General features: G+C 40.4%; 4 protein-coding genes and 1 long non-coding RNA gene across 14 annotated transcripts; all 5 read left to right on the forward strand.

The window, feature by feature from the left end:
* The first annotated feature begins 5,207 nt into the window (after positions 1-5,207).
* Positions 5,208-23,160, forward strand: LOC127018668 (uncharacterized). Its single transcript, XR_007766801.1, has 4 exons — positions 5,208-5,265; positions 5,911-6,023; positions 22,224-22,271; positions 23,102-23,160. It is a non-coding gene; the product is annotated as an uncharacterized LOC127018668 (long non-coding RNA).
* A 35,328-nt stretch (positions 23,161-58,488) lies between these two features.
* On the forward strand, positions 58,489-62,020 carry ATP5MC3 (ATP synthase membrane subunit c locus 3). The gene is made up of 5 exons (XM_050899847.1): positions 58,489-58,569; positions 58,650-58,727; positions 59,717-59,794; positions 60,161-60,354; positions 61,774-62,020. The coding sequence occupies exons 2-5, from the start codon at positions 58,689-58,691 to the stop codon at positions 61,886-61,888; spliced, it is 426 nt and encodes a 141-aa protein (XP_050755804.1). The 5' UTR covers positions 58,489-58,569; positions 58,650-58,688; the 3' UTR covers positions 61,889-62,020.
* Positions 62,021-66,501: 4,481 nt separating this feature from the next.
* On the forward strand, positions 66,502-119,471 carry ATF2 (activating transcription factor 2). Of its 6 annotated transcripts, none has more exons than XM_050899857.1 (15): positions 66,502-66,561; positions 70,419-70,452; positions 76,322-76,390; positions 77,027-77,096; positions 78,044-78,123; positions 79,555-79,651; positions 81,415-81,533; positions 83,614-83,742; positions 89,514-89,692; positions 90,017-90,131; positions 90,310-90,396; positions 101,759-101,908; positions 103,996-104,202; positions 110,028-110,133; positions 116,792-119,471. In XM_050899857.1, exons 4-15 carry the CDS (start codon positions 77,072-77,074, stop codon positions 117,016-117,018), a joined length of 1,521 nt encoding a protein of 506 aa, XP_050755814.1. In that variant the 5' UTR covers positions 66,502-66,561; positions 70,419-70,452; positions 76,322-76,390; positions 77,027-77,071; the 3' UTR covers positions 117,019-119,471. The 6 variants fall into 6 exon arrangements, 5 of the variants coding, with proteins under 5 accessions (XP_050755814.1, XP_050755813.1, XP_050755816.1 ...); XR_007766738.1 differs by lacking the exons at positions 66,502-66,561; positions 116,792-119,471 and adding exons at positions 66,802-66,861; positions 104,637-104,709 and having other exon boundaries at positions 110,028-110,083; XM_050899856.1 differs by lacking the exon at positions 66,502-66,561 and adding an exon at positions 66,802-66,861.
* Positions 119,472-136,547: 17,076 nt separating this feature from the next.
* CHN1 (chimerin 1) lies at positions 136,548-241,856 on the forward strand. 5 transcript variants are annotated; one of them, XM_050900186.1, is made up of 13 exons: positions 136,548-136,635; positions 160,407-160,445; positions 164,606-164,661; positions 172,233-172,264; positions 174,299-174,412; positions 187,758-188,046; positions 209,623-209,700; positions 222,646-222,730; positions 235,140-235,313; positions 236,025-236,102; positions 237,261-237,398; positions 238,426-238,531; positions 240,929-241,856. In XM_050900186.1, exons 1-13 carry the CDS (start codon positions 136,617-136,619, stop codon positions 241,098-241,100), a joined length of 1,380 nt encoding a protein of 459 aa, XP_050756143.1. In that variant the 5' UTR covers positions 136,548-136,616; the 3' UTR covers positions 241,101-241,856. The 5 variants fall into 5 exon arrangements, with proteins under 5 accessions (XP_050756143.1, XP_050756144.1, XP_050756145.1 ...); XM_050900187.1 differs by lacking the exons at positions 136,548-136,635; positions 160,407-160,445; positions 164,606-164,661; ... (2 more) ...; positions 187,758-188,046; positions 237,261-237,398 and having other exon boundaries at positions 209,259-209,700; XM_050900188.1 differs by lacking the exons at positions 136,548-136,635; positions 160,407-160,445; positions 164,606-164,661; ... (2 more) ...; positions 187,758-188,046; positions 235,140-235,313 and having other exon boundaries at positions 209,259-209,700.
* A 15,268-nt stretch (positions 241,857-257,124) lies between these two features.
* On the forward strand, positions 257,125-266,288 carry CHRNA1 (cholinergic receptor nicotinic alpha 1 subunit). Its single transcript, XM_050900006.1, has 9 exons — positions 257,125-257,164; positions 259,073-259,218; positions 259,365-259,409; positions 259,843-259,952; positions 260,190-260,385; positions 261,004-261,241; positions 262,348-262,571; positions 263,894-264,133; positions 266,094-266,288. Exons 1-9 carry the CDS (start codon positions 257,125-257,127, stop codon positions 266,223-266,225), a joined length of 1,371 nt encoding a protein of 456 aa, XP_050755963.1. The 3' UTR covers positions 266,226-266,288.
* Positions 266,289-271,747: the final 5,459 nt, after the last annotated feature.

A 271,747-nucleotide genomic window follows, 5' to 3' on the forward strand; every position in this document is an offset into this window, starting at 1 on the left:
GCACTGATGGTTTGGAACAGGTCTGGAATATTATATAGGCAGAACTTAGGGGAAAAAAGTTTGAAATTTAACAAAACTAAATGCAACATTAAAAAGAACTCTGGCTGTAATCTGGAATTTCATCAGAAACATCAGATGAAGTCAAAGTAATCCTTTAATCAGCCAGCATGTACAACTCCAAGCCACCAAAGCATTAGGTCTGGTAAAGATGTAAACATTTGGGGCTTCCTCTAGGTTTCTGCACATTATTGTATTTCAGAACATAGGTATGCTCCAGGTGTACAAGGCTTGTCTAGCCTAGTAATAGTGAAGCTGAGGAGGATATATGATACCGGCTTTACACATAGCAAAGAAATAAAAACAGAGAGAAAGAAGATTCCATTTAAAAATTGATGCCAAATAGAAAAAGACCAATTGCAGACCAATCTAAATTTTAAATGGAAAATTAGAAGAAGGTCCATCCAACTCACCAGAAACCTGAGTTTTAAATAACATTCTGCCAAAGGGAAGCAGAATGTGGGGAACACGAGTGATTTTAAGGTGGATCACTTACAATGACATAATTATTTGTGGTTTCAGAGACCTGGCTTCAAAGCCCTCTCCAGTGATATTTTCTTCATTTAACAGTTTGGCTAAATTGCAGTAGCACCTTTTCCTTGGGTGCACCTTCAGCTCCTATGAGATATCAAAACTGACCGCTAAACTCAGTATCCAGAAAAGATTGTCAAAACTCTTCCATCTGCACACTGTGGTATTAACTTTCTGCAGACTTGCAGTCTCACAAATGCAGTTCTTGAGATACCAGTTTTACCTTTTGGATCTTCTATTTGCATATCTTTGCAGAGAAAAGAGGACTTTCCTGACTTGTAGACCTCGGTGTACTTTTCATGAATGCTTAGGCAAACTATCTGCAAGCATGACATGGTCGAGGAATAGACTACACGAGCACTGGGGAAGGAGAATGCATTGCCATTAGGAAGGATGAAGTGTCACTGTTTTGCTGGTTTTATCGATAGATACCCATGATTTGCCAGACCTGTACTGCCCGGAGCTGTTCCTGGCAAGCACCTAAGAACGGCACACTGTGGTTGTACACTGTGGTTTTCACACTCTAGGATAGAAGACACCCCCCTGAGATTTCACGTGTTTTCCATTGGTTTCTTTCTAGCTCATTTGAAAAAGTGGCAATGCCAAACAGCCAGAGAAGTTCTTGATTCTCCAGGGCAACTACAGAGATAGTAGGCTGCACAAGGTGCCTTCAGCTTAGCAAAACCCTCATGCCACTTAACTGCTGGGTATCCCCTTAGAGGAACAAGCTTAGAAAGATGATATATCATCTTTTTTTTTTTTAATTTTCAGCCACTTAAAAAAAAAAAAAGCCGCTGTCCATCTGAAGCACTTTGTACGCATGAGCCACCCTTCAGGCACTTGGTGGAGGTAAACTTCTCAACTGTCAGAAAGTCAGAAAAACTGCTGGACCTTTTGGTACAAAAGATCATCCTCTTAAGGATACTTAATGGCTGGGTAGCAGTCTCCTGTGTGAATGTATCCAAGTAATTATAGCTTAAAGTTATACTAATCACTCCGAATAGAGATGGACTGTTCCTCCTGCTGTGTCCCTCACTGCTCCCAGATGAGAACTACCCCAACAATTTGGGATTAGCAAAAACACTTGTTATACTATTAGCTTCATAACTTTATTAACATCTTTGATTATAGAACAGATGGATGAATCTTAATCATTCTATAATGGAAGATTAAATAGCTTAAATTATATCAATCATATTTAAGTCTTTACTTAATAAAACAACAGTTTAACTTGGGTCATCAGTAGGGTTTGAACCCAGGGCCTTCAGATTAGCAGCCAAGACTTCCTCCATTAAACCCATTAGCTGCTTGCAGTTGTACACTTATATCTGTGTACACTGGCCATTAAAATATACGACACACGCTGTGCCAGTGGATTACACATTAAATTTTGAGATTAAGAATTCCTAGGTTCCTTTTGTGCCTCTCAGAAGGAGTTTTGCCCCCTGAATACAGTAGGCAATGAGAAATGGGTCAGCTGGTGACAGTGTTCTGTTATATTTTTACATAAAGCTTGTATAAGTGTTCAGGTATCAAAAGACTTTACAAAAATGTCTGGTTCGGTTATCTTTGGTTCAGAGACATGTAAGAGCCAAACATGCATATTTGGTCTATGCGCTTTGAGATCCAGACAAAAAAAAGAGTTATTGAATCCCCATCCTGTCATTATGAGCAGAATATAACTATGAGAATAGAGTAAGAACTGTAGGAATTGATTACAGTATACTTTTTGTCATCTATTTCAAGTAAACTGGTTCACTGTAAACTAAAGTTTTCAGAGGATTTTTTTTCCTCTACATCATTTTTGCTGTGCTACCTAAACCTTAGGTAACCTCAGATACTCTTCACGACCTTCCCTGGGGTCAACACTGGTTTGCACTGACCCAGAATCCTAATTGCAGCTTGTTAAAGCCCTTTATCTACCACCTTATCAGTCGCCTTATCAGAGACAACACACCAAACTTTACTGAAGGTGGCAAATGACACCACTGACTGGAGGTAAGATGTATTATTCTCTGAATATTTAATGAAAGATCCAGTGGAGAGTGGCTCAACAAATCTCATGTGAAAAAGAGATCTTCAATCTTAACTGTAAATTTGAATGCATTAGGTTTACAGTGCCAGCCTTCAGCAAGCTTTGATTTCATGGCTGTGTGCAGAGAACTGATTTGTTCATTTTTGTAAATAATGTTGGACTAATAGAAAATGCATGGCTTAAAACAGAGCTGCAACTCCAAGACTGAAGGTGAAGCATGGTAAATGAAAGATCAGTCACTGATACTGAGTTTGAGAATATCACCTCCAAAAGAAAAAGCCCAAGAACACACTGAGGAATGTGTTTGGCTCCAGCTTAGTGGGAACAGAAACTACTAATTCCTCATCAAAAACACCTCCTGTGGCATCATTTGGCTTCCTTGGGGGGGGGCGGTCTAAAGGCAGGTCGAGCTCTAGTTAACTTTGGAAAACTCACAATAAAAGGTACAATTGCACAGTAGCTCCATAGCTGTATATTAAGTGCTATAATTCTGCAAACTTTGCAAGTTTGCCCATCAATCTTCCTCAAAACTTTACATACACACTTAAGATTAAAATTTTATTTGGAGATGTCATTTCACTTTACTGCGAATCAGTACATCAGCTCTTCTATAAGTGCACTCAGTTGCTCCCTGAAGAGAGAGAAACTTAGCAGTGGTATATATATTTCCTGCTCATTACACTGTAAAAACCCTTGGAGAACTGATACATTGATTAGCACAAGTCAGAAGTGCATCTTTGACTTGATCAATACATTTGTGTGTTGCGGACTGGCTAATGGCAAGTGTCAGAGTGCCCACCTGTTTGAAATAATTGCAGCATACAAGCATTAACCTATTGAAAGAGCGCATTTATTGGACACAAAGAACAATTTATGATCTTCAACTCTACAGCCTGTGCAATAACACTAACTGCCAAGTGGAGAAGAGATAGTTCAGCTATATTAAAATAGCAGGTAAATCTGGAGTCTGGGGTTTGCTCCAGGTATTTAAAGACCTGAGCAGAGCATAATGAAGGAACAGATGTACCACTTCAAGCCGGTATGGTACATGAGTAGCCTCAGAGGAGTGTTGGAACACAAAATGAAAAAAGATACAACTCTGATCAAAAATATATATCCAAAGGTTCAGAAAATACACACGCCTGTTTACAGAGACCCTCTGTATGGAGTCCTCAAAGTTTGATATAGATGTGCCATAACTGTAATTCATGTTGCTCCCTCAGGATAGGGTACTTTTTTATGCTCTTGTAAATTATTTTATTTCTTAAAATCGCTTTTCCAGGTGATCTGAAACACTTTGTGGGTTGCTTTTAAGTACTCCAATACTTCTGACTGGCCATGTTTTTCATTTTAAGCTCACAAAATGGAGGAGGAGCTCCCCTTTTTTGTTAATCCTATAAACCAGTAGATATAAAGTTCTTGCTTGAGATTAAGTTAGGTTGCCTTGTTGGCATGCAGAAATTAAATATTTCCCAGGAAAGCACCTAACAACCACGGTAAGGTTATTCTAGGATGAGCTGCTTTCAGTATTTTCTACTGCTGCTATTCTACTCCAAATGGCATATTTCCATACTCAGCAGGAGATAACTATTGTCTGGTGGTTCCACATCTCACTTGGTAGAGGCTACGTCTAACTTCTGGTACTCCAAGGCACAAATAAGCATGACTTTCCAAGCAGAACAGAGGAGACTCAGAGCAGCTGAGCTGCAGAGAGCCCTGGACCAGACCTGCCCACTTGCCTTTCTTGGAGGGGACAAGAGATGGCTGAACATGTCCTGATGTATGGAGATGGAAAGCGAGTAACTTCCAACAAGAGACAGCCTATGCTGGACTGAGCTACCCTAGATATTTCATATGGTTTTAAGGTTGAGTGCTGAAACTCTGCAGCTGCCAAAGCTGAATCACTATGGCCAGGGAAACACAAATTGCAGGGAACAGTCACCTGAGGGAAGTGCACGGTCAGGTGCTGGTGCCCTGAGTGGGTGTCCTGACTTCCCTCAAAAGAACCTGACCCAGAAATGAAGAGTTGTTTGATCTGAAACCAGCTTAATTTGTGTGGCTGCAAGAGGATCTCTTTCCATGTCAGAGCAGCTAAACTAATATCTTTTCCCAGTCTGTTTAAGACAAAGTGTTTCCACGGCCTTGCCTCAGAGGCCATAACATTGTGACTTTCTCCTGGCCCAGTCAGCTAGATCACCTTATCAGCGTAGAGCAGGAAGACTAGGACTTGCATATCAATCTCTGGTTTTAGTGTGATTACGACTCAGGGCCTTTACTAAGTTTGTCACATGCCTTTGTATAGGTGACAAACATGAGTATTTGAGATCGTTCTCTGAAACCTGATGCACTGAGGTTTTGTACTAGTTCCATGGAGATGGAGGTAAAACCTGGTCTTGGGAGGAACCCTCTTAATTATAGGTTAAGAGCTGCCACCTGAATTCAGACCCAGCACCTTGATTTATTCCTTGAAATAAGGCCAAATGGGTAATAGTAGCCCAAAAAGCTCATACAAGAGAAGTTAGGGGGCTGATTGTTTCTCCTATTGAAGTAAGGCAACTATGATTAGGAAGTGTAATGTTGAGTTTTTCCTGCTTAGTTTCTGCAGTGCTGAGTTTGCAGAAGAGAGAATGTGCACTTTTCAGGTATCTGGGAACTGCTTTTAAGTGTTTCTAACGCATCTGGTAGAGTCTGAAAATGCTTTAATTACTAAGGACTAGGACTGGTAAGGGTTGGGGGTTTTTGTTTTTTAACTTCTACTAGTAACCTGATGCTCTTTTCTATTTTTTTTTTTTGTTTCCTATAGTCACACTGAGGTTAGCTGTATAAATAACAGACATTTACTCACCCTAATGTGTCTTTCAAGAGAATAGCAGAGGATGAGGTACTATTGCTGTAACATAGAAAATAAATGTAGTGCCATTGTTAACAGCATGTAGTGCTCCTGCAATCCACAAAGGTACAGAAAAGTAAGGTGGATTTTAAATAATGATTAAAGGGGAACACTGAATTGATAAAGCAGCAAAATGACTCTCTTACCCCATAGTTTTGCAGTTTACATGTAAAATCCTTTAAATACTAGTGTTAATCTAGCTCTGTTTTCACTAGCTGCAGGCTGACACATTCATTATTAAGCAAAAGCCGTCCATTTTAGAGTGCTGTGGCAAGTGTCCGTGCTAATTGAAAAGAATCCTTTGGGACTTGCTCTCAGTACAACAACTGGCTCTCTCAGTAAAAAGGAGAGCTCCAGGTTTTGAGGCAGCCTTTAATTAAGTGTAAAAATGTTTCAGGAAGGTGGTGATAAGTAGCCCAAAGCAACTATGTTCTGGACTTCACTGCTGAGCTAGATCAACCCTCTGATATCGGCTGAAAGGACTTGTGAATCCAAGAGGAGCAGCATAAGGTAAGACACTGGTGACACAGGTTCTGAGAGACCATTTCAGATCCACTGATTTGTCTGTAGACTTGGTCTGGTGAAATATTCAGCTTTTGTCTTCAGGCTGTCCATAGCAGCACATCTAATACAGAAACTGTAATACTGACTTAGTATACAATCGTTCACGTGAAGTTCAATGCTTCTGTTTGGATGCTCTGCTTTGCAGTAACGAATACAATTTCAGATGGGAATTGTGCTGTCCAGGTAGATGTAGAATCCGTCATGCATCTTCTGTATTTCAGCGGTTGTCACAAACATAAAAAAACCCCCTCTGGTTACAGAGGTAGAAGGCTCTGAGTTGAGAAGGTGGGATTTTAGGTGTGGTGTTTAATTAGAATAGGCCAACCTTTTCATCGGCTAGGAGGAGATGGCTGTTCAGTTTGTCATATGCACACCCTTTGATTGCTATTCTCTGGTTGCTCCTACAGTTTAGTCTGTGTGAACAGACATCAGGTAGTGCCTGGTGAAGACACCGGCAGGCCACGCTTGGGAGGCAGTTAAGTACCCAGGGAGATCTAGCTTAGAATCCAGGCTTGAACAAAGCACCATGTCAAACACTGAGATGCCCATTTCATTGGTGTCTGTGGGTGATACCTGCCCAGGGAGTAGGCAGTCCAGGGGCACAGCCCCTGCAGCCCGAGGGAAGAAAGGGTTCTTGCAACCTCTTCTCAAATGCGCAGGAAGACATTTCCTGCTTGATGTGCACTGGATAGAAAAGCCTATTGTATGTGATGAAACTCCTATGCAGGTATCCATACCCGTCATGTTTAGAGAGTTTGCCTGCAGTACTTAGCTGCTCATATATATCTGAAGATAGTGTATCAAATTGGAAGTTGATGATGTACTGTAAATTTGACCTTTTTTTGGCCTGTACCATGTAATAGAATCATCCATTATGTTACACTTCATTACATTTTTCTTACATACCTTTTATATGAAACCCAAATTTCACTGGGTGGATGGTTCCCAAGAACCAAGACAACTTTTCAGTGCGGCTTTTATTCTTGCTTTTATTCTGTTCACTGTGTGAGTCCATGCCAGTCTGCTTGATATTCACCTCCTGAACTGAGTAAGGAATCATTGCCATAGGGATTTTATAGAGCTAGAACTTATGACTGATAATTTATTCATATTCAGATCTGACCCTTTTGGGACATGCCCTATGTAACAGAATCTTCATTACATCATCTTACATAATTTTTACACAGAACACCAATCCCACTGGATGGATGTTTCCCAAGAACTGGGACAAGTGCTTAATGAAGGAATCGTTGCCACAGGGGTTTTACAGAGTTACAGCTTGCTGTTGTTAATGTACATGCAGATAGGCAAACTGAAAAAGTAAGATTAAATATCAATTAATTTGGGACACTTCCAAAACATTCTTCTTTGGAAATGGGGAGCCCTTTTCTCTAAGCAAACCTTTGGAAAGACTGAGACTGTGTTTAAAGCACTGTTTGAGCATCAGTTGTTTAAGCTGCAAGATACCTCTGAAGCACAGCTTCATAAGCTTTATTTTCATCAATTTATACATGAGAATATAAAGAAAACACAAAGTGACTTACCGAGAAGAATACAATAAACATATAGCAAAAATAGCTCAATTTTAAACTTGGGGCTTCCTGTTCCTGGCACATCCTGTCCTTTTTACAGATCTTTTGACTCCAACTGCATGTATGTCTAACATGTTTGGAATCTGCATGGTTCCCAAACTGGAAAAAATGAGAAATTATGAGCAGCAATTTGTGTTTTCTTGTGGAAAATTTTTTCTTCAATGAGTTACTCAACACTTGCACTGTTGCTGAGATAACCATCAAACAGAGACGGAATATGCCATATGCAACTGTCTTAATTGTGAGACTGTTCTCTTCAACATATGTTTACAAATTGAATTCAGACTTTGTAGTGAATGAGAGATCCTCTGAATGTTGTCTGCTGTGCAGTTCTGCAGAGATGTCTTAGCATAGGGCATGTTTGTACAAATACATACATGCATACAAGTTTAAAATTCTTTTCTATGTTTTAAGATGAAGTCTGTGGTGGCTTAACCCCAGCTGGCAACTAAGCACCACACAGCCACTCGCTCACTTGCCCCTGGTGGGATGGTGGGGAGAATTGGAAGAGTAAAAGTGACAAAACTCGTGGGTTGAGATAAAGACAGTTTAATAGGGAAAGCAAAAGCTGTGCACGCAAGCAAAGCAAAACAAGGAATTCATTCACCACTTCCCATCGGCAGGCAGGTGTTCAGCCATCTCCAGGAAAGCAGGGCTCCGTCACGCATAATGGTTACTTGGGAAGACAAATGCCATCACTTTGAACATCCCCCTCTTCCTCCTTCTTCCCCCAGCTTCATATGCTGAGCATGATGTCATATGGTATGGAATATCCCTTTGGTCAGTTGGGGTCAGCTGTCCCAGCTGTGTCCCCTCCCAGCTTCTTGTGCACCCCCAGCCTACTGGCTGGTGGGGTGGTGGTGTGGTTTAACCCCAGTCAGAAGCCAAGCACCACACAGCCGCTCCCTCGCTCCCCGTCCCCCTTCCCCTGCTCCCAGTGGGATGGGGAGGAGAATCGGGGAAAGAAGGCAGAACTTGTGGGTTGAGTAAGAACAGTTTAATAACTAAAGTAAAATATAAAATTAACAATAATAATAATGAAATATAATAATACTAATACTACTAATAATAATAGTAATGAAAAGGAATATAACAAAAAAAAGGGGGGGAAAGGAAAAAAAACCCAGGGATGCACAATGCAATTGCTCACCACCCCAGAGCCGCGATCCACGCCTCCCGGCCAACTCCCCCCAGTTTATATACTGGAAATTTGGGGATCGAACCCGTGACCTTTTTACGTTATTAGCACCATGCTCTAACCAACTGAGCTAACCACTGGGCATGACATTCCATGGTATGGAATACCCCTTTGGCTAGTTTGGGTCAGCTGCCCCGGCTAAGCTCCCTCCCAGCTTCTTGCACACCTGCTTGCTGGCAGAGCATGGGAAACTGAGAAATCCTTGACTTCAGATAAGTGCTACTTAGCAACGACTAAAACATCAGCGTGTTATCAAGATCATTCTCACACTAAATCCAAAACACGGCACTGTACCAGCTACTAAGAAGAGAGTTAACTCTGTCCCAGCTGAAACCAGGACAGGTGGTGTGAGAAGCAGAAAAGGCCTTGACTCTGTGTAAGCACTGCTCAGCAGTAACGAAAACATCTCTGTATTATCAATACTGTCTTCAGCACAAATCCAAAACATAGCCCCATACTAGCTACTATGAAGAAAATTAACTCTACCCCAGCCAAAACTAGCACAACTCAAACAATGTTTCATAGCTTTTCTCTGTAATGATATTCTCCAAAATGCTCTGGGTGGGAGCTGGAGGAAAATAAAAATACAGGAACTGCCAAGTGAATGACTGTCAAATTCAGTAACCTGTCTCTGACAGTGGCCAATAATAGATGCTCAAGTGAGAACTGAAAGAAAAAGGACAGAAGTAATCCTATCTAACAAACTAATCAGCATAGGGACAGTTGGTGCCAGATGTTTCTCTGATTAAAACATCAAATACTGTAAGATTCAAAAGAAAAATTTGGTGCAGTCAATGAGACTCTCTCTAATGTGTACAGAAATAGATACATCACGTACAAACAGTTTCTCTCTCCTGATTTCCGTGGATTTTTAGCTTCTGAGCCTACAACTGACAGACACCCAGACTGAACGGGAGGCATGTGGTCTCAGTCAGGCTTCTAGATCTGAGGGGGACCGCAATGGTTAAAAGTCCAGAGTGCCAAGCTGTCATGAAGTAGGAAGGATGCTCTCCTCTTCCCACTCAACATCATCTACAAGACACAAGGGGCTTATGCCGTCTGGGTCCAGGCAGGTCTGGAAATGCTGGAAACTTAAAACCAAGAGGGCCACTGGAGGTCCGTACCCTCTCTCTCACCAGGTGACATGCTCTGCCAGGGCTAATAGGAGCTTTTAACATTGATGATCATACTCTTCCTCAAAGCTGTAAAGGAGGTGGGAAGATTTTGTTTTGTAGGTGATGGAGTTGACTTGTTAATAAGGTCTTAATAGTTAAATCCTGTTTTGAAAACATTCATCCCCGCTCCCATATCATCTGCTGACTTTCCACCTTCCATTCTTTGGTGACTGGAGCACTTTGCTGTTTCCATTATTTATAGCCATGGCTAATGAGCAGTCATGTCTGACAAGCAGCGGATAGAGGATCCCCTGATATTCTAGCACAGAGAAAAGTCACTCTGAGGGAACCAGTCACCCTAAAGAATACCAGCCTGTAGAGAAGCTGGGTCAGACAGCACCCAGAGAAGCCACGAAAGAGTGGTGACTCCAGAGTCTGCAAATGCAGATACTTTTTAGTCTAGTCACACAGCCTTGCTGGAAGAGCTTGGTTCTGTCCTCAGGACACCTGTTTGCCAAGAGGATGATGACATTCCTTGGGAAAACTTATTTTTCAGGCAAAGATCCCTTTCAGGTCTGCCCCGCTTTTTTTTTTTTTTTTTTCCCCCACACACACAAGGCCATTTTCAGTCTAACCATAGCAAGTCCAAAGTAAACTGTTTAGCAAATAGATGATAGTAAATGTTCTCCTGGATAACCTTGGTCAGAGATAGAAGTTGGCAGTGCTGGTCACACGGGCAGGATTTCAGGTTGGTGCTAGCTACTGCTGGGAATTTTCCTCTCTGCCATGTTCCAGCGTTATGTTTCATGCAATGGTACGGCTCTCAGTTGCAATACTGTTTCCATTTCTCCCCAGCATGAAAGAAACAACTAGAATCCTGGCTTGCAATCTGTCTCACTAATGCTTAAGCTGGTGTTCACAGCCCTAAGGGCTTGTAGGCAATTTAATTACATTCATTTCATAATTTCAAGTGATGGTATTTTGTAAACATTTTTAATGTATCATCATTAATATGCTAAGGAAAGAAAACTACTTCTGCCAGGAAAGAGGAAATAAATCTTCACTATCTTTTTGGTCCACTAGTTTACATTTAGAATAGAACACCTTTTCTGAAAAGCTGTTGGAGACATATGCTCCCATTATTATCTCACAGTGATTTATCACTAACTCTAAAATAAACATTATATCCAAGTTACCTGCTTGCTACTGCCCTTACTATGCCATTTCAGAATATCTTAAAGAACCAGCATAGGAACATTGATGTGGGTTTGGTGGGTTTGGGTTTTTTTTGCCTGCGCTTAGTTTTTGTACTGTTGCCAGGCTTATTTTTTCAAATTGTATGAAGTAAGAGGGAGAGAAACAAATAAAAACAAAATTACCAGCTGAAATCCTAGGTAGAGAAGGCAAACTCCCACACAGAAACCAATACTTGTCCTTATTGGAAGGATGCTGAGTCCAAAAATTTTCATGTTCTAGGGGAAAGGGAAAACATACGTAAGGTATGCTATACCCTTAAGGCTGAGAGGATGTTTTCACTCACGTATTTGGGGCTGGGTGAGTCAGTGCAGCCCTCAGAAGCTTGAAACAGGCATAGACCATGGTCTAAGCTGTAATTCTGCTGTCAGCTGCCCAGAATCTCCCCGTTTGTGAAATGGGACATCTGTTCTCCACTTTCCAGCCACCTTTGCAAGTAACAAATAGCACTATGTCCAGTAAAGTTGAGAAGAAGGTGTTTTCTTGTAACTGGAAGATCAAGGTGACCCAAGACACAAGACAAGTGGAACCTGTAGTCCTCTGCCTTAGCATGTGGTGCCTGCCTCTTGGTTAACAAATCACAGGCTGCACCCGCTTCAGAGGAACAACTCCATTAAATTATGGATATTTACTTATATTTGAGATAAGAGTGCAGTGTCGCTCTCCGTGTAAGGGATCCTCTTATGTCAGAGCTGTGTAAACCAAAAATAATTAACAGTTCCAAAACAACTTACCTTGAGTTGAGGTTAAGGAAGAGAGTGAGGTTGGGGGAAGTTATACAATTGTGTGGCTACATTTTAAAAGGTGACTAGAAGCCACTTGAGTACTTCCTGAAGGCTAATCTTATTTATTTTGGTTTTAGATGTTTGATCTATGTTGCAAATCTTCTAGTTCTTACACTCTGTACAGAATTAGAGCTCAATTAAGGAGTTTGGTCACAAGATGCATCATTGCCCCAAGCTGAAAGATGAGGGGAAGGAGGGAGAAAGGTCACTACTCAGCCCTTCATTACTGTACCATTTTCTCCTTTGTTTCTGGTGATCACTGCTGCAGTAAAATTTGTTAATAGCTGTGTGAGGGAAGCTAGCCAAGCTGAAGTATCTCTGCTTTTTCATTAAAAACTTCACCCAGTGTCAGTAATGTTCCATTTAAGCCTTTTTATTAAATGTCTTGGGCAGTGGATTAATCCTGAACATTTAAGATACTTGTTTCCCTTTTGGAAAGGCGGCTTTAGACTCATAAATGTTTGTCACTGCAGGAAACTACTAAATCCTGATCCTGCTCCATTCTGTGCTTCCTGTTTGTTGTGAGGTTGTGCAGTGGCAAAACTGTACAGAAATTCTGGGCTGGTTATTTTAAAAAATAATAAAGAAATACAATAATCGCCATCGGGTATAAAACTCTCATTAAGTGCAGTGGAGACTACTGCTTTAGGATTATTAGAACAGCACTTCTTGGTTTTAAAGCATTGAGAAGAATTGCTTTTTTACCATGTTTATAAACTGATGTGTGCAAATGCAAAACTTGAAGGATTGCCTACAGATACTTGCCAAATACAATATAACTGATGCTATGTGGTCCTAGAGCAATGTTGTGTTTTACTCTGTGGAAGTAAGCTCTGAGTTGCATGTTTATTTACTGCAAATGTTTTATATTTTTCAACATCATCTCTCTAGTTATTTTATCTGGTAGATTTTTAGTATAAAATATAGACATGCAGCACAGAATACCACAGGAGGTTTTCTTGGCAAAAATGCATGTAGCCTGCTAGAAGACAGGAGCTGAGGTTAAAAATAGTTAGCATGTGGCAGTGCAAGATGGGGGTTTGGGACTTTAAGATCCACTCTAATTATTCACTAGACCAGTATGCTTCTGTCATCTCCACCAATTCAGAATAACACTTGGAAAGTGACCCTCGCTATCATACATAATGTGGCAGCTTAATTGGCAAGAAGAGGGTGAAAAGTAGGCTAGGAAAACCCTTTGAGACTGATGGAGCATATTTCAGTGGCTTCATCAAGGTAATGTTCCCCAGGTGATTGGAGGCAGCAAATATTTCATCAGGAAAAATATAAAGGTGCTTCAACTGCACAACCCCAAACAAATGATTACAAACACATTTTTTTTAAAGAGCCTTTCATATCCTATGTATCTAGAGGAAAAGTAGAAGAAAATGATTAATTTTAATACCCATAAATTATGGTGTTAGTACACCTAAAAATAACTTGCATTTGCAGTGAGGTTTAACTTAAATAGGTTTTCAGTTGTAATACATGTTTGCTTTCATCAAAGGAGGAAAGCAGTCAATACGTATTTTTGTGCAGGTACATAGCATGCCCTTTTGCACACGTGCTCAGAACAGAAATAATACTGAAGTACCCCTAATTTCATGGTCACAGAGCCTATCTAGACCCATCAGGCTCACAAAAGCTCACATTTATTCAATATTCAATTTACAGTCAGATTTTATAAAGACCCTTTTAAGTGGAAACAACATAGCTACCATAAGAAGAATTTCAGATTAAAAAAACCACAAATTAAATGAAGACTCTTTTTTGTTATGACTTTCTAGATAGTATAGTAAAACTACAAAGAAAGGAACTTCTAGAGTTTCCAGGACAAGTATCCTGATTCTGTTAAACCCAGATTTAAATAAATAGTCAAAACATTAAATATCTATTTTAAACAAAATTTGTAGCCCCATTATTAGAAGAGGTGCGTGTCCCCACATCAATATAAGGTTAATTATTTATATTTCCTCATTAATCTTTTCTGTCAAAAAGACATCATCATGTGATTTTGCTTTTTTAACATTACTAACATGTACCACGAAAACTAACATAAGCTTCTGTTTTGACCTAACAAAATGCATGGGAAACTGGAAAACACTTTCTCCTATCGTTACCTGCGCACATAATGTAGGTTGTTATCACCAAGGGTCCCATGTTCATATGACCAGACTAGATGCTCTAGGAGTCTAGATTAACTTGGGGACAGCTTTAAATGACTTAATCATATTTGAAATGGAAATGTGCTAGCTAGTTGTTAATCGCCAGTTAAAATAATTCCTGATCAGCAGTGACTAAAAATATTTGAGGGTAATGGTGTTAGTCCCAGTCTTTTGGACCATGTGTTCACATCCCAAAATCAGACATCCTCATGTATGCTCTAACCAGAGGGAGTTAAGTAGCTGAATGTGTCTGGCCAGAGTGTTTTTTGTTTTAAGACAGGTCTACAGGAGATCTGAGCGTGGATATTGTCTATGCTACCGGAAAAAGAGGAATTTGATTTCACATCCAGGAAAAAAATAAAATGGAAGTTTTGTTTGATACTGAACTACAGATATTTATGATCACCATGCTCAGTACTGAGATATAATCAGGGATATAGTATTTATACCTTACTGGTTGTCATACTTTTTCTAATGCCTACAGCTTTGACCTGAAAGAAAACAGTGTCATTATAATGGGCCACACACAATCAGAGATGTCTCTTCCCAGAGTTAATTCTTCTAACAATTTTCAAGGCTGATACAATTTTCATTACTGAATCCGATAAACAAATATAAAGTACAAGAGGATGTTTCAATTACACAAATCTGTCAGCCTATACAAAGAATGTAACATTTCTTAAACTGACTGCTGTGCTATATGTTAATTAGTCATCACCAGAGAATGCAGGGCTCCATTAGCAGGCAGGTGCATGTGAGACGATGTTAAAGGAATATATATGCACGGATTCTTGAGTCTAACCATCTTATTTGCAATCTGTTACTGAGCTGGAATTTAGTTAAACGTCTTGAAGATGTACAAAATAGCTTGTAGAGCAGGCACTGGCTCTTAAGTAATTGGCAGCAGCGCTAGCTCATTAGAATAGCCTCTCATCTGACATGCCAAATGTGCCCTGTGTTGAGCTGTTCAATAATCAACAACCAATCGTTCCTCTTTTCACATCACTCAGCATGACAAATCAGTGATATTAACCACATGGGTTAAGGCCAATGCCAGTCATTGTTTACATCTCAGGTTAGCCAATTCTCTTTCAATCAATACAATGTCTCTAAAAATACAATATAAATAGACTGGTGTGTAGTCTTCATAAAAATCACATGACTTCCCCATATTTTAAAAAGAAAGCAATAAATTATAGATGTGCAATACAAACAGTGGTATGAAACTGGCTATATTTAACTTGAAGGATATATGGACCGCATTGCTGAAAGGAACCGGTCACTGCATTTGCCAACACCCAACTCGCAGGAGATACCAAAACCTAGAGTTTCAGAGGAACACATGATAAAAAGCCCACATGGAGGAAGTCCTTTAGCTTTTCTTATGCTGAGTCAACTTGTCAGTAGTGCATTCACGCTGATGATGCCTAAGCCCTTCTTCTAAGTGATGGGAGTTAAATGATGAGAAGCCCAGGGTATCCTTTTCTGTGTGCGTTACTTCCTGTTGGTCAGTGCTGAATTTCAGCTGCTGTTGTGCATCTCTTACTCAGCTTAGTTAGATTCCTCTCAACCTCACAGCCTTCCCTAGTCTTTACCAAGCTGAATAATTTAGTCATCTGTGCATTTTATCACCTCAGTGCTCACCTGTGGTCAAAGATCACTGGTAAATAAGGAAAGCAATACAATATGGTCTTCAGACAGTACTATTTGCTGCCTTATTGTGCCACCATTGGCCATGAGAGCAAGCGTTTGTTCACTCTTATCCACGGCATATTGCTGGTCATCCCTCAGTTCTGACATAGAACAGCACTGTGCTTTTCACTCTTTCACTTCCTGACTTCAGCAAAAGCATCTCATAGAAACGTAGCAATGAATCAGTGAGTCTAGTATTTACCTGAGGACAATTAAATCCCATATTCTCCTTATCTCATCACTAGTTTTGTAAGCAATAGTGGTGGAAATCCACAAAGTACTGCGACTATCACAAATTTAAAATGCTGATAATATGCCTGTATACGCTAAGCATACTAAATCCTGCTGATTCTGTCAGTTTGGAAAGAGCTGCAGGCTAAGTGGAGCAGGGTGATGTGCTCTGAAGGCAGCTGAAAGGACATGAGACATAATTCCAAAGAGGGAGGCTGGAGAAAAGGATAAGTAGCCAGTAATATTAGAAATTTCTTGAGCTCTTTGATCCTAAACAACGTGTAAGATCTGACAAAGAGGTGCTTCTCTTGTTCTGCACGTGATGTTTGTGATCTGCCAAGCTGCAGATCTTGTCCCTGCAGCCAAGGACACAGCAAGCTTTCAGCTTGCCTACTTCAATCCCTGGCTTTCCACTTTTAGCAAAAGTCCTGCAGCTGGTTACCTCCTCAAATGACCACCTGCCATCATTTTTTCTCCAGCTTTGCTTTCACTGATAACAGAGCAACACATGAGCAACAGGGGACTCCTCGAGTAGTGCCTACACACAAGGTCTGTCTGCAGGCTGAGCGGTAACACAGCACTGGTTACCTAGTGGGAGTATCTCACTGCGGCTCCTTGTCTCTCTATTTTCTCCCTCCCCTCCCTATTCCCCCCCATTATGTATCAGCATAGTAACTTGATTTCAAAAGTTTTGATAACATCATGTTTTGTCTGAATTTTGACTTTATTTCCTGTTTCATTTCTGGCACCCAAAGGTTTTGTTACACTGCTTTTGGTTACTCTCTTCCTTTTACATAGAAGGTGATAAAAATCTATACACCATATCTAAATATGTATTCATATAGTATAGACACTAGAGAAATTAAAAGGCAGAACAAGGGATGCTCAAAAGATTCTGTAAATATGCATAGTGGCTGTCATTAAAAGTACATTTATCCAGACTCCCACTGGTCTATCTGGGCGTAGCTAGCCTCCCTTGTGCAGTACACGCTGTACCACTGTGGGAAAATACAGTGCAGGGGGAAGTTATTTGCTTATCATGGGAATCACATAATAAATACATCCCGAGATGGTCAGGATAGCTATTACTGTGCCTTGGCGAGCTTGGGCATTTAAATGTCTAGCCATTTTTCTTTTTTTAACAGCTCATTTTATATACAGTACATCATTGTACCACTGACCTTTTCTCTTCTGACTTGTGCTGATGACATCATGAAAATGACAAGATTACCAGGAGCGATGGAAATAGGTGCTTATCATTGTACAAATTAGCAAAGAGCTGGCAGCAACAGGAACAACATGATAGGCTACTACGTCTGCTCTGGTGCAGACGAGAAGACCACATCCCAGCCATCTAAAATTGGCAATGAGAATTCAGTCAGGGACAAAAGCTCCTGTTTGCCCAGGAGCTTCTCTCAGTGTGGGAGCATCCAGATGAAAATGTCTGCTTACCATCTATTAAAACATGGAGTTAAAGCTATTAAAAAGCCAATATTTACCAACTTCAATACATAAAGAGCACACTTGCTACAAATATCTCCTTTTTTAAATGTGAAGCTTAGTCATATTTTCTGGGCTGAATTTCAGTAATTACTTCCACATAACCTCTCTACTCATTTGAATTCCCTTATTCAGTTTTACAGTTATAGTAAGCACTGACATGCTTTCACTGTATTTCATGGTGGTTTTAAAGTTCTCATAAGAATATAGGGTTCTTGTACTATCATTTGAAATGCATTGATATTCCTGAGACATTAGTCTTGACTCAGTATAGTAATATTATTAGGCCTGTAGCAAAGCTTATTTAGTAGATTCATGCTCATGCTTAAAGTTAAGCATGGTCTTAGTACCGTACTGAACTGGGGTCTTGGAAACATAGCTATGCATGCTGATTTACTAGGATAGCGCTGTAGGGTTAGTAAAATAATTAAAGGGATGTCAGCCAGGTAAGAGATATGGAAGATCACACAGAAATGAATAACTTATGTAATCACACTCTGGCTATGATGAGAACGAAAAGGATATTTTGAGTTGTGTTACTTAGGTGATCTGCCAGCCCAAAAGACCTCCTCTGGCTTCTATTCCTATCACCACCATCCCCCCAAAAACCCAAACAAAACCCAAGAAAAACGAACTGGATGTTGTTTTCTGTTTACAAATTTGTTTTCTGTGCATTATCAGAAGTTGCAGATAACTATGAAATAGATGAGGTGAGGATTAGACTGCCGTGGGTCATTCCAGGGCCACTCGGGTGCAGCAGGTATTGGCACAGTGTTATGATGACTGTAGGTGAAAAAGGAGATTTCAGTTTTCTTAATAACATTGCAATGGTTTTTTTTGTGGTGGTCTGTGGTGGGTTGACCCTGGCTGGATGCCAGGTGCCCACCAAAGCCACTCTATCACTCCCCCTCCTCAACTGGACAGGGGAGAGAAAATAAAATGAAAGGCTCGTGGGTTGAGATAAGGACAGGGAGATCACTCACCAATTACAGTCACAGGCAAAACAGACTCGACTTGGGGAAAAATTAGTTTAATTTATTACTAGTCAAATCAGAGCAGGATAATGAGAAATAAAACCAAATCTTAAAACACCTTCCCCCCACCCCTCCCTTCTTCCCAGGCTTAACTTTACTCCTGATTTTCTCTACCTCCTCCCCCCCCGCCCCGAGCAGCACAGGGGGATGGGGCAGGGGGGTTTGGGTCAGTTCATCACACGTTGTTTCTGCCGCTCCTTCCTCCTCAGGGGGGAGGACTCCTCACACTCTTCCCCTGCTCCAGCGTGGGGTCCCTCCCACGGGAGACAGTCCTCCACAAACTTCTCCAACGTGAGTCCTTCCCATGGGCTACAGTTCTTCACGAACTGCTCCAGCATGGGTCCCATCCACGGGGTGCAGTCCTTCAGGAACAGACTGCTCCAGTGTGGGTCCCCTGCGGGGTCACAAGTCCTGCCAGCAAACTTGCTTCAGCGTGGGCTCCTCTCTCCACGGGTCCACAGGTCCTGCCAGGAGCCCGCTCCAGCGCGGGCTTCCCACGGGGCCACAGCCTCCTTCAGGCATCCACCTGCTCCGGCGTGGGGTCCTCCACGGGCTGCAGGTGGATATCTGCTCCACCGTGGACCTCCATGGGCTGCAGGGGCACAGCCTGCCTCACCATGATCTTCCCCACGGGCTGCAGGGGAATCTCTGCTCTGGTGCCTGGAGCACCTCCTCCCCCTCCTTCTTCACTGACCTTGGTGTCTGCAGAGTTGTTTCTCTCACATCTTCTCACTCCGCTCTCTCTGGCTGCAACTGCAACTCCCCTGTAACTTCTTTTCCCTTTCTTAAATATGTTATCACAGAGGCGCTACCACTGTTGCTGACTGGCTCGGCCTTGGCCAGCAGCGGGTCCGTCTTGGAACCCGCTGGCATTAACTTTATCGGACACAGGGGAAGCTTCTAGAAGCTTCTCACAGAAGCCACCCCTGTAGCCCCCCCGCTACCAAAACCTTGCCACGCAAACCCAATACATGGTCTTATTATATCTGCTGAGAATGTTGGCTTTTTATCATTCATGAACAGGTAAATGTTTCCATAAGAAAAGGCTTTTCCTTTATGCTCAAAAATATAATACTTTTTATTACCTTGAGACCCAGATGGAGGGAGGAAGTGAGGGCACAATCAAATACACAGGAAAAAACCCATTGCCCTGGGAAGGTCACAATGTAGTAATAAGGCATGTCCTTCAATAATCATCGTGACTTTAAGGGGAATAATGATTTAGGATCATCCTCATTTGCTTTGTCAGAATTTCCTGTAGCATTCTTTTGCCCTGTATTCCCACCACTCTTGTGGATCGTGCATGTGGTGTTAGCGAGATTGAATGAGCTGTACTGGGTAGCCCGGCGCTCTATGTCTTTATCATCAGAAAAAGATGGCAGAACAGCACCTGTTTCCCTGACTGCAGGCGTTCTGGTACTTTATCTGTATGTGCATAGCTGGAGGCTACACTAGATCTCTTTGCTCTTGTGGTTTGGTAATTCCAGTAGCAGGTAGCTTTGGCAGCAATTCATATCTGTAATGGTATCCATGACTGTCTCTCAGTGAAGCGGATGTGCTCATTTCTATCCATGATTCTTTTATCCTAATTGAATTACTGGGGCACACTAATGTAAAACATGACTCAAACTACAGACTAGGTGATGGCCTTCATACCACTGTGCCATGTCATGGTTTTCCTACTGCTTATAGATCTCCCTGCGGATAGCAAAAAGAAACCTATAGGCTCCCTGCCTGGGTTGGCACCTCCCTGAGAAGTGGCTCCATGCAGCTGCTCAAATTAACTGGCATATACAGGGAGGGACAGAGGAAGGGATTTTTGAAGAGACACCAGCTTTAATGTAGGCAGGCTCATCTTTCTCTGCAGTCAGTGAAAAGGGAAAGGCCTCCTCCATATTCAGCTCCTGTTTCTCGAACTATTAAGTGACTACTCCAGGAGTCTCAATTCCCTTTGAGTTTTCAATATTTTTTTTAGCAGGCAGCTAAAAATTAGCTAGCTATGACTACACAAACAACAATGAATATCAACAGTCTTATTGCAAAGAAGACTAGTAAGACCAAACAGGGAATTACCAAGAATCATCAGAGTACCATAGTTAAATGCAAGGTAATCCCCCAGTATATGTAAGTCAGTAACTTTCAGAAAGTGTGTCCAAATCCCTGGTCCACTCCCAACTTTCTGAACTCAGTCAAATTTGCTGTTGGTTAAAGTGCTTAGAATAGCACATGTGGAAATTTTAATGCAGAGCACTTCAGCCTTTCATTTTATATCTGACAGGAGATGCGTCAGTTTGGGTTCTTCATCTGTCTTTGGAAAAGTGTGGGTGTGAGCCTCTTCCCGTCACACCCTGTACAGGCAGCCTGACCAGACTCACTTCCCAGGCTAGCATTAGGCTTTTGGAGATCCCTCACTGTATTTATGTCTTGTAAAGATCCTATTGCATTGTCAGCACTTAACACCAGATAATAATTCTGGAGCCAGACACTCCCATCACAGGCCACAAGTCACTTCTATTGATTTTAAATAGAATGCTGCTTTTATCTCCACTCCATTCAGGAAAGAGTGTGGTTGGGTCACCCTCACTATATATATATATCATTTGAGTAATACAAGAAAAGTAACATACTGGAGGAAACTCTTATACAAAGGCAATGCTGCTTTATACTACCTCCTAGAATGGTGCACATAAGAAGGATATATTTTTTTCTTTGAAAGTGAAATAATTCAAATGAAATTATAGAGGTATTGTTGCTACCTTAAATATGGGTGGGAGATAATAAATTTTCCTCTTCAATTTGTAAGTCTTTTGAGCAGCTGGTTAATAGTTACTAGCCTCCATTAACAGCAAGTAACCAATACTTAAGTCTTAACCCCAAATTAATTGTATAAAAAACAAACAATTTCAGTAAAGAACATTGTCTCTAAGAAGTCTAGTTTGATCAGGTTCCTTCAACACAATCAGAAGAAAGAGAAAAATGTATGTGGAGTTAGCAACAGATACCACACCACCACGTGAGTCAGTGAGGCTATCGAGGAGAGTAGATTTTGGGACTTTGCACCTGGCTTGCTTTTGAAGCAATCTGAATGACTAAATGGTGGGGGGGAGGGATTATAAGGGACTCTTTAAATATATATATATATGTATGTATGTGTGTGTGTGTTACCAAAAAAAAGTTGTTATTAATGCAGCAGTAGAACCTTAAGTTACAGACAGACATTAGGCATGGCTGCTCATAGCAGGACCCAGATGCCAAACTAGAAAAGATACATAATGCTTCCCACAGCAGCATCTGGCTTTTTGGCAGAGTCTACACACTTGGGCATTGATGACTCTGGATTTGCTTCATAGTCTTTCAAACAGCTAGATTGCAGTGGCCCTGGGCAAAACTGCAGAACATTTTCCTCCATAGCATATCATTTCACATAGCATTTCCCTTTTCCTAAATAAATTTCTCACCGCCAGATAAGCAAAAATTGAACTGCTCAGACCTTTAACACAAAAATATTTTAATGTTGGAAAAAAGCAGGACCTTAAATGCTCACTCTTGTGTTTGGTTTTGGGGTTTTTTTGTGTTGCAGATTAACCATTGATCATGACTGTATAGAAAGACTTGGGAAATATCCAATGTGAGTATGCCCTGCCTGCAAATGAGAGAAGGGCCCAAAGTGCATGCATATGCTTGCATGTCCTTAATGGATTTAAGCTGGTAGTATGTCAAAGTAAAATATGTTATACTGATATATAATGAAGCTATCTCTTAAAGCAAGTTACAGTAAAGGAGGGAATCACTATATTTTCATTCTATACCTTTCACCAAAGGCTTTTACAATGATATTAAATATTAACTCTGTATAGGTTTAATCCCAAGGCGCAGCAGCAGCCTTAAGGTTAATAGTCCTTTTAATTAAAGGATAAGTCAGTTATTGAACACAGAAGCTAATCACAAAAGGATTACCACTGAAAATGAACATAGTCTGTGCAATTAGTCTGATAATTAAGACTTAAGTACTGGACAGAGATCAAAGTGCTTGTAATCTGCAATAAAGTTCCTAGAGTTGTAAGGATTTTCAAAATGTTAGTTTGTGCTTTATTGCACCTTCCATTTATTGTGTACCCATGATAGCAGCAAACACATTTTCCCAATGGATATCAGCATGTATAACTGCAACAGCTGTTACTACATAAGCCTGGTGTTTCTCACAATATGATTACTCTGTCAACGACTACCATAAAAGGTGGCATCTGTATTCATCAAAAAAAGTTATCAATAAATGTAAAGCCATACAACAATTAGAGATCTCCAAGGAAGAACAAATCCAACCAAAAAAAATGTGAACTACACTATCTAATTACTAAGATTGTTAATCAATAAAATGCCTTCATAACTTTTAATTAAATTTTTATTTGAACTGGATGTTTAGAGAATCTGATTCTTTGTTTTCGTTTCATTTAACAGTTGCACTACTAAAGTACTGGTGGCATCTGTGAACAACCATCCTCGGGGGGACACTTCATGTCTGTAATTGCATTTTGTCACCTACAGAGGGTGTTAAGAATCTTGTTAAAAATAAAGGAAATAGTTAGGAGACATCTCACTGTAGCCATTATTATAGTGCAAATTACCAGGTAGAGCAATCCAGAAGCTGTCAGGAAAGGTTAGTAAGAAAGAGTGTCAGGAAATCAACCATTCAGCAATTCATCATGGCCTAACACTAGCTCTAAAATGAAAGCTTTTAAAAAGGCATTGTTTTATGAAGTAAGGGACATTATCTTTTTTTTTTTTTACAGCAGTGAATAAAGATAACAAGGAGAGTGGTTCTCTTATGAAAGATATAAAGACATAATGATGAAAAACGCCGATTATTTTATCACACAAATTTGCAGGCAAGGTAAAAATGAGACAGAGGTTGTTACAATTGAAGGAGGCCATTGCTGTATATTACCTCACCTTTATTTTTATTTTAATTTTGGAATATGCAGTCTGATTTTTGCAATTCTTGTTCAGGGGAAAAAAAATGACAGGCTTTCCAGGTCACTAGTCTGGTCCCTAAAGGCTCTGTAAGATGTCATGAAAACATAGAATTTGTTTTTCAGGAAGTTTTTACAAGTGCAGTCTTGATACTGATTGTAACACAGATTGCCTTTGTTCTGTTAAGGGATATTAGAAGAGTTTGTTGGCATTTGTCTCACTAGCAAATAAATGTTATCTGCCTCTTCCTTTAACTTTCAGATTTAGCTAGTCAGTAAGGACCTTCTGATGTTGACTGTCGATGATGATTGTCCCCTGCTGTAATGCCACTGGTGTGGCCATATCTGTTCTCTGTTATAGACTGCTGTTGTTACGGTGCACTCTCTGAGGAATGCCATCGCTGCTGTTTTGGGTTTTGTTGGTTCACATTCATAATTATGGCAAAGCACTGGACACAAAACTTGATCTTCTATAAAGCAGCTAAAATTGTACCGTCGGGGGCGGGGGGGGCACCAAACAAAAACCCCCTCCAAACCACCAGAAGACTAAACTAGTAAAACGTCAAGAAAGAACAGTTTGCATAGGCCAGTAGCATTTTCCTGGTTAATTCTGGCTGGGTGAAGTGGAAGGAAGAGAGTACAGTTTGCTGGTGGGGGAGGAGAGTTCCCATAGTGTATGCAGAGAAGAAACAGATTATACATGTACTACAGATTCAAATTACTGGGACAGCCTATCATAAGCATCAGAGGCATAAGGAAGGTATGTTTTATTTCATTATGTTGCTAAAGGGCCTGAAAAAGAAGATAGATGTAATCAAGAAATCCCTGTGAACCCACGGGTTGCATGTGTAGGTGTCTTCTGGTTCCAGTCCTAGGAATAGATAAACAGTCATCAAACCGCCCATCCTGCTGCAGGACCTGAATAGGGATTGAAAAGGAGAGCATTCTGGATCATGTGATGATCCCTAGATTTACCTAGGATCAAATCAAATTTACCTAATTCAGCCAGTGATAATGAAGATAAAATAAAGGTGAGGGAAGCAACTACAGGTTACAAGTGTCACATGAAAATCCTGAAAGAAAGAAAGAGTCTTTAGCTGAATTGGGAGAGAAAGAAATCAAAAGCCAATAATCGGTGAAATACTTTAATATTAATAGCTGCTTATGCCCTCTCTTGCCTAATTCTGTTGCTGTTGTAACCATGACACCGTCTTGCCTAATGTAAAGTATAAACATAAAAATCTGAACCTTCAGTGACTAGAATTTACTAAACAAATTTTCTAAACATCTGAATCTTAGTCTTCCTTTTTTTTTCTCAGCCCCTACATACAGACACCAAAAGGTAAGAAGACATTTAAAGCATGAATACAGCAATCTCTCATAATTTAACTATTATGTTTTCTTGTATTTCTGAGGATCTATTTGCTTACATTCAATATTGTATCAAAAAATCAGCAGTTGCTTGGCAATTTCTTAGTCCTTTCTCAAAAACAAATCCTAGCACCTAGCTAATTTCTAATTTTTTTAATGGAAAAACATCTGCAAAACTATAAAAACATGAAAAAAGTCTTTGTTTCACTATTAGTAGTAGAAAATAAATCAAATCCAAAAAGCAAAAGTATGAGGTCAATCACCTTAATTGCACAAATTAAATTAATTTATTATTTATCTCCTGATAAATGATTTAAAAGTACTCCTAAATTAATATATATCTAAACACACATGTATCTTGATACCTTGTGGAAAAATACATTTCCAGATCTCTTATTTTAACTTTACTGACACTGGAATATGTATAGGCTGCTTTGTGGAGTTTTCTGAAGTTACAATGATGTGGAAAAAAAGCAAAATTGCATAGCCTGTTTATAATCTTGTTTTATTGTTTCTGTGAAATAGCGGGCATCAACTTAAAGATGTTAGACTTTAATACACTTTCTACTGACATGAATGGTAAAATTATCACTCATTTCAGTGGTGGAGGACTGGGCTCTTTGCCAACAATTATGTTTTGATATTTTGGCCAAATCCTGGTGCCACTAAAGTTGATGGCAACATTTGTATTGACATCTATGGGAGCAGAAGTTTACGCAAAATACCAGTATTAATATTCACACTTAAAATTTCCTTTTGCTAAGAGAAAAAGTAGACAAAGGCATACTCTAAATGTGCTGTTCAGAGGCCTGGTTGCTTGCCAGCATCTGTATGGCTCTAAAATAGCTTTGTAATATGTTACTTAACAAGCAGAAATCCTGGCAGAAAAGGTAACCAAAAAATCTGTCCTTGTGTTCCATATGAAAATGTCCCAAGAACTACCAGTAGCAAGGGATTGCATTGGAGTTAATAAATGCATGTTAAAAGACAGTTGTCTCAGACTGAGGGCATCCCATAAGTTTAAGTGATAGCTGGAAGATCTGTGAAGATAATAAACAGAAACAGTAACCAGCAGAAGACTGTATAAGATGGCAAGTTGAAGCATACTGCACTTTACTGAAGTCTCTGAAAGCTCTTGGTGTGCTATACTGCCCCATGTAAAATCATGTGGAAGAATAATGCAATTATCAATATTTTTTTAAATGGAGCTGACTGATAATTAAGTGGCAGAAAGTTTAATTACAAGCACAAACTCACATCAAGTTTGCATTGATGAAAAAGGGTTGTATTTATATCCAGCCTTAATGCACTACCAAGAGCTAGTCTTCATTTGCAATGTTAGGGATATTTACTGAAGACTTGTCAGAATGCAGCACTCACTTCTCATAGATATAAAAATACCCTTATGAACAGATAATAGCATCAATCATTTTTAGTATTTGGATGTCAGACATGTATGAAAACCCTGCTAACTACCTTCAATAAAGAATTTTTAAAATTACTCCTCAAAATATATATACATGTATTTTAATGCACAGGAGAACAGATTAAGAGAACGCTCCTTCCATGACACGTTGGATGAGAATCTGTCTTGTTGCAACACTAAAAATTCTCAATCCATCAATTAAATGCAGATTCAGGGCACTGTCTCATATTTCCTTGTCAAATAAATTATGTCTTACATCAAAGACCACACAGATTCCTACTTAACAAAACAGGGGTATGTCTGAACATATCATAAATGTGAAATATGAAAGAGAACAAAATGAGACAGCCAATAAAATGTAAGATTTGTTAGTCAGATAGCATATACCTTAGAAATAGTGTTACCGGTACTCAGAATTCGTGATTAAAGAAATATTCATAATCTGTCACTAATTTTCCCCACGGATTGAAACTTTCTTATAATACAAACCAGCAAAAATCTGAGAAATTCAAAGAGGAAAAGTAGCAGATGTAATCATGTTTAAATGTATACATTTCTATTTTTGCATATATATATATAAAAAGATATTTCTCTCTTTTCTCTTTTTTCAATTAAACACTAAGCTGGAAAAAGGTTGTATATTGTCAAAGGACAAGATATAAAATTATTAAGGGTAGTCAAATGTAAAACCATAAGTAGAAATTGCCTATGACTTTCATAATAACTGTCTGGGCAATAAAATGGCAGCTGAAATTCACGTCAATAATGGCAAAATAACATGGTAAAAAGAAGTGTATGGAGAAATCAGCTCTAAGCAAGCTACTGCTGCTCAAGAAAGAGATCTAAGATTGGGTTGCTTTATAAAACCATGAACTTGGTATTCCTCAGTGTTCATAAAGCAAACACTGTCAAGAATAATTTGGAAAGAACTTTCAAAGAAAACACTGAACTGCTTAGACCTCTGATGTGCCCATATCTTGGATACAGCTTATTGTTCTGGTCAGAGTATAATAGAAAGTTACAGCAGAACTAGGAAAAATTCAAGGAAGTACAACAGGATGACCAGACACAGAGCAGTTCCATGCAAATAATAACTGAACAGATTGGGACTTCTTAGGTTTTTAAAAACTACTTTAAAAGATGGCTGAAGGAGCTCCAATAGCAATCAATGATATTGTGAAGAAAGCAAAACTTGTTCACATTGCTCATAAGAGGAAGACTAGGCAGCATACATTGAAATAAGGAGATGGTGCATTTAAAATAGACAATTTTGCAAAGTAAATCCACTGCTGACTAGGAAATACAACCACCCAGATGCAATCTCCATGGACATACCACATTACAGATCACACTATGCATGCCAGGCATCTGCTGCAAACAACTGTCAGAGACAGACCAGTAGGATGAGTGAACCTTTGGTCTGACCCAGGATGGAAACATAAGTTTCACTGACAACCCTGATCTCCAAGGAAATGACTGCTCAGGGAATGCAGCCCTGAGCTCTAATCAACATAAAAACACATTAATAATGTGCACTTTCATTTCAGAATGAATGTTCCTTATTTTGTTTCCATTTATTAGGAGCTCAGTGTACTGAAGCAGCTTTCGCAGATGAAGACTCTGAAGCAACTCTGGCCAAAGAAGAGAGCCACCTAGCAGGTAAGAATTCTAAGGTACATAAGTAATTAGTTTTTTTTTTTTAGTGGTCTAGGTAATATGGTGTACTTTATGGACACTGGCTCCAGCCAATAGGCCTTCACACCAACACTAAAAACAAATTAGCGTATGCCTTGTTTTCTGATTCAAAAGGAAGCTTTATGGTCTATAACTGACCAACAGTTCATTCAGACAAGCCAATAAACATCCTCAAAATCTCTTTTTTAATCTTGGTATGGATAGACAGTCACCAACTCATTCTCTAGGAGCTCACTTTTATCAGCAATGATCACAAGCTGCTATTAATCCTGCATCAACCCTGCATTGATCTGCTATCACCTGGCCTCCTGGATAAAACAGGCAGTAGAAATTCACCTCATGATGCATGCATCAAGCCTCTTAAGTTCTTGGCGAGGTAGCCTGTTTCTTCAGACTGACATTAAGCTTGATATAAAATCTTCAGATGAAGACGAATCTGCCATGTGGAAATATTTCCAGTGTTTAAGTACCCTTTGCACTTTGTTCTCACTCTATGCTTCAATCTTTTTCTAGTCATTAGATCTTCCTATGCTTGCGTCACTAGCTTAACTGTTTTATAAGTATCAAGTGTCTTCATCTGTAGATAATCATGGACCATGATCAAACTATCTCTTAATTAACTGTGGATGAACTACATAGACTGAGTTTATTCCAAATCTCTATGGAAAGGTACGTTCCCACTTCTCAGGGTTTTTTTTTCTTAGAGGTTTTCTGATATGTCAACATACTTTCAAAGGGTAGGTACATCCCACGCTGCACACCCTACCTCAGAAATAGACTTGATGCCACTTGTATCACTGTTATTACCATCCTCCACATTTTTCTCAGTATTTCCATCTACATCTTGAAGAATCACATTAGGTCTTTCTTTGTCATTCCGAGACATCTTTTCCAGCTGCTTTTCAGCCATGACTTCCAAATCTTCATAGCCCCTACTTTCCAAGACATAGTTCTCCATCCTTCTAACAACTGGTGCATTACCCACAGCTCTTCATTATTTCCTTTGTTTCACTTTCCTATTACTCCTTATACCCAAGTAAATATTTATGTGAAAAAACCCCTTCCTGCAAATTAAAATAAATCAATATGTGAATATATGATATTTGCCCTCAGTTGTTGAAATGCAATCACAATTTCTGTCTATTTCCACTGCTACAACAATATCTTCCAGTTGAGAAGGAGGTGTGATACAAGGAATATATCATTAGATGGAAAAAATACTTCATTTCTTAATTACGCTGTGAACTTTTTCTGCGTTTGACAATTTCCCTCCCAAGAGAAATATTCAGCATATGACATGCTGTGCCTAGCTAGATGAGCAAACACAGCATACATATATTCACAAACATAAAAGAAGCATATGAATTGTAATAATGATAGTGGCGGTGGGAATATAAAGGAGATGGCAGTTCATGACATAGGTTCATTAGTCAAAACTGTTTGAGCTCATGTCCATAGGATCTTGCAGAACGTAGGCCTCCTTTGGCAACCTGACTTTACTATAACGTTCAGGTAAGAAATGGGTGATTTTTTTTTTTTTTTTTTTTTTCCCCAGTCTGAGATCAGACATCAGTGATAAGGATTTTACTACCTTTGAATAATGTTATTAAATTAATAGCAGTAATATCATGCCTCATATTCACGAGAATGAATGAATCAAACTGGCTAAATTGTTCAGCAGTGTGCTACATCAGTCTGGTATTTTCAATCATATCAAAGTAAAAAATTTTTGCTTGGAAAGGCAGCAATGCACACTCCTACGTGGTGGAGATGAAAGCGGTGGGTATATGGGTATGTAACTTCCAATTTAGTTTATGGTATAATGCACATGTACAATTTTAGGAGCTGTCTGTCTGCCGTTCGGTCAGCTGCAACCGGTTACAGGAAGGAGGGAGACACCATGCTCTTTCACAGAGGCTTCATTTCTGCTCTTTTGCTTTATCTTTAATCTGGAGTTACAATCCTTGGGCTGAGAGCAAGAGGTGTTTTTCCTCTGTGGGGAAAATATAACTGAAATCATAACAACCTTATTGTGACTTAGTGAAAGATCCACCTCATCAGCTGCAAGTGAAGTTAAACTGATAGAGGAGAATATATATAAAAGGAACTTTTCTCCAGCTGTATAAAACATCACTTTAGATAATATCATCTCCCGTATTCAGCAGCTACCAGTAAAGCTCTGAAAGCATTTTCTCTCTCTCTGTCTCTGTGCCCGTTTTCACAAGAGGAAGCACGAAGGCAATCTATTTTATATGCTCACAATTGTTCAGGAAAGATGAAAAGCTGAAAGCCATGGCAAAACCCTTGCCCATGCCGATGGCACCGCGTTTTACCTATCACTCCTGTGAAGATAAACATCCCCCATTCATGAGGCTGTTTGAGACTTTAGGGGTAGTACATAGTGTCACAAGTGAGACAGTAACACTTGGGAGGAAATTTTTCTTTATTTTTAAAACAGAATTGTAACCCCTAACTAGCTTTTATCAATATGCATTTGTGAAGTAGAACAAAACCCTCCATTAACGCCAGGGTCATTAAGCGGGCACACACATGTCCCAGCAGCAGTGGCTGGAGCCAGCTGCGGCCTGTGTGGTGCAGGGCCAGGCCTGGCCCGGCATGCAGGAGGGCTGGGGGAGAGGAGTGGGGCGAGGGCATGGCACACTGAGGCCAGACCTGGGCTTTACTGCTCTTCCATAGCTTTAACAAGGGGAAGGTACTCGAGACTCACGTCTATATGTAATGGACACATTTTCACTATGCCATAGCCTCACACAAAATGATCTTTTTTGAGGAATCTCAGTCTCCATTGATCTTTCTGGTATAAACTGGAAACTGCCTCCAAGGTTTTCAAACAACACAGAAAAGGGGGGGGGGGGGAAATACTAGGTTGAGCTGGAAACAAGAAAAACTTCACCGTTTGTTCACAAAACCTCTCTCTGTTTTGAAATCCTCATCTAAAAAATTTAAATTACCATCCAAACCAAAGTAGATCCTTAAATTGGTTTTGAGCGCTCCTAATACCAACATAAATACAGGCTTTTGTTTAATTTGTTTTGTATTTGGGGCCTGTCCTGAGGAAAGAAAGGTATGGCTGCTGTGCTGGCTCCTTTGGTTTTGCACCAAGGTCAGTAAGCCCCTCTTTCTGCCTATCCTTTAATTGCAAAATGCCTTATTAATGCTGATCATTCCATTAAAGTCTTAACTACAGAAATAACAGCGAAATCAGAAAAATAACCCAAACACTTTCTCTTTTATTTAATCTCATTTATTCCTTCTCTACAACATACATTTGGTCATCTTGGTATATAGGCCAAGAAGAATGAATTTCCATAAAAATCTGCTGAAATTCTAGCCCAGAACTACCCAAATGGAGGACCTGGCTAAGTCACAGACGTGACTACAGTCTTCCACGACATCCTCTCTTTCTCTCAATTTTCTAAGTTCTCTGAAAAGAAGAGCGTGAGGCATGAACATAGGAAAGTGAGAAGGGATACCCAACGAAGTGGAATAAATGCTCTTTCTTGCTCAGTAGGCCTGGATAAAATTATACATTTAGCATTAGAAATCTTTTGTTTGTTTGTTTTTCCTTTTTTAGTCTGTGTTTCTCTTCAAAGATTGCGAGTGAAAAATAATGTAATATGGTGTTCCCATCATATAATGCTGAATTGTAGAACAGCAGGAGTAGGAATGGAATATTTGGATCATCCCTGCTGTTGCTTCTGAATCCTGACTACTGCTGTTTGCTTTCTTATCATGAATAAAAGATCAAGGAGATGAGGCAGAGACCATGGTGAAAAACAGCAACTTTGTTTTGCCATCAATTTCCCAGAATAATTGTCTGTCTGTACTGATGCTAACATATCACATGGGGACATTTTCTTTTGGTTGAGTACGCACCAAAGAATGTTAACCAAGGAGATGGCTGAATTAGTAATTCCCCTTCAGAATTGCTCTGGGAGTGTGTACCATTGGGGTTTTTTGGATTGGTATATACAGTATAAGCATGATGGACATTGATTATCTGCATTGCTGAAAAATAACTAACATTATAGCTCTGCCACATTCTTGCACGGTGAAGTATGAGTGCAACCAGCAGTGCAAGACATCCATGTGCTCTCTTCATCTCTACCAGTGGGTGGGAAACTTAAAATTGTGAAAAGAATGAGGAGTAAAAACTATAGCGCTGAGGATTACCTGAGTATTTGTAAAAGGTATTGGTATCCCATTTTTACCCAGAGATCTCAAAGGGACAAGATGGACCTATACAATCCAGGGACTTTAAGATTTAGATTTACAAAGAAGCTGAACTTTGTTAATGTCTAACTTTTTGGGGCTCTTTTGAAAATTCCAGGCCAAGGAAAAGGTGCAGTTTCCATTTCTTGGTATCTCTGTGAAGAACATATACAAGGTTGCTTGCCCGATTTGATGATCACTGAAATGTGGACATATACACAGTCCAGCACAGTGGAATATTCATCAATAAAATAGGTAAGCTCTATTCTGTTTAAATTTTAAGCAGCCACACCCAAAAATATACCAGAAGGCTCTCTCAGACTATTGCAGTGTACTGAACTAATCACTTTCTAACTAAATTTTCCATAGCTTGTCTTTGGAAAACTATCAACAAGCATCCTTCAGCATTTGCTTAAGGCATTCTTTGTTTTTCTCATAAGGGGATTAAGTGGGATTTTAATAAATTATTTTAGCAAGTGGAGATTGCTAAGAGTAGAAATGGCAAAGCAGTTTTCTCATATTACTCAATCTCATTGTTACAGAGCTGTTCCCACAATATTTTGTGTTAGTTTGGATTTTTCTGCATATTGACAATTGATGACAATGTATTTTTTACCCAAGTTCAACATTGTAAGTAGTTTGAAATCTGTGACATTCTAGCTGTGTTAGCCAGGAGTAGTAATATGTTAAAGAAACTCCATCACCTGTGGATTCACTGTAGATCGCTGTCCCCACAGTCTTAGAGGACAGTGAGCCACAAAACTAATAATAATTAGGACTCCTAGCCGAGGTGAAAAGCTATTGCCTCATGGAACTATTTTCCAATCATCCTCTTTCCAGCTGAGCTGGACTAGTGACACTATAAACTGGCAATTAAAAGACTCAAGTTTAAAAATACCTTCAGCTTCCCAGGTCCCACAATGGCAAAGGTTAAGTGGATTATGTGGAGATAATTCACTCAGCTCCAGGGGGAGGGTGCTGATTGCCTGGTCTGTTGGTTACCTCCCTCTCCCCTCCTCACTTGCTGAAGCAGTGGTTGTTACAGTAGTGTCAACTTTGCCAACGTAAAACAAGGGGGTGAGAAAAGGCCTGGAAAACTTTCCCAAGGGATGCTGCAATTACTAACAGGCACCGACTGATACTTGCAAATTTTACTTTGATACAGCCTTGAAAACTGAGCCTGGAAGTGGTCACTACTCCTTGGCCAACATCTTAATGCTGCTAAATATTGACTATTCATGCAAGTCTTCCAGTAAATACACCCTGTTTGTTCAAGGGAAAAGAAATATGAATAAGATTGCTGGCCTCACATGAACAGCTACTCTCCCTCGTGCTCCAACTGAATTAAAACCACCAGTTACACCTCTAGTTGTGTGGCAACACCTACACAGTGTTTCCAATTAACTTTGTAAGTTTTTAATCAGTGACAAATGCATTTTTGTAAATTCAATTTGCCTTTTATTGCAGCACCTATAAAATGTCTTGCAGCATTCCGGAACTTTGTGAAGGTTTTACTTGCTACTGACATAACGCAGCTGTCGGACCTACAACAAAGGCTAAGGTTTATGAGCAACTTGAATTAGGATGTAGGTTAAGCAATTAAAGTTCAAGGAGGGGGAGGGGGAGATGGCTTTCCAAAATTTGCACTTGCCAATGTGAAAAAGCACACTAAAAACATGCTGCATACCGGGACAGGCAAAGCTAAAGTGGCTAAGGAGGCCATACTCAGTTTTAAACTCACTATTTTGAGAGAGTTCCATATGAAAAGGTCACACAGATTTCATTAATAAATCTGCACTGCTATTTGTTTTCTTTTTTAATCAAACTCAAATGCATCCTGTTAAAGGGCTGAGTGATTAGATCATAAATCTGGATGTCCTTGAAGATGATGAAGAAAATGCTTATCTGTAAAGCAATCATCATACTGCCAGTTCTATCATTTGCACGTTTTTACAGGTGCTGGAAAAATGGATTAATTTTAAATCATTTGCTTGGATTTCTAGGTAAGAAAAAAAATGCTTGCAGAATTTACAGTTAAAAGACCAACTGGGTTACTTGTGACATATGGAAACAACCCATTACATCTAATCTTCTGTATCTAAATTCAGGGTATTAAAACAATCAACATTCAGAATAAACATGAATTAATATTTCATCTTAGTGAAACTCAACACTCAGTACATTAACTTCTGCTTCCAGTTATATGATACAATGCTCCTAAATTCAACAACTCTGAAATTAGTCAGTTTTAATGGGGCCTGAGTATAAATTTGCCTCACTAGGCTTTAAAAGTAGAGCCAGTCCAAATAAGGTTACTAACTCTGGTTTTGGTATATTAATGCATGGAAATCCTTATTCTGTGGGGTCCAGACCAGTACATATTGTGCTAGATTTCTCATTTCTTCTTTTTTGTTATTTTTTATTTTCCTTATGTCTTGATTTTTCCTTCCTTTGTCAAGCATTTATATAATACTTTTGGCAGTGTTTTTCTGTTGTAAGCATGATTAGGATATTGCTGCAACTTCTCCTTTGTGCATTTGGATCTTACAGCTGATTTGTCACTTTGCCTGAACCCAGACTGTGGACATGGCTATGGCTAACACCAGCAGTGTATTTTGCTATTGCAGTACTAGAAGGAAGTTGGGAAATGAATGTCTCTTTGGAACTTTATTAAAACAATGGATGTGGAAAATAAGTTTTTTGGATTTATAGACATTCTTACAAAAGGAATGAGATACGGAGCAATATTTTGAGGTGGGTAAACACATTTTGCAATTTCTTAGCTGACTGCATGACCTGTTTCCACTTTAACTTAAATCCCATCTAGTCTGATTCAACAGAGCCGTTTTGATTTCTGGAGACTTTTGATCCATAGAAGTTAAGAGCTACAAGATACGCCTATCTGGCACTGATGCTAGTGCCAAAATCTGGCTCAGTGGAAGTTAGCTCAGTGCACGTTATCTGATGACAGTGGAAGTGTTGCATTATTTACTGCATAGAATGTCCACCCTGCAAAGATTTATGTGTTTGTTTAACTTTGTTCTGTCTGGTTAATTGCTTCTAGTCACTGAAGATCCTCATAGGCATAGAGTGAAACATCCATCTGTTTTATTTTCAACATATTTTTAAAATTACTTGCTAGATTGTTCACTAGTTGAAAAGGCATTATGGTAAAAGCTTATTGTACTCTACAAAGGTCTAAGGTTTCTAAATCATATTTTTCCCCACAGATCGTAGTGAGCAGAGGGAGTAAGAGCATCATTCAATCATATGCATCTAACTTTTCTTCACACAATTTTCTTTAACTGACATTTATAAACTTTTTTTTATTTGTTTTGTTGTAGATCCTGCAATCTTTTGCTCATAAACGCAAACACTAACTTAAAATTGAGTTCAGTGAGCGAGTTTTGAACTGCATGCAGAGAAGATTAAAAGAAAAAGTACAAAATCCTCTCCTGGGAAAGATCAAATGGTTACTAAAATGAAAGCAGCCTAAAACTGTAGCGTTTAGCCCAGAGGGGGGGAGGGGAATTGGGCATTTAGCTATAATTAACACCTTCTACTTACATTCTCCAGTGTTTCAAACGGATTGTTTCCTATTACGGGTAGTTGCTCGGAAATCTGAAATAATTTTGATTTTAAAAAAAATAGAATCAGAAAAAATATTATCAACTAATATGGCTAAATTCAAGGGTTTGCTCTTCAGGTAATAGTTCTGTAATTTTCAGACATCTATAGTCAGCCATAAAGCCATCAAGCATTAACTACATATACAAATACATTATTTCTGTGTGAATATATGATTGCAGGGAAAATCAAACTTTTCCCCACTTTCTAAGGAACTTGTACTGAAGTTTTGCACGGGCAAGCACTGTATTACTTTATCTGAAGCTTAAGATTAGCAACTTTATCCAGGATAAATGTCTTAAAGATTCTTGGTGCTATTTCTTCATTCCTCCATTATTTCAGCCAATGTTGCTTAAAAATATCTCAGACAGCTACTTGGAACATTTTAAATGAAGGTATTGTAGCTCTTCCTTTTTTCAGTTTGTCTTGATAGATAAAGTGCCCAAAGAAACAGAAAAGCTGACAAGCTTCCCTACTTGGCTTTCAGACGCCTTGATCAGTGGTTTTGGCTGGAATCTGAAATACAGCTTATTTTCTCTCCCTCTCTTCTATCATGTATTAATTCTTGTCAGGGCACTGCCTACTGATCATTCAATCCCTCAGTCTGGTCCCACAAAAGTACTTGTTGTTTCCCCTAAACAATAAATATGTTGCTACTTTGTATCAGCTGATCTAAAGTAAGATATTTCCTGGCTTTATGAACTTTGATTTACATGTTGCTACTACCACACTCCTTTGGCATTTATAAATTCATATCCTGTGTAGGTTCATATCCTGCCCTTCTAATGCATTGCAGGCTGTTAACATACTTCTTAAACTGGTGGAGATAAATGCCGGTAGTACATCAGTAAAAATAAATTCTGGTTCATACGTGTATTAAAGAAAATATAATCTGTGTATTCCAAGATAACAAGCCAGTGGAATTTGTTTTGAAATTCTTCCCTATCTGCAGAAGTGCCTCAAAATCATCACCTCTTCTTTTGCTCTCTCCCACTGTGCTGTACAAGGAACCCGAAAAGTATGAGCAGAGTGCAGATGTATCCTGCCGAGTTCACTGTTCACCGCTGATCTACCCCTGCTCAACGTACCTGGTGATTCTGATAAATTTATGCATACATTTATGCACATAGCCACAAAAGATTATGAATGCTTTCTCTGTGTTAGGCCAAGACGACCCTGATTATCAGGCGTTTTGGGGGGATACAGTGGGTATGGAGATAGCAGATAGTACTTTACTTACTGATTTCAGTGGTCTGTGGTAGTGCATCATCAAGTATTTCAGCATGTAAGAGGAGCTATCGTGTTTAAGAAAGAAGCTAATAACATTAAGATTGTAACATTGGCTCCTTTCTTCTCTGGCTGAGATCTACAAGATATGTAGATTTGTTTCCAGTCTTTCTTGTTTTGTTCCTAAAGAAAGGCTGTTTTGACTATAAACTTACTTGAAGTAATTTCTTCTGCAGATAAGGTTAATGCTTTCTAACTTGCTCTTCTATGCCTAAGGGGTGTAACACATATGGTAAGTAACAATAAAATACTGATCTGACTGTACAACTTTATGTAGGGCATGTGTGACTAAAACCTGAGCAATAAAATTTCCTTTCCTGCTCAGACAGAATTGTATATGCCTGTCATATTTTATTGGTTGTTAAATGGCACATACGCTTATGGATCACAACCAAAAGCAGACAACCTACAGTATCATTGCATGTTTGTCATTTTCAATGAAAGCATTGTAGCAGATTTCTCTATACTTGGGCAAATTAAGCCATAGGAAAGTAAACAGTCATGTTGCTTATGAATATTTATGCACTTAAAGCATGTAGAAATTTTAACCGTTCAGTATTAGTGGCAAAAAATGTTTCCAATTTAACTAAGTAGTGACACATGCAGTGATCAGAAAGCAACATTGTAGAGCAATAAATTTTTTAAGATAAATAGTCACCTTCTCAGAATGCAGACAAAAATCGCTTATGGATCCAACAACTCAGACCCATTTTAGCTACATTAGTAAACATCATGTAATTCATTAACATCCAGTGACTAGAGCTATCTGAAAGAGAAATACTCAGTATTTAAGTTACTGAGTTACCACAGTGAGCCATTCAGCCTTCTGAATTCTGAAATTGTTGGTTCTTTTCCTACGTGGTAAACAATTCTGGTAAATTATAAAAATGGTAAATAATTTTCAAAAGGAATCAGATACAGCAAAATGGAAAAACTGAGTGTGTTAAATATACAGTGAAAGTATGGTCCAAATTACTTTTCAAAGAATCCAATGACAAAAATTAATGACAGCGATTTTCAATATGAATTATGAATATGAATGCATATGAATTAATAATATCACATGCTGCAAACCAAACTGCACTGCTGTTTTCAGGAATTTCCTTTTGAAAAAGTGTGAACATTTAATTAACTAGCCTAAGAATTAGAAGGTATTGTAAGGGTGGTAAACAGAAGACATGATCCAGTTACACTGGTAATCCATCCTCTGCCCTTTCTTCAAAGCTGGCTAAAATGATATTTGTTTAACAAAATAAAGCCTTATGACTTTTGCTTAGCCCTTACAGCAGTACAGCCCACTGAACAAGCCATTTGGACACAGTAACATTGACCTTTATCAGAGAAACTTTTGGTCAGGAAAGATAGGAAAGTTTGAGTTCTTTCTTTGCAGGTACTAAAAATCTTTGATCGATGCCCAGCCCTCAACCAAATAAGTAACTGGGAGGACCATGCTGATATGAATACTGAAGAGTGGTTTTGTCATTATTCTAATGCCTCTCAAGGTAAGAAGATTTAATTTTATCATATTCTTGACACCAGTCGCTAAGTAAAGACTACAGGAGTGACGGTGACATGTGAGCAAACAGAGAGTGGATACATGAAACGGACTTTGGTGACTAAGTATAATTTGCTTATACAATGCTGTGAATGCTTCAGATAGCATGTGTCCACCTCCCACATGCCAGGCATTCTAACTGGATCCTTAGCAGGTTATATAGGCTGAGAGTAACTTGCATTAATGCTTCCTTAGGCACTTTCTCCAACAGATAGATGTGTGATACCATAATGATGGGGAATGCACAGAGACTCTGAGATCCCTCACTTCTTTTCATGCAAGACCACCACCAAAACTCTTGATCTTTTCTCTGCCTGTAATATGAAGTCTCCATAACTACCATTTTCCCCAATTTTACTGCTGCTTTACATTCTTTAGAAATAATGTAATAAAAGTCAGGCTGATGATCATAGTTAGGTTTTCAGTTTTAGAAGGCTGTCTTTGAGATGAACGGAACTGAGCTGATGCCGGGCAGGAACTGAGCCACTAGGTTTGTTTTGGCTGTGTTTATAAGCATGGAAGGTTTGTAGTGAGAAAGAGTATCTTCCATTAGAGGGGCTGATAGGGTTGAAGGAAAAAAGGTTTCATGTGCACAGCCTCTTCATCAAATCTAAAATGTCTTTGTTAGGGTGATGTTGGTTGGGCATATACATTGGCTTAACTCTCAAATTCCTTGCTATTAAGTGCTTTTGCTGTTGTGAGAAAATATGGGAGAATAACCTTAAATACAAGCTGATATAAGATTTTTTTGTGCAGCTTTATATTACTTCATATGAAGTGACAACAATATAGGTGTTCATATTTGGTAAAGATTACTGAAATGGGTAAAATGTCACAGAGCCACCTCACATGTTCGCTGGCATATTAGGACTCAATTAGGAGTTGTTTAACAGAGGTTTTCTATGCTGCTTTCCCCCAGCAAAAGTTTTAAAGATAATCTAGAGCTTTGGAGATGAGCTATACTACTTTATATCCAATCTTCTCTTACATGTTTTTTCAACAGCTGTGAAGTTCCATTTTTCTGCTAGATTTGAGGATTGAATGAAAATGCTAAAATATCTGTTGAGGACTGATTAATAATTCTGACACTTCTATACACTGTCTGAAAGTCAGCTGCAACAAATGGTAACTTTGAAATGCATTCCAACATCTTTCAAAATCTTAGGTTTTGAGTAACTACAGTTTTCATATTTGAAATGTGTTTTCCCACAGAACTGTGGTTTAAATTGCAAAATCAGAAACAGAGTTTGCTAAACATCTTTGGTGCATGCTTTCAGCTTACAAGATGTAAGGGCCATGGTCCGTGTAGTCAGGTCTCAGATCTTATTCCAAATACCACTCATGTGTGCCATGTATTTTTCACAAAGCTGTAAATACGATGCTACTCATTTAACTGGGGGGTAGACAAGAGTTTATTTTGAAGAAAATATGAATATTTGAATGCATTCAAGGATCAGTCCTACCCTCAGATATTTTTCCTCAGTTCCTGCTGACAGCACTAGAAGTTTTGTCTGGGTGTTTGCAGACAGAATTTGGCTGATGGAGGATGTGGAGTGTATCAGTGTACAAAACCTCCAAGGTTTGTCCAGCTTAATCACTGGTGCTCCCTCTGCTGGTAGTGAAAGATAAAAATAAAATTATGATCATGGATTTATAACTGTTTCATAATACAAATTAAAATATTCCCAGTTTATATGTGTAAATTAGCTAATATCCACAATTGTTGTGTAAAACTGAGCCCTGTTTCATCTGACGTGTTCAGTGTGGCATAGCTACTGCAATGTCATATATTTTCAATCATGATTCTTTTTATAAAGTACCATACTACCTCATGTAAAAAAAAAAAACATTTTGAAGCAACCATTAGATCAAAATCAGGATGCAAACTAGCATCCAGGAGGAATTCTGCCCAAAACTCAGTGAATGTATGGCCAATACCCTGTTCCCAACAGAAATTGTTCAGGGGTACCATAAGTGAAACAATAAACAGCTTACTCAGAAGACGTATGTGCATAGCGTTCATATGTTTTCCCATCCAAGACCACTCCACACCTCCTACTAAATCTTTGTTTAACACCATGTGGGTGAAAGGTCGTCTTATTTTCCCAATATGAATATGGTAAAGAGCTAAAGCATTGAATTACAGTTTGTTGACAATTCTCTGAACTAAAATTCTCAGCCAAGGCAAACGGATGCAATGCCATATTATTTTAGCATTTAATCTGTGTATGCACCTTCCACTGACTGCTATAGAAGTTGCACATGCGCATCTGAAGGAAGAATCTGAGCCTGAATTTAGTGGTTAGCACATAGCTTGTACCTTTACACATGCAGGAAAGCACATTGCAATGGAAGTTTTGATCATTCAGACACAAAGAAGGTATGTTCCCCACTCATTAGTCTCCAAACTGAAGATAAATACCAACAGCCAAATGCCTTTAGGTCGCAAGAAAAAGTGTTTCCGCTCTTACTTTGTTTTTTATGGATAAGGGAGCTTTTGGGAAAATGTAACTGCACAGCTAAAACTGAAGATCTGAGTCTCCTTAAGGCACCTAAAAATGAAATAGGTTTGTTGGTCTCACATCAGTGCATATTGCAAAAATATTTCAACTCAGTTGATAGCCTCTATTTAAGCTGAGCTTTTTGGACTGAAATAATACATGATAATAGGAGTGCTGACTACACAGTTGAATGGAGGTACATTAGGAGCCAGGCTTAGATTAGTGATCTGAGCTACTAAAATTAAAATACAGTTTTCTGACAAATACAGACAGACTTTCCAATGACTCCTAATTCTTAGATGGGTAGGCCAGCACAAAAACATCAGCAGCAGCAGCGACAGTATTTTTGAGAGGAATACAATGAAAGCTATAGCATCGTTCCCATTTCTTAACTTTTTCTCTTATAAGAAAGAGCTACTTTAACCTAATTCCAATGCAATTTCCATGTGGGCAGTGAACCTCCAAGGAAGCATCACGTTTTCACAATCATAGAAGAATGGCAGACATTAAAGAAACAATAAGTTTAACTGAGGTTAAACTTCTAGTATAATGAAAGCTACTTCACATGTTTTTCCAGGAGAAAATATTTATCAACAACAATTCAAGACCACTGCCCCCGTATCAGTTTTGAAGTAAAATAATAAAAGCTTGAAGACTGTCTGTTTTCTACACAGTATTTATGAGTGGAATTCAGCACAATCTTGCTCAATCTGTTTCTTGTGTAATAGAAAGAAAGATAGGATACTATGAACATGATGTTTTCTCTGTTGCGCTCTGGACTAAGACACTGCTTTACTGTTAGGTAGAGTTTGTATTTTTGTCAGTCCACTAGTTTATCTCACCAGGCAAGAAATTTCCACAGGGTGTCTAAGACACCAGAGGAAAAAGCTCCCCAAAGCTCTTCATGTCATGCAGCTTTGCATGCTTGAATTAGTGTCAATCTTCTGGGTATTTTTTGTAAATGAATAAATAAAACCAACTTCTTTTCCTCACCACACTAAACAGTTCACTTCATGGTAGGAGACCACCTTATCTCTTATCTCTGGAGATACCTTTTTCACATCTTACAGGGGAGGCCATAAGTAACTGCATGGAATTTTCTCCCATGGACAAAAAAGTGAAGTATTTTAATATTGGAGACAGGATTTTCAAGAGTGTGTAGGGAAATCCCACACTTCAATGAAAGCTGAATTCCTTAGACTCTTAACCTTTACTGATGTAAAATTAACATTTTATACAGTTCTTGAACAGCAAAATGACTCACGAGCAAATTGAAATTTGTGATATACAGAAATGTGAGTTACTAACAGAACCCTATTCTAGGACTGGGAAGCACAGGATATTTTGCACTCCAAGAATGATGTTTCTGAAGATGAATCCTTAAGGTTGAAAATGTTCCAGCTATAATCCCACTGAGTAATGCTTCCTGAGTGAAGTCATGGTATTACTTCTGGGAATAATTCAGCCCTGGAACTTGGTCATTTTACTATTTTAAATTAGATGAGCCAATTTCTTTAGCACACTTTTGCTATGACTGCTGTTTACTTGTTTCCAAACTTTTAGTGTTCCGTTATTTCTGGCATTTACTAAATGCCTGTTTGTAGTTAAAAACAAATTTTATATTTACTCTGTGTCAAGTTATCATGGGAACATATAGGAAACATAAGAGAAAAACTCAAGGACGCAGACTCCTCTGTAAAGAAACAAATAGTTATATGCAATCAAAAAGGGAAGGCTGGCTTTGTTCTAACTCCTGCAGAAAGGCTAGCTTGTCTTGTCAGTCCTTCCCACAGCGTGCTGGGCAGGTGAAGCCACCACCTGTACCTGCTCTGTCATGACAGGTCTTCCCACACGCACCGTGCCTGCCTGCACTCAGACATCCTGCACGGCATCCTACGTGCAGGTGGCCTCCTGTGCCATGCAGCACTCTTACTGCACACTCCTTCTCCACGGAGAAAACAATGGAGGCTAATTTCTCAAAATGGAGGAAAAACTTGGCTTCCCTCTAGGCAGGCACCTGGGCCAAATTTAGTAATTGCTTTAGAAATCTAGTAATTAAATGCAAGATGATTCTGTTGTATGACATGCAGTTTAATGACTTCAGCTTTTTCCATGCTGCATGGATACATTTGGTGAAGATTTTTAAACACCAACAGCTTCTGCTAAGCATTAAAAATGCAAAGCGTAATATAAAGGTAATGGGTGCAAAAGCAGTTCTTTAATGTTCTTATGCTTTCCTCATGAGTTAGGTGGATACGGTATAATAAAAGGGGATAAGCTGCCAGTTTAATATACCAGTGTAACTTCGACTTATGAACTCTGACAGAAGCAGTGATATGTTATACAGCTACTCATTTTTCTTTAACTTAGTTTCTTCTGAGAAAGATGGATTTGCTTTGCTGTATTTCTCTCACCTAATACTACAATTTGTGTTCCTGTTTCTCAGAAAAGCCTTCTGCATGAAAACCGAATGCAAATGTCCTTCTAATAAAACTATTTCTTACTGTTACCACAAGGTGTAAAGATACTAGGTAGCATGGAAGATTCTGTGATATTAGACTTGTTAGTCTACTTCCACCAATAGTTAAAGTATAATTTAGTATTATCTCCTTTTTCTTGTTTTTTTGTTTGGGGTTTTTTAATTCTACCACTGTACTTGGTTTTGTATGACTCAAAGAATGCCTTACTGATAAACAGAGAAATGAACTATGTGATGTCCTTAAGTAGTTATGGAAAGGCAAAGGAGGTCCTTCCCGTAATTGGACTAGCAACTATATGCACTGTCCTGTAACAGAGTGCATTTAATGTTACTTATTAAATATGTGTCTTCCCAGACCAATGTCAGCAGCAACAGAGACAGCAGTCTGCCTCATCCTTGCAGGTGTGCAAGCAAGTGTAGTGCTTTGCCCAGTCTGGTTTTCAGTGATTGAATCACGGGGGTTTTCCGTTGTTTCCAATTTGCAGTAAAGCCCATTGTTTTGAATTTCCAGTTTCAAATTAAATTAACAGTTCCTCCCTTTCATTATAGTACATCACTGAACTCCCAGGGAAAAAAAAAAAGTAGAACTATCAGCAAACAATTTTTGCATTATAGTTATCTATAAACCTGCATGTTCTCCACAGCTTCAATAATTATTTTGCTTATCTTTCTGGTTTGTTAATTATACACTCAGTGCTTCCCAAGATTACTACCTTATCTTTAAAAGATTTGGAAAGTTTTTCCCAAGTGGACATTTCTGAAGAATGCTTCTGAACTCAGATGCCCCATACCTAAACCATAAAATGAATAGATTAAAAAATAGATTTGATTATTTAGGCAGCACACAATTGTCCCAGGTCCCCTGCCAAAAGTAAAAACAAGTGTTGGTCCTACACAGTTTGTAACTGAAGTAAAAACATATGAAGGAAGACAGAATGTGGAAGGCAAGGAAAGCTAAGTGACTACTACATGCACTTTAATGAGATTGCCAAGTTAGTCTTTCATTTCTCAGTCTGACTATTTTCTCAAGTATAGATTATCCTTTAAAAAAGATTTCAAGGCTGGAAACTGACAAAGAAATAGAAAGTAATTTTCAGCATCACGGAGTAGCCACCAACTCCTTGAAATTCAATACTGTAGATGAGAAAGGAGCTCACTAGGATAAAAAAAGCTAAAATCTGTTATTCAGGAATAAGATTAGAATGTCTTATAACCACTCCTTATCTGTGAATACATTAGAAGCTGGTTAAAGAAAAAGAAATAGCCTATTGTTAAAATTGATTGAGAATATTCCTGGATGGCTATTATTGGCCTTATTTTTTTTCTAATACTGTATAGAAATATTTTTAAATATAAATTCTAATAAATGCAATAGACACTTTAATGTACATTTCATTATAGGTTCTAATAACATAAATATGTAAACATACATATGGTTTTCTATTCATCTTGCAGCACACATAAAAATCACTTTCTAAATTAAAATCAAAACCTCACTTAGGAATTTCACTTTCTTTGAAAACTATTAAGAATACTCATGAGTCACATCCATAGCTTGCTTCTAGCACAGAGCTATAATGTAAAGAAAGTTTCCTCCACTCTTCAGGGATTGGTTCTCCCTTGAAGCCTGGATAAAATCATTCCAATAGCACCTGAAGGATCAGTAGAGGATAGCGCTTCAATTACAGGCAAGAACCTGGGCCAAAAAGGAGCTCTCGTAATTCTCACAGTGCTCATTACCTTTGGCTTTCTGCCTTAACAACTGGTATATTCTGTATCAGGTGTATAAATGGTCTGTGTGGTTCTTACATATTCTCCACGCTTAGACTTACTTGGCAGTGCTCTGCACCTCCTCCTCTGCTGCCTTTCACCTTGTGAAATCATTATGTCATTTGCATTTATATAAGGCGGATCCAAACCACTTCTGAATTACAAGTCTTTGCATGGCACCCTCTTTGCAAAGGTGTGAGTGGCCACACTAGGCGCAAGGAAACAAAATTCCTTGCCCAGAATCAGGATTTCTGAGCTGCAGTTGTCTCAATTTTTATAGTGTGAATGTTTTAACAAAAGTTGTACAGCTGAAACAAATGCCAGTGAGCGCTTTCCAATGCCCTCTTCATATCAGCTTATAAAAATGACCTTTGTGTCAATTTGCCAGGGAAAAATATTTCTGTCTATAAGGTGTGCAAATCTGGAGAAGTCCAGAGGATAAACTCAAACAACATTCTGTTTTTGCGTCTGGCTTGTATTAGTCAATAGTATATACTGTGATAGTATAATAGAAGTAAAGAGCGTGAGGAGGGATTCTAATACTCAGTTACCACATCTGTCTCTCTACATTATCATCATTAGAGTGTTTAGATGCAATTTATCTCCCTTTCCATTTGAAAGATTCATGTTCCCTCCTATGAACTGGGCATCAGCCCAACCGTGATGGGTTGTGTCCGCAGGGGAACGCCTTCACTTCAACACCTGCTATTAGCCATCATCAGCCCAGCAAGCTCTATTTTGATCGTTTATATGTTTGCAATCTTTAGCCAAGCGGGGAAAGAACCAGCGCATGTTTCTCTGATATGGAAACAGGAGAGGAAACTAGGGGAGAGAAAAATAAAGGTATGTCCACTTTTCCACAGCTGACAGATTTTTACAGCTCAGACATATGAAAATTTAGCAAAGCTGGGTTCTGCTGACATTTTAATTAAATATAAATGGAGAAGAAGGATGCTGCTGGGGTTAAGGCCACTGGCTAAGGCACAAGAGATCAAGAGTGAGTCACTAGCAGCTGCCACAGTCTGACACTGGGCAAATCAACCTCTCTCTGTCCCAGATTTACAAAATAGCTTGTGTATTTAGACTTCATGTTCCTTTGGGCAGGGATTGGCTTTTATTACATTTTTCCCAGCATCCAGTACCCTGAGGCCCTGATCTCAATGAGGTCATCTGGTTATTATCATAATACAAACAGTCCCATCTATGTCTCTGCTCTCTGGCCTAGAGCTTACCCAAAAAAGCTGCATGTAAAAAGGAACTGAGGAAAAATACCTAGACGAAGCACAGAAAATTTTCCTTTCAGATCAAAATCTTAAGCGAAATATCATAGTTATTTCTGTTATGTTAGAATCAAATTGCTTATCACTAATTAAGGCATAATGGGAGAAACTGGAGCTGAAGCAACTCCCTTTGTTGTCCAACTCCCAGGAATTCATGGCAAAATCAAAAAGCACTAAGGCGATCAGAAGTTCCGTATAACTGAGTTCCATCACTGTCATTTAAAACAAAGAAATGGGGCAGGGAGTAGTGTTGCAGTGCATACTTCGTTGTATCTGGTAACTTGTTTCGAAGATGGTTGTTAAAACATGCTTTGGAGGAAGGTACAAGGATCCCTATGTTCTCAGCCTTCCACCAGGGAGAATAATGTAGGATGGTCTGCACTTCTGCTAGTCTCATCTTACTGGGATGTGTAGGTGGGTGTGATGCCTGCAGTATGCGTAGGCGTTCTCACGCAAGCTTTAATCTAGAATCTAGCCTGTGCAGGCTGCAATGACACATCCAGTTGCAGTGTACACAGATGTTGGATACAAAAGAAGTCTAATTTGAATCAGGAGATCTGGGTTCTGTTAGTGCCTCTGCTATATATTTCCTGTATTGCTCTAGGCAAGGCATCCAGGGCCTGATCCAGTCTCCATTTAATTCCACAGCAATCTTTTCTCTGGCAGCACTGTGAGCTGGATTAGACTGCTAGCCTATCACTTTCCCAGGCTCTCCATATTCCTCAATGGTACAATAATACCTGCTCACTCTGTAGGTGTCTGATATGGCTTGAACCATTTGCCTCTAAAGTGATTTGCTACTTAGGCATAGCATGAATATGCAATTGAATTAAATTCTTGGTTCAGCAAAACCCTCAAACCTCTAATAAGCTTCAATCAAGTAAACACATACTGGAGAATTTTAGGTTCTGTGTCATTAGGCGTTGATATGTAGTCTTAAACATGAGAGAAGATAAATAACTTCAGTGGAACTACTTAGGGGCCTAACATTAAGCATATGCCAAAGTACCTTGCTCAAGGCTGCATTATCTATCATTAGCCATACACATGTGCTTAAAGTTAAGCATCTGCTTAAGTGTGTTGCTCAATTCATCCCCAAAACCATAATACTCATATGCCTTCTAGCATAGCATATACAAACATTTGAACCTAGAAGATACTAAAAATAATCTACATTTGATTATATGAAATGTCACAAATTACTAATTTCATCTTTCTAATATATCTAAAGAAACACAGAAAATTTAAGGTCATGTAGCCCATGCTAATTTCGAGGAATCTTGTTTATCCTATAACCCTTTACTTTTACATAACATTGAAGTCACAATACGGATGTGTATTTTGAAGTAATTGTGTTGGTGGTCCCTTCATGCTTTCTGAACATCTAACAGTTAGCTAAGCAAACACACGTGACTGATTAAAAGAAGAAAGGGAACTATTTTTACAGGGACCATTAAACTTTAACTGCCATCTGGCAGGGAATGATTAGAGAAGATCAAAATTAAGGCAGTCAACACAAATACTGTGTGGATACCTCAGGGAATTAATGTGGATAGAAGACGGTGGACTTGTGGCTATGTTAAGAGACAGACAGAGAAGGAAGTGGTGAACACATCCTTTATGACTGCTGCCCTAATGGCCACATTCATAGCAACAGGAGCAGAGAAAGAAGAAATCAAGAACACCTGGGAATAATCAGACGCTTGCTGTCATAAAAAAGAAAGTTAAAGCATTATACAAAAGCCACACCATTCTTGTTCCCCAACAAGCCAGGAAGGAAATTTTTATTGTGGAGGTGTGTTGAAGTTGGCAGGTAGTTAATATTCAAATTAGCCTACTATCTTTACACAGGCATTTTAAATAGGGTGTGTAATAAATCTTTTAATTGAATGACCTTACGGAACATGGACCTGTGGTTGATCTAACTGAACACTGGATGTCACTATTTATACACACTATTAGTCATTTTAGAGGCATTAAAAACACAATCCAGCCATGAATAGGAACAATCCAGCCATGGCTTTTTCAAATTAGCTATCTTTAATTATCGGTGTTCTTGAGATAGCAGTTTCAATGAGCCAAAGCTTCCAAGCTGCCTAAACAAACACAGGTAGCTTTTTACAACTACTCCACTGCCTGGCCTGGCTATGCTGCTGTTAGGTGCTCCCTAACAAGAGTACCACGGCTGACTTCATATTTTATGGGAAAGATTTGAGGTTTGCATAGAGAGATAATGGACTGGCTCCTCACTGCAACATCTCCAGCTGAGACTCTTACCAGGCAGCCAGATTTTTGTCTTATAACTCTGCCGTTGTGACTGGTAAGGAACAATCGAAATACAGCTCACTCAAAACCGCAACAGCCCCGACATGAGGCAGCTGCTGGTCTGACTGTGCTGGAGTAGAACCTTCTTTTCACCCTTCAAGAGCTATTGGGGTGGAAAACCCCTGGTCCCTCAAGCATCAGCCCTGAGGTTTTTCGTTCCATGGCACTAATAACATACAGCTCTTCTGCCACTCTGCTCACCTTCCCTGAGGGAGAGATGATTCCCAAGGAATAAAATTATTATGAGGGAGTACTTTTAGGAGCCAGGGGAAGGAAAAATGGGGGGGGGGGGGGGGCCGGGAAGAGTGTCTCTGAGTCCAAGTGGTATGGAAAACAAATCAGTGCTAACAGTCCAGAAGGTCAGGTTAGCTGCCAAAAAGACTAAGGACAGAAGACAGGTGAGAGGAGGTAAAGATTAGGAACAACTGATACAGTAATGTACTGTGAAATGAGACTGGTTATCTTTGTTTCTTGAGCTCAACACAGTACTTTGAAGTTTGACTTTTCAATAGCATAGGAGAAGCACATTAAGTATGCTTCAAAGCCTATGAAATCTTGTCAACTGTACCCAATTTCATAAACTTATGCTAAACAACAACAAAAAAAAGATCAGAAATGTACACATTTCTACTCTGAAATGTACAGTCAATACAAATGTTTGGTAATTTTAGACCTTGATTCTCAACAGAATTTTCCAATATATTCATGTGTCTACTTGTCACTCTGCATCCTTGAAAATGCTAGGACCTTTAAAAATTGGACCCTTCTGCACATTCTTAAATTCAGTATTCTTTCAGGGAGATGTAAAATATAATTCAAAACAGCCTTAGGTGCTTTGCTAGTAAAGAAAACAACTGAGAACACCTCTCATGATTTGCAAAAATATATTTCTATGCAGGACATGTGAACATGGTCTTTCCTAGTGCTATACTGCAAGCGTACTACTGTAAAAACACTATGAGTGTCGAGGGGGTTGTGTTTTTTGGTTTCTTTTCCACAGATCCTGGCTGGATGGCGAATTATCTAAAAGTCAGTAATTCTGACTGGAAATGTATGGCTGGAAATTATCTGCCCTGAATCTTATTTTATTCCAAATATTGTTTTTGGAGAAATATTCTGAGCAAAATATTCTTTTGCTTAACTACAAAATTATATTTTAAATTTGAGCATGGTGGGCTGTCCAGGTGAGGCTCATGAACAGGTTTTCCTCTTTCTGAAGCCATTTCTAGCCTTATACGGTACAGAGTAATTCTGCTAACACAAGTAATCTGTTCAGTGGGGCAAAACAGGAGTCAAGTGCAGCTATAATATATTAATATGATACTAATGCTATATGTAGAATATATTGTTATAATATTTATGTATCTTATATAGAGCATTAAATAGAATATTAAGTTTAATAAGCAGTATTAATTTTGCTGTACATATATGCCACTTTACAATCGGGCGGAGGCAGAATATGCCTTATACACAAATCTGTTCAGAATCTGGAAAGGCAAAAGCTGTGGTGCAAAAAGGCACCACACACTGTCATTCTCTCCTCAGAATATACCATAGACACAAAGCAATCAAGGGCCACCTGAAAAAGCAGCGCAGCTCTGGTAAACTTCTGCAGTTTGTTGCCCCAGCTTTGATGCAGAAACCTGTTAAGACTGCTCAGAGCATATAACAGCCTATGGCTCTCTCCTGTTAACAAGGTGCAGAGCATTCATTCTCCACATGCAAAATTCCAAGCACTGAGCCAAACTGAAAGAGAAATACAGTAGACATTTGTTGATTTTTTTTTATAATGCCCAGAAGCATCTACAGATGTGATCCCACGTAATGAAGCATGTGGCCTTAAGCTGGAATTATTTGCAAACAGCAGGATCTCCTGGCAAAAGAGATGGCACTTGCTGTGTTATGAAAGCTGTCCCTCTAAAACCATGTTTGGTTAGCACCTATGCCCTGTTGAAACTGGCATAGATGATTCCGAGTGGGAACAACGCCAGCACGACAGATGGGAGTGAATGCAGGCATGCCAGAGAACCAGTATGTTCATCAAGTCTGAATATTAGGGACAGAGTCCTTTCCAAGAATTTAGAAATGGCAGGCTGTCCAGGGTTTCTGTACTTTAGGTACGGAATATAAGAATATACGATTTTTTTGTAACTATGAGCGAAATTAATTGTAGTAATTTAAAAACAGCTCATCTGAGCCACGCAAAGCATGACAGTAGTCAGGTGAATTAGAATAACTTTTTCTCCGGATTCAGACTGGCACCAGGTCCTAGAGGGCAGAACCTGTGCACCGGAGTCAAAATGATTCCACAGGTTTTCTGCTAAGTGGTTCAGACTGAAGAGCTTTCAGATGATAATGAATATTCTTCATTTATACAGTGCCTTTCAGGCAGTGATCCCAAAGCAATTTGCAAGTGTATGAGAATTTAAACTCATAGTTGGAAGGTACGTCATTTACAATTAGGCAAATGAATCTTGCATGTATTAATGGGCTATAGTCGCATTTCCCCTCCCACCAGGGATTACACACTGGAACTATACTCTCTGCGGAGAGCGTGGAGGAAGACAAAATCCTTCTGCCACAATTCTGGCAGATGCATGTGTACCCTGCTTTTGCTCTTTACCTGGCACAAATACCCATAACAGATCAGTTATCCAAAACACTAATTGAAACTCCAAACAGGAATTAGTAATTCCTACGTTTTTTGAGCACCGAACAGCTACCTTTCCTATTTCTCTTTTCAGATTGTGAACAGCCAAAATATATTGCCCCAAAAGACTTGCCTAGGATCATCTACATGATTCTGAGAAACAAGAAGAACAAAAAATCTAACAAAAATAGCCCAGGTACTATTGTTTAAAAACTAAGAATCTGGGGTTGCAATTACCCCTGCACAAAAAGCTTGTACTTTCAGAAGAGCCCACTAACAAAACATCCCTCCATTTTGGGCTTCTTCAACTTCAGCAACCAAAATTTATAGACGCTTTTGGAAACACTGGCTCTAATATGGCCAAAGTCTTGGCTGTCTGTGCTGTTCTCTGGATCTGTTTTATCAGAAAGTATGTATCATATGAAAGAGCTTAAAATTGGGTTGCTGACGTTGTGTTCTAACCAGTGCAGCTAATAGTGTCAACTTACAGCTGAACTTTATTTTCTGTTAAAGAGGTGTTTAATACTATTAGTAGGAATGAAAAGCATTGCTGAATTTATTTTCATTTAATCCAGTGATATTCTGTAAACTAGAAATCTAATCTAGAAAACTGCCTGACCATTTCAGGTATCAGCTGTTTTTTGCAACACAGTCTTGGGAAATACATGAGTCATCTGAGTAAGACACCTTAGTTAAGGGAGTTTCTGTTCTAAAGTAATACATGAAGATGTACTTTCATTCCAAAGGTTCTGAATTTTCTGTGTATTTATAATAATTACTTTGATTAAACATCAGTGTATTGTTTTATTACTGCTTTCCCTCAAAAATCAGTTTCCAAAAAATACTGGGTAGATACACAATAATGATTTTTAAATACATGAAAGCTCACCCTGAATGTGGCGATCCTGACACACATGGTGTAGTAGATGTGAAGCATAAAGTGAAACTATTCATGAACCTAACATTTTCTTTCACTTTGAGTTATATTGCAAATACAAATAAATATTACATTAAAATGTGGAATCAGAATTTTTTAGACAATTTATAATTTTTGCTGACATATAAAATGAATTTTAAAAATACAGGATCATCTTCCACCTTGTGACATGCTGGGTTTTACAAAAGGGTGGCTGTATTTTTACATATTTACACTGTTGTACAGCATCCTGAAGCTAACCAGCAGAACCTGAATGCTGGACAATAGGGCCTGTTATCCAGAGTGAGAGCAGCTCTACCAGTCTTTTCTGGCAAGGCTCCCTGGAGCCTTGATCTCACTTTCCACCAGAATCCAGTAGCTAGGATGAAGACGAGAACGCCTCTTTTCCATGCTGAATTTCTGCTGTAGCAGAATGGTTTTCCTCTTGACAACATCCCATTTTGATGTATAATGGCTATGGTAGTAGTAGACCCTACGTATATAATCATTGTACCATTTAAAGCAGATGTGAGAGACCCAAAAATGACATGACAAGGATTATCATGCTATTCAATTCAAATTGCATCAATGGTCTCAACAGTATTAGCATACTTTCAGAATCTTGCTAAGTATGAACACGGTATGATATTTGTGGTTAATGCCATCCGTTTCTAGGACTTGGGTGTTAAAATAATCAATGGACTGTTGAGCAGAATGCTCTACAGCCTAAATAAGCCCTACTTTCTAATTGCCTTCAGCTCTCTACTAAAAGGAGCTGTTGAGACTAAACCAAAACTAATTTTAGCAAAAAATAGCTTGGATAAGTACTCTGGGGGACAAAGATCACTCAAGAAACAGATTCTCCCTTTCCCCTGTAAAGGAGGAGTTTACAATGATGAGAAAAAACTTTATCATCTGCTTTCCTATAAAGCATCACTTCCAATCCAGCCAACTTGGCAATTAAAACTCCCAACATTACTTATGTCAAGATTTGCCAACTGCTAATAATCAATATGGTAAACAGGTATAAAGAGTGTGTTACCAAGAGAATTTCTACTTAAAGCAGAGTGTTGTGGTTTGACCCCAGCCAGCAACTAGGCACCACGCAGCTGCTCACCCCTCCTCTCTCCCAGTGGGATGGGGAGGAGGATCAGGAAAAAAAAGTAAAACTCGTGGGTTGAGATAAGAACAGTTTAATAACGAAAGTAAAATAAAATACACTACTAACTAAGAATAATAATATCATAATAGTAATAATAGTAATGAAAAGGAATATACCAAAAAAAAAGAGAGAAATAAAACGCAAGAAAAGACAAGTGATGCACAATGCAATTGCTTACCACCCGCTGACCAATGCCCAAGCAGCGATCCGCCCCTCCTGGCCAACTCCCGCCCATTTATATACTGAGCATGACGTTCTATAGTATGGAATACCCCTTTGGCTAGCTCGGGTCAGCTGCCCTGGCCATGCTCCCTCCCAGCTTCTTGCACACCTGCTTGCTGGCAGAGCATGGGAAACTGAAAAATCCTTGACTTAAGATAAGTGCTACTTAGCAACAACTAAACCATCAGTGTGTTATCAACATCATTCTCACACTAAATCCAAAACACAGCACTGTACCAGCTACTAGGAAGAAAATTAACTCTATCCCAGCCGAAACCAGGACACAGAGCCATCTAATAATGGCTTCACTCCTTCTTCCCAGAGCTAAATTGGTTTAAATATTCTGAAGCATATTAATTCTGCTCTATATACCTTCTTTCCACAAGCCATTGCGCCAGTTATCTGAGAGGACTTACGCAGTCCTGAATGGGAAGATTCAACCACACAGTTGTGAATGAAGACGTAGGAGTGCAAGATAGTCTCCAGACTGAAACACAGCCCAGGCTGTGAAACACACCGAAAAACCTTGACTTTGTAAATCAATATCAATCAATGCCCTGCAAAGTACATCATAAATCTGGAAGTTCTAGAGAGCTAACCCTGAGGTAATAACACCACTTTACGTTTTAAAACATTTCAAAAACATTAGCACGATCTCAGGAGGCCTTTGATCCAATTTCATCCTTTGGGGCTCTTCCAACAATTAACAGTTATTGGAATATATTGGTTTTGCAGACACATCTCCTCTTCAAAACAGTTTTTAAAAAAAGACTAGTGTGAGTGTGTGACATGTTTTGAGTTAATAATCCTCTGCTGGGAGATAAAATTTAACCTGAAGGAATAGGTTTCGATCTAGAAGGAGCACTTTTTATTTAGGCTTTGGACAATGGGATTTCTCCTGACTAGCCAAGATTTCTCCTTCAGCAAATATAGAACAGACATTTATCTTTTATAAGTTATTAATAATAAATATTGAATTCTGACGGGCCCTTTGGTGCAAAGCACTCTGGACACACTCACTTATTCAGCATTGTACAGGATTTTACTTGTTCAACTGAGCCAATCTGCAATTGCCAAAATTCGTCTGTACCTGGAGGAAAACCAACCCGTATCTACCAGGCAGACATGCCAGTTTACAGGTACTGTGCCCAGTTACCTTATTACTCACTTTCTGGCCGGCAAACTGAACAGATATAAGGCTTGATAGATCTCTTCAAGAAGTCACCGGAAAAATGCCATTTGTATGCAACATCTGTTCTGCTGATACTCATGTGTTGTAACAATCAGAGTCTGGTATGTGTAGATACCAATGCATTTCAGGGTTGCAAAGTGAAACTGCATGTCACTGTAGGACTGATCCATTACATGGCGTACCTAGGAAATGAGCTGCTTGGCAGTGAAGATGAAACAGACTGTTGCTTTTCTAAAAATAAGGACAAAATGACTGGGAGAATCTTTATGGTTTCAAGGGAAGTCTTCAGAAGGCTCAGGAAATCTGGGATGATCTTTCTCTTTCCTTTCTGGGAAAGGAGGTGGCCACACTAGTGAACCACAGCCAGTGCTCACTTGCTGTTCTTACTGCCCCGACATAAACCTGGCTCAGCAGCAGGGAGCTGTGGGAGAGAAGTGGACTTCAGGCACCATGTACTGCTCAAACAGCTGCACGGCATCTTCTTTGCCAGAGGCAAAATGGGGAGGAAACCTCCTCTGGCAGCCTTGGCTACTGCCCACATGCAAAACTGGTCCTGTCTGGGAGAGACAGTTGGAAAACCGGGAATCTCTTCTAAGAGATTTTGGGAGTATAAGATAAAATTCCAAGTAAAATAGACTTTCAAAAATGTGGTGAGCAATTAGAAATTACACTGCTCTTTAGTGCACCGATGCACTTCCTTGGGGACCTAGCAGCAGGTCAACCAGATAGGAAACGGTGTGAGATTAACAGAAGACTTCTTTTTATGAATTTCTGCTTGAATTAAACTGAACATGGTCCCCAGAGATCAGTAACTGCTCTTCTAACTCCTCCTGAAAGCAACAGCTGAGTTGCATGTAAAATATAATATCAGCTGTTATGCCTTAAAAGCAACAATAAACAAGCATTTAATGGTGGTTTTGATGTTGTTCAGATCTAACAGCTTGTGAATGCATTTTTTGCAAAACATTCCAGGGTGGGAGTTGTGACAGAAGAGGGCACTTTCTTCGTGACAGAAGAGGGTCTCCATTTAACGCTTTTTTGAATCCATGTGACTTTGCACTGTGCATATACAGGAGTGTAATGTCCACTTTCTTCTCCATTCAGGAGAGCTGTGGGAAGATCCATTTTATGCCTGGAGGTCCACACCACTAGGTTCCCAAGAAGAAAAGGTGTCTCCAACTGCTGTGCTCCTTCCATGAACAAGCGAATTTCTTTGTTGCAAATGGCCTCCTCACTGCTACACTTCTTAAGGGAAGTACACTACTTCATAAATAGTGCACTTTGTATGTTAGTGTACAGCAGCAAGTTACATTTAAGTCATTCCACCAGTACAGCATCCACATTTGCTTTATGGTTTTATTCATGGCGCTGGAAATATTTGTTACCACAATAGCACATAGACTGAAAATTTTTTTGAAGTGAAAAGAAGGGTTTTGCCATTGATACTTCTTACTTAGTGTTTGTCTATGGAAGAAACACTCGACAGGCACTGCAGATCTGCCCATTCACCTCCGTTCCCTAACAATGGGTGTGAGATGTGAAAAGAAAAAAAGGAAAGAAAACAAAAAAGCAGGCAACTTGCAACCTCTTTTGCTGGCCTTTATAGACTCCCTTTTTACTGCTCTATTACCAAGACTCTGGATGCACACCAGAACCAAACCAAGCTTGCTGTTGGGTTTGAGGCAGGGAGCAGAAAGCTGGCAAATTCAAACTGTCCTGTTGTCTCTCACCTTAGGACCTACAACTGAGTGCAACTCCACTGTACCTAAGGATCGGAAGACACTGCATTGTAGGTTATAAAAGCAACATTATCGTTAACATTAGTATGCAGCTATTGAAAGTGCCTATTGATCATGTTTGTTGGTGGGTGTTCAAGTTGCTGATACAGAGTATATCTCAGCTGTGTGGCACCTGTGGTTTAATCAGTGACAGCAACATCAATAGTCCATGCAAGTTTGCAGGAAGCCAGCAGCTAACTCCTAAGAGAATGTGCTATGTTCCCATCCCTAAATATAATGCACGTATCCTCTTACTCGTCCCTTCAGAGACAGCCTGTAGCACACAGACTTTTAGAATTTAAATTTATTTTTATGGCACAGATTGTATCAAATAAAAATTTTGCAACAACTTAAATACATGTTTCCCAGTGTTTTACCCAAAACGTGGATTTTTCTGCATTTTCCTAGTTGACACTAATACTACTAACAGTGGTAAATGACCATTAAAATAATGACCCCCCCATATCAAGTGAAAAACATCAAAGAACATGTAAGGGATTAAAGCGGGAATCTCGGGAACACATGCTCAGCTCAGTAACGACAACCTTGTTTCGATTAAGCTCGACTAAAAAGGATTTCTTCGTTACTTGGGTGTGAACCTGCTCATCATGCAAAAATGACTAACTAAATAGTAGGGACTTTTTGAACACTTCAGGTGTTCTCTGACGCCCCCCCTTTTACAGCCTGTGAATCTTGCCCCTCTGGGACCTGAGGAGTTTCGGGTACGTTTCTGCAGCTTGTGAACGTCCCGCACCCTGACAAAAGTGGCGGTTCCAGTCAGGCACCAGCCTTCCCGCACACGGGCGTTCGCTCTCCCCTTCCTCACCAGGCTGGGGAGGCCTCTCCGCGCCGCCTGCTCCCCGCCAATTATGCGCTGGGGCGGCGCCACGCCTCCTTCCCCTCAGCGGAAGACGCCACAGCTGCGTAAAGCTCTCCCCGTAACGGGCTTTCTCCACACGGCGAACCGCTGCCCCACCGGGGCGAAGCGACCTCACCCGCCCCGCTCCCCTCCCCTCCCCTCCCGCAGGCCCTTAGGGTGCCAGCCCGCACCGCCCCCAAACGCGGGGTTACAGCGGCAGCGAGGCTGCCGGGCTGGGTCTACGGTGCGGTGCGCCGCTCTGGCTAAGGGCCCTAACGGTCACATCAACGGTCCTAGCTGTCGGGCTCGCGGCCCCGCCGAGCGCCACAGCGGGGCCGCCACCGTGTCACCGCCGACGCCTGCAACGCTCGCCCCGCCCCGCCCCGCCCCCCCGGGCTCCCTCCCCGTGGCGAGGCGGGCGCAGCGCGACTGCGGCTGCGCCGGGGCGGGACGAGGCGCCGCGCGCTGTGCGCTCCCCGCCGCTGCCAATAGAGTCGGTACAAAGTGACCTTGGCGCCGCGCCCCGCCCGCTTCCGCCGCGCTGCATCCGGGCGCTCGCCGCCGGCTCCGCCGCGCCTGCGCAGAGACGCCCCAGCCCGTCGGTTCTGAGGTGCGGCAGCCGGAGCGGGTGAGTGGCGGCGCCGCGCCATCCGCCCCCATCGCACCCCCCCCGCCCGCCGCCCCCTCACCCTCTTCCTCTCTCCGCAGAGACACCGGATTGTGGCCCCCGGGACGCCGCCCGCTAAGATGTTCGCTTGCGCCAAGCTCGCCACTTCGCCCTCCCTGGTGAGTGGGGGCGCCCGGGCCCGCGGGGGGCGCCTGGGCTTCCTCGCCGGCCGCGTACCGGGCTGCAGCGGGGACGGCGGCGGTCGCGGGGCGCCCGGGGGTCGGGCGGGCTTCTGAGCTTCACGGCAGGCCCCTAGGACGAGCCCGTACCGAGGGCTGCCCGCCCGAGTGCGAAGGGGTGAGGAGAGGGGGCGAGCTGCGGCAGGGCCGGGTTCTCCTTCCCGCCTCCTTGGCGTGGGCCAGGGCCCTTTGCCAAGGTGAGGGGCCTTCCCACACGAGCGGTGAAGGGGGAGGGCAGCGCAGCGAAAAGCTCTTGGGCCTGCTGCGCTCTGTGCCTTGTTGTAGGTCAAACTCCAGCCTGTTGCTTGTCCTATGCGAGGCCGGGATATTTTGCCCTTGCAGAGACAAGGGACTATCGTGCTTGAAAATGTCCTCTCTAGCCTGCAGAACGTCTCGTTTTTGCTTAGTGCAGGCACAGGTTTCCCCTGCAGGAAGAGCTTTGTGTAAGAGCCGATATGACCTTAGACTGCTGGAAGCCCAAGGACACATGCAGGCCGCTTGTGAAAGAGGATTCATTCATTTATGCCTCACTAGATTTAAAAGTCTAGGTTATGTCTGTGCATTTAACAACTTTGGAATTCATTTTGATGCCTTTTATTTTTTCATTTCAAAACGTATATCATTGCCTGCTGGTCTATCTGGCTTTCTTGTTACTGTTTTGCTCCATTTTCTGTCAGTATAAGGCATGTACAGGTTCATTGAATGAGGTAGCTATTCACAATAACGTCTTCTGAAAACGGTGCTATCAAATTGCATGGCATTATTTGCTTCTGTATCGTTTATTGTATATCCAGCTATGCAAAAATTGCTGTCTTACAGTAGGACAAATGGCTTAGTAGATAATAGCCTTATAATCTTACAGACTATTGTATGGGAACAGCTGTGATCAAATGTTTCTTCTTTTTATAGCTTCTTTCCTCCTCTTGCAGATCCGTGCTGGATCAAGAGTCTTGTACAGACCAATTTCGGCATCTGTGTTGTCTAGGCCAGAGGTCAAGAATGGAGAGGTACCTTATAAACAAAATTCTGTATCTTCCTAAATTACCTGGTGAGCCTAAATGTCCTCAACCTAGAGTTCACTTGTACTAACTCAAATACCTATAGTGTGAAACTTGCTTTAAGTCAAGCACCTAATAATACTTGTTGCTGTCTTGCTGTTTCCCCTGAGAAGTCTTTCACATTTAAAGTTGATTGCTTTCAGGTGGAACAGGTAACATTCTGAAATTTTTAACTTAGTTACAGTCTCATCAGTTGGAAGAGGAACTAGACGTTGGATCTAATACAACTTTTAAAACTGCAGAATAACACTATCAAAGTGGTCAGAAAATGGTTTGTGTTTGAATATAATGCTTTTTCATGTTTTGTTTTCTTAGGGCAACTCAACACTTAATGGGGCCCAAAATACTGTCTCCCGACTAGCACTTAGAGAATTCCAGACTAGTGCTATCAGCAGGGACATTGATACTGCTGCCAAATTTATTGGTGCTGGTGCTGCCACAGTAGGCGTGGCTGGTTCTGGTGCTGGTATTGGAACAGTCTTCGGTAGTCTAATCATTGGTTATGCCAGGTAATCAATCTCTCTCTTATAAAACTCTGGAATTGCATGCAGATGTATCTTGAGACAGCACCCCCAGATAACCTAAGTTGTAGTAAGGATGATGGCACTGTAATAAATTCTGTTAATAATTACTATTAATGATAAACATGGCTAAATAGAATCATAATGAAACTGTAGTATATTCATCAGGATGGCTCTATTGTTAAATTCAGAACTTTGTACACTACCTGGAGAAGAGGCATGAAAGAAATGTGATCATTAGACTTGGTCAATGTTTTGGTCACTGAAGTCCAACGTTTCAGCATTCAGTTCCAGAACTGAATTAAAAATCTAGCCTGGATCTCTTGCCATGTGAGGGCAGAAGTCCTAAAGACAAACTGTATGAAAACTGGTAATAAGTAATGTGAGTTTGTATGCTTTAGACTTCGTAGCCAGGATTGTTGTTTAGAAATGGATGCTTAATTCAGTTTTCTAACACATTCAGCTTTGCATCTTAGAATATCTAATTACTTTATTGAATGAGTAATCATTCCTTCTAGAAATCTGAAGGGAGTGAGGGTAGCAATTTTATAGTAAGGATGAACTTCTTCCAGATAAGTTTACAATGTTCCTGTAGTAGGAATAGTTCACATGGTATCATGGAAGAGCAGAACTGATACAGGCATAAAAAAGGTTTTTTTATGAAACCTTTACCGAAGGTTTCATGTTCTTCATTACTCTTTCAACCAGTTAAGACTTCATTAAGTCTTATTTCTTAATAAAGATTTTTAAGCCCTACTGGAGAGAAGGAAGTTCACTTTCCACTTGAAGAAATATAAGTGTTTTCATTACAAAACTAATGTCTCCTTTTTTGAATTTGGCATGAACATGTCAACAAGAGGTTGTAGAACATTACTTCATGGTATTATGCTGAAGGCTTTTTCTCTCTGCCACACGCTTCTTGGAGGGATAATTCATTGCGTTTTTGCAACAAACTGCTGCGTATTTCTTTTTTTGCTCTAGGTGGTTTCAGTTCCTGTATTTGTCTGAGAGCTACTTAAAATGTTATACGCATAAACTTCCTCGGAATATAGTTCTAATGTCACAGATGTGAAATAAATTTGTAAAGCATAGTGCTGATAGTTCCTGCATGGGAGTATGTAGAGAAGTCAAATTCAAAAGCATATATGAATGTAGTCACAAAAACTGTGCTCATTTGGAAAAGCCATATACAATCTGCATAACCTGAGTCTAGTCTTAATTGCCAACTCATTTGTCTTCAATGAAATCCTTGCTAAAAATTACTTCTGCTTGGATTTATTGGATTTTCCTGTTACAGAATTTGTGGCAAGGAAGTATGAGGTTCTGAATCTGTCAGATGCATTAAACTGTATGGAAAACATCTTAATTGTAAAGTTAAAAAGGTCTTACACCTTCGCTTTCTTTTAGAAATCCTTCTCTGAAGCAGCAGCTGTTCTCATATGCTATCCTGGGATTCGCCCTGTCTGAAGCTATGGGTCTCTTCTGTCTGATGGTTGCTTTCTTGATTCTATTTGCCATGTGAAAGGAGATCTGCCTGTAACATTGGCATTGGAATGTAACTCTGCATTTTATGGGACTCCCAAAATGTTGGTATCATGGAAATTGATGCTGTTTCCAAAGTCATTTCATTAAAGATAACAACTTTAACTGTCAACCTGTTGCCTGCGTTTATTATCTTTCTCACTAGGATATCTGGAAGACAGCGTCTTGTCATTCCGTCACCATGGATTTCTCCTGATAATGACATATTGCATAGGACCCTTCAAACAATGACTTCAAGTCAAACATTTTATTTATTAATATATGGGCATGTGGCTTGTTTGTTAAAATTAATGTGGCATATCTTTGAAAGATCAAAGGATACATAGATTAAATGTGAAAGGCTATACTGCTGACCTTGTTCCTTCACCTATGTTTCAAACTTCTCCAGAGCTGTTTCTGTGCACAATTTGTTTTTTCTCAGGCTAGCTGGCACATAAGGTGTTCTGGCACCTCTTGATAGAAGGAGCTAAACACAAATCCATGAACAGTGCTAGGAAAGTTCTCTTTGCATCAGTTTTCAGTTACACTATAAACTTTGATCACCATGGTAAAAATTTTCCACTTGGTTCTGACCAATGTCCCAGTTGAACTAAACTAATGACTGCTTTAGGTTAGTCCAAGGCGTTTAATTGTGTTATATTGATATTATAATCTTACGTAGTTACTGCATTCTTGGCATCACCTAATAAAAGGGAGAACTTCCAGCGTCCTAATTTTGTAAAGTCAGCCTTGCGTTCTCTCAAATTCTTTTAAAAGCAGTAGGATCAAAGCATTTTTATTAACAAAATATCTGCAGTATCAAGCTTTGCTTCTCGCAGTATCTGTCTTTTAACAATCTAAATGCATTTACGGTTGTCTACACTTACAGCAACATACTGTGTGCTACTACATACTAATGTGGTGGGGGGGTTGATAGCATCGTAAACTTTATTCAGAATATTAAATATTAGGTCTGATCATTCGACAAATATAAGCTGAACTTTGGAAGAACGTGAGCAAGCTTGTTACAAGCTTTGTCATCTTGCTGTTAAATGGGTAATTACTGAATTAAATCTAGGAAACTTTTTCCCGTAAGCTGCCTATCCCTAGGGAAATGGAGAAATGACTAGTGGCTCTCAGATCAGTGCAAGGTGCAGGTAAGACCTTTGTTTTCATCTGAATTCAAATACTAAATTGGTGTTCATAGAGACAGGGTTTAGTGGTGGACTTGGCAGTGTTAGGTTAATGGTTGGACTTCATGGTCTTTTCCAACCTAAATGATTCTATGATTCATGTGGCCTAACTTGGACTTAGCATGAGAAGTTACTTTCCCCATATGTTCTTAGGAGAAAATAGTCATCTTCTCAAAAGGATTAAAAGTTTGTGTAAATACAGAGAGCATCCTTTTATATATGTGAGGTCTAGGAGCGTAGAATATGCAGCATCTTTACTCAGCTCTAGCGCAGTATTAGTAGTGCCTTATATGACTAGGTCTGGAAGTGGTTTTTTTGGGGGGGGAGAGAGGGGTAGGAGGTAAAGCATATTGCAGCTATCTTCCATGTGGTCTATGCTCATGCAGTGTTTATTTTATGAACTTGCTATTGGCCATTCTCATAAGCTATTCTGTTTCATACATACAGTGCATTTGCCCTGGATGAAAGGTAGATAATCATTAGTAGAATTCTAGGCTAGAGCTCATCTGTGTACTGCTGTCCTGGTAGGTGATGAACTTTGTTCTGTTCTTTCAGTACTGTAGAGATCTCTGCAGGCATCTGAGGTGGCAATCCGTGTTTCCTAATACCATGGACTAGCTTAATTCAAGCTTCAGATTTCCATATCACTGGGATTTGGCCAGACAAGGTTCTTCAGGCTTGTCTTGGTCAAGTCTAGTTCCATCTCTGTTAATTGTACTTATCAATTTGTTTGCGTATAAAATGGTTCTGCTGAGTTGTAATTGTGTGTTTGGTGTCAGAAGATCTGGCTAAGCTATTGCTCCATAACCTCAATAAGAAAGCCCCTTGAGTTACCCTGAGTTACTTGAATCAAGTTTGAATAATGATTTCTGGATTTACATCCCGTCTTTTCCCATGTGTTCACCCTGTCAACATGTGTCTTTTTCCCTATGATGAGCCTTGTCTGACACGCAGCAGACATCTTGGGTGACCCTGTATATGCATGTGAAGCCTGTCTATTTTAGTAGTAGCAATCTCCCCAAGCTTGTTACCTTTTAACTCACTCTTAGATTGGTGAGCATGGGCCAAAATTGCTATTTGGTATCAGATCTCGGTGTTAGAGATAAAGACTAATCAAGGACTTTCAAAACATGGCAACAAACCTTCACGCAGGGGATTATCCTCCTTAAAGACAATAAGGGGCTTAGAGTCAATGAGTGATGAGCAGATTTTCACATCTGAATGATCACAGGGCACATTGACTCCCTTTCTCTATTCCTCTATTTTCCCTGTTCTTGCAAAACAGAGCTTAGTTTCAGTGGTTACTTGAGCACTTCAACAGCTTGGTCAATTTGAGTGGTCTTACAAAGACAAAAAATACTCTCAGTTTTCCTAAGATGCTCACAAAAGAGACAACTATAAATGTGTAAAAGATTAAATGTTTTTTAAAAAAACCAAACCAAACCCAACCTCTTTGCAGTGATTGGGCAGCAGTGGATCAAGGGCTCTTGATCTTCTCCATAAGAGTTTACCTCAAGAAATCTTTTTCATAGGTCGGAGAAACTAGATATAAAGTTCCATGAGGTGACACTATAGGCTTCACTTTCCTGAAACCTTTTTCACAGTTTCTTCTGACATGGACTGTGTTGATCTTAGAGATTGTCAACTCGTGAAAATTCATATTGTAGGTTCTCCAGATCCAAAGACTGTGTTCATGTTTCAGTGTTGAAGATGAAGCCAGCTGAAGCAGAGATCTTCATTGTCTCTGAATAACTGTTCTGCCTGCTGTCTCAGTAGATCAGACATCATTCCACCTCTGAAAGTGATGTGCACAACAGTGTTATCTTAATGTATAATGAAGGAGATGCTTATGTTACCAATTATGTTCTTAAGTTATTGCTGCAGGTAAAAGTGATTCATCCTTTCCATCCTGCTGCTTTTTTTTCTTTTCCTGCTTTCCCTCTATGGTTTTCGCACCAATTTCAGACTGAAGAAAGGCAAATAACTTGCAGTTTTGTTTTGTTTGTTTGTTTGTTTGTTTTTGTTCAGGTTCAGCTGCCATGTGCTGGTAGAGCTAAACCACTGAAAAATACTTGTTTCCAATACAGGTCTTAGTTGCTCCGTGAAGAAAGAAGATCTCTATTCCTTTCTTTTTGCACTCACATTTGAGCCCTTTGCAACATGCTTACAGTAAGGAATAATTCCACCTTTAAGTAAACGGTGTACTTCTATGCAGTGTTTTTTATACTGCCTTATCTCAGAGAACTTTGCAGAAGTGCTGTACAGTGCCCACCAAAACAATTTACAAGAAATGAAACATACCATATTGTCTTTTGCAAGTTCAGGGAAACTTAGACAAAATGTAATTTACTGGAACTAATACTACTTTTTTAGAAATATTTTTTATTGTTATTCATAGTCTTATACTCTCCGATCAGTCTCAGAACAAGTCAGTTTCAAACGATACACAGCCACAGAATTGAAACTTCATCTGTGATTCAGAGCACATACTAACTAAACTGTGTTGCCATATACGATTATGATATTTTTAAAATTCATCCAAAATGCTTCCGGTTCCTTCTGTGTAAAATTTAGGCGCTTCCCTTCGTTGTACAGTGCTGCAGCATTTTTGATGCAGTGTTAAATAAGGCGAATGTTGAGCAGAACGATGGCTTCAGGCACGCACCTAGCTCCTGCCGCGAGAGTTGCGGTGCGCAGAGAGATGGGGCAGCCAAAGGAATACAGCCAGTACGCGGTTTTGGAGGGCTGATTATTCCAGAAGTCAGATGTGACAAGCGCTGTCCCTGAGCGAAGCCTTGCAGCGGGTTAGTCCGTACCCGCTTTCTGCTGCCTTCCCCTGGCAGCAGCCGCCCGCCCTCCGGCAGAACCAGCCCCAGAGGACGGGCACTGCCTCCTCCGAGCTCCCCGCGCGGCGTGGCCGCACAGATCCGCCCTCAGCAGCCGCGTTACCCAGCCTGCTGGGTCGCGCAGAGGCGCCGTTCGGCTGGGCTCTGCTGGCAGATGCGTTGCCCAGGTGCGGCCAGTGAACTCTTCGGCCGGCCACCTCCGCTCGGGGTGCCTGGCAGGGACAGGGCGGTATTCCTGCTCTGAATACTGGGTAGCAGTGTAACGGCACTAACGGGTACGGTAGTGGCAGCGAGGGGCCGAGCCCGTACGTTCGCCGACGTGAGGGCTGCCGTTAGCACCATACGCTGGTCGCGCGGGAGGAAGCGCCTCGCTCGCCCACCCGCGGGCGGAGCCAGCAGCGCCCGCTCAGCTGCGGCCGCGCCCAGGCGTTCGCCGCTTCCGGCGCACCGTCCCCAACCGCCCCCGCCGACAGGGCCCAATCAGCGGCGCTCGCCGTCCTCCGCCCTGCCCTTCCCCGCCACGTGACCCGCGCCTCCCCGCCGCCCGCGGAGATGTCGGCTGAGCTATCGCGAGAAGTGACGGAAGCCTGTGGGGGACCCGGCCTTTAATGTGCGGTTCGGCCCGCGTTCCCGGGGTGAGTTTGTAAACACGAGTGCGGCGCGGCCCGGCGGCGGCGGCGGCTCCTCCTCCTCCTCCTCCTCCTCCCTCCGCGCTGCGGCGGCGCCCGGGCGGACGAGCGCACCGAGGGCGGAGGGGAGGGAGCGGCCTCGCTCGGCAGTAGGCGGGGGATACCCGGGAGGCAGTAACATGGCGCCGCCGCTCCTCTCCACGGCAGCCCCCTCCCCCACCGCGGCCTGCGGCTCCCGCCGCCCCTAAAGCCGGGGCGGGGCGGGGCGGCCCGGCCGACGCCGCGGAGACCGTTACCCGCCCGGAGGTAGGGGTCCTGGCGGGCGCCCCGAGGGAGCGGGGCGGGGAGGCGAGTGGGTGAAGGGGGCTGCAGCGCCCCGCGCTCCGGAAGCGGGCTGCCCCGCGGGGTTATCGCCGGTACCTGCCCCGGGCCCGGCCCGCGGCGGGGGCGGGGGGTGAAAGGCAGGGGGGAGGGCAGGAGGAAGGGGGCAGCCAGGCCTGGCCTTTCCGCCTCATCTCACATTCAAGGAGGCCTCTCCCTGCATCCATCTTCTGCTCTGAAGGGAGATCTAGGTCCGTACCCGGAGCCGGTGAGGAGGGTGCCGAGAGGGGTACGGGGTGGGGGTGGGGGCGTTGGGGGTGAGGGTAAGAACAGCTTTTCTGCATCAGAGGGAGGTGTTGGCCTGCCTGGCATCTGGCCGTGAACGTGGACCTTCTGGACCAGTTGCCCCATTGACTTTGCCTGTTATTGTGCATTATGCCTCTCGAGTTGTCTTAATAAAGGGTCTCTGAAGGTTTCACGTGAAAAAACACATCACAGACCCTCAAGCAATGATAGCTGCATGATGTTTTGGGCACAAATGTTTTATGCCATGATGCAACTTGATGTTTGGAGTTAGGGGCTATGTGTGCTGCCATGTTGCTTCTGCAGTCTTATTCATTCTACAATCTTTTTGCATCCCTATTCTTGGAGTGAGATTCATGAATATGTTTCCATGTCCCATCCATGCACTCTGTGTCACTCGTTTGCTTTTCGTTATGTTGCTTTCTCCCAGAGATGTTTGTCTTCAAGTAGTGATACTGTCACCTTTTTCCTTGCACTAGAATGAGAAATTCTAATAAAGCTGGAAATTCTGAATCATCTGCTACTTTCCAAATAGTGACTCTGAATATGGCCAAAGTGTATTTTCTCTTCCACCTTTTAATGTTTTTGTTTTCTTCTTGTCATATTGTACTCACGGCAGTGAATGTCATGTCCCAAGCTCTTGCTGAGTGTAAAGCTAGACAAGGTTAATAAAAACAAATGTTCTTGAAGTTAAGGTAATAACACTGCTAGGTCTATGTTAGATGCTAAATTCAGTACTAGCTGATAGGATGAGGAGGACACTTCCTTGTGGTCCTAGTCTTCCATAAGTGTTCTAGACGTGATTTCTTCAGCCTTCCACTGAAACATAAGTTATTGTCTATTAATGGACATCCAGTTGTGGATGTAATTTTAGAGGGACAAACTATAGTCAAGCTAGGTGTTCACTTGAATTCTCTTAGTGTTTGTAATTTTGCATTCCAGAATCAGAGTCAGAAAGTTGTCTTATTAAAAAACAAAACAATAACTTTGTCAGGGACTGCTTGTTATATAATGCATCAAAAAAAAAAAGTGAAATAACAAAAAAACCTTAATGTGTACATGGAGTGAAGCAGCTTTTTTAAAAATCCATTATGAGTTTATGTTTTAATACTGATACTGCATGCTAATACTTAATCAACTAGTTGAGCCTTTGATCTTCACAGTGTAGTTGATATTTCTATCCTGATTTGAATTCTAGAAATATGAACATGTTTGGTATGTCTTTTTCCAGAAACTTCTAGACTATGCAGCATCTGACATAAGGTGCTTTCAAGTCTTAAATTTGATCATACATAATTTTATAAATAATTTTAGTTTTCATGCTACTTCTGTTTTGTGACAAAGTGTTGAGCAGCCTGAAATATGGCATTCTTTTGAATCTTGTTTAATTAAATTTTGGGTGTATCTAGTGCCTAAAATTCCTTTTCTGTCATCAGCTATTCTTTTTCTTCCTTCCACTATTAGTTTAAACTTACAAATACACGTTTTTAGCTTCAAGAAGCTTTACTAACTTTAAAATTTTATGTTATTTCTAATCTCAACATTTTTTTCTGGTTTCTTAAAATAATCTTGCTTTTCTGTATAAAAATAATGCATTAACTGTTTTCAAAGGAGCAAACATGATTCAATACTATTAACTTCTTTTTTGGAATAATAAATATATTTCAAGTTGTCATTGTCCTGCATAACTTAACTACATTTGTTTCAGATCAATAATGTGACTCTAAGGAGGCATTGGATATAGTTAGTGATAGAAATATGAGTCAATATTTAATAATTATGCAATAATTTTTTTTCAAGTTTATGCTATACTGTTTCCAACTTTGTTCTGTGTGAGTTTCAGTTCAGCCTGAGAACTTTTCCCTTAGCTTCAGTTCAGATAGGAGCTTCTCTTCAGTAAGTTACTCCAAGCAATATAGTATGTTTCCCTTTCTAGTTAAATGCCAATGGTCATTTTTATTATTGCTTACAGGAAAGAAAAAGATTATTCTGTTTTAATGAGCAATGGAAGTCCTGTAGTGGGGTATTTATGATACATTTAAAGATTTTTTTTTTAAATTAAATGCTTAATTATTGTATTCAATTTTATACTTCAGGGATGCAATCTGAAAAAATGTAAAAATGAAGTAACTTCTTGTTAAGCTTTTTTTTTTTTTTTAAATTTGTTGAAAGTAGTGTAGCAAAAGGAGATTGGATTTCTAATGTTTGTTAGGTTGATGGGTAATATTAAGATGTTCAGACCTAGATAAATGAGCTGGGGAAGGTAAGTCCTAGTATCTCTATAAGCAAATTATGAAAAGATCAGTGGAATATTAACCCCTGTGTATTTCTTCTCTGAGGTTCATTGGCCTTTCACTTATCTACAAGAGCTGTATTCACACAGCATGAATTTCCAGTAAGTCAAAGAAAGATCAAGGCGCCTCTGAAAAATACTTAAGCCAGGGGGTTGACTTAGGAGCTGCCATATTCAGCCAACAGGACACGTTAGGCCTAAGGACCTTTCTTTATTCCATTAGTGCTCTCCTTTTACCAGAAATGTACCTTCACGTGGAAAAAGCCTGCTCCTTCAGCAAAGCTGAAGTAACTTAATTGCTTTGTTCCTGTACATGTGATTAGCTGTCCAACTGGCTTCCTTGTTCTTATTTGAACTTGTTAAGTCAATCATCCTCACTTCTTGCATCTTTTCTTCTTGTCCACATGCTCTACCCCTTATGGAATCTTAGACAAACCATGGAAGGTATGGAATTAACTTCAGACATCCGTTACAAGCAGTTAACTAATAACATCAGCAAAAAGTGCCCAACATTTGACTTCTTTAAAGAAAAAATCTGAGCATTCTGCTACAGGCATTACATTCTTCCTTATTCTTCCCCAGAACTCTCTGAAACAGATCATGTATCTTCTGGGAAATAGCACAACCATTCTATTAAGCAGTGAAGTGTGAAGAAGGAGCTCCCGTTTTCCTGTTTGCCAGTTTTTGAGGTTTACAACCTTTAAATATTCTGGACTATGGCTTATAGTTTTCTTGCAGAATCTACTGAGCTACTTTCTGGTGATCCCAGTTTCTTTATGAGAAGGAATGTTTTTATTTTTCAAATTTTTCTCCTCCATTCTCTTCATCATTCAGTTTTATTTTTTAGGAATGCTAAATTCAACGGCATTACACAAATACAGTGGACTGTAATGATCAAGTATTAATTACACCACTTTTGCTTCACCTTTCTTCTTTTGCTTTATAGGAAACGGAAAAAATAGCTGTTCCAGTCCCTCCAGGTAAGTGGAGCAATGATTTTTTTCCTTTAAAATACAAATTTCGATTTTATTTATTTATGTTACTTCTTATTAAGTGGTGTATGCTACGTGCTAACTTCTGATTTTTACTGAAAGCAAAACTTGCAAGTCTGCCTCTCTAGAAAATTGTGGAAATAAAGATAGGCTCAAATGTGAGAGGTGATTAAAATTTATGCTGTGCGATGCTGTATGCAAGTATTGAAAGTATAAAATGTGCCCTGTTCATTTTGATTTGTGTTGATTTGTTTGGTTGCATGAGAAAGCCATCTCTCTTAATTCTGAAGTGTTTAAATTTGGAAAACAAAAATAGCTACTTTTGTTTTTTCTCATCTAAAGAAGCATGTCTCTTAAAATTCTTGTATGGAGCCAAGCAAAACACTAAATTCAGCTCTTGAGGTGACCATTAAAAGAATGTTATTCTTTACTGTGGCAAATATATTCAGTCCACCTTACTTTGAAAAAGTATGCACCTCAAGTAGAACTCTTAAAGTTGATAAAAACTTTGAAAAATTTTGACCTTGCCCTTTTATGCTTCAGTTTCCTATTATAAAATGAAGCTTTAAAGTAAAATCTTAAAAATCTTACACTACCTAAAGCAATTACACATTATGATGAGATCTACAGAAAAGCTTACTAAGAGTTAATAATTCTGTTTACAGTAAGGGTTTGTATCTTGCAGTAAAAAGGGGCACAATCCCAGATCAAATGTAAAGAATAAAAGGAAATATTGAGTAGACATGATCAGTCTTGAGGAAATGCAAACATCCGTAGGAAAATACATCACTGATACTGTAACTTAAGCACTTTGTAGTGTATAGACCCAGGGGAGACTTGATGCTGATGGACTGCTATAGTTCTGATTTGTCTCAATAGCCTAATACAGTTTCTGTCCAACTTTCTTTTTTTCCGAACCAGAATGTACAGATGTTTCTTGAGTTGGAGCCACATGCGAGTAGTCAGTCTAGCTGCAAAACTTGGGTTTGCATCACATGTAAGCGGTAGTAGATAAACCAACTATGACTGTATCTGGCAGACTGTCAGATTGTCCTCCATGGATTGTCCAGTTTAGGGGGGTGACACACTTGTGAGAATGTGCATCTCTTCTTGCTTGCTGGCCAGTAGAGGAATGCTGACATTGAAAAGTTTTAAGGGTTTGTTTCGTTTTGTTTTGTTTTTTTAAATGTTTATAGTTGTCTGTCTTTTCTGTGTTCAGTTCAGGCTGTTTTCTTCCATGCTGTTTGTGTCAGCCCTGATGTTACAGGAGGGCAGTCTCTGTATTGCTACAGTGTTTAGAGTAAGTAATTACAGGGTAAGATTGCACAGCCCATGAGCAGGTTAGTGCATAGAGGTCTTCTGGCATACAGCATGCTTTATACAGGTAAAGTGTTCAGAGGCTTTAGCTGCAAGTCTGATGAATCTTTACTAGGTATGTGTGAAGAATGACTTTTCTCAGCAAATTCGGAAAGGTTTTTGCAAGGATTATCAATATGTATACATTTTAAACAGCTATTTAAATGTTTAATAGAAAAAAATTTTTGAAATGAGGTGTCAGTTGTCTTTTCCATGCGCACGTATGTAGGGAATTAAGAGAAAACAGGAGAACCTTTACTGGTGAAATAAGCCAACAAGACATTGCTTAAGTCAGTGTATGATTCTACTCTTTTACAAATTGTCTACAGGCAGGTATTTTAGAAGCAAGCCTCAGAGTATGTAGTAATAGTATCCAGAAAGCATACCTAAGATGTTTAATTAGAATCTTATAAAAATATACAAATAATTGTTGAAGCTATTTTTGTAGCACATCTAGATAATAAAGATTTTTCTATAAAACATCAGGTTTTTTTAAATAAACACACTGTCCTAAATATTAGTAAATTGCTTGCAAACTTGTTTTTATTTCTCTGTACTATATATATTTTAAACATGTATATATACTTATTTATATATTTTACTGTACTGTTTGCTTTCCAAAAGTGATAAAGGAGGCTTATGACATTTTAAATAGGTGTGATGTGAAAGTATTTTACCTTTGTGTTGAAAGTATGGAGCAAACACCAAAAAAGTGAGATTACTTTCTGATTTAAGTACCAAAGTTGATTATACTGCGGAGATTATTTCATGGTTTTCCCATGTTCAGCTCTGATCCTATTTCTCAGTGTAACTCAAAAGAATTCTATGTATGGGTTTCTTTATGCTACTGAAAGCAATTTAGGGTTGGAAGGCTTGCAGAAGAAAGTTGCAGTTCAGTGGACTGTAGTAAGAATCGTGTCACTGAACTATTCAGTTTATCTGAAGAGGTAAGTTAAGGCTGGAGTTTCACATTCAGATTGGATTGCTTCAGGAACCATCTTTTTTTCTATGGGACAAGGTGTTTGCTGTTGCCTGGGTAACAATCCAAGGTGGCTGTAATTCATCTCTAGTGATTGGGCTAGCAGTTTACATACTTTATTTCTCATTTGGTCGGGTGAGTAACATTTTTGTCAGGATGGCATTTAAGTTGCTATTTTGGTTTTCAGGAGAAGAGTATTTTCTAAATTCTTCTTTCTTACTGTGATATTGTCTCTTAGAGCAGTCAGTCTCTGATAGCCTTTTGAAATCAGAGTGGCAATCACAAACTTCTTTTCTGAAAATTTGCCTTCTGTGTATTAGTCTTGTTACTCCTGTCAGGCAACAAACAATCCAGAAGGAAAAGAGGAGGCAAAGGATGGGGTTGGTTTGTTTGTTTTCCCTAGCAGCAACAGTTTTAGTTGTTGGGCTGTAAAGTTAACCGTGCTAAGTCTTCTAAAGCTGTCAGAACATTACCCGAGTTTGGATTGTCTTGCTGTTGTTCACCTCTGTTTCTAGCTATGACGTCTTTATGGTATACTTCAAATTTCAGAGTTATCTTGGATTGCTTAGTATTTCATCCACTCAAATTTTGAATATCTCCAAGGATGGAGATTCCACAGCCCCACTGGGCAACCTGTTCAGCTGCCCTCACTGTGTGATTTTTGGGCTTTTTTAAATCCCCCCCCCCCATTATACTTGCTCCTAACTTTGTTGGTGTGGCTTGTGAATGTTGCATCTCATCCTTTTGTTGTATGCTATTCAGAGTCTGGATCTGTCTTCTCTATAGCAATACATTAGGTAGTGTAAGACAGCAATTAGATCCTTCCTTAGCCTTCCTTTTCCATGCTGAACAAGCTTTGCTTCCTGATATTCCTCTTGTTTGTAATAGTCCAGCCTCCTAACTATTTTGGTGAGGCCCCTGCTCGTTTCTCTCCAGTTTGTCATCTGTCTTGAGGGGCTCGAAACTGGACACAGCACTCCAGCTGTAGCCTCATGAGTGCCAGATAAAGGAGGATAATCACTTCCCTTCATCTGGTTGCTATGCTCTTGCTAATTCAGCCCAGTAGGCTGTTAGCTTTCAGTGCTGCAAGCGACATGATGCTGAATCGTGTTCAGTTTGTTGTCCACCAGGAGTTAAAGGTTCTGCCCCAAAGCTGCTTGACAGCCAGTTGGCCCTCAGCCTGCACCGTTGCATGGAGTTATTTCGTTCTAGGTGCAAGCTTTGCATTTGTCTTTGTAATAGGTAAATACAATCCTTACCAATTTGGCTACAGTAACGAATGTGAGCCCTTTGTTTTCCCATCCTGTCAGATCCAGTTTCTGTTTAGATTTATAATGTCCGAGGTCTTGCTGGAATGCGTGAGTGAACTTCTTTTCTCTTTTAAGTGCAAAAATTCCAGTGCTTCAAGATACTTTTTTTTTTTTCCCCTCAGATGTTAGCTGGAATCTCTTTACAAGGCATTACCTCACAAAATTCCTTGTGGCCTGCAGTCAAATAATATTACAAAGATCAGGAAATGAATTTATCTCCAACTTTTTTCCAGTAAGTTTGCCAGGAGGACACCACTTTTTTCTTTTTCACAAGGATTGATTTTTGGTTTATAAATCGGGCATTCAAAATTCACAGGCTTCACAAACCAAAACATGGAACCAGATAACAATTTCGTATGCAAATATGTGTTTTGGTAATACGCCTTTAAAAGAGAAAATGAGCAGACTTGAAAAATTGATCTTTACAGCTTATGACCTAAGAAAAATACTAACAGTATGGATGGAGTAGATTTTATGGCTGATACTATGCACTTGTCAAAGACTGACAACAAACTATAGTAACAGAGTGGAAAAAATGCCCTACATGCACTTTTGTTAATAAAAGTCTTCATCCTTTGGATAAAAAAAACCCAGAATTGTTTCTTATACCTTCAGACACTTCTGATACAGATATAACTCTTCTGCTCATAATATATATCCATATGTGCGTATTGTAGCCATATATAACTATATGGTGCCCCATGATCACGATTTAACAGAGCAAATTCCTTTTGAGATCTAAAGGAGAGTGACTCTGTTAGTTTTGAACCTGCATTTAAAAAAAATCTGACTGTTGCATAGCTGAACAAGGATAATAAGCTCGTGGGATAGCTTTTAAGTGTCTGTTGAAGTTCTAGATAATATAAGGATGTAATCCTAAAGCTTCATTGATAAGGGCCTTATTTTTTACCCTGAAGCCTTAGTCATGAGTATTCAGACTTGCCCATAACCTCTTTAAGACTCTTTATTGGTGACAGTACCAAGTTGATAGTTTGAACAGTTCAAGAAATATTTCATCCCTTCAGAAACTTGAGACAGGTTATGAACTCTTTGCAAAGAACAGCAGAACAATCTCCATCCCTGATTTGCTTTGGCATCCTTTCTTTGGGACATAAATGTTTCCCTGAGTTGTCAGTGCCAAAGACTCTAAAGTTTCTGGCAGCCATTCATCTCTTCTTGGCTTGTGATCTCAGCTCAGTATCCTCATTCTGTTGAACGTATGTATTTAGAAGTGACACTTCGGAATCTCCTCCACTCCATCTTTTGCTTCTTTGATATTCGGTGCCTATGACCAAGGACACTGGGATCTCCTTCTCCTTGAAGTAATATCCAGAAAGTCTATACAGTAGTTTTTTACTGTACAGGCACAGGCAAAAGGATTGGGTAACATGTTCCCTACAGATCTCTGGGGTATTAAGTCTTAAATTATTTGCTTATGCTTACTTGATCTGTCTTGCGTCTAGTGCTAAATGGTGTACCAGAAGTATACATTCTTAGGATAGTTAGACAGTTTCAAAAGCCTTGCAACTTTTCATGACCAGCCTGCTGGGAGAGAGATGAATTTATTCTGCTTATGATCTTTAATCATAAAGACATCTTTATTCATCTTTATTTGCTTCATCAAGCTAAGCAGTGTTCAGAACTAACATTGTTAGATCTCCATACAAATACTCATATTTAAAGATGAATGTATTTCCTCCAGGGTAAAGCCACAGCTGGGTTGAGAGTGCTTGTTGTCTCCTGGCTAATTAGCTAATTTGGTACATTCATCCTCCCCCCCCACCCTGTAACTTGACCTTAAAATGAGGTAACTTTAGTGTTGAGATTAGTTACTCATCACTGTTGGGTTTAGTGATGTGACAACAATATCTTGATTTTATATGTTCGTTGTACCAGAACTTTATTTTTTTTGTCATTGATGTCACAGCATCCACATTGCATGCATTGTCCAGCACAGGTTGGCTGAATCCCGTCTGTCCCCCTCTTTCTATTCCTGAAGCGGAGTGATGCTACCTTGCGATGTTTGTTCTGTGCTTGCAGGATGAGAGAGTAGAAGCATCTCTTTCTGTCTGAGAGAAGGCATAACTCATTAGAGGATGTATTGAAGTAAACCATTTCTTTGAAAAACTGCCGTGTTTTGTTTATTTTTACAAAATCATGTATTATTACATGTTTAACATGCATAGTAATTAATATCTTCTTTCAATTACAGTTCATTGCCATGAAAAGGAGGATATGATAGTTTGCCCTATGAAACAGGTTTATATGTGAAATCTGGCAGGTATGTGTATTAGTATGTGTGGTGAGTATGCAAAACAGCACAAAATATAATTAGTATCTCTTCTTAAGTATTTTTAGCCTGTTGGTAATTTAGTTGTATAGCTGAAACATGACTAAGGTACATGTTTTTGTAGTTAAATTTGTAACAGTTTACATAAAGGGCTATCTGCTAACTTATCTTTAAATATGAGCTTTAAAGATTATGAAAAGACTAAGGAATCAACCACTTTTTCTCATCTGTTGGCACAGTATCCTTGACTACTTGATGTTGTCTGCTGCTTTGTTCTTTTTTTAATTGTGCGAATTGGATCATTATTACGACTTATTTTTATTTCAGTAACAAGTTGTCTTACTATGTTTTCAGATACTTTTTGCAATTAGTCATGTTACGTATGAATACTTGCCTTTCCAATTGAGATGTATGTTCAAAACCTACTATGTCTCTGTTGGGTTTTGTGTACCTTCCTGACAGAGCTTGGAATCCAGATTCTACTTGAATCCTGGGTATTTAGATTCTTACCGTAGCCAGAAGGCAGAAATTCTTGCCCGTTGAATATTAAAATATCCTGTGGATGTTGATGTATTGATAATTTGTTGCAATATTTGTAAAATTTGTTCCATTTTCATTTTAATACAGGTAGCACAACGACCTGTGGAATATGAGTGATGACAAACCGTTTTTATGCACTGCCCCTGGATGTGGCCAGGTAATGGTTTGACTTGAAGTTGTTAACATAGATCAAATAGAAGTAAAACAGTGAAACGTATTTCTAGGGATTGAAGAAAAGGGGATTTATGATAATTGGTAGAAAGTATCTATGTTTTGCTGAAAAGCAGATGACAGCAAGAATTTCTAGTATTTTGTGTGTTTATTCAGAAAATGCTATCCATAGAAGAAAAAAACCTAATTACCCTTTCTGAGCTGAAAACAATTTCATTTGTTAGCCCTGCTTTATGTGCTTTCATTAAAAAAAAAATAAAAAAAATCAAGAAACATCCTAATTTATATCAGGTAACCTGTATTTTTCAGAATATTTCAATGTTAGTGGGGAGCTCATTGTGAAGCTCACCTGTCACTAATCTTCACAACTATGGTGACTGCAAATATTTAATGGCATAGTTTTTATTTATGTATATTTTTGTGTATAGGAAGATGCTAACAGTATGCATGCCACAAAATGTATTTCTATTCCTATTGTAGTTTTAATGTGTTCTATCAAACAGCATTAGTAGATATAGAGCTGAATATGAGCACAAAAGTAAAATTATTATTGAGTGTTTTAGCAGATGGTTGCTTAAAAGGAAGCTGTCTTAACACTTTAATTTAGTAACCTGAAAATAAATGAATTTGCATTATCTACTGCATGAGATGGACATCCCTGAATCCTTTATATAGAATTAATTTCTTAAACAAGCTGAAGTTTTTCATTATATTATCTCTGCTGCCTTTATATAGAATTGATTTCTTAAGCTGTATTTTTTAATTATATTAGTGCACTTGGATTTATTTGGATTTTGAGTTCAAAATATTTTCATTTTTATTCTGAAAATTTGGGTTTTATGATGAATGACAGCATTAATGTTATATTAATGGAGCCTTCTGTATTTAAAGCAGGAAAGGACTAAGATTTCTTATTATGTCTAATATGTTCAGAGACATCAAAAGTAACAGAAGAGGACTGCCTTCTCCTAAGCAACATGTTTGTCCCCATCCTATTTGAATCTCGTTTCGATGTAAGCTCTGTCAGAAGTGTTTTGGCACCTAAATCTCATAGAAGACGCATCATGGGGCTACAGCAATCCTTGATTCCAGTGAAGGAGAAAAGAGAAGTTCATGTCCCTGAAAATGGGCAAGGCTTCTCCAGACGCCAGCTCATACTATAGAATAGAGGGAGGGAGTCAGGATCTGGAGATCCTATTCCCTCTGAAGGAGGCTGCCCATCACATAGTGGGGACAGAAAGATGTACTAAAGTCTCTTAGTGTGATAGAACACCAAAGTTCCTGGCTTATGCTGTATCTAGAGATAAGGCACAGGAACTACGGAGAGCTGGCCATTTGGAACCCTTGGCAACAGAGTTCTAACAAAATAAGTGCCTGGCCTGTATCACCCTGTCTTTCAGCGATCCTGCATTTTTAATTTCCCTCTCAGCTCCACATATACATGTCCTTTCTCACAGAAGTATTCTGGATGACCATACTCTGAGGTCAACTAAGCTTTCTGTATTGTTTTCTGAGAGATGACACTTGGTGTGTATGTGTTACAAGATATATGTGGAGTGACTTAATGAGGAATAATCAGAAACATAATTTGGGACTCAAATGTTCACAAAGAAAAGTAAGAATTTGAGTATTTTGTAAAATGTGTTCTTTTTAGGAAATCTGCATCTTGAGAAACATTTTCTTAGATTATCTCAATTGAAACACTAACTTTACCAACAATTACAGATGCATAGCAAATTTCAAGTTAGTAAAAGTAAGAATATCTATTTTACAGCACCTAGTTTGTGTACTTACTGCTTTTTTTATAGAATGTACCCAAAATTTTGGGGGCAGTATGCACAAAACTGGCATACTTCTGAAAACTTGGGAGATTTTAAAAAAGCTGATGCATTTAATTCATTCACAGCTTTTCAGTTGTCTGACATTGTTCCAGTGTTTCCCATTCTATCTGCCTCTTATTTTATATAGTAAATGGTCAGGGGCAGGAGCTACCCTTTATTTTTACGCTATTAAATACAGTGAAGTCTGTGTTTGTGATTACAGATCAATTCTCATTATTGTGATAATACGCACAATACAGAAATCAAACAGTGGTAATCAATTACTAAACATTGTCAAGATCCATTAGTATAGCAAATGGCTGTTTGCTAACAGTTGATGAAGTCTGCAGCACTCTGAAATTTTATCTTGGACTTTTGATGAGTGCAGGTACTTATACTACCATTTCCCTGATATCATTACTATTTAGTTACTATGCACATCATCTGAGTTTTATATTTCTGCTTGGTATTGTTGACCAAGGAACAAGATATATCTGCCTAAGAGGGCTATCTGTTAAGGTAGTAATGATAGTTTTACATGTTGTAAAAATTACTTTCTGTAGAATTGCATTTACTTTGTTCACACTCAAAATTACAACTATTTCTTAAAACTTTCTGCTGCAGCGTTTTACCAATGAGGATCATTTGGCTGTCCATAAACATAAACATGAGATGACACTGAAATTCGGTCCGGCTCGTAATGATAGTGTCATTGTGGCTGGTTAGTATATACTTTTATAACTAGTTTATTCACTTTTCTGCTGGAATGGACATACGTTTTATGTATTTCCTGTACATAATGCATAGACTTCTGTTAAGAGAGTATGAAACTTTTTTTTCACTATAGTTGTCTGCAATGTGTGCTTGGGCAGTATTTTTTTACATAATTAGCTTTTGTCAGAATTTGAAGCCAGTATTATTCTCCATAAGTAACTTTTATTTGGATCTGATATATAATCTAAGTATTTTTCAATTATCAATACTTTAATAATTGAATTAATTATGTAATAAGCATTTAGTAAGAACACACACTAATAAAGGCTATGCCTAACAGGATCTGTAACTAGATTAAACTGTATTTAAGTTTTAATTCTTTGTTGATATTACTTGTCTCTTAAATTTTTAAAATATGTAGTGTGTTTTACATACTGTGGTGACATTAGAAGAATGAATCGGTAATTATTATTCTTTAAATGGGATAGTAGAAGAAAGATAACAAATTTTTGTTTTAATTTTAGCTTAAATTCGAAATACTTCTACTGTATTTCCACCTCTGAATTAATGGTATACCCTTGGTCAGTTATAACTAACTTTTTTTGTTTGTCCAGGTTCAGAAGTAATCACCAATGATTGATTGCATTATAAATTTTAAAGTTCTTGAATGAAGACAGCACATGCTAATTATTCTAAAGTTGTAGTCAGACTGTTTTTCTCAGTGGTGGAACAGCCTAAGTGAACTTTGCAAAGGCTTTCAGACATTTTCCGAATTTTTTTCCTTATGAGTGGCTAATTTGTTAGGATGAGCAGACAAAAAAAATTGTTACTCTTAAACCAGCAGTTATACATTTTAAAATTCTAAACGTGATCCTTGGCAATTATGCCATAAGAAAGGGGACCTGTCAAATAATCAGGTGTTTGAGAGTGAAACCATGACAGTCTGTCTCTGCAGCCACATTCCAGTGTGTGAACTGTTAGTTGTAAACGCCAGCTTAGTTTAGTAAGGTGCACATAATACCACTTTACAATATTTTAAATGCAGTTAACTTTGTGGCAAATGTGGTTAATTTTGACCTGGTAATAATAGTGAAGTAAGGGGAATTTACATAGTACCAAAAACTTTATAAAGACTTTTTTGAAACTGCTTCATGCAGTAGTCACCCACATACCAGAAGTCTTATGATTCCAGCTTGACTATACAGGCATCATAGGAGTCAACACGATCTTGTGTACAATATCACACTTTACTTCCTTTGGAAGTTCCACGCACTTGAAAGTAATCACTATTGTTTTCACAATATGAGAAGAAAGAAGCAAACCGTCCATGAGCTCTGCCTCTCCCTCCCTCCCTCCCTCCCTCCCTCCCTCTCTCTCTCATATTAAAGCCTTCATGTAGGCCTTGTCTTTATTTGAAAATAGAGCCTGCTTGCTCACTGAAGTGGTCTGCTATGCTAGACTAGGCACTTGAGAATAGCTCCCTCTGGTTTCTGGACACAGACAGAAGAAATGCTTTGATACCCTCCCAAAACTGTAAGGGGCTTACTGGTTTGCAAACTTCAGTTGCTTGTCTCCAGCAGGTGGAGTACGCCTTCTGGTTGGTTGGCCTCCCTGCAAGGCAGCAAGGAGCCTGCTTGCAAGGCATAAAAGAGGTCTTAACCATGTTGTCTCTTTCTGTTTGCTTTTATTCTGAAAAATATTTATGATAAGTAGGTTCATAAATGGTATTTGAGAAATAAAATTGTGGGGTTTTTATACACTTCATTTCAGATCAGACGCCAACACCAACTCGATTCTTGAAGAACTGTGAAGAAGTGGGCTTATTCAATGAATTAGCAAGTCCTTTTGAAAATGAGTTTAAAAAGGCTTCTGAAGATGACATTAAGAAAGTATGTTCAAAACCTTTTTCTTCTCAGAGGTGCTACTTTTTTCATATCAGAAATTCCATTAAAAAAAGCAAACTTTGGATTTATATATTACCTTCTAAACTACACCAATAATCATTTGCCAGCTGCTTATATATGTTGTATGGAGAGAATACAAATCTAAGATTACTCTTCTGAAGGTTAGTTTACCTGATTCATTTTACATAGTTAGCATGGACAATGGGACACATTGACTTTGTCTTAATTCATTATCTAGTCTATATCTGTTGAAGTTAATCATTCGTTCTGAAATTTCATTAGACCCTGAATAAGCAAAAAATAAGTCTGAAAAGTAAAGAGTTTTTGCAGAAAGAAAAACATTTGCAAGAAACCCATGTGAAAAGAATAGTATGTGAACACTGATTATTTGATTAGTTTTAAAATACCAATGTTATTCTAAGAATCAATAGTCATGATAATGTGAGTTAAATACTGACTAAATTGAAAGTGTCGGTAATTTGGTTATAATTATATTCACTGTGTTGAAATCACTTTTGCCTAGAAATTATTGATCACAACCTAAAAATCTACTTTTTTTTAATGTACAGATTGAGATATAAGAAAAATTTGGACTGTATCTGTTTAGCAACTTCATGTTTTTATGAGGAACTTCCCATACATTTAAATGTGGTTTCTTCTATTTATTTTAGTACTTCCCAGTCATAGCTGGTTAGGGGCCCAAACATTTAAACACTTCTGCAAATGAAAAATTTTGTTCAGTGTCCCCTTTGAATAATTTTGCCTTTGGTTGATTACCTGGTTGACTTCCATAGGCAGTGATAAAAAAATTTATTTTTATACTCATGCAGATACTGATTCTGCAAAATCTGTATACATTTTCTTTGTTTCAGTAAAGATTTTAATAGGTACTTGTGAACAGGATGGATTATTAGCCATTCCTGACAAAGCCTCACCCTTACTTTATTACCGCAAGTATACCAAATCATGATTTTTTAAATTTTTTTTTAATTGGTGTATGCTAAGTGTTCTTAAAACACTACATATGGTAATACCAATTCTGGATTTACTAATACTGTATTTTCTGCGTAATTCACCACTACCTTGGAGGAGGTTATAGGTATTGCAAAATATTTTAAACATTTTAAGAATTTCTTTAATTGATATTAATTTTCCAAGCTACCCTCTGTATTATGAGAAGAAACACAGTCCTGCTATATCTCTAGTTGATCAATATACATAAGCAATCATGGCAAGGGGTGGAAAAATTTACCATAATAGCATACTTTCTAGGGGGTTGATAGTTTAGGTTTTTTCTGTAGTATTTCATATTCGGATGTGGTGTGAAAAGAAATTCCACTTTTAACAGTCTTACCTGCCCATTAGTAATATATTCCGTAGGAAAACTAGGCATTGTATTTAAAAAAGCATCTGGAAGAACGTAAATAGAAGATGAACTTTGGGGGAAGTTTCTTCCAAAAGTGTTTGGATAGCAGACTAGACAGGAGTATAGGCTTTCAAATCTATAGTACTGCTTTAAGTATTTTTGTAACTTAATTTCTTTGTGGCATTTCGGATGTCCTGGTGGATTTTATCTGTGTTGTAATATAAAACTTGCTTTTCAATAATTATTTGCTGCAATAAGTTTGAAATTGATTGTCCACAATAGCTTTCTTCATTTGGAAATGTAGTTAGGGTTTTGTGCTTTGTGGCGTGTGATACAATAATTTATAGAAGGATAATACCTTCTTTTAACTGAAATTTTTAAATGTAGCACAATCCTTCATCAGCTATAATTTTCCTGTGACTCTTGGGAAAGGAAAACTTTAAGAGTTTTTTTTAATTCTCAAGAAGAAAATACTTAGTCTGACATCAGTGTTGAAAGACAAAGTGTTACTGAAGATTGGTGTTTGTGCAGATGCTGGAAAAATAGCCTTGACTGGTAATGCATCTGCATCAAAATCTTCCAAACATCAGCACCTCTCTGTTGTTATAAGGCTGATATTTCTCTTTAATTGTTTACATTTTGTTGTGTATTTTAATTTTTTAGAGATCAAGTAATTTTGTTTTACGCTGTTGCTCTTAGATGCCTCTAGATCTGTCTCCTCTTGCAACACCGATTATAAGAAATAAAATTGAAGAACCTTCTGTTGTAGAGACAACTCATCAAGATAGTCCTTTACCTCATCCAGAGTCTACTACCAATGATGAAAAGGTCAGAACCTTTTTTTTTTTTTTTCCCCTTTTCGGAATTTATTTTTCGAATCTTCTGATGATCTGTAAGTTTGTTGTATGTGATGATAGCCACACTACTTAGCTGGTTGAAAGGAAAAGAATTTTCGTTTGCCATATTCCTGTGGACGTATACTTAATTTTTTTCAATTCTTTAGTTAGCTTTGCTCACTGCAATTATTTCTTTCCCTCACAGTGGCCATCCAGTAAAGCTAGAAAGGAAATAAAATTTAGTATTCATGCTGTGTTAGAAAAGGCTAACGGGGCTCTGTATTCTGTTTTATGCATCATGATTCATAAAAAAGCAAAGAAAGATCAGTTTCTTTGAGTCTTTTTTATTTTTTTTAAATAATGTCAACGGTTTGTGACTCTTCATGTGTACATTTTTATGTTTATCCTGTATTTTACCATAAATTGTTTTGTAGAACAGCAGGGGATGTTCTACAGAAATGTACAGGGATGAATGGGCTGTCTTTCAAAGCTAAGCACCAGATAATTTTCTTTCAAATTTTATGCTCTTTAAGCTATAGCAGTATGTTTAAAAGTGGTCATCTCAGGTATTTGCTTGTTTAGTGTTTACTTGAATACTCATAGAAGACTGCAATATTGTCTGTCACTAGAGGATGTTGCAGTCAAATCAGTTTTAGAACTATTGCTTTAAAGAAGAAATAAGTGATTTAATAGTAATGATAACTTTGATATGGGACTGGCAGTGTTTTCATCATGTGGAGTTCTCTTGAAGAACACAAAATGAAGCAAAATTAGTGAAATGAATTAATTATTTCTATTCCTACTTCAATAAATAAAAAAAATTGAGAGTAGAACATAATAAAGCAATCTGGTTGCTCTAGGCAATCTTTTTTCTATGTGCATCTTCAGTGGGCAGTCTGCGTTTGAGGGACTTAGCTACCTTATTCCCAAAAATCAGCAGGACTTTTTAGGATCACAGGGTAATTCAGGTTGGAAGAGACCACAGGATTTCCTGGTCCAGTTCTTCCTCAAAGCAGGGGTTAGCTCTGAGATCAGGCCAAGTTACTCAGGGTTTTACGCAGTCTGGTCTTGAAACCTCTGAGGAGGGAGACTGCACAACTTGTCAGTGCAACCTGTTCTAATGCCAGGCTGTCCTTGTAGTGAAAGTGTTTTTCTTTGGATCCAGTCTGAACCTCTCTGGTTTCAACTTGCACCCCTTGTCTTATCCTACCAACAGGCACCAATGTGAGAAGAGCCTTTAAGTGCGTGACAGAAATTTAAGAGAGTTTCAATTCAGATTTGTCTTCACAAAGCTTCGCTGAGTTTTATTAGTTAGCAAGGATGAGTAATCATAGGTAATCAAGGCAGTCATGTAGTCTCAGAAATAGTACAAGTAGTTTAAAGGAATACATGTAAAGAGCTGCTTAGATTAAGCAAATCATAGTCCAAATCTTAAGTCGTCTTTATTTCATTTATTTCAGAGGTTAGTTTGTTTTTTCGCTGTGAATACTCATTCTAAGTACTCTAATTTTGGCAGGAGATAATATTAATATCTTTATACAGGAGTGGTTCAGTATCTCATTAGCATCATTACAAGTGAAAATTATATCTCAATGCTTGGCAGTACTTATAAACTTGTCTCATTCATGATGTAATTTCAGTGTTGTCACTGTAACAGTGCTGAAGTGAAAAGCTGCTGCTGCTCAATGCTGTTCTGATGTCTGATTGTAGAGACAAGCTGAGCAAGGATGAGGGTGCTGCTTGGAGTGTGCTGCTGCTGAATGTGGCCTGCAGAAGTTGAGAAATGTGAGCAGAGTGTTGCTGTTTTCTCAGTTAGATTTTTATATTCTCCTTCTATAGATGTATTGAAGGAGGGAACGGGTTTTTTTCAGGGCATAGCTGGTTTTAAAATATATATGCCACTGTAACCATTTCATTGGCTGAATATATTTTAGTAGCCTTAAATGATTACAGCCTGTTAATGTATGTGCAAGACAGTTCTAATTTTCCTTGTAGTTGTCAATGGAATTTCTTAGAGACTCTTAGAAAATTATGCTTAATTCTTTTCCTAGTTTTCTGAGAGTTCTGTGAGTTCTGTTAGGCTTCAGTAAGAGTTGATATTCTGCTTTGAATAGACCAAGACATCATTAGAAGTATATAAAGCCTTTTAGCCTTAAAATAATAAGCAAATGAAATGTAATTTATTCTTTGAGAGCTTTCAAACTCATTATAGTTGCTTATTAACAGTACTTTAAGGGGTGACCCTCAACAGTGTTTCACAAGTTGCTTAGTTGTCAGATAGCTATTGCCTAACTTAATTATTTTTAAACCAATTGTTTTCTTACAGTAATAATCAATTACAGTATTAGTTCTGGCCATCTACATTTCTGCATAAAGAATTCTGTGTATTTGTTGATAGAATTAGGAAGTTACTGCACGATACTTGCTTTTAGATACAAAATACTTGCAAATACGCATCTCTGAAAACACTTCTTAAATCAAGTAACTATCCTCTTCTGTGAAGTATTTTCCAATTCAGTGGTTTTTAGTTTCAAGAATAAAAGAGTTGGAGAGGTCCTTTCAATAAGTCTCTAAGTTTCCTTTAGATCCATACTACTTAAACGTGCAGCTTGTGTTATTGCCACGTTGTTGCAGTAACTAGCACATGCATGCATTTTTCAGAGTGTACATAGAGCAAGTTAGTGTAAGAAGTAAAGAGGAAGTTGAAAATACTTTTGTTTTCGACTGTATAAACACACTCGTCAGTGACTGTGTTATTCTTTTAATGGTTGAGGATCGTTTCTGATCTTTTAAACAAAGCACAAATACTGTCTTTAATAACACACAGAAATAATTGTGTGCATGTGAGGTTTCTGTTTTCAGAATTTTATAGATTTATTTCAGAATTTTATACATTAATCTTCTGACCATTGCTGAAATCCGGTTTCCATAGAGCACTTTGTCTGAAAGTTGCAAATTACCTTTTTCCTCGTAGAGGATCAAGCCAGGGAGAGACCGAGTTTTACAGTCAGTATTTATTAGAACACCCATTAATTAAGCTGTTGTTATTAATAGCCAGTAAGTATTCACAGAGTGCCATAACTTACTCTTTCACTCGTACATAGTTACCTGGTTGCAGCAACAGTTGGGAGGCCAATCCCAGCTGCTTGCTCAGAGGTGGAAGATTGTACTGACATGCCAGTGACTTCTAGGTGGGTGTTCAGAAAGTGTTCAAGGTCAGGTTGGATGGGGCTCTGAGCAACCTGATCTAGTGAAAGATGTCCCTGCCCTTGACAGAAGGGTTGGACTAGATGATCTTTAAAGGTCACTTCCAGCTCCAACCATTCTATGATTCTGTGAAAGTCCTTCAAGGGGTCCATTCTTTCCTCAAGTGTATATATAATCCTGTAGTCTTTCTTTGCATATAGCAGCCACCGTGGTTTTGGATGTCTGAATTGCACAGCATGTTCATGCTAGCATACAGATTCAGCTGGGCTTTTGAGTTTATGAATTGTTGCAAATTCAACAGGGCCATTTTTCTCTGGAGCTTATCAGTTCTTGGGAGACTTTCACATGCTGCCTCTCAGCACTTCTCTTCTTGGCCTTCTGTATTTTGGTAGCTATTTCCTCATCCACACACGCAGGTACTTAGAGAAGCCACTGGCACAAACCCTTACAGAAGGGGCTGTTGTGGCATTACTGTTGTTGAGAATATGTGAATATCTGGTTAGTTTACGTTTTTGTATTAAAGCTATATACATGGCTCCATGGCTGCTGTTAGCCGACTGTCTCTTTCCCCTTTTTTATGGAAATTAGAATTACTTTGCCATAGCTATTTATTCTGTGGTGGTCATATATCTAAATTTATATTTATACGTATACTTTTATATATATGTGGTTGCCATGTATGAAGATGTTTCAGGTGAAAGGAAGAACAAGAAAAAGAGCTCTTACACCTCTGTTGGCTGTTAGGGGCAAACATGGGTGTTCCTGTGTCAGATCCCTACAATGGGAATGGACTTTGTAGTGGCTCCTTGCTCACAGTAACGAGACAGGTAATAGTGGCAAACAGCAGGCAGGAAAGGGTGAAGCTGGAACCAGTGAAGAATGACACAGTATTAATTTCTGAATTGACCGTTGCCAAAAGATTATCAGGGCAAGTATTCTCCCCTCATGCCTTCCTCTAATTTCCCACAGTCAAGCAGTTCAGTCTCCTTTATGTTTTCCCTGTGGCTCTGCTCACTGAATAAGATCTGCATAGCTGTTATACCAAATTCCTTATTTGCAAAGGAGTGTTTAATCCTGTCCTAAGAATATGCATTAGTCAACTCTTCCCAATTTTTTTTTCTGTTTCTGCAATTCCATACTAGATGTTTTCTTCTTTTGACTGAATGCTCATCTGTAATTCTAGGTACTGTGTTCAAATATTGTAACATTTATAAATACACCAGATTGATACTAAAGAAAAAATTCTTACTTTCCTCAATACAGCTCACTGTTATTTTCCAAAAACTCTGATTCACTGTAAATAGTCTTTTAGGTCCCTTGGGGAAAAGCCTGAACGAACTAATGAACCCTGATGACAAATCTAGCCTCTGAGCTTTTGAAGGGAGAAAATTTCATCATCTGAAGTCCTTTCTTTTTTAAAGCCCACAGTTTGCCAGCCCACTTACAGTTCTATGAAGTGCTCAGAGGAACACACGCATTTTGCAATGGATGTATAAAAAGAAAAACAATCTATAAGACAGCTAAGGCCTTGCTACTTAAAGCTTTGTGGATGAATTTTAAAAACTTAAGCTTAATTCAGAGCAAATGGTTATCAGTGTAGCCTATATGACACAGGTACAAGATGTTCTCTTTGAATTATGGTTTAACAGTGGAGCAACTAAAGTCTGCTGGTCTTAAGAGTGTAGTTTTGTGTGCCATTGATTGCAGTAGCTAGTGTCAAAAGAATAAATAACTTGGAAGAATCCTGTCTGAAGGTAAATCTGAAGTCTGACAATATCAAGGGTTTCCTGAGAAGGAACACATTAGTTACAATAAGGTATTTCTAGGTTTTCAGAAACAGCAAATGCAGGTACTACATTCTAATTGATAATATACTTTACCTGATTGCTAAGCTAAGAACTATAGTCAATTCTGTCTACTATGTACTTGCAACTAAGGAAATTTAATTTCTGTGCTCAAATAATTTCTTCTGCATCAGGATATGTATATATTTTGCAATGCTATGAATGTAACACTGCAAGTATTTTTAACTTAGTAGCACTCTAGTTAAGAGAAGTACATGGTAAGGGATAAAGGCTTAGAAATAAGACAGATTTTTTTTTTTCCCTTTTTACTGAACCATAAAACTCTTTTGTTTCTCTTGTTTAAATCTGGAACAATGGACTGAACCTGAAATGTACATAAGGACACCATAAAATGTCTTCCTTATTCAGAGTGTGGGTAGACATGATGGTGCTGATAGTGCCGTGGGTTTCTTGGCAAAAAAACCTCAATACCTGATCAAAACTGAGTTACAAGTAATAGTAGCCTTAGCAGAAATTGAGCCAGGGTTTGTCATAAAACTAAAATCACTGTCATTGGAACAATTTCACTTTGATGGTTTAAATGATTCATCCAAAGGGGTTTTTTTTTAATGTTTTTAATTGTATAACTGATTCTACTTGCATAATGTTATAGAAATTCTGATTTGTTCCATTGAACTGTGTTCATTTAACAGTCGGAATTAATGGTCTATAATTGTATTTTACAAACTGATTAATCTTTGTTTTTCCTCAGGAAGTGTCACTGCAGCAGACCGCACAGCCTACATCAACAATAGTTCGTCCAGCGTCGCTACAGGTTCCTAATGTACTACTTACGAGTTCTGACTCAAGTGTTATTATTCAGCAGGCAATACCATCACCAACATCTAGTACTGTTATTACCCAGGCTCCATCCTCTAACAGACCAATAGTGTAAGTTACATAAATCTTAGTAAAATGTTTTCTTACAGAATTTGAAAGTATTTTGTCTTGTTTACTTTCAGTTACTGTTTCTGCAGTTAATGTACAAATTTGAGATGCTTTGGTGTAATGTGGTGCTTTACTACATATGAAATATACAACTTTCACTACATGTGAAATAGTGATGTAGAGAACATGGAATTATAAGTTCATATTTTTGATCTCCAAATAAATATTACATTACAACTGTAAACAAACAAACCAATTTAAAATAATGTGTAAACTTGTTCTCTTCTCTGGATAAGTTTTCTTTTATATAGTTCGTTCCTTTTTCAGTCCAGTTCCAGGTCCTTTTCCTCTGCTGTTACATCTTCCTAATGGACAAACCATGCCTGTTGCTATTCCTGCATCTATCACAAATTCTAATGTGCATGTCCCTGCTGCAGTTCCAGTAAGTAAGCATGATGCTATATTAATTTGAAAGTGGAGCAGATTTGCATAAGTGCAGCATAGAACTTAGTTTTAAGCAGCTTGATAGCTGTTTTGGCTTCAGAGGGTAGTGCTGTCATATGCTCTCTGTTATGATAACATACTCAGGTTTTCTTCATTTTTATACTTTATCTGGTCAGCTTGTTAGACCTGTCACCATGGTGCCTAGTATCCCAGGAATCCCAGGGCCTTCCTCCCCACAGCCAGTGCAGTCTGAGGCTAAATTGGTAAGTGAAAAACTCCATTATTCCTCAAGAAGAGTAACTTGAGAAGTTAATTAAATTCTATTGCTTTTTAAAACAGCTTTAGTTTTCTTTTATTAGTCTAAATTCTGCAAGTACAAATTTAATAAAAACGGAAAAATAACAGCTGCGTTTATTTTACAGTTATTTCAAATTCCAGCCTATGTTAGTTCTGTTGTTAATGGTAATTTTGATCTTATTTTCAATCATTCTTTTAAATGAACTAGATTTTTAACTAAACTCCTTCTTGCTCCTTGTATTGGAGGATAGGAAATGTTAGTTGGAAGACAGACAAAATTAGTAGCATGTTAACAGTGAACATCACCTTCAGAGAAGCAGAATATGTTTCCTCCCAAAGGATATGATATTTCTTAAAAAAACTAGGAAAAGAAAAAGTTTTTTTAACAATGTTTTCAGAATCTCAACTGAATATAGTCCTTTTGGCAAGAGTTTTGTAATTAGATATGTATTACTGACATAGGAAATTGTTTTGTGTGGAGGTTGTTTCTGTTGTGTCGGGGCAGTTTTGGGAGTTTGGGGATTATTTGGGAAAATCATGAGTAAAACAAGCAGAAGAAAGTTTATTTTGTTTTTTTTAAAATATTAGTGATCCAGTTATAGTGGTAGTTTGAATTAATCAATTTCTTAAAATTTTCTGCAACATTAGGTAGTTGCTTTTCTGTTTTTGCTGTCTTGTTTGTTTGTTCCAACTGTTCTAAAGCAATAGAAAATCTATTATTAAACAATAATTAACCCATTTATGTATTTACAAGATGCCTCTGTAAACAGTCTCTGTCTTGTGAAGTAGTGTTCCCTCTTCTGACTCTTACTTTGTGCTAAAAAAGAATCAGGAACACCTGCTAGATAAAATACATTTTTGTACATCAATATTGATAAGTGGGAGGATGCCCTTAACATCCTTTGATATCTCATTCTTCTTGACCTAAACCTGTGGGCTTTCTTTCCTTACCCATTTTCTCTCCTCAGACCACAATGTGAAAAACAGTGAGTCTGGGAATACTAATTATTCTGCTGTCCGGAGTAATGGGATTCCAGTATAGTGGGCACACTAGAGCACATTCACCAAATACTGAAACTATTGTAGAGAGCTGGTCACCAGTGCAGTGACTTTTCCTAATGCTGTCAGGTCTTCCTTCATTATCCTCCTCTGTTGAAGACGATGACTTTTAAAATAGTGTAGAGAGGGACAGAAAGGAAGAAGGGCTGTTTCTGTGCATCCTTGTCCCCCTAGGAATGGGAAAAGGAATCTTTTAATACCTGAGGAAATATTTAAATGTAACCAGCTCTGATGAGATGACTTTAACTTAAATCCAGGAGAGAAGAATGTAAGAAAGTGAAAACAAGAACTGTTTTCTCAGAAATTGCACATTCCTTAGTCAGGAGACTCATGCACTGAATTCTGCTTTGTGAAATCCAGGAGGAATTCGTTCCAAATAATTTTGTAGATGGGCAAGAAATTAGGTTTTTAAGCATATTACTGAGTGATTTGCACTTATGAGGCTTTAAAGGGGGGAAGGAAATACATGTATGTGTTGAAGACTTTGATCTCACGTTGGAAGAAGCAATCACTCAGATGCAAAGAAAAACAGATCATTAGACTTAAAATTTAACAGTCTCATTAGTCTTCTCGTTAGAATTTAGCTAATATATGCATTTCAGTGATTGCTTATCTTTTTTTTAAGTGAGACTGTAAAAAGGGTATTTGCAGTATTTCTTCTTTCCTTTCTTGTCACAATATAAAGCATGAGCAGAATTCAAGAATATCAGAATTATGTATATTTCTTATGCTCATTTACTTTTATATAGTGCCTGTTCACAAAAATAAAAAACTTAATTTCTTATCACTCCTAAAGTAAAAGCAATTTAATGAGAAACTTAATGTTTATGTAGAAAAGCTTCCAACAGGAAGACTAACTCAATATGCCATGTGATGCATTGTTGGCAGATATGTGATGGTTTATTAACTGTAAAGTTCTACTTAATTTTTAAAATTTAATTCTTTGTGATGCCAAATCCTTTCTTTTTCATGTATCTCTTGAAAATAATTTTGCTTGCTACATACTAAATTCTGCAAAAGTATGGTAATCAGGTTTATTTTTCACTTGTGTTCCTGGTTAAGCCAACAGAAGACTTAATATTTAGTTTTACGGCTACTTGTTTGCTTTTTATTTCATTAATAGTTCACATTTAGAGTTGAAATATAAGCTATTACACCGAAATTTAATAGGTGAACAGTATATGTTTCATCACAGTATATGTTTCATCTGTTAACAGTATGCTGCAATTTGTGGATTTATTGATATGTTTAAGTTAGCAGGACACTGGGAACGCTTCCTGTGTCCTTTTGCCTACCATAGCCACATTTCTCCCTCATGTTGGGAGGCAGTCCTGAAGGGCAGAGCAGAGGAGTCCAGGAAGACTGGACATTCTTCAAGAAGGAAATCTTAAAGGCACAGGAGCAGGGCGTCCCCATGCGCCGAAAGCCGAGCCGGCGGGGAAGACGACCGGCCTGGCTGAACAGAGAGCTCTGGCTGGAACTCAGGAAAAAAAAGGAGAGTTTATGACCTTTGGAAGAAGGGGCAGGCAACTCAGGAGGACTACAAGGATGTTGTGAGGTTATGCAGGGAGAAAATTAGAAGGGCCAAAGCCCAACTAGAACTTAATCTGGCTACTGCTGTAAAAGCCAATTAAAAAAGTTTCTATAAATACATTAGCAACAAAAGGAGGGCTAAGGAGAATCTCCATCCTTTATTGGATGCTGGGGGAAGCGTAGTGACAAAGGATGAGGAAAAGGCTGAGGTACTTCATGCCTTCTTTGCCTCAGTCTTTAGTAGTAAGACCAGTTGTTCTCTGGGTACTCAGACCTCTGAGCTGGAAGACAGGGACAGGGAGCAGAATGAAGCCCCCATAATCCAAGGGGAAATGGTTAGCGACCTGCTACACCACTTAGACACCCACAGATCTATGGGGCTGGATGGGATCCACCCAAGGGTACTGAGGGAGCTGGCGGAAGTGCTCACCAAGCAACTTTCAATGATTTATCAGCAGTCCTGGCTAACCGGGGAGGTCCCAGTTGACTGAAAGTTATTAATTGTGACGCCCATCTACAAGAAGGGCCGGAAGGGAGGATCCGGGGAACTACAGGCCTGTCAGTCTGACCCCGGTGCCAGGGAAGGTTATGGAGCAGATCGTCTTGAGTGCCATCACGCAGCATGTACGGGACAGCCAAGTGATCAGGCCCAGTCAGCATGGGTTTATGAAAGGCAGGTCCTGCTTAACTAACCTGATCTCCTATGGCAAGGCGATCCACTTAGTGGATGAGGGAAAGGCTGTGGATGTTGTATACCTAGACTTTAGTAAAGCCTTTGACATCGTTTCCCACAGCATTCTCCTGGAGAAACTGGCTGCTCATGGCTTGGATGGGCGTACTCTTTGCTGGGTAAAAAACTGGCTGGATGACTGGGCCCAAAGAATTGTGGTAAATGGAGTTAAATCCAGTCGGTGGCTGGTCACAAGTGGTGTTCCCTAGGGCTCAGTATTGGGGCCAGTTCTGTTTAGTATCTTTATCAATGATCTGGACGAGGGGATCGAGTGCACCCTCAGTAAGTTTGCAGATGACACCAAGTTGGGTGGGAGTGTTGATCTGCTTGAGGGTAGGAAGGCTCTACAGAGGTATCTGGACAGGCTGGATCGATGGGCTGAGGCCAATTGTATGAGGTTCAACAAGGCTGAGTGTTGAGTCCTGCACTTGGGTCACAACAACCTCATGCAACGTGGCAGGCTTGGGGAAGAGTGGCTGGAAAGCTGCCGGGCGGAAAACCTGGGGGTATTGGTCGACAGCCGGCTGAATATGAGCTGGCAGTGTGCCCAGGTAGCCAAGAAGGCCAATAGCATCCTAGCTTGTATCAGAAATAGCGTGGCCAGCAGGATTAGGGAAGTGATCGTCCCCTTGTACTCGGCACTGGTGAGGCCGCACCTCGAATACTGTGTTCAGTTCTGGGCCCCTCACTACAAGACAAACATTGAGGTGCTGGAGCGCATCCAAAGAAGGGCAACAAAGGTGGTGAAGGGTCTAGAGAACAAGTCTTATGAGGAGCGATGGAGAGAACTGGGCTTGTTTAGCCTGGATAAAAGGAGGCTCAGGGGAGACCTTACTGCTCTCTACAACTACCTGAAAGGAGGTTGTAGTGAGGTGGGTGTCAGTCTCTTCTCCCAAGTAAGAAGCGATAGGACAAGAGGAAATGGCCTCAAGTTGCGCCAGGGGAGGTTTAGATTGGATATTAGGAAAAATTTCTTCACTGAAAGGGTTGTCAGGCATTGGAACAGGCTGCCCAGGGAAGTGGTTGAGTCACCATCCTTGGAGGTATTTAAAAGACACGTAGATGTGGCACTTAGGGACATGGTTTAGTGGTGGACTTGGCAGTGCTAGGTTAATGGTTGGACTCAATGATCTTAAAGGTCTTGTCCAACCTAAACGATTCTATGATTCTATGAAGTCTATCAGCCTAGTATTCTTAGTGTCTTTTGGACAGAAAGCTGGATGAAGGGGTGAAGCTGTGATGTTCCCTTCTCAACAATCAAGGCCCAGGAGTTAGGCTTTTTATAGATCTGTGGAATTTTCTTGGCTGTTGCTTTGTTTTATTTGTTACTTATTATTTGGAGAAAATTTTTATTGTTCTTTATAGACAGACCTTGCAGTCTCACGGGTTTTTTCATATTGCATTATAAAATGTAGAAATAGAATATGTAGCAAATACAAAAAAACATGCTTGAATAATTTCCTAACATTGCAACTATTACTCAGGTATTAAGTAAGTTTGGCAGTGTATGGGATGCAAAATTTGGAAAGTTAACGTGTTTTTTCATATCTCCAAAGGGTTTTGTCAAATAGGCTTTTGGCCATCATTGTTTGAATCTTTTTTTTATTCAAAGACCATACTTTCCTCATATAGTATTCTGCATTTTCTACTATCATATGTATGACAATACTATTTCAAGGTATTCTTAATTGACACAGATCTACCTACTTCAGAGGTTGAGTAAAATTCTTGAAGAGCTGTTTGCAGTAACTTTGTCACTTTAAGATGCAGCATCCCCAAATTGCTGAATTGTTATCAGATATAGATCTGTCCTGTGTAGGAGGCACAACTCCTTATGTTTTGGATGAAATACCTGGCACAAACCAAGGCAGGAACCGGGCACTTCCCTTCATTTGTGCTATGTGCCTTTCTTTACAGAGGCTATTTCTGCAGTTTGTTTCTTGCATGACATTTCAAGGAACTAACGTATTTTAGAGTTTCATAATAAGAAAAGCATTTTGTGCTCTGATTTCATTCCTCATCTCAATCATTCATTTCTTCTCTTACCTGTTTACAAAAGGCTACTGTTGTGTAAACTTCCATTTTTTTTTAAGTGAAGGTGAGAACTAAGTTGATAAAAATCAAATTACAGATTGTAGTGCCATTATTTCCTAATGATATGGAGTTTAATTATTTAAATATGGATTTGGAGAACTTGATTTCTATATTTTTATTAATGTGAAAACAACACTTTTCTTCTATTTTGATGAATACCTGTTGTTGCATATACCACATTGTACATAGAGCATCATATAGTTGTTTATATAAAATCATGAATGAACTTTGGTAAAACAAACTGACATTTTGATTTCTAAAAGCTAAAACTTACAATAACTGGAAGGAGACGTCTTTGGTAATGGGCATAGGATGCCTTCCTATAACACAATTAAAATTTTTCTTCAGCCATCCTGGAAGTCTTAAAACCCTTTAAAGATAAGGGAACTAATATACTTACTGGGTATTTTTTTTTTCCCACTATGGACAGCTTTTGGAGACTTTTTTTCAGTTTGTAAATGGGCTCTCATGACATTTGAAAGTGTTTTTAGATTAGAGTGTCGAAGCTTAATGCGTAATAATCAGAACTGTGTGTGTATTTCTATATTTGATAGAAGTGTCAAACTCCTTCAGCATGGCAGTTTTGGTTATTCATGTGAAGCGAGTTACTGAGATGTCACTTCTAGAACTCTGTTCTTTCTTTGCTGAAATGCTCTTTTCTCTGGTTACCATTAAAGTTGCCTGACACTAAATGATCACATGAATTCCATAGAGGGACAGTTGTGTGTGAGAACAGGTTCACTGAGTGAAATAGCAGATAGAAAAATGTATACCAACTGCAAGGAATAATGACTGGGAGGAAAAAAAAAGTCGTAACAAAAAAAAGAAAAAAAATATAAAAGCCATGACAGACAAAAATTTAAAAATTTACTATGCAGTGAGCCAAATCCTTACGATTGGTTACATTATTGCAAGAGGCTCTCGACTGAAACAGCTGAAATTTAGTGGAAGAGTGTGTTAAGCACAGTCTTAGTGTCTGCTTCAGCACTGAAACATATACAGTGCTATACTTGTTTCAGTGCTATGAGATAATTACATGGAATTAGATTACATTTTAATTTTATTGTCCAGTATTGAAGTTATTGTAGTGAACAGAGCGGGTCCATTCACACCTATGAAAGGCACTGTTACTATAGTTTTTAACATTCTTGGATCCTTTTTCTCCTATTGCTTGTAGAACTGAAGTGAAATATGACTAGAGATTTTATTCAGACACAAGCTGTCTTTTACTGCTATTCTTTTGAAAATATCCTTGTATCTTGTACTGAGAATGACATTCAATAGGAGTGAAAATGAGTTTCAGATTTCTGTGGCACACAGTAATATAAATTGTCAGTTTTTCTGGCGTGACTCTATATTTGTTGTTATGCTAAAGAAACTAACTTCCACATACTTAAGTAAAATCAAATGCATAAGTCAGTTTTGTGGTGTTTTAGAGGGGCTTAGAAGTAGATGCAGTAGGTGTGTTTAAAAAAACCAAAAATACTTCCTCACTAAGATAAGGATGTATGATTCTAAATATTACAGAATTGCTTCTGATCTTTTTGTGAGAAGATCTGTAATTGTATGTTTTCTGTATATGAAATGTGAGCCATGAGTTACTCCTAGTCGTAAAACATCGTTTTTTTGAGTGTACAGCTTGTGGACACAAACTTAATGTTCAGACCCTTCTGCATGGATTGCAGAAGTTTCCGAAGAACTTAAAAATTGCTTTAACACTGAATGTTTCCCTCTGTCTCCTCCTACCCATATAAAACCTTTTGTCACAATCTGAGAAATACCTTGCACGCAGTGGGCAACCAGTAGGCTTTCTGCAGGAGGCTTCTACTGAGAAGTGACAGAGGGCAGCTTGGCAAATGTTCAGAAACCAACATTAACTTGCTGGAGCCCGGCATGGGACCTTGTGTTCAGCAGAATTCTTCTGACCTGTCTCTCTGCATGCCGAGCTAATCAGCAAACACCTAATGAGCCTACTCTAAAGAAACAGACTCTCTCACAACCTACTTCATTTTCATATGTTCTCTGGGGGTGGAGAGACAAGACTTCATAAGGACTGATGATGCTGCAAAGACCACAATAATGATAATTAACTTGCTGAATTTAGAAGATTATGCTGTTAATTAGTTGCAAAATAAAGATAAGTAATAGAGCAGCAGATGGTAGGATAACACCCAGGAGAAGGAGGGTTATTACTCTGATGAGCTTTTGTGGCAGATATGAAATATGGATCTGAGTTTTTCACAAATTGTTTCTGGAGAATATTATCTTGTTTCTGTGAGCTCTTGATGGAGTGATCTAGTCCTACCAAATTTTGACAGATGCGGTGAGGATTTGTTTTCAAGGATATACACAAACAATAAAACCTTGCTAATAAAGACTTTAAAAGCTATTAAGCTGTTTGAGTAATACCAGTTTTAGTTTGCCTCTAATAACCAAATAATATCAAACAAACTTTGGTTGTCATCAGGTTTCCCCACATAATAATGCTTATATACATTTATTCTAATATTTGTTTCAATATACTTGATTTTTAAAACTGAGATTCTCATTGTATTTGGGGTGACTATCTCCCTACTCACAGGAAGCATGACATCCATCTAGTATTTTACTCCAGCATTACCTTCTAAAATACAAAACCTTTTAAATACATGAGCTGGATATCTCCTTGTGAAAATCTGTAGATATTCCTCAGGTTTTCACAATATTTCTGCGTTTGTGGATAATTTTAATCATAACTGTTTGAATTTCAACTTTTAAACTCTGTAATATAAAACTAAAAACAATTATCTTTCTATTTCTGTTTCCATAGTACATTACATTTAACAATGTAATTTTCAAAAAGAGTTTATTTACTTATAAATTTAAAAAATTATAATGTTTAAATGTTAGCATTACAATAGGGAAAGTTAAGTCCTACTTTGACTGTTTGCACATCCATTGTGCCTGATGATAGGTCTTTTATAATGCAGATAGTATTGTGCTATTTCTTTCACTTTCTACTGCCATTTTTAAATTAAATGTAAAATATACAAATTTAATAGCATGAACTGCCTTTCATTTTAGGTTAACTTTGTGAATATTTCTTTAACACAGAAATGCAGAAGTAGAAAGAATGGAGCTAGACAATAATAACAGTTATTTGCCTTATGTGCACATTAAAAAAAACAAAAACAACTAATTAGGTTTGTTTGATCTCCCAAATCTTCTGAACTTGGGCTCTCTTTCACTAATGGGTGTGCTAGTGAAACTTTAAGTAACCAGCTTTAAGCAAACACTACAAAGCGTTTCTAGGAGTTCATAGACTCTATTGGTTTGGGGTATTTTTGTGGAGGATGCTTATATCAAGATTTGCGTATGCAATCACGAGCAGAGTAGATCAGACACTCTGGCCATACACATACTAACTATATAAATGTTTATGCTCCACTGCCGTGAAAATTAGAAGTTAGCTTGTTATCACTGAACTTACATATTTGGACACTTGAGTTGGATGAAATTTAATCATTTTTACTTCTCACGGCAGTGGAAGAGGAGTGTATATATATATATGGCAAGTTGCTGTGTCTTGGTTGAGTAGTTTTTGAGACAGTAACTTTTAAAAATCTCCTAGTATGATGGCTTGAAATAAAAGAGAGCATACCCTTTAAAACCTCAGCAGAAGTTAAAATAGACATATTGTAACTAATTTGTTACAACTAATTTGTACTGTCACTACTATCTTGATTTTTTGACTCCTGAAAGTTTGTCACGTCCTGCTAAACAGCAAGTTACGATACAAGAAATACTTCTAAAGTAATTGAGATAATAAATGAAAATATATTGTAAAAAATCAGATGTTAATAACTTATGGAAAGGATATTGCATAAAATTGGCATATTAACATTAAATACTTGCTACTTTCTTTAAAAAATATTTTTTAAAAAGTGATTTGGAAGTTATGTGTTTCCCTGGTAGTCCTGGTGGTAGCTTAGAAAACTTTACCATTTAATGACCAGGATTAGTTAGAATTTTAAAGAGTCGGGGGGAAATCTTTCAATTATTGTAATTAGATCATAGAGTTTGGTTTTAGTAACTTTAGTTAGACGATTAGAAAACACTTAGGCCTTTCTGCGCTTGTTTAGCTGGAGACAGGGACTGAAATTTTGTTAGCTTGTTTTTCCAAGGTGAATTAGGAAGGTACAAATTAATTCTTGAGTTTGTTTTAATGCTGTAAAGAAAGCGTTAGAACAACTACCTAAGGGCTTAGGATTTTCAGAGTGCTGTACATATACTAAGAATTATGGGCATGTTATCTTAAAAATTTGTGTCATCCTGCCCTAATACCTGCAGCTATCCTAAATCTTTGTTGGTAGAGCTGAGCACTGGGGAAATGACTGTAAATTTGTTTTGTGTACTTTTCTGAAAGCACCTTCTTCATTCTGGGAAACTTACAAAGTTGATACAAAAATGAGGTGGGGAACAGAACTTCATTAACACTGAATTTCTGTGTACACTTGAATGGTCCCTGTCTGGGGTAATGTGTGCTGTTAATTCAATCTAGAGCAGTCACTACAGAAAAGACTTACTACAGAAGTCACTGGCTAAAGATTCCTTAATCGCAAGCCAGCAGAGGAATGTTGGAGTTTCTCGGTTCTCTTCGTAGTCCTCAAATGGTCTATCTACTGGTGGTGGTTAGGTGCTACAGTCAACTATACGGATTTGATAGTTGATGTAACCTGTCATATTGCAGACCTGAAGATTTTTTGCAATTCTGACAGAGGTAATCTGCAATCTGTTGTTCTAATTGTAGAATAGGATCCAGGAAAGCCTATCATCGTGCAAGGTAGGAGAGAGCTGTCGCTATATTCCAATGACTTAATTGTTGAGAGATATTGGATACTACAGTTCATAGAGAATATCTGCATAAATAGGTGCAAAGTCTTCTGCTTATTTTGAGCTGACCAAATGCAGCCTAGCTCCAGCATTTTTAAGACATTCTATTAATATTAGTACTTTTTAATACTGTGTTCATATTCCAAAATATGATGATACAAGTTATCAGAGTTTTCATAAACTGTCATGTATTAAGTCATTAACCTTTTCATAAACTTGGATTGGTTTCTTTAAAAATCCAGTGCTCAGTAGAAAAACGTTCTTTAATACCATTAGTCTAGTAAGGTAAATTCTTCAGTAAAACTGAAAGTTTCATGATAAATTATACAATATTCATGAAATTTTAAGAAAGAATCTGGAATTATGAGCGGTTGTATGTACTGAAATTTAGTATGACCCTTTTCTATATAAATAAAAGCTAATCTTTACATATAACCTGAAGCTGGTTATTATTTTGTGCATTATTGAGATGTTTCAGCAAAGACCTTGGCTTTTATCTAATAATTACTCATAGGAAGGATTGTAGAGGTGAGTATTTGTAAAGACCATGAAAAAGTGGAGTCATAACAAACTATTTAAAAATGGATGGAGAACACCAGAATTTTTAAAACAGAAATAAGTGTGTGTTCTGTTTTTTACCTATTTTCCCTCATGTGTGGTTGTTATCTTTCTGATCTGTGCCTGGTGTAATACCAGCCTCAGCAACTGTTTGTTCATGGCCTTCTAGTCATCTCTTTGTGGACACAGTTCATCATGAAGGAGGCTTTCTGTTTAGTTCTCCATACAGGTTACCATCCTTCTCTTTCTGAGATCTTATGTAAAGCCTCATTGCTATTGTCATGCTTGCAAGAAGTTATCACCTATTAGTAGGTACATGCCTAGATCACTGTTGAAAGCCTATAAAAAGAAACAGCTATTTTAGAGTTGGAGCTCCTGTTTCCAAAATGGAAGTAACTACTAATATAAATAATTAATAACTTCTCAAGTTAGCATGGTAGCTTATTTCCTTTTTTTTTCCTCTTCTTTTTTTCTGCTTTCAGAGATTGAAAGCAGCCTTGACCCAGCAGCACCCTCAGGTAACAAATGGAGATACTGCCAAGGGACATCCAAGTGGGTTGGTTAGGACTCAGTCAGAAGAACCACGACCACAATCACTACAACAACCTGCAACTTCAACGACTGAAACACCGGTATGACAACAGGGTGGACATGCACTTCCTACTCCCTTCTTTGTTATGCAAAAAACCCCCCCTTTTTTTCTTTACTCTTGATTTGTAAAATAGAAGTTAACGTGCTACAGACTGTAGCAGTAAAATGTTTATAGTTCTTACATGTTCTTAAATGCTTCTAAAACATATTATCCAAGATGATAATTTCAAAATAGATATTATCTATCTGCTCAAATTTAGAACTAAGTCCTTCTGATTTCTGGAGTTCATTAACAGGAAATTCTGTGGTAACTGAAAATTGTACAGCTGGTTAATACATAGTTGAAAAAACTAAGTGCTTTTATTTTGTATTTATATTGTATGTGTTTAATATTTTATATCATAAACACTCTTCAGAATTTTTTTTAACTGCATTAGGTATCATGCTTGTGTTAATTTTCTTGAAGGATCTTTTCTGGGCTGCCACACAAAGAGTTTCAACTGTGTGATTAAGTGTACTGTGTCATCCCGGGTACTGAAAAGGAGGGCTCTGAGTTTAGGAATGGTGTGCTGTCCCTTTGGGATGATAGATGAGAACAAGGGAATAAAGGGCAAGACCTCTGAGTCAGACTGGAAGTGGGAGTGCTGCTGGAGGAAAGAGATACTTCCCTGGGTGAATCCTGGAGGGTTGCTGCTGTTCTACTTCTAAAAAACTTGTTGGAATGTGTTTGCAAAATGCTTTGAAAAATCTCTAAGAGTTATTTTCAGAATTTGTAGCATAATACCAATTTTATAAAAGCTACATACTTGGCCCAGAACCAGAAGGACCTGCATCTACAGTGAAAGCACTCAGATTCTTAGACTGGCCAGTGAAATCAAATAATGTATCAAAACAAATAGGTTTGGAGCAAAAAGAGGAAAAAGGTTACCCATTGTAAAATGATCTCCTTCTTAAGGCTGCTGTTCTCCCCTACTACCCTAAGTTTTTTAAAAGAATATTTTCATAATATCACATAGCAGAGTTTTCAAGATGAAAAGCTTTCTGTTTGGTTATTCTGTGGTTACTTTTATAATTAGTATTTAAAAAAAAAAAAAAAATTGCAAGTGTTTCATTCCTAAAAGGCTGATTTGAGTTCCCAGGGTTTTTTTATTATTAGCTATCTAGAATTTATGCCAAATTGATATGCCAATTGATATGTGTTTGGAGTTTTTAATTTAAAAATAAAACTTTTTTACTGTGCTAGACTGAGTGTGCAGGTGCACCTGTGAATGTCATGTAGACAGTTATATTCTGTCTATCCTATCACTTGAAAGGATTTTAAGATCCATTATATTGTTATCATAATTCATTAAATCTTTGCCTAGGGTCTGTATGCAGCTATGAAAGGAGTATAATGTAAAATTTAAAATATTGAAATATTTTGATCCTGTCGTAATATGTGGGTGGATATAAGGGAATTTGGTATGCAGTGGTAGAGAACACATCAACAAATAGGAAATCGCGATCTGGAGATCGAGGGATCAGTGAGCATCAGCACTGACAGCATTTGTCAAACAGCTTCTATATATTGGGCATAAAGAACTGTGCAGTATTTCAGTTGTGACTAGATTTGTGGGAAGAGTATTTGGGAAGGGTGAAAAGTAGAAAATTTATTTCCTGCTAAATGTAACTTTTAAAAGCTATTTTGGGTGGAAGAGCTTTTTAAAGTTTACCTTTTGTAAATACTTGTGTCATCAGAATCAGTAAAAAAAAAAGTCTGAGGGTCCATCTAAAGAAGTATTGCTTCCAGGCTTTATTCAGTTGCAGAACGTAAACGTCATATAAATTTAACTCTGTGAAGTGAGTGGCTTCTTTTAGTGTAATTTTAAACCAAAGCTAGAGTCATGATTAAAATGTTATATGTTAATGTAATGTGGTAAGGAGTGTAAATACAGTAAAATTTTTTAAAACATAGCTGTAGAGTTAAATGACATAGCTGTCCACAAAAGAAATGTGAATAACCTGAATGTATTTAGAAATGTTGTGAATGCTTTTCTCAAGATGTGATGTGTATTTATACTAGTGCTGTAGGTTAAGTCATGAATAGTATTATACTGATAACTTCTTTAATACTTTTTACTGTTTTCAGGCATCACCAGCTCAGCCTACACCACAAACACCAAATACAGGTGGTCGGCGAAGAAGAGCTGCCAATGAAGACCCTGATGAGAAAAGAAGAAAGTTTCTGGAGCGAAACCGGGCTGCTGCTTCCAGATGCCGGCAGAAACGGAAAGTCTGGGTGCAGTCATTGGAGAAAAAAGCTGAGGACCTGAGCTCGCTAAATGGCCAGTTACAGGTATACCTTTTATTTCAAGTAAAAATGAGTAAGTTTTTCCATTCTTAGACAGTGATCCTGGATCAATGGAACTTAAACTTTGCATGAAATCTGAAATATAAATGGTTTTGTAACTGGTGGCTCAGGTCAGAATTGAAAATTGAGCAGTAATTGCGTATAGCAGTAAAATAAGAATATAAGAGAATACAGATTCCAGGATGTGTAAACTTTAGGATCATACCCTTTTGTCCTTTGTTCCATTTTAAATAACTTTCAGAGTGTGATACTAAACAAGGATGACAAGATGTGTTGGAGTAAAGGCTTATTAGCAAAGTAATAGCCCTACCTTAAAAACATCTTGCTCTTAATAATTTGTATCACAGCCTGAGTTATTTAAATAAGATTTGGTTTGATTTCCTTTGGTTCTTTTTAACTTCACTTTTTTTCCTTTAAAGTGAATGTAGTGCTCGTGAAAGGTGCCAGATTGACATCACTGGAAACTGAAGGCCTCTTTTGTCCACAGAACAGGTACAGCACAGGCAGTGGCAGTGCACATTTCACCACACTGCCCTTCCAGTGTGCGTAAATCCTATAGTGAGGGAAGTATACTGTAAGAGGGTAGTCTAGTGTATGTTGCGACTCATTTTTCCGCCTCATCTGAGGTTGTCAATCTTGGAAAGTTGTGATGTGGACACACTTTTCCCCTGTAGAACAGTCCATGACCCTTTTGTTTACTATTAAATATTAAAGCATACTTTCTTAGTTTTTTCCAGAAGCACATGAGAATTGGCACAAAGTATTGTTTCAAAATAAAAAGTCTAAAAGCTTTGTTTTGAAAATTACAGAAAGGAAAAATGATATCATTTCCTAAATGAAGCATTCATTTAGAAAATGCAATGGAAAGAGTTTTGATATGTTAAAGTTTCACTTCTTATTCTTTCATCAGAGCTGTTCACTGAGTCAAATTCACAGATCTTTTCCTTCCTATTAAAACTCCTCTTTCATGCTGTTTGACAAAGAAAATGTCCCAGTTTGACCAACAGGAAAGTAGAGCATGTTGAGATTACTTTTTATCATGTAATCAAAATTACAGTGTATCAGTCATCTTCACGTTCATGTCTTTAAAAATACTCAGCATCCCAGACTGTAAAATGGAAGAAATTCCTTCCTAAGCAGACAATGTGAAATCGTTTCCTGTGTTCCAAGAATCATGACACTGCACCAGCATTAGTTAAATTTCTTGCAAATATAGTCTTCTCATACCTGTTCACAGTCTTTAGATGCGTTCCGTTAATGCAGCACAGTCCTTACTGTAAATCCATTAATGACAAAATGATATGTAGCACCATAGCTTAAATAATCTAAGAAACAAGTGAAGGTAGATCTACAGGAAGAAAAACAACAAAAAAGATTGGCTATATTTCAGGTTTTTTAGTGACTTAATTTTTGGTATTATGTGAACTGCCTTTAACTTATACATACCAATTTTTATAACCAAAAATGATGTAAGTACTATAACCAAAAGATTTCCAGATTTCCAAGAGTTAACTCAGTAATAGTGAATTCAAGAAAAAGAATTTTCTTACGGTCTGCCAAAAGCAAAGCCGTTAACTGTGAAGAACAGAATGACTTGTAAAGAAAATTGAATGTCAGAGAAATAATTAAACTGTACTTTATGTGAAAACATTAATCAATCCTATATTTCCATAATAATTCTTCACTTGACAGCCTAACACAGCTGATCAGCATAGTGGGCAGTAATGACCCATGATTACTTACTTTATATTTAATAGTAAATTTAATAAGTTTGGAGTTTTGCCTTAGTACAGTTTTATAGACTGAGTGTTAGGGTTTAGTAGTTCATATTTTGTTTAATATCTAAATGACCTGCTCAGCTGAATTTACCGAGATGTCACATTTCCAAAAGCAGGTTAATACCAAAATGACTACATTGCATTGCTTCACTTAACAATTCTGACTTCTTTCAACATAGTAGCTTTCTTGTAATGTCTGTGTCAAAGCTTCTAATGTCAATGTCAAGGTTTTTGAGACTGGAAGCTCACTAACAGTACATACAAATTTTGAAGAGGTTTACTTGGTTGATGTATATATTTTGGTCCGTAGTTTTCAGCTTTCTGTAGATAACTTCTGCCTGCTTTCTTCTTTTAAATGTTTGAATGTCATTTCCTTTTTAAGCATTATTTTTCAAATTTTTGCTTGGGGGAAAATTTCCATCTATTACATCACGCCAGTAATGTATTTAGGTTAGGTTGGCTATCTTTATTACAGGCTTATAGTAAGTTTTTTTTCATGTTTCCAACCTTTTAAAGTTTATTTACTGTTTGGTTTTTGTGGACTGTGTTTTCTACTGATGTGTTGACTTGTTTATTGATCTTAAATTTTATATACCACATTGTGTTGCCTCTGTGCCTTGCACAATACTGCAGGGTATGGTATGCTATATAACATGTTAAGGAAATATTGACAGTGTGTCCCCCGTGGCTGCTCAATCATATTGCAGGATCAGATGCCAAAGTTCATTATATGGTCTGTATTTGGTGCCTGTTGCTTTAATAATCTTAGAGGGCAAATATTAGTAGAAGAATGGCCTGTCTTCCTCACAGGGTCATTGTAGGTTTTAAAGGATCAGCAATCAAGTGGTGGTTTGTACTAATGCTGCAGAAGCTGCTTTAGGAAGGCTAAATTATGAAAGAAATGTCTGTAAGTAAAGGTCCTTTCCCATATAGGGGTATCTTGTTGAAGTTGTCCAAAAAGAAACAGGAAGAGCAGTGTTTAACTCAGCCATAGACAATCCCCTATCCCCATAAGTCACATCTACCTGTCTCTGATGATAGTTTTCGTAAATATACCTCACAAATATTGTCCTACACCTTGCTGAGTAGGGGTTAATCTGGTCCCACTATTACATACACATTTTGGATCCAGGGAGAAATAGGCAGATACAGAAGAACATATTGTACACTGCGTGGTGTACCTTCGTAAGAATACAGAAGAGAAAGCATCTTTTGAAAAATGGAGTGTGGGTAAAAATAGACATGCTTTCCCCCAGAAACCTGCTTTCTAATGTTAGCACATTTTGAAATGTGGGAACATAAAAATTTTTCTAGACAGCATGTGAGCTATATTTCATGCTTATTTAAAGAAATGTTGATGCCTACACTTGACTTGATATCTCGTTAATGAGGAGGACCTTTCCAGTGTGAAAACTCAAAAAAAATCTTCATGCCAACTGTTGAAGTGTTTATTCCATGTGTTTCTTGTTAGCCTGTTTTCAATAAGTTAACCACATGTTAAATGACCACCACATGTTAACATGTTTTGAATGAGATGAAGAGACTTGCTATTGTCACATACAGGGTAAGAAACTACAACGTGTGTAGGAGTTGGTTCTAACAACTCCTCTTTATTACCCAGTTAGAAGTGGTTCTTACTGGTAATATGTAAATGACAACCATGGATTGCCTTTCTGTGACATTCCATGTACCATGTGTCTAGCATACTCTATTCTACTTTCAGGAATGATTTGTGCATTGCATATAGCACTGTTGGCACACAGTGTTCGTGTTAATAATAATGCTAGCTATGTATTCAGTGAGAATACCTCAACTTTTTTTTAGTATAGGAATGCTGTTCCTTTTTTTTTTTTTCAAATCTGCTTTAATGTAAGATAATGTATTTGCTTTTTCTATTTGTTAGCAAAATTCTTAGTATTTATAATACAACTGACATTAATCTATAAAAGGCCTTTTCAAAAATTTTTCATAAACATTAATTTTACTTACACTGATAAACAGCGACTTCGTACTTACATGTGCTGTTTGTGTATAAAATTCTTCCTTAAAAAGTGGGAGATAAAGGTAGAAAATTTCTGAAAACCTTTTCCCAATTTGATCACTTATTTTGCAAACGTTCCTTTAAACTAACAGAAGTATGTTTCATATTCTTGGACACTGCTGCTTCTGTAGATTATCAAGAAGTGTCTCAAAATGACATCAGCACTTCCCCCCCCCCCCCCGCCCCATGTCAATTCTGTACAGCTGCCTGCTTGGCATCCAGATTTGTGGCTCCTCAGTAAATAACGTGGTGAACTAAGAGGAGACTGAGAGCTGGAGGCAGAAGTAGTGTGCTTTCTTAACAGCCCAAGATTTCAGGACATGTAATGCCACCTGGTAGAGAATTTGTGAGGTTTTTGGTCGGGTTTTTTTCATTGCAACCTTTTTTGTTTGCAGTCACATTTTTCTTTCATTAGAAACGTCCATGAAGTCAGATTTTTGGCTTGCTTTCAGCTCTTGCTTTTGTTTTAAATATAAAGTTTCTAAAAGAAATATTTGACACAATAAAATGACTGAATAGAAAAGTAGTCCTTAATAGTTTAAGAGGATTTTGCAAGTATAAAGGCTTGAAATTTTTTGTCTTCTAGATGTAGAGAGGGGACATAAAGAGGAGCTTTTCTTTTAAAAATCTGGTGTTTTAGTTACAGTATTTGTAAACTGTGTTACTTAGTGTAATTAAACCTAATAAATTCTGTTCTTAAAAATTGTTTTCCTTACTATGGAATCCTTTTAGTTGTAATTCATCTCTTCTCTGACTGCATTGCTTTATTTCTAGCTTTCAAGTAAATAGGTTGACTTTCTTTTGTTTTATTTTTTCCAAATAATTTTAGTTGCAATCCGATTTTCCTGTCTTTTTTTCTTTAACTTGCTCCCAAATGCATAAACATACGCATTTACCAAACAATTATGTCGTGTGTGGTATATTATGCTAATGTGCAAAGGTTCGTATAGTTAAAGTAACTTCAAGTATCAATGGAAAGGATTTATATGTAAAATAAAATAATCCATGAAAAGCATATATTGTGACCAGATATGGGGATCACAAAGCGTTACAGATACCTTGATTCTGTAGATACATAAACATTTTTCTACTATGTAAAGTGAAAATGAGTCTATCAGAATGCCATACTATTCTTAATTTGGATTGTCACCTATAATGCAGTTATGTAGCGCTTTTCATCTATAGATATGAAACTGCTTCAGGGAAGGTAAGTATCACTGTCCTCCATTTTACAAATGGGGAAATTGGAGCACAAAGAAGTAAAATGACCTTGCTCAAGGTCACCCAATAGTGGAAAGGCACAGCCTGAAAATGAACCCAGTCACTAGATTCTGCAGGTGCTGTCTCCTAGATTACACTCTGCTTTAGTGACATAAGCTGACATTTCAGGATTTTGTTATTATTATCAATGATTCCTTCATACAACACACTTATGTATGGTTGCCAAAGAGAAAATTAATATGAAAATCAACAAACACTTACTAAATTATTTTCCAGTACATGAGATTTTCTTTTTCAAAGTCCGAGTACAAATATAGTCACCAAAAATCATTCTGCATTGGCTGATTTTTTTTTTTTTTTACCTTTTTTAATGTTGGCGGTGGCATCAGTTAAAATATGGGTAGTTAAATGTAGGTTTACTCTGATTAGAATTCATCACAAAACCTTGCGGAAGAGTCTTACAGTAGCTGGATCATGTGAATGAGACTATATGTAGACTGCATCTGCAAACTGAAAAAATGTTGTATTTTCGAAAAAAGCATTTCGTAGTTGCAGAAAATCATAAAATAAAGTTAGCCAAGTTTCAGCTAATGTTTATGTATTCTGAGATAAAAGAAATGTATACATTTTTGCAATATATACCAAATGGAAACTTCTTCTATTTTATCTACCCCTAAATGAACAACTGAAAATCCTGTAAAACTTAATACTTACCTTCAAAATGTGTGTAGTTTGAGCCTGGTAAAGTACATAACTTTCTTCTCCTTTAGAATGAAGTCACCCTGCTGAGAAATGAAGTGGCACAGCTGAAACAGCTTCTTCTGGCTCATAAAGATTGCCCTGTAACCGCCATGCAGAAGAAATCTGGCTATCATAGTGAGTAATGTTCCATTACCTATAGCCTTAGGCTGCATCAATGAAATACTGCCAAAGTGAACTGCATGAACATTAAAATTGAGAAGTGCGGTTCTAATATTATATTAAAGATTTTTTTTTTTAAATCTCAAAGGTTTTTGGAAGACAGGAATGAATATGTGATATTTAGAAATATTTTTGAGTCCTTTCAGTTGAAGTGTTGCATAACATTGAAGGTTTTATGTTGGTTTAATAAATGCATATGATAATTAGCATTTAAGGACTATAGGTTACTACACCTGCTTTGGAAAATATAATTAAAGTATTAAGAGCACATGATAAACCATTTTTTATACTTTATCTTAGCTTAGTACAGTGAAAGGTCCTTGTGGGTTTTTTCCTTCATCGTAATGAGATTTCAGTAGAGGTAATATAACAGCTGTCCTCATTTACCATAACATCCAGGATCAGTCAAGCCATTAAAATAATCAGATGCAGGTTCATGGCTCCTACTGTACAATGTCTTCTAGATTGTTTTGATTTCCACAGTAAGCGACTACTTTTCTATAAACAGGGTATTTTAAAAAGCAGTTCTAATACTGAAGGGGAATACTGAGAGTTTCGGTAGCATTTTTTTCTAATACACATTTTTACTTAAAGTTGCTCATTTGATTTTTTTATCCTTCCAGCATTTTAAAGGTTAATTATGCTTTCCTGACTTGTAACTTCCTTTTTGGATGTGATACCCAGTGCCAGAACCAGCTGCTGCTGCTGTAGAATAAATGGCCAATTTTGTCCATTGTACACAAATTTGTTACAAATAACTGAGCTGGGAATGCATTAGGCAACATTCATAATATATAACCCACAGCTTTCGTTTTTATGATTTAGTGATATTTCAGGATATTTGTAAATGTGAAGATTGTTTCTGCCATATGTAGCCACTTCATTTTAATTTGCCAGTGTCAGTAATTCAGGAGAATAAAGGAACATTTTGTATTGCATGCAAACAGATCCTCAGGTGCTTGCGATAAAACTTAATGGCCACCATCTTTACTTGTAGTCATTGTAAGCAATTTCATCAGAATGGGCAATATTTTTTAATTTAAAAGATTCAGGAGATTTAGCAACTCTCTATTGCCATATATATTTAGAATACTGATTTTGTCAGTTTTGAGCTTATAAATCTTGGTCCTTTGATCTCCAGTCATTTTGACAAGACGGAAAATAGCATCTTGGAGTAAATTGGAACAGTATAGAAATATGTTTGGGATTTATATTAACAATGATTGCTGCAGGGATGAGGCCATTATGGCTCCCATCTGACAGAACAACATAATTTCATACGGAAGCTACTAGGGGATAACATTATGCATGCAAGGTTTTTTTTAAAAAAAAAAAAAACAACCCAAAAAACTGTAGGTTTCTTGAATTTTGATGTTTTGAGGATGCGTGTTCCTGAATTGGCATGAAAAATATTTAAACCTAAGTCTTATACTGGCAAACTAATTACATGCTAAGGATTTCTTCATTGAAGAATTAACGAATGGCCTGTGTAGTAATGCTTATTTTCTGCCCTTAGAAAAGGACTATAATGTTCCTAATTTACTAAAGAATGCAAAATGAATAAGAACTAAAATACTAATCAGTGGAAAAAGCCTACATCTTAGAAAAAAATAAAATAATAGTAAGCAAGGAGATTGGAAGCATAGCTCACCTAGTTTCTTGAAAGTAAAAGTTCAACATGAATGATAGTTGTAATGCCATCCCTCTGAAAGGATTTTGTCACATTATCTCTGTGTGACTATTGTTAGGAAAGCATGTTGGCTAAGTGACATACCCACAGTACAATTTATGAGAGGAAAAAATGGTTTCAGTTAACACGTTCATGAAAATGGTGTTCATAGAAAGTATTTTTAAATAAACATACTATGTTCATCATGTAATCTAAGTGTAATCTAAGTCGAATCGCTTCAAAAACGTATTGAGTGGTTTAACGGTCTGTCTCTGTGGAAGAAATCGAAGACACCAGATTACAGAGCTCCTGCAGTGCTGAATATTGTGCACTGCTGAGACAGTGCTAGTTTATACCATGCAGACCGTGTTTTAACAGCTAAGTCCACAATTTAATGGGGTTTCATGTATGATGCACTTAAATAGGCACAAATAATCTGTTGGTTTTCAGTGTATTTTTGGCACTTACTTTTACATATCTTTTAAGATCTTTTGGGTTTCCCAGGCACATTTTTGTCTCACGCCAAGTGAAAAGCACGACAGTGCAGATACACCTTTCTTCTTCTGAGATTGTTCTCGGGATCATATTTTCCTTATTTAAGAAGTCTTGTGCCTGCTTCAAAAGAGAGTGTCATCAGGACAGAGAAACCAACCAGAAAAATGGTTATTGCGCTTTGAGGCAGTATGGATGAATTTCTGTTGCAATGTTTGAGTTTTCAGCCAGTTTAAACTTTTTTATTTCCCAAAGAAGGATGCTGTTGGTTCTGAATGCATCTTTAAACGTTGGGGGGGGGGGGAAGTGCCATGTATAGGAGAAATCTAAATGCTGTTCATTTATTTTTCATTTTAGCATTTCTATACCAGACTGTTTCTAAAAATCTTCTGCAGTACTCCTATATTGTCTCAGGCTTTTTCTGGACTTGGAGCAGGAAAAAGGTGAAAACTTGTGAGAAGAAAATATGTTGTGAAAATTAGAATTGTTAAAAAAAAAAATTGAAAAGGGTGTTTTCGGTATTTTTTCATGTTTTTCAAAAGGACATCATAATATTCCAGAACATTTGTATAAAACTGAATATAAAGGAAGATAAATAGAGGCTGCAATGTAGGTGGTGTTAAATGTTTTTTTTGGTGTTCTCTAGTTAGTTTTAAAGAAATGGTAGAAGGTGACTAACCAGTTTCAGACCTCTATTAATTTGAACCACTCAAACCACTATGTTCCTACAGCCTGTTCTGGACAGGCGACAGTCCTTCAGTGACTGCAGGAGATAGTCACAAAGGCCAGCTCACTGGAATTGGGCATTTCTAGGCTTGAGTCCCTCTATAGTCCGTGGATGGCCTAATGAGAATTACCATGAGGCTTCCTTTCTAGTGATTATCAGGGGACCAAAAGGAGTTCTGGATCACATGTCAATGCTTGCATACTTGCCAAAACCATTTTGGTTTTACTGGGAATTTTTCTTCTGAAGACTGAAATCCCTCTTTGTTTGCTTACCTTACCGGAAGCTATGGGTAAGCGATGCTAAGAAGCAAATAGCAGCAATGTTTGACTACACTAAAAGGGTGCTTTTTAGTACATCCTCAAAAGTCTCCTCTGTGCTTAGTTTGGTATTTTTTTAAATCTTTTCTGTAGCTCAGTCTAGCCCACGTTGTGTTCCATTACCAAAATGGCTTGCTGCTTCTCATGGCGCAGCCTGGCTAGGAGCTATGCAGCCTTCAGGAAAGTTCATGTGATGTAGGTCTATAAATTTTCAGCCTTCTAATGTACAGCACACGTTACTTCTGTAGATTCATTCCTGATTTGGACTGTGCATTTTCCTTGGTTTGAGGCAAAGCTGGGGGAACCGTTAAAAAGCTAAAATGGCTAGGCTTTTTTCTACATTGTTAGCTACATTATTCTGGTATGTATCAGTTGCACTCTTGAAACCACAGTCCTGTGCCTGGCAATTCTCTGGTCAACTAAGAAAATAGAAAAAAATCTGTCGGAACTTAAATATTACTTTCCTGTGTTCCTCTAAAAGCCTTTGTTCTTTATTCCCAGTCTTCAGGCTTAAGAAAACAAGTCACCTTTGTAATGAGGTGACTTTAAGTATCTTCTATATTCGTTGAGTAGATTTTCTTGTTTGGTTTTAATTCTTCAAATGGAGTTCTGTATTCAGTTTTTGGCCGCTATTCCTGTAAAGTTAGGGCTACATGAAGGAAGGATTTTGAAAGAAATCTAAATACCTATTCTTTAGGGTGGCACCTCATTTCTAAATATTACTTTGTAGTTATTGCAAGGATTTACGCTTCCAGTCAAATTTATTACCACCCGTCTGCTGTAAGCTCCCCCCCTCTAGTCCCTGGCATCTGAAAATCCCTGAATCATGTGCCTTTGTCTTTTCAGTACAGTATGTTTGTTCTTCTGCTCAGTGATTTGAAAACTTCTGTTGTACATTGGTGATCATAAGTATTTTCATAACTGTTTCTTGCATTGCATATATGGTCTTCCTGAGCCCATCAAAATCAGAAAATCAAGCCTTTCTCATGTTCTTTACCACTGTGATGATATTACAGATATTTCTTTCGAGTTAAGAACATATATGTTAAGGAATACAGAACAATGGAAGACCTTCCTTCTCTGGCTGAAAGATAATGATCTACTTCATCTCTATCTCTGGCTTGTAGCATTTAAAACTAACCTTTTTTCTTGAGGATAAGGAGGATTTGGCCAACAAGGAAATCAGGGATCAGCAAAAGAAGCATAATAGGGAGATTGAGATTCATAGGAGAATAACAACAGCTCTGAAGAGGAGGAGCAGGTGTCACAGCAGGGAGACTGTGTTCGATACATGTCATCCCACTTGCTGCCATTTGATTCTGTCTGAGGGGAAGAATATGCTACTCTCATAATTAGTAACTCAGTATTTTTTAGGAAGTGGCACTAGAGTTTCTGTTTTTAACAAAGTTTGTATGTGTTCCTTACTTGTTTTTACATGAGATCTTGTAGGTCTTGATAGAGGTGTAGCAAAGATGAAATCCTGTAGAATAGTGTTAACTGAATTGGCACTCGTTCATGTTCTTTCTGTTTTTGAATGGGCAAATCCTACTAAGGATCACAAACGTCTTTCAGAAGTATTTTAATTTTCTTCCTCTTGCTGTATACAGTTACCATGTAACCTTAGGATATGTGGTAGTTGTCAGCAGACCTAGCTCAATATCATCTGCCTCTATCTCTTTCAATGCTTGAAAGATCTGTTTTTGAAAAAATGCCAAAATAGTTGGCCTCATGGATAAGAACATTATGATACTTTCAAACGATTATGTCCATGCTCTTGTAGTAGAGATATAAGAGAAATTGCTAGCTTGTTCGTGTAGGCAGTATTTCTTAGAAAGAAATACAGCAGTTTTGCTTGCTTACCCATCCTTTTTGACCTTACCATTCTTTTCCAGAAGCGGTCAATAATAGAACTGTTGTTTTCAGGCTTTGAAGAGGAGTGTGTTCTTAGTATGCATGGGGTTGCTCAAAGATCTTTCTATTCTTACCCATAGCTAGTATGTCGTATAAACCTCAGTACATCATAAACTTCATTTTGTCATTGTTTGTTCATGCTTAGTGTTCCTTTTAGTTGCTGCTATTAGCCTGATTTTCTATGGAGACGAGGCTGTGATACCACAGTGGTGTTCAAGTGTCGTCCTTTCCCATCCCTTCTCTTCCCCTGGGTAACTTTTGAATTTGTAGGCCAATCTCAAGCAAATCTGAAAGGGATTGCAAAGACAAGTCTAGAGAAAATCAAGCTTTGTTCCAGTGCTATGTCACACATAATACTTCATGATGCTTCTGGCTATGTTTTTGTGTATCTTTCTATATTGTTATGTTATACAATAGTCAGTAGTGTTTTAAAAGGGACTTCCAGTATTCCAGCTGTATACTGGGTTTAAGTCAGCGTATAAAACCATTGTGAAAAATACTTGAAAACACTAAGTAGCACAAAGTGATACAAAATGTTATAATTAATTTGGTGTTCATACTTTTAATTTTGAGTGAAAAGCAGTAAGCTTATTTTCTTTTTTTTTTGTTTTTTAGTCTTTAACTCAGCTTTTTGATTGACAGTGTTTGCATGATGCCTTGGCTAACTTTTGTAACTCTGGAAATAAAGGATGATTTTAGCATGACTGGGATGTCTGTGCAAGAAAGACATTTTACATCATGCTCATCTTGTAAATTCTAGTTTTGCACAATGAGAATTATTTTTTAATCTGTTTACCCTCTGTCATGAGAAAAAATTATGCAGCTGTGTGGCTAATTCACTTCAGTTTTGTGGAGAACACCTAAAGTATTCTTGAAGATATTTTTAAAATCAGTTTTAACGATTTTAAATCTTATTGAGGCAGTTGCATACTAAAGAAGTTACTGAGCTTCACTCTGTTAAAAGAATGTGGGTTGAAAACTTGTGGAAGTATTGTCCAATTAATATAGTGGTGTAAATAATATTTTTTCGGACATCATATTCGTGATTCCAAGTATTCATTACTGAACATAGAATTATTCTCTTTTGATTGCTAAGCAAACGCAGTAGATAGCGTATGTTGAAAATCTGAAGCCAATTCATATAGCACCAAGAGATCTGGTAGCAGTTTTAATCTATAAATATTGCTTATTGACGTGAGCATTCATCATTAGAATTAGGCGTGGTACCCACCAGCTGATTTACTAGGCAGGAAATTGGACAATTTTAATCATGACTTTGAAGATGTGAAAATGTTCCTGTTTCCTGAATATTCCATACTGCAGTCCATATTTTTTGCTTACAAAGTAGTATTTTCTTTAAAAAAGGAAAATAAGATTGTTTTGCAATTTGTGCTGGGTTACACCATGAATTTTAATTATTTAGGGGAGGATTGCTGTTACCTGGGACATGGTGGTGTGCATTCCGGGGAAAAAAATAAATTAATTTTTCTTCTTCAGCTGCAGATAAAGATGACAGTTCGGAAGACATATCGGTGCCAAGCAGTCCACACACAGAAGCTATTCAGCACAGTTCTGTCAGCACTTCCAACGGCGTAAGCTCAACTTCCAAGGCAGAAGCGGTGGCCACCTCCGTTCTCACTCAGATGGCGGACCAGAGCACAGAGCCGGTGCTTTCCCAGATTGTCATGGCGCCTCCCTCCCAGTCGCAGCCTTCAGGAAGTTGATTAAAAACTTGCATTGCATCAGTTTCTTAGATATACATTTGTGACTTTAAAGGGAAATCAACAAAAGACCAGTCTCCATCTAGGAGAAATTGTAGCTTAAAATTATTCATTTTTAAAAATCCAACTTAAATTTGGCTTTAACGATTGGCAGGTGAAGATGAGACAGAACACCGGTTCTAGTCTCTTTGCAAAAGACTTTTTTTTTTAAGTATTAGTTTTACTAGTTATTTTTTGTGCTTAATGTGTAAAGTGTGTGTACAGTACAATGTGGTTTATTTCATTTTTAATTTGGTATTATTTCAACAAACATTGGGGTGAATTACTAAAGGTCATCCCCAAGACTGTGATAGTAATATTATGTGACATTTTTATACCAAAGTTCTGCATAGTCCCTATTGACTTTGTAACGTTAGCAAGGTCATAAAGCACTAGGCAAGAGAAAGACAGTAACAGTAAATTTGCTTTTAGTCTTTTTGCCTTTTTGTTGTTTTGCACATTATGAGAGGAAGAACATTGGGAGAAAAAGGTTTGGGCTGTTTTATGTATAGCATTTCAGTTGGCTTTTTAACTGTTGGGGTTTTTGATTTGTTTAATAGGGCCAGTACAGTATATGAGATACAGTACTCTTATGCACATACCTATCCTAGATGAGGATCATTACGAAATAGATTTGATTTTTTTTTTTTAATTTTAACTTGATGTCAGGTGTTTTTTTTTTTCCCCTCGAACACTTTCATTCTGCGGGGAGGAGAGCTTTATTTCTCCAGTCAGAATAGATATCTATAACTACCCTTTGTTGCTAGGCTGAAACCAGTAAGCATATTGTAAAATACAGGGTTATCAAATATGGAATACTTAGTATTCCAAAGTAGGTTGATATTTTGTGGATTTTAAAGTCACAGACTAAGGAGTTTACTCATGGTTTTGGATGCCAGAAAAGCCTAAAATCCTTCTCCAGACAACTCAAGACTTTTTTTTGTCATTGTCTTGTATTTGCAAGCTAACTTGTACTTAATTCTTGTGTAAGCACTGTCATCTTTTAGTAGCAAAAATTTTGATACCTTTCTTGTGGGGAAAAAAAAAAAAAAAATCAGTATCTACCGTATCTTGGAAACAATGTAATTATAATGTGGTGTGTGTGGTGTGTGCGTGAGAATGGTTCAGTAGTTAATGCCAGCAGTCTTTTGCTTGAATGTTTAAAGATGCCTTCAATGTGATGCTGGCTGATAGGTGATTGCAGTTTTAAAATGTTATTTACTGTGCGAACTTGGATAACTAACATTCCATGATGTAGTTTGTTTCTGATGAGATGATTGTAGGTACACTTTTTCTCATTATCCAATCATCTGTAGGATATTGAGTTTTTTAAATGTGCCATTATCTATTTTGATTCTGTACTCATGTTCAAAATACAGTACAATATTTTACAATAGATTAAGTTGTTTAAAAAAAGTAGATGTGTGCTTTCAGGTCGGAAAACTTTGTATAATAGCAAAAACAGATGCATAGTAGCAACTGGCAGTAAAGCAGGATTCCATTATGTATATAACAAAGATTTAATGCATTTATAATGGGTTGTGTAGTTCATTTGCTCTTCCTTCTCCACACTATACTATGTGTTTTTAAGTGTCAGTGCCATCAAGTTTCTATTTGATTCAGTTTTAAATCTAAAAATGTAATTGATCCACAGGAAAATCATAATTTCTACAATATATATACAACCATACTATAATGAAAACTGGACAAAGAAGTATCTAAGTCATATATGTATCATTGCAGGGCTTTAAGCATGAAAATAATAGGGATTCTAAATATTTTGTATTTTAAAACTAAGAAAGTTGAGTTGATAACCTCATGTGTTTAAAAGTCTTACTTTCCCAATTTCAAGATAAAAAGCTGTAACCGTTATGGAACGTTTCCAGGATGGTGAAATACAATGGACCTCTTGTGAGAAGGAAATTAATTGCAAAGGCACAAAATGTGAATTCTGCAAGAAAGCTATACAGTCACTTTTCATTGTAGTTTTGGTGGACTAGATAAGGCCTCGTTGATTATACTATAATTTGCTCTCCTAAACACAAAGGCTTTTAAATCATATTTATATAAGTGGAGTTTTTTATAACAAAACTGTCGCGCTTGTAAAATGAGTCTACATAAGTGTATAGGAGACGTGTAAACAGTTAATGAATTTAACAGTGGGGCTGGAAAAAGAACCATTAAAATCTGTGTTCAGCAAATAGAGAAAAGTTAGTCGTACTACCATGGATTCCGTTTTGAGACGTATGTCACACTACTTCTGTACTTAGCATTTTGGGTCTTTACATTTGACATGTTTCACAAACTGTACTGTTTTCTTTTATGTGCAGTTTGCATGAGTAAATCATCAAAGAGAATAAAATCTATCTTTAAGTTATGTTCCTATTTTAATGAAATTATAATTGTTCTAAAAGGCAGCACTGTCTTCAGACTTATTTCTTCATCCTTGCAATTGTCAGCATTTTTCTGGAAGTCATTACTATAATGTCAAAGTAATGTTATGTAAATAAGAACACATATGTTTCTTTAGAAAATAAGCCAAATTCCCTTGCTCTGCAGCTGAGCTCCAGCAGCTTCTGAGGAACAAGCCTTGTATCGTTAGTTCCAGGAGCTCAAGGTAATCCGCAGATAAAGGAGTTCATAAACGTAGCTTGGTGATCCCGAACGTTGCTCAGCCATTTCTGGTTGCCCTGAGTTCCACAGCAAAAGCGCTGTGTGTAATCAGAACTTCCAGCTAACTTGCAGATCTCTTAATCTGATTTTGATATACATGAAGCCAGGAAATAACAGCTATAGGCAGATCAACTGGTTACAGTTGTGTTGTGAAAAGTTGAGAAAGAATCATGCCCTCACACTTGATTTTTAGAGTGTTAAAAATGGTTTGGGCTTATTTGTGAATGTTATATGTGAAACATACATGGAATAGCTCATTCTGATATCATTTGAAAAGCTCTTGACAGAACCTTGATATAGAGGCTTTGGGGGAAACAAAAAGGGTAAAGTTGCTGTGTACTTGCATTTATTGCATGTGTTGACCCAAGGAAATTAAAGTTAAACTGCACACAACTTTGAGCCCAATATGAGAATAATGCCCAAGGCCTCTGTTGCTTCCTTATGTTCTTTTTCTGACTATATGAGTTATGCTTGTCGCTCCAAGGAAGAAACCACGAAGGCTGTATAACAGGGCCACTGGGGGGGGGGAACCAACCCACTTTTTAATGTCTACACTGTAAAAAGACCCGGTTTTATACCTAACTATCCAATCCAAGTAAGCTTTTTCTCTTTAAAATGCTAATAGAGGCTGGGCAAAGAAAGATACTACAGTGATGGAACGAGATGACAGAAGTGTTGGATGAGCGGTGATTTCAGCTACCAGAATTACAGAAGTAATTTGCTTAGAGACAGACACAAACATTTTAATTGGTCATCATAAATGATAATGAGGAGAAAACATAGTGAAATTAAGTGCATCCTAATAAAGTAAGGTATGTTAAATTGCACTGAAGGAAACTTCAGCAATGCTTCTTGACATGATTAATATACTCATGACAATGTGTCTAATGAAGGTTGTTTGCATTTATGTGCTGCCTGTTGCTTCCCTCAGTAGAGAAATAATTTGAACTGCGCTCATTTACATTGCAGAACAGTGAGTGTAAGATTGGCTTACAGTAGTCTTTTCCTTTACATTTATTTTTAATCATCGTATCAACAGTAATACAGGTGTGATTTAACCGGTGTCTTGTATAACACTGTGTAGGGTAGGTCCAGATGACACTACCATGAAATAATGTGGATTTTCAAAGTTTTATATTCTTTAATAGTAAGTCTCCTGTCCTTTTAATTTTAATTTTAGGTTTTAATATGACTTTTTTTTTTTCCTTCATGGAATTTAAAATCATGACCTTTCTTGTTCTTCACTTTCTTCCTCTTCAAAATACTTTTCTTTGTGTGATGAGCCCCTGAAAGTGCTTATATATTTAGTGTGGAATTTCTTCTTTTTGCATATTGCTTCCTCCTTGGTTGTGTTAACTCTCTATAGCAAACTTTTATTTCAAGAAGTAATCAGGAAAGGAATTTCTGCATGCTGTGTATCTTGTCTTCTTCAGCTAAAATAGATAGGAGAAGCTTATGAAATCTTGACATTTACATCTTCCTAGAACAAGATATATTACAAAATACATATTTAGGTCTGGAAGGACGTCCTGAATCTCCAGTATGGAATTCTTAGTGTTGCAAAAAATTTCATTACAGATGCTCTGCACAACTAATGAGTGCAGGTTGTATGCTGATGGCTTCATAATTCTGCAAAGTGCAACTATCTTCAAGAAGAGTTTCTGTCTTTCCTAGGTGTGGGGTTAGTTACCATCTAATTACATGGCTGTCAATAGAATACCAAGACACATTAACTTGATCCAATTTGTGTAATTATTTTATTTTAAGCCTTGCTCAAAGTCTCTATCCCTCTTTTATTACCACTTTTATAACAATGACGTATGTTGTTCCAAGCACGTTTTTCCTATTCATTTTGGGGGAAGAGGAGGGAAGGGAGAGAAGGTTCTTAAATCTTTAAATAAACTACCTATAACAATTTAATCTGGGAATGAATACTTAATCGGAAAAGTGTTGTGAAATCATTATGCAAGTATATTTATTATTTTAAATCCATAGGTAAAGAGTAGCTTAAGCTGCATAGACTGATTGGAAATGGTAACAAGCATAAAAGGTACAAAACAGCTTGAAGCAAAGAAAAGGAGTCGTGCTTCTAGGAACTGTTGTTTGTTTTTAATACCAATAGCAGAAATAGAGTAGGGAGTGGGCAGTGTTTGTAACCACTTTGGACAGCAGGGCCTGGTGATACTCCAGCTTACAATTAATGAGCTTAAACGATAGTACTCTGTAGGTTAGGGAGATCTGTCAGTGCTAGACTGAGATGAGCTTCAGGAATGAGAGCGTGCTGTCACATAGATACCTTCAGAGGAACAGAATTGCAGGTCACCAGGTTTTCCTCGCCTAACTCTCGCCTAGGGCTAGCTTAATACATCAAAGTACAAACACGAGCTATTACAGTTCCATTTAATACCATCTGTCCCCAGGTGGACTGAATGTAAGTCTGATGGGTGTGTTTAGCTACCTGTAAAACAAAAGTTAAGGTCTATTTTTTTTCCACTGCCTAAAAAGTTCCTGCTTTTGTTTCATTGCAAGCTAGTATTAGCATGGTACATAAATAGTATTTGCCTCCCTTTAGCTGAATCACTCATTCTAGACTATTACAGAAGGCAAAAATACTGTCTTTGATAAATCACTGGACTGATGCATTTTAGAAACTGAATTATTTCGAAAAGCCTACTAATTTGTTTATGTTTAAAAATAAAATGGGAAATTAGATCCACATCCTACATTGAGGATTCTAATCGGGAGAAAAGGGAGACAAGCGAAGAGAACGAGCTCTCTGCTTTAGCAGCAAACAAAATGAACTGCCTTTCTGAATAAATTGAGAAAATGAAACTGGGAAAAAGAAGTCCGCACCATTTGCCCACTACTCCCTCTGAACAAGAAGGTGCTGTGTTTCACTGCTCAATTATACCAGCCCTTTTCTCTGACACTCTTTCTGACACGAAGATGTGTTCTGTGATGATCTATTTCTTCAAAATGTTTACAGTAATGTTAGGAATGTTTTGATCTCACTTGAGGTAAGTAGTATAGACATCCTTCATAAGTCTGTGTTGAGAAAGATACTCTTAAAGGTGATATAATGTATAGTACAGTCATTCCAGTTGTCTATAAAATGCCAACAAACTTTATAGTCAGCATGGTTATGATTTCAAAACAAGGAAAAGGCTAATATTTCAGTTTTCTTGTTTTCTGTTCTTCCTTTCAGTAGAATTGCTTTAAAAGGCTAATGATTTTTGCTGAAAAAATAGATAATCCTTGTAAATGCTGAACAGATGCTGTATATTTCACTGGATGATAGGAACATTTTGAACACTTGATCACTTTGTTGAATATTTAATGAATCTTAAGCTATAAGTTTACAATTTATGACTTTCACATATGTGTGAATAGATAATAGATTTTTTTTATGCTGTCTCTAACAGTTTACCCAAACTTTTTAGAGCTCTGATTCTAATAGGACTTAACTCTTTTTCTTCTATAAATTATGCAGCACTCTCTTGAATGCTGTGTAAGAAGGTTGCTGGCCAGAGGTCTTTGAGCTCTGTTTCCAGTCACCACGCAACTGGAACGCTGTTTCTGAGTTGTCAGCATAGTTGTATTTGCCACTTCTGCCTATCGTATGGCACAGCATTGGCTTCCTTGGGATGGAAACATGCTTTACTGACTTGGATGCTTCCCTTCTACAGTCTCTTTAAATCGTAAGTACCAGTTTGTTCTATAAATTCTGGCCTTTTCCTTGTTCCTAAGGTCTGGCAAAGTCATTTTGTTTTGGGAACGAAATGCATGATCTTTACCTGCTCTTGTAATTTCATGTATAGTTTAGATGATGTTATTGTTGTTTTCACCTGTTGGATAAGGGCACACACCCCCCACTGAATGTAACTGCCCTTTATAATATGCCAGGCACCCAGACATGTTCGTGAGGGTGCATAAAATCCTGTGGGTCTTCTCTACCTAAGAAAATGTCACCACTTTGGCAGAGTTAGATTGTTATAAACACAAACTTTTAGAGAGTGTAAAGTTTTGTTTTGACATGTCTGTTGATTTATTTCAGTCCAGCTCATGTTGCTGGAGAATGGTATTAAGCTAAACTAAAAAAAAAAAAACAAACCAAAAAGTGCATGTGTATAGTTAATAAACCTGTACAAAGCCACTTACAATTTTGCAGTACACTATTTCTTAAAATACTTGACTTAAAGCAAAGCAGCTTTCCTACAATGACAATTTCAAAGAAACTTGTGCCTGTTTTACGAAGAGGTGAAGATTAATTTTACCCTAGTGAAGTTAGATTCCTTCTATAATGAGGCTTTCCCAAGTAAGTATGAGAGCAGGATCTGATTTAGCCAGCTGCTAATCACCATCAATGCTTCTGTCAGTAAATATAATTTAGTCAAAGAAAATTTGAGTGATGCGCAGACTTCCTGTACATCATGATCCAGCGATTATCTCTTTTTCCTTCTAACTCAATATTGCATTTCTTTCTAAGGCCCAGTTACTCCTCAGAAGTCACTGTCATACCTAGAGCCTTACTGTAGCTTAGTCTAAGCAAGGAAGCTTTTTTCCTGAATGTTTTCTCAATTTTACTCTTCAAGTGCTCAGAAATCTATGATATTAGTGTTTATGGGTTATTTGAATGCTGCCATAAGCCTCCACCCTGAAAGATTTTGATCATTTTTCTAATCTACCAACAGCCATTCAGCCCCTTGTCTACAGCTAGCAGCAATTACCACTGCTGTTGCCAGTGGAGTTGAAGACCTGTTAAGAGCAAGAGACCTCGGTGTGAGACCTATACTTTAGATACATTGAGTATATATTAAAAAACACTTGAAAGTGAAGTATTTCTGAAGCATGTTGGTATGCAGTTTTATATTACACAAAAAATTGTTTTTCAAAGAGCATACTTGGAACTTTGGGTTCTGTTCTGGGGTTTTTTGATTTTTTTCTTTCAGAATTTCAGTGGGAAATGAAGTTATGTCAATATTCTGATTGCTGAATTTTGCTGTGATCAACTGTTAAACAGGCTGCTATATGCTCAGAGCAGCAGTACTTATGATGATCTAATGAAAAAACATCCTCATAATACTGTGTATATTTGCATACATGCGAAATTAAATTAAGTACATTTCTTGAAGGTGTTTTGACTTTCCGTAAGTAAGAGTTAACTGTACTCTAGTCTCTTTTAAGGAAAAAGTTCATAGTTCACTTCTCAGCCTCCTGTGTTGCTGCAGAGTAAGGGAAATCCTCTTGCTTGGTTTTAATCTGACACTGAGAGGCTTATGGACATGAGACAAGCTACCTACATGTCACCCCAGGATGTGCCCAGTAGAACTTCATTGCACCTCTGGGTATGATACATTGTACCCCGCAAAGATTAAGAATGGAAATGTCATCTTGTACATCACAGCTTGTACAAGCTGAAATTAAAATGAACTGGTGCAAAGTATAATATTCATAAAGGACTATTATGAAAACATTATTTCATAATAATCAAATTGTAACAGCTCTATTCCTGAACAGGAATTATTTTTTGTACTGCAATCTGTATTAAGGGTTTGTCCAAAAATAACACAGGAAATACTGTGTACAGTCGCTGGAGCAAGGCATTTCTGGCAGATTTCCATGGCATGCTCAAAGTCTGTGAACTGGCCTACATTTGTCTTTCATTTAAAAAAGTGGAAAAGATTTTTGGTAAGTGCTGACTGCAGCTCAAACCCCTACCTACTGAGCAGAGGGCTGAAGAGTCACAAGCTATAGTTAAATAAAGGGGATTTATAAATTTGCAAGTAAGTGTGTTGTGTTAGTGACGTCTTGCTTATACAAGACAATGGATAATAAATTATTAACCAAATGAGGTAAGTAATTCCGTTTCCTACTGTTTCCTGCTGTCTGTAACAAGTAATTTGAAACCTGGGAGTTTCTAATTTCTCAGGAACAAAATGCCATCTAGTGGTAACTGCTGAATATTGTGAGCAAATACTTTTTTTATATTGACAAAGTTTTCATATATTTTTTCCTAATACTCCTCATTTTACAGCACATTAAGCTCTTGAGAGAAGAAGACAGAGAGGCTGGGGGAAAGGTAGAGCTTCCCCAAGCCTGCGCCTGTAGTGGCTGGGATGCCGCACTGCCTACTGCCAGACTGCTTGGGAACTCCCTCCCCTCCTCTGCTGCCAGCCTCGGGCAGGTAGAGGAGTTTTCCCCTGCTAAGGGTTGAATAAACTTTCATACATAGTTGGCAGGCTGCACCTTACTGTTTCTTGATAATCAAATACAAAAACGTTAATTTGGCCAGCGCTGTATGAAAAGAGCTGAAAGCCACCTCTGCTTCACCGACTGTTCATCTGCCTCTCTTCTGGTAGGAGGCTTTTCCCTCTGGTTCACCATGCTCCAAGGAGCTAAGGGGAAGCCATTCCCTCTGCTCTTCTAATGAACTACCAGGGAATGGTATAAGCCTCTTCATAGCACAATTTGCCTACTCAATTCCTCAGAGAAGAATATAAACTCTAAAAAAAAAAAATCAAAACTGAAATCTGGCCTCTAGAATAGACTCCTGAAAAAGTAACTTCCATGAATTGGCTTCTAGAGTTGAATAACAGACTTTGCTTGTACAGCAAGAACAAATAATAAAAACCCTGTAATTATACTTAAATGTATTCATCAATGTAAACTGGGGATGAGAGACGTTGCATGTGATTTGAGCCCACTGATGGAGATACTCCAGCTTTATAAACAGGGCTGACTGAAGAGAGCTCTGCAGTGTTTCATCTTTCTATGGTTTTGCACTTCATTGTGATAGGGGTTTTGTTGTTGTTGGTTATGGGTCTGCTTTTTCCATGCACTATTTGAATTTCTCCATCTACTGGTCCGTGTTACCCTGTTCCATTGCAAGATGCTCACAGCAGCAGTCGCCAGGGCTGTAATTAGACCAAGGATCTCTGAGATGTATTCTGCAGGCTGGTGCAGAATAATCTGTCCTGCTGATGTTATTGTCAAAGCTGAAGAAGACGGCATGACATCAGTTTGGTGGACTGTGAAGGAGTTTGTGGATGGATAAAGAAATCTTTCATTTTTATTCTTGTTTTGTATGATATTTGAAGTAAACTGCAGCAGACTAAAGAGTTTGATTAACAAAGGCACTGACAGCACAGCTCACCAAGAGGGTCATTTGAGAGCTCGCGCTGCTGTGGGCTCACTGCCCTTGCTCTGATGCCAGCACTGGCACTCGTGCACACATCTGGCCCTCTAGTAAGCTGCTGGTTATCTCCCTAGGCCATGGCGTCGGGCAACAGCCAGCGCAGCTGCAAAGAAAGAGGAGGGAGCAGAAACAGGACTAGAGCAGTACTGGTTTAGGTGGGAGTAAATTGTCATGGAAGCACGTTTAGGTAGGCGGAACCAGAAGAGTTCGGGGAGCGTTGGCAAATGCAGTCTGAAAAGCATCGAGAAATCTGTCTTGTTTGTCCTAGCTAAAAATACATGAGGAAATCCCTAGATCTGGGACAATTTCTTAACGCTAGAATAGTGGCTTTCTCTGAGTAACAACTGCGGTCTTGCAGGTGTTGTGGCTGCATCTGCCCTTCACTCTCAAGTTTTCAGAGCAGCAGGATGCTTTGAAGAGGCTATGATTCTTCACAGGCAGAAGGAAGGTGTTCTGTTGTGTCCACAGGAAAGAAAAGAAATCTTACGAGCAAATGGCCATGCGATCGAACATTGAAATAAAGCGGAAAGAATAGTGAAAACAATCTGATTAGTAATGATCCATCTGAACTTTGCAACTACGTTTTCTGAAGCTATCAAGCTAAATACAAATGTAAGTGAATCAGTATATAGTGCCTACACGATGTTTTTCATTCCTTCAAAGAACTGGACAGAGCACAGGCAATGTTACTTTTAATGTTTTTCTGTCTTTATATGGGTAATGATTATATGCTTTAAAGAGGAAATTAATTGTAATGCTGTATAACATGATAATCTGGATTAATGCTTTTGATTTTGACACTCTCAGAGAATAAACTAATTGGATTTCTTTGTCCAATGTTCCCTTAAAACAGTTTAAGACACATTCTTCTTAAAAATATGTCCATCTGGGAGCAGAAAGGAGAGCAGTTTTCCCTTGGTGGACCAAAGAAGCTGTTTTCTAAGAACAAGAGGCAAACTGGCAGTTGAAACTTTGCTGCAACCCATGCTAACATGGTGAGGGCCTGGGTCCCCCTGCTCATGGAGTACTGTACAGTGTTTGCCCAAGAGCTTTGCTTGGTTGCATCTTTTCAACATGTATTTCCTTGACTTACTGGGGTTTAAGAAAAAAAAAAAGCTCTTTGGAAACTGCTCCCCTTACCAGTGACTTGTTGCTGCAGATAAATTGTGAATTCTGAAGTCACTGTATTTGCACAGGCTGAAAGCATTGGTATCATATCTCTACTGCATGTAGAAAACCACTAGGAACCGAATTTTGGAGGGACTAAACCAGGAATTAGTTTACTATATATCTGTTTGATTGGGGATCGCGTGAGTTTACAATTGAATATGTGAAGTTGAATTCCAAATCTGAGGTTGGTGCAGTGATGTGCAAGTCAGATTGCAGGATCAGTTGTGTGATCTCTGATTTTGTTTAAAATAAAACTGCTGCATGCACAGCTGAAAAGTTGCCAAGTCTTAGTAATGGTCTCTGGCATTGCCAATTTAGGATCTGGGTATCTGCTACTTTAGTTTTGCTTTGTTGAGGGGCTTTCCACACGTCTTGGTTAACAATAAGCAAAATGTGCACAACCATGGGATGTAATTATTTTATTATTAAAGAAAGGGGAAATAACATTTTTTTTTTCTCCCTTCTCCCTCCCCTCCTCCCCCAGAAAAAACAGTAACATCAGGTACCGAAAAGAGAAATTTCTGTCTGTGTGGGCCATATCATAAATTATGCTTTTTGGCACAGATAAAAGGGCTCAGAAGGAATCAGATAATTTTGTCCTTTCATAAGGAATCTTATTGTTGTAAACTTACTGTTCGCTAAAACTATTGTGAGACTGGCAGATCAATTAATGAATAGTGAAAATCTCAAATCCTAATTAAATCTCACTATTACTTCCAGGATTGGTTTATCTCCTCTCCAGGAATACTTGGTTTGAACAGCTTGTTTAACAGGAAAAGCTATTGATCCCTTCAATAACACTTTAGAACCATTAAGAGGAAAAACTTTAATCACCTTCAGCTCTTTGAAGTTGCTTTGGTTAATGTCATCTCTCTGCAATCCTGAAGAGCTAATGCTGTTCTTGAAAGATATTTCCAACATCATTCTATGCTGCTTTTTGCGCCCTGCTGCCGTTACCTGCCTGCTTGCAGAGTTAGCTGTGGTAAGTGCAGTAAAGTGGAAAGGTACTGCTAGTGCATGTGCTTGCTTGCTAGGTTTGGAAGGTTGTATATTCTCCTTCAAAAGTCTTCCTGGTGGAAGAAAACACACCTCTCAGAGATTTGTTGAACTGCAAGTTAGTTACCCAGGGCTTCTGCTATCTCAACACTTTGAGACTTGGACTTAGAAGCATCTTCAGGTCATTAAAGTTCATTCTACAAAGGCACTGAAGAACTAGACTGCGTATGTCTATACAGCAGGAAATTCTCAGAACATTTCCAAAGTTCACTTCTTATTCATATACTCCATTCTCTAAACTATCACATAAAATTCAACTTCAAATCTGATGCAGTTTGCCTCACCAGGGCCCATATACCCTTGCTCGTATAAAGCACATTATTGAGCTTTAAAATACCTTTAAATGTTTCACATGCTCTAAAACTCGGACATTCTTTCGAAGAACCGTAAGCATCCTAGAAGATGCAAATCTGTCTGAGAAGCAAGTTGCATGGGATAACTAATATCCTCATTAAAAACATTATTTTTACTGACTGGCTTCAGTAACATGTACATTGGCTTCTCTAAGAATGTGCAAATCACTTTGAGGGCTCTGGTATTAGAAAATCAAATAATTGCACTAAGAGCATGCAGGTTCTATATAGCACTTCAGAACTGCAGGTTTGGGTTGCTTATGAGAAGGTTTAATTTCTTTAGCAATTCTTCAAAGTCATCCAGTGGATCTAGAAGTCTCAACTGATTGCATGAAGAACCACCGCCAATTCTGTGGCATAGCTTATGGCTTCAAGTTGGAGATCATCTGCTCAGCGTTGAAGACATTTTGAAAGTCAGGACTAGAAATATCTTGCAGATTTTTTTTTGATGGCTAGCTTGTTCTTAGTTTTTAGTGTTTATAGATGAAATTATACTCATAAGTTTATTCCTAAGACTATTTTGCCAATGGCTTGCCTTCTGTTTTTTAACTTGCAATTACCAAATTTTTTTTCAAATATATACAAGCACTACTTCAACTAATGCCTTAATATGTATTTCTAAGCATGGTATAAAAAGGAAATATTATGAAAGTTAAATAGAAGCTATAAGCTGCATTTTACAGCCAGTATAAACACACTTGGGTGTTTTATAGCCATCAGTATTATCTCCTTTGACACTTGAGGCTTGTCCCTAGGAGACAGAAAGCAGAAACTTCCTAGAATTTCTTTAATTAGCCTGTTCATTTCACTTAATAAAACAAGCAATCAAAAACATATTGTGTTTCATACGCAGGATTCTTAAAAATGTAACTTCGAGTACGTAGCTCCTACATCTGAGCAAAAATGCAAGTGAAATTTCCTAGTATTTTAATAATGTTATTAATAACTGATCTTGCACTGGAAGTCTATGCTGATGGGATATGCTAGTAAGTGTGCCCACGAGCAATAAGAAAGCTCATAAAAAGTCTGGTGTTAAAGTATATTCAGACCAGCTGCAAACAAAAATGCCCTTTTGCAGTTATAAATACTTTGGTCACTTGCCTGTTTTGATATTGCTCGCTCTAAACATCACCTGGAACCTGTTGCGAGAGGAAAGCTCCGAGTGTCAGCATAAACCCCAACGCGCTGAGCAACCACAGTCCACAGTGAGCGTGAGGGTGACCAGTACCTTGTTTGTGTGCGTGCACCCTCAGGAAGCTCACACTCTAACGGAAGGTAAGTCTCAGGTTTGGTCAAATCTAGCAATCTATGTGATAGTGATTACAAAAGAAATTTGGGTAGCTCTGGATTTTCCCTTTCCATATAGCACACTTCATTTTCTAACCCTTTTCCAGCCTCTGTCCTTAGACATGCGGGAGACAGGAAGACCAGTCCTTCTTCGGCACCATTATAGTGCTGGAAGTATCTGTAAATTTGTGTTTGAAAGTATTAGAGGAGTTCGTCAATGTTTATTAAATACATAATAAGGTAAAGGTGAAAGCTTGGAAGAAAATAGGAATGAGGTAGTTCTTGACGTGAAAGACAGGGCAGGATACCTGTCAGAGAACCTGAAAGTAGCCACCTAATTCAGAGGAAAAGAAGGTGTACTTCAGATGTACCTAGCCCAGCATTTTCCATTCTCCAGCCTACTTACGTCAGCAGTGTTAGAGCAGAGATGTTACTGAGGGGGCAAAGGTGGATGTTCTTGGAAAGTGCTGCTGGTTTTATCTGTTGCGTGGGAAAAGCTGGCTGTGAAAAGTAATTCAGGTGCAGGTTTCCTTTTTAATGGAAATTACATCAAAGATTAAGATTAAATGATTTTGCCAAGATACATAGATAGCATCTACTACATCCTATCCATAGTATCTGTTCATGATGTAATTCTCATCACATTTATGTGCGTCTTGGAAATCCATTTAAGTGAGAGCCATAACGTCCTTAAGAACTATTTTAGAAAGGACTTTGCTCAGGAAACACAGGCAAGAGGGAGCTGCTTTTCCTTTGATGCAGTTCCGTTCAAACATGGCATAATGTCTCATAACATCAGTCTAAACACAGCAAATTGTTTAGACGTTAAGCAAACAGCTTTAGTTTAGTTTTAAAATAAAGATTGTGCTCCTGTGCTGCTTCCCCTTAGGTCCTCTGGCATTCACTTCTAGTGTAACCAGGAAAAAATCTAGCTCTAAAGGTTGTCGTAGTCATCTATGTCTGTTAAACATTTTTTCATGACCCAGAGAGCCAAAAGCAGGCATGTTAAGCCCATTTTTCATTTCATTGATGTACTTCACCTAGTCTGTACTAAACTGCTCTAAGTTGTTGTGGGATATAGTGCAATTCTTATTGATCAGGATAGGATGCCAAATGTGAGTTTCTAATGTGGTAGTTGTGATTTAAAACAGAAGGTATAGTGGATATGTTACACCTATCTCACTTTCTTTGGCAATGATCATAAAATTCAACATGCAAGTTCCTCCTAGTAACTGTTACTTTGCTAGTCTGTACCCTGTAGATAAAAGAAAAAAAAATTAATTACCACCAAAATCTAGACTAGCATAGATCCCAGTAAAACACTGATTATGTCTGGTTTGCAAAGGTTGCTCACAGCTGCTGTACTTGATGCAGGGATTCTCTCTCCCTCTATGCCTGTACAGTGTTGGGTAATATTGTGTTTAAATGACTTTGCCATTAATAATGAACAACAACAGCGTCCGAAAGATAAGCTCAAATGCCAGTTCTCTCATCAAAGGGAGAAAGATTATCCAAAATGCCGGTAAAGTGCAATGACGATTCTGGGTTTGGTGATAGGCTCAATGTTATGTTCAAATAGCTGTCATCGATATAAATATTAATTTTAACTAGCAAGCTTGGTAGTCGGTCTTGAAACTTTTTATTGATGACTTTTAAATTAAATAGAACAATTGAATTTATCTTACTGAACAAGTGGTAGAAAGCTGCCTTGCCGTTTTCCAAGGAGTAAATGTTCCGTTGCAAATAGCGTGAACTCTGAATCTGCTCAGTAAGGCAGCCCGTGGCCGCCTCCCCGCCTGCCCCACAAGCTCCCAGCAATTACACATTAGAAGCTAAATTAAATTCTGCACATGACAAGGCTTCTACGGTGATGTTTTCCTGCTGCCAAGGGGGTCTGTTGCAGGAAGACACTAACTGATAGGATGCTACCCCTATCCATCAGGTAACATCTCACCGTGTCTTCACTTTTACTGCTTCCCATTAATACAGGACAGCTTTAATTTATGGGTTTTTTTTTTCTTCACACAACATTATATTTACTAGCTGGGAACCTTTCTTTACAGTTGTGTATAAATCTTTAAAAATGTCAGTGATGGATTTTAAAATCTCGTTTATCACTATATGATTAGTGAATTAGTTAAGGTTTGAAGCATAAATATCTGGTAATTAGAAGCAATTTTGTACCAGACCCTCAGACAAGGTGATGGATCAAAGAAAGGCCACTGTGGGAAATGGGCCATTGCTCCCGCAGTGCTCAGCACCAAGAGTGAGGGGGAAAAAGGACAGAGGCCAAAATAAAAAACTTAAACACTGGAAACCAACCCCAAATCCCAGTCATGGAATTTTATGTGAAGAATGAAGCAGTAGTAACTGAGTGCAGTATTTGAAGAGCCTTGAGGCTTGGGAGACAAGGCAAGAAACGTACTGGAGGACAATAAGCAGGCCAGAAAATAGCATGTTATGTATATATTTCTCTTCTGGAGACTTTATTCTTGAGGTACACTTTGTAAATACACCCCTAAATATTCCTACCAGGTGGCAAGTATAATAGTGCTTTTTCTACAGAATGTGATGCTAACAAACCAATCTTGAAAAGGAGGGCTTTTCAAGGGCTAAAGATCCAGGGGAACAAGACACCAAGCTCATCCTTGCTGCCATTTAAATCAAGGTTGTGCAAAATGGGGTCCTCTTTTGTGCTCTCCCCTGCAAAAGAGCAAATGTATGAGCTGGGGTCTCTCCGAAGGAACAGCCCCTCTGGCCAAACAGGGCCAGGCTGGAGCTTTGTGCTAGCGGCTCCGGAGCATCCGTGTTTCCTCCCCTTGCCCCTGCGCAAGGCAATGGAGGGTTAGTGCTCGGTAAGCTCCAGCTCTCTTCTAATGAAATTCCCAGAGCTGTGGTTAAATCATTGTTATTGCTGGTGCGCTAAGATGTGCTGGCCTGATAAGGCGTTATGTAATTTTAAGATAGTGTTGTTGTTAAACAGAAATCGCCATGAGGATTTCAGGTCCATTCAAAAAGCAGGGTGTGGGGGAAGGGACCTTCACCTAGTGAACTTCGCGCTAATTTTTTTTCTGATTTGCGCCTTTGGTTTCCTCCTGCTGTGTCAAGGCTACCAGCCTTTGTAAAAGCCAGAGTTGCCATCGGGTAAGATGGTACATACCGTGTGCGGCCACTCTCCTTGCGACCACCAGCACCTTTCTTGTGCCGACACCTGCGAGGGCCGGTCGAGAGCTCTGGGTATGAGCTTGCCCGTGAAGTCCTTCCCAAAGCTGCTGCTGTTCTCTGCAGGCTGCTGGAGCCCTGGCCAAAACATCCTCCCAAACCAAGCAAATAATCTAATCAGAAATAATGATTGAGCTCAATTTGTTTTGAAAACTCAGATCAGCTGCAGAACTCTTCCTGGCACAGTAAAATATGACTCTAGTAACTAAATGTGAAATGACCAACACATGTGCCTAGGTTTTAGCCATAACTGCATTAATAGCAAAGGCATTATTAGACAATTGAAATGACTAATCAAATTACTCAGACTGATCTTAACACCTCACTAGTAGTGATAATGCCTATTATGAAAAATAGTGTTACTTTCATTGGACAGGAACATATTTCTAACGTACACATGCAGTTCAGTAGATCGCAATAAAGATTTTGGAGTAGTGGAAGAGTAAAAGCTGGCTATTTAATCGAAGGAAATTGGAGTGAAAGCTTAGTATTTAAGTCCAGGAAATATAAGAGAAAAAAAATCTTTATGAAGATCCAACTTATTTCCAAAGAGCAAAGCAAACCACTCCATGTACACAAAGGTCAAATCATGGAGGCAGAATAGCAAAGATTTTTGTGTGTTGCTTTTTTCCAAAGTATTTTTCATCTATTTTTAACCTTCTTTTAGCCCTGCAATTAAAATATTATTTCTCAGTACTCCAGCTGCTCAATGAACTTTTGCACTTTATACATGCAAAATGAAAATGTTTTGTGAAATCAGGTCCATCGTGCTAGAATTCCTTTGGGAAGGAATAAAATGGAGGAAACGATCACTCTGGGATAAAATGTTTATTTTTTTTAACTTTGCACAATAAGCAAAATATATCAACATAAACCCCTATGTTTTGAAATATTTGACAGGCATAACAAAACCCCATGTTTTTCTTGTTGTATTAAACAAGATTTAAAGATATGGAAAACTTCCCCACACAATCTTTCCCTTTTGTTCTCTACAAAAAGACTAGGTAAAATTCAGAGTATGAAAACCCGTGTGCAACAAACTACATAAAAACCCCATTTTTCAGGCAGACCTTTGTGTTTTAGCTGCCTTGTTGAAAGAAAGTGTGTTTTATGTACTTGCTGACCCTGAGCTGCATTCACACAACCACAACCATTAATTGCAGCGACTGTAGATGCAGCCTACATACATGCTCTTCCTCCTTCAGACTGTCCTGTGGCAAAAACCTGGACTTGAAGTCATGCCTCCCACTGCACACCCACTGTGGTAGCCACCACAGTGCCCCAAGCGAAGGTGGGACAGGCTGTATGATGCTCATAAAAACACCTGCACAATCTGCTTGCCCTGGCTGATGTCTCCGAAGCCTCCACGGAAGGTTGTGGATTTGCACAGCTGTGATGGATTAAATTTGAGTAAACAATTTGTGTTGATTGTGCTCAGGCTGGATTTGAATTCTCGGGACACACAGCTTGCATCTGAGAGGCAAAATAATACTTGCAAGTGAGGAACTACTGTATCACTAAATTAGGGGGGTCTGATTGTCCTGCGTATGCTGGGGAAGATCTGCTGAGTACTAACTAACCTCTGTTTTAAATATCTGTTTTCAGGTTAAAAATGCAAACTGTATAAATGAGTTACACCAGGCACAATGCTGTCTTTTCAATTAAATGCTTTTAGCTCTGAAATTTACAGTCCTGGACAGCGAAAAACGATGGCAGCTGGGCTGGCTGAAATTTCTCACACCAAAACATTTTGAGGGGAATTCCACAGTTTTCGTCTCTTCATGCTTGCTGGCACCTAAGTGGAAATTTTTATCTCGCTTTAAAAAAGTCATGTTTCTCACAAGACCGCCGGTTCTCCTCCTGTACCAGGTAGGCGCAGCCCTGCCAGGTTTGAAGAGGCACAAGCCGACCTTGCTGGGCCGCTCCCCGGGGGCAGCCCGCTCCGGGCCGGGGCAGCCCGGTACCCCGAGGCTGGTTTCCACTGAGAATCTCCTCAGCGGAGAGGAGCCGTCCGGGACGTGCCCAGGGGACGAGCCGGGCGCGGCCGAGCGCTGCCGGTACCACGTACGTGTGAGGGCATGGGGGCCAGGGCCGCCGTCCCCTCCCGCGGCCGGGGTAGCCCGGCCGGCCGCCCCGCGTGAGGGGACGACGCTTCCCTTTGTGCCCCGGCGGGCCGGCCGCGTTGCCATGGGAACCGTCCCGCCGGCTGCGGCGGGAGGAAGGCGGGTCGTGTGGCGGCGCAAGATGGCTCCCCGAGGCGGCGGGCCGCAGCGTGAGCGCGGGCGGGGGGGGGGGGGGGCGGGAGCGGGGAGCTCCCCGCCGCTGCCGCGCGTCCCCGGCCGTCGTTCCCCCCTGCCCTCCCCCCCCCCCGGGGCCCTGCCCTCTCCTCCCCTCCGCCGCGGGCTGCGGCCGCCCCGCTCCGCCCCGCCCCGCGGCAGCAAGTGGCAGCGGCCGCCGGTGCCGCGGGGCGCCCTGACAGCCCCGCGCCCAACTTGTGTTGCAGGCGCGCCCCGCCGCTGATGCGAGAGCTGCCGCGCCAATGCCAGCCCCGCGCCGCCCGGCCAGCCCCCGCCGCCCCCCGGGCCCGCCCCGCCGCCGCCGCCGCGATGGCTCTGACCTTGTTCGGTGAGTAACCGCCGCCTCAGCCCGGCGGGCGCGGGGCTGCCGGCCCCCATTGTCTGCCGCACGGCAGCGCCTGGGCGTGGGCGCCGGCCCAGAGGGCTGCCGCAGGCCGGAGCCCGCTGCGCCGCCCCACGCCCGGGGCAGGGAGGGGGGGGCTGTGGAGAATAACGCGCCCCGGGGCCAGCCCCCGGTGCCGGCCGCGGCGTGGGCTCGGGCTGCGAGCCGGCTGTGGGGCGTGATAGGCAAATAAAAGTTACGGTGCCTCAGCAAGCCCCCCGGTCGCCTGAGAAGCTGCGCGGCGAAGCCGTGGGCTGGCTAACGAGGGACCCCCGCTCTCCTGGGAGCGTCGGGGTACGGGGCTTAATTGCCTGTAACGATCAGGTGCGTTTCTGTAATTGTGTTTAATAGCACAGATTCATGAAAGGACGGTTTCGGGAGGTTGTGAGTGTTGCTGTGGTTGGCTTCACAGCCTGAGACAGCGTAGTGGGAACCAGCGTGTGAAAACTGTAGTTTTAACTGTTGAACATGTGGGTTCTCTTAAGTAAGGTTATTAAGCTTGCTTATGCTTAATATGCTTAATTTTACGGGGGGGGGAAGCTACAAACTGCTTCTAGCAACATTAGGTAAATGCAACAATGCAAAGGAAAGCAGAAATTAACGTGACTAACATCAGTACAGAATTAACAGGATAATCGGGATACTCTTTCTCGTAAGAAGCTCATGATCCAGAAGTGATTTCTAGTGAACAGGTTTAAGTGATGATATGAAGCCTATTCGTAGTGTTTAGACTGTGGATTTTACTTCCTGTGTAAATAAATTACTTGCTTTCATTCATCTCATGATTCTTGGGCTGGTACAATTTCTTAATAGAATAAAAATGGTTTCATGGGTTTTCTTAAAATTTGACACCTGTTATACTATTGTGGCGTATTAAGCCCCATCTAAAAACAAGTTTAGCACGTGTTGCAAGATAGTTCTCCATAGATAAAATCTATGCGGTCTTGGATTTAGCTACAGTGCTATCCCTTTTACATTTATATTTCCTGCCTGAGTTTTTCAGGATGCAAAAGGTGGTAAATCATAGTTCACAGTGGAGTAAACCGTCTCCGTCATTATAGGCCTGATCTTGTTATTGAGTTCATGTGAACCCCCGGACTTCTGGAGGAGTTGGTGCAGGTACGGGGGCCCTGCACGTTGCCAGTTGCAGGTGGGCATCAAGCTCTTTAACTTACAAGCACCCAGTGAACATAGAGAGTGCTCAAATAGCAGATTGGCTTTTGTAAAATAGCCTTCTGTGTGTATTACGTTGTATCATTGTAACTTCAGCTTGTTAAGAAAAGGTGTAGGTTGTTACACAAGCACTCAAGGTAAATATTGTAGTTGTCCCTAACCAAAAATCAATTTTTAGGCTATTGAAAATACACACTTTTTTCCATGGTGAGTAGTTAATGTGTCATTACAATCTTTGGCTGCAAAAATTAAGAGTATTTTAATTTCAGATTTTAAATAACGTGGTATTCCCAAGTCACCTGGTTTTTTAAGCTTATGTGATTCTTTTTTAATTCACGTGTATTTTATCTACTTAATGACATTTTCTATTAATATAAATTTGTGTTACAAAGTAAATTGAATTAGATGTTTTTGTGTGCTATCATGTCTGTTGTTAGAGTAAATGACATTGATACATGTAAAAGATAATGAGCAAAGAGAAGATAGAGTGGGGTACCCTGCTGTATGTAGGTCTTAAACGATATCTTGCCAAGGGTAAAGCCTCAAGATTTCACCCTTTTAAGAAAACACAAAGTGACAATAAAACAGTGCGACAAATAAGGCTAATGTGTGTCCACAAATGAATGTGGTGCCTTTCATAAATGTAAAAGCTTTAGAGTACGTCTTAAACTATGAATGCAAGAGTGTGAGTGTGAGTTGTGTAAATGCAGAAAATGTGCAATATGTTTGCAGATGAGGTTGTGATTAACGTACGGTTGAGTTAGCACAGCTTAGTGTGTTGCTGTGTGTCCTCTGAACTGAGGTAGCTTGCCACACTTTGTCTCTTAGCATGTAACAAAGACGGACCACATCGTGCTTGCTTTGAACTTCAAGAACAGCGTTCAGCCTTTATCTTGAATTTTGGCTGCCGATGGATAGTCACATTTTCAGTTACTGCAGTACAGCTGACTTATAGTAACTCATTAAAAATGTAACTCACGAAAAAGTGTTTTTTAATTTGTTTCAATGTAAGCCCCTACCAAAGCAACATCAGCAAATCTGGGGAAAGGCAGAATAAATGTGCCTGAATTAATGTATCTGTTTTGAGGGATTAAGCAGCTATAATTGTACTATTTTAATTCACACCTATCTCATATCAGTAAAACTGTCCTGAGCAAACAGGTCCTGAGGGAGGTGTTTGCTTTGGTTCTGCTCATTCACATGAATTCTAGGCTCAATATTGCTTTTTTTTTTCCTAACCCGTAATGGTATACCACACTGAACCAAATTTCCCATGTTCTAGGGCTGCTTCTAATAGGATGCGCTGCAAAGCGTGTAAAACTTGAGATAAATTGCCATGTCAGCTTGGGGGGGGAAATCCACCAAGTTTGCTGGGTCCTTTTCAGTTCATGTATGTATGTTTGTGAGCACAGCAAGAGAGAGAAGAGGGATGGGAAATGTCATAACATGGTTTCTCCATGCTCTTGATACAATTTATGGCTATTTCGGTGTATAGTCCAGAGACTGTACTAAAAGGGGACAGGGCTAGAGATCAGAGTGACATTGTCGTGGTTTCCGTATTAAAACGGACATGCAGTTATCAGGCAGTTGAAAGGTCAGGTATGCCTTATTTTTTCTACTTGGCAGACTGGTTGGGAGTTTCCCATTCCTGTTGGAGGTTGCCCTTTGCCACTGTCCTCAGAGCAGCACCGTGTAGCTCCTGGAGCACTAACTGCAGTTTGCACCTTTGAGGTGGCACCTTGAGACTCTTTGGAAAGTTGGTTGGAGAAGAGAGCTTCTGGTGTATCAGCAGCATTTTTCTGCTACAGAAAAAGACTGTTACCCTTGGGCTGTATGTGTCTCCTGACTTCTTATTCCTTTTCAGTTACAGCTTATTGTCCAGATTATGAAGCAACATTGAAGCAACATGAGGAGGAAAATGTTAAGACTCTTCACTTTCTCAGTCTTAGTTATTTTAAAATTCTTTTCTTCATCTTGTCATATTCTCCCAGTCATGACCTTCCAGGGTATCCTGTGCTCACTGTTGTCTGTATGGAAGGTGGTAGGGAGCTGCCCATGTTCCCGCAGCACCGTGGTACAGCTGATGAGTCAGTGTGTGGTGTGGGTTATGAGGGAGAGGAGGTCAGCTGCTCCACAGAGATGGAGAGGAAGAGCAGCCCCTGTTGGAAGCAATCAGAGATGAGAGAGCATGAAAGCAGTTGGCTGAAAACATACCTCTGTTACCTATCAACCACATTGGCTCCTTCAGGCAAGAGTGTCATCCCAACAGGGTTCATAGTTACTCAAAGTTACAGTGGCAGAAATGGCCTCTTGTGACCATAGGCGGTCATCCATATGTGAAATGGCTTTTTGTGATACCAGTTGAAGTAGGGTTTCACCAGTACCTTGAGTTTGTGTTCTAGTGGCCAAGCACTTCGAGTTCAGGTTTGATCTAACAGAGGCAAGCAGATCCTGTACTGGGACCACATCAGCAGAAGACTGGAAGACAGTCAGTGTATCTGAGAAGTGAAAAAAAAACGCTGCCTGATCCTGTTGTTTGTTGCAAATAATAGGTGCAGGAATTTGATATCCATATTCGTGAATTGCCTACCAAGAGTTGGCGGGGATTTTAAAAACGTCTTTGTCCGCAAAACAGTGCAGACTTTCACACCTGGTTGGTGCGTATAAATGTCTGGAACTTGAGTAGATGTCCAATTCTAGTGCTGTTTTCCATCCTACAGCAGATTCACATTCCATTACAAAAGGTTGTGGTGATTACAGGTGTAGCCTCCTTTTTCTCTCTAAGTGTTTCTTCCTGCCTGCTGCAGCAGCTGGAATGATGTAAAAGCTGGTGTCCATCTCTGCCATTTCAGCACACAGTCCAGTGGCTTCATGCCCAGCCTTTGTGAAGCTGGGCTGAAGCCATTTGCCTGGTTTAGCAAGGAAGCAGCTAAAGGATACCCACCAGCTCTGCTCTGCTGAATCCCTGCGAGGGGTAGCAGCTTCGTAGAGATAGGAAGAGCAATCAGTTACATTTCTATGGCTAGACTTCCTAAAGCCCATCTGTTAATACCCTAAGCCATGGGATCTTGCAGTGACAAGGCTGAGGTGTGTGCTGTCATTCCACTTGGATGATTCAAATATGGGAAACATAACAAACAATGTAGAGGAAAAAGGAGGGGAAGTGTTAAGTTATCACATTGCTACTGCTGCATACTTGTATCTCTGGATGTCCTGAGAAGTGTTTGAAGAAAGTCAGCATTGTACTTTTGAAAGAAAAGTGTTTTTATGTTATGTTTTAGTGCTTATGATTTGTCCTTATGCCTTATGAATTCCCTTTCTGTTCATTTGTTTGCTCCTCAACTCTCTTGTGTGAACAAAGGAAGACATTTCAAAACGGCCAGGAGAAACCTTCATGGACATATTTGTCATTAGTTATTCATGCTCTTGCCTTCTTGCTCAGAGCCTGCCAATGGATGAAAACTCACCCTCCTGAATATTGGTGGTTAAGAAATGAGAAGTGAAGCAATTGTCTTTTAATCTTTGAAGTGCTTGCACTCTGATGAGTGGCTGCAGATGAGTGGGATTAGAGACAGAGCTGTAGTCAGCATGACAGATATGGTTATTTAAGGAGATGATGAACAAGGGCAGTTTTTAGAGAAATTTGTAGGGAAAATATCAGATGAAAAGAAACAAGCAATACATTGCTACAGTCAGGCAGGGTAGGGACAGAGAAACCAATTTTACCTCCATTTCAAGTGTCCGTACATTATTGCAAGAGCATGCAAATACTAATTTGCCCACTTAACAGAATTCCTTTGCACAGCTGTGAGCTCTGGTGTCGTAATGCACAGAAGTAATTTTCTATTAATCTATCTACTACTGTGTGCATGAGGCAAACCTTTTGAAATAGCTTCTCCCATACTTGAAATGCTAATTAAGAGATTACTATTTTAAGTTCTATGCATCTGTGATTACTGTTCTCCACGCAAACCATACTTACTGTCTTGTGGCTGCTTCAGAAAGTAGGGTATGCTTCTGTTGGTACAAGCGCATATTTTCTAATGTGACAGTCTTAAAGATATTGTAGAGAAATTAAATTAATCCATTGTTCCCTAAATAAATGTTCTGCTTGCTTAGGAAAGGCTTTTAAATTTTACAGTGCTTGGTTAGCTTAGTCACAGGTACATAGAAAGGAAATGTTCCTCTAAAAAATGGCTCACAACAGGTAATGCCTGCGGATTCTCTGCAGGATAGGAAATACTCAAAAAGTAATCTGCTTATTTCTTGTCTTATGTGCAGAGCCTTCTAAGAACAGGAGGTAAACAGATCACCTATAATTCAAGTTGTTCTACTCTGTATTTTTATATGGGGCCCTGAACTACACTTAAAACTTGTGGTTAGCTGTGATGGTAAAAGTTTACTGGCAGAGCCCCTTAACTAAAGAGTCAGTTTGTGCCAGAAAAGTGTTCTTTGAATCTGTTCCTTAATCGAAGTAGGTAATGGAAGTTTGTTCATGGAATTGGGGCATTTATAATAGGGCTTTTGTTGCTACAGGGAACATAAATGTGGAGTGCTGTAGGAATGGTACCTATTACTGGTCTTCTAGGCCAAAAAAAAAATGCGTAAAGAACTTCATTGCTCATCTTATGCTCTTGAAGCGGTTTTAAAAGTGAATACATACCCCACATTGCACTGCCTATGCTAGATCTTTTTCACCAGTAAAGCAGTGAATTCAGAGTGATCTTTTTAACCCAGTTACAGTAGACGCTCTTGAAGTGTTTAGCCCTTGCTTAAAATACTTGAGCTTCATTCAGTACTGACTGACACAGGCTAATTTTAAAGGAGATTTAAGCAATTCAACATCTAGTGACAATAGGAACTTCAAATAGTTTAATTAGACAAAACAATTTAGGGACATTAGTACAATGTTAAACCATGACATTTGGGGTTTTTTTTAACAAGATTTAAAAATGAAGGTGATTTGTTAAAAATGGAGACCATGTTAGAGATAAACTCAATCTTCCGACTCCCATTCATGTATCTGGGAAGGAAAGTGTCCAAGTGCTGAGAATCGTAAGATTATTTTCTTCTAGGTGCTGTGCTAACCTTACCTAATTTATAGAACCTAATGAAGGAGAGCAACCTTGAAAAGGTTTTGCTGGCAATGCAATCTCAAGAAAAAATCGAACGGGAAACCTGCGTAGGAACTGGGAAAAGAAGATGGATCTATTAACTAGTAAATTGGTATCAATTGATCAAAATATCAGAGAATTGATGCTAACACTTATAAACGAGGATGAAAAAATTTCAGTCGTGGCTTCTCATCTTAGCACTTAGAAGTGTGCTTCATGCAGTGGCTGGTGTAAAATTGTGTTTTCTATTAATTGTGAATATTGTATAAGAATCTTAAGATATCAGAGGTTTGAGGATTGTTGCTGAAGCTGGAAAGGTCAGGTCCAAGTGTGTACACAAGTAATGAATTGAGATGAGGTTTGGGGATTTCCTCCAAAGAGATTCTCTTGCAATATCATCAGCTCAGGCACACCATTGAACAAAGGCATCCCTTTCCTCCTTGGCATCAAGTGACCCGCTCGGAAGTGGAGATGGTCTGCGTAGCACAGAATCTCATCTGATGGTGTTGAAGTGAAATACACTCTGGATCCGCAGATCCAGGAAGAGTTCCCAAGCTTTGCTGATGCACACTTCACGTCAGCCAAGGACTGATGTTTCAGGTGTAAATCAGGTTTTCTTTTATTTGTTTTGGACTCAGCTGATGCCTTCTGCCTTGTTGGGTGGAACTAACTCTCTCCAACTAATTCTCCTACTAACTCACTCCAAGAGTTCTTAACTTTTTTTAGATGTACGAAAAGATTTCCATGTGATAGAAAGCATGTCTCAGTGTCAAGAAAATAATGTGTTTACATATAATGGCAGTACCATAGTTATGACTTTGTCGTGGTTTAACCCCAGCCGGCAGCTAAGCACCACGCAGCCGCTCGCTCACTGCCCCCCCACCCCTGGGATGGGGGAGAGAATCAGGGGAAAAAAAAAAAAAACCTCGTGAGTTGAGATAAAGGCAGTTTAATAGGACAGAAAGGAATGAAAAACAATGATAATGATAATAATAATATGACAATAGTAATACTAAAAGAATTAAACTATACAAAGCAAGTGGTGCACAGTGCAATTGCTCACCACTCGTTGACCGATGCCCAGTTAGTTCCCGAGCCGCGATCCCCCCTCCCAGCCAGCTCCCCCAGTTTATATACTGGGCATGATGTCATATGGTATGGAATAGCTCTTTGGCCAGTTTGGGTCAGCTGTCCTGGCAGTGTCCCCTCCCAGCTTCTTGTGTCCCTCCAGCCTTCTTGCTGGCTGGGCATGAGAAGCTGAAAAATCCTTGACTTAGTATAAACACTACTTAGCAACAACTAAAAACATCAGTGTGTTATCAACATTATTTTCCTACTAAATCCAAAACACAGCACTGTACCAGCTACTAGGAAGAAAATTAACTCTGTCCTAGCCGAAACCAGGACAGACTTAAATACTACTTTAATCAGTAAACTCAAAGCATAAACCTAATACAAGCCTTTTGGAAGACTATGTTATTTGTGCCAAATAAAAGCACATTAATCAGGATCCTCCAAGGGTGCAGGCATAGGTAACTACTCTAAAAGTGCGTTGTTAGACGATTCTTTTTCCTTTTTCTGAACTTGGGGCTTAGCATCTGCATCTCAGGCTATTTAGCTGCTCCACCTTGTGGACAGAGATCGTACAGTTCTGCCGAAACGTGTCTTCAGATGAAGCGAAACAAAACAGACCCAAGACCTGGCCCAAGGGCAGTTTTGTAGTTTTTAAAAGAATATGAGATGCTTCCTGCTCCCTTGTAAGATCATAAACTGCCTTGGTTGTCATTTCAGTGGGGTGGATTGTGTCTGCCTTGTACGTCTTCATAAATGATGGCAGAAGATTAAAAACCCTCTAGGTTTTGCCTTTTCGAGCCTGTCTTGAAACAAGGAAAAGTGTCATTTAAAGCCAGTGAAATATTTAGTATTCTAAAGCATTTAACAATGTAATTGCATGGCATCTGGGCCTTGACCACCCTCGCTGGCCAGACCCCAGAAGATATTGGGAAGAGTTCCTGTGGTTCTCCATGCTGTTCCCAAGGATTTAGCTGTATGTTGGCGTAGTGGCTCCATGTCCTGGTTCCAGTCAGGGAGAGGAGGGTTGATCACACCTGGCTGGGAAGCCTGGAGTATTCGCCATGTGTACAACAGCCTCTGTGAATGTGAAAGAGCTGATTGACATCTGACACTTCCAGCACTCAAAATATTTGTTCATCCTCTGTCTGAATGAAAAAGGTGACATTTCTGAAGTGATTTCATAGTTTCTGGAAAATGTGCTCATAAAATCCTACTTATTCCTGTGGGAGTCTGATTTCTGTGATAGATTTTGATACATTGGTCCCCCAATACATTTTTATCTTTTGCTGGCAGTTCTGTGATAAGTATCGTGGAGAGACCTGCGGCTGCTGTGACCGTCAGGGCTGGTTAGGGCTTCTGGTTAAAATATTGTTTAATGCTTATAGGATGTGATAATGTGGTCTGGCTTTTTACATGACCAAATCTTAGTCCCTGGGAGAATGCATTAGGAAAACTACATCCTCTGGTTGTGGACCACTGTCAAAGTCGCAAGCTAGACTTTGCTGCTCACAGTGAGCAGGTAACTGTGCTTTTGGTCTCGGTCACCTCTGTGAGGAAGCCCACAGTCACATCCATCTTTGGTGCAGGTGGTAGGATCTGGCTCTGTTGAATATGTCACGTGGTTGGAGACAGATGTTCCTGGTGCTGACGGGAGGTGGTGGTTCCCTCTCCACTGCACTCCAGCTCCCCAGCTCTGTCTCCTTCCTGCTTCCTTCATTGCAAAAGCAGCTGCTTATAGGTAGCCTTGCCATTCAGGAAGCTCAAATGAAAACATAATTTCTGACCCTGGTCAGAAACTGAATGTCCTGGGGCAGCTTGCTTGTGGGAAATTCCCACTCCAACAGTAAAGGTAAAACACTGTTTCCTATATACTGGAATTGTTTTGTTGCCCACTGCATGGTAGTGTGCTACCATGGCTAGCAGAGCCACAACTTCAACCATTTAAATTATATAGCAAATACAATAGAGCATCATGTAGCAAAGTCTTTGCATACTGCTGCAGCAATGGAAAAGGAAGTATGGAATTATTTCTCATGCAGAGTAAATGAGGAACTGTGAAAAATGGAGTAATGGTATAGTTCTGAAAAACAAACCCAGTGCTTTAGTGCAGGACCTAACCGTTCCTTGCTCTCACATTGGCAGGGTACAAGCCAGTCTCCTCAATGCTCAATTAGTATCTGGTAAGTATACAATCCAGAGCAGACTATAAAAGTTGCTGATAATTATTTGGTAGGGCCAGTCTTCCATACTTTTTCATCTGCACTTTATGGTTTCCATATGAATCTGGACACAGTGCTTCAGTGCAAAGTTAGATCATTTTTCATTGAAAAAAATCAACCAAACAGGATGTAGCTCTTCCTCACCTCTGCCTTACTGGCTAAACACGCACACATGGGTATATCCTTCCAATAAAGGAAGCATGATTTTGACACAGCAATTAATTTTACTGATTTCAGGTTTTTCAAAGAGTATATTTATAAATGGGACTTGAAAAGTGTTGAAAAAATCTTCACTGGTTTAACAGAAGCAGAGACGTATTTCAAAATAAAACAGTGATTCTTCTTCCCGGTGAGAAAACATTTAGAAACTTTGTGTTGCATATAATTTCAATGCCAAAATTTACATGGTAAAGGAATTATGTCAGGTACTTTTTTATTGAGAAATAACATTTGTAGTATAACAAGGTAAATATTTGCAAGTATGTAAAGGAAAATTACCAACCCAAAAAACCACAAGAAGGAGAGAAAACTTATCACGGCATTTCCAATGGTGAGATCATGTGCATATACCTTTGCTGTTGCTTTATTGTGGTTCTCGGGGAACTCCTGGCTGCACGGTGTATCTGCCCACTTCCACATCATGTCAGAACAAGCTGTGGTCACAGCCCCCTCCCAGCACCCTTGCCTGCCCCTCCTTGCAGCCCCCTCCCTTCTACAGTATGTAAAAGTTCTGATGGGGCAGGGCCAGCCAGATTGGCAGATCCTCTAGTGTTGACTAACCAGGTGGCCTTTGCTAAATGTGTATCCCAGTGTTTGAAGGTCCCACCCCCCATTGCTCTCAATGTAGTCTTTAACAATCCATTGTATCGTTCAATTTTCCCAGAGGCTGCTGCATGATAGGGGATGTGATATACCTACTCAATGCCGTGCTCTTTAGCCCAGGTGTCTATGAGGTTGTTTCAGAAATGAGTCCCATTGTCTGACTCAATTCTTTCTGGGGTACCATGTCGCCGTAAGACTCGTTTTTCAAGGCCCACAATAGTGTTCTGAGCAGTGGCATGGGGCACAGGATATGTTTCCAGCCATCCAGTGGTTGCTTCCACCATTGTAAGCACATGGCGCTTGCCTTCGCGGGTTTGTGGGAGTGTGATATAGGCAATCAGCCAGGCCTCCCCATATTTATATTTCAGCCATTGCCCTCCATACCACAGAGGCTTTAACCACTTGGCTTGCTTGATTGCAGCACATGTTTCGCATTCATGGATAGCTTGTGCAATAGCATCTATGGTCAAGTCCACCTCTTGATCACAAGCCCATCTATATGTTGCATCTCTTCCCTGATGGCCTAAGGTGTCACGGGCCCACCGAACTATAAATAATTCACCCTTATGTTGCCAGTCCAAATCTACCTGAGCCACTTCAGTCTTAGCAGCCTGATCCACCTGCTGGTTGTTTTGATATTCTTCAGTGGCCTGACTCTTGGGTACGTGAGCATCTACATGATGTACTTTTACAACCAGATTCTCTACCCGGGCAGCAATAGCTTGCCACAGTGCGGCAGCCCAGATGGGTTTACCTCTGCGCTGCCAGTTGCTCTGCTTCCATTGCTGTAACCACCCCCCCAAGGCATTTGCCACCATCCAATGAGTCAGTACAGAGATAGAGTGCTGGCCACTTTTCTCCTTCAGCAGTATCTAAAGCCAGTTGATTCACTTTCTCCTTCAGCAGTTTCTGCAACTCTATCCCAGCCGAAGCCAGGACACTTGCTCTTCTGCAGGTTCAGAATTTGCAGGAGGTGAAACGTAGTCCGTGTCACTGCCGCCCCAAAGCATGGTGAGCCCTGGGGCAGGACAGAGTATGCTGCACTCCTGGGACGGTAACTCAGGGGGATGCCTCCGAGCAACCTCTGAGATGAGTGAGTTGCAGACTGCTCTGTCTGAGGGAGAGCTCACACTGGCTAACTCAACTGCTAAGCTTGTTGGCATTGTTTTCCACTTAGTAGAAAGGTCTGTGAGAAGCAGGAAGAGCTTTTTTCTGCTTCTTAAATGCTTTGTTGATGGGATAGCCGTGCTGTTAGTCATGACTCTTAAATGTAAAAACTCTGCCTTTTGTGGAAGGCATCTTCCCTCTCCCATTGCTGTGCAAGAGCGACCATGGAAGACACAGGCAGGGCTTGCCCTGTTTCAGAGCTGTATTAACATTTGCCCTTATTTCTGTATGGAAATCCTGTGTATCACAATCTCTGACAATTGCTTGCAGCATTCTGCCTCCTGGCAGTTCCCATCTAGCCATGTAGGTAGACCAGGACCATTTTTAAACTATAAACTGGATTTTTGATCTGTCACATCCTATAGCTCTCCATGTGTCGGTCTGTGCATGTTTTCCTGTGCTGCCAATTGCCATGATAGGGTTCTTTTTATAAAGTCAAAGTGGAGCCAAAGACACCAAAAGAGCTGTTACCCAGAGGGGCAATGCTGGCTGGGGGATTATTGGGTTGGCAAGACTTGGGAATAGAGATACTGGTCTTCGATCTATAGGATGATCTCATCTATGTGGGCCGCTGCTTCTGTCGCCAGCAACTGTTCCTATTTTCAGTTTAGACGTCTCGTTCTGTAGAACAAAGCCTGCTTTTCATTTGTGGACATTCCCATGGGATCTCAGTTCCAGTAAGGATGCATCAATATCCCAGAAATACAGCTAATAATTGTTGAAAACTTCCTGTTTAACATGGTGCCATAATAAAGTGAGAGGTAATAAACCGAAGTTTCTGTTATTTGTGGACCAATTTGTCTTTCTTCTAGTTAGTGGAAAAAAGGAGAAAGAACTTCAAAACAGAGACAAGAAAACCATCTGAATTAATTTCCTGGAGGGGGAAAGAAACCTGTGGAGTTACCCAGAAAAGGACTTGGAGGTTATCTCCGAGCATTGATCACATCGGGCTTTCTGGCCAGCTCGCTGGTTCCCGCTGGGCAGTGACAAACCTTTGTGTTCAGCTCTCCTTCCAGCAGCCTGTTCCCAGCTCCCCTGCTCTGCTTTCATCCTCCCAAATGCAGAGGAAACTGAGGACAAATGGGCTCATGCAGAAAACCTCTCGGTGCTTGCAGAGCTGCTAAACCACCTTCGAGGTGATCGTTTGGCTGTTGCTTCAGCCCCACAGTGTGCCGGGTGGTGCAGGAGTAGACCCGGAGCACAGCTTTTCCACGGACTGGACCTCACACCTGCTCTCTCTCCTTTCTCTGGTTCCTGCCTAGTGCAGCAGATGAATGTGCTGAGGAGGAAAACAGTTATGAAAAAGATGGATTTAATGCTATAAACAGGGAGAGGCTGGTGGGTAAATATCTTTTGCCATAGTTCTTTGACTGCAGTTATAATAGTGAGCCATAGAATTGCCAAAAAGGAATGTAAAGTTTTCAGCTTTTCTACCTGGAGCATCCTACTTTGGGCCATTGGAGGCCTCTTGGATGTTTTCTATGAGAACAGGAAGATGTAAGGAATGACACTTGCAGCTTTCAGATTGGGGAAAAGCTCACAGCAACTGGAGAATGACTTTTGGAGTAAAAACTTTATTCCAATTCAGGAAAAGGCATCCCACCACATTGTGTCCATTTCCCTTTCTGTGACCCTGCCAATAATGTTTTTTAGGAGTTTCCTTCATGACACTATAAAAAACGATCATGGTTCCAGGCAAGGGTACTTTACTTGGTAGTCTGTCCTCCTCCTTCCAACCATGAGTGTTGATGTATTGCATCTGTTCTGGAAATAAGGACGTAAATACAAGCCATATTTTTGCATGAGCAATGGCGTGTGTTACTGACGACTGTTTTAGAAAATGAAAAATCTGTTTGTAATAAGAATCGTAATAGGTTTGTTATAACTCTGATGGCCTAAGAATTTAAATGGGTCAAGTCTGGGGAAGGAGAGGCAACAGCATCTATTAGACCATCTGACACAGTTAAACAGAGAGACATGCTTTGGAACACGTGAGTCTGTCTTGAGGTCAGTTATAACAGCAGTCAGAAATCTGATCTGCTCTTAATTTTCTCTGGGTGACTCTGATTTTTGCCTGGGCTGCTAATGGGTGGCTTTGTTTTGTTTTGTTTTTTCCCCAGGAGGCTAATGAATGCGCAGCAGCTATCTTGGTCTAAAATGCAAGGGAGGACAACTTCTCGGCAGATTTTTAGCAATGGATAGGGAGGCAGGGTCAATGTTGTGCTCTTTTGTTGTGGTTCAGCTTTTGGTAAAACCACAACGCTCTATTTAAAAGTGGATTTTAGAGCAGGAAAGTGAATGTATGTTCATTATCTCAGTGCTGTGTGTGGAAAAAAAAATTCGAAGCAACCAAGCGAACAGTAATAAAACATGCCTTCCCATTCAGCAAATTAGGGCATTATGCAATGGATGGAGAGGTTGTATTTCAAAAGTGCCTGAAAGATCATCCTTTATTTCGGGTCTCTTCTGCTCAACCTTGACTGGACAGACCTCTTATTCAGGGGAGGGGATTAATTTACAGCTAGAAGACACTTTTATACCATATCATATTGTTCTTTTTTATTATTAGGGTGACTGCTCAGAATATTTGTGTAATCAAGCTCCAATCAATATTCCCTGTTGGATATGTTAGAGAAATCAAGACAAAAACGTATTTTTGTGAATGCCTTCAGGCTGTGGCTATAACAGTTGTCACTGGCTTGAAGTTTCGGTAAAACTGATGTGCCCTTGTTGGTATTATTAATGTTTGGAAGAAGTAAAACAAGTGATGGGAAATGAGCTCGGTCTCTGTGCAGGCAGATTTTTAAAATAGGAGACAGAGAAGGATTTGTGGAAACAAAAAATAGGAAAGGAAATGTCAAAGGGTAAATGTTTTCTCCTATATTATTCCTTGCCGTGGTTGGAATGAGAGCAATGTAAGAGCAATAGCCTTGACAGGTATTTCTCCTGGCTTCCAAGCAAACTTCTCTGACTATGATCAAAACAGTGTCTCCAATGAAAACCAGTCTGGATTTAAACCAGGGAAGTTTGATTACAGTGTTCAAGCTTGTGTTACCTGATGTTACTCTGAATTGCTCCAAGACTTTACTGTACTGATATAGAAGATACTTGGACAAATTATCTGTCAAATCTAAAAGATGCGATTCATCCAATAAAGGCATATTTCTGTCAGTTTTGAACTTGCAAAATTAGTTTGCAATAGACCTTTCAAATAACCCTTAGGGAGGATGGGAAACTGCCTAACTCATTGATCCAGCACTTCGGGGCTGCAGCCAGACACAGTCAGTTTTGCCACAATGAGTTTAAAAAAAAAATTGGCAGGCTGTTTTTCTTTGAAATAGATAAATTAAAGAGGCATATTTGCTTTTGACAATATTTTCAGTTGGAAGTTGTTTACTGTGTAAACCAGACATTTCAGGATACCTATGAGTCTGTAGAGCTATCATAACTCCTGTAGTGATGTAAATCAGAGAGTTACAGACAGCTGGCGGCCTGACTGTTGTTGTACCTACAGCTAACCCCCAGAGCCATGTCAGGTAGCAGTTCCCATCGTGTCTGTCTTTTCTCCGGAAGCGAAGATGGTGTTCCCAGAAATGCTGAAAATTGGCTGCAGCCTGTTGTCTGGAGGCTGAGATACCCCGCTGGAAACGGAAAGCAACTTTAAATTCTGTCTTTGTTAAATGCCCACAAGGTGGCACTTGTCATCTTTTTACCTCTCTGAGGTCTAAATTTTTATACTTGCAGCAACACTAAAAAAGAATTTTAGAGGTTTTGAAACTTTTCTTAAACAGTAAGCTAACCGTGCTTTCATGGGAGGGGTATTTCCCATCCCTCCATTAAACTACAGTCGAAAGAAAGAGGACAACAGCTGTGTTTTGCTTGTTATCCTTGCATACGTGAAAATTCCAGCTTACAATTAAAAATTAATTTTAAATTTTTTTGTTATAAAGGATTTTTTAAATTTTTATTTGTCATCACTCGTGTAGTCATATGCCACTATTTACCTGGCAAAGAAGAGGAAAAATGAACGCTTGCTTCCCTTGCTTTGGTTAAATGAAAATCTAGAAACAGATCATTTGCAACGTGGTCTAATCACTTAGAAGATGAGTTCATTTAACAGCAGCAGTGCCTGTGATAGGCAAAATATTACTCATTAAAATTTTCCCATCATTCATAAAGAGGCAGTAATAGTAGACCTGCTAATAAAAGGCATTGAACTCTAGCTGTTTTCAGTGGGTGTCTCAACCCCATTAGAAGCATTCCCACAGAATTCATTGTTGCCAGATTAGACGTTTGTAGAAACCAGGATGGTAGTGTGATCTTTTTTCTCTTTCTCCCTCAAGACTGATGCAATTGTTCAGAGCATGCCCTTCTTTAAGCCCATTCACTTTTGCTGAGAGTGCTCTCTTGTCTCCCACTTGGTCACATCAGAGAAATGGCAGTAGCCCTTGTAGCTTTCTGGGGCATCATTCACACTAGCTTTCTCTTAATCATTTTTACTCCAGTAATAATTAAAAACCTAATTGTACTTGTTTGGAGTGGTAAAAGCAAAAACATGTGAGGACGAAAGAGCAGAGAAAGTTTTGTCCCATTAAAAAATTTCTGGGGCACAGTGTGTGTGATGTAGTGCCATCCTGCAGCCAAATGGATGCTTTCGTTATCAGTGCCTGTTTTCACTGGTTTGTATTTTTCCCTTAGGTTGTGTTGTACTCTTGTTCTCCTCCCAGAGGGAATGCCTTTGGAAAATGTGAAGAAAATACATTCAGCTGTTTTCTTGCTTAAATAACTCAAATATGGTTTAATTTTAAAAGTCCAAAGCTGACCACGTGCATGGGATTTTATGGGCATTAAGGAGTGTAGCTACCTGCGCCAAAGGTCAAGGCAAAGGAGTAAAACTTTGCGTAAGGAGAGTTGTTGCTGGTGACTGTCCCCTCTGCCCACAGGCTTGGGCACATCCCTGTGGATGGCGGGCTTTAGTGGTGGAGCGACTTTCTTGTGTGCCAGCTTCTCCAGGGCTGGCCTGGAAACAGCTGGGTGTGACTGAGCAGGCTGCCTGTAACCTCTGCCTGCAAGTTGCCATCCCCTGGCAGGAGGCGAACCACGTAAGCTGGCGATAGCTCCTTTTTGGACCTAGAGGCCATTTGTTTCTGTGATCAGACTGGGCTTTAGTTTAATGCTGAACAGCTACCCCACTCCAGCTCCGCAGCAGGGTGGGTTGTGTTGGCAGAACAGTGGGCTCAGAGCAGGGGATCCTCTGCTGGCAGGGTTAGCTGTCCGCACGCAGCCGGGACACGTGCCAAGCTCTTACATCTGCCTGCATGTTAAAGTGGACGCCTGTCTGGCATCTTTTCTCCGCCTGGAGAAGGTGGAGAAAATGGATGGTGGTTTATTTGGAAGCTTTTGCACTGAAGCTCCTTACAGTAATGGTGTCTGCCTTCCTGAGGAAGAGCCTTGACATGTCTAAAATTTTTCAAAGCTTTTTTCTTTTTCTTAATTCAAAGGAAATCATGTGCCAAAGGTAACATTAAAGTAGCATCAAAGACTCAATAACAGTCTAGAAGTATCAGTCATCGTTGCTGAGTGTCATACAGTATATTGTATATTCGGGAATTTGGAGAAAACATGGTGCTCACTGCCTGGGGTGTTCTCAGTCCTGCGGGGATCTTCCCGTAAGCAAAGGAAATTCTGTGACGCCCTAGTTGTGAAACCTGCGTGTTTTCCACATGGGCCCAGGCCATGTGTGCCATCAGGTTCTTGTCATTAATGTCTTTGTTTTTATTTTTACTAATAAAGCAAAATTACTTTTGGATTGATATTATTTATTCAGTCACTTTTAAACCCCAATATTTTTTGTAAAATAACAATATAATAGTTTTTATTTAGGAGAAAGGGAATATACCAAAAAGTTGCCTGAGATCTCTTAAAAAGCGTGGTGCAAGCCTGTTGAAGGTATTTTGGTCAGAAATAACTTGTTACCCCTGTGCTATGGAAAGGCAAAGACAGGACAAGACTGAGCCAGGGGATCATTTCCCTTTTTGTATTCATGTGGAGAACCCAAATGCTGAAGAAGTGTTTGTTCCTAAGAAAACATTTCATGCAAGGCAAGAAAGATTGACCACAGCTTTCTCCCTTGTTTACCGAGCACCGGCTGAAATGAACTTCTCTGCTGCCTTTGGTGGCAGTGTGCGTGGTACCCTGCTCGCCAGGGAGAGGTGGGTTGGTTTCTGTGGGACCTTGTGTGACGGGCAGGTAGCCACACATGGCGCTTGTTGCTCTTTGCATCAAGACTCTGCCTCGGCCTGTCACCCCATTACAGACTGTCATTTAACTTGGCGGCTGCTGATAGCAGGGGCATAGCAGAGGGGTGGAAAGAAGCTTTGTGGAAAAAAATGTGGATCCCAAGGTCTCGTCTAGGAGTGACAAAGGACCTTTGGTGTGTGCCCTTCCTTCTTCAGTACACACACAATAGACAGGGATATTTTGGCCGTTCTCTGCACCCTCCGCCCTGCTGCCCCATCTCTGGGAGCTGCCTGCCATCGCCTTCCCCTCCTCCTGCTGCCAGCTGCCCACAGACTTCTGCAAAACGCTTCCAGCGCTGCTGGGTGCTGCCACAGCCAGCAATCAGCTTCTCGTATTTACCCTGAAACTATAGTATTGTAGCCCATCTGTTTTACTACCGCTGCCTAGGGCGGTGGCTGTATTCATCCTTTAATTACCTTAATGCTGTTTGAGTTTTAGTTTGGTTGGAGTGCATAAAAGCCCTCACTGCTAGGGCCTGATTGGCTGCTGCTTAAAACGTTTCGTGATGGGTTGAGCTTAGTTTCTGAAATGCTGTTGGTATTTGTACTCTGAAAAACAGAGATGAAAATACATTTTCTGTTCAACTGCGCTGTTTTTGTGGCTTGAGAATCTCACCAGCAAATAAATTATGGCTTTATTTCTGTAAGTCGAGTGATTTTATGTGCATCCTTTGGGCATAGAGAAGGTGCTAACAAGCAAGATTTTGAGGTGGAGGAGGAATTTTCTATAAGTTGTTTTTTGGGCACAAAAAGGAGTCTGTTGTATGGGTCAGCAAATGGCCACATGTGCTGGTCATGCATCTCTCCAGGAGTTAAATTTTGACACATGCTACTGCCAAACAAAGCAAGATTAGCATCTTAAAACACATGTTAACGCTTACTGGTTAGTGCCTAGGCTGTAGCTTACAGAAGAATGTTTTATACTTTCTTGCATCTTTTCATATTTATGACTTACACCATGGTCCTAGATCGGTTCAGAAAACAAGCAATTGGATTTTCTTCTCCTGATCGTGTTGATGTTTGGTCCACATGGCTAAGAACTGGCCTCTTCCACAAGGTTCACCACCTGAGGCCTCACCTGTGTTCAATAGGGATACTGCCAAATAAAATCAAAGTTTGGGGCAAGAGCTGCTGTGTCAGTGGATAGCTGGTTATTTTCTCCCAGACAATGTTAAACTAATCTCCAGCACGATGTTACAGAGCACCGTGCTGCAGGGAATGACATACAGTAAAAGAAAAATAAAACTGAATTCTCTACAGGAAACCTCACAGTAAGTCCTAAATTGCTTTATGGGGTTACCAGGCATAGTTAAGCTGCTGCTGCTCTACGCTAGAGCTGGCTGATCCTCAGTGGGGAGAGAGAAAGAACCATTTCAAGCAGAGGTAAACATTTTTATTCTTTCTATAAAAGGAATACACAGAGACAAGCAGTCTAAACAGTTTGAGGCAATAGTAACAGTTTTCGTATCTGCAGTTAAATTGTACACTCTGAAAGTACTGCAGTTGTCCAGATTTATATAAGGGCTAAAATGGAAATGGGTAAGAAAGAAGGAAAATAACGAAGGGAAATGCTACGTTGTAATGTCACAATTAGTCACATTTGTGTTTATGGAAAAATCTGAGATGCTCTCATGGCATTTGTATCTGTATATGAACTCCTCCTAAATTGCTGTATGATTTTCTATTGGCAGAAGCCCTTTTCTGTGCAAGCGTGTATTTCTGATGATCACTCTGTGCTTTTCACTTCTTAATTGCAGATGGTTCATGCCCAAGATGCATAGTTTCCTTTTTCTTTCATTAATTTGCGTGCTTAAAGGAGGACACACGGGGCCCAGAAAGCAACACTCCTGCCCCACTGTGATATTTCTGCCTGTAAAGGGGCTCTTGCCAGAAGCTGCCTGTTGTGTTGTTCTGCACTTTTCTGCCTCTGTTTTCTCTGTGTTTAGGCAAATTTCAAGGAAGCCTTGGGTAGAGATGAGATGGCTTGAGAATGAGAGGCTGAGGAGATAGAGTGGGCTGGGTAGGTGAGTCCTAGCAGGACAGCAGTGGGGAGCAAACAAAAGCGTTGCTCAGGGATGAGGGGAGAGGTCTTGTGTGCAGGTGAAGATTGCTAAGGCTGGGGGAAGGCAAAGTCCTGGAAAAGAGAGGAGTAGAGTGTGTTGGGAGGAAAGAAGATGACCACAAGAAGTGCTGAGAGTTGTTTAAGAAATAGGGATCGCTTCTGTTCTTGTCCATTGGAGAGAAAGAGAGAGGCTGGCAAACCCTTGCCCTTGGAGAAGCTGAGAGGCAGATAACCTGTCACGTAGGGTACTCAAGAAATGTAGGTCTGTGCCTGAACTAGAGGCACCAACTGCTACAGGTCTGTGATAAGATGCTTGCTTTGAAGATGAGTTTGATTTTGCTTTTGGTTCAAGAGCAAAAACTGATTCTACAAGGTAAATGTATTTTCATGTGTCCTGCAGCATTGTTTCCCCCCACCCCTTTACCTTACTTATAACTTTGGGTCTCAGTGGGATTTCGAGTGATGTATCAGTTTAAGATGTTCTTGCTCTTTTCTTTACACATGCATACATATTTATACTATGACAGGTCTATTTAGGAGCTTAAAAGTACAGGTTTGGGCATACAGCTGTTTCTTTTCTAATCGATTCCAGGCTGGAAAACTATTATGTATCAGTATGGGTTCAGTGTAGAGAATTTGAAGAAGTCCCATTATATTGTGTAAAAATAAAATCTTATACATACACCTTGCTGATCAGAGCAAATTTCTGAAGAATTAAAAAACTGTCATTGTTTGGGATAGTAGGATATTATCAAACGTTTTCACTTTTAAAGGTTAGGAAGACTATTCAGCACCAGCATCTGTCATTTTGAAACTGGGCTGAGTTTGAAATCACAATTTATGTACATGGACAGCGTGCCTGATCTAAAATGTACTTGCTGATGAGAGTGCCCTCATGCTGGCAAAAGGCTCACCAATGCTGGTAGGATCAGTTTATGCATTTATGGTTTCTGTAGTGCTCCAGACCTTTGGAGAAGAGCAGCTTTAAGCTGAATTGCATCTCACTTAAGGCAGAAAATACAGTTAAGATAAAACATGATGCGCAGCTTGTAGAAAATGATTTTATTTTATCATGGAAACATTTAGCAGAGCTGAGATACTGTGCTGATGGGAGCTGTAGAAAATCTGAGAATTGACAGCATAGAGTTTATTGCGTTAATTAGAAAGTGGTGCAGTGTTAGTGAGAAAATGTATTTTGGGTTCAGCATTTTCTGTGGGTTTTTTATCATGCCTTAAAGTGCTTTTTGGGTACTTTGGATGCCTAATTGGAGATGCTGTATGTGGAAGCCTGTGCTATCTGAAAATCAAGCCCTTTTCCTAATAATGCATTTCAAAATACTGATGATGTGTTAAATGGGACCACATCGATTCATCTTTAAAAACGGATAACTAACAGACTGGTCTGATGTTTATGCTCATTCTATTTTATCTTTGCGTAGTGGAGTGGTTTTAGCAATAGAAACATTCTTGCACAGAAACAAACACTACAGACCCTCTGTTTCACCATTGTTACTGCGCTGTACTTCCTGCTACAGTATTTTATATCAGATAACTTTTTTTTTTTTTTTAAATCACAATAGAAATGACCTTTTGTTTTTTCATTACCTCATGTGGGATGGCCGGAGGGTATTCTCACACTGTAAAGGCAGTAAAGCTCACCGACAGATTTTTCTAACAAAATCCTTGTGCACAGCTGCATAACATAAATCATTCCTTCCAATTTCTGAATGTTAAATGTTTGTTGTATGAAAGTTACTGCTGTTCTTGCCTGACTTTAACAAGGCTTGGGGTTTTTTGTTTGGCACAGATATTGTTGCTTTTCAGTTTTATAATCGTGCTGCCCTTAGACGTAACAATTATACGGCTGGAGTGCGAGCAAGTATAGGTTAGACTGCCAAGATATTTGTATTTTCATAACAATCAGCTCATATTTTACAAATACAGTGTGTGTTGTCCTTAAATTATTTATTTGTAAATTCAGCTGGTGCATATATTGCCAAAAAACAGACTAGCAAAAGAAAATTCAGCTAGTGGGGTAAGAGTTGTCTTCTGGGACTAAACCCATTATTTTTACTTACAAGTTTTGCCCTTTTTCCATGTGACATTGCAGTGCTAAGGGATCATGTTACAATGCTTCTGGAATGAATCGACTCGCACTGCCTTAATTAAAGGTATCAAAGTAGGAATGAAAAACCATGGCTGCATCTGTTGCTGCTGATTTTCTTTTACTGTGGTAGTATAGTGCGGGCCGCTGAAGGTCTCTGTGCAGATTCGAGGTGCTCTGGCTGATCCCCAGGACGTGGTAGCACATCTGCAGGACCTTCCAAAGATCAAAACCCATCATGTTCTGGGGGATGGCAGTTTGACCAAGTGCTGCCTTAATAATAAAGTCATAATGAATTGTATTTATAAAACCCACTGCCACTGAGGTGGTCTGTAAGGACTGCACCCTCTTCATGCGTAGCGCTAATATACAGGGTAAAAAATTGAGCAAAATGATAGCTCAGGCAGGGCAAAGAGTGTGCTGGGTGGGTCTGGGCAAGTCTGTGCCAATTAAACTGGAAAATATCTCATTCCACTAAGCTCTAATTTAGAGATATTTTGACATGACTGTAGGTGGGAGAGATGGACTATAGCAAGTATCTGAAGAAGACAGCTTGCTTATCCTAAGGGGAGGCAAAGCAAAATCCTTTGCCAGCTTTTCAGGCTCAGCTTTGGAGGCCTTAAAGACTCTCAAGTGGAGATGCCACTCAGGCCAAAATTCAAGCAACAGGTTCCCAGATTGCTTGATCTTTACGTAACCTCATGATAAAAACTAGAAATTAGGGTTTTGTTGGATGCAGCAGGTAGTTCCAGTGAGCAGACAATTGCAAACAGAGCTCAGAAATGAACGCTGCAGTGAGAAGAGGCTTCAAACAGCAAGGCTGGCTGCCTGGCTGCGTGGTTGTCTCAACTTATGACCCTGTGGTGTAAGGAGTACTGAGTAACTCCCACCAGCTCCAAGGCAGATAAGCACAGCATCTTGCAGAAAGCCTCAGTACCTTGTAGCATCAGAACTGAAGCTGGTCAGAGTGGTAAAACAGTGGATCAGAGACAAAGTTTGCAACAGAGCCATGAGCTCAAAATGTCAGATCAGTTGCCAGCAAGTCATAAGAGTGACAGAACTTAGAAAACATTGGGATATTTTTTTTTTTTTAATTGAGAGTTAAAATTTGGGATTAGAAATATGCTGGTACTTTTAATACATACTGACTGCTTCCAAGTAGAGCTTGTACTCAGCATGAAAAAAACCCTCCTTTTTTGCAAAATATTTCATAGTACTTACATACTCTGATTTTATTTTAGGAGTTGTTAATTGCTATCCAGAAGAGGAAAAAGCTAATGGCAGGAATAAGTTGGATGAAAACTGATTTGTCAGAATATAAATTGAGATTAAAAAACCTTTCTGGTGTAATTTAAAAGGGAACTTACAGATACCTACATAGCAAAATAATGTGCGTTCCCCCCTCCCCCCCAGTATTTTGGCTTCTGATCTGCATGTTTGCCATTTTGCAAATGTATTTCTGTAGCTTTTATTCTAGCTGGCTAAAGAAAATACCTTTTCCTGTTTTCAGTTTAAGTAAAGAGGGGGAACTTCTAACAGATTATTCTATACTCTGATAGTAAAAAATAATTTTAGAAACTAGGTGCAATATTTATCTTAATAAATCTGCAAGCGCTTCTGCATGGTTATTTCTGTGTTAAAATGTTTCCAACACAACATTAAGATTTGTCGTTTTTCTTTCAGATACTGATGAATACAGACCACCTGTTTGGAAATCTTACTGTAAGTATTTCAATGGATTTTTATTTAATTTTTTTTTCCAAGTCAGAGCTGAAAAAGTTTCGGTTGGGTGCTTTAAAACACTCATTTTACTTTTCATCAGAATGTGAGTTTAAGAAGCATTAAGGGGTTCATTACTATTTAGAGATAGGTGCAGTTGTTTATCCCCAAGCACAAACGAATGCAGATTATTTGGAGGAGTAGATTCTCTGCACGTTACTAACATAAGTGGTCTCACTCCTGTATGGGTCTGGCTTATATTGGTTTGGCTGCCTAGACCGGGGCTTACATAAACTCCATTCATGCCTTAAAGTTGGTATCCTTGCACAGTTTTAGGGTTCCTGTGCTCTAGTACCTTGTATCGCTAGAGCTGCGACTTGAGCTGGTTAGAAAAACTCAAAATAAATAGTTTTCCCCCAGAATTTGCTGATGTAGTAAAACGAGAGCGTTTGTTTGGCCTGGTGTGACAAATCACAAGCAGGTCTTTTGGTTTCCTACCAGCCTGCCCGCCTGGGCTCTGCAGCTCTTCGGTGTACATGTCCTACCTCAGAGGAAGCTGGCCTTGCAGGCTGCCTTAGTCAGGTGTGCAGGGCAGTAGTCTGGGCGCGTTGCCCTGAGATCAGAGCGCCACTTCTTTGGGAATTTCACAACTTGCTGGTTTTAATTCCTGATTAAAAAAAAAAAAACAAAAAAAAAAAACCAAACCCAAACCACAGAAAACCAACCAAACTGAAAAACTTACATTTTTAAATACAAAAAAATTCCATGTAAAGGAATGACCTGTTGTTTGGCAGCACTGACAGAGGTTCAGGGAGATTGAAGAGAACACGAGACAAATGGCACCATAGCAAAGCATCATAGCTTCCCACAGTGTCTCACCTCTAAATTCTAGTTCTTTGTGGATAGAAAAGCTAAGGTGCGAGACATTTTGAGACTTGAGGAACCGCAGCAAGAAAGAAGAGTCTTCTGTTAAAAGCAGATTTTGAAAGCAGAATGTTTGTGTGTTTAACACACTTAACAGTTTAGGGACGTCAGACTCATATTTGCATTTTCTTTTGTATGTATTCCCAAGCTTGATGTCTTCAGGCTGGCTAAAGGGATTTGCTCAAGCAACATTTCACATAATGAAAATGTTGCTCTCTAAAGGTTGGGGAGATTTAGTACCTGAGAAAATGTAGTTATTTCAAAAAGGTTTCCATCCTGCAGTGGGCGATTCTTTTCAATCAGAGATTTTGGGTTGGTCTTAAAGGCTTGGTGAAAACCATGGTTAGAAAGAGAGTAAGTGTAAGAGAGCAGATTAAAGTATTTTTGCCAGCTAAAATATATGTAGTAGAATTAAATGAGCATTAGAAAAACAGCTTTTCTACCTAGACCAGTCTTCCATTAACAGTTCACAGAGGTCAGTTGTTTCTGTTGTGTCCCTGCCATTGCCAACCCGATGCATTCAAAAATCACAGTTGTGTCTTAAAACTCATAAATCAGCCTTCTTGTCTGGGTTTCATTTCCAATTTTTGAGTTGTTAAAGTGATCGTGAGTTACATAGTCAAGATCTTCTATGCAATATGAGCATTAGATGACTTCTGTAGATGAGAACATGTCTCAAGAAATTTCAGAGAGCTTAGGCTGTAAGTAAATAGTCAGATACTGTGAAATTTGTAGTAAAAATCACAGGAGTTGGCAAAACTGCAAACGCCTCAATAGTCTAGGAATGTCAGAGTCTCTTAAAATACATTTATGTTAATTGAAGAAAATAGAAGGGCAACATCGAAAAAAAGGCTGAAGACTTTCAATTTGTCCATCTTGAGTGTTTTCTTTAGATGGATGACTTTGAATGGTTTTTAATAATTGCCAACATATGCAATTGCCGTCATGTAATTGAGACGGCTGGGACCTTGGTCTTTTCGTGAATCTGGTGGCAAAGCCTGTCTGTGCCTTTTGAATCGTCATTTATTATACCAGTAGCTTGTCATATGCTAAGTCAGCCACTTAATATTAAAGAATTTGCACACAGAATGATTTGAACAAGCTTTTTTCTTGCCACGGAGGGCTAAAAGATAAAACTGAGACACTACGCTCTGTGATATTAAACAACAGTAGTCACGATTGCAATATATTTTTGTACTTGTTACTGAGATCTGTGTATTTTGCTCCCAGTTGTAAGCATTAACAGTGAATCACAGCTCTGTACCTTCTGTGAACTCGGGGAACACTGCCTCTTTGTTCGGTTTATTCCATGCTATAATCTATAACAGGGAGGTCCAGCCTTTCTAATACCAAATCTTCGTTGGCATCTTGCCAGGAGCTGAAGGCTTGGGCGCATGCAAATGTGTATGCACCCGCTCTCCTACACCGTCATGGTTCGCTGTGGTGAACCCTTCCCATGGTTCAGAACTAAGCGCAGAGTCATGGAGTTTGATTATATTTCTGTCTCATGATGGATGAAGAGGAATGTCTTGTTTGACTTCCCTGGCAATAATTACAGCAAGGAAACTGGTGTTGAACAGTTTGAATTACATACATCAATTAGAGGGGGAGGAATAGGCATCCTGTTTTGTAACTTAACTAGTCTACCTACTGTGCTTCTGACTGGAAGAGGAGAAAGGTATTGCCTTTGGAGAAGAAGAATTTCCTCCCAGAAAATCTTTTCAGCCTGGCTTGAACTAAGGTGGGAAACAGTTCTCAGTTTTTAGCCAATTTCTGCGGAGCATGCTGATTGTGACTCTCCACTGCTCTTCTGTGAAATTCAGAGAAATCCATATTTGCTCTGTGATTTTTTTTTTTTTTCCTTTGAACTTGACTCTACAGTTCTCAGAATTAGATATGGACAAGGCCCAGTGCCATCAAATATGACTTTTACAATAGAAGCTAGGGAATCTGTGTGCTGGCAAAATAAATGGTCATGCTATGCTTGAAATGAAAATTACTGTTTTATATACTAGTGTGCTGTTCTTCATCACTTGCAAAAATCATTTTTGTAATACCAATACAGAATGGTAACAATTGATTTTAGTAACATCAGGAAAAACCATTAGGTTTTTTGTTTGGAATAAAGGGAGTGAATTTTTCCAGTTTATCTTATGATTGCTGTATCATTGGGCACCTTGCCATTTTCTCCATTCCCATGTAACTTAGCACATAAATACAGCATTTGTCAGTGGAAAAGACTCGTGATCGAATGAGAAGTGTAATGAAGTCAAATCTTATTGGTTAAATCAATGTATGGTCTTATTACCTGAAGAAGGTGATAGCACATGTTATTAGACCTTGGTGTTAGTACTAATGATTGAAACATAATTTAATTTTAAAAGATTACAATTCCAAATGTCCATTTTATCAGTTCTAGAGTACTATTCAAATACTAACTTAGTGCTGACAGCCTCATTTTGAAGGTGACTTGCCAAACCAAACTCTTTTTGGGATAGAAGTTGAAAGTCACTCCTTTGGTATTACATTAGAAAGTCTACACATTAGTACCATTAAATTTACAACTGGCTCCTAAGATTTACTCTGGCTTGATGAGACTTATTTAAAAAAAAAAAGAAAAAAAGGGGGAGGGAAGATATTAGTAAGTGTATGTCATGATTTGGGCCTTAACTGTTTTACTCTGCTACTCAACTCCTGATGTCTTTAGATCTGCAAATGCAAAGGCCATTTTTCTCTTTGTTCAGAAAGGTCATCACTGAGAGGTGGCAAAAGCAGAGGGTTTGATTCTGCAAAGTTCTGAATGATTCTTGTAAAGTCTTGACATATTTCAGGTGACTGAGTGTGTGCCCAGCACAGTAGGATGGGACTCCATCTGCTTACTGAAGAAAGTCTGACAGCAGCCTGATTTGACATATAGTAAAATTTATTTTGCGTTTATCATGATTCCTTTTCTGATCTGCTTGATGGAAACTTGACTGGTCTCACCTAGTTACTCCATAGTACTTGATCAGTTGTAAAGATAATCAATAATCCCATTTTGGCTAGCAACATTCTTTTTTCTGACCACTTGTAAGTAGTTTTTGAGACATTGATATATGTATCCTTGCACTATTTCTGCATGTATTTCTGCATTTAATGCAGAAAGTCTTCTTTATTTAAACAGCAATATTTAATGTTAAAATGCCTAACTTATACAATGATACTGTATTAATCAGAATTTAACTTCTGCCTTCTCCCAGTGTATCAGTTGCAACAGGAAGCTCCCCATCCTAGAAGGATAACCTGCACTCGTGAGGTGGGTATTATAAAAGGTTCAGTTTTATGGAGTCCAGTAATTTCAAGTCTATAGTTAATGGTGTCCAACCCAAACAGCAGTTCCTTGGGACACTTGGTGCTGTGATTAGAGTAAGTAGCCCTGGGGGCACTGGTACCTGGAAATCCATTTGATCTAAAAATTGAATTAAAAAGCATTTGGAGTATGATGTGTATACCTGAGAATCATTTACTGTTTTTTGATTCTTAGATACATGTAAACATGTCTTTTCTCCTCCTTTTTGGGTCAGAAATTCACAGAAGCAAGAGCAGCGCTGTACAGGAGAACTATGCACCTTTTCGTACACACATTGCTGCTAGATGCGTGCAATAAATCAACAGAGACTGATGTTGACTCTGAAACCTCCCGAAGACTGAAACCTCCCCTGGTGCTGTTATTTGAGTGGTAGTACTTAAGACTCGTTAATACTAGTAGCTAAGCTGTGCAGAGCCACAGATTTTAAGGATCCAAACAGTAACAATGGGATCCCATTGATATACAGTGATACAGAAGCACCTGCTCATGGGGTCAGTTGTTGAGGCAGACCCCAAATTGCTAGTGTGCCCTGAGCTGCTGTCCAGCAGAGCAGCACCCCTCCAGAGCTGTGGTGCTGGAGGGCTTAACTGGTACCAAACATCCGTGCCAGCAAGATTTTACTCATGACTGCGTCTCTTTTGCAGCTTCAGTTAGGAACCTGGGAAACATTAATTTCAATTTCAAAAATGCTGAAATGTTAGGCTTGACTTGTTAAGCAGTATTACAAAACACAGCTCTTACAGAATAACCACTGAAAGTTATTACATTGCTGCAATAAAACTTAAGCATTTTTATCATGTGCCAAGAGAAAGGAAATTAATCTTTGAAATATGTTAGTCACTGACGTAGTATTAAATACAGAGGGACATAGCACTGTCAGGAACATTAATAGCTTACAATCTAGATCACAAGGAGGATTACTTTACAGCATTAAATAGATGTTTCTCTGTTGTCTTTTCAAACGCCCAATTGTGATTCTATGAAGCAGTCTGTCAATTTTTAAGATAAAAAGTAGAGATTTAACAGAAGTTAAATACTGCATTTAGTGGAAGCACTCTTGTTCTCCTTTGTTAATTTGATAGATTTGTATTTTTATAAAAGTTATAGCTATAGCTGATTGCACAATACATGAATTTTACAAGAAGCATTGTAACAAAAAGTTTTGTTTTAACCAGTGTTTCTACTGTTAATGAGGGTCCAAGCAGGGGTATTCTTGTTAAGGTTGTTATGCAGATATCTTACATACATCAAATAAGGTGGGATGGAGATTTGAAGGAGAGATCTATAGAAGATAAGATCTGAGCTGTGGAAAAATGGGAGGTTTTCCAGTTTTTTATTCCCATTGCAACATTATTAGGAAGGTTCTCTTCTATTTTGTGTGTTCTCTACGATAGGGTTTTTGATGACATTAATATACAAAATATCTGAAGTCTTGTAGGAGCTTAGTCTTATAATACAGGTTTGTGATTCTACAGAGATTGTACAGAGTGCTCACCTGGATAGGATGAAGTATTGTACTTCCTGCCTCCAATGGATTATGTTTATTGTTGTTAAGTGCTGTTGAATAGTTGCTTTTTCCTTCCTCAAAAGTATTTCACTGGTGGAAGAAGTGCTAGTATGTGTGTGGGTATATGTATATATGCATATTGTAAAACGTATGAGGGATTTTTGGTAGCCTTCTGACACTGTTCATTGAGGTGCTGACATTATGCCTGTACAATCACTGGAGTCTTTTATTTGCTGAGACTTATCTTGGAGCCCTGCTATTGTTTACTCATGTAGTGACAGACTTATAGTGTATGCTCATAAAGTTGCCTGACTCTTGTGGTGATGAGCAACAATTCTTCAGTTTCTTCAATTAGATGCTTTGAGAGCCTCAGTTGTGAATGTTTTAATTCTTACAGAATTAGAACCTTCATTTTTCTATATACCTTTTGGTTTCTTTAAGAAAAAAAACAACAAACAAACAAACAAACAAAACATAATAGAAATGTAAGGAGTGGGAAAGTACCAGCACAGTTAAGGAAATCTTACAGCAGATAATGATTGTAATTGTTTTGCATGTCAACTGCACAATGCTTACGTACCCTGTAGTCAGGGAGAAGCTGTAAACTGATAAAGATCTGTTGGCATTATATCCCATGCTAGTTTGACTGCAGAGAAGTGCTTTGGGGTCTTTTTGCCCTAGGTGATAAGAAGTCACAAGCAAATTTTATACTAAGTTCTCCTTCATAGTATTTCTTACAATACTATTAGCCTATCCCATCAAGTAAGCAGACATATAAATGTGTATTCAGTATCTGAAAATTAAAAATGTCTCCTGCTTCTGGAGTGCTGGAAATCCTTCAGCTATTGATCAGATCCAGATTGTCTTCTTTTTAGAATCAAACAAGAGACCTACTCTTGCCAGCCAAATATAAAAGCATCTGTGTAAAGCTTCTTCAAATACGAATCACACTGACCACTATGATTTTCTCATCCTCATTACCAGTGAGGTTAATACTGTTAATTATAAAATTTTATTAGCTGTTATACAGGTGGCAAATTGAAAAGTTGGACTGTTTTAGGGAGGAAAATTTGCTGTGGGCGAGTGGTGTCCTGCATGAACTGATCGTCCAAGCTCTTTGGAGGGTATCTGAGCTTACTGCATCCCTACATACAGAGGTCCTCGTGGTCTACCAGACAGGTAGTCTGTTAGAGTCAATGGGGGATTGGCAAAAGTACCACAAGCAGTCAAAACACTCTGCTAAGTCATGTCATCACTGAAGAAAGAAATGCAACACATTAGTGTCTATAATATCATATTTCTATGAATTTATTCCAAAACAAGATTATAACATATGACAAACTTTAAGTAAGTGTAAAACTTTCCCTGTGCCAGAGGGAACAAAAAAAGAAGAAAGACATTCTGTGTTTTAAAATAGCTTCATCCCAGCCCCTGAACTGCAGAGTAAACCTGTGTCTGCACCATGAACATTGATGTAGAAACTGAGAAATAAATTCTGCAGTTTTTAGAAACTAGTGAGAATTGAACTAAATAAAATAGAGCTATGAAAGAATCAGTCAGTTGCAGATATTTAGCTGCAGAACAGAACATATTAAATACACGTTTTCTCATTAAAGAATCCATTTACCCAAAAAAAGCTCTTTGAAGCTTATCTTTGCCTAATAACGGTAAAATTGAAAGAATACATTATCAGTGTGCATTTTCCTACTTCTGCATTAATTCGTTATAATGCAGGTAAGTGTTTTTCATTATAAGTATTGAACAATTTATGCAGCTGAGCCAGATTTGAAGTGAAAATATATTCAGCAAGCAGTAACGTGTTTAACCTTTCTCTCTGGTCTCAGCCTCTCCTGCTAGTGTTGAGCTTTGTGATCTGCTCTTTCTCAGCTGGGTTTCTATTAGCAGCCATGTGTGAGTCAGTGGGGAGCAGAATCTTTTCCTAAGTGGTTGAATTATTCAGCTGTGTAAACAAATTCATAAATATTAGGAAGAGAGTTTTGGTCCAGAGAACATCAAAGAGGTCAGTGGGAGGGAACAACATGTAATTTGGTAAGGTATTAGCACGTGAATCGCTCCTCTTGCCTTATTGTATTCCACTTGTTGACATAAGCAAGAGTGACGATTAGGGGAAAAAGCAATTGTTAAAGAATAATTGGAAATCACACTGTAAAAACCCCAACCTTTTATTTAAGGTGCAAAGGCACGTGTTGTACAAGTGCTGATACTGAGAGGTGTATTCAACAGAATGACCTACTTAACGTGAAATGCTTCTCAGATACAGAGAATTTGAGTTTCTGCTGTGTTACACCAGTTTCATATCAGAGCAACACACAGATCAGTGAAGTTACACTGAGGTAAAAAGAGCATTGCATTCATTTGGGATTTTTTATTGTGAAGGTGCAGCAGAGCCAAGGCTTTTAACACTGTGTGATGTTCATTTGTAAAGTTGATGATTCCATAACATTCTAAGGATGTTTTCTGCATGAGGCTTACATCCAAATTGTAATGTTGTTTGTCCAATTAATATTGTATTACCTGCCTGGAATTTGTATTTGTTGTGCATATGATCTTTTATATACACACATGTGTGCATGCACATGTAGGCGTATTTAGGGCATCCTTGACTGCTATATGAAGGCACTCCACAATAAATTTTAAATAACTGTGTATGAAAAAATATCAGACAAATGATGGAGATAATGAAAATCACTGGCCTTTTCCATCCTATTACGAGGCTTCATCCTGATTCAGTGCTAGTAATTAACAAGCCTGTTAAACAGCATCTCTGTGTAGTCTTGTGAAAATGGCCCCTGTGAGTAGTCAAGAAACATAGCATAGACTGGGCATGTATAATGCACATCCTTGTTAGAGCTGTTCTCAAAGATGGCTTTATCTGTATGATATTCACCCGGAATGACTTCCCAACTTTCATGGTAACTAAGCTCTTTTCCAAAGGAATGGCTACTGTAAGGCACTTGTCAAGTCTGCTCCATTTATCTGTTCGTAAACTTGGTTTCATTGGCTTCACACCTCAGTCTGAAAAAATCAGAAACAAAGCAATGGTGGATATCTCACTGACTTTTGTGTTTCTTGCAGGTATCATAGTGAGGCCTGAATCTTTCCTGTGTCCTCTGCATCAGTGCTATACAAATAAGCACATTGAAAACAACTATCTCACAATTTTTTTTTTTTTTGCTAAGTTAGAAACAATTTTTAAAACCGTGTCAAACACAGGCTAAACAAACAGCAATAGAAAATTTTTCCCATAAATAAAAAATCCTGAGAAGTCAAAAGACAGCATTCAGCTGATCTTCGCTGGATACAGAGAAAATGAAGTAGCTAAGGCTGTCTTTACTCATGCTCAATGATACTTTGATCCAAAAATACTGCCAAATCAGAAGGCAACTCTGCAGAGGATAATTACACTGTATTTTCAGCTAACGGCTTTAGTTAAAATGACCGATTTCTTGCTATGCTTTGATTTTGTTTAAAAATGTATTTCCTTTCTTAGGTGGGTTTTAGTTCCAGTCCAGATGGATGTTTTGGTTTTGTCTCCTTAACTTAAGACTGAGTGTGAAAGTTAGGCTAACGAAGCTTCTGAACTGAACTGTTTTGGCTTTCAGTGCTCACATGCAACTGGAGGATATGTGGGTGCCTGCAATTGTAATTTGTAGAAATACAGTCTAGCAGGAACTTTGTGAAGCGAGGCAGACACAAAAGACCAAGAAAGCTGCACGTCACTTCTAGTTCTGGTGCAGCAAAGGATACCTAAAGTAAGAATAAATGCTGCGGTGCCTTTTATGCCTAAGTTCCTATGAGTAAAGTTGGTGTAACAATACTTGTAGGAAGCATTATAGAAAGCTGGAGAACAGTGTTTACTGTCTTATATGGTAAATTTAGCTTATGGGAACTCTGTGTGTTTTAGTAAGTTCACAGGGACTGCACTAAGTGTGTATGTAGCCCAGCTAATTCTGAGTGAGTTAGAAGCCCCCTGCTGAGTTCTAATGGAGTTGCCTTAGAGTCTAAATGTATGCATTCAATCTAGATGTCAAAAACCCCTAATGTTATAATAAATTTAAAAAGTTATGAAAAAAACCAAAACACCAAAAACCAGGCAATCAAACTCAGTGAATTGGAGTTCCAGTTGCACTGAGTCTTATACAAGCAAACAGTGTTATACATCAACATTTATAGTGAAGTTTTTGCAAGTGGGTAAAACTGATCAGTAGAGACTCAATGTTAACAGAAGTGGTTATTTTCCTCTTTAACTCATCATCCGCCAAGATGAACTGCAAACCCAGCTACAATTGCATGGAAGTCCAGTGGAGCTTTTCTCTGATGCTTTGCTCCAGTCATCGGCCAGTTCACATTTTCAGATGTTTGCACACAGAGTATAGTATTATAATTTGTCTTAGGATTTGCGAGTATTCTGAAGATGCCATGGCACATTACTAATCCATTTCTGAAATGGAATGCTTTTGCCTATATACATTTTCCAGTTCTGTCATATAAATTCACTGTATTCACTGAGATAAATATAAAATCTCAATAGACAGACAACAAAATCTTATTCACAACAGGATTCTTTTTTTAACAACTGCCTGAGACTAGTGTCTTGTCTTTGAGGGTTTTAGTTAGGAAGTGTTGCAAGTTTCTATAATAACAACAATAAAATGTTTTCATTTTTTCTCCATTCATGTTGCTATCTTCCTATTGAAGAAATAGCCTACATTTAACAAAAAATATGTAAGACTTTTTTTCTTTTTTGAAATGATGCAGTCTCTTGAGGCCCTTTGAAAACAGTTACCACACTGGTCAACTCTTGTTTGCTGTTATGTAGGAAAAGGAAATCTCTCAGAACATTATAAATCTTTCCAGTGATGGAATGATTTTTCGAAAGTGATGAACCAACACAATAGCTTTTTATTTGCTGGGAAGGTGGAAGAGTTGTTATTAGACTGTACACCAGGATGTATTTTTTGTTGTTTTGGACATCTGAAATCTTTATTTATACTCCACTGAGATAACTGGAGAGAAGTGCTAATTTTAATAGGCTTTTTTCTGAAAAGATGGACAAAAACTGAAGTGGCAGTTTACTGTGAGTATTTTGTGTTTTATTATAGCTGGATTGTTTTATACTCTTGTAGTTCAGGTTGTATAATTGTTGAATTTTATTCCCCAAAGAGTTTCCTCCTTTAAATTTAGCGAGGAGGGATAATCTGGTAGGTTTAGATTATTGAGCTGATTTCTGAGAGGTCTGCAGTTCCTCGCTTGTCTCTAAACTTCCTGGACAGTTGCAGATGAGTTACTTTGTCTGAAATATTTAGCAGGCAAATTGTGTTCTGACACCCTTGCATGTTGTGTGCATTTATACTGTATGGTCTCTAGAGCATGGATGGGCTGGTGTTACACACCATAACACATGCATACCTGTTGTTGAGGTCTTTTAGGTGATACTACAGATCACACAGTTTAGTGAAGTCAAGAAGTGCAAGACTGAGGCACTTGATCGTTTAATCTACCACTTGCCCTCACTCTGAGGGGATATGGTGGTGGCTTAATTTCTCGCAGCAGTGCCACCAACAGCTGTATGATGGAAGATAACTTGTAAATTTAAGAGTTTTATAGATGTTTCACTGTATTAGTGCACTTACTGATATAGTACACTTATACCCATGAAATAAATCTTTTGTTTCCCCTTTTTTGCAGTTTGTACAAGCAATACTTAATGCCATCAGTTTGTATTAGCAGAGCCCCAAGGATGACGTGATCCAAGCAGCTCATTGTTTCTCACTCCGTTTTAAGTCATTCAGAAGTGCAATGTTTCCTGAAGGTCTATCTTTGGTTTCCCTATATTCCACCCACAGGGAAAACCTCGGGATAGTAGATGATTTTTGTCTGTACTTTAACATGATATCCCTTTCCATTTTTAATAGTACATTATGGACAGTATGCTTACTGTATGGGTTCACTTGTTATGAAACATTACAATTTCTGTTGTTTCTTCTAGGTAGAGAACAGACCCAAATATTATGGAAGAGAGTAAGTAACATACATCTCTGAAAGTGGTTTATCCGGACATATTGGTTGATAATAGTTACAGAAAAGGTTGCAAGTGTTTGCTCTGGGCCCTTTGTTTCTTCTGTGTGTTTTACAGCAGTGCGTCTTGCTCACCATCAGATTATTATTGCAGTACCATCACTTTTGTCTGCCTAAAATTACAGCTGCATTTTCTGATGGATATGGATATCATTGAGTGCTACCTTAAGTGAGAAAAACATATGTTTCTGTACTTTCAAAGGGTTGTCTCTTTCTACCCCAACCTCCAGTTGGCTTTTGCAAAAGGTGTTTGTGTGCAGGAAAAAAAAGATTTGGATCACAAATGCAATATAAGTGTACAGTATATATGTGTCTTCTATTTCAGACTGCTGTATTGGGTTTGCATGGCAAGGTTTTGGTAGGGGGGGGGCTGCAGGGGTGGCTTCTGTGAGAAGATGCCGGAAGCTTCCCCTATGTCCAACAGAGCCAATGCCAGCCGGCTCCAAGATGGACCCGCTGCTGGCCAAGGCCGAGCCAGTCAGCGATGGTGGTAGTGCCTCTGTGATAACATATTTAAGAAAGGGAAAAAAACCCTGCACAACAGCAATTGCAGCCAAAGAGAGGAGTGAGAACATGTGAGAGAAACAACTCCGCAGACACCAAGGTCAGTGAAGAAGGAGGGGGAGGAGGTGCTCCAGGCACCAGAGCAGAGATTCCCCTGCAGCCCGTGGTGAAGACCATGGTGAGGCAGGCTGTCCCCCTGCAGCCCATGGAGGTCCACGGTGGAGCAGATATCCACCTGCAGCCCGTGGAGGACCCCACGTCGGAGCAGGTGGATGCCCGAAGGATGCTGTGACCCCGTGGGAAGCCTACACTGGAGCGGGCTCCTGGCAGGACCTGTGGACCTGTGGAGACAGAGGAGCCCACACTGCAGCAGGTTTTCTGGCAGGACTTGTGACCCCGCGGGGGACCCATGCTGGAGCAGTCCAGCAGTTCCTGAAGGACTGCACCCCATGGAAGGGACCCACACTGGAGCAGTGTTTGAAGAACTGCAGCCTGTGGAAAGGACTCACATTGGAGAAGTTCGTGGAGGACTGTCTCCCGTGGGAGGGACCCCACGCTGGAGCAGGGGAAGAGTGTGAGGAGTCCTCCCCCTGAGGAGGAAGGAGCGGCAGAAACAACTTGTGATGAACTGACCACAACCCCCATTCCCCATCCCCCTGCGCCACTGGGGGGAGGAGGTAGAAAATTCGGGAGTAAAGGAGCCCAGGAAGAAGGGGGGGGTGGGGGGGAGGTGTTTTTAAGATTTGGTTTTATTTCTCATTATCCTACTCTGATTTGACTGGTAATAAATTATTTTTTTTTTCCCCAATTTGAGTCTGTTTTGCCCATGACCGTAATTGCTGCGTGATCTCCCTGTCCTTATCTTGACCCACGAGCCTTTTGTTATGTTTTCTCTCCCCTGTCCAGCTTAGGAGGGGAGTGATAGAGTGGCTTTGGTGGGCATCTGGTGTCCAGCCAGGGTCAACCCACCACAACTGCTAAGGCAAAGATGGTCAGATTTACTGTGGGAAAACAAAGCAGATCTTATTTGTGTTTATTTTGGTAAAAGATGTGTAGTATTGCTAGGTTATTACACCAGTAATTACTGAGATTATATGCAATCCCCAAGATTATACCAAATTGCCATAATGTCCCTGAATGCTGCAAAATGTTGGATTGCATGCCACTGGCACAAAACATGTGAAGCCAGCGGGAGAAAAGGGATTTATTTCTACATATTAAATTGATAGATGCAGTTTTAAAAAGCAATGTACTTATTTCATAGATATTGTTTCATAGAAGCCTTTCTAAACCATTTAAAGTGACTTCAAATGCAAGCAGAAAGGGAGATGAATTTAAAATGTAGATTCCTGCAAATCAGTCATTTTATGTTTGTTTCTTTTTTAATTATTGTGGTTGGTGGCTTTTAAAAGAAGAGGAAAAGGTGATTTAAAAGTGAAAAGGCGTGTGTTTCAAAAAGTCTTTGTTCCTTAGATTCCATGGGATGATCTCAAGGGAGGAAGCTGACCAATTATTAAGTGTTGCAGAGGGAAGCTATCTCATTCGTGAAAGCCAACGGCAACCTGGAACCTACACTTTGGCATTAAGGTTGGTAATTAATATTTCATTTTTAAATTTATAAAATATTCAAAAGAATGTACTGTGTTGTTGACCTTAGTGCTTAAACTTCCTTGTGATTGTTTTAATTTTTTTTAAAAAATCATGGTGCTTTTTTACCCTAGTTACAGATTTGGTATCTTTAACCTTCCCTAACCCTTTCTGAAGTGTTAACATTCCTTGTTGTTTGCACCGTCAAGATAATAGCAATTGTGGTTTTGCTGGTGGTGCTTCATTTTGCCCTTCTCCCACTACGTTACAGATGTGACCCCATGTAGACGTTGGGAGAGCAGACAGTCAAGAAATAAAAGGCATCTTACGCGTTCACATGACTAGTCTACTGTGTGGGTTACTTGCTAGCTAGCTGTTGCTGAAGAGCAATTAGTTCTCTCTAGTCCCTTTGTGGGGTGGCCAATAAATCAGGAGGTTTTTTGGGCTGAACACCTGTTAGCTAACAATGTTTGCAGATCTGTTTCCTCGCTCTGCAAAATTCTGGCAAGTGGATCAGATATAAATAAAAAATTGAAATAAAAACTGAAATTAAAAAAAACTTAAATAGTTGTAAGTTTTAAATAGTTTAATTACTTTTAAGGTAATGGAGGTAATTATGGCCTGGGCTGTACACCTAAGTACTCAGATGGGAGATGGTGATTATTAGCAATGTTTTAAATCTAAGTGGGACAGAAAAACATTGAAGGAGAAGATGCAGTTACTGAAAGTTTTATATGGGTAAAATAAGATTATGATTAAAATAAGAATATCTTGAAATAATAGGTTGTGATGAATTAGTTTTCTCTTTTGGGGGGGGTTGGGAGGAAGAAGGTATATTTTACTGAGATATTTGTTTTTGTAGTAATAAGATTCCAAATAGAAACGTTATTGACATTTACACTGGTTTGCATTAACAGTGTAAATAAATTGGTATTGCTTATTAGGGTCTAATACTCCATTTCATCTACTTCTGCTCTTCCAATATTCATTTAAAGCTAAGCCAGTCTTAACACCTGGCTTGAAAACTGAACTCCTGCCCCTTGCTTCTGATGGTGCAGAAGGCACAGGGCCTATAGACTGTGAAAGATGAAGCTACTGAGCGTCTTGCAGGATGTATTGATATAGCTTGTTTTACAAATGCTCCTCAGGTCCAGCAAGTCAAAAGATGGGTCTTTTCTAGGTTTGATGGTATCTCTTTCAAACTGGAAAACCTCTTTGAAAGCAATAAAATCTATTTTTATACCCAATAGAAAAGAGAATGGATAGCTGTTGGTGATCAATTTGCGAAACAGTTTCAAACGATAGCAAAGCTGTTATCATTGATTTATTTTGAGGAAATTCAACGTTTGGCAAAACACCTCAGAATCTGAAACTGCAGCATGTTGCAGCCATTTCATTATGTTTAAGAGCTAGCTGAATGACTTGTATATTAAGGGCGGTGGTCTAGGTGGCTGCTTTCCATCCCACAGCAAGTAATGCTCTGTTGTCTTGCTGTTGGCCTTTAAACTGTACAAATGAGGGTCTTTGCTCTCATACCTTAGGTGAAAGTTCTCTGTGAACTGCAGCACTGTGTCTTCCACACATGGGAATTTTTCCACTAGGATTTCTTTTTCTTTCTACTAGGAAGTGTAGCAGGAGTCTGCGTTTCCATTCACTGGAGGCAGAGTTTTGCTCAGTTTCCATTTTTCCTCTCCCTGGAATTATATATGCAGAATATACGCGTTAGCCAATATTCCCGCTGACTGTGTTGCTGACATTGTAGCATCTCTTAAAGACTAGGTAATTTCTGCAGTCTGTCTGTTCATCCTGACTGTGAGAAGTTTGCTGTGATTGCCATGATGAGTTTATGTAATTTTACCTGTAATTTATAGCATTTTTTGAGACCATCATTTGTGTTTGTGTCACTACACTGCCAGATGGCAAAGGTAGCTCTGTCTGCAGCTTAGATAATCCCAGTAGGAATTTCAGAATGTCATCTCCATGGCCAGAAACGGAGCTTGTCAGTAGGGTGGTATGTATGGGTAAAACCTTTCCAAGTTCGATAGAAGACTTTGATTGACTTTGGTTTCCAATTTCACCCTTTCTTTTCTAGCTGTGTGAATCAATTTGATCTTTTCATACTAGGCTTAAATGCCACTCAGTCATTCAAGCAGCCATGTTAATTTTCAGATCACTTCTGTATGATTTTTGCTTTTCCTTCTTTACCTTTGTTTTACCCTTTAGAAGGTGTGGGAGGGAAGAAAACTTGGTCAGCCATTAGTTTTATATAAAGAAATAGACACAGAACAGGTTTCACAGCATTTTGCAAAGTTAACCCGGCAATGCTGAAGAGCTGCTCTAATCCTGCAATAAATAACATAGTGATGAAACATAAAATGGAATATCCATGTTTTCTGATTGTTTTTCAGGCATGCTTTGGAAAACAAATGGAAAATGTTGAGTAAAATTTAGATGCTTGAGGGGTACCCATTGACTCTTGGCATAAATACTTGGTTCCCTCTATATTTCTGTGTATCTACTCAATCTATCTCTCACTGTGTATGTTTGTTGCCTGACTTGTCTGTCTTTGACAGTCTGTCAGTTGTGATTAGGACAAATTGGAAACTACCTATGAAGCGTGACTGCATCATAAAATCCCAGTTCATGGAGACCTAAAAGTCTTGTGGAAACATCGGGTAGGATCAGCTGCTGTTAAGACTGAGACAGGGTTGTTCCCTGGCTTGTAGTTACCGGTTCTTCTGCTGGGCAGCAGGCAATTCGGTAATACAGACGGCTCAGCACGCCCAGCTCTGGCAGATGTCTTCTTCCTGCGTTTGTGTCAGCATGCCTGGGAATCCTGAAAAAGCCAGTGCATCCAGTCGTGAAGAGCAGTTTAGTGAAATAAGATCATAACCCTTGCTGTGGCAAGGCGTGATGTCTCTGTAATGATATATTTCCAGCCTTCATTTCTGCAATGGAAAAAACAAGCTTTTTCTGCTTTGTCCTGATGACCCAAACCAGCCAGCTCAAATCATCATGGAACAATTTGAACGCTACTTTGGATTCCACCAGCTATTGTAGCTGAGGTCTAAAATCTCGATGGTATGTTCATACCAGCCATTGGTGAAGTTGTTTTGAATTTAGTTCCAATTGTAGTTCTGTTTTGTCTAATATTTTGGTTTGGTGTTACTAAATTAAGTGAAGGCACTGTGTCCTCGGAATTCAAAAAGGAAGATATCCTGGCGTTTGTTGTTGTTTGATTTATTTGTTTTATATTACAGTTTATTTAATCAACTTCAACATCAAGTATCTGCTGTGTTGGTGAAGTGTCTAACATAGTTAAATTGGAAGTTAGAAAAAACGCTAAAAAAACCCCTTTGGCTACAAAGCAAGCTAGGTGAGACATAAAAGTAGAAATCAGAATGCTTATTATGACTGCCCAAACATTGTATTTGTGAATGTATCATCCTCTATGCCTCAAATCTGATAGAGATTAATGAACCCTAGCTCAACTTTGTAAAGTAAGTATTTATCATCTTCTGAAATTATTAGAGAAGATCACCTCACAGAGGGCTATATTATAGGGGAAAAACAACGACATTCTGTCTTGTTCTGTCTCTTATCCTCATTGCTCATTCCCTTCTAGACTGTACTTATAGTGGGCGTCTTCCAGAGATGCTCAGATTGTCTTTGCTCTGTACTGAAGATTTCCACTTGTTAAACAACTTAATCTTTCTAGAAGATAAAGAATAAACTGTTAACACCACAAATCATAACTCCTTTGTAGGCAGACAGAATTCACAGTTATAAAAACATGTTTTTGTGAAATCTGGAACAGATTGGACAATCACACTAAACCACAGCCTTCAGCTACAGCCAAAATGCACAGAATGCAAATGCAGTTTGTGCATGAGGGTTCTTTTATGGACTGTTCTACTCCTAACACGGCTCTTCTGCATCTCACTTCTTAAGTTACTCGAAGGGATGCCTTAAGTCATCATAAAATGGGCAGATCTGGGGAGAGATCTGGGTAATTGTTTGCAAAGAGTTTCTCCCCAGTTAGATATCTCTGTTATTGTATTAGCAAGTTCTCTGACTGTGAACACACTGGGTCAGATCAAAGGACCAGTTCGTAGTCTAGTCCAGTCTCCACTCTTCGGTAGCTATTAATAGCAGACATTGAAAGAAAAGTGTGAGAACAAGATGAACATGTAGTAGTAGTTCTCTGGTGTGCTCTCCCAGCCTCTGAAAATTTGCCGTTCAGGGACTTCTGAGCAGAATTATTATCTTTGCTATTTTTTCAGGCTTTTGATGGAGAGATTTTTTTTTTATTTTTGTCTAGTGGCTTTCTGAGCACTTTTCTGAACCCTTGTAGACTTTGCTGTCTGCAACTGTAGCATGAGTTCCATGCCTTAGCTAGGTTTTATGGGAAGCAGCATCCCTCCTTTGAAGATTCCATCTCGCAATTTTATCGGATGCTCCCTAGTTTTTCTGTTATGAGAAACAGTGAACATTTGATCTCCATTTACCTTTTCCATGCCACTCACATCCCCCTTATTGTTCTCCTTACAGGTCGATGAGTCCTAGGCTATACATTCAGGTTTTGTAGTGAAGCTGTTCCATACCCCTCATCATCTCTGTCATCTTTCTCTGTGCCTTTCTCTGTGATGATCTTTTGGAGATGAGGGGACCAGGACTGCACATCTTGTTCAATATGAAGTGGGCCATGGAGTTTTCTTTCTGTGTTCTCTAAACCTTTCTAAATGAATTTTTGACTGTAGGGTAGTAGGCTCTGATGCTTTTGTAGAACTAGCTTTAGTAGATCTAAAGGTCTTGTTCCTGAGCTGCAATAGCGACAGACATAGCCTAGCACCAATTGAATGACCAAATATAGGACAGGACAAATAATAGCTTTTGCAGGCTTAACCGAGGCAGTCAAATATTCTTAGTGCAATGCTGTGGAATAATTAACTGAGTTCAAAGTGAAGATTTTGAATATTTCTTCTTCTTTAATAAGGTAGAAAAAGTGATTCTTACCCAAAAAAACTTTTCAGTTATTAAGGTTGGTGGTGAGTTACTGTAAAATCTGCTTTCCACTTATATAAGAAGCTGCATTTTTAGCATCTTCTGATGAGCTATTTTTGTCTACTTTCGTCCATTATTGTGCAATTAATTTGCATCATGACTTTTTTTAAGACAGACTGCCTTTTAAATCTAAATTTGAAACAAAAGAGGTTTTGTTTTCAGAAAACAAATTTCTCCGAATTTGTAACAGAGGTAGAAGTATGTTCTTAGGGAAGAAGAAAATGATAATTTAAATGTTGTTTTAAGTGTGTGAGTTGTTTGGCTAAATATTCAGAGCTGTCCTTCAAATAAAATTGATGTTCAGAGCCTAAGAAGGCCTGTGAAATTGTATCAGTTCAGACACCGGATAAAAGAGAATGAAGCATAAACACAAATGAGACCAGCAAATCAGCACCCTACTATATTTAATGTCTGTACTTAATCATGGATGTGGATTCTCATAGCTTATTAAAAAAAAAAAAAAGAAAGAGCACAGCAGAATTCACCAATGTTTACTAATTAATTAATCAGAGAATGCCACTGAAAATTTTTTGCAACCCTGACGTTTAAAAAAAATCACTAACAAGAGAAAATTATTGTAGGTGTATATGTGTGTCTATACATATCAGCAAGTCTCTGTGACAATAAAAATATATAAAATACATTGTAATGTTAATTAGACGTTCCAAACGGATGAAAAGAACTGAAAATTCCTAATTAACTCCTGGAGGTATTAGATCTGCTTTTAAATTTGGCAAAAGAGTAGTAGTGTTTAATGCTAGGACCTATAGCAAATGACAGTAACAATAAGACACCGTTTGCAATGTAGCCTTTTGTGATTGAGAGCTTGTTTAATAATTAGGATGAGGATAAAGAGGAAATGGGTAGAGATTGTACTCGTGGTAGGCGTTGAAGTGTGATGGTACTGCATGTTCTTTTCAGCAGATATCTGCTGTAACACGTTTAGTTGGTTACCATGGTTTCCCTTCCTGCAAATTCTATTGTTGTGATACTGAGAATGAATCGAAATAAGGTTCTGCAGCATGATTTAAAAAAAAAAGGTAATAATGTTAGCCGTGATTATGAGTCATGTTTTCCTTATGTTTGGGGGTTAGGGCACATTCAAGATTATTTGGCGTCAGGAGAGAATTCTTGAGGCGAAATAAATGTCAAAAATTAGTAATCCTTAGTTTAGTTGACCAACTACATGTATTGTGCAAGAAATTGATACACATGTTCTGTCTCCCTAAATTATGAAATTGCATTAAGAAACTAGCCACTGATATTTTAAAAGGAGACATAATTGGTAGGCTATTAGAGCATAATGCTGCAAATGAACCTTTTTAATTTCAGAGGACGATTGCTTTGGTAGCCGAATGCTGTTCATTTTCAGTGGGCTCTTTTGGGACACACGTGTAGTGCTCTTCCAGAACATGCATCATTTGTCACGGGATTACTTACGCATGTAAAATTCAACATCTGCAAAAGGCTTCTTGAATTCAGAGGTTAAAACTGTGCATCTGCATTCTGCTGGAAAGCCTCGTTGTACAGGCTGGGACATCGGAGAGGAACTGGGGAAATAAGAATTGTTTGAAACAACTTTCTATGTGATAATAGCTGAATTACATTTTTTTTTTTTAGTTATCAGTGTATCAAAATTTGGTCATAGTTTATCCTAAATCCACAGCTGATCTATAAGTAGTCAGAAGGAGCCCAGCAAAACAGTAGCTGACTGCATCCCTTCACTTTACCGTGGTAACAGTATTCTGACATCATGCTCTAGTTGGTAGGAAAAAATGATAAAGACCATTTTAAAGACTAAACTTTGCATATCTTTCTGTCTGTATATTTTTTTTTTACCTGATTTGCAAATGCAGTGATTGGCAGTAGCAAGGGCTGAATTCAGTTTCTAGAAACCTTTCTAAAATATTCACACAATATTCCTTGGTTGCTAGCTGAAAAACCTGGGAAACTATATATACATATGTGTATACAGACACACGCGCACACACCAACTTTAAAGCTTAGCTGGGTTAAATAGAATTGCTCCAAAATGTGATCAAACCTATCTGTGGGATAAATATGTTTCAGCCTGACCCACTTTGATCAGTTTTCTTTATTCTGCATGAAATGGCAAAAGAGTGCTCCTTTGTCTGTGGCCAGCTGAAGCTCTCAGGGAGGTACTCTTCCTTCTCCCCCAGGCTTAGCCCATCACACTTCCATAGGAGCAGAATTCAGGCGAGTTTCAAAAATTGACCACTCAGGTGTCTGTGGCTTCTTTTAGATGAAAGAAACAGTTCATGCTTAAAGCTATTTTAATAGGCTAACACAACTGGTATGCCAGCTAATGTGCTGGGCTTTTTTTTTTTTTTTTTCCTTGTGAAAAGCCAAATATTTCTTTTATGAAGGCTTAAATTCTGCTGAAACTAAAGCTGTCATACTGTTGGCTGGGTACATCACACAAGCTAGTGCTAGCCCCAGGGGAAAGTGTGCTGATAAATTTTGGAGCTTGCTTTTCTGCTCTTAAGTAAAACAATTGGACCTTTATTTAAATTATCTTCCACGTAAAAAGTTTCTTTTCCTATATACGATTTCATACTAAATAATATACTCTGTTACTTTGTCAATAACGTGGAAGGTTCAGCTACCAGTAAACAGCATAAGTGTCCTGCCTGTCATCTGCCTTATGTAAATGCACCTGGGCACTACTGAGGTGGCTTCGCTATTATTTAGAATAATAATAAATAGCTACTAACATTAATGAGTAATTAACTGGCTACCTAGGCCCTCCCACATACTAGAATGCTTTTTTCCTTATGGTTCACGTCTTCTTGCTGTGTTCCTGTTCTCCTTCCCTCCTCTTCCCATCTGTTGTTGTTGTCAGCTCTGTTTTCTTTTGGCTAGAGTGTTTAATTTATCTTTGGCAATTCAGTTTGCTGCAGTCTTTCTCCTGCTCATATAAGTTCAGCACTTCTCAGAGGAATATTCTGTGCTTTGGTGGTGGTGTGAATTTTTTGGTAACGTGTCCATGAGCTGTCTGTGCTCAGTGCACATAGCTCATGTTCATTTTATGCTGTGTTCTTCACCTCTGACTAGCTCCTGGTGTGCCACAAAGGTCTTGAGACAAAAGGAGACTTTTCTTATTATTTTGTTAGATTTATTTGTGAAACTTACCATTACAAGTACCAAGGGCTGATAACACTTTCAGTCTTCATTGTTTTCAGCAGCTGTTACCTACTGCCGATGCCCTAGAGCAGTTGTCTCTCTCTCACTTGTGTTGTCCCTGACAGTGCTCATGATCCACAGGAAAGTGCCATTGCTCTGGTCCTCACTGCCTGCTGGTTGCAGCGTGCTATTTGCACAATATTGTTTTCCTCTTGGATGAGGAATTTTGGGCAGTGATGCAGGTGAACAGTCTTCAGTCTCAATTGAGAGAGACGGCTGGGAAGCTGTTGTCAGTGACACCGCACCAGCTCTGAATTTTTTTACTTGATCCCAATTAGACAGTGAGTTGAAGGTTGTGTCTGCATTGGCATGGGGTAGACATGTTGCAGTTCCAGCTCTGGGATTTGTTTTCTGTTTTGAAGGATGCCACACTTTTTCCATGCTAAACTAAACTATCATGCATTCAGCCAGCGCATGGGTCTGATCAGGTTTTAGGGATAACTTTATACCTAATTAATGTTCATCAAGCAACAGCCAGCCAGCCAGCCAACACTGCCCTTCCAAATGGCACAGGAAAACTATCTATAGTGACTGTACTCTGCCACCTTTCCCAGCCATATCAGACAGTGAGAATTTTTTGTCTCCACTTGTATAAAATGCACCTTTACTTTCAATCCCTAATGCACTTGATCTCATTTATGCATATTTTGTTCTTGTAAACTACTGCTAAGGTTTTGGAGATGATGCTATTTGTCAGTCAAGTGCTCTGGGAAGATGGCAAGTTCCACAATTCCCTGGCCATCCTTAGAAATGTTGTTGCCAATAAAAAATAAAAAAACCGCAGAAGTTAGCTGGTCTCAGGAGTTGGAGACCTTCAGGGATAACTGTGTAGAAGAGGTTTTGGCTGCATGCAAGACTGGCATTTCTTTGACAAGGAAATGCGCCAAAAGAGGATCTGTGGAATAATTTGTTTTCTTTCACATGAACACAACATGATTAGGAGACATTCCTGATTGCAAGATTGTTTATATTTCTGTGGCTTTTTATGGAGTGTCAAGACTCTAGTCTTAAGTGTTGGTTGAGAGTTTTCAGAAGTTAGAGCTGAAATTCTGGCACCTAATTTTAAGTGAGACTTCTACCTTCTGGTTGCAAAGCACGTTAAGACACTTTTTCTCCAAGGGAAGATTAAGTCCAAGTGACCTTCAGGCACAGGTACAGAACTTAAGATTTTCCAGCTCAGTGTATGAAGTTGCTTGAAACTAATGAGGACACAAGTAGCCCCAAGGGGTGATCACTTTGTGGTCTGGTTGCAGCTACACATTTTAAATAATGCCTTTGTCTAGATACTCTTCTCATCATAAAATAGCCTGTGAAAGAAGAGAACAGCTACTGTACAATTCTGTATATGGACTGTAAAATCCATCTTCTTAGATGGTAAGAAAGTGCGGATGGGCTCTCGGTCCTTCACATCTTCCTTTTGTTTCATCAGTGAATGCTGCATACAGAGTGGGTGGCTGAGTCTGAAGCCTGTCTCTCTCATGCTATGATGCCTAATTCAACTCCTCAGTCCTTTATTACTAGCCACATTTGCTCTACCATTTAATACGTTTTCCCACGTTGTTATCCACTCTGCCCCACTGGCAACCAAAGGGACTAGACAGAGTGATTGCTTTTCAGACAACTTGGAATAAAAAAAAGTCTTTTATCTGTAGTCCTGCTGCTTGCAAACAAATGCACAGTGGACACAATGAGACTGTTTGACATGTCAGAGGTCTATTTCTTTTTCTTGGAAAAACATCTAATGTTCCCCTCTTTAAACCAAATGAGAACATACATTATCTGTGTCCTGCTTTCTATTTCTTAAACAAAAAACAGCTGGTACTAGTGCTTGCCTTTACGAAGAGACCGTCAGGAAGTTGAAATATCAAATCTTGGCTCTACTTAGTTGCCACGGTGATGTATAATTAACCAGGCTGCAGTAATGTTATAGAAAGTAAACATAAGGAAATATTCTTGCTAATGGAAAAATTTAAACCATTGTTTTAAGTAAGACTGAAGGGACTGAAGATTAAATTTTAATTGATAATTTGCAACTGGACATGTATGTTTGCATTTATATTGTAATTTTATCAAAATAGTGTCATTGTGTGGTCAGAAAGAAATTTGAAAGAGTTTGAAAGAAATAAAACAGGATTCTGAGACACGTTATTGATGGTACAGTCTTTGTAAGAGATTGGTGTTTCATTGATTTGTGGGGATTTGGGGTTTTTTTCCTCCTTGTTGCTAACAAGATTCTATTTGAAAAACAATACATTTCCACACAACGTATCCAATAAGAAATGAATAGAGAGAAAAAAGTTTGATTTGGAACAAATGGGAAATCAGATAAAGGCAAACCGTTCAATGTTCACCTCTTGCAGCTGATATGCAAGCACCTTTTCCAAGTGGTTATGACACTGATGTAGAGTAATTTGTTTGTCTAAATACCTTTCTTTAAGTGGTAATAGTTAAATTATCCTAATGTATTTTAAACTGAGAAAGTTGAATGTACCTTTAGAAGGCCACACATGCCAAAAGAAATTGATGTGCAGTTCCCCAGATCCATACAGGAGGAAGTTTATGTCTGTTTGCGAGCTTTACGAGAGAGATGAGTTTAGGTGTTGGGATACTGTTAAAGAATTAAAACTGTGGAACGTTGTCTATGAGATACTTGTGTGCTGAAATGTGGGTCAGGAGCAGTGAGATAAAGATTATGTACTTTTGGAAATCCTGTTCCTTGTAGTATCTCTCAAAGACACGCTTTATGTGCAGCAGTCTGAACAGAGGTACAGCGTAGGGGCTGCTCAGTAAAACATAGCTGGGGTAGAACCATGCACCTACTGACCCTGATGGGAAGAGGATTAATCCTTTGAGAACTTTTGTTCGTTCTCTGCATTTGGCCATCTTGTTCTTCAGAACTTTGTTTTAGACTCTGAAGGATGTTACTAAAATCAAGACACCATGTGTACTTAGTAATAGGCCCTGAGGAGCTTTTCTGTGCCTTATCTTCTCTTGATATGATTAGTGTAATACTTTCTCTTCTAGAAAGCTAAGAGCAATGTGACCTTCAGCTTGTTTAAAACTCTGCTATAAGTACTGTGAGAGCATATGTTACTGGTTAGGGCAGCAGTTCACCTGCTACATCTCTTAATAAAAATAATTCTATTGCATATTGTCATTTAAGGGCCATTATTCTTCACCTTCAAACTTACTCAGTTCTCCTGTCAAATTTTAACATCATAGTGCTTGTATGTGCTCCATGTGCATTGTTCCCACTGACTTGAGCAGAAGACAGTGAAGGTTGCTCACTTTGGCACTGCAAAGCGCTGAGCACTCTTGCCTCATGTTGACTTCTGTGACAGTGGAGGGTATGCAAGGAGTACGTCTCATGGTCAAAGCCTGTTTGCCACACACTATGTTGAGTAGAAAGATGCTCTGAAGAATGAGCCTGAACGTGTTCCTACCCCTTCTGCTGTAACTTAGGACATTATCTTCCTGCTTTCTGAATGACTTGTATTCACTCAGAATTGCATCTTGTGGTGAAATTAACATTGGGTAAAAATGTATTTCTTTCTGTCATTTTGTAATTTCTTGCTTTTCAGTTTGATTCAGTGAACTTTGTGTGGCATAAAAATGTGCATAGAAGTATCAATTCATTTCCAATAAAATGCCCAAGTAGTTCCTACGTATCGTGTCCTCTTTTCTTACTGAGCAGGACACGGATTCCTGAGGCCCCCCTCACATTTGAGTGTTATGTGAAAATAGCAGCTCCTGAAGTTACAGTCACTGTCAGATTATTGATACGGGGATGGGAAGGTTTGGCATTTTGATTCGGAACACAAGAAAAAAAATTAATATCACAGAACAAGTGTCTTTGCCCATATTTGCAGGAAGAGTGCAATATTTCACCTGCGGCATGGTCTAAAATTATGCTTTCCCCTGTTTGGCAAGGCCGCATTGAAAAGGAGCCACTTCAGCAAAGCACCAGTGTTTACTTTGTTCCTTAACATCTGCTATGAAGCATTTAATTGTAAAATGAAAGCAATCCATCCTTTCAAATTTAGTTTTTAATATTTATTTGGCAGATCGGACCTCACAAGGAGGCCCAATACGCTGAGCAGCCACCCTTGCTGCTGTCTGATCAAGGAATAACACTGGAGTGAGCTGTGAAAGCAGCTTCTTGCCTCCATCTTCTCCACAGGAAACGCGTTGGTTGTTGCCAAGTGCGAACACTGGTGTGTTTTCACACGTTTAGATTGCTTTTAGGCAGAAAATTGTTGCAGATTCTAAGTACAGTTTTTGAAAATACGCTAATATTCAGGTGAAATTGGCATTCTTATGGTTGCTAAGAGCCTGTATCGAAATCCTATTCCACCCCGACTGCAGAATGGCTAGTGTCAGCTTGCTTTCACATTATATATCCTGTATATTACAAAGATTTGCTTGAAGCTCAGGACTTAACAAGCATAACACAGAAGGACTTTTGTACAAAGCTTGAAGAGTTAGTCCTTGGCCTTTGGCCAGGAATAAAGAATGCTTGCCCTTGTGCCATTTTGTCCTGCACTGCTCCAGTTCTGGCAGTGGTTCTGCTTCAGTGTAATTGTTGGCACTGAAGCTCAGCTGAACCCTGAATGGCCTCTTCCTGCAAGCAAGCAGGGGCGCAGAGGTCCGAGACGGCATCAAAACTCCGTATTGATCAACTGTAATAGAGGACTCTATTATGAGAACTCTTCATATCAGAGCCAAGCAAATTGACTACGGCGATGCAGTAGTAAAGTACTAAAAAAAGACATACAGAGTGTGAAGTAATTTTCAGTTTTTCCACAGGATAATGGAGGGGCTAAAAGAATAAGAGAACAAACAGCTCCTTCTGGGACAGTCACTGTTCTGGCTATCTATCTGCAGTTGTTGTTGATCTCTCCTTCCTATCTGTGCTAAGTAGTAGCTGAGTTTTTCATTCTCGTCTGGACCAGACACAGCACATAGTCACAGCTTTAAGTGATAAAGTGTTTTTTATTGTTTGCAAAGGCTTGCTTACTCTTCTTTATTCTGCTTACTGTTCTTTAAAAAAAAAAACTTTCCCATTTCATTGAGGCAGATTTGGAAGTCAAACCAGAAACTTCAGACTCTACTACGATGGAAAGCACTTTGTTGGGGAGAAACGTTTTGAGTCCATCCATGACCTGGTGACAGATGGATTGATTACTCTTTATATTGAAACGAAGGCAGCTGAATACATTGCCAAGATGACAATAAATCCAATTTATGAACACATAGGATATACAACTTTAAACAGAGAGCCAGCACACAAAAAACATATGCCAACCCTGAGAGATGAACATGATGGCAAACAGTCTACAGGAGAGGATGAGGTAGCAGAAAAGAGGGTAAGCAATTGTTAACCCACACTCTTTTTTCTGTTAGACTTTTTATTTTGTACTTTTAACCCTCCCCCTCTACTATAAAGTGCTAAAGGTATCTGTAGATATTTAGTCTACATATTTATTTCCAGTATTGCATTAATAGTAATATTTAAACTGGTTATAGGGTTTTTAATGGTAATTTTTGCGTATTGCAAATTTCTATGATTTGGACGTTAGTTTTTATCATTGTGAGGTTCCTTTCTTCAGATATTTTCACAGTTATAGATGTTACCATTAAGCCACTCCTTTATTTCAAACAGGCTAAGAATATTTCTTCTTAAAATTGTTTACAGTATATAAGACAACTGCCTTTTCATCAAAAATTATATTTCTTAATATATTCAGCATTCCCCAAACAAATGCATCCCATAATCTATTCAGCACTCTGCATACAATGACAGTAAAGTTGTCCACATTATAAATAAGCCTGTTCATTAAGTTGATAAAATGTTAAAACATTTCACTTGGCTAAGTTCAGCCTGTCAGAAGCTGACAGAGCTATTTTTGGCCTTAGCCAGACTTATGAAGAAGGATTGCTCTCTTCAGAGAGTTGCAGTATCAGCTGAGAACTAACTGCGTCCTGGATTATAAAAGAAAAACGAACAACAAAGAAATCTTAGAATCGGTGAAAACAGAAATATTAAGGAAGGTTGGGAATGTATCAGGCAGACAAAGTAGCTGCCTGAAACTTCATTTATGTGACAGAGAAAACTTAAAAAGAAAACATAATGTAAATTCCATCAAGTTAAACTAAATACTTTTTTTATTGAAAAGCTGACATATGAAAGTCTTTTTAAAGTGTATTTTTACATACGTGTAGGTGTTAATGCATGTATAATAGTCTGATATGCTCCCCTATTTCACAAACTTAAGAATGACGTTAGGAGTATCTAATATGCTTATAGCACTTAGAAGAAATGCTAACCTTAGTTGGGATCGTCTGTTTGTCTTTCCAATATCTGTGATTTCAGTTTTTCTTGAGGTAGAGGAAAGGTCTCACTGACAATTTCCAACATACATGACTATTACAGTGAAACTAAACTCCGTACAGAGTCCACAGAGAGAGGAGGCTCATAGTTTTGGTCCTTCACTTCTCCAGCAGAGTCTGTCATCCTGCACTGAATTTGCTGAGAGATGAAGCACCCAACTTAGCTTAAAGTATGAATCTTTACTGTTATCAGATCATTTTGACAAAAGAAATACTGGTGGGGATATTGAAGCTAGCTGACCATGTTAAATATCCGATTTCTTGCCTGTTAGGTACCAATAGTAGAGGGGTGAGTTATCAGTTATAGTTCCTGACAGCCACTGACTTGCAGCGTGCTGTTTCAAAAGGATTTTTTTGCATGTTATCATAGAGAGTTCATTATAATGCAAAGCCTGGGTAAAAATCTTCTGTAAGAGATCTGGAAGTCACCGCTTTGGGTTTCTTTGGTAAAATTAACTCTTCCTGCGTTTAGCAACTTTCAAGTGGTAACAGAACTCTGTTCTGTCACAAGATTTTTTAGACTGATGAAAAAATTTTCATAGTAAAGGGATTTCAATGATTATTGTTGAAGAATGCTGTTTTTTCCATAGATTACATGGTGTTATGTCAGACTCATCAACAAGGTATACATGTTGTTTTGAAGCATTTTTCATGAAATAGCTCAAGAACTATTAAATATTTCTCACAGATCAAAATTTTAGGTGAAAAACCTTTAGAGAGGTTATTCACATAATTGCAACATCCCACCCCATTTGTCTGGAAGTTACAAGGAACTAAAGTGGCTTCATCTGCAACATAGTTCAACAGCAGTGGTGTTTACTGGCCTGAAGCCCAGCTTTTGAGCCTTTTCTCTTTATTTGTCTTGGAACTATGTTGATGTGAACAAAATGAGGCACACAGACACAACAGTATAGATAAACGTGGAGATTTCTGTTTAATTTTCAAGTCATTATCCAGTTGGGATTACTACCCGTGGCTGCACAGGGAAGGCACAGTGTGATCCTTTTTACTGTGGAGTGGCGCAGAGGTGACATCTTTGCTGCCTTTACACCTCTCAGGGTCTTTGCTGGAAGATGACACAGAGAGTCCCGAGTGTCACTTCACCTGGCAAATCACCAAGGAGAATAGGGCATTCAACCCCATGACCAACACCCTATCCCAGTAGACATCTCAGCATTTGGAATAAGCCCCAGCATCCAGCTAAGGCTTGCCAAATCCTTTCTCCCTCCTCTGTAAGTCACAGGATGTGGGGAGTATGGGAAGGGGGAGAGATACGGTGGTGGCCTCGCTGAATGTCTCATGGGGGGTGGTGGCTATGTGCAATGTAGGAGTGGTGGGGAGAGGAGACCTTGGAGGGCTTTCCCAAGTGTCTCCCATCACGGTCTGGGGGACTCGACTACTTGCACACCCACTAAAGCTGTCACCTTGACAGCCTGGGAGAACTGTTTCGGGTTCAGTGGGGTGAACATAACTGACTGGCTGGAGGACTGTACAGGCAGGTGACTGAATCACATCTGGTGGTTAATTTTATTTAAAAATAATAATTGAAATAATGATATATATATACTTGTTTGACAAATAATTTGCATTTAAAGCATGCGTACTGGATGACAGGAAATATTTCTCTGGCTTTTTTAAAAGTCTGCCTACTATAAAAAGTTAACATGCTAGCAGCAAGGAACACAGGAGAGATTACATCTCCACTTAAACAGAAGACTCAATCTTTCTGCTAGTTTATAAGCTTTCTTTGGTAAAATAATAATAATGAAATAAGAAAAATGTACATACCCTCTACTAAATTGCCTGCTTTTTGTACAGGCTCCTGCTTCTCATTGATACTTACTTGAAAACTTCAATTAACAATAATCTAGTATTTACCTTATTATGAATTATTTAACCATGATATAAGGAAGCTTTCTTATAGGACATTTATAAATAGGTCAAGTAGTTTTTCTTTCTCTTTGGTGGGAGGGATGGCAGATGATTCCTATTGTCCAATATAAAGAGAATATCACTGAATCGATACTGACAATTCTAACAAAGAATGCAAGGAAAATTGTTCAAAATTGAACAAGAAAAAACCATTGTCTTATGATCCAAACAGCAAAATCTGTGTGCTACAACATTAGCCCATTAGCCCCATGGTGAGGATGAAAATTTCTGCAGGGTACAGTATTTGGCAATTAATGTGTCTTTACCAGTTTTATACTGTAGCCACACAGCTTCTCCCTGCACTGTATGCTTCCTCCTCCGTAAAGAGAGGAAGAAGTCTGGGTCTTGAACATTGATCATCCTGAGCCAAAATACATTGCCAGATTTGCAGACTCTGAGGCTGTTCAGATCCAAATCTAAACTTTGTGCCAGCGACTGTTGCCCAATCCTGTGTGGGTGGGGTATGAAAGATAAACCCTTCAGAGGAAGGAAAGACACACAGGCTCTGACTGGGAAACAGCTGGTGGGAATGCTGTTTCGCTTTCTGCCATAAAATCAAGTGGAGGAAATTGGGCAGCCAGAGAACATACCCCAAACTTGAGAATGAAATATTAAAGAGCGCTTCACCTAGCCTTGAGTTTGGTGTGGGGCAGTAGCAGGGAACACCACAGATTTGTGTTAGATGCCTCCCAGCATGTGCTAATAATACTTTATTTGTTCCCCACTCTTTTTGGCAATTAATTTATAGTAGAAGAATTCAGCATGTGTTGGGTGACTTGTCATATGCAATACATTAAAAATGAGCTTTAGTAAAGGGGAAGGATTTAAAGACCATAAAAGATGAAAAGACAAAAATTATGCAATTGTTAGATGAGGATTGTAGGACGCAAATCACAATACTCCTAAGTACTGAGTCCTGCGAGAGACTATATTGTGGTGTGATTTAAGATGCAGTTTTTAATAGGAAAAGCATGAGAATATAATCCACTGCGCAGCATGTGCTTCACTGACTATGAGAAGGAATATGACTGCTTACCATGTACAAGTATATATTAAAAATTAAAATTAAATTCCTGGTTAATGATTTATGATTTTCATAACCTATGAAAGAATTAATAAATAGTCAGAGATAACTGGAGGAGTGGAGATTGAAAACAGGAGAGTGCTTGTCATGCTCGAATGCCCTGAATAGATATTTTAGCTGCCATGCTAAAAAGGTAATGCTGGTTCCCAAAACAGTCTGCAGATTGTTCAGAATTCAATTGTGCAGCCATCGTGGTCTGTGTGTTAAGAGAGGGCTAAGATTCATTTGAAAGAGGGCTTCCCATGTGGATTCAGTCTGTATGGCCTAGTGTGGAAGTGGAAATAATACCCAGTATCACAAGATTTACTATTCCTCCCATGCCTTGAATACTGATGGATCTCTGAACATTCTCCACTCTGAAAGGTAATTATGGCCTTGGAGTAGATGACTTGATTCAGTTAAATACCTTATAAAAATAGTAGCTTTCAGAAATTAATAAATACCTAGATACATATATCAAAGTCCTTCTTGAAAGTCCTGCAAAACATGAAATTTTTTTTTTCATTTTGACATGCTTTTAAGATATTAATGTAAGAAGTTGTAGGAGTGATTTATTCAAGATTTAATATTTGTTATGAGAAAATGAAGTAATTAGTTACAAGTTATCCCATCTTGCAAAATGAAATGCTGAGGTTAATGTTAGGATAGCAATTGAATCACATTTATTCGTGTTTACTTTGGTGATAAGTGCTATTTCTTCAAGAAACTTCAGTGGCTGCAAATCAATTAAAGACGCCTTCTAGACTGTACTACGTTCAGTTCAATTCCTACCGATGGAAAGAATTGAGAGAAGGTTTGTGGCAGCAGTCACCCAACAAAAGCACTCTTTTGTTCTATTTTTAATGACCTTAGTGGTGATACTATTTTTTCCTCCATAGTGATGAAGGCTGATTGTCTGCAACCCTGTGCAAGGAGATCTGGAAATGTAAATCTATGTCATTTTAGTAGGAAACATGCTTTTAAGCCTGCCTCCGAATATAATCCAGATCACAAAGTTAATTGCAATCTCTGTGTACATTTCTAACGGATTCTTAACAGCCTCCACATACAAAATCAAGGGTCATACTTACGGGTGTTTGCAGAGGGACTAGTCTCACTTTCCAACCTCGAACTGACACTGGTATTTTCATTAATGACACTGTTCTACTTTTGCTCTCAGTCAAATCTGTTAGTAAGATCTGCTTTAAACCATCCTTCACCAAAGCTTATTTTATCTTCAGTGAAAGGACATCAGAAAATGTAGCCGAGGAAGTTACAGTAGTCTGTCGTAGAAGCATAAGCTCCCCTTAGCAAGGTCTGTGATGGAGGAAAACAGCTTTGAACAACATTGTTTGGTGCCCAGTAATGCCAATGCTGGGACCAGTAAGAACTAAAAAGAAGATGTGGTCTTAATAATGAGTGAGGGAAGTGTGCTTTGAGAGTGCAGAAATCTTGATGCTGGAAGTTGTATATTTCCATTTACTCGAATTAACTTAATTTTATTAGAAAAGATGGGTATGTAATGTATAAAACTCTAGACAAGCTGTAGCTATAACAAGGGTAGCAACAAAGCAATAATGTTTTTAAAAGTACAGCTAATAAACGTTTACCTTAAAGTACATTTAAAGACACAGGAGAGTGAGCACTGAAGAATCCCAGGGGTTAACTTGAGGAGATTGTCAACTCCTTTCTCACAAATGTTCCTTTTCAGTCCCTGCGCGGGTGTCAATGACAATCACTCTTTTAAGTTTAATGTAATTTATAAATAAAACATAACTCTATGGAAAGCAAAAACTTCTATTTATTTCTTCTGGGTTTAGCCCATCTTTCAGCAGAGACTTCAAAGCACAGACAATTTTGTCAATACCAAGAAAGTTCCTAGCAGGATGAAAGACAAGCCTACTTTTTAGGTAGCTGCTCCAGCATATCGGCAACATCGTACTCTGTGGAGATTGCCCCACCCTCAATCTTCTTCATCTTGCATTAGCATCTTGCATCATCTGTGCATTAGCATTTCTGGTGGTAGGGATCTAGTGCCATATATGTCGTTATATATGGCACATACAGTTCAAACTAAGACTGCAAATGGTTAGGATGCCTTTTTGTAAGCATATATGTTTTTAACTTAACTATATCTTTATTAAGACCCGAGAAAGGAGGGCTAATCACACGTGCTGTCCAGCACAAAGAAAATTCTTTTCTCCAAACTACGGAGAGCTTTTTCTACTCATAATCACTGAGGGTAACCTAAGCCCTTATTTATGTTCAGTGTGGCAGTAAAATTGATACGCTAAAAAGATTATATAAACTGATCTTAGTTTAAGATTCAGAGCTTCCAAATGAAGCATAAACTTTGCTAATTTAATCCCCAGGTCACGGAATATCTAGTTTTTCTCTTGTCAGTATCTCATGCTTATAAAGGATAAATTAGCAAGCCAGACTTGTTTTTTAAGGGTTTCTCACTGGACCTGTAGCTCAGCTCCAGTGCTAAACATGGTCCCATAACTTTGCTGTTTTTCCCAGGCCAAATTCTTTTCTTCTTCTCTCCTTGCCAGCTCCAGTCGGTGCTCAGCTGTGCTCATTAGTTCCTGTGGGTTACAAATGGCATCCCAGCTGATTCCAGTTAGCCTCACAGGACCTTACCTGCCTGCCTCGGTGTGCCTGCCTGTGCCTCCAAAGCACATTAATTTAATGCTCACACAATGTGTGGGATTAATGTGAAATGAAAGTCGCATGCTTGTGTTGGTAGCCTGATTGCATATTGCTGGTCTAGTATTACAAGGTTCAAAACAAATAAGGCTCCACAAACTTCAGGCAGTGAGGAGTGGCTTAGGTCAGGTTGCATTTCAAATGCACAGCGTGCCTCCTGTCATGATGCTACTCCTGTAGAGAGGTTTCCTTCATTTTGTAGGTAAGCACAGTTGAGGATCAGCATCCCGCTTCAGCCTTTTGTCGTGGGTACAAGTCATTTGACTGCTCGCTGAGATGACTTTTCACGTTACTTTCTGCTTTTTCACGTAAGAGTGGCTCTTTTATGATCTGGCATGTGAGATGTGTACACAAAGATATAGTCTTCAGGAAGTCCAGTGTCTAATTATACTGAGACAGGCAGCTGCCATGTGAAATCGGGGGGTCTGGTGTCTCAGACTCACAGACCAGACCCTCAGCAAAAGTGTGGGGAGTAATTACCCTCAGTGTATGCCCTGTGCCTGATCGAGCCTTTGTAAAATGAATAGTGTACATAACTGTTAAAAAGGCTGTAAAGCAGTACAGTTGCTGTGCAATTAAATCTGAAGAATACTGGTTGTGTTGTTACTGATAAAATGAAACCATTAGCAATGAATAAGCTATTATTCTTTTCCTGTGTTTGTCAGTGTTGTGAGGTAAGTCAGTGTGAAGCCCTCAGCAGCAGTTCTTCCAGGGTTTGTAATGCTTGATGGTTTGGATCTTGTTACATTTTTAATGCCCTTCAAAAATTACCGTATAGCCTTAGCTTCTCTTATGTGTACTGGCAGGAGTTTCCTTCCTTTTTAACTGGGATAGGCTAGAGCAAGAAGGATCGCAGGGAGGGAGGAAGGAGTCTCCCTTAGCTTTTGAAGAGCCAGAGAGGATAGCTTTATTCGGGCGCTCTTCAGGGGGAGAGAGATTTTTCCTGTCCTGGTGGACCTTAGTAGATGGGACACAGAAATACAGAGGTCCAGCTCAACTCCTGATGAGCAATGGAGAGCTGTCATGGCTTCAGTTCGAACATGCCATAGGAGTCTGCTGCTTACCTTCCCTATGGGCCTTATATTTGAGGTTTCCAAAAAGGCTGCCTAGATATATAGTGGGGAAGCCTCATAGCCATATATAAGAAAATTGTAATTTTTTTTTTTTAAAAAACCTGTGGTTTCCCTTGACTTTTTATGCCTTCTCACAACTGAATAATCCATGCAGTGGCCACAGAAAGGAGAAGGTGGGTCTCTTCCAGAGCAGTCTCTAAAGCAGGCATATAGTTGTCATTTATTGTTTATGCAAAGAGCTTCCCGGATGGTGAGGGACTGCGGTGGGTTGCTAGCTGGCAGCTCCCTCGTTTGTTGTTCTCTTTCCTTAGCTGTGTGAGTTTGGGGTCTTTTTTTTTAAACTCCTCCTCCCATCTGGCATCTCCTAATTATTTTCTATTACTAATCACTTCTACAGGAAACAGACTGGACTGTTGAATTAAGGGCCCTATAAAAGGATAATTTTGTTATTTACAAGTTTCTTACCTCACTTAGACTTTATAACGTGACACTGTATAGCTGGTGATAATCACCTTGGGCTACGATTGTGTCTAATCTCATAAACTAGGCAGGGTCAGGTCTGGTCACTAGTTGAACATGAGAGTCCCAAGGAAAAGCTGGGGCTGCGGGAAGTGGGGTTGGTAGCACCTTTGGCTATGAACTAATTGTCATGGTTTAACCCCAGCCGGCAACTAAGCACCACGCACCCGCTCGGTCACTCCTCCCCAGTGGGATGGGGGAGAGAATCGGAAGGGTGAAAGTGAGAAAACTCATGGGTTGAGATCAAGACAGCTTAATAGGGAAAGCAAAAGCCACGCACGCAAGCAAAGCAAAACAAGGAATTCATTCACCACTTCCCATCGGCAGGCAGGTGTTCAGCCATCTCCAGGAAAGCAGGGCTCCGTCACGCGTAATGGTTACTTGGGAAGACAAATGCCATCACTTCGAACATCCCCCCCTTCCTCCTTCTTCCCCCAGCTTTATATGCTGAGCATGATGTCATATGGTATGGAATATCCCTTTGGTCAGTTGGGGTCAGCTGTCCCAGCTGTGTCCCCTCCCAGCTTCTTGTGCACCCCCAGCCCACTCGCCGGTGGGGTGGGGTGAGAAGCAGAAAAGGCCTTGACTCTGTGTAAGCACTGCTCAGCAATAACAAAAACATCCCTGTATTACCAACACTGTCTTCAGCACAAATCCAAAACATAGCCCCATACTAGCTACTCTGAAGAAAATTAACTCTATACCCAACCAAAACCAGCACACTAATATCCGACATGTCTTGTGTTTTATATCCTCTGCAACTCTGTAGCCTGCATAAATCTGTGCTAAGAGTCTGACTACCAGGGATTTTCTCCACTTACCTCTATCGTTACTCAGATAAGCTCCTTTTTCTCCTTACTGTTTGCTGGGGGGGGGGGGGGGGGGAAGATGTTTTTTATTTAGATGGGAGGTGGGAAAGCATGTTACCTTGGTCACTGTTTACATGCTCATACATACAAATACATGTCATTTGGCTTCTGTACAAAGATGGAAAGGACATGGAGCTGTGGCGGTCTGGTGTGTCACACCCCATTTGGTTAGCGAATCCCCTGACAGGCAGGCACATCTGCTCCACTAATAATTGCCCATTCATAAGTGCTTACCAAACCCTTAAGACCCATGAAGAGTGAAATGCTTGTTTTAGAAGTGGTAGCTGAAAGAGAAGTAGTTAGAGGTGCCTAAATGAAGTATTAGACTGTGAAAGAAAAAAAGAACAACCTTTTATCCTGTGGTTAATGCCGCAGAAGCTTATCTGTTCTAGCCCTTGTTTCTTTCCTTTTAATCTTTCACAAGAAAAAAGATTTTCAGATAAAACTTCTCATGCTTAGTTTTAGTCTCTAGCTGAATGTTTTTCTTTTCTGAATTTGAAAAAAAGTAAGGAGAGCAGTTTAGTTACTAAGCTCAATAAACTGCTTGCTCTTATTACTTCAAACCTGTCACACTCATCATCAGCGAAGACAGCAACTCTTGACAGTTTTGCAAAGTCTTCCTTTGATAGTTAACTTTTAGAACATGAAACTTTTCCATATTTAACCTTTTTTCTGCATGGCATCAGCAGTTAGAAATAGTGTTGCTTCTGGCATTCAGTGTTCCTACAGTTCTAATGTTTAAGCAAGGTAAGAATCATCACACTGAAAAGTCTGATTCTCAGCTGATGAACAGTTGTTGCTCTCATCCTCATCATCTTAGTACTGATATTCCTCACATCCATACAACTTCTAAGATAACTACAGGATGATGTGTTTCTAGTAGTGAAGTTTGTATTATAATGCACTTAGACTATATTGCTTTTTAGTGGGGATTATTATTGCATTTGGTTAGAGCTAAAGCAGTTTGAAATAGTTTGCCTAAGGAACATTAGAGCTGGTATCACAAAGTATAATGTTCTCTATTAAACCTTAGTCATATGTGTATGTGATTTAGTGATTTTTTTTAAGATTTCCAATTTGTGAATTAAATTAGTAGCACTTAGAGGCAAGCAGCTTTTCCCCTTCCTGAGAGAATAGTGGAGGAATACTGTGAAAATATGAAAGGCTGTATTCCTAATTTCCATTTTTCATGTAATAGTGAAGTATTTTAAAAGCTCTATGCTTTATATCATGTATCAAATAGTTTATTGGTTGAAGATTTCTGATGATTTTACATTGCTGGAAAAGTCTTGAAGCATTTCCCAGACTTAATATGATAGTGAATTACATTTGCATTCAGGCATTTCTGTGAATTGGCTGATGATTAGAGTAACAATGTGTTTAATACAAATGCACAAAAATTGCAAGAAGTATCATGTGTTGTTATCTTTCACAGAATTTGAAGTGCTCAGTCTCTTAAGTGGCAGCTTCTCCTGCACTCCAGCCTCCAAATCCTTGCTAGCATTTGTCACAGCACTGCAGCCTGGTGCCTGGAAGCTGCCAATCACCTCTGTCACACACTGGAGTTCTCAAGGCAGACTCACTGCTCAGCAAGTTCATAATGCTGAGAGCTTACTGGATAATTTTTTTTTTTATGGGCCTTATGGGTTAATTCTCTTGGGCTATTTTTATTGTTGAAAATTCAAACAACCTCAGTGTTAGAAATCTTACGAGCATTGTCACTTAAAGTGCTGGTTGATGGTGGCAGTACAAATAAAAAATTGCCCTGTAAGATGAGATGAAAAACGTGACTAAGAAAGAAGAAAGCAGTTGTGCTGGATAAACATTTTGTTCATTGCCAATAATTTTGTTCATTACCAATGAATTTAAGAAATGGAACTATACCCCAAACTTAGTCTTTCAGCTTCAATGTGCCCTATACTCAAAATAAGAGCTTTTGTCCAAAGATCATATGCCTCTGAAATCCCAATTGTCAGATCTTTGAGTTACTGATTGGGACCTAGGACTAGTGTATTTCAACTGAAAATAGACATCAACTAAACATTATGTTGCGAGAAACCACAGACTTGCGGGGGGGGTGGTGGGGGTGGTGGTGGTGGTGGACCAAAACCAAAATAAAACACCCCAAAGTCCCTCCTGTGTAACAGGAGTTGTATAACCTGTCCACATGCCAATGCCTGCTTCTCCCCCAAAAGGTAGCCCAAATTTATAATGGGGAGTTGCATTACCAGTCCCATTTTGAATCACTCAAAATGATTCAGTTTTCAAATCAAGACATTATTTAAATTTGTTTCAAAGATGCTGGGTTTGACCATTTGAGATGATGGTTTCTTGAGTGCCTGTCTCAAGTAAGAATTTTTAACAGTTATAGCTCCCTCTAGGGAAATGGGATGCTTCCTGCCCTTATATGAAAATTTTCATGACAGAGGCATTTTAAAATGTTAATTAAGAAACTAAGAGGGAATAAATAGGAAAAATGAACCATATGTGAAAAAGAAGACATGAGAAAATTGGAACACTGGTCAACAGAATGTAAAACAAGCCTTTTCTGAGAATGTGATCAGGAATTAGAAGATACTCTGGGTGGCAATAAACTGATAATTTGGTAATAACTGATAATTTGACTTTGGGAGCAGAGTATAATTCCACTGCCAATTCCACTCTGGTTTTATTCATTGCAGGTTTCAAATCAGTCCTGATTTAAACAGCGATTTATGCAAGGATAGTGGGAGCCCACATGAGAGACTCATTTGAAGGATGATCAGCCTACCTCATTTTCTGAGTCTGCCTAATTTTGTTGTATGAAATGAACATAGACCCTGACCCACAGCGCTGGTGCAGCTATGCCTATGGACACACATGCACCTAGAAAACTGGTAATCAGGGTCTGCAAGGAGTGCTGATGGACACTGGGAGTTACCCCATTTTGTCATTTTTGTGCAGTGAGGTGGTCCATAAGCAGGTTTTCACCATTATAAATTTTCAAGAATGCTGCGTGTCCATGTCACAACTCTAGTATTCCTTCAGGTTAAAAATTGTTTTCACCTTGATTCCTGGGGTTGAATCAAGTGATAATTAAGGAAGGATTAGGAGACTTTGCACTCTTAGTTTTATTTATGCTAAGTAAGTATGATTATGGACTGAAAGTATGTTGAAGAAACTGTGACAGCACATGTATCATAGCAACATAGCTTATTCAGGAAGAAGTGGATGGATTCAAAATAGAGGATGTGCCAATGGAGCAGGTGTAGTCTGAAATATAAAGAGTGTTTAGAAATTAATGAGCTGCAGTTTTCAATTATAACATACATTGAATTACTCTAAATTGAATTACTGTGTAGAACAAAAAAGGCTAATATTAGATGAATTAGACTGCCAGACAAGACTAATGTGAAATGAATATTATACATCAGGTAAGAAAATATTAATGAGACATAAAAAGAAATTTCCATACCACTTGCCCATGTTATACCAGTAGCCAAAGCTCCTATTCCATGAGGATTAAATGAAAAAAAACCACTAATAAATGTAATAATAGAAAGACTGTGTGGATTATATGATTGTCATTATCCCCAAGTGTGTACATTTTCAGTTACAAAAAGATAGAGGTTTATTGTAAAAACTGCTTTTATCAATATCTTAAATGGATATCATAAAGGAAGTGTTGTAAATTGTTTATTTCATAAAGTTTGGCCACTGTCAACATTTCCTTGCTAGAAGACAGGTAAGGTTCCTCATCAAGGGGTATGGTTAAGCTTTGTGATGTTCCTTCTCTTTTTTTTTTTTTTTTTTTTTTTATTTTTACTTGTATTTGAGGAAATCCTTGTAACAGTGTGGGTCAGATGAGAAATAAACTATCACCAGTCCCTTGTGGTTTCAGAAGATTAGTCTAACAGCCTGTTTTCTCTTATGATACTGAAATGTCGTATATTAGTAACAAAGAGCGTTTGCCAAAAGAGTAGCATTCATGCAGCTGCCAATTTGCATTACATTTTGACTGTTATCACTCCGATAGAGCACATTGTCTTGTGGCATTTATAAATGACTTTTAAGTCTGCCTTGATGTGTCACAAGCCAAGAGGCTTTTGCTGGAGTGACCCCTTGCTGCAATGAACGTCAGTCGTGCCTCGGTCACAACAGCACAGCTCCCTGCAGGCCAGCAAGGAGACACGCCACAGACAAAGGGAAGGGAAGAAAACGCGATGCTGTTAGCTGAAATAGAAAATGCTGACTAAATGGGAGCGAGATGGAGAAGCTGCTGAGGAGCAGCCTCTGCGTGTTGCGGGCCAGTGTAAGGGTTGCTCCCTTAGGCAGAGCTCCTTGCTCCATCAACTCCTCTTCCCATAGGTCTCATAGCTGCAAGACAGACCTCTCTAGCCCCAATTTAGCAAGGCGTAACAGTGTAATAGTTAACTTAAACTATGTGAGTAGTCCTCCCAGTCTCTCTGCTTCTGCCTTTCCCGAGGAGAGGAGTACCTGGCACAGGCAGCTGCTTTAACTCACTGCTTAGCTTACCACCTCCATGGCCCAGGCTCCTGGCAGGAGGAGAGGAAGATAGGATGGACCAAAACCAAAGCTATGAAGGATGGAAGGGTGGATGGGAAGGACTGAAAGCAAAGCTGTAAAGGACAGGCTTCGTCTGAAGGATTTGCTGGAGACCAATTCTGATGTTTCGTGATGCTTCTCTCCTTGCTCATAAACTGTCTTGCATGCTTTGCCTTGGGAACAGTGATGCTGCCAGCCCCCTGAGGCAGGGAGGTGGTATCTTCTGTGCTCTACCAGCTCTTGGTCCCCTTCTGTACTTACCAAGTTTGTCTGGGGTTGGCCCCTTTTAATGCAGCTTGCTTTCCCGAGGAAAGAACGGGGTTGTGGTAATGAGCTGCTGCAAAGCAAGGAGAGAATTGCTGAGGCTGATAGCTCAGCTTGAACTCATGGTCGTGGGGAACTGCTTTCCTCGCCACAGTCAGAGTTAGGAGTGAAAAGAGCTCGTTTCTTAGCCTTCTGGGTAGCTTTTATCATGGTGTTTGATTGGCATATCCTGCCTCAGTGTCACACAGCTTGGTAGCAGCTCTGCTTTTGTCGAGCAGTCATATCTTGCCCCTTGTGAGCAGGCTGGTAGTCTCTGTCTTTAAGGGAAGGGCTGGAGCAGTTGGTTATTTTAACAGAGGCAGCTGGGGCCATGGGGATGTCCTGTGTCGGTGTCTGTAGGGAAGAGCCCTGTGGCTTCGGCCAGCTCAGGACCAAACCAGGACAGGCAGGAGCCCCGGGAGAGGGGCAGGACTGCACAATCTCGCCCAGAACACAACCCTGTGAGGAAGCGTATTATTATTTATACAGCATAAATGAAGTCGTAGCTATTGCTTGTAAAACCCAGCTTAGCACCATTATTGATTGCAACATCCACGTCCTTGCCTGTGTGCATTCTCACGTGCCCACGTACACCCCTGTAGTGGTATTGTACCAATGGAGTGTGAAGGAAATCCCCAGAATTACCCCCCCTCCTTCAGTGGACACAGCGGGCCAGTTGCTGACCTTGCTAAAAGCTAAGTTGCTTCATGTTAGCAAAGTCCTCCAGAACCAGACCAAAAGCATAACTTGTTACTGGAAGTACTGTGAAATTGTTATTTTATTTTTGCCATGACTCAATCCATGGTTGTATACCAAAATAGCCCCCTCCCTAAGGAAAGAAATGTGTTGTGTTTGCCACTGAAAAGTGCCTTGCTTTTGTGCCACTATCCAGAACAGCAAATCTTAATTGTTTTTGTCTTGTCAGTTATTGAAAGACAGGAATAGTCACAGTGGATGCTTTTCGCCAGTGCACAGTTTCGAATTGTCATTTCCAAAGGCCCATATTGGTAACTGCCAGGAGCAAATGACAACCCGTCATGCCACTAGGAACAAAATAAGCCGGCTGACCTAGATCCGAATCAGCTGCAGTGACCGGTAGGTTATAGGACTAAAGCTACAGAAAAACAACTTTTCTGTTGGTTTCCCCTAAGATCTCTCTCCTTTTTTATGAGTATGGTCCCTTGTTATGAAAACAAGGGTACTTCAGGGTATTTCTGGTAAGCACATCAGTGCGAACATAAAATCTTCCCAAATAATGCTAATACACTCTAATTGTATTGCACAATACGGTTCCAAATGAACTCACAGTAATTTCTAGCAGCAATATTGGGCAACATTTTTTCCATAATTTAAACTTTGGTTTAAATTATTTATTTTTTTTAATTTAACAATCATACTTTAAACCAAGCCAACACTTTGGCTGAATTTTTTTAATTAGAGTTTTAATTTAAACATTTTTTTAAAAACTTTTTTTAAATTCTAGATACAAAAATGTTTATTACCTGCTGTAGAAATCACATACACTTTTATCAGAAAAAAAAATCAAAAATGTAAATAGCCATTTCTTTAGCTTTTGCAGTAAGTATTTCACGGGGGGGGGAAGGTCTGATTTAATTAGAAGTTAGTCCATTTGGAAAATTTTGTTATAAAAAATAGAACTTTTCTCAGCAGTAAGTTTTCATCATTCAACCACGTCTTAAACCCCAACTCCCCTGTGGGTAAGTGTGGACTCAAAGCGGGGTTGTATGTTGCCTGAGCATCCCAGTATACTTTGAGCATTGTGGGAGCCTGATGCTGTCCATGTGCCAGGTAAATGTGGCTGTGTTGGAATGGGAGCAAGAGAAGTCTTGCCATGGTGGCTGAGACTGCATCATGGTCCTTCCCATCCAGCTTCTGAGACGTCACCTTTCAGGCTGAACTTTTCTTTTAATAGCATTCCTACCCTCGCTCACACCATGTATCTGTGGGCAGAGGCTGTGCCTGGCATTGGCATGTCTACAAGTGAAGAAAATTAAATGAAAACAGCTTATCACCACTTTTAAATAAAAAGTAAAATTTTGGGCTCCCCTTCCCCCCTTGGAACAATTCTGTGAAAGATGTGACTGGGAAAATTATATTTAGCATGGAACAAGCCTCCACCAAGAACAGCATTGAGGAAATTGGGCTCAGTTTCACAATCTGACTGATTAGCTTTTGAAAATCGTGTACTGAGCCCATAAAATATGCTCATAAAATGGTCAGGCAAGGAAGAATTTTCTGAGCATATACATTTGGCTAAGTTAGCTATACAGTGAAACAGAACACGACAAAATATATGGTGGCTAACTGCATAGCAAACCAAATATCTTGTTTCTTGAGATACGTACAATAAGGCATCATCTTTGATTTTTAAAAAAATGGATGCAATATAACTTCTGGTTAATATTATTATTAAAATACATTCCTTAGAGGGAAGGGATCGTATTATATATAAAGTCTGAAACAATAAAGGCATATTTAGTCATAACAACATGAAAATACCATATGAGAATGAAAAGCCTGCAGTGTACTGCACATGCATTCCCGAGACTGAAGAAAACACGATACTGTGTTTGAGAGAGGAGCCAGGTGGTCATGAAAATAAACACTCCATTGTATTGGAAATGCACATGGGCTTCAGGAGGTCTGATCAAGTCTAATCTGGGCATTTTAGGACTTGTGAGCTTAACCTGACTTGAATTTTCCAGGGGTTTTTCTGGAGTAATTTTAGTTTATTACTCAACAAATGGGAATGCATTGATTAGCCTTTTTAGAAAGACAAGTTGTCCTATGTTGACTGAATTGTGTGACTGGATTAAACTTACATAATGTGTCTTTCAGAGAGTGACTAATTGGAATTTACTGCAAGCCGTGGATGACTTTAAAATCAATTCTGTGGAGTCTTCATAATAAGACTTACTGATTATGAGATTAGTACCAGAAGATACGCATACATTATCCAGCTGACACTGAGAGCAAATAGTGCTCAAGAAAACAGCTGTTTCTCCCACACCCTGAAGGACTACTCCAGGGGGAAGTAAGGAAAGCGGAGTCCCAGTAGGACCTAGACTGAGCCACTCTTATGGTTGAGGTTTTAGAACAAATGAGAACATTTGAAATAGCAGGTTACAGCCTTTTTCCCTTTTTTTCCTTCAGTCCATATGTACAATGTAGAACCTCCAAACAGATGTCTTGGTTTAAAAGTTGTCATGTTGCTGGGTTTGGTTTTTTAGTGCTTAAGTCACTAAAATGTACAGGACTGAGAGGCTGCTGTGGTTGCGTGCTCTGCTGAGAGGTTGCTCAGCTATTACTTCCAGTTGTTCCATTTTCAGTTCACCTCAATCCTGTGAAATCACGTCCTTAAATTAAATTTTAAAAAGACAGCCCTGCAGTTTCCTTCCTCCTGGAGTCTGCACAGCATATTGCTCCCTACACATGCAATGATTGCAAATGTCTGTCACAACAATTAATAAAAGAATAAAATCAAGACTTTACTTAGAAAAGTGGAAGGGAGAAGACTTCCCTCCCCAGATTTCTGCCTCTTTTTCGTCCAGTATGTAGCAGACAGTATCTAATAATTGTCCCCGTTAAGGTAGACTTCAGACAGAGCAAGTTATAACGATAACTGTTGGAAAATGAAAGGGCTATGGAGAGGAGACTTTGCTGACAGGTGGGAGTGCAGGAGCCACTGGTGGAGAGCGGGCATTGAATCAAGAGCCAGCCAAGAGTGTAAGAAGAAGAGCAGGACCTGCAGGCTTGCAGGCTGGGAACAGAGACAGCATAGAGCGCCTGGAGCAGGGGAGCGTGTCGGGAGAGCACAGCTTCCTGCAGGATTTGAGTTGAACCCCCAGGTCCGTGACTTCATTTGTTTGCTCTCAGGGAGGGTGACTCATCTCTGCAATGACTAGGGCGACCTGAGGACAGTGGCTTGCTCTCTCTCACTTTATTATTTCACGTACTGGTAAGCTAAAGATCTAGACCTGCCCGACGACCCAAACTGTGGTCGGGAAGGTGTGTACAACAGAAATTTCATTCTTCATTTTGGTTTTCAAAAGAAAGGAGGTGGGCTGTGTTAAGAAGAGCACTAGCTTGCAATGCCAAACTCCCAAAGTTAGGCAACGGCAGAAGAATGAGCGTATGCATTATAGAATTATGTCATCTGAAAGCAGTTGTATGAATTTTAATTACAACACTACTTTATGGTGGGGAAATATATGTAAGAAATAGATAACAAATTTTTTTTTCATAATTTTTCAGTTGCTAGCTTTATGGCTTTAACTTTCTTTCGATCTAGGTTTCTGATGTGCACAACTATAGTGCATATAGCACATGCGAAGGGCTGTAAGTGTAGGTGAGCCCAGTATTCCTATATTTGTACACAGCAGAAAACGCTTTGCACTGAACAGTGGGAAGCTGATTTATGTAAAACCAATAAGTGGTCTGAGTTAGATTACTGTAACACAAAGTAATGTTAGATTTAAAATTCATAATCTTATAACTACTTTCCAGATTATAACGCGTTTTCATAATTACAGCCATGAGATAGGACCTTTCCCTGTTGGGTAGTTTTGCTTACCTTTTTATTGGCATTCTTAAGATTTAATTTTCCAGGATCCAGAGATCGATTTCTACTAACGTGACTCTAAAGTGCCATTGAAAATAAATCAGTTCTTCAGAATTAGGAAAATGGAAGCTGAAAATTAAGGAATAAGTATGTCAAAAAACAAATATGTGCTCTACTAACGATTGAAAGGAAAATTCAGAATGCTTTATCTTGCTTCTGAAGTGGAATTATACAAAATAATAAGGGTTGATTCTGATAGTAAATGTACTCTTGAAAATCGCTGGGTTATTTATTTCCAAGAAATTAAATTTTCAAAGAGTTTATTTCCTAATATGAAGTTTTGGTGATTTATTTTTTCCCTTTAAAAAATAACAGGAATTTTGGGTTCCAAGGAAGCGTGTAATGAAACTATGTTTCCAGAACTCCACAATTTGCTTCCTGAGCCTGTTGTCACTCAAAGCTGTTTGGAGAGGACAACTCCTCTGGGGCAGGTTTAGGTCCACCTTGTTCCATGAGGACTTTTACCTAATGTAGTTCTTGGGAATGAAACCGTGAGGTGGCTTTAGCTAGAAAGAAAGGAGAGGATGAGCTCGAAAGCCTGTCTGCTTCCTCCTCCCCTGAATCCCTACTATTCTTACATTTCACATAGATGAGGTGGTCGGTTTTTGCCATCTCTTACTCCTCACCTCATTTTTCTTGATCTCCTATTGCCGTGGAGTGTTACACTTAGAAGGATGTGCAGAAAAATGAGAGAGGGGCATTTATTCACCTGCAGCAGAAATGAGCGGTTAAAAGCAAGACAGGCAGATTGAGGTAGCCGTTGGAAAAGTATTTCTCAATAGGATGGATCAACCAGCCTCTTGTTTGTATTGAAACTGGGAACTGAGCCAGATACTCCTAAGGCCCCTGTATGAGCCACTAATGCCCAACAGTTTCATCCTGTATAATCTATAGCCGGTCTTTCAATTATTAGCTATTAACTTGCATTGCAGATTAGTGGTTGGTGAAGCACATATGTTGATCCTTAATCTCTGCAACCTTGATCCTATGCTGAAACCCAGCAGTTTTTTAAAACCTGTAGAGAAGGTACTGGTGGCCGTGCAAGGGAGCAGAGGAGGGGCTCACGGTGAGCATTACTCTCGGCTGTATTGGCAGAATGGAGCTAAACGGTAACACTGTTACACACAGCTGCAAAACACGCACCAATTCCACCCAGAAGCCTGCGACAAACTGTGGTTGTCTTTGCTTGTTACTGAGTCATGAGAGATAAAAATACCTTTGCTGCAGAAGGGAGAGTGATTGTGGAGCTGCAGCCTGTGGCAAGGGAAGGGAGGGCTGCCCTCTGGCTAGCTGCACAGGCAGGCTGTGCACATGGAAAGGTCCTCTTGCACCCTGAATGTCAGGATGGTTGTCAGCCCCACGGTGTAAATCACTGCCATAGTAAGTCAGACCAAAGGCCCGTTTTTGCAGTCTCTGACAAAGACTGTTCACACATGCTTGGAGAGCACTAGAAGAAAAAGGGCAGGAGTCGAGTGGCTGTCGTGGTGTGCCCTCCCAGCTGCCAGTGTGCAGCTGAAGAGAGCGTCCCTGAGCTGGGCTGCCCTGGTGAGCAGCTCCGGGTGGGTATGGCATGGTTTGCCCTGGTCCTGTGTGAGCCTGTTACAGTTTGACCCTGCTGCATCCTGTGGCAATGCTTTAATGATGCTGGTGTGAAACACCGTTTCCTTTGGCTTGTGTGAGGGGTAGCGAGGACCACATTGTCCTGTGCATGTTTCATCATCAGTCGCATTATTCCAAACGGCAGGTTTTGGTCTGATTTGAGACTATGTGTCATTCACCCTCTGTTAACGTTCGGAAATCCCTAAGGAGAGGCACCACAGTGATTTGGGGTTTAGGTCTTTGGTGGAAGGGGTGGCGTGATGAACTTTTGGTGGCATTTGTGTTCACATCACTACTAGAAGAGGCTGATTCATTACGTGAGTTTGACGAGCCTCTTCTTATATGAAAGGCATTGGAAAATGTAATTTTAAAGGAAGAGTGATGAGCATCAACGGTTGCATTGATGGCTCCCAGCCTTGCCTGCTGGTGCCCAACCCATGTCAGGGGAGGGGGAGGGGGCTCGGGGCGAGCCGCTCTCTGTCACGTCCCCGGGGGCTGCTGTTCGCTGTGCACATCCGAGGCTGCCCTGACACCCCCCGCGCCCCCAAAGGGCGACGAGATGCCATTTTGTAGCGGTGCGTGACTCATCCCTCGCGGGCAGCCTTCCCGCTGCTGCCTCTCCCGGAGCCAGCCGGGGAGGGGGGAGCAGCGCTGCCCGCCCCGCCGGGGCTTCATTGGCTGCGGCCGCCGGGGGGCCGCGGGGCCGCCCCCGCCCGGCCCCCGCCCCGGGGGCGGTGCCGCTCCGCTCCTCGCCGCGTCGCCCCCCGAAACGGGCAGCGGAGGGGGGAGGAGGGCGCCGAGGCGTGCGTCCCCGCAGCCCCGCCGCCGGCCGCTGATGGAGGGAGAGGCTGCGGGCTGCGCCCCCCCGCCGCTGGCTGCCGCTGCCGCACATGCCCGGCCCGCCGGCCGCCCACCGGCAGGCCTGAGCCCCCGAGCCCAGATCGAAGGGGAACCCGCCTCGCTGAGTTAGCCGCGCGGTGCACAAGTGCCCTGCCATGGCCACGCCGCCCTTCCGAGCAGTTTAGGTCCCCGAAATGGTCCTTTTCGGTTTTTCAAACCGAGTCTGATACACGCAGGGCGCAGGTCGGTCCGGGGGGCTGTTCCTCCTTCCCGTCAGCTCCAACATGCCATCCAAAGAGTCCTGGTCGGGGCACAAAGCGACTAGGTCTGCGGTGCACAACTCGAAGCAGGAGAGCCGTCAACAAGATTTATTGATAGCAGCCTTGGGGATGAAACTGGGTACTCAGAAGTCGTCTGTGACAATCTGGCAACCTCTTAAACTCTTTGCTTATTCACAGTTGACATCACTTGTCAGAAGAGCAACTCTGAAAGAAAATGAACATATTCCAAAATATGAGAAGGTTCATAACTTCAAGGTAAGAAATTATGCTACTTATTTCTTTTTAAGGCATGGGGGCTATCGTTTTTATTTTAAAATGGGTCTGGTATTGCAAGGAAATAATATATATGCGGATTATGACTTTCCGGGAACTTAAATGCTTCAATTAAGTCTCATTGCCGGTTAAATCAATTAGACATCTTTAGAACATATCAGCAGAAGAACGAGGATTTTGTTGTCGACTGCTTGTGTGCATGTATTTGTTTCAATAATATTTGCCTTATCTAGGTTATCTCTTTTACGTAGAATTGGTTTATACTGAGAGAGATGCTAAAGGTGAGAAAAACTGGCAAAGTTTTCTTTCCATTCAAATGAATGTAGTTCAGTTTTACTTATGATGATATGATGCCGAAAAATCTTTTAGATCTGTGGTTAGAGGATTAAACTGATCTTATCTCAGTTTGTCGCTGGTAAATAGCTTTGGAGGTAAGAAGCATGTCCTACTGCATCTGGATTGAGCAGATGGTCTGCATTTCCCTTAGTTTCTGGCTTTTCTCCTGTGTTAATGAATTGAGTGTGTTGAAAGCAGCATGGCTTATACCATGGGGCTATTGGAGCTGCTGGCATTAGCAACTACCTGGTGTTTTAATAAATTTACTTAGTCTTCTATGTAACTTCTAGTTATTGTTTTAATTATTTTAAATAAACGATGCTCTTTGGTAAGAGAGACACATGTCAATACAACATACGCGTGTTTTGTGTCTGTATCTGTAATAAGTGCCCAGTAAGGGTTTAGTAATTTAACCTTTTGGTGGTCAAATGCATTGCATAATAGGCAGTCTTTATTTGTAAGACTGTGAATTGATGTTATACTGAATTCCTGTAGATGACGGTACAAACTTCATATATAGTACCTGAAGCCCAGATTTTATCTTTAATGTGTGTTTTTTTCCCCGTATAGCTTTTGCTTTTATTTATTTTAGGAGAAGGGGAAATCATTAATATAATACAGGCATCTGATGGTATAAGCATCTGTTAATTGTCTCTTATTTTCAGTTTTGATTTCCATCACACGCATGTGCATGTGTGAATGTACACATGTGTGCACATATGTATATTTACCTATCGTCCATCTGATTTTATTTAAACCACATTCTGGCTTTTGAGTTCAGATAATCACTAAAATTGGAAACTTTATATGATCAGGATGTTTTGTTTGACTTGAGTTCTTCAATAAAGCACGCATTTGAAAACCGTGTACAAAATGCTACATGAAAAAGTGTTTAATATGAATGCTTGCATAAAATAATCCTGCTGGCTGTCAGTTAAATGCAGAGCATTTTTTCACAGGCTCCCGAGGTGTCCTAGAGATCTGAAATGTCTTGCAACTTTCATTTGTTCCTTAGAGTTTGAAGATAATCCTTGCAAATGCCAGCAGATAGCGATTTTTCCATGTACTACAGTGTATGTAGGATCACACGTATTTAATTTTGCGCACATCTGTATTCCTTAGTTACTTTCCTGTAACAGCCTGAAACACATCTGTTTTGAAAATAATCCGATAACCTGATTTTCATGCGTTTGGTTTTGTTTGTTTGTTTTTCTTCCAGAAACTGTTTCTGGAAAGTTTGGAAGCTGTGAGTTTTCCAGTCTTTTTTCAAAAACAAACTGTGTGTCTGATCCAAGGTCCTAGCTACAGCACAAACTTTCCACACAGATTGTTTTCTTTATAACAGTTGTACTGTAGTTCCTTTATACATACAGTTGCCAGAAAAACATACCTTGAGAAGTAACTCTTTTCTCAAGCCAGTGAAATGGAGTCACCTTACACACATAATTTTTGCTATAAAAAAGTAGAAGGGAACAAACCCCTTACCCCGTAAAGGGTGTGCAGCAACCAACCTGCCTGCTGAAGGAACGCTGCTGGCGTTCACGAGCTCTAATTGTGGCCACTGTCCTATTTTTTTAAAAAATAACCGTAAGCCCTTCATAATTATTGCGTTACGGATCTGAAATGAGTGGCCATCGGTAGCTCATGCACTTCTCTCCTTTATCATTCCTTGCACGTGTCAAATTTTTCTTCTCACATGTATAGACGTCATCATTTCAAATGTCTGCAGAAGTCTCCTAGGTTGCCTGCCAAGCAGCAAATGTGCCATCCACGTGGGAAGGAAGGAAACGTCAGGCCCAGAGTCTTGAACTTAGACTTGTGAAACAAAACAAGGAAAAACAACCCAGAAATGAAATAAATTTGTATAATTCAGCTAACCAACAGTGACTGCTGTCCCCAGAGACTCCACCAGCAAAAAGGAGGATGCACACTGCTTTGTACTTCTGTGGCTAATCTTCTCCTCGTTATACAGGCACGAGGCAACAGACAGGGACCCCTAACCCTTTTCCCTGCTGCTTCTTTGATCAGTCACATCACTAGTCACAGAAATGAAGGGGTCTTAGAAATCCTTTTGTACTGGAAACGCTGTAACATCCCAGCAGAGGAAGGAGAAGTGGAGGATCGTTAAGGCACAACTAGCGCTGTTGTCTTGGAGAAGGGAAGAAGACAGCAGCAGCTGCTCTGGAGGTGGGCTGGGGTAGTAAATGCCCGAAAGGCTTGGACACAGGTTAGGAGACCTCAGTTCTCCCTCCGCCTCTGCACCTCCTGTCCCTGTGGGGTGGGTAGGTGGGGAGGCAGGTGGAGTTTGGACCCTCAGACTCTGTTGCCTCTGGCAAAGCTCAGGTAGAGGAACACGGTGGCAGAGGAGCAGTGTAGTGATGGTCCTCACAGGAGTGCAGATGCCTACGGAAGGGGTGAACACGAAAGCTGCTTTTAACTCTTAAATCGTCAAGAGGTCTCCTGAATAAATCTGTTAATCTATGTTTTGCTCCAAGGGTTGTTTGAAAGAAGAATGTAAAGACAGTTCTGCTAGGAGAGCTGACACGGCTGGGTTTTTGAAAGGTTTTAATCTTATTTAAATCTGCTGGAATGTGAGTCGTCTCCTGCTTGAAGTGAGCAGGCTAGCTAGCCGGGGTGATGGGGAGCTCTGTGGGCAGAGCTGGCCGGTAATGATCTCCAGCTCCATAATATTCTCCTGACTGGGGAGGTCTGGTCTCTCATGAGCACATCTCAAATGCAAATACAGAGTGGCTGAATTCTCTTAAATTCATCTCCATAAGTAAGGAAAGGGATGATGATTTACAAATGTCAGATCTGACTGAGTTTTTAATGCCTATTCCTCAGGATGAGAGCTAGGTATTAAAATATTTTATTTTTTAAGCTTATTTGGGCTTTTTCTAATTTATAAAAAGTTTTCAATTAATACTTCTGTGTTCTCCTCTATAAATCTAATACAAAAGATTCATTTTCTATTAATTCAAATATATCAGCTGAAAGAGATCTACATTGTTTGACATAGCATTTTATTTAGCTTTAATTGAATAATGGGATTTGAAGGTGAGCTAGGACTATGAGTGTGACTTGATTGGGTCTGTCTATTTGCATATTTGATTTCTTTCGCTTTCCCTCCGTATACTCTGCTTTTCTGAAATCCAGCACACCAAATGAGATCTCTTGTAAAATGAATCATCAGACCAAATCAGGACAGTCACTTCATTATCCTCAAAATTTCAGCCCCACCTTCTTTCACAGAAAGGCTTTTCCTCCCTTTCAGTTTCTTACCCATTATGGGGAAGAAATCTCCCCACACACTCTGGTACACACATATCTATATGGAGATGTATGCGTGTGGTGAATATCGAGTTAGTTCTTCCACCCAATGTAGATGAACAATAGCATCTTCTGTTTGGAAGCTCTGAGAGATCTATGGGGTGCTCTTTGAAGTGCTGACAAGGAGCATAGCTGAAGCCAGTGGTGTTATTTTCTTACGAAAAGAGGCTTTATCATAGGGGAAAGTTCTGTAACATTTCATAGAAGTGGACAGAGTAGATTTATACCTAATCGCTCCCATAAATTTATTCTACAGCAATAAGAACGCTTTTTTCTGTCCCTTATAAATCTCATATTTGGTTATCTTGTCCCCAAAATGCAGCAACTGGGATGGCTTGTAAATTAAAATACAATTTCTTACCTGGCTGATACCTGATCTATTCAATAATTTTGAGGGGAGGAAGCAGCTGGGCACCTCCTGGGCAGGCAGGTGAAGGAGGAGCTTCAGACAACAGCAGGAACCTCAAATTTGAGGAGAAAAGGGGCCTGTGGCAAGGTGCCATGTGGATAATGTTCCAGGTTGGTTATTGAGAGGAGGACTGGGGGGAGCTCTGGGTTGGGATGTGTGAGGTGGGCTTTAGGCCAAAGGACTTAGCAGGAGAATCCGAGTTGGGTTTAAGGTTACCTCATCTCTTCTCTCTCCTGTGAGGCAGTTTATGTTAAGGTACTGAACACACAGGATTCCCCTTGCTCAGTCCTCCAGAGTTTCCCTCTTTGCATCTCCTCATCTCTCCATCTCCTCCCTACATCCCATAGTTTTTTGCTGTTAAAAAAAAAAAAAAAAAAAGAAGATACTCCTTCTGCCCCGAGTCCATCCCTACCTGACATGGAACATCTTCTGCACCTCCTCCCCACCTGGTGCCGTGCTTTGGACTTGGGCATTGACCTCGCTCCTTTGCCTGCTGTTTGTGTGCGGCTGGAGAAAACAGTAAAACTATGCTTGAAAAATGTTCATGGCAAGGAGGGCAGTCATGGAAGAGGAGCATTAGCTGGGAGTTACGGGATGATAGCTTAAAAGGAAGAGGAAAGGGAATATTTGAGATAAATAACAAGAAATCTCCTGGGTAGTGAAACTTGTTAGTCAGTGCAATAACCTCTCCTTCACTTGGCAAATTTAAAATAAGCCTGGACAAAACACCTTAAAGGTCTTTACTCCCCTCCAGCTTGTGTGACTCATGGGCCCTGGGGAATTTTTAGCTCCCTTGGCTGGTTATAGGTATTCCTTCAGACACCTCTGGCTCCTGATGACTTGAGCCAGCGGAGCACTCTGCACTCTGCAGGTGTTTCGTAACCACCAATAATCCAAGGCATAAAACTACTCTTCTGCCTAGATTAGTGCTGTGGTGCTTCACTGAAGCAAGAAGGTGTCCGTGCCTGTCAGAGCTGGACTGAAATCTGTGTTTCCATGCATCATTTTCCCTAGGATATTGTCTCATTTTTCTCTTGCTCTTCACAAAATAGGTATGTCTCCAGAAGACTCATTTTTTGCTATCTTTCTGTGCAGTATTTGGTACTGTCATGCTGTTTCTTAGTCACTATCTTACTAATGCCTGAGACAGCACAGTCAATTAATTGTAATAAATAACAGTTGCAAGGCTGCTTGCTGAATCGGTGAACATTCAGAATATAATTCCCTTTCAAGCCAACACTTCTTCCAGAGAGGAGACAGATTTTTCCACGGTTGCTTAAGCCAAGTCAGCAGAGATGCTGATGAGTCTTGTTTGTTGAAATTCCTCATCTCCCTCCTTGACTGAAGCAACATCCTGGCTTTCTCTTTGAGGGTGATGCATTTGAAAGGCCAAATGGGGAGCTCCAGAGCAGAGACAACGTGCTTTTCCAGAAATAACGGGGTAGAATATAGCCTTAAATGTGCACAAAAAGTGAAGGCTCAGGTGAGGACCAGTCTCTGCTGGAAAGGCTTTGCCAGCATAGACAGACTCAAGCATGACTTTAATGGAGAGACTGCTGATTTTAATGAGAGTTACTCTGCCAGTGAAATTTGCACTGCTTCTTTGAAACAAATAAGCTCACCTGGCCCTGGCCCAGATTTTACCAGTGTAATTGCATCTGTGCTAGGTGCTTTGTTAGTGTAAAAAGTCATAGCAAATCGCTTCCATGCCAAATCTTATTATTCTAACAAGAGCTGCTCAGCAAAGCCATGCCTAAACACTGGGAAACAGGGAGATGGAAAATGCAGAAGAAATGCTGCGCGAAGACCAGAAACTATAAGAAACTCTTACTATATTAAGCAGAGCCATTTTTCTGTGACTTCTAACATGAACTTGTTTCTATTTCCGATCTTCTGAAAACTGGGGCAGATGCCGATTTGGGGTAAATTGGTCTAGCTCTGCTGAAAAGCAGATGCTGATTTTTTTATTAGGTATGGACCTGGCACTGAACATATTTTCAAAACATCTTTAAGTGAGTCACTGCACTCAAATGAATATTCAGAAAGAGAGCTGGGTGCCTCTAGCACAGTCCCCGGGGAGAGTCTCTGCGCGTTCTCATAGATAAGAAAACCTCAGGAAATTTGATGTTTCTTTTAGACTCATAGTACTTGAGGGAAAAAGATGTTCAAAGGCAGGGAAAATATCTGGAGAACAAAACTGGAGAAAAACTTCCACAAAACTTCTGAGAAGATCTTGTCAGCTATATGTTGTTGCTTCTGAAACTCATAGTGTATTGTAAGACAGTTCAAGCCAGAAAAGCTTTTAGGCATTGATGGATTTTAGTCTCCTAAGATATTTATTTAATGTTACTTTTACTTTTTTTGGAAAAGCCAGGGCTTTTCCAAAGCAGATTCCAAATAGCACAATATTATTTAACCCTTTCTGGTTTTTTAGTGCTAGTCCCTGAATTCAAGCTTTGCCTCTGTTTAAAAACAAACAAACAAACAAACCAAAATCAGCCTTTTTTCTAAATCCTTAATTTATTGAAGTTGTAATTCCTTCCCATCACACCAGTAGTTTTATGAGTCCCCAGATGTGGATCCTGTGAGTCTTCCATGTGGACAGCCCCAAGAACGGACCAGCTCATGTCTGTGGTGAAGCTTAGAAATGCTCTGCAGGGGAGGACTGGGGATTTGCCTCAAGGAGCACATAGCACATGTGCTCTCTCATCATCAACAGCTTTTCCTCCAAATTAGCCTTAACATCATTGCAAAAGCATTTCTTTAGGAATCTCTTAGGGTTTTATAGTCTATTTACATCATTACATATATTATATTTACATCATGACATATCGCATATATAGTATGTGTATATATATATATATACAATTTTAAATCTAAGGATTTTATTCAATTTTCACCTCTAGTTTCAGAATTTTTTGCATGGACACAGGTATCAAGTAACCTGGGCCTGGAATAAAATGGACAATGTTCCAGTTTCTAGATATCAACTTAAAGAAAATCTGCTATTCCATCCTGAAAGAAAGGTGGCCATTTTAATTGAATTTACAAGAAAAAAAAGCCAGCAACCTGCTACTCTCCAGTTTTTTGCTTTGGCTCTCGTAGAGCATGGCCTAACCGCAATTTCCAGTTGTTCCCATCTCTGCTGACATGATCAGCGCAAAGCAGAAAGTAAACGAGACATGACAGCGCTTCTGGCTCCAAGTGGGTGAGGACCTGGAGGAAGGTTTGCCTGCTCAGCATTCATGTCAGTGCGCCCACTGGCGATAACGATGCTATTTATACTCCACGCTCTGAACCATGCAGTGTTCAGCCAGCATCGTTGGGGTAGTCCCAGACCGGCTCCCCACGGTTAACACCCCAGCTGGTCTAGGCAAAGTCAGCTCTCATTCTGGAGAAGGTATGTTCCAGTGGTCTCAGTTACTGTCATTTCTGTTACACCTTTGCACGAAAGCGATTATCTTGCAGATAAGGCTCTGCCGTGTGGGTTGTCATGGCAGTCTTTTTGCTTCTCAGATTACTCATCAGCAGCAATATTTGCCTCCCAGGAGGAATATCATGTACTGGAATATTGGGAGTGCTTGAGACCCTTGTTTTAGAGGCACTATCTAATCATCGTAATATATGCAATGATTAAATTGAAGCCTTGCCCAAACTGATAGTTGAGTCAATTGACTTTCTCTTCTGGTAGGGTCCCAACAGGCAGAATGCAGTTGATGGAATTGCAAATCAGCTAGGACCACTGAGCTGACAGCCTTCATCAGCAGTGTCCCTTCAGCCTTGGGAATTTGTTTGAAAGACAGTATAGCCAGCAGAACTGTGCCTTTGGAACGCCATGCGGTACAAATGCTGGATGTGTGCTGTTTATTCAGTCCCTGCTTGATTTGGTCTCCTCCCCGAGCACGAACAAGGCTTCTACCCAGAGCGTAGGACTCTGGTAGCCCGAGAGGGTAGATCAGCAATCATTTTTTCCATCCTTTTTCAAGTTGATCTATTTCATCCCAACACAGATGGTAGTGCCTGGATTTTCCAAAACCCATTATTCTCACCCTCAGTTCAGCATGGAGGGCCATGGAAGAAGCTACACTGCTCTGTATGGAGCAGGGGACCTGATGGAGCAGGCATTCAGGGAGACCATGGCAGCAGCCTCTCAACAGGGAAGGCTTTTTTGTACACTGTCACAAAGACTTTTGTTTTCTGTGTTTGGTGTTGATTTTGCATATCCATAGTTTGTCAGATCCAGCCTTGCTTTGTTCCCAGGAGTGGCTTTGCTAAAGCTCTGCTGATGCATCATGTTCTTTCACATCATATTTGCACAGCGCTTTGCTGGTATTTCCTCATTCTCTTCCTTCCTGCCTTGACAAGTGATACAATGTAAGTCTCCCAGTTACGAATACTAATGATCTGCTGGCTCATTCTGGGTTTTCAGATAGCAATCAAAGCTAGCTGAGCAACTGCCTAGTAAAAACCAAAAGCGTAAAAAGTAAGTGGAGTTACGGGATACATGGGTAACTAACTTCAACAGTGACCTTTATAGAGCCTGGGAAATAATGGTGGGAGATCTGCTTGAGGAGTTCACAGCTTGTGGTATAGTCTGTTGTCAGAGCCATCGGATCATTTTTTATTTGGTTCTCCTAAAACTTTGTCTCTTTTTCTAAGAAATATTTTAATTAAATGCAAAACAAAAATAAATGAAATTCTACAACACTTACAGTTATTAATCACAGGAGTTAAGCTATTTTTCCCTGTGTATAAGAAAATGTCTTTCAAGCCTAAGCAAAAAACTGTCCTCCTACGTAAGATCACAGTAGTTAAATGTTTATTATACCTTGCTGATGTTGCAGGAGAGTTCAAAATAGAAATGCCTAGGTGTAAGCCCAACGTGAGGCTCTCCTCTTACCTCAGACTTGCAGGACGGCTTAGTAATAGGATTTTACCTAGTTTTTGAAGCAGGTATTTTCCTTTAAAATTATCTAGATTTTTCTTTTAAATTGAATATTTCCCCTGGAATTTTACAAATTAAGATTAAAACCAGTTTATCTTGCTCTCCCACTCACCCATTTTCCACATTCTTAAAAAATCACTCGCAGTTGAAGCCTTATGGAAAGAGAGAGAAAAAGATTTTTGGGGCGGAAGTGAGAATGGAAGGGTTGGGAGATATAAAGCCACAGTTGGCAATCCTGCGCTCTCACATTTTATAAGACAGTAAAATCTGCATATGGCAGATGCTCTTTTTATAAGGGGAAAGAAACCCCTTGTAATTTAAGTCAGGATCTCTGGGACTCTGCTGGGTGTGTTTTCAGAAATTTTTCTGGAAAGCATGTTTTATTTTTGAAAACAAGCAAGTCGCTTGGCAGACTTTTAGAATGGGGAATTAAATATAAAAATCAGAATACTGTATTGAACAGTGTCATGTAATAAATGCAGTATTGTTTGCAGGTGCTGGCTCTTGAACTAGCAAAGGGATGCAAACGTGTTTCTTTTTAGCATGCTGCCAGGCCCCACTCTGCAGGATGAAACAGGATTAGAGGCTGTTCTGACCTCAGAAGACCAATTTTTCGCTATTTTCTGGCGTCACTTACTGTGTCTGATTTCATTTCCAGAGATAGTGTGTATTCAGACCAGCGCAGGGTTAGACATCCAGTTCCGCTCTGTGGTAGTGGGAAGATTAACGCTCCAGCACCACTGAGCTCTGGGGAAAGACAGCACCGCTTAGAAACCCCAAAAGAGGCTTCAGAGCTGATCCTGCAGGGTTGTGTACGCTGGGGACGGAAGGACATTATGGCCTTTGGGCCCCCTAATTAATATTGCCAGACAACCTCCCTATTGCATGTCAGATGAAGGACGAAGCAAGGCAGAGCGTTATGGAACATAGAAAAACCTACCCTCACCTTTTAATTTGTTTTGAGTTTGCGATCAGAATAGTGGATAAGAAAGAATAATTTGGATGGGGCAGTGTAAAGCTGAGCAGGCTCTGGATAAATCTTCTACCAGAGAAGTTAATTTCTTAACTGATGATATGGAAAGGCATTTCAGTATTTGGATGAAGCCTGGATGCATGGAACGAGAGAACAGCGCTAGTGATGCTGAGACAATGATCCTGAAGGGCAAAGTCAGTCTTGGTCTTGTGAAGGGTGACCAATACATGCAGTGTTGGTAGGGAAGAGGAAAATCTGTTTTGTCCTTGTCATTTTTAAGTTGATGATGAGTCATGTAAACTTCTCTGAGGGGTGAGCTGAGAGCCAGGATAATGTCAGGGGAACTGGCTGTAGTAGAAAGGTAATTTTTTTTTTATCTAGGTAGATGATAGTTATTAGAAACATAAGAGAAACTGAGCTCATAAAAAAATTCATAAAATAAAAATAAAAATGAAGGGAGGCAAAATGTTGGAGTGGCAGATTTGGTATGTGGTAGACCCTGCAGAAGAGTTCCTAGGGAGAGTCAGGAGGAGGTGGAAACATGCAGACCGTGGTGGGGAGCAAGATGCCAAGAAGGAGGGCCAGTTAGAGGTTGGGCACCTGAGGTTTGGTGAGTATCAGTGCTGGAGATGGCCCTGGAGAGGCCAGGATAGGACCCCAGCACCCAGGGAAAGCATTGGAAATGCTTCAGCAAATGGCATGTTTGGTGAATTTGATGAATTGAAATCAGCAAGCAGAGAGGCACAGGATAGTATCATTCTTTTTATTTAGCAAGAAATATTAATGTGTCAGAATTTGTTCTTGTTCTGCCTAAAGAAAGAAGTTAAAATGTTAGCATTTCAAGGAACAAGACAAAATTCTCCCTCCTTTACAATCAGAAATACAAAAAAAAAAAAAAAACAAAAAACCCAACTTATAAAACTGAAAAAGATTCTGAAAAAAGATTATTTATTGCTCAAACTTTTGAACTGTCATTTTTGTTTCAATTTTCCTCAACAGGCATTTTGAGAAATATTTTAAATAAGTGTTTTTTGGGGGAATGTTCCTTTGACCAAAAAAAAAAGATGGTGACTGAAAGGAAGCTTTTTTTTTTCCCCCCTGAAAAAGTTCCATTAGTCCTGCAGGCATTAAAGCACAGTGTTTTGCTTGAGGATATTAGAATGTGCTTATTCTGGGAAGGGAACACTGCCAAAGACCTGGAAAAAAACCACAAGGCTGAGGAAGAAAGCCAAGAGGATGTGGGTAGTGCAGGTGGGTAACAGAGAAGAAGGTGTGAAAAATCTCTTTGTGGTGAGAGGAAAAAAGAAAATGGAGATTACAGCTGCTGACAGTCTTGTCATCGTTTGCTTTGTAGAAGTCAGCTGGAGCTGCAGGGAGAAGGGGGCTCGTGGAGCACATCGCACCTTCAAAAGGCGCGTGGGAGTGGGTGCAGACGGCAGCTAGCATGGCTGGGGGGAGGCAGCCTGTGCCAGCAATGGGAGAACATGACACTTCGCACCATTACACTTCTTCCAGAGGTGCTCAGCAGTATAGGGCTAGAGGCGATTATAAGCCTACCTTAGCACAGACGCGCACGTGAATTACTTGGTGAATTCAAGAGTAACTTTCCGGACTAACACAGCAGTCTACCTTACTGCTGCTTCGTGGGCAGCAAATGCCCAGGAGGCTGCAGACCTTCCTGTGGCCAAAACTGAAACATGGTCTGAATTGCTGGGTGCTGCTCTGGGTTGTCACTTGTTCAAGGTAAGTGTCACCTGGGATCCAGCTGCTACTTCAATCGGCGGCACAGGGGAAGCTTGCCACCTCGGTCAGGCCACTTCACGTTTTGCTGTTTATAACCAGAGCTCTGTGTGGATGTCAGGCACGCGCTTTTCCACCAGCGCCTTCTCTTCTGCTCCACACTGATCTGACCGGGCAGTGCACGTGTGTGAGGTTACTGCCTGCTCTGGTACCCACTCAGTAACTCTGGAGAACTGAGTGACTTAAGCCTAAAGCATTTTTACTACATTTCACTGCAAAATTCATTTCTTTATGATCATTGGTTACTGATTTTTTTTTTTTTGTCAGCCTGTCTATTCTAAATAGAGGCTCGAAGCCTTTTACACTGGCTAAGGAATTAATGATTTTCTCTGTAAAGAATCCTGTGGTTTCCTACAGCAGGAACTTTATCAGAATAAAATCAGAAGCAGCTAATGGTGGCTGCAGGATTTATAACAAGCATGTGAGCCGGGATTGAAAGCAGCATTGGTTTTTTCTTCTTTAGCTTTGAATTTTTTCCTGGTTCACTGGATTCTTTTTTCCATTTACTAGATTCATTTGGATTTTCAATATGTAGCATTAGTCTGAAGAGAATTAATTTCCTTTTAGAGTTATTCTAAACTGGAAAGTCCGTAAGTGCATGTGCAGTATTTCTGTGTAGCACTGGTATTTTTGCCTGGCAAGACTCCCTCCGCCCGAGGCGAAATCTTGCAGCCCCCTACGCATTTCACACAGTACCTTATGGAGGGGAGGGCAAAGCAGAAGACATTTTAAATTGAGAGGTGAACTCTTGCATGGTCGCTGCAAAAGCCTCGCCTCGTGGCTAAAATCCTGCCCAGACGGAGGGATGCCGAGAGGCGGGAGAAGAGCTGCGACCTGCCATTGCGCCTCTGCCCCACATGGTCTGGGAGCAGACCCCCCCAGACCTGGTTCTGCTGCTCTGGATGGCTTGAGATGGAGAGCTCCCATTTCCCATAGGTCTGCAAGAGTCTTGGCAGTTAAATCTTTCTTATGTTTCTTTCTTCCTTTCCTTCGGTGATAAAGGGAAGCTTCCAGCGACTGGATGTGGTGCCTTCAAAGAAGAGGAATTCTGCCTTGTTTAGACACATTGATATTGATGTCTGTGAAATAGTTGGGTCATTTTCTGTAATTTTCCTTTCTGCTACTGTCTTCCAGGTGCACACGTTCAGGGGCCCGCACTGGTGTGAATACTGCGCCAACTTTATGTGGGGCCTCATTGCTCAGGGAGTAAAATGTGCAGGTAACAGTCATTCAGTCTTCTTTTCCTAAGACAGTCCTAATGTTGTAACTCTTCAATGTGCTGCCTGCTCCACCGTAACGCCGCGTGGCAAGGGTCCGATCTGGCCCCTGTTAAAATCGAAGAAGGAAACGTATCCACTCTGCTGCTGATGGTTTCAGGTACCCGTTTCAGTAACATCACTGCAGTGATGTAGAGCACCTCTCGAGTGCTCACGGAGGGGAAATGATAATCATCATTAAGGGATTTATTCCCCCCCCCATTTAGAATAGAGGAGAAAATAGGTAAATGCGTTGTTAGCTTTATTTCTTTTATACCACTTGTATGTATTGGTAGGTGTGAGAAACTCACTGAGGATCTCGATGTGCAAGGTGGGCATCAGCAAATTTCATGTTGCTGCTGTGAAACAGGCATTCAGGTTAATTTTATGTATAAGCCAGCAGACTCCCAGCGTGCCATAGACCCTAAGTCATGTCTCCTACTTGCAAACTGAAAAGAAAGTAAGAAAAGGGATGATGAATAAGGGATGCGTACTGAAATGTTACATAAGCATTCAGGTGCTGGTAGAAATGCATTACATGCATGGGTCTCACTGCAAGCATTTCTAGGATAAAGCCTCTCTGAAGTAAAACAATTTGACAGTTTTATTGATATGATTCTTCTGAAAAGAAAGGACAGTCAGCTTTTTTCAAAGGCAAGAAAAAAGGATCAAAGTGATCAAAATAGTTTACTGTATTTAAAAAGTATTTTATGACATTCTAGCAAGAAACCACATTTATAAAAATGGTGCAAAGAACTGTTGATGTATGAAGACCTGTGTATGTTGCCCTGGAAACTGAATTTTCAAGCTAATTTAAGAAAATCTGCTCTGTCTAAAGCTTTCTGAAGTCTTGTCTTAAGCAAATAAGAGGGCTTTTTATCACAGAACTGCAAAATAATGTAGAACTTAAAATATTTCAATCCTATTTGGCTATACATTATTTTAAAATTCTTCCCCCACAATTATTTGAATGCAATGTTCTGTTGTTATCGATAGACTCTGCACTGTCCAGCATGTATTAGGGAGTGCAGCTCTGTTTTAAGAAACGATTATGTAAAAACGGCGCTTCCTTTCTCAGTATTTTCACCCTACTAAGTATTTAGGGTTGCAGACACGTCCTTCACTTATGAATGAAGATAGTATTAGTACTTTTTACTGCTGTTGATTTTGCACAGGTTGTACAGTGCTAGAAGAGAAAGAGGAAGCCTTATTTTGTTCTTGAATTATTTTGTGATTAAAGTAGTCATTTTTTGATTATACATGAGCCAGTAAGTGTGCCATCTTCTTTCCTTGCCCGAAGTAGATTCCTCAGTTTTGGCATTTAGGAGAAATATCAAGTATTTTTCAGATTTATGTTAAGTAACTTTGATCCAGAAAATCAATAAAAACAAACAGTATGAAGGCTTGCAATGCTGCATGGCACTGTGGAATGAACAAATAATATTGCTTTTATAATGAAACCCAAAGTGTTTATGATTTTGTACTTATGATTTTGTACTGCCCTTTTTTTTTTCCTTTTTTTTTTCTTTTTTTTTTAACTAAAGTAGAGCTGATTTTCTGGTTTTATGCAGATTTTTCTAAATTATGAATTTCCAAAAGCTTCCAATGTCTGGTTTTCTTTCCTCCTCATGAGGATGGTAATAAGTACTGCATGTCTCTTTTTTTCCTCCTTGCAGTGTAGAGGAACATATGTGTATTAGATGACTTCATAGGTTCAGAAACTATAATTAGGGCTTTCTATCTTGTGTAAGGTTTCATATCGCTGTTGGTAGCTTCCAGTAATTTCTATGATCTTATTTATATTTTAAAATCCCATGTTGTATGACCACGCTTGCTTGCTGAAGCGTCAGCAAGGCGTTGGGGCAGGGGGAGGCTGAAGTTTTTCAGGCCATGCTTGAGGTCATTGGGCACAACCAGGCGAGCTGCTGATGGTGCAGCATCGTCAGCCAGGGTGCGAGGAGGAGCAAGCGAGGAGCCGTGTGGTGGCGAGGCTGCCGAGCAGCGCTTCCTCGGCCTGGCAGGTCTGGTTGCTGCAACGTGTCCTGCATGGCTTGCTTGGGGTTGAGGAGCGGGAGAGTCGGGCTTTCCCAGGGGCAGGGGTTGCAGCTGACCCACCTCGCTTGTCCTCCCCTCACCGTGAGGCTAGCTTTTAGCCAATGGCCAACCTCAGCGATAGCTGACAGAGGACTAGGGGCTTCCCAGATTATTTTATTCGCATAAATTTCATGGAAATCAGCGGCTGGGTAGAGGAGAGGGATGCCAGGCAGAGCCCTGCGGAGGTGGAGATGGCAGGACAGGCTCAGCAGTTCCCCAGTCTGCCTTGTCTGTGCCTCACCTTCAGCAGTGTCTACCTGCTCCCGTCAGCTGAGGCTGTACAAGCCATCAGAGCCAGAAGCTGTACAGATCTGGGCATTTCGGAGGGAAGTCAGAGGTGCACAGATACATAGTGAGGACCTGTGTAACCAGTGTTAACATACTAGGGTGGAAGAGCTCAGGCTTGAGTGCCATGAGTTTGTCTGAGCTTACATGGGTCTTAGAGTGTTTTGGTTTTTTTAAAAAAAGTAATCATTTTACTTCTGAACTGAGCCATTTTAATATGGAAACAATGAGGTGCAGTAAACAAGGAGCCACATGAGGCCATTGCTTTTCATACTTCACAAAAATTACACCTTTTAGCAGGAGGCAGCCCACTTGCATTCAAGTGGGGTTCAATGCCACTCCAGGGAAATCCACAAAATCTGTGTGGTGGTCTGTATAATCATTTTATTGAAAATACCTATGAGCAAAACTGCACTGATCATATGTAATTTTATACTTTTTAAAGCATTTGCTTTTTACAGCAAACAGTTGCACATATCAAGAGGACTCCATTTGCTGTACAGAAGTGATAAGTTTAACAAATACAAATGGATTACTGCATAGGCTACTCTGAACCATTTAAAATCCTCTTCTCTGCAGAAGCACAAAAACATGCAAGAAGATAAGTGTGGGACAGTCCAAGACTGGACAACAAAGATAAAATGTCACCCATTTCAGGAAGGCGGAGGAGCCAGAGGAAAAAGTGGAGCTTATTTCTAATGGCTGATAGATTAGTTTGTTACACAAACTAAGCCAATCCTTTGAAAAATAATAAACCAGAACTAAACATTCATAACAGTACACATGCCATAGCAACCAGCAAGGATGCCTTAGCAACTTGAACTGCCTTGACTCATGCTTTGTCGCAGTCTGGCATGACTGAATGTGTCCCCCTCTGCCAAAATACAGCCTTGAGTGCGTTCAGTGACTTGTCAGGTACAGTCCTGTATGATTAACCCCTGGAAGATGGGTTCTCCCTAGTTTATCCTTGTTCGGGTTTTATGGCAGACAAAGAAGGAGGAGTACGTCTTTTCCTTCCATAAAGATGAGAGGTAAATGTAGGCACCATGTTTGCCACCTGAAAGGTGGTTATTGGCTGAGGTAAGATGTTGGCTGTCATCTTGACTACAAAGGTTTCGGGATTAATGCAAGCCACCAAACACAGGAAGACTTTATTGTCTTCCAAAATGAAGACTTAGGGTGATGTCCAGGATTTGGATCCTATAGGAAATGAATTGGTGGACTTAGTCTGAATTCTGCTGGAGGTATATCCAGCAGAACAGGAATAATTTCTTTTTCCTTAAATGTTATTCTCTCAAATTTGATCTTTATTTTGCCAACTTCTTCAAAGACAGATTTGCTTCCTCAGAGTGAATCCTTATAATAGGCATCTGCCCTACTGCCATGGAGGGTCGTGCTTCCAATTTTTGCATCCTAGCCACAGGCCCTTAAAATTTTTGTGAGATGAAGACTCATCTGTATGCAAGGAATCTGCCTTTTCTGATGGCATGCTCCATCTCCAGCGTGCTTTCCTGCAGGCTTTTGCCATAAGTAGAAATGACTGAAGAAGTGTTTGAAATTATAATGCCACCAGCTTGTGTAAACATTGAAGCTCAGCAGAAGCTAATGAAGACATAAGAGTTTACCCCAGCTCAAAATCCAATGCATGAACTTAAAAAAAAAGTATTCTTAATTACATTCCTCCTATGTAAGGCTCTCCCGTGCTCACAGGGCTCATCCCATTGCCCAGAATGCGTTCAAGAGAGAAACTATAACAATATCCAAAGAAAATTTGCAGATATGCACAAGGGAGTTCATTTTATGAAAGATACAAACACGTAACACCCAGTAGCATTAATGGAGAATAGTATGTGTTCTCAGAGACTAGAGCATGGCATTAATGATGCTGTTAGTGTACTACCCGAGTAGACTTGTAGACAAGCAGACTAGTAGACTTGTCAAGCTGCTGCGTGTGTCCTGTCCCCTTCCCCAGCCCATCAGAACTGTTTAAGTTACTGTATAATCTCCTTCTTCCTCTGTACCCTTTGCTTATTCTTCATAATGAATAAGTGGTTTAATCAGAAGATTTTTTGGAACAGGCTGGTTTAAGAGCATTAATTAGCTTATCTTGAAGGAAAGATAATTTTTTTGGCTGTATTTCACTGGATGCTTTTGATAGTGTTTTGGGCTGCTCCTTTTAACACCAGGCAGCACCACCCTCTGAGGCTGTACGTGAAGCACCATTCTGCTGCCTTGATTGATTTGCTCTGAACTATCTCAGCCTGCCACCTATGTAGCAGTTGCCTATCTTTTGCTTTCCTTGGAGTAGGTAACTTCTCACTGAAGAACTGACAGAAATAAACTTGCAGCTGAACTGACAGAAATAAACTTGCAGCTGAACTGTCAGTGTGGGGGCAACCAGCTGCCACTGGCTGAGCCCAAGCAATATTGCTGCCAGCCCTGACCACAGTAAACCCCAGGAGTTCATTTTCAGAAAAGTTAAAGTACAGTCTCAAAGCAGGATTGTTTTGTGAATTACTGCTTAAGTGTTTAATTTCCCCATTTCATCTGTTTCCTTCTCCAGCAATTGAAAAACGTACAACTGCCTCATTTCCCTTGCTGTTTTGTTTTGCCTTGCTATTAAATCCCTTGTGTTGCTGCACTGGTGTTTAAGGATGAAGGAGACCACAAAGGAGCCTGCCCATCCTCAGGCATTAGTTGTGCAGGCACAGTGCTTGCGCTTTTAGTGCCTGGAAGAATGGCTGATGCTTCTGTGACAGTAACTCGGCAAAGGGGAAGGCAAGGTGTGCTCATCATGTTGCCCACTCTCAAGGTATTTTGCATGCCTCGGTCATGATAAGCTCCCATTCTGCCCACACTTGTACCTTGAAGACTGTCGTGGTTTAACCCCAGCCGGCAGCTAAGCACCACGCAGCCACTCGCTCACTGGCCCCCCACCCCTGGGATGGGGGAGAGAATCAGGAAAAAAAACCTCGTGAGTTGAGATAAAGACAGTTTAATAGGACAGAAAGGAATGAAAAACAATGATAATGATAATAATAATATGACAATAGTAATACTAAAAGAATTAGACTATACAAAGCAAGTGGTGCACAATGCAATTGCTCACCACTCGTTGACCGATGCCCAGTTAGTTCCCGAGCCGCGATCCCCCCTCCCAGCCAGCTCCCCCCAGTTTATATACTGGGCATGATGTCATATGGTATGGAATAGCTCTTTGGCCAGTTTGGGTCAGCTGTCCTGGCAGTGTCCCCTCCCAGCTTCTTGTGTCCCTCCAGCCTTCTTGCTGGCTGGGCATGAGAAGCTGAAAAATCCTTGACTTAGTATAAACACTACTTAGCAACAACAAAAAACATCAGTGTGTTATCAACATTCTTTTCCTACTAAATCCAAAACACTGCACTATACCAGCTACTAGGAAGAAAATTAACTCTGTCCTAGCCGAAACCAGGACAAAAACACATCCAAGCTTTTTCTGAGATGTGGACCCAGATTCTGCTGGTTTCCCTGACTGTGTAGGGCATGGACAGTCAGCCCAAAAAGGGAACAAGAGCAAAGCAAAGCCACAGAGGTCAGGGCTGTGGGAAGGGGACTGTTTGGAGAACAGTCCCTGCCCACCTCAGGCAGGTGGAGATGCTGTTGGAGGAGATGCGTGCTGCCTGACAGGCTGTTCCACCAGCTCAGGATCTCGTGGTGTTCCTGCGAGGAATGAGCTCCAAAATTTTGAAATGCTAATTGGGCAGCAGAGCCTTGCTTCAGAGCCGTTCCCATGGGGAAGCTATTCTGGAGCTATATATTCTTGAAACCGTAGGTCCTAAAAGCAGCTTTATCTCCAAGCCCACGCAGACCTGGAAGCCTTGAGCAAGCCAGCGGCCCATCAGGGGAGCTGGCGAGGAGGTAGGCAGGTGTGGCAGGAAGCCAGGGAAGTTTTTGAACAAACGGATGCTGATCTTTCAAGACTTCCATAAAATCAAACCATCGCCACCAAACGTGTCCAGCTTTTGGAGGCACAGACATATGTATTCTTTTGATTTGGGATAAGGGGGGATTGGCTTGTTTGATGGGCTTTTTTTCTTTTTATTTCATAAGCCCTGATTTTTCTGTAGTATTAGGTAATTTTGTTGCCAAGTAACTAGCTGCCCTCTAGAAATACCTTCCTAAAGAATAGTGTACCCTGTAGTGCATGATATAGTAGTATGGATGATAGCAGGTTTGGGGGAGCATACGCATATGTTTGGAAGCAATTTTTGCCATGGCGCTGCTTCATGAAGTGGCTTAAGACTCTGGTGGGACCAAGGTTGCTTCCAGATGTGCATTACACGTTAGCAAATGGCACGTACGTAAGGCAGTGTAGCAGCTCCAGTGTTGCCACCTGGGCTGGAACAGCTCTGCCGAGGAGGAGGAAGAGGGCAGACCTTCATAGCACCCCCCTGCCTTGTGCTTGGAAGCACAAAGTACAGCACGCGAGGCCAGTGGGGTTGCTATGTTCACGTGCTTGTTCACACACACTGCATCCGAGGGAACAGAAAACATTGCTTCCTCTGCTACAGAAAAGAGCATTAAATTATTAAAGGAAAGCTACTAGCTCATGACTGATTTATGAGAGCAAATTCCTTTCTAACCTTTTCACCCTTGCAAAAGTAACGATGCCAATACTTCGTGTTTGTGTAGAGCCCGGCGTCTTCGCCTGTTGGCTTACCAAAGGTGAGGATGTTATCCCATCTGGTGGGTACCGCAGTGGGCCTGCCCAAGGCAACGCACGATGGCAGTGACCCAGCTCCGTGCTTCCCACCCTCCCACGCTTACCATAAACCTCTGACGAGTCTTTCAGAACTTTTTGCAGATGATGTAAATCTACCTTTTAGCTCTTAAAGCTGCTCCTCAGAGTGACAAAATGCATCAATTTTCTTCGGGATAATTCAAAAATATAATTAGTGATGTATGTAGCATATGGTATCGTTCCAATGGAGCGTGATCAGCAGCCATGTTAGCCAGTAAATCATAAACCAAAGGAAATCTAAAACTGACTAAAGTCAAATCAGCAGTATAACAAAAAGCAACAGCTAAGTATATTTTAGTCTCTGCAAATATTTATAATGTGTGCTCACGGGGTAGTATTAACGTACATGTATCTTTTGGCTCTGCTCATGCAATAATATGAACATGTTATTTGTTCTTTCAGCCCAGTGGACTAACATCAGTATTAGCTGTTTCTAAAACATTACCAAACCTTTTTCTAGGCATCATAGGAAAGTATTGTCAAGCTGCTTTTAAATTTAATGCCTCTCATAGAAGTAATGTCACAGCCCACCTGAACTCCTAGATCAATATGCTATTAAAGTCAGGAAGTCAGGGCACCTTATCACAGACTTTTAAACCTGTCATCTAAAATTAGTCTCGTCCCGTCGTCGTCGTCCCCCCCCCCCCCCCCCGAATTTCCAAACTTCCTATAAACTCTTGAATTTATGACTGCATTTTTTTTGGTCACATTTGCTATATTAGAAAGGTGGCCACAGTTCGATAGCACTGTAAAAGGAATAGTAAGTGTGACTTACAATTCTAGTCCTGAGAATTCATCTCTGTATAAGGTGAAATTCTCATTGACTGAAGTCAGCAGAAGTTTTCCTATTGACCTGCAAGGGTTCATGACTGCATCTTTTAAATCTGTCCTGTATTATTGTAGGATTTATCAGCAGATACAATGCTTTAAGGGGATTTTTCTTTAGCTCCTTGCCAATTTGTATAGCCAGCCAGCAGGTAAGCTCTGATGAACTTCTGTAAGAAACGGATAAGGCTCCTGGTTACTTTAGATCTGGAGTAAAGCTGCTAACGCCAACTTAGCTGTTCTGGATTTATTTTGATATAATCAAAAGTAAATAGACCCTAAATTTGAAATCAAATGAATCCTCTTGGTCTTAACGAACCCAGCCAAATCATGAAGCTCATGGGCGAACAAAGCAAGTAGTGCTAAGACTTCATCCCGCAGCAGCACGCAGAGAGATTCAGGACTCGGCTTTCTTGTTTATTCCTAGTTGATTCTAAAATAATGGGTTTCGAAGCTTTCATGAAGCATCTGCAATGAGAATAGAGGACATTTTTATTTAATAATATGCAATTTGCAGCATAATTCCTGTCTTTTGGTACTAACAAGTAAGCTGAGTATAGTTAGAGTATAAGGCTGGCACATTCCCAGTGCTCTGTGGAGAGGAGGACTGACCTCCTGCCATTGTGCTTTTTACCTTGTTGGAGTTAGCAGGACATCATCCTTCATCCTAAGTTATCAACTCAACCAGAGACTATTGACTGAGACATGACTGTTCTGCCTTTCATGAAGTATTGTTAGCTGAGGAGAGGGGCCCACCTGGTAGGAAGCATGGCATTGGTGAGGTTCAGCTGCTTTATTGGCAAAAATACAATTTTTCTGTTGCAAATTCACTGAAATCTCCTAGAAGTATTTATTGATGCAAAATTGCTAAAGTAAGCTGGTCTCCTACGCTTACATAAGAGGCAAAGAGCCTTGATTATTAGAAGGATACCACACAGCCCAATAATATTGAATGTAGTGCTCATGCATTTTTGAAGCATTAAGTATCTGAAATGTTTCTAGGTTTTAAATGTTTCTCAGGAGTGTTTGTAAGCCGTTAAGCAGTGAGCTGGTACGTAAAATCTAATCAAATACAAAGGAAGAACAAATGAGAGCAGAGAAAAGTTGACTTTTGCATTTGCAATTATTATTCTGGTATTAATGAGGTCAGATCCAAAGCCCATTTGAATCTATGGGATTAGCAATAACACAATTATCTTCAGAAGCAAGGTTTTCACATTGAAAACATCTCTGTAAGTTAGATATTTTAATGAAATGAAACCTTGTATATAAGTATAATTAGGATGATCTCAGTGAATGCGATAATTGTTTTAAGTCAAGTATAAGATACTTGGAAGCATGTTTTTCCTTTTTTTTTTTTATATTTTAGTCTTAATTATCCTTGGATTCCCAGAAACATAACTCTGAGCTATGTTGCTGTCCGTATGAAGCAGCTAATTTGCACTCACAAAGTCACTCATGAGTCCTCATGAGTGAGACGCTGCCATTCCAGTCTTGTAGACGTCATTTTTGACAGACATACTAGAGCATTTCACGCATGTTGGAACAGGTGCTTCTTGCAGCAATTTTAGGAATTCTATGTATAATAATGATATTTGCATTTGTAAATACTATTATTGCAAAGTTAAGGTTTCAAAATAAAGGAAATCAAGAATTAAGATTTCCTGTGTGGTCTTAATTTGCTTCCCTTCTGTGTGTGCATTAAGGTGTTGCCTCTAATTATTTGACTAATTATTATTTTTACTCCACAACTTCATCTTTATTCTGAAAGCAGAATGGATGGTACTCGCTTAATAGCACCTATTCAGTATTTTGTCGTCTTGTTGTTAAAAGTGCTGGTCTTACTAACGGCACAGTATTCAAACCTTACACCGAAGATGAGTAATTTTTCCTCTGCATTTCCACAAACATTTAATGAATTTGTTTCTACAAGACCCAGAGGAGTCAGGAGCAGCTTCTCCTTCCCATGTTACAGCTGAAGCACTGAGACACTGAAGGGTTCAGGTCACATGTTTCCAATGAATTTGGGTTCCCTATTTAAAGCACAGAGGGACCTGGTTTTTCAAATTTCGGACAAAATGTAGTGCTGGGCATAGATATTTAAAGCGTAGGTGGAGCTCCCCTTGCCTGCACTGGCTGGCGTGCTCAGAGTTCCTTTGTTCCACACCCCAGAACCACAGGTAGGGTAGATGCTGTGCATGAAGAGGTTGTGTGGTCATGCACCTTCCAATCTGGGGTCTTGGAGCACTTGATTAAATGTGGGATTTAAATAAGTGCTCGGGTAGAAGCAAGTGCTTTGGCTGTTACTATTTCCTCTCTGTCACGAATGAGGCAAGTGAGCAAACACTGACGGAACCCGGGTGACCAAACTGAACGTCTCCACGCCTGGAGGGACGGCGCTTGAGCCTGCCACCGCCTGGGGCTCCAGGACAACCAGCTGTGGCCTGCAGCTTCTGGGGCGAGCCCAGAAGAGGGCTGTGGGTCAAAGCCAGCCACCAAGGCTGACCAGGCTGGGCCCCCACGGTACCCCCGGTGGTACTGCTTGTTTGCAGGGAGCCGGGTATTGCGTTGCATGGCTCTGCCCAAGGTGGGGTTCGCAACACAAAATCACAACCAGGTAGGAAATTCAGCATTCTCAGCTCCCTGTCTTGTGCGTTAACCGCTCCTTGCAAGGAAGGGAGTTGCTCCTGCACAGAAATAGCTAAAGAGAATTTTAATCAGCCATTTCATCTGGATCGGGATCTGTGCGAGTTTTGACTGATTGAAGGTGACATGCCAAACTTTAATTGCAACCAGAGATTGGATGTTTTACAGAGGATCCTAAGTGACAAAGCTGGTTGCTTTACAGGTTTGTTAAGTAAACAAAGTGCTTTTAGCAGCAGGCTGCAGCTGACTTAGTGGAAATTAAACTTAGCGACGAATTCTAGGGTTTACTGTTTTGGAAAGAACAAAGTCAAATATCTATGGAGCATTAATGAAAATACAAGTATTGGCAAAATCAGCAGGAATGAAATACGAAGGGAATCTATATAGACAGATACTCAGTACTGCAGTGGGAGAGGAAAGTACAGATTTTCATCAAGGCATTGATCCTTCAAGGTCCTACGTCCCTAAATTCTGCAGAAATCCAGGGGACTCCGAATGGCAATGCAGCAAGGTACAGAAATGCTTGCAGAACTGGAGTCTCTGTGTATACCGAGTGCACGTCAGAGCATGGCAAACGCCCTGACTGCGAAGTGCCGCCTTTCTTGCTGGTTGCTAGTTCCTCACAAGCACCTGTGAGTCTGCATTGCAAAACGGGAGAAATGGCAGTGAAAATGGAGTCACTGGGGGCTGTGCGGGAGGCTGCTCCTTACACAGGCCTGCTGCCTGTTAGTGTTGATCGCAGTGTGTGCTTAGCTTAAAGGGGACTGTATTGCTCTTCCCATCTTCACTGTGTAGTTGGTGGTGTTTACCGAGATTTTTCCTTCCCAAACCCTGAGCATAATGTTTTGTGTGGTTTTGAGGCAGAACAAACATTTTTCCTTAACCTGATTTCAATTAAGTTTCACTTAAACTAAATCTCATTCTCAGTATGTTTACAATAAAGCTGTGTAGTTGCTTGTTTATGTTTAAAAGCCCACAAAAAATATTTCCTAAGAAGTCATTTTTAAAGTAAATAGCATTGTTTTGGTGCCTGCCAACACTTTGTTTCAGAAACACCCTGTGAAACGGCATCAGAATTGCAGCCGCTGTGACTTAGCAGAGTCCTTTATAAACTGCTCGGTAGCAAGAAACCACCAACCAGCTTGGTGACCCCTCTGTCTGTTTTTCGGCTCCCCTCCAAGCTGGGGAATGGGCCCTGTCACTAGCAACACTAAGCACGGGCTGCCACACCTGGCAAGGGCGTAGGGGTCCCTGAAGTGGTTCAGATCTCGGGGCTGCCTTGCCAATGTGCGCTGCAGAGGAGTTGTAGCCTTCTGAGACCCAGTCCCTACCTTCATCTCCCCCAGGAGGTGTCTTAAGTGCCACAGTCCGGGACTACGTTAAAGCTGTAAGTGTTAGGAAATCCGCAGCAACTTGGGAAGAAAGTGTAGATCGTGATAGCAACATATGTAATAGTGGTGGGGAACATAGTTGACCCTTAGATCCTGATTAAAAAAAACATATGGAAAGTTTGTCACTTTGTGTTAGATCTTCTAGGGATAGAAGAAATGTCTTGGGTAGAAAATCTGACTTCCTTCAGGTCTGTCCCTGCCTCATGCATTTGATGGTTAAGGGGTCTCAACAGAAGTAGTAGTTGTGAGATCAGGTCAGATCCTGCAGGAGCCGTACGTACTCCGCAGTACTGACCTCGGGATACATTTTCACCAAACACCAGCCTAATCATCTTTTCATTTTCCTCTCAGATTGTGGTTTAAATGTGCACAAGCAATGTTCCAAGATGGTCCCAAATGACTGCAAGCCAGACCTGAAGCATGTCAAAAAAGTGTACAGCTGTGACCTTACAACGCTAGTAAAAGCACACTTCACTAAGAGACCAATGGTAGTAGATATGTGCATTAGGGAAATTGAATCTAGAGGTAAGGCATAGTTAATGGACTTTTGTTGCTTTACTGATAATCCATTTAGATTGATCTGGGTCATCTGGGTTTCTGCTGAATGTATGATTGCTCAAAACAGATTTGCACAAGACATTTCAGGACTGCCAATTACCCTGCACAGCTAATATTATACTTTGCATTATTTCATGGTTCATACCCATTTATAATTTTTATAGATTCTGCTAGAAATTGCTTAATGGGCAATTACTGCTTTATAGTTCTGTATTGGCACCTATCTTTCCAGTAATATTTTTATTTAAAAAATGAAGTGAATGTGCTAAAACAAAGGCAGTCAGTATTGATGTGTTCCCTCTTGCTAGGTCCCCTAACCCACACTGAGTATCCTTTTCTAGAATTAGAGTATTTGTTTTCATTCTGAAATAATGACTGAACATCAAGTATGCTAACCTCAGTCATTTTTAAATCGGTTGTAATTGGTTTAATATGTTTTTTCAGCTCTGAAATCATTTGCGTAAACATAATTTAGTGCTGATAAAACAAGGCAGCTAATGCAAGGGTCAGGGTTAAAAGGCCAGGATAAGATTTCATTCTGAAAGAAAAGCCTGATAAGGCTTTTAAAATGTGTCTGCTTTTTCTGCCTTAAATGAAGAACCTGGCAAAGGAAGAACTGGGTGGAAGAAAACTGTAAAATTAAGATTAATTTTAATCTTGTTAAAATGTTCATTGCAGGTCTTAATTCCGAAGGACTATACAGAGTCTCAGGATTTAGTGATCTTATCGAAGATGTCAAAATGGCATTTGACAGAGGTACAGTCTTTCCTACATGCTGGAACTTTGTGCTGATGTATTAAATATACACAGTTTTTCTGCACAGCCTCTGTCTGTCTCATGCTCCACTGCATCAGTGGTCTGCAGGAGTCTGGCGGCTGCACGAGCAGAAGGGGAGTCTCCCCATCAGAAAAGTGTGTCAGCTTCTCTTTAGCCTTTATTACCAAAATCTACTTTTCTCCTTCCATCAGTATCTGTGCTTCAGTAATGACGTGCATGTGAAAGGACAAAGCTTTCTGAACTACTGCCCTAGTTTGCAAGTAAAACTACGCTCAGGGGGGTGGGGAGGGATAGAGGGCAAATGGTAAAAAGTGCCTTAAGAGGGCTGTGCAACTTAGATCCATCTTTCTGGATGAAAGCTCCAAAATAATAAGATGAATACAATAGTGCAAACAAAGTTTGAATTATTACAGTCTAAAAGAAGGTTAGTGAGAACAAACTCTTCTCTCTGAGAAAAGGCAGTGGGAAAATTAAAGGCTTTCCAGCTGCAGTCCCCCTATCCCAGTAGAACTCAAGGCCAAAATCCATGCTGGAAACTCTCCTGTTTCTCCAGAGGACTGGACCGATTCAGACAACATCTGCCTCCTCTGCAGCATTAGCAGGGTGGGGATGCGCTGGAGAAGCCAAGTTCTGGATCTGTGTCCACTGAGGTCAGGAATAGGTAGTATGCTGTAACTGAATGGTGAACACATGTTTTTCCTATAAAATGAGGAGGCTGTGGACTAAGTTCGTTTTCTTTTACTTTTTTTCCCAGACTCCCCTAATTTCTCATTCAGTGCTGACAAATGTGTTGTTTGGCAACGCAAAGTGTTCAGAAATAGCTAAACTTCCACACATTAATACAAGATAGATACTGCTAGATCAGGCAGGCAGGTTTTTTCCCCCCAAAAACCCTGCATTTTTTGTAATCATTTGAAACGAAGAAAGGATAAGTTTCTTTATAAAATGCTTGAGGTTTTCACCCTGAAGCGATGAACTTCACAGCCCAGTAATTCTGTTTTGCTTATAAAAGCCAAAATCTGTCATTGTGTCCTTTTTAATAATGTTTGCTTAAGCAAGTTATTATTTTTCTTTTGAGTGCTGTTTTACATCTGTTTACATTTCCAAGGCTTTAATGTCAGTGCCTTCTCCACACAGATGGGGAAAAAGCTGATATTTCTGTGAATATGTATGAAGATATCAATATTATCACTGGTGCACTTAAACTGTACTTCAGGGATTTGCCAATTCCACTCATCACGTATGATGCCTACCCAAAGTTTATGGAGTCTGCAAGTAAGTATAATGCATTGTTCTCCTGGTTTTCATTCTCAACCTTTTCTTCTCCTTTTTGTGCGGTACTTGTCTATTCATTTAATAGCTGTCCCATCAGCTCTTACCCTGTATGCCCTATTTAGTAAGGATTGCAGGAGTAAATATTCACTGCAGATTACAACATGACTGTGTGGTGCTACATGATCATGGTTACATTTTTCTTTGCCTTTGTCACCAGGAATGCTTCCTTTTCATCACACATTATGGATTACATTGCTTTGTATGTCTTGCATGAATCCCTGGTACTTGACAGTGACATTTAAAGTCTGTTGGTTTTATGTCGCCAGAAAGAAGGTGATTTATGAACATGTTTAGAAATAAGATGTCATTTGTTTCTAGAGGTGTCCATTTGGGGTGTTTTCATAAGCTGATAAGCACTCATCCTAAGGCCACCTTCAAGGCTAGCCTTGCAGACAGTGAGTCTGCAAGCACGGCAGTAAGCCCAGCTGGAACATCTCTCCCAAGCATCCTGGCTGCCTGAAGCAGCTCTGCAATGTAACAGTCCCACCAGCTACACCTGGAAAGGTGTGAGGTAGCCGTGGGTAGAAAACAAGGGCCGGATGCTGGCCTTACCGCTCCTCTGGAGAAGGCTCTTTCCAAGTAGTATGGACACAGCCAAAGACGCTGATGGCGAAGTTCCCAGTACCTTCTGCTGTCCCAGGGTTGCACCTGTAGATTATTTGTGCAAAACTAGTCCGGTCAGCAAGGATTGCCGGGGGAATTTTTTTTAGTATGCTGCAGGGAATCTTTCGGTGGAGTGCAGTTTGCTTTGGGGAGTTTTCTTTGTCCAAAACCAGTCGCATCCTGACAGTGCTCTGAGCACCTCTTTGGGCAGGCTAATCCTGCACTATGCGGTTTGGATAGGTTCTGGAAATCAGTAACCCAGCAGAGCTGTGAGACCCTATCTTCTCTGCAGGCCACCGTTGTTGTCCTTCCGCGTGTGAATTCTGGCTGTACGTGTGGTGACAGTTGAACATCTGTGTTTCAGAAACCGCCGATCCGGATGAACAGCTGGAAATTCTCCATGAGGCGCTGAAACTGCTGCCGCCTGCACACTGTGAAACATTACGGTATCTCATGGCACATCTGAAGAGGTAGGTGCACTAGCTGCAAAAAGCTCTAAGCCGAACTCATTTTTAGCAAAGTCCATGTTAGGACCTCCAGAAAAGTCTGGGCAAGGGCCACCAAATCCTGGAGACAGACTGTGGCGGGGAACAGTAGCCTGCACAACGGCGAATACCCGAACACTGGGGTTTATCCCACTTAAAGCACTTGCAAAGCACTTAAAGGAAATAAGTAAAAAAACCCACAGTTTTGAAGCACAAAAGTCATCTGCCTAATAAATTTGCTCTATATTTAAGGTTACAGTGAATATTTATGGTAAAAAAGCCATTCATACTTCTGGGACTAATAAGTCACTCCCTGGACAAGGAAGTAATGCAGCTTAATGGCTATAGACTGGTGTTGTCTTCTGCTCAGTCTCGTCTACCGTGGTCATCCTTGACACCGTAAAAAAGATGGCACACACTAGGCTTGAGCTGACGCCGATTAGGCACAGTGTTAATTGGCCCTGCAGCCACACATCTGGTGAGGTCTGCCAGCCATTCCTCATCAGCGTGGAGCCCCTTGTTCCACCTGCCACCTTCTCAAAACCATAGGAGCATAAATTCTGTCTGAGGTTTCTCCTGCTCCCCGAAACATGATTGAAGTTGGTCAGTAGGCTGAAAAATTGTTAGAGAGAGACTGACAGATGAATATCCAGTACAACAGCACAGGTTCTATTTCTTTCAGGAAAGCAGGGAAAAAAATCAATGTGGCATGTTAGGATATCCATTTTAGTTTCTCGAGTAACATGAATTTATTGTCAATATATAAGAATCATTCCCTTTCCTTAGAAAAATACTTAGTTTTAAGCTCTCTTCTGCTTTTTTCCTTTTATAGTTCTTCTACAAGTAGGAATATGTTGACTCTGCTGAGTGCCTCAGGCAAAATTCAGCTACAGGGTTTCTGCCTGATTTGTCCATTTATTTCAATGGCATTTCTAATGGATGTTTTAGAACAGACACAGGGATGAGAGACGTGAGGACAAAACAAACCCACCTTACTGCTTGTGAAACGTGAAGTTAATTTTTCTCTACCCTGTTCAAGAGTAGCTGTTGCTGCTCTAGTTGGCAAGTTGCTTTTGCACATTGTATTTCTGGCATAGGTGAATGATAAGGTAGAAGGGTGACAAAATTCACTCATTTTTAAACTTCCTTTTAATACATTTGCTAAAAAGAGCTGTGGTGCTCCACAGGCTGCTGAATTCAGGTAATCAGACACAGCTCCTTTATCTGGAATAATTACAGACTGAAGACACAGCAGCTTGGAAACATCAGTCTGACTTGTTTTAAAATAAAAATTAAGGCAGAAGGGGAATACAGGAAGAAAAATCTTGAATTTTTTTTTTGTACCCCAAAGGATTTTTTCATGCAGTGCAAGATGCCACAGTGGTGAAAAGAGAAATAACTTAGCCGGGCTCTTTCAGTTGCTGTCCCTGGATTCTTAGCTGTTTCTGAAAATCCTTACGGATTCTTTAAACCGTAGTGTGTATTAAAATATTTGCATAATCTAAATTTGTTTCCTTGAGCGAGGCAATTCACCAGGATAAACCAAGGCAGAAGCTTAGGATTCAAGGCATGTTTGTATCTACTGCGTCCGTTGCAGTGGGCGGCAGCGATGGGCGCGCTCAGTGTCAGGACAGCCCAGGCAGGCTGTCCTCCTCCCGCCCGCCCCGTGCGGGACCCTGCGTTCTCCGTGCCGAGGCAGAGCAGCACAGGAGAGCACAAGCTGCCTCTGAGCCTACATTAAGAAATATCATCCCATGGCCCCGGAGACCATCGTGGTTGGGCAGCAGTGACCCTTCGGGCATTTGCTGAGCAGACATGTTTCTGCAGTAGCCCCGGCTGAGGATGCCTCTCCTGTAGGTATAATTCTTGGGCGAATTACGTTTCTGGAGGTGGCCTGCAAACCTGCCCTGCGGCAGGGCCTCAGCCCACAGCTTTGAACAGGTCCGATTCCTGTGGAGCAGCAGAACATGGCCTCCCCGCCGCCTCCTCTCCTGCAAATGGGAACCAGGCGGCGGGAGGCTTCCCTGAGCTGGGGGCTCGGCTGTTCGGCAGCTGCTAAGGACCCCAGAAGAGGGAAGGGTGGAAGTGGGCCTGTCAGAGCACAGGTTTGACGACCTGCTCAGACTGCCGTGCAAATGAGGTTACAGTGAGACCCTGATGGTTTCAAAGCCGCCCCAAAGTGATGATTCACTTTTTGCGTTTGCGCTCACTAACTCCTGAGTGTTTCGCCCGATGCCTCCGTATGTATCCTGCTGGAAATAGCAGCCTCTCCTAGGCTTTGGGGAAAGGCAAACATTTCTGTCCAGCTTCCCTGGCTTTCAAGCATATGCAGGCATAGTTTGGCATGGAAGGAATGTGAAAAACACTGTCCTTTTTTTACAGAGTAACGCTCCATGAAAAGGAAAATCTGATGAGTGCAGAGAATCTGGGCATAGTTTTTGGACCAACTCTTATGAGAGCGCCAGAACTGGATGCGATGGCTGCATTGAATGACATCCGTTATCAGAGACTTGTGGTGGAGATGCTTATAAAAAATGAAGACATTTTATTTTGAATATTTTGGGGGTTTTGTAATAAAAAAGGAAGCAACAGTGTTCTATGGATGAAGGAATATTTTAAAGTAATTTAATGGCTCTTGTCGCTGAATTCCATATTTGCTAGAGCTTTCGATGTATTCAGGATAAAAATGAAGGAACTCTTTGTCGTTTCTGTAATACCATTCAGCTGATGTTGAAAAAGGTTAACACATACTTTCCAGTACTAGTAATCCTGGGTGTTTATCATGTTAAAATAAAAAACAAAAAGCCTAAAGCTATTGCATGATTTGCTCCCTGTTCTCCCTGTTCTGGTGAGACTCATTCCATGAAGAAAACAACTGAACTGGTGCAGCATCTTTGTTCTGGATAGTTTGTGATTGTAATTCAGCATGTTTCTCCGTGTAAACCTGTTGTGAATTTGCTTTTATGTTCTATGTAATTGGTTTCTGATACTAAAAAGAAGACCGACTTATGTGAAATGGAGCCTCTGGCAATTTATTGACATTTCATATCATTCTCTGCCACTTTTGGGGCTGATTTCTTCTTGGGTTTCTTTCAGTTTTTTCATCGTATAGTAATTTGTTTTTAACAGAAACAAAATGTGTACTTTAAATGTTACTTTAAATAATTCTCCATGATGTTTATGGTGGTTGCAGTGAAATCTGCAATGCTGAGCAGTGTTCCTTTATTATTATTGCTATTTCAATTGTAATTTTGTATTTTTATCTGGCATGCGTATATTAATTTATTAAATTTTGCTTTTAGAACTCTAACATTAAGCTATTTATTTTTACTTAACAAACATGTTTCAAAAATACTGTTTGTTTCATTTTTTACATTGGCACTTTAACCCTGAACAGCCTCTGACTTAAAAGGAGTTAGAGTTTTACCGGTTTTGACAAGACCATTCTCATCTAAATACTTTGGAGCCTGACACTTTGCTAAGGTTCCCACAAATTCTTCTTAGTTTGAAAATTTCTTTCTTCATTGTCCAAGATGCCTCTCAAGAATGCTTCAGAACTCTTAAACAAACCAAAAAAGTATTGTCAAGCCATCTACTACTTCATGTTTTATGTATAGTTATAATTACCTATATACGAACTGGAATTGCGGTTTACCATTACACAGTTGTAGCTGCCCAGAGTAGATGGATACACCACTGAATTTCAGATGCAAATACATCACAGCACTCTTGCTTTGTGCTTAAAGCGTTCAGCACTGGTGCAAGCACTTTGGCCTGCCCTGCAAACACCGTCGGGGGGGGGGGAGGAGGAGGAGGAGGAGGAGGAATAATCCCCTAGCAATTGCAACCAGCTGTGCTCTCTTCCTGGCAGCAGTGAGGTGCCTCCCTGTATCCCACCCCTTTCCTTACATGCCTGGCCAGGAGAGGAGAGGAGAGGAGAGGAGAGGGGAGAAAGCAGCTCTCCTACAGCTCCCCTGGAACTGGGGAATGAAGGATCCAAGGAAGGAAAGGGTGAAGTTGGGGATGCATGCTGGTAAGCTGGGGAGCAGTGCCCTGGGGGCTGCTGGAGAAGCAGAGGGGGGGCAGGTTTTGAGAGAATCTAAAGTATCTTTTTTTTTTTTTTTAATCTTCTGTAGTACTGGAAGTGACTTGCTGCTATAACTCCTGTATTAATTAGTGCACATTATCACTTTATTTATCCCAATGAACTGACACAGCTGGAAAACTATATGTCTCCCACCACAGCCTTGCCCCCCGGCCCAAGAGCAATGGCCCATATGCTTCCCAGTCACATCTGCCTTGCACTCTCCAGCAGCCACATATGTTCACTGCTACCTTGTTCCAAGCCAACTCCTAAACATACTGCATTTCCTCCCGCTGCCTCGACAGCATGCGATGCATTTCCTCACTCCTGTGTTGCCTAGTGGCCCTGTGTATCCCAGTCCTCAGACCGTCCATCACTCCTGCCTTCCCTTCCAGGGTACCTCGCAGTGGCTCTGGCTGGCCCTTTGCAATGTCCTATCGCTGCAATCAATCAGCTGTCAGCTCCTTGGCGTGGCAGCACTCCTATGTCATCAGGTCTGTGATCAGGAGACAGGATTTTTTTCTAGATAATGCTGGCAAGGTTTTGCACACACATGTTTGACCCACTTGTTGCACTGCAGTGTTTGCTTTACTTGTTACGTGCTTGTCTCTGACACCTAATGCCATCGCAGCCAGCCGTGGCAAAAGCATCCTTTTCTCAAAGCACCCAGCAGTAGCTGATACGGGGCATGGCCAGAGAAGGGCACGGCTCTGCCTCAGCAGCTCTGGCTGTGGCGGTGGCACCCTGTGTCCTTTGGCAGCCCCAGTGAGCCAGAGGAGCACTCGGCTTACCTGAGAAAAAGGCATCTGCTGTTCCCTATTGCTGTGCAGGCAAACCTGAATTAGGTAGTTGAAGTCCCACTTCTAAAGCATAGAGCAGGAGGCATGTAGTAAATAATAGGAGTAATTAGGATATTTACATTTTCTTCTTGTGTGAAATATCCAGCTCCTCCGTCTCGGTGCAGCAGCAGATGGGTGCTGCTGACACTAATGTCTGCTCCCCTCACTTTACAGATGCTTTCAACTGCATTTAGAAGTAGCGATGGCCACTGAGAAGTGCGAAACTGGATCAGAGTCAGAGCAAACACACCCAAAATAGCAAGCCTAGATTCGCTCGGGGGATAGTCAATCTCTCCAATGCATGCAGGGCAAACAAGGTTTGTTAGCTACTACCAAGCGCCGGTCTCCTGCTGGAGATGCCTTTTTTCCAGCAGAGTTTAACAAGTGATTATAATCATGGAAGTTCCTGCAGGAAAGGAGAAAACCTAAATGGAGACCCACTGCCAAGAGAAGAGCAGTCAGTTTGCTGACCAACTAAAAAAAAAAAAAAAAAAAGGGGCAAAAAACCCAAACCAAAACAAACCCCAAAAGAACCCCCCCAAAAATCCAGCTCAAGAAACATAATTTTTCCTTAATGCCTGTACACCCCCTCCTCTGAGAGCTCTCTAATGAGCAGTTACAGCAGCCAGCAGGCACAGGAGCTTAGAGGTCAGGCAGCCGAGTCCCTACCGTAACAAACGCACTTTATTTTCCCTGAGTCTCACATTCTGATGAGATATGAAGGAAACTGCACGCCAAGTGATGATAAAGCTTCAGAATATGTTTAACACCAAATAATCTCAATATTCAAATAATTAAGGCTGACAGTGTTTGCTAACCACGCTGCTCACCCTACGTGGGACAAAACTGCCCCCAGCAGAGCACGTGTCTCTCAGGTTCAAATACACACGTCGTGTGTTGCATTAGGGACAGGAACGTGGGATGGAGGACCCCAATGGTCAAAGAAGTACTTGCTTGACTTTGAATCCCTGCAATCTGTATCCAGTGACTATTTTTTCTAATCTCTTTAATTGTGATTTTTCATTAAGTGTGTAGGCAAAGCCTCCATTTTAGTCTTGTTTTTGTTACTATCCTAATGAAACCCTGATCTTTCCTGAGCGGTAACCATTAAAGCAGGTAGTGCAGAAATAAATGTTGTCTTTGCAGTGAATTTCATACTTCCTTTTGCTAACCAGGAAGATACTTTGCATGTACATAGAAGCAATTACATGATTTAAGTTTCATTTATTCAAATTCTTAATTAAATGCAGAAAACTAGTATTTTTAGTATCTGTATTAGTTAAATGACAATACAATAAATAACCTAGGTCTATAAGAAGTAAAGATGTCCTGGTTTCAGCTGGGATAGAGTTAACTTTCTTCTTAGTAGCTCATACAGTGTGTTTTGGATTTAATGTGAGAATAATATTGATAACACACTGATGGTTTAGTTGTTGCTAAGTAGCGCTTATCCTAAGTTAAGGATTTTTCAGTTTCCCATGCTCTGCCAGCAAGCAGGTGTGCAAGAAGCTGGGAGGGAGCATAGCTGGGGCAGCTGACCCGAACTGGCCAAAGGGGTATTCCATACCATAGAACATCATGCTCGGTGTATAAATGGGGGGGGGAGATGGCCGGGAGGGCGGATCACTGCTCGGGCATCGGTCAGTGGGTGGTGAGCAACTGCATTGTGCATCACTTTTCTTTTCTTGGGTTTTATTTCTCTCTTTTTTTATTATATTCCTTTTCATTACAATTATCATTATTATAATATTTTTTATTATTATTGTTAGTAATATATTTTATTTTACTTTAGTTATTAAACTGCTCTTATCTCAACCCACAAGTTGTTTTTTTTTTTCCCAATCCTCCTCCCCATCCCACTGGGAGGGGGGAAGAAGGAGCAGCTGCGTGGTGCTTAGTTGCTGGCTGGGATTAAACCACGACAAAAGGTTATCGCTAAGTTGATTTGTTCTCTAAACGAATTGATTTCTGTGACGAATGCATGTTATCTCTAGTTCAGGAGTTGACCTTATTGTCTCCAGTGCTGTGGGGTACGTGTCTACAGCACAACGTGGGGCTGGGCAGAGACACTGGAGCCACCTCACTGGCAACATCTTACTAAAAGGCAGTTGGCCACAGTCAAAAAGATGGGAAAGAAGGGATTAAACTGAGAAAAACTTCTTTATTGGACTTCTAAGTAAGAAATGAGGGGCACTGGCAAGAAATGTGAGTTGGTAGCAGTCAAGGAACTTGCACAGAGCATGAGGGAAAGCAAGTCTTCGACAAGGATAAAGGAAGGCAAAATCATTAAAGATTACGGAGGCAGTGAATAACTGTTAAAAAAGTATGTCTAGCAAAAATTAGATAACAGAACTATTGATGGAAAAAGCTATTTAGGACATGCTTGGGGGCATAATTAGGAGCTTTAGGATGAAAAGGGAAAAAGGGAAAAAATCTTGTGGCAATTTCAGGACAACGTCCCAGCAGTGAATTAGCCCAGCAGCTTAGCACAGGGTTACTTGACCTCTTATCAGCGGGCCAGGCCTCTGCAACTCGGTGCAAAAGATGTCCCAGCTGGAGGCAGGCTGGGCACAGTGCCCCTTGCCCAGGCCTCCCTCCCAGCAGACCCACAGCGATGCACGGCAGCCCGGCACGGGCGCGGCGCATTGGACTGGCTACGCGCGGTGTGTGGGACACCCCTCGGGAGAGCAGCACATGTGCTCCCCATGTCCCTGGCCTGGGCGCAGGGTCCTTCCCGGGACGGGGTTCGCGTCTGCCTCCAGCTCCCGGCCGGAGGGATGCGTCGCCGTCCCCATTTCAGACTGCAAGGCAGAGGGAAAAACGCTGCGTGCTGAGGCCATACACAGGGAGCCTGTGACGAGGCTTCAGGAGAGCTCTGCGATGAGGGAAGCAAGCTGCCTTCTGAAACAAGAATGCGAACTTCTGCTTATACCAGATTAGCTGACAGGATGGAAAAACCTGTTATTTATGATTTTATGCAATACCAAACTTTTCCTGCCCTTCCCCCTCCAATGGCAAAGGAAGAAGTAAAGGCTTCTAAAAGGCATATATGATATACTCACTCTATTCCTGACCTAATTTTTGCATGCTGATGAATGTTCTGCTATGTTTTTATTACAGCTGTAATTATATTGCAATAAGGGAAAAAAACATCTAGTGAACCTAGCAATCACGGGTTTCTCTTTTAGTCATGCAAAATTACTGCTTAGCAACTGCACATCGGCCCTAGAAAGCTTATGTAATGCAAGAGAAGGAGGGTTAGGAGGTGTGTTGTGGATTAAAGCGGTTGCTGAGCAAACCATGTAAGGCAAGAGTGCCTTCTGCTTCGCTCACATGCTAGCAGGAGTGTGAGTAAACGGCAGAGGGCATGTGCCTGAGAGCAGGGCGTGAGAAGCTGAGCGTGGGGCTTGTTATTGCACCTTCAGCAAACCTCCCCAGGTCCCCTCTCTGCAGCACTGGGCTGGTTAGCGCTGTGAGCTCTGCCTCCAACAGGATCCGGGGACCCCAGGCTGATGTGCCGAGAGGAGGAAGCCTTACATACGCATCAAGTGATCCAACTCTTCCTCAGTTCTTCAGCACACTCCTCCTCTGCCTCTGGTCATGGGCATTTCAGGTTATACTGTTCTCCAGAGCCCTTGCATAGACGGATCATTTCTTCATGGTGACCTGATTTGCTCTCTACATGTTCTGGGCCACACCACAGAGATACTCTTCTTGATGCCACCTTCTATATCTCAATTTGGACAGCACGATTCATGAACTTCTCTAATGCCTGTTGCTCGTTTCATGGTCAGAGTACCATTTTTTTGTATTTGATCTCTCCCAAGAGTGATGTCAATAAGCTGCTCAAGGAATTTGTTTACGAGGTTTTAGTTAGGTATCCTTTCCTATTTCTCATGTAAGTATTTTGTCTCAAGGACATATGTAGCTCCTTGTATTACTCAGGTCTTTATCACTACTCTGCCTCAGTGGATTGGAACAAACGGTTCTTAGGCCTCTGGGAGCCTTTGATTAATGTATTTCCTGAGGCAATTAGGCATTGTTTTGAAGAATACATTTGGCAGCCAACCAGGATTCATTTTCAAGCATTATGTTGCCTGTAATTTTTGTTTCTTGCTATCAAGCCTAGAGTTCGAATGCTAAGCTTTTTCTCTTTGCCTCTTTTTTTTGTGCCTTGTTATTAACAGTGTCAGTAATGCAAACAGGATGGTCCAAACTATTAAAATTACTCATTTTCTAGATTAATATTCACAAGGTGGTGTATCCTAAAGCTTACTTGAAGGATCACTCACTAAACCCGGAAGAACTTAGCACAGCACAATGCTGTTTCTCACCGCTCATCTCCAGCACCTACTCTGTTCTCAAAAAGGGGAAGGGGAGAGATTCCTTTAATTGCTTTTTGTTCTTTTATCCCCTTTCATGTTCTCCAGCATCATGATGCTGGACATAGGTTGTTTGTACCATGCAATAACTCTCACATGACATCTTCCAGTAAACTACTGGAATTCAGGTACACTGAGATTGCCGCAAGGTGGGTTAGACACCACCCACGTGGTGCAGTAAAAGATACCTCACAAAAAAGAGGTTCAAAGCCCAGCTGAGCGTCTTTATTAAAAGTAGGCAGAAGCCAATAATCAAATACATGGGGAGGAGTCGTAGCATCTGTGGCAAGCTGTTCCCTAGGTGAGTTGCAATGACACTTGCAAATCACCTCCTCACAGAAAACTGTGAACTTCTCCTGGAAGCAGTTCCCCAACCCACACATAATCTTGCCTTTCAGAGAAAAGGCATCATTTGCAAATGTGTTACAATACAGTGGATACATTGGTTTCCAACCTTGTTAAAAAAAAAAAAAATAGTCCATGTGCAGCAATCCAGATACTCGCCCTTCTTAAATCATTTCAAATACGGTGCAATGCTGAGTCTCTACAGCTCCTTCATGCCCCCTCATTGGAGGAAGAGTTGTGGTCTGCCCATGGCTTACTTTGAAGTTCTCTCTCCGTAACGTGAATCAAGAAGGGTTGGTCTGAATTTACAGCAAAGCAGCAGCTTGGCATTGCCTGGTGAGGATATTGGCAGTGGAGGAGGCTAAAGAAGGAGTTGGAGGTATTGCTATGGAAAGCATGGGCTGGCTTGTTCCATGGTCTGTGTCCATCCTTCAGCTGGAAATCTATCCCAGCATTAGGACAGATCTGACATTCTCCTTCTCTTGCACCGGTGGGAGGAAAAGCCCCACCAATGTTCCCTTTTCCACCTGCAGGTTTAGCCTCACTCCTAAGCCATCACGTCAGCTTGCTAATAGTGTTAATTAAGAACAAAAAACTAATCTGCCAGTGCATCTACACCCAAGTCTCCTTCTGTTACGAGTAACTTCAACAGTGAGCTTTGATGTAGCTAAACTCCACCTCCTAAAGCTTCCTTGGGCTCCAGTCAAAGACTCCTTTCAGTATCACAAATGAAGAGGCAAACACGCTTTGGAAGGTGAAGGTAACAAAGTGAACGCTTTGCTTCATCTAACAGAGCCGGCTGAGAGCTTCCCCAGCGACTATCGCTGCTGGTTGGTAGGGATGAGAAGCAGTGTGGGCGTACTGGCACCGTTCGTTGCTGTCTCCCTTAGTGGTCTGAAAGAGGCCAGCATGGTGCCAGCGGGGCATCCCACCCTACACCTGCCCACTTCTTGTAGGTATGTTGATTTTGTAACGGGATGGAAGGTAGCTAATCTGTCTGCTGGTGAATGTTTGCAATGTACGTGGAAATTGTGTCCTCTGCGCCATAAAAAGATTTAAATGGCCCAAACCTCCCTCTTCATTTCTTTGGTTCTTTTTAGTCTGCTTATATTTACTTAGAGCTACTAAGAAGAGCCTAGGAGTGCAAATGTTGTCTTCTCTCAGCTGATCTCTGCTGGATGGCACTGATGGTCTGTGTACCAAAAAGTGACATGTTGATTTTTTTTTTTTCCTTCTTTCCTCATTACGCTGGCACGTGAGTACACTGGAAACAGTCAGAGAAATGAGGCTCTTGCTGCTGTCATAGCCTTCCTGGAGAGCCAGCAGTCAGTGTAGCATCCCTCCCAATACCCATCCCAGTACATCACCAGTGACCTGCAAGTGCAGGGGGCACAGAAAGAGAAGAAAGGAAAGATATCATGAAGTTTTCAGAGCTGATTACCTAAAGTAGCCAGGAAAACTGACCAAGGAAAATGGTCACATGGAGTCTTCTCTTGTTTCTTAGTGAAGGCAGTATGAATTGGCTGGATGCTGTACAGAATGACATGTATCATCTGGACAGAAAAGGCTGCTAGCTCCACAAAGCCACTTGCCACACCGCACTTCAACGCGCTATAAGCTTTTATATGTGAATGCAGACTGTTTGCTTGAAAACAAAGTGCAAACTCAAGGGTTGTGTGACAAGTCAGTGTTGGTGTGGCCTTCGTCTGCCAGAAGGATGAATTTCACAATTAGGCTAATCTGAAAACTAGACTTTGTTAAGAATCATTAAGCTGGAACTCTACTCATTGTTTCAACGCCAGTTTCTCTTACATGGCTGTTACTTGTCCTGCTTTTGCTCCTGCACTGCTTGTGTTACACTGACATTGCTCCCCTTGCTGGGTTGTGTGTTTAGCAAGATACTCCCCCAACTGTCTTGAGTGTGGTGTTTTGAACTCCTGTCAAATCCCAAATATGGGTGAGCAGGGAAATCTGGAATTTGGCTTCCTGTGCAATCCCGAGTACAAAGTTAGTGTGGGCTGTCAGAGGAGTGGGAACCACCTCCCAACTTCAGCCTGGCATTCAGTCCCACCCAAACGTACCTCGCCGCTGCAAGACCCCACCCCTCCTGCGGGAACCCAGAGCCGCCACATGCTGCAAAATATACTCCAAAAGTGGGGGTTTTTAATACTTTAGTTATCACTTTGAAGGTGTTTCTTGAGTTGAGGGTATGTTTTATCAGTTATAAACACAAGCTTGTAAGTTCCCTGTTGTCCAATACAAGAGGAACATGGCAAAGATCTTGCAGCCTGCCAAAGAGGCAAAATAAACTTTGTGTGACAGGTGAGAGCTACACACCAGGAACCACAGAAGTCAGTATTTTCCACTAATTACCAACAAAATGCTGTGCGTGTGCTGGCAAAGATCCCAACATAAGCAATAAAAGTGCATATTTTGGCATGAGGTCAGTCCCGGGTAAAGCACACATCAACAAATCCAAGTGTGTCATGTGCACGAGCAGAAATCCGTCCCTGGGAGCTAATGGACAGCACGGGTAGAGGATGGCGTTTCCTGCTTTAAAACACTGTGATGGCTCAGATAGCACAGTGAGGTAAATGTTGACTTTTTAAAGGCAACCACTGCAGCTCTAGGTGAGAGAGATGCTTTGCAGAGATCTCCGTTAAGTGTTTTCTGGGATCAGCAAGGGCTTAGGGAGGGGAAGCACTGTGTGCGAAGGGAGAGTGCTCTGCCAGTCGGCCTACTTGCAGAATTAAAAATAAAATAAACTTGTTTCTACAAGATTATCCAGGTAATACTAGCAATGAGACAATCTGCACCTCAAAGTTAGATATCCTGGGGCTCTCGCAGGGTTACGAGGTGTTCTCAGGGTCACAAAAGTTTGTCCTTTTTGTTTATCTTTAAGTTTATCCTTAAGTTTATCCCTAAGTGCAAAAGGTTTTTGCACTTACTGCAGGCGTGATGTGGGATGGTTTACATGTCTGCCTCTCCCTGCAACACGGGCGCACCACAGGAAGCAGATGACGTCCAGATGGATGTTTGTGCTCTCATCCCATAGCCGGGGCTATGTGGGGAATGTGCCGTGGGGTGCTCCATGTTCCAGGAGTTAATTGCTTTTGTATTTGGGAGTGATGACATTGCAAAAGGGTTGCAGTCAATTATATCCTTATGGGCCAGCAATCAGACAAAAGCCCATGTCAGTTAAGAACTAAAATGTGATTTTTATCTTCTTTTTTTCCCTGTGAACTGGGTAAGAGAAGCAGCTAACCAGTGCAGCAGCTTTTGAGCATCAAAACATACTTCCCACATTGCCAGTCCTTCTTTCCACTGGCTGTGTAGTGAGCTCCCCTCAAAATGTCTTCAGGAAAACTCTGAACTACGGAATACTGGCCAAAATGTGTCAGACCTCATAGGAGTTGAACAAGCAGCTTGCTTTTATGTAAAGCTAAACTTGAACAGTCTGCACTGCAGTTACTCCAATGGAGAATCATCTGCATTTGAAAACAGATATGTGTATTTAAACATGTAAATGTGAGCATCCAGAGGTATACTTCAGGCTCAATACTGTCTGTGATCCCACTCATAAAAGCCACTGCATGAAATGGGGTAGGGGTATGATATGATGTAGAGGCATTTCCAGAAGTCAGGCAATGCCAGGTTCTACTTTCTGCACTGGTAGTAACTCAGCTATGTACTTACAAAAGCAAATCAGCATCAGAATATGTACCCAAAATATAATATGATGATATAATGCCATCTCCAGAAGCAGACACTTCCGGGAGAGCACTTGGGTGCCCATCACTTGTTTAAACGTTGCCTTGGATGTCTCCACTGTCAGGATGTGGCAGAGCTGGCAGTGCCCACCTGGATCCCAGCTTTGGCAGCAGGGCCACCCTCCCTGCCCAGTTTTGCTATCAGCTGCCAGACTTTTGTGCTTTGTGGAGTTTTCCTGCATCTGCAGAGAGAAAACTCATGCCTGGTGGTTGCAGACAAAGTTCAGAACAGGTAGAAGTAGTGGTCTGTACCAGGCTGAGTGCATTTTTCAGCTGGTGACTTGTGATGCTGGGAAAGGGCAGAGTTTTTAATAAATAGAGGTGTCACCTAGCTGCATGCAAGTATGAAGGAGATTTTCGTGACCACAGAAGCAGAGTATCTGAGGAGTCCTGCTGGGGAGGAAAGTCTTCATGAGGGGATGGACCAGCAAAGCTGTTCCTTTGCTGTCCTCGCCACCCTAGCATGGCTCACGCAAGCTGCTGTGCTGACAGACTGGCCCGCAGGAACAGGGCAGAGCAAACCTCACGTCTAATGGACTTGTCCTCTTTCTCTGTCTTGTTTGGCTCTCCAGCGTGACTCACCTAGGTACCAGAGATAAGCCCTAGTACTCAGATAGGAGCCCTAGAAGCAACCTTGTCAGGGATGACAGCTGGAGTTGCATTTACCACTGCTTTATTCAGCAACTTTATTCAGCTCCAGGACTGGTTTCCTGGAGTTTCCATAACGGAAAGGCAACGCGAAGCTGCAACCTTCTTACCAATTCCTCTGACACTTTGTGGCTGGTCTGCTTGTGCTTGTCCTCTCACCGGATTGTGCTTTCAGTTATTGCTGGTCTCCGCTCTCACTGCTGCACCTGCCTTGCTCAAGCTGGGTAAATGAGTCTCGGTTGCCAGTGTCATTTTTGTCTGAGCAGCATGACTGTGAGGGTTGACACCTGTTTAAAGGGGAGCAGTGTTTCTCCTCACCTGCAACAGGTTGACACTTGTGCCACTGATCTAACCACGTATTTTGTGATTGTGGTTTCTCTATTTGACTGTGGACCTTTTCCTTGCTCTTCTCTTTCTTTCCAGACTCAAGTCTTTTTCTCAGAAGCATCCTTCTGATTAGATAAATGTGCACCATGTCTATGCTGTAATATGTAAGCTCTGTAACTGCACACGTTAAGATCACCACTTTTGAGTGAGTTTTTTGTATTTTTAATTCCTTTGGCCTGTGTAATAGAAAATAAAGAAAAGATATGCTGAAAACAGATTTGCTACAAACATCCATGGGGATAACATGTATTTGCAGGACGGCTGAGGTGTGTCTCACTATGGAAAACTGCAACTTTGAATTTCTTGATTTGTGGAATTAAATCCTATCTGCCAATACGTACTGATGTATATGTTAACGCTTAGCATGTTCTTATGGGCACTGGAATGAACAGGGGAAGTACAGTCCATTAGCATCTCAAGATTGTCGTTAATTCCTTGAATGCATTTCTTCCTGAAAATATTTACTCCTTCTGTTTTGCTCTTGCTAGCGATTGTTTGTGATCGTTCTCTCTCAAATGCCCGTCATGTGCCCCCTGCATCTTTTTTAGCCATCTGTTGCCATCTGGTGGCAATAATGTCGAGCCGCCAGACTCCTGTGAGATGGCTTCCAGCGGGAAATGTGTGCCATACTGTCTATAACTAGGGGCAATCTGGTAACGAACACATGGCAAATTCACAAATTACTTGTCTAACCATCTGCCTTCTCTTATCCAGTGCTGCCATAATCTGCTGTCACCAACAATGCCATTTTTCTGATACCAAAATGCATTAAAAAATGCATATATTGCATTTGGAAGCTAAAAAACCCCAAATGAATACTGCTATTATTTTTCAGCTTTTGTGCCCTTAATTTCTCTGATGTGATATCTACCTTTTATCTATTCTTTTTATTAATTTCCCTTCTGCTTCCCCCATGCAGGCCCTGCAGTCCCTGCAGCCATTGGAGCCTCCCGCATCTGCTCTTTCTAGTCGGGCATTGCATTTATGCATGCAATTCCGTGACAAAGATTTTGGTGAAAATCTTGTATTCCTCGCTCTGTCAAAAGCATTAGGTATTCTGCTCACTTGTAACGTGGCTGTATGATATCACCCTGCCAAAGAGACTTACCTGCAGTAGTACTTGTTCATGGCTGACTTCCTTCAGGCTGGAGCGGGCAGAAGCCCTCGCAGCACTTGTTCCTGGTACACGAATGAAAGGAGTGATGCCCAAAATTCAGCTAGTGGTGAGTTCTGCTTCTTTCCAATTACTATGAATGAGACCTGGACTGCCATTAGCATGGTGGGAAGTGGGTTTGTCTGAGGTCTGGGGGGGGGCATCACAGACCAAGCCAGAAAGCTTGGAGTTGAGATATATGTCAAAAGGGTTTTTCTGTGTGGGAATAAAACAGTTGTCAAAAAACCTCTCGATACTCTGAAGGTAAAAAAAAAACCAAACCCAACCTTCATAGCAATGGATCAAATTCAGGCGCTTGGTATAGCTCGTCCCCTCCCCTTACTTTTTCACCTCGGTCATAACGGGTCACATTCCCCCATTAACAACAAGCAGCATTCACTTCTCTGTCCATATTTAACCACAGGAGCTCAGGTTGCCTTGATTTTTTTGGAGGGAAATAGTCTTGTGTCTCTGCCAGTGAACGCTCCTTGCAGCCGGGCTGTCGCTCCCCAAAGGCCTTCTCCAAATACCTGCTCCTGCCTCTTCCAGCGTGAGCTCTGACTTCCAGCCGGTGAGGTGGACCTGGCTCCCAGGTCAGGGGTCTGCTCTCAGGTCAGCCCAGCTGCAAGAGAAATAGCCCATGCGAAGGCTGCAGACTTTCTGGGGCTCCTACAGATTCTGCATCCTGCTGATTCCAAGCAGCTAGACCTTTTTTTGGGAGGGGGACAGAAACTTATGTTACCCAAGAGCTATAATTTGCCAAAGACCATGGTAACACTCTCCTATATCTGTTTCGGAGCGAACCTGCCGGCCCTGCCTTGGGTGGGCAGGAATGCTCTGAGAGACCTCGAGAGGATCCGGAGGGGCATCGTCAGCATTCCCACAATGCCTCCATGCAATTGTATCTCCACTGGGCACAGCAGCTGCCCGGCCCGGGATAAAGGTTGGAAGCAGCCAGCCACTTGTTTGAAATAAGATAGCTGCAACAATGGGAGCTGCTGGCCAAGGCACAGGCCAGGGACAAGGCCAGAGTTATGTAGATGGAGAGCTTTTACTGGAGGATAAATGTAAATGTGGAGGTTGAATGCTGAGTTAGTGGAGGGGGGGTGGCTGAGGGGGAGTGATTTAAAAAAAAAAAAAAAAAAAAAAATTATAAAGCATCCAGCATGAGACACCAAACCAGCTGGCAGAAAGCACAAAGGATATCCATAAGAAATAGAAAGTACATCTGGTGTCACCCAGAGGCAAAGCTAAGAAAGGTTTTTGTGGGGAGTGTTTTCTGGAAAAATTCCTTTCTGGAAAAGGAATTTTGAGCAGTGTGTAAGAATGGTTGTGGCAGGTCACCTAGTGCAATGTCCTGTCTCCAGCAGCAGGTGCCTACGGAAAAGTGCAAGAACGGCTTAAGCACTAGGCAATATTTCCCCAGAACACTACCCCAGCCTCCTGTGACTTGTGACTCTTGGACTTCTGTGACAGACTTCTTGGGAGGGGGTGGTATTTAATAGCAAGAAATTAATTTATGAAACTAATTTTGCTGAATACACACAAACTTCTGGCAACCAGACACTCCTGTGGCACCGAGTTCCACTGCAGCCTTACTGTGTGAAGGAGTGTCTTGGTTGAGCTTGCCAACTCTAAGTTTCACTCGATGCCCTCTGCTTTTTTGCACTGGGACAGCAAGTGAATCCAAATCTGCCTTCTCCAGACCATTTGGGATTTTACAGGCCCTACCAAAGCTCTTTCTCTCTCTGGTTTCTCTTCCAGACTGAAGGTTCGTACTATCCATCTGTTCCAGGCACAGAAGCCAGTTTGTACCAGGGATGTCATTGTCACTTTCTCCTGGGTCTTTTCCAAGTCTCCTTTTGAAACCAGAGGACCAGAGCTGCAAAGAGCACTCAGGACACCATGGATTCATAGCGGCATCTTCCCTGTTTGCTTCATCTCCTTTCCTAGGAACTGATGGACTTGCTTTTGTCACACTGCTGAGCACTTCGCAGAACTATCTATCTCAAGATTTTTTTCCTGAGTGATATCAGTGAGCTCAGAGGAGGTCATCATATATATATACACATATAATTCTTCACAGCTGGTCATTTTCTGTGCCAGGCTGAATAACTGAGTATTATTACCAAACACCTCACTTTTCACCCCTTTTCCAGGTGATTTATGACAATAATGAGCAAGCACTAGCATGCCCTGCAGGAATCCACTGGATCTGCCCTGCTATAGAAACCAGTCATATTCCTACCATTTGCCTTTCACAGTTCAGTAAGCCTATAGGTATCTATGGGAGGGTTTTCCCTCTTACTTCAGGTTACTTAAGTTAGTTAACAGCTTTCAAGGGGGGGACTCTACCGAGTACCTTCTGAAAATCCCAGTAGATTCAAGGAGACGGATCTCTCTTGAACGTATTTGTTCACTTCTTCAAAGATTTCTCAATCATCTGTGAAGCAAAGGGAGCAGCCTTATCCCAGCGCGCAATCTGTACGCTGGTGAGGGTGCATCAGAAATAAATGACTGCAATCTGTTTTCCCTCGGAGAAACAAAATCCCAAATCTGGCAAGTTGCTCTGGTCACAAAGGGTGATGCACAGCTTTAGGTCTCCAGCTCAGGAAGTTTCTGAGATCTCACCGAGACGTTCAGTTACTCTACAGATAACCCTTTCCTATCTTTATTTATATATTTATTTGTCTATTAAGTCACAGACCACGTATTGCCACTTAGAAAAAATGACCTTCTGTAAGCTGCAGAAGATACTTGACTGGTGAAACACACGGTGCTCCCATTTCCAACCCGGCGGCGCAGCGGCCCTCAGCTGTCATTCCCAAGAACAGGTGCTGTAAATCAATACCTCGGTGGCTATATTTCGCCAGCCCCCTGGCAGGAGGCAGCACAGCCCTCCTCTGAAGGGACCTTAAAGGCGCTTTGTGCGGGCCTCCGTCTGTATGACTGCAGCAGGAGGGAGCCGGGATGATGAAGGTCCATTGCGTACTCTTCCTCGTCTCCACAGGTAAAGGTGTTCCAGCCATTGCCTTGAACGGGGGTCGGCTCCTTCCTGAGCGTGCAGGACCAGGGCTTTGCGTATGCATTGGTTTGAGCAAATGTGTGTTCTGAGAGCAGCCTGTCCTGCTGATAAGGTTTTATGAACACACCAAATCGTTTAAATGAGAGCTTTGAAGTGCATTGGTAACAGCTCAGATATTTGTAATTTCAGACACCAGATATTTTGAAGTGAGAAGTTTTTGTGTTTAATTGTTTTTCTCTCTGTCATCTTTTTGCCATGCTCCCATTTACTCTAGTGCTATATATATTTCAAAATGTGTGAAAGGATCTAGTAAACATGGCTTGAAATGTAAAAATTCATTACAAGAAATTTCATTAAGTTGTGGGACTACTAACAAGGAAGCAGAATTGATTTGCAGCCGCATGTGTTGTACCAGGATAATTCTTTTTAAACTGTCCCGTAAAAGAATAAGTATTTTATGATCCTAAAAACTTCACCAAATTCAAGCAGTATACTAAATTCCTACCAAGCCACACCAGAAGGCAGCAATATGTGAAGGATTTTAATTGGATTAATAAAGCATAGCAAAGAGCTTGACTTAGATATGATGCTGTGATCATAACTTAAAAATTGAAAGACGACTCCTGCCCACCCCAGTCCAGCCTCTTGGCAGGGGAAGCAAGCAGTGCCTGTCTGCGGCAAACAGCTTTTCTCAATGGCATCCAAGTATTTTAATACCATATCATGGCAGGACAAGGCCGAGACAGAATCCTTGGCATCTCAGCTCAACTATATAAAAGGAGCTGATGAAAAGTCAGTTAGGAAACAAGGGGAAATCCTGGCTTAGGTTGGAGTCAGCAGCAGAATTCTTGTTGACTTCAGTGGCCCAGGATTCAAACTGAGAGAGGGGAAGACAAGGATGGGATCTGCCAAAAATGCTTGCAGCGAGGCTCAGCTGTTTTGTTCCCTCTCACTGCCTTTAAAAGGGGGTACATACAAAAACATCCCCAAGCCCCCCTTGCATTTGCTTCACTGTAACAGTGAAGCAGCTGCCTGTTCTGCAACAGGCGATCTGGAAATGGGGTTCGTCTGTTTTTCTGTGAGGTGGGAATCTGGGCCCTCACCCCTTGGGAGTACAATGCCATGCACATGCACTGCTAAAGCTGCACTGAAATAAAGCTGCTACATGCCATTTTCACTCGTGATGCCCTTCTTACAAGGGCTCTTTCGTGTAGTGCTGCCAAGTCACACTGAGCGGTCTGTGGGCAGAGCCCTCCAAGAACAGGTTGAGACCTTCCCTGAGGAGAGGGAAATATGAGACCGCATTGTGAATGGTTTCCTTCTCTCTCACAATGAACACAACCTGAGCAACTCCAGCCGTGGAGAGGAGCTCCTGCTCTGCTTAGACTTCAGATGCAAGGACTCTGGGTGGTGCTTTCACCTCAATGACTGTTGTGCTTGGCCCTGTCCTTTAATGTTACTGTTACAGGCAAGTCCATGGAGTGGAAGGTGGAGAAGACGCCATCAAAAATCCCTGATTATGGGTATTCTCTATGCTTAACTATCCACAAGTATTGCATGTAAGCACAGTTGCGGGTTGGAAGAGCCTGGAAGAGATTCCTAATGATCAGTCTGATGTCCACCATCATGGCTATTTGTTTTTGTTCATCTCCTGGTTGAAGGCTGTTGTTGCCTCACTCCTAAGCTGACCTCCAGATCAGATAGGTAGTTACCCCTGCTGACAGTATTTGCAATACACATAATGCACGCCTGAAATAAGGAGTCACAGAGAGGACTCAGCGTTAACCCACCACCTGCAGCTTGCTGTTGACAGTATTTCCTTCACCATTTCCTGACGGTGCTGTAGCCTGTTCCCTGTCCCATCTTACTGATGCCACCCCTGCTGTTCTGCAGCTGGGCTGGCCCTGTGCTACGAACACGAGACTCGCCTCGTCGAGGACTTGTTCAGGGACTACAACAAGGTGGTGCGCCCAGTGGAGGACCATCGGGACGCCGTTGTCGTCACTGTCGGGCTGCAGCTCATTCAGCTTATTAGCGTGGTATGGTGTGAACGTGTGGTACATGTTGAACCACTGGCTTACGTGATAGTGCCAAATAGCGTCATTTTTCTAAGGAAACAATTTTTCTCCTTTAATCCTGATGTTTGCTGCAACTGCCTTCTTTTCTTCCTTTTTTTTTTTTTAAGGATGAAGTAAATCAGATTGTGACGACCAACGTACGCCTGAAACAGGTAACTCTAAATATTGCTAACCATTTCATCCAATTCAAATAAATGGACTGGACACAGCCAGGAATGAACCACTCTGTTAAACTTTTAGGGGCAACTTGGACAGGTAGGTCAGCTAGCAGAGCATTTCTTCTTTCTGGGGTCTCAAAAACAAAATGTGCTAGACACTAAGAGCCTTAAGAGAAGCATTTTGCATTGTATTTCAAACAGTAGACTTCTGGTATATTTATCTTTTATAATATTTTCTATTTTTTTTATAAGCTTCTTAAACCAAAATTTAGGTTAATGTAAAAAATTAGCTGGAGGTCCCACTAGCATATGTTTATGCTTACCTGCATGTCCCAAAGCAAGGGAGGTGCATGTCTCTTGGAAGTACCAAAACTAGCCCCACAAGAGCTGGAAGAGGCTCTCCGTGGCTGAAATCCTCCCTCTTTAGCAATGGACGGACGTCAACCTCAAGTGGAATCCAGACGACTACGGTGGCGTGAAAAAAATCCGCATCCCCTCAGATGATATCTGGCGGCCTGACCTTGTTCTTTACAACAAGTAAGGGGTGCCAGCTGCCTGGGGAGGGAGGGGTAGCTCGGCCCCGTGGCACCACTATGGTGGGGCTGCTTTCCCACGACATCTTGGCCAGTGGGTAGCATGCCTCACAGCAAGCTTCTCCAGGAGCAGGCAAGATGGCACTGGGGGGACCAGTCGATCCACAGCCACAGAAATCCTTTTGTGACTATGTTAATTATGCTGCCCATATTGCTGTTAATGTCCTTGTTCCTTTTGCAGCGCAGACGGGGATTTTGCCATCGTTAAATACACTAAAGTCCTTCTGGAGCACACAGGCCTGATCACCTGGACACCACCAGCTATTTTTAAAAGTTACTGTGAAATTATAGTCACGCACTTCCCATTTGACCAGCAGAACTGCAGTATGAAGTTGGGAACTTGGACGTATGACGGTACAATGGTTGTTATTAACCCGGTAAGCAAGGAGTTTGTAATTGGGAAAAGCAGTAAAGACCTGGATATGTTTTTAGGGAAATCTCAGATTTAGAATGGAATATAACCTTGTTTTAACTGAAAAACAAGCAGGCACTACCTGTAAAATATAAAAGCCCTTTATAAAAGATCTAGCACAAAATTTCCTGGTTTGGCTTCTAAAATTCTGCATACCCATAATTCCTGTGCCCTAACAGTCTCCTACCTGTCTATCCTCCAACAGCTTCACACCACTTCTTGTGGTGCTGCCTGTTCTGCTTTTGTTTGTTTTCTTATTTTTTTGGGGGGGTGCTTTTTCTCTGCTCATGACTTTGCATTTCCAGGGACTCTTTCCCTGTCCTCTCAGGTATGTCTCCTATCTGTAAATAATTAGTCAGTCCTTCTCTTTACTCGACTATCCCTGACTGTTTCTGTAAAATATTTAGTTGAATGCTGTGTAGAGGATGATATTCTAAGGCAAAATAACACAGACAAGAGTGGTTTGCTCACAAAAATGCATGAAGTGCCTGAGTTATTTGGAATCCTGTTCCTGAGCAACTGCCAAGTTTTGGTTTTGTTCAGAACATCTAATATGAAGAATTTGGGGGTTTTTTGCTGTCAGGAGAGTGATCGCCCAGATCTGAGTAACTTCATGGAGAGTGGGGAGTGGGTGATGAAGGACTACCGCGGCTGGAAGCACTGGGTTTACTACGCTTGCTGCCCTGACACGCCCTACCTGGATATCACCTACCACTTCCTCATGCAGCGCCTGCCTCTCTACTTCATCGTGAATGTCATCATTCCCTGCCTGCTCTTCTCCTTTTTAACCGGGTTAGTTTTTTACCTACCCACGGATTCAGGTATGTGAATTTATTCATTCTACTGCCGTAGAAATTGCTCTTCTAACAAGTTTCTGAGAAATTCTGAGTATTTGAAATGACCAGCCAACTTGAAGGGCAGCACTTACTAAAACTGGATATTTCCACTCAAAATAATGGCCCTAAACATTCTGCAAATAAAGGGTAAGCGCTGAAACTATTGGTATGAATAAATTGGGCTGATTTCCAACAGAAGTCACTGCTTAACTATCCAGTTAACTTCCACAAAACAAAGATTTAGCTAATTGATTTTTATGTTTTGCCATAGGTAGGTAGTGTGTTAGTATGTCACGCAGTAAGCGAGCACACAAGGGGCGAGTGAGGCCCTTCGGCACAGTGTTAGAGCAGAGAGCTTGTTATCTGTTCACAGAAATTACCTCGTGTGACACAAAGAGTGATCCTGGACTCTTCTGGCCTCCTTTGTCCCTGCTGAGCAGCTCTTGCTCCCTGCAGCCATTTCCTCTGCTTCATTCATTTTACCTTGTGTCAGCTTTTCGTACTGCTTAATTTCATTAAGCCCCTTCTATGAAATACTTGATGTATATTTTTTTCAGTGGAAAACTTTATAGAAAGTTGAACTGGATAGAAAAAAGATGTGTGAATCATGTTTTGTGGTTCAGTTTTGACATCCTACGTACTGGAAGATCTCAAATAGCAACTGACCTCTGGTGTCAGATGTGATTTTTGTCTGCCCACTCAGCCCAGCATGAGCCTGCCAGAGAGTAAGGCAAGCGAACCCCCAGGAGGCTGTGGAAGAAGCATTAATCAGGTGCATATACTTCATCATTCAAAATGCACAGCCCATGAAGCACTCCTGGCAAGTAAGCTTTCCATGTCCATCACCCATACCTCAGCCCAGTCATACCTGGTGATTCCCACCTTAATGCTGGAGCTGATGCTGTTAGGCTCTCAGGTTTGGCCAGCTTAGTTACTGCTTTGGATGCTGCGAGAGACGATAGCACTCCAGATGCACACACATGTACGTGTGTGAATAGCCATTGTCCACATCCTATCTTCTCAAATAAATACTCTCTGTACTGAATGATAGGAGCAGCAATGGTATTATCTTTTGGTTTTTTGCATGGCAGGTGAGAAAATGACTCTCAGCATCTCTGTTCTGCTGTCTTTGACTGTGTTCCTTCTGGTCATCGTGGAGCTGATTCCCTCCACCTCCAGTGCAGTGCCTCTGATAGGCAAATACATGTTGTTTACAATGGTGTTTGTCATCGCATCAATCATCATCACAGTCATCGTCATCAACACCCACCACCGCTCCCCAAGCACTCACACCATGCCGCACTGGGTCAGGAAGGTGAGCTCTATGGCTTTGCATGTTTCCTGGTTTCCACTGAGCACTCCATATTTTATTGGCAGGTTTTCCAATAAAAGTCAACAAGAATTGGGGAAGTAAATGCATCACATTAAATCTCTCTAGACACAAGAGCCAGTGTTAACTACTTAGCTGTGCATAAAGTCAGCAAGACTGCTAAAGTGCTCCTTTAAGTAACAAAATTGTCCACTTGGGTAGAGTCTTGCAGGGAACAGATGAGGCAAAACACGGGCAGCTGAAGGTACAGCGAAAAGAAAATGTCCAGCTGGACTCAAATTATATTTCCTGGTCTAATTCTCCATCTGACTGCAAAGCACTGCTGCCTGCCAGTGGCCAAGTTTGCCAGCTCATGTGAGTGCAGAGCACAAAGGCCATTGAGGATACCTGCGTATCCAGAGGATACCTGCGTTCAGCATTCCATTTTGCAAGACAGTTTAGCAAAAGCTATGATCTTCTCTGTAGTTTTCCAGTAAATACAGTTGCTCTGCAGTCCTTGGGAAGCAAGGAGATCTTTGCACAGTAGTCTAAATGGTAACCACAAGACGTAGAAAAAATTGGATGTCTGTCATTACAAGTTCTTTGCCAGGGAGACAGTACCAAAGAGGATCCATTCAGTTATTCTTGCCTTTTTTAAGCCTGCCTGGGTTCATATTAAACCATGACTTGAATAGGAGATTGTTTCGTGTATTTCTAATTATACTTCTAAGGCTACAGCTTACATCAGATTCAGTCTGCAGCACAAACAATCCCTGCAGAAGGGAGATTTCAACAGGCGAACACTGCATGTGCTTAAAATTGCTCTGGCAGCAAGCCTCTGTTACTCCAAAGGAAATTATTGTAAACCTTATATGCCTGTATAACAAACATTTGTAATAGCAAAGTAAGTCAAACGTAAGTAGCCAAAAGACATCCTTTGTAGTCCATTCTTCAAGCCAGATTCATAAGCACTATGTTCCAAACGAGATGAGATTGTCAGAGCTCTGTCAGCTCACGCTAGCTGAGGGTCTGCTCCGGGACGTCGCACCCCGCTTTGTGTGTAGATGTTGGCTATATGGCAGGGGGAAATGGTTTCCAGAAAACGTGTGACAGGCCTGCGGGTGACTCCATCTGCCCCAGGACATAAGGCTGACAAAAGCCCCAGTGTGACGGAGGCGCAGGCTGTGACATACTCTGAGAGGGAATCTGTAGCCGATCCAGCACGGGAAGCGATTTGGGATCGGAGGGGCTTGCCTTTTTTCAGTACACAGCGGCATCTGTAACACAGCCCCACAGACCAGCAACTGTCGTCTTCTCTCTGTTTTCAGATCTTTATTGACACAATCCCAAACATCATGTTTTTCTCTACAATGAAACGACCGTCCAGGGATAAACAAGACAAAAATATTTTTGCAGAAGATATTGATATTTCTGAAATTTCTGGGAAGCCAGGTTCTGTGCCTGTCAACTTCTACTCCCCACTTACCAGAAATCCAGATGTGAAAAATGCTATAGAGGGAATCAAGTACATTGCAGAAACGATGAAATCGGACCAAGAAGCCAGTAATGTAAGGCATTTTTTGTGCGTGATTCATTTCTTGCTTTCAAATTGCTACATCTTATTTTTTTGGCAAAATATCCCCCCTTCACAAAAACACTCCAAGCCCTGGTTTGGCTTTAGCAGGGGACAGTCTTCTCCCCTTGGCACAGTCAACAAGGAGCGACAGATAATTGTCGCAGATGGGATTTGAATCTTGGCCTTCCAAAAAAAAAAAAGGAAAAGAAAAGTGTCAGTGCTAAGGTTTTCTAAATGTGGTATGCGAAGCTGTAGAGACGGAGTGTCTGTGAGTAGCAAAGCAGTTTCAAGAACTGTAAGCAAGTTCCAAAACACATTCCTCCTGTCTCCCACTCAGGCATCTTCCCCCTGCAGTAAGCAAGCTCCTGTCACTTTTGAAAAGCCAGGAAGCAAGCCGAACTCCAAAAGGCTAGTAGTTTTATCTGAGAAGTGTTAAATGTAACTTAGAAATTATAATTCTAATTTCGATAAGGTTTTGTTTTGTTCCCGTATGCTACAAGTAGTCCCTGCAAGTGAAGCACGTCATGAACTATGATTACTGACTTTTTCCACATTGCAAGCCAAAGGAAGGATAAATGTGTATAAAGTCACATATGGCAGTGTTCCCCAGGAAAACCTAGCTCTGCCTCCCAGCACATTCAACGCAATTAACCCCCTCTTTTATTTCAGTTACCACAGCTCACACAGCTTTTGCACAGGTAGTTCAGTCCTGGTACTTCACCTTTCTAAATGATCATAGACCTTTCCTGTTGAGCTGCCGGGTAGCCTGAAGATGGGGAGAGAGTTCTCCAGGACAATAATTTGGCCGCGCTCTTGAAAAGGAGGCACCTCCTTCCCGCTGGCAGGATTTACACCACAGTGTTTGTTCCTGTGACCAAATTCCTGGAGCACGTGGAATGGCTCCGGCTGCAGTCTCATGTTCCCCATGACTCCTATGCCTCTCTGCAGATAAAGTGTTACCTTCAGCAGGGCTGGCGTGGCTTCAGCGCCTCTGGGCTTCGCTTCCTCCTAGGCTTACAAGGAGGGTCTTCCGGTTACTGGCAAGCGCTCCCTTCGGAAGCGGAGCCCAGCTGCTTGTGTCATCTGGGCACCACTGATATCACTTCCAGGGGGTTTCAGAAGTCAGGTTCCCCAAATAAACTGAAGGTTGTGGCTTCTGAAGGCTGCCACTTCACTGCACTCATTTATGCACTTATGAACCGCCTCAAAACAGTATTGATTATCAGTGTCTTCTAGATAATTTACAACAGCCTCTTCTACTTGTGAGGCAACTAAGGCAAAAGTAGAGGGTGTCTTAGGCCAGTACGTGTCACTCCGTACGGCAGAGTTACAGGGTGGAAATCCAGAGCCCTGGGCCCTGCTGCACTTAGCACCTCGCACTCTGCTCGCTCTTGTGGTGCTGGGTTCCCACAAAAGCACCCAGCAGAAAGGCGGTCGCAGAGCAAGTGGTTCACTGTGTCCCACAACTGGAAAAAAGACTAAGGGAGCTACGGAGAAGGTTTTCCCAGACCTTAGAGTGTATACTAGGCATGGAAAGTAGGGACTAGAGCTAAATTAATGACAATTGCTTAGGTATCCCAGGAGAATGAAAAAGCAATAGAAAAACAAAAGCCAGTTGGGTCAAACTAAGTGTTTTGCTTTCAGTGTTTTAAACTCTTTTTCAAAAGCAATGATTTGACTAAAAAATAAGCTTTTCAACATTTCTTTTTCATGAAATTGTTCACCAAATTGCCAGGGTTTCTAAACAGTTTAGTGTTGAAACTTACATTTCTAGGTAGCTGAGGCTTTCTCAACCACTGACATGCTTTTGAGAAGAAAATGAGTATTTTTTGCATAATAATAGTGGAACTTAAGGAAGAGCCTTTCCCTTGTTCAAGACACTAAATTACAAGAACGCCCATAACAAACATGGCTCTGCAGAGATTTTACCATCTCCTTTGTTTCTTTCCCAGGCTGCGGAAGAATGGAAGTTTGTTGCGATGGTGGTTGATCACGTTCTCCTTGGCATATTTATGCTAGTTTGTATTATAGGAACATTAGCTGTATTTGCTGGTCGCCTTATTGAATTAAATCAGCAAGGGTGAACATCAGCTGGAAACTATTTGCTACCCTGGTCAGCATCGGAAAGCATCTTAACCATCAAAACCTGGCCAGCCTCCGAAAGTTTCACAGACAGGAATCGGTCCCTGCTGGGAAAGAGCAAGGATAATAAAACATAAGGCTCCATACTTAGCACTTCTGAGCTGCTGCTCAGTGGCATTTCATTGCCAAAAAGAAACACTTGCATTACTGGTAGACTGAATGGCTGTCAGCCAGGTTTTGATCCATTTTACCATTTATTAAAAATGTTAATGTATTAATAAGACTGTCTGACTTTGTAACCCACAGATACAATTCCAGTGAAATCAATAGCAGTGTAATAAGCTTTAGCTGAGCTGTAAATCTGTATCCAACTTTAGCATTCAAGCTGGTTTCAATATCTGCTCTGTGGTTTTTGTATTGGCAGAGTCACAAATGACTCCTCTTGTAACACTAGACGTAACCAGCAGAAATATCTCAAACTCCATGCTTAAGCACTTGATTTTCATGCACAAATCTGAAATGACTGACTGTCATACATGACTCTACCTGTAGAAACTCTTGATACAGCAAAGAGGAGGGACTGTTCCTTACTGTGGGAAGGATCCAGCCTCAGCCAGTTGGGTCCCACAGGTATTTTTTGCTATCAAGTCCCATGGTAAAGGACTTGTAGAGGAGGATTTTTTGCCCTGTTTTATCACTGAGCCCTGCTCTGTGACTATCAGGCATCCCAGTGACTATGTTGCAGTCACAGCCCTCTTACTTTTACCTGTTAATACTCATTATAAGAAGCCCCACATTCATTATGTATTAATGCTCAGGATTTTCAGTTGTCAACAGAGAAGTTCTACAATTGCATCCTAAGGGAAAAGTTTAGGCCGGAGGGGAAAGGATGGTATCCATAAGATAATGTCTGTACTCAGCCTACTTGCTCCAGGAAGGCTGGTTTCCACTCTCCATTTTGAGTGATGACTAATGTGGAGGCAGCTTCAAATTTGGGGGTCCTCAGTATGACATCTTAAACACAATTCTCTCTGTTCCCTGAAAACTGTCCCCTGCCCTGCTGAAATAGATCACGAGCATCAAAGCCAGACACAGCATCACAAAGATCATTCCTAGGGAAAGTGTGGATATCTGGTTTACTTATATATGACAAAATGACAGGACACCACCTCTTCTGAGCAACAAATAATTACCCAAACTTTACTCAAATGTTGAGCAGCAGCTCACTCTAGTGGCTAAAACAAAGTAGTGCTGCTTGTGGCCACAGACCTTTGGGTTTGTAAATACGCAACATGAGCAACAAGCCTATGTGTGTTTCAATAATACAGCGTGGAAATACTAGCAGTGCTGCCTATTTTTCTAAAAAATAAATAAGGAGAGGTGGAGCAACTGATACAAGTTACTCATCTTTCCCAGCTGGGTGTCCAAGCCAATAGGACTACTTTGTTAACAGCTGTAAATAATTTGCTGTGAATTTAATAAAATAATCTGTATTATGTTAATGCTCTACAGGAATGTGTCATGTCTGCAAGAAGACAGGCATTTGAAATGCTCTATAGGGAAAATTAGGCACTTGTGCAATACTTTCATCATTGCGTAGTGTTTGCTGGACAATGTTTTGGTGAGCTGCAGTCCTAAGTAAAGCGAACAGTTTGTCTGGGGCAATCGATCACTTGTAACACTCTGCTCAGCTCTTACGGTTTAGATGATGGTAATCTTTGCCTCCCTGGATGATCATTAACCCTGTAAACGATTGCTGAAGATGTATGCTGGGCAAAACCTCTGCTGACAGATGGAGTGCTTGCTGCAGCTCTGTTTATCTTCAGTGTGAGTTCTCAGCTCTCAGCCTTTGGAGGGAGTCACACAGCTCCCCAGCTCACGATGAGCTAAGCTGCAGCGTAACGGTGCCTGGGACTTAATTTGGGAGACTGTGATTGGCACTAAAATTGACAGAACAATCGTCTTAGAGCAGCATGTGATTGAATCTTAGCATTAAAAATAAACATCAAGTAACAAGATTCATGGTGAGCATCCACAGTATCTTTGTTCAGCTTCCCCAACTTCCTCAAGGCAGATCTGGGTCTTGGCCTCCAAATTCCACCTATTTGTGTGCCAGGGTGTGGGCGTGCACACATGCGTGCCTGCCAGCTCGCTTCTCCACCTCCAGCTCTCTTCATACACAGCTAGCTACCAGGTTGCAGTATTTTCCTTCCACTTCCTCAGAAAAAGTTTTTAAATTATTTATTTGAAGTTTTTTATTTGTAATTGTTTGATCTGTCTTATGGGTACAGCAAATCTTCTGCCTTCTTATCACTCTGAGTCTTGATGAACTACTTGTGTCTCACGCACACCACGCAAAAATAAATGCTAACAATTTCCCTTCTTAGGTTGCAGAATCTGGGCATTGTACTCTGACTCTCCAAACAGATGGTCCTCCAGACATCAATATGCACACTTCAGAAGACAGTTCATCTGCATCTTTTTTTTTGCTTTGCTTTGAATACTCAGACTGTCCCAGTCGTCTTTATTCTCTGTTCCTAGCTTACCTTTGTGATACATTTTTCTTGCATACCACTAACATCCCCTACTACCAGTATCCACCAACTGAAAGAGAGTATCCTTACCTACACACAGACTATTTCTTCTCATCTGCCACTGTCCTTTTTACATGTCAGCACATCTGTACACCTGCTAAAATAGTAGCTTTGGAGGTTGTAAATGTGCTGCCTCAGTCACTGTCAAAGATACTTTGCTGTCAATGTCTAAGTACATATTGTCTAATGATTTCTCATTTACAGTCTCTCCCTGCAATCTTAACGCTAAACTCTCCTCTCTCCTATGTGGGTAGCACCAGCAGCCCCAAGGAGATGGCCCTGGATAACACTCGTGCGACCCGCACGTGCATCTCTGCTGCCTCATCGCCTTCAACAGGCAAATTTTGGCTCTGAGCTTCAACAATTCTCATGATAAGCAAAACAAGAAACAGGCCTCACACACTCATTGTTAAATTTCTCTAATAAGTGTAAAAAATAATGAAATGCAAATACTGTCATGCTGAAGTAAGCAGACCTCATTTAAATGAAGGCAGACCAGGGGCCTCTGGGTGAGAAGGTGTCGCTTTTATAGTGAGAGTATCCTGAGCAGTTAACTTGTCCCTCTTTTAACTGCCATCTTCTTGCTATTAAAGCTGCTTTTGTTCACTTTGAGCTTGTTGATAACACCCTATTTGTGTCCTTAATAGAATAGCTCTCTGGAACATCTCCATCTTCTTCAGTCTGATTCTCTTTCCAATTTTTAAACAATTTGGCAATTAACTTTCCCCTTCCCATCCCTTTAGCTGACCTTCAGCTACTTTCTACTGTGCCATGGATATTTTGCTCTCAGAGATGCAGTCACCCCCAAAACTCTTTCCCCTTTGGCACTTGCGCTGTTCAAGAGACTTGACCCTCCTGAGGGGGTTATTTGAATTTTTAAAGTCCATTACCTTGTACCAGCTCCAAGGGAGCAATTTCACCTCTGCATCAGTCTGTAATCAGAACAGGCTGCTGCTCTCTGTCGTCACCAGGCAGATGAGCTAAACTTGATGGCCTTATTCTGCCTATTCAGCTAGGTGGATCTCAGCTTTGTAAAACGTAGTTGATCTGATCAACAGAGCGAGCAGAAAAATGACATTCACTGAACTCTAAACGCTTGATCATGAGCTTGTGTATGCCAGGTGTGATCATTCACCTGCAACTAGTGCTCAGGTCCTGAAGCCTCCTTCAGTTTGAGAGTTTTTAAGAAATCAGATTGTTGTTTCAGGCAATTGTAAGACAATTTAAGCACTCATTTTTTCTCCAGGATATAAGTTGCTGCCAACCTCCTTGCTGTGGCCATCTCCCCAGAGATGTGTGAAAGCAGTGTGAGTTTCATCAGCGTGCTGACTCAGCAGTTCCTGTTTCCACAGCTGAAGCAAACCACAGCGGGTAGGGACAGAAGGGCGAAAGAGTATGTGTAACACAGGACCTGCAAAGTGCATAAACAGTGTGCTGCTATTGCAGAAAGGAAGCACATTACCTCCCTGAAAAGTTTGTTTTCTGGTATGGTGGCATGCAAGGTGTCACCTTTAAAGTTATCAATAGTTTAGCACATCAGAAATGCTTTTGACTTTGGGCACTTTTAGAAGGTTGCTGTGCTTGGATGCAGTCACAAGACCTCACATTTTCATATGTTTACCAGTGTTAGATAAAGTCTAGCACAGCCTCCAGGCCCCTAGGCACACTCCTGGGTGTGAATTCCCTCCCTCTCTCTTTCTCTCTCTGAAAAATTGTGAAATTGGTACGAAGTCTCCCAAGCTTCTCTCAGATGAATGTTGCACAGACACTGACTTCTAACAAAGCTCTGGAGTACTTTCTCTCTTTCTGGAAATCAAATCCCAACAACAGACGGGGCACTCACACACTGCTTTGCAAAAGATTCTCTAAAACAATCGTCCTTCAGTCCCTGATAAAGTATAAAAGAGTGGCAGAGCTATGGAAAACAGCCAAACTGCAAGCAACCATTCCCATGCTCATTGCGAGAGCCCTGCTGAGTTCCGTTGGCTGTAGGTGGGTTATCTACAACAAGGACAGGACAATTTCTCTTGTTACCATGCGACAGGCCAGACTGACCAGCAGGCAAGGGTCCAAAGGAGTTTGTAGGCTACTGCAGAGCAGTGATGATGGGTCACTCAGTGCATTCCCCATAAAGGGAGGACTCTTTCCTAGCAAGGGTTGTCACCATTTCCCATTATCCCAGCACAAATCTCCTATCGTAGCACGTCTTCCCCACTTCTAACAGCCGAGCAGATCTGTATCAGTGTTTGCTATTTATCCCATATGGAGCCTGGAATAAACACATCACATGGTATTTCCCCAGTACGTAGACAAGAGGAAGCTGTTTGCCTCTACGTGACTTTTCAGCTAACCAATGACCCAAACGCAGTATGTCATGCTTAGGAGCCTCATGTGGATTTGTGACCCTCTTTAGGGAGCTTTAGGTCTGTAAAGGCAGTAAACACAGAGTACCTGCAGTTTTTCCATTTGTGAGCTCCATAATTTTTGCTTGCAAGCTAATCTAGGTTGTGTGCGTGGGCCAGGAGAGGGTAGAGAGAAAAAACTGAACCTGTTTTTGTGTCCATCTTGTAATGCTCCAAGCATGCAATGACACAGAAACAGAGAAATGACCTGCCTGAAAGCCTGGCAAGGTTTGAAACCTTACACTGAAGGCAAATCAGTAATGTCATTGCTTTTAGGGCAGCGTGTCTCACCATAATGCTGTCTTTGGGCAACCGATCATCTCCTGGTCAAAACATGAAAGTAAATTGTAGCAGGTTAGCTCAGCACACAGGTTACTCAGTCTTTGACCTTGCTGGGACATGTGGCTACAAGGGAATCAAGAATGTATTTAAGTTCTTCAGGACACCTGTCCCTAACATTCATATATTTTAGACAACAGTGTTATGCAGCTGCTCGCTGGACCACTTCATGCATGGAGTAAACAAAAA

The sequence above is a fragment of the Gymnogyps californianus genome, chromosome 7 (genome assembly GCF_018139145.2).
Source record: "Gymnogyps californianus isolate 813 chromosome 7, ASM1813914v2, whole genome shotgun sequence".
NCBI lineage: Eukaryota > Metazoa > Chordata > Aves > Accipitriformes > Cathartidae > Gymnogyps > Gymnogyps californianus.

Coding starts and splice junctions, on each gene's coding strand:
- ATF2 (XM_050899857.1), top strand. CDS start 77,072: ATGCACTGCCCCTGGATGTGGCCAG. Junction 77,097..78,043: donor CTGCCCCTGGATGTGGCCAG/GTAATGGTTTGA, acceptor TAATATGTTCAG/AGACATCAAAAGTAACAGAA. Junction 78,124..79,554: donor TATTTGAATCTCGTTTCGAT/GTAAGCTCTGTC, acceptor TTTCTGCTGCAG/CGTTTTACCAATGAGGATCA.
- CHRNA1 (XM_050900006.1), top strand. CDS start 257,125: ATGATGAAGGTCCATTGCGTACTCTTCCTCGTCTCCACAG. Junction 262,572..263,893: donor TGCCGCACTGGGTCAGGAAG/GTGAGCTCTATG, acceptor CTCTGTTTTCAG/ATCTTTATTGACACAATCCC. Junction 264,134..266,093: donor CGGACCAAGAAGCCAGTAAT/GTAAGGCATTTT, acceptor TTTCTTTCCCAG/GCTGCGGAAGAATGGAAGTT.
- ATP5MC3 (XM_050899847.1), top strand. CDS start 58,689: ATGTTCGCTTGCGCCAAGCTCGCCACTTCGCCCTCCCTG. Junction 59,795..60,160: donor CAGAGGTCAAGAATGGAGAG/GTACCTTATAAA, acceptor TTGTTTTCTTAG/GGCAACTCAACACTTAATGG. Junction 60,355..61,773: donor CTAATCATTGGTTATGCCAG/GTAATCAATCTC, acceptor GCTTTCTTTTAG/AAATCCTTCTCTGAAGCAGC.
- CHN1 (XM_050900186.1), top strand. Junction 188,047..209,622: donor ATGAGGTAGCAGAAAAGAGG/GTAAGCAATTGT, acceptor GCTTATTCACAG/TTGACATCACTTGTCAGAAG. Junction 237,399..238,425: donor AAAGTTTATGGAGTCTGCAA/GTAAGTATAATG, acceptor TCTGTGTTTCAG/AAACCGCCGATCCGGATGAA.